The sequence below is a fragment of the Anthonomus grandis genome, chromosome 17 (genome assembly GCF_022605725.1).
Source record: "Anthonomus grandis grandis chromosome 17, icAntGran1.3, whole genome shotgun sequence".
Taxonomy (NCBI): domain Eukaryota; kingdom Metazoa; phylum Arthropoda; class Insecta; order Coleoptera; family Curculionidae; genus Anthonomus; species Anthonomus grandis.
This window is the reverse complement of record NC_065562.1, coordinates 7,103,219-7,368,950: the sequence shown is the minus strand read 5'-3', so window position 1 is coordinate 7,368,950 and position 265,732 is coordinate 7,103,219. Positions and strand designations below refer to the sequence as shown.

General features: G+C 32.9%; 3 protein-coding genes across 6 annotated transcripts; 1 reads left to right on the top strand and 2 right to left on the bottom strand.

The window, feature by feature from the left end:
• Window positions 1-3,930: 3,930 nt before the first annotated feature.
• Window positions 3,931-16,663, bottom strand: LOC126746330 (DNA topoisomerase 2-binding protein 1). Of its 2 annotated transcripts, none has more exons than XM_050454531.1 (2): window positions 16,467-16,663; window positions 3,931-7,699 (listed from the first exon to the last, which is right to left on the bottom strand). In XM_050454531.1, the coding sequence occupies exon 2, from the start codon at window positions 7,648-7,650 to the stop codon at window positions 3,970-3,972; it is 3,681 nt and encodes a 1,226-aa protein (XP_050310488.1). In that variant the 5' UTR covers window positions 7,651-7,699; window positions 16,467-16,663; the 3' UTR covers window positions 3,931-3,969. The 2 variants fall into 2 exon arrangements, with proteins under 2 accessions (XP_050310488.1, XP_050310489.1); XM_050454532.1 differs by lacking the exon at window positions 16,467-16,663 and adding an exon at window positions 16,282-16,408.
• A 6,997-nt stretch (window positions 16,664-23,660) lies between these two features.
• LOC126746630 (uncharacterized) lies at window positions 23,661-79,689 on the top strand. Its single transcript, XM_050454961.1, has 7 exons — window positions 23,661-23,840; window positions 42,273-42,630; window positions 46,594-47,258; window positions 57,427-57,794; window positions 57,887-58,163; window positions 73,402-73,781; window positions 79,036-79,689. The coding sequence occupies exons 2-7, from the start codon at window positions 42,296-42,298 to the stop codon at window positions 79,348-79,350; spliced, it is 2,340 nt and encodes a 779-aa protein (XP_050310918.1). The 5' UTR covers window positions 23,661-23,840; window positions 42,273-42,295; the 3' UTR covers window positions 79,351-79,689.
• A 15,464-nt stretch (window positions 79,690-95,153) lies between these two features.
• LOC126746629 (multidrug resistance-associated protein 1) lies at window positions 95,154-264,852 on the bottom strand. Of its 3 annotated transcripts, none has more exons than XM_050454959.1 (22): window positions 264,588-264,852; window positions 242,493-242,795; window positions 227,354-227,617; window positions 208,108-208,301; window positions 202,401-202,586; window positions 202,113-202,339; window positions 188,889-189,304; window positions 184,249-184,395; window positions 176,613-176,697; window positions 175,068-175,243; window positions 174,456-174,645; window positions 174,250-174,399; window positions 173,999-174,193; window positions 173,796-173,942; window positions 158,254-158,442; window positions 154,324-154,431; window positions 144,103-144,326; window positions 108,172-108,585; window positions 107,958-108,111; window positions 107,750-107,903; window positions 101,272-101,486; window positions 95,154-96,201 (listed from the first exon to the last, which is right to left on the bottom strand). In XM_050454959.1, exons 1-22 carry the CDS (start codon window positions 264,642-264,644, stop codon window positions 95,843-95,845), a joined length of 4,554 nt encoding a protein of 1,517 aa, XP_050310916.1. In that variant the 5' UTR covers window positions 264,645-264,852; the 3' UTR covers window positions 95,154-95,842. The 3 variants fall into 3 exon arrangements, with proteins under 3 accessions (XP_050310916.1, XP_050310915.1, XP_050310917.1); XM_050454958.1 differs by lacking the exon at window positions 184,249-184,395 and adding an exon at window positions 183,197-183,343; XM_050454960.1 differs by lacking the exons at window positions 144,103-144,326; window positions 184,249-184,395 and adding exons at window positions 120,171-120,391; window positions 183,197-183,343.
• Window positions 264,853-265,732: the final 880 nt, after the last annotated feature.

Genomic DNA, 265,732 nt, shown 5'->3' with positions numbered 1-265,732 from the left:
CAGTATCTTCGCCGGTTAGCAGTACCGACGTCTTCCAAAATATATTTCACTCGATTTGCGTTTATTTGTGAATCTCTTCGCTCATTTTGGTTTTCTTGGGAAAGATGTAAAAGGGATGTAGCAACTTCTTCTCTAAATGCTGTTATTGTCATTTTTTGTCCAGTTACTACCCTAAACAATATGTACGCATTTACCATAGCCGCTCCCAAAAGCAATTCCACTGCAATTTTTTAATACCATTTAATTCCCTTTCTCAAAGCTGAGGAATATGCTTTGATTTGGTCCGATAAATCGATAAAAGCTTTACATGTATTATAGTCAGCAACGACATCTAGCTTCTCTATATCCGCATTACGCCGTGTTGGTACTTTGATCATTTGACCAGTATGGTAGATAAAGTAAGGACATCCCTTTTGTCTTGCCATTTTGTAATTACAACTCCTGTATTACTCTCTTGACTATATGCTTCGCCTTTCTTTAGCTTTTTTTTTATAAGATCCTTTGGATTATTTTTACGATTTTTTCTAAGCCTACCTACTAAATGAGTTTTTCTTTCTAGTAACTTGTGAGCCAGCTCCATACTTGTGTAGTAGTTATCTACGTAAATGCACCGCCCACAGTCCAAAAGTGGTTCTCAAAGGTTCATAACAACGCTAGTTGGCACGCTTGATCCATCTATTTTTTTCCTTGCCACAATATATTTTCAGATCATAAGTATATCCTCCTTCAAGACATAATTTGTATAACTTCACGCCGAACCTATGCCGTTTATTCTTGATGTACTGCATGAAAGCCATCCTTCCACGAAAAGGGACAAGCGTTTCGTCAACGCATATTTGCTCTTTGGGAATATAGAACTTTTGAAAATTCCCTTTCAGCTGGTCCAAAAGGGGTCCAAGTTTGTATAATCTATTAGAACCATCAGCATTTTCATTATCTTGAAAATGCCAATTTGCCAACAACAACTCAAACCTATTGCGTGACATCACATTTGAAATTTGGTTTACATAAATTTTCTTTTTGGACCAATAGTCTGCCAATTTAGGTGCACGAAGTAAGCCCATCCAAATTTGAAGACCGATAAAAGTTATAATCTCCTCAGGATTAGTATCTTTCCATTTATTTATACGGGACCATTTTAAGTGTTGATTCTTTTTTTTGCGCAGCGAAACGATTAGTTTCCGTCACAATGTTACTTACAACATTGTCATCCACCATCAGCTTGAAAAAAAAACAGAAGGCTTATCAATGAGTTGAAATAAGTGATTTACAATACCACTTTCAGGAATATCAACTGAAAAGTTCTTTAGGTATTGTCCAGTCACTTCTTGCCACATCAATCTTGGAACAAGTTCCTCATCATCTGAACTATCTAACTGAAACTGCTGAATAACTGCCTCTATGGTCTCCGAAATTGCGTCATTTTTATTTACGTTTTGGAAAAATGGTAGATCATCAGCTCTGTTAAGAAGTTGCGTACTGGAACCTTCTCCACCAACATCTGGAAATCCTAATGAAGTGCGCATGTTTATTGTTTTCTTCTTTTTTACTAATGGCTCGTTCCTATTTTCCGAACTACATGAAGATGATGAAGGCGAACTATCAGGTTCATATTCATCTGAGGATTCTCCGAAAGGATCGGGCTCTTCATCAGAAAATATCTCGTTCATCAGCTTTTGAAGACGCTGCTGTTCTTTATTATAACTATCCATATTTTCAAAAAAATCTAAAATTAGCTTGGAAATAAGATTTGCGATAAAATCTTACCTTAGTCAATAATAAAGACCGCTAATAAACAAATATCAAAACACACTTTTTTCAAAACACACACCTTTTCAAACCACAAGTTTTTAGTTCTTTACTGTTTGACTGATCACACATAAATGACGATAAACAACTGAAGAGACTATAAGATACTATAGATTATAGTTTTGTTTTGAATCAAGTATGATTCACGTGGCCTACTGTACAATTTTCGTTAGCCAGGCCTTATGAGACACACTTGATTCATGTTCAAAAACACAATTTTTGACAAGTAATTAATTGTGGGTCATCATTTTTATTATTTTGGAAGTGAAACAAATAAAAAATAACTTTTGGCTCGTGGGGTAAAAAAAATTGTATTGTGGCAGTTAACGTGTTAAACTGTCCCACACTTTTTATGTATTGGTCTACTACATCTACTAGATTTTTAAGGAAATAACTGTGGCTTTAGACATGTATCTAATTGCACTTTTTAGAACCAGAGCCTCAAAAATATAATGTACTGGAAACTCTATATTAATTAATGCTTGTCTCGAAACATTTATATTTATATAGTTTCCTTTTTCAAACATTAAAATTGCAAGATACAAGGGTTTTATTAAGTACCTAGGCACTTTTTTTATCAAAGAAGAAACATTGTCATTGCCACAGCTGGAATTAACAATTAGTGAGTTTACAATGTCAACAATTTCATTTTAAGGTATGGGTGAAAGAAATATCGAAATTAAAGCTGTTGGCGGTAGTGAAGGCATCAAAGATACAATTTTTTAAAATCTCTTACCAAAACTTAAGAAAAATTCATTACAATCATTCGCCATAATGTGTCGTCTCGGACTTCTTTAAGATTTTTGTCAACAATACAACTTATTTAACCTTTAGATTAGTTCAAATTGCTTGCTTTGAATTTTTTTAAATAGTTAGAGGTAGTTCAAAACGGGATAACTTCATATTAAGGTTTCTAATGTGACAGTCATTTCTAGTCCAAAAAGTTTGTTCTGTAATTTAATATGTAAAATGACATTTAACAGATTACTTTCTATATAAATTTGCCCTAGGTTACATTTAACAATACAACATAATTTATTTGAATCAAATATTTCCCATTCCACTCTCCAAAATTGTCACAAATAGTGTGATTCTCCAGAAATTACAGATTTATGTCATTAAAGTAACTTTACATTTACCATTTTATAACTTAGTCAATTAACCGGTATTACGGGATTTAATCAAATAATCCTTTTCCAAATCCCAAGTTTTATTTTATTCGACACAACAGTCGTGTATAACGCTCACATTCGAATGATCTCTTCAAGAAAACAAAAAATATTCTTTTTCTTATAAACACGTCAGCACTTCGTCGCCCGATATTCTACCTGACTTAAATAGTTTTGGTTGTTCCTAAATGGTACGTTCTTTATCCATTTAATATAATAAAATATTTACAGCTTAATTAATGATTATGTTTAGGAATTCACACCTATCATATTAATTAGAAAATATAAGAGCAATAATTATTAACCCTATCCTAACTTAATTATAACAAGAGTTAATCACAGAAGCTGCGCTCATTTGCAGCTTGCTAGTGATAGAAAATGCATATAAGTTCTACTTTTAACTTCTTGCTGCAAAAGTAATGAAAAAAGATCAAATGCTTTTATTTGCAATATTTTTTATGGTTTTTAGGCACTTTGATTCTACTTTATCACCTTCTAACTCCTTATGCATCCTGGTAAGGAGTTCCAGGCTTATTTTATTTTTGTGAATACACATAACAATAATTTGATTATCCTCTTGCAACTTAATTTATTGTGGCATTTCGTGCATTAAAATTATACTGACTGTATTATTATACAAGAAAACTTTAAGAGATTTTGATAAATTTGTCAGAGATTTGCCTCTCTTGCACCCATTTCTGGGAGCCTAATTTGAACATTTTAATTTGATCTGTTGGAGTAATAATTAAGGTAAAGGAAGATTTAAAAGCAAAGTAGGCCAATATATTCTATACTTAAGGAACCTCTAAGGAATTTTATATTATATTCATAATATTGTTAAAAAAAAATGTAAAATACCAGTTAGGTATAACAAGTACAGTTATATAATTAACAGTTCCATTGTAAGACTTTTAGGGTTTTAGTTAAATTCGGTGTAAAAAAAAACACAATACAAAAATAACAATATTTATTTTAAATTAAATAACATTGATCAGTAATATTTTAAAAACTGCGGAATGATATTATCATCAATTTTATTTCTTAATAAGAAATTATGTATATAAAGTGTATTCACGCACTTAATACCTTGCTGGGCTAAAACTTCATATTTAGAGAGATCAATATTTTTAGGATCCAAGAGACAATGAGTGGCATGAATTGAATCTTCAAATGGTGGTTCCACATTTACAACTAAGCCTCCACCGGCTTCAATAACATTCGCAATCGCAGCTTTTCTGTCGGTCATTACGATCGCTCGCATATCATTAAACGCTCCGTAGCCCCGTCGACTGATTTCTTTTCGCCATAAGTGAATACAATTATCCTTTTCTTCAAACTGCACATTATTTCTCGCTTTAGGATTCCCAAATTCGAATTCTTCTTCATCTATAAACCGACCTGCTGCCATACATTTTTCAACGTACGAGACATGTAAAATCCATTTCCCGGCAGCCATACAGGCCAACGTCTTTTCATTTCTTGAAGGCTTAACGCAGATCAAATGAGTAGCAGTTGGATCGTAATTAGCAGCTTCGGACACCGAAGCGCCTAATTTTTTTAAATTGGATGCCAATAATTCCCTCTGATCAAAACTCATACCAGACAACATAAATATTTTATCTTTAGGACAATGTGTCTTTTCTTCTTCATAATCCCAACCCACAGTGCAAACTTGCGACTGGACTTCGATATTAGTTTTTTCGATACTAGGCAAATTCGAAGAAGCATGATGTATTTTGCTAGATCGTCTTGAGGCACTTGAACTTCCGCTGGCTAGGACTCTCTCTTGCAACTCCTGTAATTTTTTATGCACTTCTTTATTCTCTATATTTTTTTGGTTAGGAGTTAATGGCAAATCTTTATTGTTGTCTTCAGCAGGTAAATCTTGGGTTTCCAGAGGTTTATTTCCTGGATCAATAGCTTGGCTAGATTCGCCTATTCCCAAACATTTATTAACTAACCGCCTTCTTAACTCGGAAAGTGGAGTACTCATTCGCCTTTTCGGGGGGACAAAATCTGGGAAGGAATTTATATATCTATGCATTTCTTTTTTCAGACCCGGGGAAGGATTTTCATTTATGAATGCCCCTAAAGGAGTATCTGGTGTTTTGGGATTCCAGGGATAATACGTTTCTGGGCTAGGCGGTGTTGGTAGTACTTTATTATTAATAGCATCTTGTAAAATTTTATTAATCGGGGTAACTTGGCTGAAACGTTCGTCCGAGATGTTCAATTTTTTATTTAAAGGCGTTTTTGGTGTACGATTTTTTAAATCAGCAGATTTTATATTTTCGTTTTTAGGTGTACCAGGCTGCTTTTTGTCACCATCTTTAGATTTATCGCAAATCGTTACAGAACTAGAATCTTCTGCTGAAACAGCGAATCTGTTCACTGATACGATGTGGTCTGTCTTTAAACATTCTAATAGCCAATCTTTCGTAACGACAGGTAGGCCCCACTTTATAGCAGCTTCGTATTTTTTTCCACTAGGACTTAAGCTAACCAGATGTGTTGTGGCTAAGACATTTCGTGCTTCATTGCATTTACGTGATAATAAGTCTTGATAAATTCCACCTAAAAGTTTTATTACCAATATAAGGTATTCTCTTTCTTCGCTATTATATCCGCTCACTGCAATTACGCATCCCTTTAGAACAGTTGAAGAAGTTGGTGGCTCAAGTGGTCTAAAATAATACGGAATATCTGAATCCTTAAGAAGTTCTTTATGGTGAAAGCAATGCAAAAGCCAAAATGTATTGACTATTTCTTTAGCAGGAGGCATTTTAACAGAAGTGCCTTCAATAGGAACAATAGCATAGTCACATATACCTTTAAACTGCTTATCAACAACGGTTCCATGTGCAAACTCAATAAGTTTTATATAAGTGATTAGATCTTCCTCCTCAAAGTCATCTAATACAAATTTCAGCGATTGAAAGATCGGCGGACACTCTAATGTACTTTCTTCACTCAGCTGAGTGGAAGTATCTGGTGGATTAAAATCTATTGCTGGCTTAGGTGAAGTCTCTTTGGTACGATGTAAAGGACGTGTTTTAAGCACAAATTCGTCCTTCGAGTTTCCTGGCTGTTCAAGTTCCTGATCTCCCAGAAGTCTTGCTAACGTGTCCTCCTCTTCATTAACATTTTGCTTACTTTTTTTTAGATATTGCTGAGTTAATTTATCTTCTTCCGCTGGGTGCTCCCTATCATTTTCTTCTGTAAATGCCTGCTCGGTATTTTCTTTTAATAAACTTAGCATGCGCTTGCTTAAAGGTGAGTCTACTTCAAGTCGTTTAGGCTCTTCGCATTTTGTGATTAAAAATTTAGACTCGTCAGCAGGACCTTGTTGTTCAACCGACTTCAGTAACCACTGGACTGTTACCAAACAATAACCTCCCTTACTTTTAATTGAAGTTACTTCAGGGCTATTGGGATCTCCGACAATGACATGAGTGACACGTTCCGATAAAACATCATATCGCGTTGCTCCGCTAATATTAATAATTTTATTTAATTTTTCTTTTTGAGTGGGGTTAAATCCAGCAACAAAAACAGAACAACCGTCTAAAAAACTGCCTGCACTTTTCACTTTTTTAATATCGATTTTGTCTACTAAATCTTCATCAGCTTTTCTTTTGTTAGAGTGTCCAACGGCGGCGCGCATGTCGCCATTGGTTGTCATACAAGTAACATTTACAGTTTCATCAATCTGAGGCTTGAGAAATATTGAAGAGCCTCCAATTTCACTAATTGTTGAAAAATTTGGATCAGCGTTTTCACAATCCTTGGTTGGAGTAGATGTAACGGCTTTGGGACGATATTCATCCGCAGGAGCTAAATGACCTTTTTTAATACTGTCATAGATCCAGTCTAAAGTGACGCATGTTATCTGGGAACATCTTCTTGCAGCTTTATATTTATCACTAGAAGTACCACCAGCACCATGACATATCAGATAATCAGTTTTAGACAAAACCAGCTTTTGGGCCAAAACTCCCCCATTCGCAACAATAATTTTACCCAATTTTTCTCGATCTTTACTGCTTGATATTCCAGTACTACAGATAATCAAGCCCTGAAAAACGGGACACTTAAATTTCTCCAGAATCTTGGGTGCTGTGGCATTAAAATTACTTTTTATACTCTCTTGAAATGAGTATTGCACCCATTCAGGTAGCATTAATTTTGTTCCTTGAGCTACGGCATTTGTATATTTTTCTGATCTACAGGCACCAACTACCAAATGTGTTACCCCTTCTGAAAAATCCGGTACATAAAAACCTCCCATAAGTTGTATTTTTCTCTTTATCTCTTCTTTTTCGGCTTTCACTATTTTTGTGCATGCTACGACACAATCATACATAGCGACGTTTAAAAATGGGTATTGAAAACTGGGGATGGGTTTTCCTTCCATCAGACACACACTTATAGCAAGTGGGCCGAGAACAGCGCACTTCTTCTCTAAAAGTGTACTAAAGTCTTTCCCGTCAAGATTTTCATATACCAAGTAGTCTTTTTTAGAAAGGGTCAGGTCCGCTATTTCTGATTCTTTTATCCATGAAGTATTATTAATAATTTGCTTGCAGGAGTCAAAAGCTTGCATCATCAGAGGGCTCTGTGTTTCGTCATCGCCCTCATCAGGAAGGACAAACATCACACGAATATCGGCCATTTTACACAAACTTATTTCGTTTATTGAAAGTAGGAAGCACTGGACCGATCTGAAAATATAAATAAATTAATTTTATATATTAAAGGAAAACGATAATTTTTACAAAGAGAGGACTTCGTCCTATTTATTAATATCAAATAATTGATGATATTAAATTACTAACACAGTGAAATAAAAAGAAAAAAAAAGTGATTCAAGAGAAGCAAATGACAAACATCTGATGTATATAAGCATTCCATATTTTCTTCAGTACTTATAATGTATATTGTATTGTATGTATTGATATATGGGTTAAAAAGTAAGAATAGTCTCAGGACAGCTGAATATTCCCCAGATATTGGAGTAATTTTCAACAAGGAATCTAATGGTAATCTTCCATTCCACTTAAACTTGACTCAGCCAGCTATTTTTTTTTTAGATAAAAACACTTATTTCTGACAATGGCATTATAAAGAATGGAAAATATGAATAATTTATAATAGTTTATATATTATTGATATACTTGCGTCAATACTTCTGCCAAGTATTGACGCAATTCGTAATATTACTTTAGAATTACAACTGGACATGTTGGGAATATCCGAGAGGCTGTTTACTGCAAACATACCCGATACTGCTATTTCTATTCAGGGATATACATATCATAGAATGGATAGACAGGGCCGTGGAGGTGATGTTGTTGTGTACATACGTAGCAATTTAATTGTAAATGTTTTGGATAACGTTTCACAAGAAGAAACTTTAGAACATCTAAAATTAATAATGTCACTTTGGGGGTAGGAATTTTCTATCGTCCTAAGCGTTTTAATGTACTGCAAGCACTTAATATATTAGAGAGCTCAGTGGCCGACATGATTCTTCTTTGTGATGAATTAGTATGTATGGGAGATTTAAACATACATCTGTTGTGTCATAATAGCATTAGTAACTTGGTAGATACTTTTCATTGAATTTCATCAACTTGTATCAAACCCAACGCGTTATTTTGGCGATAAAGCAAGCCTAATTGACGTTTTTATAACATCCAATAAAAAGTTTGTAGGCGGAGATGTTATACACTATCAAATGCATCATGAACTTATATACTGCAATCTTAACATTCAGGTGCCTGAAACTTTACCTAAAATGGTAACGTATCGAATTATAAGAACATTGATCAACAGATTTTTGAGTCCGATCTTCTAAATCAAACTTGGCACGAGTTATTTAACTGTAACGATATCAGTTCAAAACACAAAGGCCAAAGCTCCATGGTTTACAGAAACTTTAAAAATTTTAAAGCAATATCGCAATAAACTCTTTTCAAAGTATAAAAAAGTAGAAGTACCCAAGACTGCAAGAAAGCGAGAGCAAGAAACTTTGAAGTAGCCTAAACGAAACGAACGTTTATAGAAAAACAAAAAAAAATATTGATTTACCTCCTTCTTTAAGAGATCTCCAAAAAATTAACGATTCCTTTTTAGATTCAGTTCAGTGCAAAAAATATCCCCAAAAGTCAACAAAGAGACACTTAAAATGTATCGTACAACAAAATGTACTGCAAGTAGATTTCAATTTATTCGGTATTCAAATAGTGATATCTAGAAGGCCTTATGCCAGATTAAGTCTAATGCTTCGGGATCTGATCAGCTCTCCCTCGTTATGATAAAACTATATTGTCCAGTAATCATTTCCATCTTAGTAGAAATTTATAACAAATGCAATCAAACCTGCACGTATCCAACTCTTATTTATTTATTTAACGGTATCCACCAATTTTACAAAAATAAAATAACACAAAAGATACTAATATTAATACAACTTAAGCTAGATAATAGTAAGACATAAATCAATCAAAGTTACAAATTAATTTAAAGAAACCTGTTAAAGTAACGAGTCACTAATTAATTTAAGAACTCCTAAAACTGCTAAAAGAAACGTGCAAGTCAAGACTATCTCTATCGAAAGAACGTTGCATTCTAGTTATAGGATTATGCTGTCCATAAGAACTACTATCTCTACATTTTTCAGTCTAGTCAATTTTTGCGCCCGAAAATTCAGCCTATTTAAAAGATAATCACAATCAGTCATGCCAGATATTAATTTAAAAATAAAACACAAGTCTGAATTATTACGCCTTAACTCAAGTGGGTCCGAAGAGAGAGCTGACATAACCGACTTGTAATCAGTATGACCATTAGCTAATGGAACCTTAAGTTTAAAAGAACAATTTCTTAAGAATTAATTTTGGACTTTCTTAATATTTTCAATATGCGATTTATAAAATGGAGACCATACGGGACTAGCATACTCCAAACCAGAACGGACTAACGAACAGTACAGAACTTTATAGACAGAGCATGAGAAGTCTTGACTGCATCTAGTTATAAATCCTAGATTTCTATACGCTTTCTGAACTAACTTTTCAGCATGAGACAAAAATGTCAACTTAGAATCGAAAATTACTCCGAGATCCCTAACTTCCGTTACCCTTTTTAAAATAGTGGAACCTATACTATAATCAACCAATGTAAGATCGCGAATTCTTCCAATAGGTATTGAATAACACTTCAGAACATTTAAATCTAAACCATTAAGGTTGCACCATTCATAGAGATTATGCAAATCATCCTGTAACAATTGACATTGAACATTAGAATCAATAGACAAAAACAATTTTAAATCATCAGCGAATAATATAAATTTACAATTTTCAAATAATCCTATATCATTAACAAACATTGTAAAAAGCAACGGACCCACATGTGACCCCTGAGGAACGCCAGATGGCACAGAAAAGCTGCTAGATAAGAAGTTATTAAGCCGTATACATTGCGATCTACCCAGTAGATAGTCCCTTAGCCAACAAATAACATTTGATCCAAAACCCAAAGCTTGGAGGTTTGCCAGTAGAAGCGCATGATTAACTTTGTCGAACGCCTTCGAAAAATCCGTATAAACAGCATCAACTTGTAAAGCCTTACCAAAAGCATTAAACAGATAATCTTCATAACATATTAAGTTAGTAACAGTGGAACGACCTTTTTGAAAACCACGTTGACTGTTAATAATAAGGCTTTTACATTGCCATGACAATTGCTTGGTTACAAGTGCATCCAAAAGTTTAGGCAAGGTTGACTGTATACAAACTCCCCGATAATTACTGACATCACTAGTATTACCAGACTTAAATATCGGCGTAATATACGAATTCTTCCAAAAAGAAGGAAATGCTCCCGACTTTAAAGACAGATTGAATAAAGTGCAAATAGGCTTCGACAGAGTACATACACATTCACGAAGTAGCAAGCTGGGCTGATAATGCCATCCGGTCCCGCAGAAGTCTTCAGAAGGTACTGAAAAGACACATTCATACGGAGTGTGTCGAGAGCCAGTCACCGGCAATAAAAAATCAGTAAGTAAGACAACAAAATCTTGTGTACAAGCATCCTAAAAACTAAAAAATTCCAAATTAACTTTAAATTTCAAATTTCAAACAAACATAACATCTAAAACACTTTACCATAAAATTTACACACATTACCAAAATTAATCATAACAAAACAGATTGAGAAAAAAAAGCATCTTTTTGATAAATTTCATTAAAAAATAAGTAAAGCTGTCAATAAAACAGAATTTAGAAGAAGTAAATTACATTATTTAACAGGAAACAAAACTAAAACACTAAAATGATGTCAGAGCACAGGTTAAAAGGTATCATTAAAAAAATCGTCAAGGCTATAATATGCCCTGGATAATAAAAGTGATTTTAATTCCTTTTTGAATCTCTTAACTTCTAAAATTTGTCTGATACATAGAGGAACATGGTTGTAAATTTTTTTGCTGAGGTATATAAGTGAGTTCTTCGTGAGGGAGGATGTAGGGATTGGTAAGGGAAAATCGTTAACCTGGCGAGTCATATGACCAGTGTTAGAGAGAGGTTTAGGACATTTATGAATAAGAGTAGCTGTTTCTCTTAACCCAGCGGAACATAGGTATCTAACTGCCTTTTTTTGAATCACAAAAATTATGTTTAATAATCCCTTGTTGCTTAAACCCCAAAAAGGCAAGCCATAACGAAGGTGGGACTCAATAAGAGAAAAGTACACTGAACGTGCAACTACCCCTCCCAGCTCATGCCCCGCCATTCTTACTGCAAAGCATCCAGAGGATAATTTTGATGCAAGATTTAGGATATGATCTTCGAAGCGAAGGCGACCATCAATGGTAATACCAAGGAACTTACAGCTTTCTTTGTTTTGCAAGGGGGAGTTTTCACTAAACATAAGGCCCTGAACGTCACACTTAAATCCCATAATAAAGGTTTTGCCCACATTAAATACAAGCCTGTTTTCAGCACACAACTCCGATAAAATCTTAAGATCCTTGAAAACCTGGGCTCTAACATTATCAGAATCTCTATGATTCCATAAAATGGTGGTATCATCAGCAAACTGAACCACTTTGCCCTGCAGTTTTAATGAACCGATGTAAGTACTCGATGACATTGTTGGGAGATAGATATAGGAAAGACATCGGCATTAATATTTTTAGGCTACAGTAAAGCTTTTGATGTACTCAATCCCGAGCTATTGTGTGCAAAATTGGGCTATTACGGTTTTAGTAAGAGTGTGGTTGATTTTTTTTAGAAATTACTTATCAGGAAGAACTCAGAGGGTACTTGTGCAGGATCGTTTGTCGAATCCACGTGAATTCAAAGAGTGGGGTTCCACAGTGCTCCATACTAGGACCTCTACTTTTTGTTATATTTACGGTGGACATACATAAAATTGTTATCAAGAATAATATCCATCAATATGCCGATGATACCCAGGTTTACGACAGTTTTTTGAAGTCTAGTGCAAACGAAAGAATGAAAAATTTAACAGCGGGTTGGAATTCATTTATCAGTATTCAATAAATAATGGTTTGAAGATAAATCCTAGTAAGTCTGCTTTTATGTATATGGGACACAATAAGAACTGGGTAGAGGCAAACATGAATCAAACCATGAACAAGGAGAAACTTAAACCGATTCCAAGCGGTCTGTCGGTAATTACCGTTCTTAAATGGTATTAACCAAACACGTCCAAGCGGTTATAGTTATAACCGTCTTAAGATACATGATGTCACCAATTAGCCCTTTATACGTCATAAATTTGGAACAGTAATAAATATTAAAATAAGTGCGGGAAAAAATAAAAACAAACAACAAATTATTTTCTTTTTAAAGATGACACAAAATTTATTATGGCAGAAATAAGCGGGGGTGTAATGTTTAGAAATTCCCACCCTTTTGTTTTTAATTTATTTTAATTTGCGAGTTTTAAAGCGGCTTGTCGATTAGTGTTTATTTTTAATACATTTTATATAAAAATTGTGTTTGTCTTGTTAACGGTAAGTTTAAAATATTTTATTAATATCTTCCAAATATTTAGAACTTCATGCCTTAAGCAATTTTTCATTGAAAAAGGTAATGTCTGATTTTTGTGCCAATTCTAAAAAAAATATTTGTTGATTTAAATGGCTGATGGTCGAAAGAGGCTTTCTGGTTCCCAATACCGAAAAAGGAAGCTAGAAAAGGAGGAAGATGACAGGCGGTTAGCAGGTTCGTTAAAAAAGTTTTTTGCGTCATCAACGAACCCACAACCGGCACAACCTCAACCTTCAACAAGCCAAAGGCCGGATGTTCAACCTTTGACGTCAACTGAAGTCGATGCCGATGTAGAACAACCAAATGATGGAGATCAACAACCATCAGGAGATGAACTAAAACAAGATGATCACTCGACGAATACGCCAGCAAATACGCAAACTGAGGGCATTAAAGCTATTCAGGTAAATGAAGAACGATTTAAAGATCCAGCATATTGGCCAGAAATATTAACGGATAATATTAGATTATTGATTTTAGGAATAGGACCTGTTCAAATTAAAAATATTAATTACCCCATTAATAATTTAAATAGATGTTTTAGCGCTGCTTACTTTGAAAAAAAATTAACTAACAATGAAAAAGTTCCTAGAACCTGGCTTATTTACTCAAAGATTCAGTGTACTGTTTTCCTTGTAAATTATTTAAAGTTTCTGATAATAGTTTTAATGAGGGGAATGGCTATAGTGACTGGCGACATTTATCTCGGACTTTAGAAAGACATAAAACCAGTAAGGGGCATTTTGAAAGTGTTAGGAAATAGCTTGAATTAAAAAAATCAATAAAAAAAGGTTTAACTGTGGACTCTATCAATCAAAATTTATTTCAAATGGAAAAAAACGATGGACTTTGATTTTAGAGAGAATAATATCTGTTATCCAGTTTTTAGCTGGACAAAATTTAGCTTTTAGGGGTAATAGTCAAAAACTATTTGATAAGGGTAACGGTAATTTTCTTAAATTAATTGAGACGATTGCAAAATTTGATTCTGTAATGGCCGAACATATTGATAGAGTCCAAAAAGATGGGAACAAAATGCTGCATTATTTGGGAGATAAAATACAAAATGAATTGATTTTTTTAATAGGAGAAAAAGTAAAAAATGTTGTTGAATGTTTAAAATTATGCAAATATTTCTCAATCATTCTTGACTGTAACGTTAGTCACCATGAACAAATTACCATTATTGTTAGATTCGTTTTTATTGATGATTGTTCTAAAAGTATAGAAATTCGAGAACATTTTTTAGGATTTTGTAAAGTTACGAACACTACTGGTCAGGGGTTAACAGATTTTTTATTAAATTATTTAAAAGAACTGGATATTGATATTGCCGATATGAGAGGTCAGGGCTATGACAACGGAGCAAACATGAAAGGCAAGCACAATAACCTACAAAAAAAAATTTTAAATATTAATCCTAGAGCCTTTTTTGTACCCTGTGCAGCAAAAAGCTCTCTAGAAGTAACAATTTTTTAGCATTATTCAGGAAATATAGGTTTTTTTTCTGGCCTCAACTTAAAGATGGAATGCTCTCTTAAAAGAGCTGTCCAGGCTAACACTAAAGCTCTTATCGGATACCCTCTGGGAAAGCCGTATTGAGGCAATAAAAACTCTTAGATTTGAGTTAGAAAAAGTGTATGATGCTCTGTTCACGCTTTTTAATGATGAAAGCAGAGATAATGAAACAAAGAATATTGCAATGTCCTTAATAAATAAAATAAAATCATTTAAATTTATTTGTTCATTAGTTATTTGGTACATTTTCGCAAAAATTAATATAGCAAACAAAACACTGCAAAAGTCTAATGTTATTTTACCAGAAACTGTACAGATGCTAAAAGAAATCAAATTATTTTTGACACAAATGAGATCGGAAAACGGGTTTTTAGGCGGAAGAAGTAGACGCCGAAATTTCCTTTCCAGCCATTCACTCAATAAGACCAAGGAAAAAAAAAACGTTTTTTGATTATGAACACAAGGATGAGCCAATCCAATCTCCAGAAATAAATTTTAAAGTAATTTTTTTTTTTATATTCTCTATATTTCAACCTTAAAATTGGATGAGAGATTTCATGATTTACAAAAACATATTGAATTATTTGGTTTTTTAAACAATTTGAAAGCATTTTCCAAACCCGAAATAATGACCTATTGTAAGAATTTAGAAGCTAAATTAACTGACCCTGAAACAAAAAATATGGACATAAATGTATTGGACCTCTATAATGAAATCGACATATTATCAATTTACATTAATGATTGAAATATTTTCTCGCCCAAAGAAATATTAATATATCTAGGTGCTAACGAAGAAAGGCATATTTCCAAATTTATTCATAGCGTTAAGAATATTTTTAACAATGCCAGTTACTGTAGCTCATGGGGAATGCTTATTTTCCAAACTAAAATTAATAAAAAACTACTTAAGATCCACAATGAGCCAATCAAGAATATCAAATTTATCAGTAATAAGTATTGACGAAGACATTGTTTCTAATTTAGATGTTACCGACCTAATTAGGGAATTTGCATATAAAAAGGCAAGAAAAGTAAATGTTAGCATTTAAACCAGGGTTCTAATTACTTTTTTTTTATTTCTTTAAATTAGTATGTAACTAAAATATATTTTCTTTAGGTGTTTATATCGATGTAATTACATATTAATATAGAAATACTTATATAAGTAAATAATATATGCTTTTATGTATATTTTTTGTATAGATAATATTGATATATTGATTAATATATGTGTGTTTGGAATTTAATTCAATATGATTTTTTTATTACACCCTTTTTTTTAAACATTGTATTTTGGTAAGAGCATTTTTTAAAACACTTTTTATAAAAATCACTGCAGAAGGGGCCGCAAATACCCTAGGCTGGGCCCTGATTAAATGTGTGTATGAAAAAATGTGTTTAATTTTTTATTTTATTTACAACAAAAGTGTCTTTTGTTGAGAAGAACTAGGGATGACTACTTTTTACTTAATAAATTGTTTAATAATAAAACCCCAGGTACAATTGACAGTCTTGTAAAATTAGGCACAAAATTAACAAAAAAATAATAAAACATTTTATTTAAAATATCATGTTTTGTAGACCTTTACTATTGAATTTTAGGGAGTAGAACTGCTAATAGAATTATAGAAAGACCAGTTGCCTTTTTGAAAGTGAAATTGGCAGTGTCAAAAAACAACAACAAACTGTTCTATTACCTTCTCTATTCCCCATAATTTAAGAATAAGATCTCAAGTACACCTGTTTCAATCTTTTGTACTGCAGCATTAAGCACAAATCAAAAAATTGAAATAGCAATCGTAAACGTATAATTCAATATATCAAATTTAAAAATATACTTGAATTCTGACATCTTAAAAATACAAAAATCAACAAAGCTTACCTTTATAAACAGGAAGAAAACAGAAACAATAACATCGCACTAAATGTTACAGTAGGATACGTTAAATTATAATCATAAAATAAAAATACCAACAACCACAATTACCAAGAGTTAAAAAAGTGTTGAACAGTAAATTAGAGAATCAAATCATTTTATTTCCTAAAAAAGTTTAAAATTGCCGTTCGTTAACACAGTGTTCTAACCTAACCACAAAATTTCATCTTCTACTTCTTTCTTTGGTTTTTATTGTTGGCATCGAAAATCTGGTCTGAGCTATAGGGCTATTCAAACTCAAACTCAAAAATGCTTTATTGTCAATATAAACATAGAAATTGTAGACAAAGCCAATAGACTTTACATTAAAGGAATAAAAACGAGAAACTAATTTAAAATAAAATAAAATTATATAAAACTTTGAAAAATACTTAAATGCTAATCATTAAAAAATTCACTTAAACTATAGTACGCTTTACTAGCAAGAAATATTTTCGTCCTTGTACGTAGGCTTTTTTCAGCCTTAAGTTGTCTTATTTCTAATGGAAGTTTATTAAACAGCTTTTTAACTCCATATATGATAGAGCTACGGACAAGTTCAAAATGAGGAATGGGTAGCCTTAACAAATAATTTTGTCGCGTATTATAGTGGCTTCCCAAGTGGAGTTCCTGTTTACATTTTCTAAAAACTAAGCAAACTGTTTCCAAAATAAAGATACAACACAGGGTTAAAATATTATGACTTACAAAAAACGGGCGACATGAGTCACGAGGCTTGGCTCCACATAGATATCTAATGGCCCTTTTCTGGAGTACAAACACTGAACTAAAAAGTGAATTTGAACATGAATCCCAAAAGCAAATTCCATATCGAAGGTGCGACTCAATAATCGCGAAGTATGCAGATCTGGCGATGGAGAAATTAAGACTGGTGGCAATAACCCTTAGGGCGTAGCAGCCTGATGAGACTTTTCTACATACATTCACAATATGGTCTTCAAATTTAAGGAACTTGTCTATGGAAAGACCCAAAAACTTACTGAACGGTGGCATGTTGATGGCTTTATTATTTAAACATATATATCATTTGTATTACATTTAAAATTAAGGATATTTGTTTTGGAAACATTAAATGTCAAAAAATTTGCATCACACCAGTCTTTTATTTTTAACAAATCTGCACGTATATTGGTCTCCATTTGAGAAACATTAGAGTCGTGCCAGAGGATGGTGGTATCATCGGCAAACAATGTAAATTTGCCAGTTACCTGCAGTTGTGGCAGATCGTTTACATAAATGAGAAAAAGTAAAGGACCAAGTACTGATCCTTGCGGAACACCCACATTTATATTAAGTTCCTTAGAGATACCATCATTAAATTTGACAGCCTGGACATGATTTGATAAGCAGGAACGAAACCACTCAAGGGCAGTTCCTCTGAAACCATAGAGCTCCAGTTTCATTAGCAGCACTCTGTGACTCATGCAGTCAAATGCCTTGGACAAGTCACAGAATACCGCTGCTGCAACTTCACCAACATTGGGTCGGTTGTACAGGTGCTTTAGAAAGCTAAAGATAGCATTATTTGTGCTCACAGACTCACGAAAGCCAAACTGCTGAAGACTCAATAGGCCAAACCTATTTAAAAATGAAACCATCCTCACCTTAACGAGCCGTTCCACTATCTTGGCTAAAGTAGGCAATAACGCTATAGGTCTAAAGTTAGAAGGACAGTCGCGATCGCCACCCTTGTAAAGAGGAACAATCATTGCTCTTTTTAAGCACTCTGGGAAAACTCCAGACATAAATGAAAAGTTAATTGACTCGGCCAAGACTTGCAAAGCAACAAGAGGTAAAGCAGAAAATATTTTAAGAGAAAGCCCATCCCGACCTGATGAACTCTTATTCTTAATATTAACCATTAACTGTTTAAGCTCTTCTACACTTGTGGGGGCAAAAAAGAGAGATTCGGCTACTACCACATTGCTGAGATAGCTCCTGGGATCTATTTTTTGTGAGAGATTGGCTGCAAGGTTACTAGCAATATCACAGTAGAAGGAATTGAGGACATTGGAATCTAAGGTACTTGGAATAACCAAGACATTATTTTTACCCCTAAGCTTATTTAAAATCTTCCAAGACTCGTTTCCTCTGTTGGAGGAATTATTTATCCTCCTTTGAAAGTAGGTCCACTTAGCCATTCTGATTGAGTTTCTGTAAATCTTGCGGTATCTGTTATAATAATTTAAAAATGTTGCATTGTTCATAGCGTATTTCCTATTGTAAAAAAGGGAGCGCATATTTTTTCCCAGATACTCGTAAACCCTTAGTATATCAAGGTTTTCTATTTCGTTTCTTAATATTGACAACAGGAAAAGCAGTGTTAAAATTTTTTAATACTATTTGATGAAAGCTATGCAGTGGGTTAACAGTAGTCAATACATTATTCCAACTTGACATATTGCAAGGCAAAGAGACTTGACTTGTTATAAGGGACTGATGGCGCTAAAAACTAAACTTATGAAATTAAAATTTTTGGTTAAACTCATTTAACGTACTTAAATTTTATATTTAAATTAAATATTATCTTGCTATCAACTATCCTGAATTTCTAACTTAATAAAACTAAACCCAAAAATCCCGAATAATAAAGTTTTAAATACAAATAAATTTTAAGGCCAGACCTGTGCAACTTTTCACGCTTGAGTGGCTGTGACTAAGGTCAGGCGTTTAACAAAATAATACGTGGGCGCATGTAGTCACATTTTACGAATCAAATGTATAAATTCTTTAAAAAATGCTTAAAACATTTATTTATTTAATGAAATGATTAAATATCGCTTAGAATATTACTTTATGACTCTTTCCACATAAAATTTTGCGATTTAAACATGCACGTCATGTGACAATACAAGCAACACCGGCACACGGACTATTTGCGGTCCATCAAATATTCTAATAGATCTCTGAACTGAACTATATCACTTGAGCCAATATTTTTGACGAGCTGAGGTTGTGCAGTAATTCTAGCTGTTACAATTACCCGAAATTTATATATTCAGTCGTGGTCACTGTCACCAAGTTCATAAGGAATTTGCATATAGGAATGAAATTTATAAAATTTACGTGTTTTCTTCACAAATTTGCGGGACAATCCGGTGGAAATTAAATCTTTGAAATTTTGCCACTATAGTTGGCGAATGACAGGTGAATTATATTTCTCTCTGGATGCTCCGGTTAAATACTTGAGCTATTATTATTAAACACTGATTGTCTTTAGCATAAACAATAATAATTTCCATACGTTTGGTTGTGCTGTACGACATTGTTGGAGATAAATGCTATTTCATATGTAAATAGTACCAAAATAAAAATCAAAGATAATAATGCTAATAGTAACGTTTTGCCTCTTAAAGTAAAAATAAGAATACGAGTTCAAGAATAATGTTAGAATACGAATGTTTTTAAGGATTAACCAGAAAGCCTCTACTATCGCCGACGCTTTAGTAAATGGGTTGATGTAGAAAGTTACGCTTGATGAGATGGCTAAATATGAGTGAAAGGAGGTTACTACATAGTCGCTCATGTTTTGGACTTAAGAAATAGGCATTTTATTACACCTCCTCTTCATAAAACTGTTTTATTTGAGGGGAGCTTTAGTTACTGTATTCATCTGCAATATAATAAAATTCCTCCTGAGTTAAAGTATATTTCACCTTCTATATTTAGACGAAAGATAAGCAGTTATATTACTGATCTCTGTTAGCCTAGAGTGTTGTTAAATATCTATTCTTTAACTTATTGTAAATTTCATAAGTCTGTGTGGTTATCAAACGTTGTAATGTTAATCGGTTGTGCATATAGGCAGTTAGAACTTAATATTTTGTAACTATGCAATTATTTAAGATATATTTTAAAATTCTTTGTAATATCTAACCTCAAGCTGATTTGTATGGTTAAGCTAGGAAGTAAGCTTCAACTTCATGCATAAATAAGGTGTAATTAATGCATAATAAAGGTTTTGCTCACATTACATAGCCTAATAATACAAGCCTGTTTGCAGCACACCACTCCGATAAAATATTAAGATCCTTAAAAACCTGGGCTCTAACATTATCAGAATCTCTATGATTCCATAAAATGGTGGTATCATCAGCAAACTGAACCACTTTGCCCTGCAGTTTTAATGAACCCAAATCATTTACAAAATATTAGTGGTCCTAGAGACAGTGAAGATTGGTAAGGCTTTTAAAAGCCCAGATCTGTCCTGTGTTAATGAAAGGTTTGATTTTGATGGCCACCTAGTTTTTAATAACCTCAAGTAGTTCTAGACTCTTAAATGATAGTTAGATTTCTAAAATGTATAAAGTGATTTGATTGTTTAGTTGAGTTCTTTGTACATAGATAGTGCCACTTTATTGTAATCAATGTTTTGTGTATGTTATGGTAAGTTTTTGTTGATTTCTCCTTTTTTCGGGTTACACAATTTTAATTATTGTTTAGGTCTGATGATGCTCTAGTCGAGCGAAACATGTAACCTTCGTTATTTTATTAAATGTATTTGTGATGCTGTAGATTTCGTGTTTTTTACCTTTTTTAAAAGTGTATGACCAGCATCTTTGGGATAATGGATGAATGTTTCGAGTGGTCCTAACACTGAACCCTGAGGTACTCCAGTTTTAAGGGATCTGAAATCGGATCTCGGACTCTTTGGGTACGATTAGACAGATAGGATTCCAGCCATTGCAATGCCACACATCTAAAACCATAATTATTGAGCTTAGACAGCAGTATTCCATGATCTACACAATCAAATGCCTTGGATAAATCGCAAAACACTGCCACCGCGGACTCTCCAGAATTTAAGGAGACATAGACACTCTCCAAAAAGCCGAAAACAGCGTCATTAGTTCCTTTTCCCGTTTGAAATCCAAACTGATTTGCAGATAAAATGCAATTGTGTTGCAAAAAAGACAAAATTATGATTTTTGCAAGTTTTTTAACTATCTTGGAGAGGGTAGATAATATAGAAATTGGACGGAAATTACAAGGCTCACTCAAATCTCCACCCTTATAAAGAGGGATAACCACTGCCTCCTTCAAACATGCTGGAAAGATGCCATTATAAAAGGAATTGTTTATGGCAGAAGTTAAGACATTCAATGCTGTCAGGCAAAAGGAGTACTAATTTTTATGATATCTCATCAGCTATAGCTGATTTATGGTTTTTAAGCTTTTAATTGCATCTCTAACATCAGTAAGGCTAACAGGATAAAAGAAAAAAGAATTTTGAACTGACACTTGTTGAATATAATGCAAAGGATCAATATTAGTATTCACATCCTTCAGCAATAAATGAGAAATATTACAGTAATAATCATTTAAACTATTTGGTCTTACTTCTGATTCTGAAACTTTCTTGTGAGAAGGCCTGAAGTCATTTATAATTGACCAACATTCTCTCTACCTATTTGAGGACATATTCAAGCGGTCACTATAATATTTAACTTTGCTGCTTTTATCGTCTTTCTGTATAGACTACGATATTTCTGATGATAAAGAATAATGTTTGCATTAGTTGTAAACTTGCACAACTTAGCCAAAAAACGGAGGTTTTTAGCTAAAGTTCTGAGGCCTGCTGTGACCCATGGTTTTCAATTTGTCATTTTAAGCCTCTTTTTAGGAAAACACTGATTGATCTTGTCACATAGCACATGAAATAACAAAGTAAACGGGTCAGGAGTCATTTTAACTGCATTCCAATTAACCAAAGCTGTAGTAGAAGAAAAAGCATTAAAATTTGCTCTGCTGAAAATTCTTCCTACATAATGAGATGAAGCAAATACAGTGTTGCATGGAATCCCAGCGAGACTGGCTTCATGGTCAGAAATACTAGATAAGAGTACTCTACATGACACATCATTTAAATTTGTACACAAATAATCAATAGTAGTTGCAGATGAGTATGTTATACGTGTGGGTGAAAGAACATGCATCTTTAAGGCATAAGATTCCAATATACTTAAAAGGGAGTATGATAAAAGTATGATATGATAGCACGCTTACATCAGTTAAGTTAATATTAAAGTCACCAGCCAATATAACTATGGAGTGTATAGACAATTGGGATAATAGAGAATCAAGTTTGTCCAGGAACATACCAATATCTCCTGTGGGTGGTCTATAAACACAAAGAACATATAAATTAAATCGCTTACAAAAACAAAGGGAGAATTCAAAAACCTTCTCCAACAGAAAGCTATCATACTTATTAATTTTACAGAAAAAAGCTTCAATTGTTTGTTTAACTAAAATAGCTGTTCCTCCATGTATGGAGTGTTGGCGATAAAAAATTGACATAGGAATATAATCAGATATTAAGAAACATTCGTTAGGCTTTAACCAGTGCTCAGTTAGTAATACAATATCAGGAAAATCACATGAATCAAGTAAAAGATGAAGCTCATCAAGAAAAGATGATTGATCATTAAAATGCTTTGTATTCTCTAAAGGAGGAGTTGCTTGCCGAGGGCCTAGGAAGCCTGACAATGACCTGAAAAGTGGACTCTCTAACTTGGACTGGATGATGATTCGACCCACGTTAGAACTTGTGTACAGGCGTGCATGTTCTGATCTGCTGTTATACTTCTCATCATTGTTTTTTGGAGAAAAGCATGGAATGCTTATACAGGAGCTTCTATTGCTAAAGGGGGACCTTCTGCCTATATGGACATCCACCATCTTTGAGATCATGTTGATTGAGCTTAGGTAGTGGGAGTGTAATGATCTAAACCGCCGCGAAAATGCCAGCTGTTCCCATCATTTGGGAATCATCTATGTTTCTAGTTTCTATATTTGTGCATCTAGCGTTTTAATTGACACCTAAACGAACGGTAAAAACGCTACACTGTTATAGAAGTGTTTTCAGCGATTTTTTTTCCGTTTCCTCAGATATAGCCATTGTAAGTTTTGAAATTGTTTCCCTGTATAATAAATACTAACATAAATTTATATTATAATACCAATATGCAAAAAGAAATGAAATAAACAACTGTATTAGATTTAAAATTGTGTATCGAAAATGCCACTGAACCGCAAGCTAACTTCACACCGCTCGGCGAAACTGTGAAAGCACCCTTAGCCTGCAATATCTACTTTGTGTCAATAGTCAAAACGTCAAAACTCGTGGAAAAATGAAAATGGAAAAATTCAAATAAAAACAAATGACAGGTATTTGTTATGTTATGTTATGTTTTCTTTAAGTTACAGCTTGTAATTATTTTGAAAATCACCCAATAGTTTTCTAATTCTTAGTTTCAAAGGCGTATCAAATTGTGGTATTAAAATCTACACAGCATTAGTTTTGCAAAGCCAGAAAAGGTGAGTGAAGCCCTATTTTTGATTTCAACTTTCCTTAATTGAATGATTTTTTTTCATGTATTTTGTGATTTTATTCCCTGCTGACAGTCACACACTACTAATAAATTACTTTATTGAATAAAACGAAGTTAATTATAAATCTTTATTAATTCGGCAATTGTGCACATCCTCATTTAAACTCTTAAGAACCTTTTCTACCCCTTCTATCTTCATGTCTTGTATACTGACAAGAAATATCTGCGAGCACCTATTACAAGAGAAAAAAGTGTTATGTTTTATTATATACAGGGTGTTTCAGAACTATGGGATCAAATTTCCAAACTTGGTGCCCAAACCGCTGAGCCCAATCCTTAGGTACTTGTACAGAAAATCATCAACAATGCCTGTCCATATGTTGACAGACCAATGTTGCTGATGTTAAAAATCATCAGCTATAAAATTTTTAAACATTGATATTGACATTTTGAACAATTGTTGTGATGATATCATGTACAGGGTCTTTCCCCATATATTGACCCCACCCCTACAGGGGTAATGCGAAAAGTAAAAAAAAAATTTTAATACAAAACTTTTGGGGTTTTACTTTAAATTTTTGAATCCGATGTCAAAATTTTTTTTTTTCTTTTAGAAACGTCAAATTTTGATAGATGATCAGTTTTTTTATATGGAACGCCCTGTATATGACTTCATATTTAAAAAGAGCCGAATTTTCTGATTTCAAATATATATAGTTTAACTATGTTTTATTAAACCATTTCGAAAATATCGGGCTCCAAACTTTAAAAAAATAATATATTGAAGTGATATATTTATTTTGTTATTTTGTTTTATTATATTTATATATTTGAAATAATTTACTTGATTCATGTGATTTTCCTGATATTGTATTACTAACTGAGCACTGGTTAAAGCCTAACGAATGTTTCTTAATATCTGATTATATTCCTATATCAATTTTTTGTCGGCAACACTCCATACATGCAGGAACAGCTATTTTAGTTAAACAAACAATTGAAGCTTTTTTCTGTAAAATTAATAAGTATGATAGCTTTCTGTTGGAGAAGGTTTTTGAATTCTCCCTTTGTTTTTGTAAGCTATTTAATTTATATGTTCTTTGTGTTTATAGACCACCCACAGGAGATATTGGTATGTTCCTGGACAAACTTGATTCTCTATTATCCCAATTGTCTCTACACTCCATAGTTATATTGGCTGGTGACTTTAATATTAACTTCACTGATGTAAGCTTGCCATCATATCATACATCCCTTTTAAGTATATTGGAATCTTATGACTTGAAGATGCATGTTCTTTCACCCACACATATAACATCCTCATCTGCAACTACTATTGATTATTTGTGTACAAATTTAAATGATGTGTCATGTAGAGTACTCTCATCTGGTATTTCTGCCCATGAAGCCATTCTCGCTAGGATTCCATGCAACACTGTATTTCCTTCATCTCATTATATAGGAAGAATTTTCAGCAGAGCAAATTTTAATGCTTTTTCTTCTACTGCAGCTTTGGTTAATTGGAATGCAGTTGAAATGGCTCCTGACCCGTTTACTTTGTTATTTCATGTGCTATGTGACAAGATCAATCAGTGTTTTCCTAAAAAGAGGCTTAAAATGAAAAATGGAAAACCATGGGTCACAGCAGGCCTCAGAACTTCAGCTAAAAACCTCCGTTTTTTGGCTAAGCTGTGCAAGTTTCCAACTAATGCAAACATTATTCTTTATCATCAGAAATATCGTAGTCTATATAGAAAGACGATAAAAGCAGCTAAGGTTAAATATTATAGTGACCGCTTGAATATGTCCTCAAATAGGCAGAGAGAATGTTGGTCAATTATAAATGACTTCAGGCATTCTCACAAGAAAGTTTCAGAACCAAAAGTAAGACCAAATAGTTTAAATGATTATTACTGTAATATTCCTCATTTATTGCTCAAGGATGTGAATACTAATATTGATCCTTTGCATTATATTCAACAAGTGTCAGTTCAAAATTCTTTTTTCTTTTATCCTGTTAGCCTTACTGATGTTAGAGATGCAATTAAAAGCTTAAAAAACCATAAATCAGCTGGAGCTGATGGAATATCATCAAAATTACTACTCCTTTTGCCTAACTCAGCATTGAATGCCTTAGCTTCTGCCATAAACAATTCCTTTCATAATGGCATCTTTCCAGCATGTTTGAGGGAGGCAGTGGTTATCCCTCTTTATAAGGGTGGAGATGTGAGTGAGCCTTGTAATTTCCGTCCAATTTCTATATTATCTACCCTCTCCAAGATAGTTGAAAAACTTGCAAAAATCAGAATTTTAACTTTTTTGCAACATAATTGCATTTTATCTGCAAATCACTTTGGATTTCAAACGGGAAAAGGGACTCATGACGCTGTTTTCGGCTTTTTGGAGAGTGTCTATGTGTCCTTGAATTCTGGAGAGTCCGCGGCGGAAGTGTTTTGCGATTTATCCAAGGCATTTGATTGTGTAGATTATGGAATACTGCTGTCTAAGCTCAATAATTATGGCTTTAGAGGTGTGGCATTGCAATGGCTGGAATCCTATCTGTCTAATCGTACCCAAAGAGTTACAGTATCTGGATGTTTATCCGATTCCAGATCCCTTAAAACTGGAGTACCTCAGGGTTCAGTGTTAGGACCACGATTATTTTTGCTCTATGTAAATGATTTGGGTTCATTAAAACTGCAGGGCAAAGTGGTTCAGTTTGCTGATGATACCACCATTTTATGGAATCATAGAGATTCTGATAATGTTAGAGCCCAGGTTTTCAAGGATCTTAAGATTTTATCGGAGTTGTGTGCTGCAAACAGGCTTGTATTTAATGTGGGCAAAACCTTTATTATGGGATTTAAGTGTGACGTTCAGGGCCTTATGTTTAGTGAAAACTCCCCCTTGCAAAACAAAGAAAGCTGTAAGTTCCTTGGTATTACCATTGATGGTCGCCTTCGCTTCGAAGATCATATCCTAAATCTTGCATCAAAATTATCCTCTGGATGCTTTGTAGTAAGAATGGTGGGGCATGAGCTGGGAGGGGTAGTTGCACGTTCAGTGTACTTTTCTCTTATTGAGTCCCACCTTCGTTATGGCTTGCCTTTTTGGGGTTTAAGCAACAAGGGATTATTAAACATAATTTTTGTGATTCGAAAAAGGCAGTTAGATACCTATGTTCTGCTGGGTTAAGAGATTCTTGTAAACCTCTCTTTATATCTCAAAAAATCCTAACTCTTTTTTCTCTTTTTATCTTAGAAACAGCTACTCTTATTCATAAATGTCCTAAACCTCCCTCTAACACTGTTCATATGACTCGCCAGGTTAACGATTTTCCCTTACCAATCCCTACATCCTCCCTCACTAAGAACTCACTTATATACCTTAGCAAAAAAATTTACAACCATGTTCCTCTATGTATCAGACAAATTTTAGAAGTTAAGAGATTCAAAAAGGAATTAAAATCACTTTTATTATCCAGGGAATATTATAGCCTTGACGATTTTTTTAATGATACCTTTTAACCTGTGCTCTGACATCATTTTAGTGTTTTAGTTTTGTTTCAAATTTCATTTAATTTACTTCTTCTAAATTCTGTTTTATTGACAGCTTTACTTATTTTTTAATGAAATTTATCAAAAAGATGCTTTTTTTTTCTCAATCTGTTTTGTTATGATTAATTTTGGTAATGTGTGTAAATTTTATGGTAAAGTGTTTTAGATGTTATGTTTGTTTGAAATTTGAAATTTAAAGTGAATTTGGAATTTTTTAGTTTTTAGGATGCTTGTACACAAGATTTTGTTGTCTTACGTAATATAGCACATTTTCTTTCTTTCTTCTTTTCTTTCGAAGATCTTGGTAGGCGCTGCATTGTTATTGTTTGACATTTATTAAAAAACAAATCATTCAGATGGCATTGTCATTTCTTGTTTGTTGATCCATAAATGTTAAAAAATGCTGTAGAGTGATGAAGAAAAATGTGACATTGTCCGTATATTTTATAAAAATAATAATAACGCAAATGCCGCCAGAGAGGAATATCGTCGAACCTTTCCTTTACACGCAATTCCGGCAAAAAATACGTTTAAAAATATAGAACAAGCATTTTGCATCAGGAAAACTCTACGAAGAAAACGTCGGACAGTTCTTGTCGATCCAGAAGAAGAATTACATATTTTGCTATATTTCGAAGGTAGGTAAGTTTTTACTAATTTTTGAATATATTGAGGTCTACGCTATCATGTTCGGGCCTTTGTCTCCCTCAAATTGCCCATCAAAAATGTTGAATTTCTTTTTAGAACACCCAAATCATTCCATAGAAGAGGCCAGAATTTACTTTGATCGATTGGCCAAAAAAATGTATTCAACTTTAAAAACGTATAAATATTTTGCTTATCGAATATTACCTGTTCAAACTTCAAGTGTAGAGCAAAGAAATAAACGGGTGGAATTTTGTCAAGAGATGCTAGTGCTAAAAGAAGAAGATAATAACTTTTTTAGAAAAATTTTGTGGACTGACGAGTGCATCTTTACAACCGCGGGCATTTACAATCGAAAAAATGTTCGCTTTTGGTCAAGAACAAACCCCCGAATAACAAGGGAAATTAAGTTTCAAGGGCAGCAATCTCTACATGTATGGTGTGGAATTTTAAATGACCAGGTAATAGGACCTATTTTTTATAACGGCAACTTGACGGGAGAGATACCTAGAGATGCTTACTTATCAAATTGAAACTAAACTTGAAGATCTACCCATAAGGCAATATGAGCAAATAGTTTGGCATCAAGATGGTGCCCCACCGCATAATGTGTTACCTGTTTTGAGATTAAATGAAAGATATAACCTGTGGATTGGACGAACTGGGCCAAATCGTTGGACACCAAACAGTCCAGACCTGACACCTCTTGATTCATTTCTGTGGGGTTACCTGCAAAATAAAGTTTACGAACAGAGAACTGAAAATGTCGAGGAGCTCCGCAGAAAAATTATTACCGCGATAGATGATATCAATCAAAATCATAGACAATTTATAAGGAATACAATACACAAAATTGAGCAGGATTATATAAACTGTATTGATAATGGTGGTGGTCATATAGAGCACTTATAGTTATAATTACGTCTAAATTAAAGTTTAACAATTGTTAAAATAATGTATCCTTGTCAACAAAAAGATGCTAAATATCACCTTAGCAATAATAAATCTTCTGTTTTTATTGTTTCTACTCAATTCATTTATCTTAAAAAAAACGCCAAACAATAACAATGCAGCGCTTGCCAAGATCTTCAATATATTATTTTTTTAAAGTTTGCAGCCCGATATTTCCGAAGCGGTTTAATAAAACATAGTTAAACTATATATATTTGAAATCAGAAAATTCGGCTCTTTTTAACTATGAAGTCATATACAGTGTGTTCCATAAGAAAAAACTGATCACCTGTTAAAATTTGACGTTTCTAAACAAAAAAAAAAAATTTGACATTCAAAAATTTAAAGTAAAACCCCAAAAGTTTTGTATTAATTTTTTTTTAACTTTTCGCATTACCCCTGTAGAGGGGGGTCAATATATGGGGAAAGACCCTGTACAAAAGGCAAAAATTAAATGCATTACATCCTATTTAGGTAATTCATCGTCTTTAACGCGTCTTAGGACCGTAGTGACACTTTTCCCGACATGGGTCCCTATACTCAAATATTTTCTAATGTTGCACTGAATTATCCCTAGAAGTTTGATCTCATAGTTCTGAAACACCCTGTATTATTGCATCATTTAAATTTGGTATAATGATATTTTAACTTAAAAACATGGGTAGTAAATTTTGTAGCTTCCATTTTCAAGTCCATTTTTATATCATTTTAGCATTTAAATAAATTATTTTTCTTCATGATACCCCATTACATAATTAAACAACATAAAGGCAGTAATTTACAAGTTAATTTAAAGATATCCAAGATAAGTACAATAAGTAGTAATCCAAAAATATATGAGATATAAACTTAAAAGTTTGAAACCTAAACCTAATTAACAGAATTGATCAATTGTTTCTTAAATAAATTCACCAACAGGCTAAACACTTTAATACGAGCCCTACCAACTATATGTTGGAACGAGCAGTTATTTTGAAATAAAATGCCCATTTAGCGAAAATATTTTATTAATTTTTTTTTAATCATAAATATGAAATGAACAAGCTTTTTTATAATGTTTAATGTTGTTTTTATAATTTATTTATATATTTTAAGTTATTTAGTATTTAATTACTTGGTAAATAATTGAAAAATGCCGACAACTAAATATTGGAACAAGTGAGTTTTAAAAAAGGAAAATACAAATGAGTAAGGCGTAATGTCGCCCTTAGCTTGAATAACAGCCTGAACTCTATGAGGCATTGTACCAACTAGACCTTCACAAAATTCAGGGGTGAAACTTTCCCATATTTCCTGTAGTTTAGCACGTAGTTGTGGCAAAAAACGCTGCGGACTATTTCTTAGGCCTTGCTTCATTTTGTGCCAAAGTGTTTCGATTGGATTGAGATCCGGGCTGCTATAGGGGTGTGACAAAACTTTAATATTATGTTCCCCCATCCATTTTTTGGTAGATTTAGCAGTATGACATGAGGCACCGTCCTGTTGAAAGATAAAATCTCCAGATGGATATAAATTTGCTGCACTTGGTAAAAGCGAATGTTCAAGAATGTCTTGATATTTTTCTGCATTTACTATGCCATCAATAAAGTGTAATGTTCCCAACCCTTTAGCTGACATATAACCCCTCACCATGATGCCCTGTGGAAACTTTACAGTCCTTTTAAGACAATCCTTATGGAATGCTTCTGTTTTGTCCCGAATCACACGCTTTCGATAATCTCTGACACAGACATCAAATTTGCTTTCGTCGCTATAAATAACTTTGCTCCAATTTTCTTTGGTCACGAAAGTTTTGATTTGGCCCAAATGTAACGATTCTTTTTTTGAGTCTCCATTAACAATGGTTTTTCTTTGGCCTAGGTGAAAAAATGAGAAAAATTAAAATAATATTGCACAGAACAGCCTATTAAACATACCTTATAAAAACTAAGACCGCTCTTGTGGATATATTTGCGGCAGCATTCTCTGGAAACATTTATCCCACTTTCTCTATTCCACCTTGCAGTTACTTCTTGTAGAGTATTTCTTCTTCCAGACTTACAAATTTTAATCAAGTTCCTTACATTTCTTTGAGAAACAACTTTTGGACATCCTGAACTTTTGCTGCGAACACCAATACTGGCAGTTTCACCATATTTTTTAATTATATTAAATATAGTAGTTGTTGCAACATTTAATTCACTGGAGATTTCTTGCATTGTTTTCCCTTTATGGTACTGCCGGATAATAATTTCTCGCACTTTTAGATCAGTAGGTTTTCCACGAGCCATTATTGTATTTTACTTGTAATAAAAATGACAGTAATTGATTATTAATGGTCAAGTGACGCATCAAAATTTGTATTGTTGACAACGCACTTCTTACTATGTATCCTCTATGTATCAGACAAATTTTAGAAGTTAAGAAATTCAAAAAGGAATTAAAATCACTTTTATTATCCAGGGCATATTATAGCCTTGACAATTTTTTTAATGATACATTTTAACCTGTGCTCTGACATCATTTTAGTGTTTTAGTTTTGTTTCCTATTAAATAATTTAATTTACTTCCTCTAAATTTTGTTTTATTGACAGCTTTACTTATTTTTTATTCTTTATTTGAAATTTATCAAAAAGATGCTTTTTTTTTCTCAATCTGTTTTGTTATGATTAATTTTGGTAATGTGTGTAAATTTTATGGTAAAGTGTTTTAGATGTTATGTTTGTTTGAAATTTGAAATTTAAAGTGAATTTGGAATTTTTTAGTTTTTATGATGCTTGTACACAGGATTTTGTTGTCTTACGTAATATAGCACATTTTCTTTCTTTCTTACTTTTGTTTATTCAAAGCCATCTTCGCGTCATGCTAATAAAACTGGAAAAATTTGAGCAAAAGCAACCCATGTTCCAACATTTAGTTGTCAACATTTTTTGATTTTCAAACAATTAAATAAATATTATTTAACATCAAAATTTTATTAAACCTTAAAAATAATTCTCTAAAACATAAAAAATGTTTCTAATCCTAGTTTGTAAATCTAAGTTTATGCACTCCAACAAACTGCTACAGTCTATAAAAATATCATCTATGTTCCAAAGTAATCAGATAAAAATTACATATGTAATCTTAATTAATGCTTTAACAAAGCAAACAAGCAAACCCAACCTGAGTGCACAAAGTCTAAAAAACTTATTCTAAAATGAATAGATGATTTATGGACAGCAAATGTCACTCTTCCTTTTACACTTGGATCTCAATTTACAAAACTCAAATATGACTCGGATCTAATGTATTTTTTGTGCAACTTTCTCTTTTCAGGCATCTCATTTCAGAAGGAAACCAATTAGTATATGTGCTAAGGTGAAACTTCTTTAGAGGGGCAAAGAAAGCAATTCCCATTCTCAAAATCTTATAAAAACAATTCAAATTGGAATCAATTTGCTTAAAGCTAGAGATTCGGCTCACACAGAATGACACCTAAAAAATTTGAGATTGTCAGGTGTAGGCATTCCTTTTAAATATAATTATATATACTGTCTGTCAAAATCAGATCCACAAAACATGTGCTAAACGCTACTATCATTTGAAAAAAGAAGATCAAGATGTTTAACTGAAATAGCTGTAAAATCCCAAAATAATTTGCTAATAACATTGCATTAGATGCTGCCAGACACTCAACCTAAAAGCCATATTCATCATTTCTCCAATGAGCTTCTGGCAAATTATAGTCACCAAAGACTTTACTATAGATTACCATAGATTTTACTAACACTGATTCTACTTATATATCAAGAGATGTATTCTGTAATAAAACTAATAGTTAATCAAATTACAAATTTTCGGTAAATGCTATGTCTAAGAAATAATATAGTAGAAATTCATTCTTTGCGGCTTAATTTAGATATAGTCTGTATTAGTGAACACTGGTAGTGTAAAAATTAAATTAAATTAAATTGCATAAGTTAGAAAAATATACCATTTCTGTAGAAGTTATCCCATACATGGTGAAATTACAATATGTATAAAGGTAAAAGGTATAGACTGTCAAACGCCAATAATACAGTGCATAAAGGGAGACATTCATGTATCAGAGTTTTACCTACATAACATAGCAAACAAAAAACTTACATTTTGTTCACAATCAAAAAGCATCTAAAGTTTTAGACAGGAACATAAAACAAAATACAATTTTGGTTCGCATCAGAAATGTTCACTAAGTATATATGAAACATTTGTTATGCAGGTATGAAAGTTTAATATTCGATAAATTTTGATAGACTAGGTTAAAGACTATTGTAGAATTTGTCCAATGAGTATGGACAGATCTCCAAAATCAGGTTTTTCGTTACTTGGTTAAATCTAATTAAATGGTTTCGGATATTGCATTAAAAAGTTTTCTGGCATTAGTCATATAGGCCTTATGGGTCAGACTAAGCCGGTCTTGTGGAAGTAAGAGATTTTCCCCATGTCTGGTGTCATATAGGTGCCTACTATTTACTGTGCTAAATCTAAAAGAGTGTGTTCTAGCAAACATCAGACATTGGTGGATGTATAGGCCAAATGAAATAATTATTACCAAATTTGAAAACTCTATGCAAACTTAAAAACAGTATAAAACCATAATTATTTTTGGTGATGATTTTAACATAGATTTTTATATCAGGTGATTATAAAAGTAAACAATTAACAGATTTAATTGAGTCTATTTGATTGATCTTTTTAGAATGATTTTTTTGAAAACTGGAAAAATTTGAGCAAAAGCAACCCATGTTCCAACATTTAGTTGTCAACATTTTTTGATTTTCAAACAATTAAATAAATATTTAACATCAAAATTTTATTAAACCTTAAAAATAATTCTCTAAAACATAAAAAATGTTATTAATTTATTATTTTTAAATAAAAAAAAAGAAATTAAAAGAATTAAGGTAATCTAGAATGTTATTCGTAAAATGACTACTTGTTCCAATATATAGTTGTTAGGGCTCGTATTGCAACCATTGATGAGTTTTCACAGTAACAATCTATGGGAAAATTTTGACCATAAATTAATTGGTGAAGTGGAATATTGAAAGATTGAAAAGCACCCCTTCTAATCCTAGTTTGTAAATCTAAGTTTATGCACTCCAACAAACTGCTACAGTCTATAAAAATATCATCTACGTTCCAAAGTAATCAGATATAAATTACATATGTAATCTTAATTAATGCTTTAACAAAGCAAACAAGCAAACCCAACCTGAGTGCACAAAGTCTAAAAAACTTATTCTAAAATGAATAGATGATTTATGGACAGCAAATGTCACTCTTCCTTTTACACTTGGATCTCAATTTACAAAACTCAAATATGACTCGGATCTAATGTATTTTTTGTGCAACTTTCTCTTTTCAGGCATCTCAGTTCAGAAGGAAACCAATTAGTATATGTGCTAAGGTGAAACTTCTTTAGAGGGGCAAAGAAAGCAATTCCCATTCCCAAAATCTTATAAAAACAATTCAAATTGGAATCAATTTGCTTAAAGCTAGAGATTCGGCTCACAGAGAATGACACCTAAAAAATTTGAGATTGTCAGGTCTAGGCATTCCTTTTAAATATAATTATGTATACTGTCTGTCAAAATCAGATCCACAAAACATGTGCTAAACGCTACTATCATTTGAAAAAAGAAGATCAAGATGTTTAACTGAAATAGCTGTAAAATCCCAAAATAATTTGCTAATAACATTGCATTAGATGCTGCCAGACACTCAACCTAAAAGCCATATTCATCATTTCTCCAATGAGCTTCTGGCAAATTATAGTCACCAAAGACATAAATATATTATGATGGTTATCTCTGTAGTATAGATTTTACTAACACTGATTCTATTTATATATCAAGAGATGTATTCTGTAATAAAACTAATAGTTCATATAATTAAATTACAAATTTTTGGTAAATGCTATGTCTAAGAAATAATATAGTAGAAATTCATTCTTTGCGGCTTAATTTAGATATAGTCTGTATTAGTGAACACTGGTAGTGTAAAAATTAAATTAAATTAAATTGCATAAGTTAGAAAAATATACCATTTCTGTAGAAGTTATCCCATACATGGTGAAGTTACAATATGTATAAAGGTAAAAGGTATAGACTGTCAAACGCCAATAATACAGTGCATAAAGGGAGACATTCATGTATTAGAGTTTTACCTACATAACATAGCAAACAAAAAACTTACATTTTGTTCACAATCAAAAAGCATCTAAAGTTTTAGACAGGAACATAAAACAAAATACAATTTTGGTTCGCATCAGAAATTCTCACTAAGTATATATGAAACATTTGTTATGCAGGTATGAAAGTTTAATATTCGATAAATTTTGATAGACTAGGTTAAAGACTATTGTAGAATTTGTCCAATGAGTATGGACAGATCTCCGAAATCAGGTTTTTCGTTACTTGGTTAAATCTAATTAAATGGTTTCGGATATTGCATTAAAAAGTTTTCTGGCATTAGTCATATAGGCCTTATGGGTCAGACTAAGCCGGTCTTGTGGAAGTAAGAGATTTTCCCCATGTCTGGTGTCATATAGGTGCCTACTATTTACTGTGCTAAATCTAAAAGAGTGTGTTCTAGCAAACATCAGACATTGGTGGATGTATAGGCCAAATGAAATAATTATTACCAAATTTGAAAACTCTATGCAAACTTAAAAACAGTATAAAACCATAATTATTTTTGGTGATGATTTTAACATAGATTTTTATATCAGGTGATTATAAAAGTAAACAATTAACAGATTTAATTGAGTCTATTTAATTGAATTGAGTCTTTTTTTTAGAATGATCTTTTCACCAACCAACTGATGCTTATTTAGATAATATATTTTAAAGTTTACCAAATGCAGGAGCATATCCATATGACTAATCTCTCCAACCATTTAGCATTAATACTAAAAATTCCAATTATTTTGAAACAAGACATTAAAATAAATAAAACTGCCAACACTTCACAAGAAAATATTTTTCTAAAATCTTTGTCTTGGTAAGCAATATTAAATGGGAAGTTATTCATATATTTTCTGCGAAACAGTATTAATGATCTGTATGAAGTTGTGACTGGTCTATATTATTTATTCCGAATGCAGTGATCCTAGTGCTAATTTTATTATTTTTGCAGATCATTTCGGTTTTGTATCTAAATATTGCAAGTTTCTCATCAGAAGAACTTAAATAATTAATTAAATTGAAATAAAAAAATATCTGCTGGGATTTATCTTTACTTATATTACAGAGGGATCCAATCCAACCCAACCCAGGGGCATATTTTTGTTTACTGCTAAACAAAAAAAAACACTCTCCTGAGCTTTTTTTAAAAATATATCAATGATTTTTACTTCTATTGATGTGTAAATGGTTTTGTATTTCGCCAGATAGATTATAAACTTAACCTACTTATTTTTAAAAATTTTATTCTTCTAAACTGTTCTAGTGTTCCATATCACATAAAATTTAAGGAGAAAACTGACAGGTGATGTATTGGAATATTTTAAAATATAGCACTCTATTAGTATTACCAATATACTAGGCATAAGAATGTTCTTGTCAAGTATATGGGTGTTTCTCTTCACAAAAATGATTATTTCATATAAAAATATAGCTGGTAATAAGTGTGATCTGTGATTTAAAAAAAAACATGGCAACTCTTTAAATGTGTATTTTTATTTATAATTATGAATGCCATTTTCGGGTAAAAAATTAAACAAAAAAAATATTATTAACACAAGTCAGACATATTTACTGCAAAATAATAGGGCTAAAATATATATAATAATAAGCCTTTATTTCCAACAGGCAACTTGCCCAATAACAGGAAACAGTTGCAAAACAATGAAAAATATAGTTAAAAAAAAACACAAAACAAACCTAAAAGAATGAAAAGAAAAGGAAAAAAGTAAAGTCACAATCTCAAAAGTTATCCAAAAAATTAAAACAAATAACTATTAATATGATATAAAAACCCAATTATAAAAGTTTAACAAGATAATCACATATTCAACAAAATTAAATTAAATTAATTGCAATATACCTACTAACTATAACTTAAACACATGGGTCTTAATCCCAAGAGTAATGATACACCAAGATATCGACAATCACATGAACCGGAGAGAAATTTATATCGCACATGTGACAGATCCGATTAAATATAGCGCATATTGAAGCCTTGGCAGAAAGAATGTTAGGGGATGTCTAGCATTAAACCTAGGCACCATGAAACGTACACCAGAAAGAAGTACAGGACTATCAATTAATCCATTCGGTAACCCATGCAGGAATTTTACAGAGAAGATCATTCTTCTGAGATGTAATGGATGTAGATGAGAGCTCCAATAGTTGCCGATGATCAAACCCTCTAACTGGATATATTCCATCCTGCCTGAAGGCCAAAAACTTAGCAAATCTAGGCTGAACAGATTCAAGGAGACCAACATGATTCTGATAGAGCAGGTTCCATATAATGCAGCCAAACTCCAGTTTTGATCTCACAAAGCAACAGAAAAGCAGTCTTAATGTAGATTCCAAAGTAAAACTCTGAGAACTTCTAATTATGAACCCAAGCCTTCTCAGGGCTGACTTGACTATGTTGTTGAAGTGTGGAACGAATGTAAATGCAGAGTCAATATTAATTGTAATAATTCAAATACCAAGATCAGTAATTTGCTCTAATCTACTCAAAATAGTATCATTAATAAAGTAATCAAAATTTAAGGGTGTTTTTGATCTAGAGTAACTGACCACACTACATTTAAGCCTAACCTGTTAACAGCACACCATACCTTCAATGTATTTAGACAGTTCTGAAGAAAAACACAATCCTCCAAACCATATACATTTAAATATAGCTTCAAATCATCGGCAAAAGCCAGCCTATGACAAGTGAGTGACTCAATCAAGTCATTTATAAAAAAACTAAACAGGAGCGGACCCAGGTTCGAGCCCTGTGGCACACCCGACGTTATGTTAAAAAGTTTCAATTTAAAGCCCTCATATTCAACATATTAAGATCTACCAATCAAGTAGGAATGAAATAAATTAAATAATTCACGATTTGATCAGAGTCCCCAGCTTTTAAAATAGGTATTATTTTAGCAGTTTTCCAAATTTCAGGAATCTGTTCTGTTGACAGTATTAAGTTGAAAATGTAGGTCAGCGGATCAGCCAGGACACCAATGCAATCTTTAAATTTAATTAATGAAATTTGATTGTATAAATGCCTCACCAAAGAACAGTGCAAAAGCATCAACAATGTCTTGTGGGTCTTTAATTACCACGTCATCGGGTACCCTCCTCATACCAGGAATCCTGGTGCCAGCCTTCTTAGAACCAATAAAATTCCAAAAGCTAGATGGGTCCAAAGAAATATTCCTTTCGGTGTTTGATATATACAACTTATATTCATTGCGTATTTGTAGTTTGATAAGGCGTATAAGAGAATGGAATTTATTTTGAAAAAATAGAGAATTGTACATTTTAAAGTCCTTGAAAGCCTTTTCTTTCCTATAAATGTTCTTAATCAATTCTCGAGAATAATAATTTGGAAATCTTCTTTTACGTTGCTGCTTAATAGGAATGTGTGTGGCAAATATGCCATTCAATATATCATATAGGGCTCCACGTGCATCATTAACGTTAAAGGATAAATACACAGTAGACCAGTCAGCTTCAAGGATCGAGTTATAAAGGAGATGGAAGTTGGCCTTTCTAAAGTTGAAAGAATGAGATAAGTTTTTATTAAGCTGAAAATTATGGACACGTTCGCCTGAGACATTAAAATCAATTTCCAGTGTAGGGTGATGCAAATCCTCCAAGATAAAAGGCACTTCACTACAAGAAACAGTACAGGTGAAGTTAGATAAAACAAGATCTAATAGTCTGTTATTATAGTTTAGGATGTGATTACACTGAACAAGATTAAAAGTGTGCAAAATTATTCACAGCAATAGACTTTTGACTAACATGTTAACCTGTAGGTGTATATATCACAATTACATAAGTTCAATCTAATACTATTTATGTGAGGTTCCTAAAGAACTATTTCTTTAAAGAGGTCTTACGAAAATTAAATTTTCAATTCTTTTAATTTTTGTTACCCTTATACTGTGTTTTCCTTAAAACATTAAACCAACTTTCCTTGACTGGCAGAAAATTTTGAGCTGTCTTCTGTAACTATCTATATTTTCTAACTGTCTCTACTCTATTTTCCCACCATCATCTCTTGTTTGCAGCATTTGCAATCTAGATATTTCATTTTGCTTTAAAAGATATGATTGAGAAAAACAATATGATTTAGCAATAATTAAAATGTAGCAAGCTTATAACATAGTTATATAGTTTTTTTGGTCTATGAACTTACAACAAAATAAGGTGGATATTTGAATGAATAATCTATTTTAAATGCAAATATTTTCCAATGCATGAGATTTAAAATTTAACTCCCAGTCTAACCAAACACCTAGAGTAGCGGCCAAAAGTAGAGAAACTTTTGATTATTTTTAAAAAAATATTGATAGATTACTTTTTAAAAATATATTTTATTGTTTTAGGTGGAACACAAATACAACATAAAAAATAAATAACTAGTGTATAAGAAAATTATTTATAAACCCACAAAAAATTTATTTTTTATTTTTTAAGCGGTCAAAAGTAGAGAAACTTAAGCAAAATATTACAAATACTTAAAATAAACCTAATATTTGGTAGCAAAACCTTTGTTTTTAATAACTTCTGCACATCTTCTGGGCATCGACTCCAACAATTTTACAATTTTTTCTTCTGGTATTTCCTGCCAGGCCTGCGATAATGCGCAAAACAGTTCTTCTTTGTTTTTAAATTTTTCGGGATATTTACGCCTAACATCTAACTCCAATTGTTCCCATAGGTTTTCAATGGGATTTAAGTCGGGGCTTTGTGGAGGCCAGGCTAAAACGTTGAGCTGTTCCTCCGCAAAAAAATCTTTAACAATTTTAGCTGTATGTTTAGGATCATTATCCTGTTGAAATTTCCAAATTAGTGGAAGGTTTTCTTCGGCGTAAGGTATCATATGATTCTTGAGGATCTGTAAATATTGATATCTGTCCATAATACCCTCAACTTTTATTAGCGGACCTAGTCCATGCCCAGAAAAAGAACCCCATACCATGACATTACCTCCACCATGTTTTATGGTTGGCCTAGTGTATTTAGGATTGAATCTTTGATGTGGGGGACGCCTTACATACTTTATTCCATCCGACCCAAATAAATTAAATTTACTTTCATCGGACCAAAGTATGTTTTTCCATTGGTTATAAGTCCAAGTGGAATGTTCTCTAGCAAATTTTAAACGAGCATGCCGATTTTTCTTGGAAATGAATGGTTTCTTTGCCGGTCGTCTGGCTTGGAGGTTTCCTTCGCCTAAGCGTCTTCTTATGGAACGGATGGATAGTGAAATGGAAGGGTTTCCTTTCTTAATATCCACGGCAGTAAAGAAAGGATTTTTTTGGGAACATCTTCTTATTACTTTATCATCTGAAGGAGTAGTCTTTCGCGGCCTTCCGGTCTTAGGTTTAATTAAAGAACCTCCACGTTCTTTGTACATCTTGATTTGTTTAGATATAACACTTTTATTAAGCTTTAAATCAATTGCAATTTGATTTTGTTTCAATCCATCTTGATATTTTTTTATAATTAGTTCTTTTAACTGAACTGACAAATGAATACCTCGTGGCATCTTACTCGACTAATACTAACACACGACTAAAATATTATTCTCTTTATTCAAAAACTGTTTGTTTAGGAATGATCGGAAAAAAAGTTTCTCTACTTATGGGCGCAAAAAAATGAAAAATATTTTGGTATTTTCGTCATGTGTTAAAGAATGTGTTTATTTTTATATCATTATAAGTAACTTAAGGTACCCAATGATTTAGTGATGAAATTAAAACTTTTTATTTAACCTATTAATTAATTTTTTAAAAAATTAAAAGTTTCTCTACATTTGGCCGCTACTGTAGATTTTTTGAATTTCTGTTAGAAATGTCAGATTATTAGTAGATAAGTTGTTAGAAATCCCTTTTATAGGTTTTTCTCCTATTTTGATAAAGCCTAATGGTAATTTTGCTTTTTTTTTAAATATCGCTGATTACCTAATATCATTTAATCTTGTTTGAAGAAGTGTGTTAAAGGTAAAATAGAAAAGCTTGTGCAATTTTCGCTTTTATTAGTATGTTTGATACTTTCAGGTTAAGATCTTTGTATCTTACCTGAGCTTTATTTTCTAAGGCACAGTGGTATTGATGTATTAACTTTATGAATCCCTCTTGCAAGAGATACAATATATAATTTAAAAAAAAATCATCAGAAAATTCTTTTGCAAATAACTCTGAAAATTATATCTTAAGCGTCACGCTCTGTATTATAAGCAAATCTTTATCAAAAACATTGCCAAAGCACATACATCAAATAATTAACTGGCTCTGGCAGGAAAAGAAAGTATATATGAAAGGCGAAGTTGGCAGGTGACAATAAAAGGTTCAGTTCAGATTTTGTTCAGATAATTAGAAATGACTTGGGTGAGAAGCATTTTTATTAAGTAAGATTTTATTCAGTTTCAAGTTTTTATTTAAAAAGAGGGACTATTTAGTAAAACACTTATTTAGTGGCAAGAAAATGAATAATTTACTACAAAGCAGTAAATTATTCATGTTCTACTAACTAAATACTCTGCTGCTATATGTAATAATTTTTTTTTATTCATTGTCAAACAGTAAAAGGCAAATTTATATTATTCAACCTTATATAATTTTTTAATAACTTTGAAAGAATCACCAACATTTCAGCTAATGTATTATAAAGTCTTCTACATAATCACTGCGATTTCGGTTCTTTATTGGTTTTTAAATAAGATTTGTATACAGTTAGAGACACTTATTAGGGAATTAATTACTAAGGCGTAAAAGTAAGACCACATATTCTAAAATCAGTTAATGAAAATTATTTCATTAGAACCGTATTTATCGCATACAATTTTGGTGCTTTAAAATGTCCTATGTATAAAGCTGCTTTCTAGAAGCTTAGTAATAAAAAAATGTGTTTATTAATGAAAATGTGTCCCTGGTTAACTTTATAAAGATAGAAAACTGGATATTAAGGATAAATGTCTAATGTTTTCACAGAGCCACATTTTAAAATATAACAATAGCCGTTGATAAGTATAATCTAATAAAAAGTATATTCTAACTTTCTCTACTTGTTTTTTAGAGTGTTTCATTTAAGTCAGAGTCATGGGATCAAACACGAAGACTATTGATCTATACATTGCCACTAACTTGGAAGATTTAACAAAGATTGCTAGTCCAGACAAGTTAGGAAAAAACCCCAAAATTCTTGAAAAGGTCATTAAGAATTTGTATTCTGAAATATGTAGAGAAACAACTGATGACGAAAAATGCTTCATTTATTGCCATAGATATTTAGTAACTATCCAGATCTTATGCAAGATTGCAGATGCTAAATATATAAGGGCTCTTTATTTTCGTGAAATATCTAGAGTTAATAATAGAATAGAGGAACTAAGGGCAGTGTTGGAACAGCGGTATAAAGAAGCAGAACAATTAAGGTAAGTAATTCTATTAATTTATAAGATACATTCTATGAAAACTTTTTTGCTTCTATTCCTTAGGTTTAATATAACTGATGTTAATCAGTCAACAAAATTGTGTCAACTAATTTTATAGTCTATTGCACTTTTGAAATGTTTGTTCCCTTTAATCATTATAAATCCTCTAACTCTTCTCCTTCATTCAGTTGTAAATTACAAAAATTAATAATAGAGAAACCAAGCCGCAAAAAATATAAAAGTTCCAAACTTGAAGTCAATTACATTATATTTATATTTTGTAAAGTTTTGTCCATATTCTGGGGTTTTGTTTATAAGGTGAAGGTAAAAAAAGGTCTTATTTCTCCAGAAAATTCCTATTTTTATTTTGTGACGACCGGTATCGCGATTACAAAGCTTATCTCATCATCAGATCGTGATTATATTTTACACTTTAAGAAGTAGGTGCAAGGTTGTAAGTCATAATTCCTATAAATCCTACATTGCTGAAATGAATAATGGTGTAGCACAAAATTCAAATAACTTTTGGGAACATGTACAATAACTTATGAAGATCAAAATCCTATCCCAATAGTATGCAGCTAATTAGTAGATTTTCCGAAAGTATTCAGGATATAGTTAATTTGTTTGCTCGTCATTTTTTAGGAACTTACAAAAAACTAGGTACAATTTCTAATTATATAGCAAACTTGATTTTGATTGATTGATGATGATTTGAACTGATTTTTTGAAAGCGATTAATGGCATCAAAATTAAATATTTTCATGGATCCAATGGCATATTATCAGTTTTATTAAAAACTCATATGTGTTCCCTAACCAAACCCTTACATTATCTATTTTGCCTCTCTTTTGATTGTATATGTTTTTCAGACTTCTTACTGAACTTCTTCTGAAATCTTGATCCCTTCATAGATAACTCATTTAATTAATTTAAATTAAAATTTAAGGAACTAAAAGACTGACATTATCTGTAAGGTTACGTTTTTGTTCTTTGTGTTTTTTTATTTTCCCTAAAATTTTGGTAATTTCCATTATTTTTTATTATATGATATTATTTATTATATGCTTGACTTTATTATATTCTATGAAAATAGTTGCCACTTTTTATTATGTGTATTTATTTACTTATATTTTATTTTATTTCATATTGTAAATTATCTCTGCCGTTGAAATAAATAAACTAAAAATATTCAATATTAAAAATTAAGTTTTAAAGAGACGGTATGAATTTTATACTTTCCATACAATCTGTTAATTATACTTGTAACTGATATCCCTCTGTAATTAGGACAAACAGCTTTGTTTTTTTTGTAGACGGAGGATATGTATGCTCCTTTTCATTGGCTAGGAACTTGATTTTTTGAGTGTTTGTTAAAGACCTTATCATTATGAGTATTATCTTTATCGTACCATTTCCACTTCTATTTGCACTTGATCTTCTTTAATGTTAATAGTATTTCTTTTCACCTATATTTTCTTCTTGTTTCTGTTAATAGGTTCTTATAGTGCTGTATCCACTCTTCTTCTGATATCTTTAGGAATTATACTTTTTCACTCCGCGTTGATCTAACTCTAGACTTTAACTCAGATTTTATTCTAATAGCAAATATCATTATAATCAAAATCAGCAATTTCTCAGTAGATTCGTCACTAATAATCACCACTTTATTAAGTACCATACCAGTATTTTATACAGGGATAATTAATCATTTTGTCTTTATAGGACCAAAAGTATTTAGTGCATTATCAGAAGAATTAATAAATAAATAGTTTTTTCACGATTAATGATCCAATATGCTGTATTATTTTCAATTATATACAGTAGAATTCCTCTTAACCGGTCACCTCGGGACTGCATACCTGGCCGGTTGCCGTTTTGGCCGGTTAATCCGAAGTGTACTTATATATGTGTACATAATACATATTATATTATGTTCATTATCTATGTTATGTACATGTATTGAATAGAATATTACACATATATCAACATAATAAATATAAAATAATGGATAAATATTCTTTATATAGTTATGTATTTCATATTTACATACATGAAGGTGCTACATCAACAAATATACATATGTATGTAAGTTTAATATATAATTGTATTTTGAAAAGTGTGATTTTCTTCTGTTTTTTAACCTTCAGTGAATTTCTGAATGCGATATCCCTCCATTTTCTAATCACCAAAACGTCTAATGCTGTTGACTCATGTTGCTGCTCAATGTATTTTAATGCAAGTTCCATTACATTTTTGGCTTCTTCATGAGAAATCGTTTTTTCCTCTTCAATGTCACTACTCTCATCATATTCCTCTGGTTCTTTGGTTGCTAAATCTATGATTTCTTCATCATTCAAAAATTCATTTTCAAGGTGATCGTCACAACTTATCATCCAATTTTCCACATCTTCTGGTTGCAATGGTTCGTTACCCGTTAACTTTAGAAGGTCTTGTAGAGTGGATTTGTTTTCTTCTTCTTCAGTCCCTGCAATATTCGAGATCGCAACTAGATTCTCAACATCTAGCCAAAGTTTTCTCCAAGATTTAATAAACGTTGAAGAGGGCATTTCTTGAAATGCTGTAGCTAACATATAGATAACGTCCTTGATATTGATCATTTTTGATGACTTCTAAAAGACCTTTGTCTTCACTCTCCGAGTGTTGCAGAATTTCAGAAACAAGTTTATGCCTGTTCGTCTTTTTAAGCTTTCGATCACTCCTTGGTCCATTGGTTGCACTAAGCTTGTCACATTAGGAGGAAAATAAACTAATTTTATGTCATCTACATCGCAGTTATGAGGATGGGTTGGAGCATTATCTAACACTAGAACTGCTTTGATAGGCAAGTTAACACTTTTTAAATGTTTTTTAACTCTTGGAACAAACTCTAAATTAAACCACTCTTTAAACAGGTCTGAATTCATCCACGGTAATTTTTGTGACTTATAATAGACCGGAAGGGACGATGGATTCAAGTTTTTGAATGCCCGTGGCTTAGCAGATTTGCCAATAACGAAAAAACGAATTTTATGAGTTCCCGCTGCATTTGAACAAACGGCCACTGTAATACGTTCTTTGTTCTTTTTAAAGCCAGAGGCAGACTGTTCATGACTGCCTAGAAAAGTTTTTTCTGGTAACATTTTAATGTTTAGCCCGGTCTCGTCCATACTAAACTTGTTCTGGAGATAATTCCTCTGTTTTAACCATTTTACCAAACTTAGTCTTGAATTCTGTCGCACCTGAAGTATCAGCAGACAGTTTTTCTCCACTTACATGTGCGAAATGAATTCCGTGTCGCTTTTTTCATCGATTAAGCCAACCATCACTTGTCACAAATTCGCCTCCATTATTAATCTTCTGGTGGATAGCCAGACCTTTTTCTTTCAAAATTGGGCCGCCAATCGGTGTACCTCTTCGACGTTCCTGAAGAAACCAGATCCACAAAGCTTCATCGACGACCTCGCAAATCGGTTTTTTTCTCGTACAACGGCTGCCCAGATTCTTATCAGATTCCATTTTCGAACAAAACTCCTCAATCGAATGCCTATCTCTTCGTCAGTCATTTACAGTGCTTTTTCCAAAATTAAATTCTGCACAGATTTTCGCCACAGATTCACCATCATCAATTCGCTTTAACACTTTTTTAAACGTGTATCCATCACAATTCTTTTGCGCTTTACACTCATTGTTAAGGAAATAGTTATGTTTTATACGTACCCACAGCAAGAACAAACCAAACTGATCAAAACGACAAAATAATCCTATCCAGCATCGTTTATAGTTCAGTTCACAGGGATCTCCTCGTAATAACGGGGAAATCCCAGCCGAATCGCCTCGCCGGTGAGTTTCTTGGAAAATATTGCGTTGCGTTCGGCTGTTATAAACAGGCCGGTTAATCCGTCGACCGGTTAATGCGAAGCCGGTTAAAAGGAATTATGCTGTAATATTTTTTTTTTTTAGAAAAATATCCTCAAGCATTGACAACCTGAAAACCAAAACCAAACTTTCAACTGAAAAGCTTAAATTGGAAAAAGTTTCAAAACATTTATTCCCAACGGAGTTTATTACTGTTAAAGAACTCTATCAAGCCATCCAGGAAAACTCTAACATCCTTATAATCGATATCAGACCTTCAAATGAATTTGGAGAGTCTAAAATTAAATTTGAGAATCTAATAAACATACCAGATGATATTATCGTGGCAGGACTATCGGCCAATATGTTAGGCCAGAAGCTTAAAGATGACACACAGAAAATTTGGGATAAAAGGGACACGTTTGATGCTCTAGTGTTTCTTGATTGGAATTCTGGATCTGATAACATAACTTGTAATAAACTGAATTATTTAAAAGATTCTGTTGTAGAATGGGACTGTAATAGGAAATATAAACAGCACCCAGTAATAGTCAATGGAGGTTTTAAAGAGTTTTTAGATAGTTATCCAGGTTCTGTTACCAATGTTCATGTGAATTTTATTAGAAACAATGAAGATATTGATGAATTGTTAGAGTTAGACAGTATTATTTATCCTGAACCGGACCAAAATGTGTCTATTATGCCTTTAAAACAGTTTACTATTGAAGAATTGGAAGAATCTACTAAAATTGATGAGCAGTGTGATGAAGGTATGTTTTTTATTAATTTTCTAGTTATTTAGCCTATAAGAGTTACAAGTGCTTTTAATGAAATCTTTGTTAGTTCGAACTATGTATTTTTTGAAAAAGGTTCATATCGAAATAATCATCAGCAAAATCATGCCCTGATGATAATTTCTCTGATGATGTTTTTTATTTGTATAACAGAATAGTAGACTCTATATATACATTCTGCCTATATAATTTCGACAGGCTGTCTCTAAAAGGATTGATCAAATGATAGAGAAAAAAATATATTTATTTTTCAACATAAATCGTTAACCAACTCAGTATTAATTGTACTGTATATGACAAAGTATCATACAGCTTTTCAAGTTAAAAAAAACTATTTGTAGTTTTCTATTTTGTGCCCAAAGACATTTTATATACTATTTATAAGCCAGTAAATGACGGGTTCTGTATCAGTATCCTTTACTGCAGAGGGTAATGCAAGCACTGTGCATCTCTGTTTAAGGAAGGAACCTCTTTCTCAGCTCGTCAGAGATCATATCTCGTCTTTTCCGCATTTAGCAGTTACGGGTAGAGGTTCTAAAACTGTTATTAACTATTAATTTTGATCGAGTTTTTGAACATGATACGACGGTTGCTATATATATTTCTGACCTAATAATGAAAACACTAATATTTATAATCAAAATTGCTTTAATTTTTTTTTTCTAAAATAATTTTATTGTATTGATCATCATACTCCATGATAATCAATACACTTTTGCATCTGTTTAAGACAATTGTCGAAGTACTTTTTCCACTCCGATTGAGGTAACTCCAAAACATGTGTTTAGAATCCATCAACCGCTTCTTCAGGTGTCGAAATGAAATTACGTAATTTATTTTTGATATGCGGGAACAAAAAAAAGTCATTAGGTACCAAGTCAGGACTGTACGGCGGATGACCCATTAATTCGATGTTTTGGCCAGTCAAAAATTCATGATGAAAAATTATTTGCCTCTTTTTTCGTATTTCTCTGATCACTTCTGGCAAACAAATGGTCGTATACCATTCAGAATTGAATATCCTACGTTTTTCTAATGCTACTGTCGCCACGTGATCGGCAATGCAGAAAAAACAAGCAATCATTTGCTTCGATATGCTTCTTCCGTAAACAACTTTTGTTGGATTTCGCTCATCTTGGAAGATCCATACAGTCGATTGCTGTTTTGTTTCAGGCTCATATGCATAGATCCATGATTCGTCATCTGTGTAGATGTTATACACAGCCCTTGATGCACCTTGAACATATTTTTTTGAAATTTTTTTTACGGACAAATGTTCATGCAGTATTTTATTGGTACTTGTCATACTAATGGCCAAAGATGCCTCAATCTCACGGTCATATGCCGATTTTATTTTATCAGTTCACACACAGCATCGGTATTTTCTGATACAACAACCGATTTTGGACGATCTTCACGGAATTCGCCTTGGAGCGAACGTCGGCCACGATTAAATTCGTTATACCAGTTTCCAGTGCTCTTTCGCTGTATAGTAGTAAGTATTAAATTCTTCGATGCTTTTGTCTTGATAATCCACATCGAAAGTTATGAAAAATAGTTGCTCGAAAATGTTCACGAATTAATTTCATTTTTCGCCCGAGATTTAATTTTTCAAGATACTGTAATCTCACTCAATTGATAAAATATGCCGAAGGAACATTCTGCACCTGGCAACAACCAAGGCCAGAAATATAGATAGCAACCCTCGTAATCTGATGCTAGGACGATCGAAGTTTGACAGGTTGTTGGAAATTAGTTACTTTGAGTAGCTGAGCTTCGCAGATTAAAGCACTATTGATGGGATATTGCAAGAGTTTGGAACAAATGTAGCTGTTGAGTTGTACGTGGTTGCAGTTATCCAGATTTGGAGGCGAAATATAATCGTAGTCACGCTCGATATATTTATGGCTGGTTGGAACAATATGATACTGTTCAATTATCCAGAATTGAGATAGGAAAATTACAGTATAATGTATAGGTTTCTGGTTGGAGAATGGGATTTTTAAGCTAAATACTAATCTAATAAATTCTAATTCTATTACAACAAAGTATTGCCCTGCGTTTGAGGTGTATGTAGGAGATGGTAAATTATTTCTTGACAGAAATCGCGAAATTCCTTGTAGAGAGGTGACTAGATCTGTTGCTGTTGTTTTCTAAATAAGCATAGCTTTACATTAAGAATACGCAAAGATCTAAGGTTTTTAACTTGACTATCATAAAAAGCCCAGCGAATCAACGATAGCGACAATGTTGCCTAGGGACTCTCTTATCTCTATATGGTTGCATGCTCTACAGGGTTTGGAACTCAATGTGAGACCAATTAAAAAGGCCATACACTCAGTTTGAAATATTTCTTTTGTTTTATTTTATTGATGAACTACAACATGTGCGAAAATAATACAAAATTCACAATCAATTCACTTTTGCTCGGTATGAACACCTTTTGCCTTGACTATGGCCTTGAAATGGTCCAAAAACGAAGAACAAATCACACCCAAGTGTGATTTACCGGTATTTTGACTTTCCTCAGCGCCTCGAGACTGATGTATCTTTGAGTTCAGACTTTGCTCTCCAAAATGACTTGGGAGAATAACCCACTGGATATGCGTCTGATTCTAGAGCCATTGTGTCGTCATAATGAAGTTCGGAACGTTGGTTTTCAGCTTTTTGTTGGTTCACTCAAGCTTTGTGAGATGGCACTGAAATATTTGTCTGCCCACGGCTTCAAAGCAGCTTCCAGAAGATTTTCGCGAGAATATTTTGGCGGACTTAGTAAACCCTATTATTTTGAGAGTTAAAGAATTGCTGAATTGAAAAAAATGTTCTCGTCTGAAAACACGATGTTCGGAAATTAACCGCTTTCGGCCAAGCACCTCCTTCGTTCTCTAAAGTCTAACGACCGCTACTTCGGTGAGAGATCATACGTCTTTTGGATCTTGTAAGGATTGATCTGGAGTTTTTCAGTATGCGTCGGGTGCTACGGTCGGATATTTTCATGGTAATATTATTGTTACGATTTATGCAACGATAAACTCAAACTTTATTATTATTAATGAGGTGTTTCAACTCACGAACCACATAATCCTTTATATTTAGCTGTGATTTTCCAGCTAAATATAAAGCAATCACACTATTACGTTTGAATTCCATCCTCCCCGATAATTTTTTTGCGTTCACTGTTGGCAAAATGCTTTTGTTCGCTTGCAAACGACATTTCGAACTATCATTTAGCAACTTTTGAGACAGCTGATGCCAGTGCGTCAACTGCGCGAACGGTCTGATATTGGTTACTCTTCGAGTACCGGACCCTGTACATAATGAACTACTGCTTAGTTTCATTTTGAGAACATTTTTTGAAAAGTTTCATGATTGAAAAGGCCATTTAATTGACAGTAGTAGTGATAGGATATCTGTTATAAGATGTAATTTTCCTTTAATCAGAGACAATTTGCGAATTGCCTCTAGTTTGTCCGGGTAGCTGAGAAGTTTCTTAGACAAATTACATTCTTGAGTATTATCCCACCGCTTTTTGAAAACCATGTGAGTGTCATTATATTATAGTGATATTAGTATTACCCGCCATCCAATTGGTACCTATGCCCTTTATACATATTAATTGTGTAGGGTTTATGTAAAGCAAAGATTGGCGGAGCCCGATAAAATCGAGCCTCCAGTATAGGAAGCGAGTTCTTTGCGTGCTTGTCACCACACTCATGTACATTCCAGTAGAGCAGAAGCGCATCAGCGTGAGTAGCATAACGTCCTTGACATACAGTGGTAACCAAAAAATAAGAGTGCCTGGTTTTATTTGAATATTCCTAATAATATATTGTGCTACATAGAGAAAAAAGAATAACGATTTCATATTTGTACAATATATGCCATCAGTGAAAAAAAATAAATACACGTTATTCTTTTCCAGTTAAATTTGTAATAATAAATAAATAATTTATTTCGTATACGTCTTATGGCGGACAAAAAAATAAAAGTATTTTTCAAAAATTGCCATAAAAAATTTTAGTTACATAGTTACAATGTACCGCAAAAAAAACGACATTAGATAAGCGACTCAGTACTTGGTAGAATAACCTTTATTCTCGAGGACGGCTGCGCATCTTCGTGGCATCGAATCGATCAACTTTTGGCATGTTTCAACTGGGATGGAATACCAAACTTCCTGAACTTCCTTCCATAAATCCATAAATCTTGCATAATTGTTCGTTTTTTTTACAAGCTACTCGGTTTTTCAGCTCCTTCCAAAGGTTTTCAATAGGGTTAAAGTCAGGCGATTGTGGTGGCCATTCCAGAACCAAAACCCTATTTTGTGTAAACCAGTTTCTTCGGCATATGGTAGCATGACCCTATCCAAGATATCCAAATAAATTTTTTTTCTCATGGTCTCTTTAATCCAAAATCAGACCTACTCCATTGTAGAAAAGGCAGCCCCACAGTTTGATATTTCCACCTCCGTGTTTAACTGTGCCTATTGTGTTTCTAGGATTATATTCTTCATTCTTCCTCCTTCTAACGAATAATCTTCCATCTGATCCCAATAAGTTGATCTTCGTTTCATCACTAATTAATGTTGCACCAATTTCTTTGAAAATTTTCATTAAAATTATTCTTAATAAATGCCAGTCTTTGTTTTATATTCTTTTTGCTTAGAAATAGGATTTTGCTGGCCACTCGACCATATAATTTTTGGCCTTGCAAATGTCTTCTTCCTAGTGCTAATACTTGGCTTTTAAGTTTCGTTTTATACTCTGGAGATTACACAAGGTGATCTTTTAAGCAGATTTGCAATAAATGCATAGGATTTATTTTGACTCTTCAATTGCAAAATTAGACGCCTTTCTTCGGGGCTACAATGCTTTGCGCGACCCATATGTACCAACGCGATGCAAGGATCTTGTTGAAACTGACTTGTATTTATGGAAAATATCACAAACAAATCCTTTATCCGAATAAACAGAGACCAAATAGTTACAATGAAGAAATACTCTTATTTTTTTGGCCACAACTGTAAATGTCCAGTCACAGCATAACTTCCGTCCCGTTATGTTGAGGAAATTCATCGAAAACTAGACCATGTCAAAGCCATTCTTTGGCTTTGCCAAAAATTGTTTGCGTGGCGTGTTTCTGGTTTTTAGCGACCAGCTCATTTTACAGAATGTTGTTTTCAAACGCACCCTCCATTTCAATAAATACACCCAGGGTGAACTCTTTGTGAACACTCTCGCTGAGCCTCTTGATCTTTCGGGAGTGTAGGCGTGTTGGTTAGGATAAAGCGGATTAGACAACATGATTTCATCCCTTATACAGATCCTGTTATCGTGAGCTATGTATTACCCAAAATAATGGCAACACCGCTTGGTTGCGGCTTGCAGGCGGCGGAATTTTTCGTTTTTATTTTTTGAACCGGGAGTCAGCAGACCTCACTTTGCTGTGTTACTATACGTTGCATTAATAATTTTTGAGCGTTATTTTCGTGTTTTTTTCACTATGGCTGTTTATACCCCTTCCGAAAGAGTTCAACTAATTAAATGGTTTTATGGAGGCAATTCGGCAGTACAATGTAGAGATTTGTTTTCAGTGACATTTGAGAATAGACCGATTCCTTGTGCAAAAACGGTTTTAAATGTGGTTACAAATTTTGAGACATCTTTTTGTCTTCAAGATTGTAAAAAATGGCACACAAAACGTCAAGAACCACCTGCTTAAGTGGTCCAGGATATAGAACGGCGGGAAGAAATGGTTTGCAGTACCCTAGAACTTGATTCGACACGGTCCACTAGAAGCGTTGGAGAGGAACTGGGAATGAGCAATAAAACTGTATCTGGAAAAAATATGGGTACAAATGTTTCAAGTATTCAAAAACTCAGGAAATATTTCCTGAAGACCAGTGGCGAAGAATGGAATTTTGCGAAACCATGATGGAAAAGGCAAATAAAAACGAATATTTTTAAAAAAATATTTTGTTTCCTGATGAATCTTCTTTTCCATTATATGGCAAACACAATCTTTCTATTATTCGTTATCGGTCTCAGGAAAACGAGCACAGAAGTTTTCAGTTTCGTACCCAGTATCCTCAGAAATTGAATGTTTGGGCAGGTATTTTGGGCGACAATGTTATAGGGCAATTTTTTATTGATGGCACTTTAAACGCCCAAAAGTACCTTGAGTTGCTGCAAAACTAAGTTCTTCCTGTCATTCAAATCCTACTTGATGTAGACCTGGGATCGGTTTATTTTCAGCAAGATGGCTGTCCTGCTCATAACGCGGCTAGGGTAAAAGAACTTTTAACAAATACTTTTCCTAACCGCCTTATTAGTGGGACTGGCGATATTAAATGGCCTCCTACATCTCCAGATTTGTCTCCAAATGACTTTTATCCTGGGGGTTACCTTAAACAGACCATCTACAAGCATGAATTTAGTAGGCCAACAAATTTAGAGGAGTTGCGAAATAAAAGTGTCAGAAGATGCCAATTCCATTTTACCTGAAACTCTTTTGGAGGTGCGAAATAGCTTTTACGATAGGTTAAGTTTTTGTTTAGCGAAAGAAAGCGGTTTATTTGAGCCTTTTATTTAAAAAATGATATGTTGTTAAGTTTGTTTATTAGAGTTTTATTTCTGATTTTTTATTATATTTTTATCAGAGTTGATATTTTATTTTTTATTAGAATAACGCTTTAATTTTCATTATGCAAAACACAGCATATTAAACATTTTAAGATTACAATTCTATGCGGGTTTTACACATTGTCATGTCTGTAAAACCCGCATTAGAATAAATATTTTAAAAATGCCTGGATTTTCGCGTAAGATTTTGGGACATTTTGTCGCCAAACGACGCAGCTCCCACGAAAGTCAGATGCCCGTCCTCGGGCCGGCCGGGGCGGTGCTCTGTCGCAGGCATGCGCGACGTTGCAAAATTTCGCCTTTATGCGGTTTCCTATAAGTAACGAACGAAAACACGATCTGTATATCTTTCGCACAGCTTTTCCGTGGATTTCAAGCAAAAGGATGATAGACTAATGGAACGATAAGCTTTGGGAATGTATCTTACTGCCAGAGACACTTTGAACCTCCCCACCAGGTGCGGCAATAGATGCCGTCAGGTTCTGGGGATTAAAGGGAGAGAATCCGGAGAGTGCCCAATTTATTTTGCCCTCGTGTATTATCCAATAAGCAAGTAGCCAATCTGCATCCGAGGGTTAGTAAGGTACCCATTTTCGATTCTCCGTAATGTTGGAAGTGGAATCAGGAAGTGTGTGGCAAATAGTAGCTTCGTTCTTTCTTGGAGGTTGGCAGTAAATGTGCTATCCTCCCTGCATAGCTTGCCTATTGCCCGACATGGATCTTTATTGAGAGCTTTTTGGTCTCATAGCATCAGTATAGTTCTCTATTTCGCCGCAGTTCGTTCTCCATCCTTCTCTCTGCTTTGTCTTGCAACCTTTTTATATTGGTTGAGGTGCCCCCCCCATAAAGGTGCCAGTCTTTGGCTTCTCTGGTATTTTTAGCTTTATTGCAGGCTTTTCTTGACTCTTCCCTGAGTTTGTCTAGTTCTTGGCTCCACCAAACCGAGCTTTTACCAAAGTTCTCGCCTCAGTGGGCATAGCTTTATGATGGAAATGTTAATGCTAGAAATGTACTGTTCTTATTCCTGCTCATATTGGATGTTTTAACTACTACTGTCTCTAGGGCCCTATTCAGACAATCACGGTAAAGAGATTTCTCGGTTTTTCTAGAGTCTCGATATAGTCTAAAGGTTATGATATTACAGTTTAGGGTGAAAATTATACATCGATGATCTGACATGGAAACTTCGTCAGAAACACGCGAGTTAACGATGTTTTGTGTTTGAAAATGAGGTTTCAAGTCGAAATTTTGTGAGAATGATCTCATAAGTGTACAGATTGGTCAGGAGATAGAAAATAAGAAACTAAAGTTATATAGCGCCAAGGCGTGCTTTTGCTCTTAATCGTAAACATAGTTACAGACATCGAAGTAGGGATGAGTGCTAAGCAAAAAGTCTTACTTTCCTAGTATTTGTAACCAAAAATATTAATTTGAATGAAAAAAAAAAAATCTGCTTTTCTCAAACAGCTCAGAAAATTGAAATTCGACAAAATAAGTGTTTAGCTGAAAATTAAGTTAAGAAATTACGCTTCTGGTTCATTCATGTAGGTGCTGAGCTATGGCTGTTTGCCTATAACCTCTTTTTTATAGGAAACCAAATGTGAAATAATTTAAAAAGGTCATATTTTTAAGCAAAATGTCCTGTAGGTGCAGGGTCTTTTCCCTTATATTGACCCTCTCTTTATAGCGGTTAATTGAGAAGTAAAAAAAAAAATCTGAACAAAGCTTTTGGGGTTTTACTTAAAATTTTTGAATCCGATCTCAAGAACTTTTTCCTTTTTTAGAAATGTCAAATTTTGACATATGATGAGTTTTTTCTCATGCAACAAGCTGTATATGACTTCAGCGTTAAAAAGAGGACTACTTTCATTTAAACTGTTTTAGAAATATAGGCCTCCAAACTTTAAAAGAATTAAATATAGAAGATCTTGGTGGGCGGTGCATTGTTATTGTTTGACATTTACTAGGAAACAACTAATTCTATTATAAATTATATTTACCAAAATCATAGTCAATTTATAATTAATACGATACAAAAAACTGAGAAGATTATATAAATTGTATTAATATAATTATTTGCATTTAATTTAAAGTTAAACAATTATTAAAATAATATATTTTTGTCAAAAAAACGAAATATTAGATCTTTCAAACTAGAACTTTCAAAACGGTTTAATTAGAAGTAGTTAAACCATATATATTTTAAATCAGAAAATTGCTCTCAATGTAATTATTAAGTCATATACAGAGTGTTCCATAAGAAAAAACTGACCATCTGTCAAACTTTGACATTTCTAAAAGAAAAAGAATTTGACATCGGATTCAAAAATTAAAAGTCAACTTCAAAAGTTTTTATAATTTTTTTTTGCTTTCACCTACCTCCTGTAAAGGGAGGGTCAATATATGGGGAAAGATCCTCTACCTACCTGGTGTTCATCCACTAAGAAGGCTCTCGGCTATATCTAGGAAAGTTTTAGTTACATGGTCATAAAAAAATTGTGATTAAAAAGGTTAACAGAGATCGCGAGAAATTATGTTCAAGTATTTAAAACGACTACTTGAGGGCGTAACTTCCATCTGTTATAAGAAAATAAGAGTTTTGAAAATTTTCGCTAAGCAAGAATTATACAAATAAAGGCTCCATCATTTTCAGCAAAATTTAGACTTTTTGGTTTGAAAATAATATCCAGTGATAGGAAAGTGCTAGGAAAATATAGTTTCTGTTTTTATTTAATTGTCGTTAACTGCACATTGGTTAATAGGAATCAAACGAAGTCTTGTTTAAAGGAACAAATCTAGGCAATTTTTTAAAATGTTTATTTTCTTATTCATCATAGAAGTTGCGTCCTCTGGTAGTTGCTCTAGAAACTTGAAAACGATTTGAGTTTTTTTTTAGTATTCAAAAAGAAAAAAAAACTTTTTTTTTGAGAAATAGAGTGAAAGAAAAAGAAGACTCTTAAATTTCAATCGTGGATATGTATATAAATGTACAAGCTAAAATCATAACTGCTGTACCGAACTTAGATATGAATTTCTCAGAGATTTTTTTCGTAATTTCCCAGAGGTTTCAGCAGGTTGCTATTCTTCTTATAATGCGCAAGTAGGTCATAAATATGAAAAAAACACCTTTCTTGAACGGCTTCTTGGCAGGGAGAATCCGTGAAGCATTTTCGTTATCTTTTTAACTGTTGCCTGTTAATGAACGGTTATTTTCTGTATCCAAGAAGCAAATTACCGACATTCTATAACCATCGATCTATATGATCGATGGATAAATTTATTTCACATATATGATTTATATGTGAAGTAAATTTAATTAAAAATTTGTATAAAGATTGGTTCAGTTTCACAGAATTTTCTGGTTATAGTATTTTGTCTTATTTATGTTTTTTTCTGGCCTATTACACGAAAAAGAAACAATTTTTGCAACACATTATCAATAAGCTTGAAAATATTGTAAACCAGACATATTTAATCTTCTAACTTATAATTTTGCATTACAGGTATCGAATCTGATATTGGTAGTCAAGGAGGAGAAATTCCTACTGAAGCACCCTCAATTCCTCCGGTCGAATATAATTATGAAGATATCGAAGAGGGCATACCACCCCATTTACCAAAAGGAGGTGCCATTATTGATAAGTCGGCTGATATAAAAGAAGATGATAAAGCAGAAAAAGATGCTGATACCAATGACATTAAAAATAAAATCGAAGAACAAAGATTACGGCTCTTAATGGAAGCCAGGAATAGAAAGAATGAGAAATCTAGTATGAACATTAAAAATCTCGTAGAAGAAATCGGAGATAAGCCTGGATATACAATTAAAAAAGCACCTCCCCCAATTCGGAGAGAAACTAAACCTCAAAAGGTTAGTGAAACTTCAATTCTATAAAATTTTATAAAATAATTACCAATTTATCAATAACTGCTGTGGTCTTTAATTGCGGTAATTCTTCTTAGGTGGACGTTAGGTTCGGCGGTTGGTGTGGCCTAGTAAACATAAGGAATACTTGTTATATGAACACAATTCTTCAATGTTTAAAATGCATTCCAATTATCAGAATGATTGTACATTCCTATTATGACAAATATGTAACCAGGAGACCGCCATTAATTATTAACGAGTTTGTGTCCGTTATACAGAATCTTTGCCAGGGCACTGAAAATGATAAAAAGGTGTTTAAGCCAAGTGCTTTTTATGATGTAGTATGCAGATTAGATCCGGTTTATAAAAAAGGTAAATAGATATTATTCTTAGCACCGCGTTTAGTATTTCGGGAAATATTTAGTATTTTGATATTTTAAATATAGAATATTATGACTCTATTATTATACCTTTGAAATTACAACATTTGTATACAGGTTGGGGAATTTAAGATTACGTATTATATACAGTGTGGTGACTTTAACTGGAATAAATTCAGTTAAATCTAATCAAATTTTATCTCGCAAAATTCCTGAGACTCGTCGATTTTTGTTTATTTTTTTTTCACATTTCAAGATAGTTTTTGTATTTTTTCACCTACAGGGGGGGGTCCAAATTAAACCAAACTTTTTTTTTTCAAATGGAAAGCCACTTTTTTTAAACTCTCATTGAAAAGAGCCCTTTTTCCTGATTAAATTGCCCTATTTACTTTTGTGATTATCTAAAGGAGAAATACGAAAAAAAAAACATTAAATTATTAAAAGTCTCGAAATATTTTGTGTTGGTAAGTGTTTGTTTATTTTATTGGTATCGGGACATTTCCTGACATTGTTGTAGTGTCACTGTTAAAGTGAATTTCAACCAGTTGTTAAATAAGTTAACTTATATTGAAAAAATGCCTTATTTATCCGAATTCCACAAGATTGAAATCTTAATGATGATTGGTTATGGGGACAGAAGTCGTACTCAGCTAGAGGTTGTCCACTTATTCAGGCAGAAATATCCAGACTTGCCACCTATTAACCAAGGTACGGCTAGTAAAATCGAAAGCAGATTTCGAGAAGTTGGGCACGCGAGGGATGTTTCAAGACAAAGGTGTTCTAAAATCGATGAAAACACCCAATTAAATGTATTGTTAGCGATGGAAGAAAATCCGGTAACTGCAGCCAATAGGGGAGTAGCTCGCGAAAACTCTATTCATCATAAATATGTGCTAAAAATTTTAAAAAGTGTAAACAAACGATCTTATAAAATGCAACCCGTTCAAGAGTTATTGGAAGATGATCCAGATCGCAGATAGAGAGTTCAGTTCTGTGAATTAATGATGAACGCCATTGACGAAAATCGCATATCTTCGGAGTGTATCCTTTTTTCTGATGAGGCTACATTCACCCTAAATGGCCATGTTAATAAGCAGAACTGTCGCTACTGGTCTGACGAGAACCCACACTGGGTAAGGAAACTAATACACAATATCCCCAGAAAACTAATGTCTAGGCTGGCATAATTGGCAGTCAAGTTATAGAGCCCATATTCTTCAATGATACTTTAACTGGGGAAAGATATCTAGAATTTCTTGAACATGAACTAGTTCCAGTCTTACGTGCCTTATATCCGATTCAGTTCGACCCAGATTTGTATGATGAAAGAATCTGGATGCAACAAGATGGTGCTCCACCACATTATGCCCGTAATGTACGCCAGTATTTAGATGACAATTTTCCAAACAGATGGATTGGTAGAAGGGGGCAATCGAATGGCCGGCACGTTCTCCCGATCTCACCCCACTTGATTTTTTTCTGTGGGGACATTTGAAAGGTCAAATTTATATGAGCAAACCAGGAAACCTAGACGAACTCAAAGAATGTATTAGGCAAGAAATCCGACAAATATCTCCAGAAGTGTTAGAAAATGTCAGACACGAATTTTATTATCGTCTTGGGCTTTGCCAACAAGTAAATGGTGCTCATTTTGAGCATCTTATACATTAAACGCAACTTTTAATAATTTAATGGTTTTTATTTTTTTTCGTATTTCTCCTTTAGATAATCACAAAAGTAAATTGGGCAATTTAATCAAGAAAAAGGGCTCTTTTCAATGAGAGTTAAAAAAAAGTGGCTTTCCATTTGAAAAAAAAAAAAGTTGGGGTTAATTTGGACCCCCCCTGTAGGTGAAAAAATACACAAACTATCTTGAAATGTGAAAAAAAAATAAACAAAAATCGACGGGTCTCAGGAATTTTGCGAGATAAATTTTGATTAGTTTTAACTAAATTTATTCCAGTTAAAGTCACCACACTGTATACGAACGATAATATACGAATTACGTATTGTCCAAAATAATAGCAACACCGATTCCTCTCATCGATAATCGGCCGCCGCGGGTATCTGGTATTTGATGTTTTTACTTTTTACAGAATAAAGGTCCGGACACACATAACCGCAACGAGAACGATCCGTGAGTCGGCCGTGTCACGGACGACTTAGGTCTAAAGTAAACCAATAAAATTATACGAGCTCGTCTTCACATAACGATTTACGCCCGTGTGACGAGACCGTACCGCACCGATTTAAATTTGTTTGAATTTTTACTAAATCGGTGTTGAGTGCCACGTGTCAGAGTTTGTTTGTTTGGTAGCCGGTTGTCAGTTTGCGCTTGCGGCATCTAGCCTACCATGTGCAAGCTACCACACTGTTTGGTAACCTAGTTTTTTCTTTAATTTTTGAAATCTCAATTCACTATTTTGAAAACTACTAAACATTTTGCATATATTATAATAATACAGGGTGTTTCAGAACTGTGGGATCAAACTTCTAGGGGTTGTTCAGTGCAACAGTAGAATCCATTTGAGTATAGGAATCCATGTCCGGAAATGTGTCACTACGCCACTACGGCCCTAAGACCCGTTTAAATTTAGAAAAAATATTAATTACCTAAATAGGATCTGAAGCATTTATTTTTACCTTTTGTATATGATACCATCACAACAATTGTTCAAAATGTCTTCCTCCAACCTCAATACACCGATTTAAACGCCGCACATGATTTCGGCGGACTACACTAAAAATTTGATGCTCGTTTTGAATGATTTCAAATGCTGCTGTTATTCGTCCAATTAAGTCTAGCTCTGATTCTACTGGAGTTTCGTAGACTAAACACAAGAAAAAATCGAGCGACGTTAAATCGGGTGACCTAGAAGGCCAAGAAACTGCTCCACCTCTGGCAATCCAACGCTGCCCAAACCGCTGAGCCAAATACTCTCGTACTTGTACAGCAAAGTGAGCCGGCGCTCCATCATGCTGAAACCACATTTGCTGTCTAACGTTTAGTGGAACATTTTCAAGGAGTTCTGAGAGAACTTCGTCCAAGAAACGCAGATAAATAGGTCCTGTTAACCGTTCCGGTAGAAGGTATGACCCAATTAAATAATCATCAACAATGCCTGCCCATATGTTGACAGACCAACAATTCTGATGTTTTCTTGGAAAAATTGCATAAGGATTTTCTTCGTCCCAAACATGGCTATACCTACTATTAAAAATACCGTCTCTTGTGAAAGAGGCTATATCGGTCCACAAAACATATCGTAAAAAATTTGGATGTGCATCGACAAAATTGAACTCTAGGATGATAATCGGCTGCAGTCATACCTTGAACTTTCTGGAAGTGGTAAGGATGGAGTTGTTGCTCCTGTAGTACCCGCCAGACAGAAGCGTTACTCGTATTTATATTCTTATCGACGTCACGTGTGCTATTTGATGGTTCATCGGCAACTCGCTGAAGCACCTCTTCTTCAAATTCGACCGTTCTTACGGTTCGAGCAACACCAGTATTATGCATCTTGGTCTTAAACATGCCTGTCTCAGCGAGCCGCCGATGAACCGCAATAAACTTTTTGTATCCAGGATGCTGTCGTTCGGGATAACGTTCATAATACAACCGCGATGTTGCTCGTGCATTGCAGTTTGTTGCTCTGTATGTCAAATGCATATCCGCCAAATCTTGATTGGTAAAGTTTTCCATTAGCAATAAATGTTTAAAAATTGTAAGCTATAAAATTTTTAAACATGACATTTTGAATTGACATTCATAAGTGTTGATTTTAAACAATTGCTGTTATGGTATCATGTACAAAAGGTAAAAATAAATGCAGCAGATCCTGTTTAGGTCCTAATTAATGTTTTTTATAAATTTTAACGCGTCTTAGGGCCGCAGTGGCGTAGCGTAGTGACTCATTTCCGGACATGGGTTCCTATACTCACATGGATTCTTCTGTTGCACTGAACAACCCCCAGAAGTCTGATCCCATTTTTCTGAAACACCCTGTATAAGTTAAAAAACGCATCAACCTTATACCACGAGTCTTGTTAATACGCTGGTAACAAAACACTGCCGTAAACACGGTCGTCTATCGGTCAAGTATGATCTGAGAAATCGTTCACACTAAGTCGTCCGTGACATTGTCGACTCACGGATCGTTCTCGTTGCGCTTATGTGTGTTCGGACCTTAACAATAATAATATCGGTATGCCTCATTTTGGTGTGTGACTGCAGGCTGCACACCATAATCAATTTTAAAGCGCTATAATTTTTTTGTTTCAGAATATATTTTCCGAAAGAGTTCCAATTATTAAATGGTTTTATTGAGGCAATTCGGCAGAATAATGTAGGGATTTGTTTTCTGTTACATTTGAAAATAGACCGATTCCTTGTAAAAAAAAAATTAAATAATAATAATAATTATCTCTTATTCAAAAAAAAAACAACAGATTGACAAATATTACAAATGAAAAAAAAGGTGAAGTCTAGCTTAAGGCTACTCAAACGTAACCATAATAAATAAATTTCGGTAATCATACATAATAATAATAAGAAAAATAATATAAAGATGAAATTATATAAAGAAATAATTATTCCCACCAAAAAATTACTTATACCCTTCTTTATACCCAACACGTGGGATATATAAAACTCACAACCTGCACCAAAACAATACTGCACACAAACAAATACCCTTGTATGCAATCGTATAGAACCATCATGCTACCTCTGGAGCACACGATACTAGTGAGTTAAAAAATAGGAGCTCAACTGTTTTTCATATAAAACTTAGTCTAATCATATAAAAACTATGATTAGACTAAGAGACAAGGCTCTCAAAAAATACCAAAAATCAGAAGCGCACTTACAGTATTACAAGGAACTAAGAAACTACACTAAGCATGCAATTATCAGAGAAAAAATAGCATTCTTTAAGCAAGTAGCGCATCAAAGAGGAAAAGAATTTTGTGTAACTGCTGGCAAGCTAAAACTAACACGTGATAAAAACCATCTATTTGAACTGCCAGAAAATTTAAATAATGCTTCCCTCATTCATGATTTTTTTTTGAGCCACTCCAATATGGCTGACTCTACATCATTAGAGCTACTAAATTTTTACAAAAATAGTAGATTTACTAATGAGATCTTTAGCATTCCTCTCTTAGACTCTGATACCTTAAGAAAAATTATTTTTAACTTAAAGTCTAACGCAACCGGTACGAATGGTATATCAATGAAAGATGTAAAGTTGTGTTTGCCTTTTTGCTATCCCACAATTTGGAAAAGAGCCATAATCAAACCAATTTCAAAAGTTTCAAATCCCCTAGAACTAAAGGATCTCAGACCAATCAGTATTTTACCTGCTATGTCGAAAATTATTGAAAAACACATTTCCATTGAGCTTGGTCATTTTGCAGAAGTCCATAAAATTCTTCCAGAATGCCAGTCAGGATTTCGCTTAGGGTACAGCACAAGTACTTGTCTTACAAAAATATTAAATGATGTTCGCTCCAGTGAGGAACAGAAATCTGGCACCTGCATCGACTTTAGTAAGGTCTTTGACACGGTAAATCACGACTTGTTACTAGCGAAATTGCACTATTTTGGCCTCTCAGCGAACACTACAATTTTTTTAAAAATTATTTTAACAGTCGAGAGTGTCAAGTGGCCATTCCTGGAGGGGCGGGCATCACGAGGTACTCAAGAGTTTCAGGCAATCTCTTGCGGGGTGCCACAAGGCTCATTTCACCTTTATTATTCTCAATTTATGTTGCGGATATGTATAAGGTAGTCAAACATGCCACTTTGCCACAATATGCTGACGATTCGCAAATCTATATACCAATAAATAAGGAAAATATTGAAACGAGACAAAACTCCCTCATATCCGATCTAAAAAGCATTGAAACCTTCGCAAGAGATCACAATCTTACATTAAATTCCGCGAACACGCAAGTGATAGTGCTAGGAAGTAAAAACATTAGAAGAGATGTTGAACATAATTTAGATATTAGCATTTCAGGTAATAAAATTCCAGTTGTTAACCAAGCAAAAAATCTCGGTATTATTATAGATAATGCCCTTACTTTTGTGCCTAATATTAAAATAAAATTAAAAGCTGCCTATTTGCGTCTTAAAAATCTATATAAGCTGAAAAAATATATTCCCTCTAGGCAAAAGTATTTGTTGTGTGACACTTTAGTTCTGTCTCTTTTTGATTATGGTGACACTGTATACAATAATTATTTGCTGTCACACGTAAAAAGAATTTTTTTTTATGGTAAACACAAGCACAAGAGAAAAGTCCTATGTCACTCTTGGAGTGGTGCTTGCGCGAAGATATTTGTGGGCGTTTATCTTGAATCGCTGTAGGTTGTATGCGTCGGGAAATATGTGAGGTGGAAGCCCGTTCCACAAGGAAGATGTTCTCCAGATGAATGAGTCCCGATACAGCGACGTCCTTGGGGTAGGCAGGTTGGCTCGATGTTGATGAACCGCAACTTCTAGACGCGTCCTTCTTGCCGGAACAGCCCTGGGTGGAATCAGGCCTACCAGCTCAGAGGAGCACTTACCGTGATAATAACGGTAGAATAAACAGAGATCAGTCACCTTTCTCCTGTGCTCCAGACTATCCAGACTCTTTGTCAGTTCTGGTTTGTCGATAAGACGAATAGCTCTCTTCTGTATAGAATCCAGCAGGTTTAAACTATGCTTGGGTGCAGAGCTCCAGACATGCGAGCAATACTCGAGGGAAGGGCGTATTTGAGCTTTATAAAGAGTCAGCAGCTATTCTGGTGTATACAGTTTTTTTGTTTTGAAAAGTACTCCGAGTTTTTTGGAAGCCGCCCTGGCGACCTCGGCAACGTGGTCATGCCAGGACACACTGTTGGTGACCTCGACTCCTAGAAGATGTAAAGATGATTTCATTGGCAATGTTTTCCCCGCCATAACCAGCTTCGGGCCACCAAGGTTAGTCTTCATCGTAAATACTGCAGCCTGCGTTTTTTTAGCGTTAAAATTGACCAGATTGTTACCGCCCCACTCCAAGATTGCTCTAATATCTTGTTGATTGAAGCTACTTGTTGCTGCCTAAGATTCTGAGAACTTGCGGCTGTCGTTGGTTTCGCGGACTTAAATGTGGAAATAAGTGTGCTATCGTCCGCAAAGCTGTAGATTGGATTGACAGTGGTTCCTAGCAAATCGTTGATATATATCAAGAAAAGGGTGGGGGACAGAATGCATCCTTGAGGGGCTCCAGCGTTAATGTTAAATTTGTCGGAGAGGTATCCATCGACGGCTACTTGGATTGTTCGTTGTTCAAGAAAACTTTTGATCCAATTCAATAATGAGTTTTGTATGCCGATTGAGGAGAGCTTGGTTAGTAGTCCCTCATGCCACACTCTATCAAATGCCTTGGAAATGTCAAGAGCGAAGAAGAATGATACGAAAGGTACAAAATACCTGTCTAAGACTTTCTTTTAATATAAATTTTAGAGCAACACATTACACCACATATGAATAGAGTAAATATTTTAAATATGGAAAACCGGAGAAAACTTCATATGTATAATTTTATTTACCGCATTATAAATAATAATAAGCCTACCTATTTAAGAAATCTTTTAAGGCCTGCCAGTCATATTCGCAACACTAGGTTTAATCACAAATTTGTAATCCCTCAGCATCATACGGCATCATTTCAACGCTCATTCTCTTTTGTTGCTGCGCACTTGTGGAACCAACTGCCGGAACAGATCAAAACACAAGTTGTAAGTTGTAAGTAGCAAGAAGGGTTTCTCAAAGCATGCCAGATTAAAGTTACTCTATGAACAAGGTTCTCAAGCTTAGGAAATCAAACATGTCATTAATAATACAACATACGTCAACAGACTTCAGCGTCATATCATATTATATTAAAATAATCTTTTTGGCTGCCCTTACTGTCGCCCCTCGCTTCTGCCTCCATAATTGCTAATTTTTTGTTTTTTTTTCATAACTTAAAATTATATTTCTTGTAGTCGTTTTAAATTCTTTCATAGACTAAATACTAATGATAGTGCTTGCATCTGCCATGCATTGACTCTTTTTTTTAGTTTAGTTTTTATATGGAATTATTTAGAAATATTTAGCTGTTTTGTTTGTTATGTATAGGATAGTTCAAATATGCTTTCTTTAATATAAGTAGCATGTGAAGCAGTTTTTTTATAATCAATGAACTGTCCTTTTTGTCATACTTTTTTTTTCCATAAAATGTATTCTTTTTTTTGTCTTATTTTGACAAATAAACGATTTGTATTTGTATAACTGTTCTCTAAACAAATACAACCTAAATCCTTACTTAAACTTAGTTAAATTATGAAGTAGTAAATCATTGTTTGGCAAGGAGTTTGGCACATGTTTTAATCGCATTATAAGTAAAAGACTTCTTGTATGTTCTTGTATAATGTCGAGGAATAATATATTCAAATTTATTTCTGGTATTTGTATCATGGACGCTCAAATTGGTTTTACATTTATTTTTTAGAGATTTAGTTATGAATTTTGAATTAGTAATTAAACCATGCATAAAACACCCAATTGTTGAGTTCTATGGCTAGACATATTTAACCAGTTCAACTCATTCATTTTATGTGATACGTGAATTGATTTTCTTAAATTAAAAATTAGACGAAAACATGTATTCTGCACCTTTTGAATATGATTGTTCCGCTTGACGAAGATGAGGGCCATAAATAAAATCAGCATAGTTAAAGTGGGAAAGTACAAGAGTTTCACGTAGTATTGCCATTAACTTGGTACTTAAAAGGTTTCTGTTGGAATAGTTGTTTAAGCAATACATATGGCGTTTGTAGAAATCGCTTAACATGATCGGAAAAATTAAGCTAACAATCAAGTATAAATCCCCAGATTACGAGCAGAATTACAAAATGGTAAAATTTGGTCATCTATTTTGATTTTAATATTATTTTTTAAATATTCGTTTTGATTTCTTTTGCCAAACAGCATAAGTTTTGATTTTAATGGATTCAGTTGAAGGCCGTGTTTTTTCGAGAGATCTTTTAGGTTGTTTAGTTCATGATTAATAGTTTCGTTACAAGTAACAAAGTCTTTTGAAGAGAAGTGATAGTACATCTAGGTATCGTCAGCAAAAGCTTGTATCTTTCCGACATGAAGAGAGCTTATAACAGACGTGTAAGCAATAAAGAAAAGGGGACCAAGGATAGAGCCCTGAGGTACTTCTGATAGTATGGCACTAGACTCCGAATACACACCATTAACAAACAACACTTTTTATGACCTGTTAGAGAAATATGATGCGATGAGTGACAGTGAGTCGACGTCAAAACTGTAATATCTTAGCTTTGCCAACAAGAGTCAATGATTTATAGTGTCAAATGCCTTGGAGTAATCTAATAGTATAAGAATACTTTCAAGTCCATGATCCAGTGCCTCTATTATATCATCAGTTACTACAGCCAAGACCGAGGATGTGGAATACCCCTTACGAATCTCGTTTTGCAATTCTGAGATTATACCAAATGTGGTTCCGAATTTTTAAACATTCTTTTGTCTTTATGAGTGTTATAAATCCCACACGTAAGGGCAAGAACCTTATTTAAAAAAAGGCCCAGGAGCAAGAACGACTGCAATAAATAGTTTGTAGTCCTCTAGAAGTGGATTCAACACGATCAAGTGTTGGAGAGAAACTGGGTTTGGACCGTAAAACTGTTTCCAGTATTTGGAAAAAAATGGGTACAAATGTTTCAGATATTTCAAAACTCAGGAGATATTTCTCAAAGACCAGTGGTGAAGAATGGAATTTTGTGAAACCATAATTAAAAAAGCAAATGAAAATTAATTTTTTTTACGAAATATTCTATTTTTAGATGAATTTTCGTTTCCATTAAATGAGAAACACAATCCGTTCGCTGTTTGATATTGGTTTCTAAATAAAATGAGCACAGAAGTTTTCAATTCTGTACTCATTGTCATCAAAAATTGAATGTTTAGGCTGGTGTTTTAGACGACATGTAATAGCAGGGCCATTTTTTATTGATGGTATTTTAAACGCACAAAAATGCCTTGAGTTGCTGCAAAAGTTCTTCCTTCAAATCCTCCCTGACTTAGACCTAGGATCGGTCTATTTTCCACAAGACGGCTATTTTCAAAGAGTCCTTCTCATAAAGCGCTTATACTAAAGGATTTTTTCCTAACTCTCTTATTAGTGGGACTGGCAATCTTAAATGATCTCCTCTCAGATCTACACATTTGTCCCCAAATGACTTTTATTTTATAATATCTTAAGGATTAATTTATTTTCTTAAGTCAATTTACAAACATAGATTTAGTAAGGCAACAAATTTAGAGGAGTTACGGGAAGCAATTTTTGAAGTGTCAATTCCATTTCATTAGAAACTCGCTTGGAAGTACGAAATGGCTTCTATGATAGTGTAACGATATTGTAAAAACCGAGAAACCAGCTGTTCTTCATCATTCTGGAATGACCCAAGTGGCACACCGCACGACGTCTTTTAGGTTGGTGAGAATCTTCCGGAATAGCGTTTTTCCGGGTATATAAGGAGCTGCATCGCGGATAGTTGTCAGTTCAGTAAAGTTTAGTTCGGAATATTGGCGCAAGACTTAGATAGTGGTAAATAAATAGAGTAAAAATAATCGGGATTTGTAGTGTAAGTGTGTAAATAAAGTAGTTAATTAATATTTTTGAATGTTTTCACACATAACAAAATGGGAAAAACCCTACAATTTATTTAAAGATTTAATTTTTGAGAAGTTTATTTTTAGGAGGTTTGAAGGAGTTTTAATTTTATTTTTCTATAGTGTTTAAATTGTTCTACTTTTATCAGAGTTTATATTTTATTTTTATTAAAATAACGCTTTAATTTTCATTATACAGTACACAGCATAATAAACATTTACGATTATATGTTGGTTGTACACTGATATGAGTAAAGCCGACATCAGAAAAATATTTTGCGAAATTTTATTGCAGTTATACCCATCAAAGTCGGACGCTTACTAATTTCGTACTGAAAAACGACGTAGCTAGCGAAATGCATGCATGCGCGTTGCCATATGTCACCTTTAAATACCTCTCTATGCGTAATGATCAATTCCCCAACCTGTAACCTACTACACTACTATACTATAATATAATAAAATTATTATTTTTATCTCTATTGAGAACTCTATTAGTAAAATATTTCTGTTTTCCTTAAAAGTAATAAATTCTTTAAAAGTACCTCAGACCACTTTTGTATATACAAGGGACACCTTGTATCGTTATGATCAAATTATAGGGGCATAAAGTACGCTTCATTTTCAGTAAAAAAAACGCAAGACTTGTAGGTCCATTTTTATTTGTTTTACAGTTACTCGTCCATGAATCTTATTAGAGGTTAATACTAAAAATAAATTCCTAAAGTAAATAAAAACTATTACATTTTTTTTCGGAGATCACAGTAAATATCAACGAAATTGTTTTATGATAAACAAGGCAGTTATTCCTGGTTTCTTAGTGAGTGACGGATTTTTATCAAAATGCCCTATTTTCTTCTCAAGAGTATGCAGACATGCATTTTGTGTATGGCTACTGTAACATTTACATAGGGCAATTAGGGCGTAAAATTTCCACCAAAATTAAAGAACACACGGCGTTGGTGGACAAGTACAGGGATATTGACTTGATCTTGAACTAAATCGGCGTTTGCAAATCATTTATTGCCCTCCTCACATGGTTTTTCTTTAATATAGGGAGCTGATATTTTACACGAATGCTCAAAAGGCAAAAAACTGGACTTAGAGTAGAAACAATGGAAATTACTAAAGCTAAGAAAAGCCCCGTCCTTGTGTGTGTTAATGACATTTTCACCTTTGAATCTCACCTCATCTATAATAACCTCTCTGTTTAAATTTAGGTCTTTTTCTTTTAAATTTTTATTGTTAAAATATAAATATTATTGATATTTTGTAAAATGAAAATCCTTCAGTTTCTCTCCACTTATTTATTAAACATTTAGTTAGCTTAAAATTCCCTGCATGTTTCGGACACAGAGGTGTCCATCATCAGGGGGTACTAAAAGGAAATGGTTCCGAACAAAAAACAAACAGACACAGAAGAAAAAAAAATTAAAAAAAAAATTAATATAAGGTACAACCTATTTATTACTATTGTTTTCAATTTGAATTTTTTTATTTTTATTTGTTTACATTCTGTTGTTGACCAGCACACTAGGTGACATCTATGGGAGAAGTTCCAACAGTGCCATGGTACCTGATGGTGTGTTTTGTCAGAAGGAAAAATGTGTAAAAATTTGTCAGAAGGACACGTACGTCTGGCCCAAGATCCACAAGCATGATATGCCTATTCGGCCAGTGGTTTGTTATTGAGGCTCTCCATGTGACAAGCTGAGTTCTTGGCTCAACCACACCTTACTTTATCTCACTAAGTTTAAAAGTTTATTTTCTATAAAAAATTACACTCAACTAGCTCACGAGTTGAAAGATATCATTCTACCCGATTCATCCTTTCTAGTATCTTTCGATGTTTCTAACCTCTTCCCTAGTATTCCTCCTGAGGACTGTTTACCTTTAGTTGAAGACTTACTTAAAAAAAATACTGATCTTGAGAAAGTCCATATTGACAACCTTTGTGTTCTGGTTGACTTAGTTTTACAACAAATTTTTTTTCAATTTAACTATAAATACTACAAATAAAGCTCAGGTGTTGCAATGGGTTCTAGCCTGTCCCCTCTTTTAGCTGAATTGTTTATGTGTGACTTGGAAAATAAAATAAAAAGTAGCTCTTTCAACACATTTTCTTTATCAAACGATATGTGGATGATGTTTTTGCCATTTTTAAGGGTAGCCCCTCCGACCTTCAGAATTTTATTACGTTCTTATACTCTTTACACTCATGCATTAATTTTACTTTTGAAATTGAACCAACGAATCTTTAACATTTTTAGATCTTAAACTAACACGTATAAACAATAAGATCAAATTTTTAATATTCCGTAAGCCTACATCCACTGACAGTACCAACCCTTATAACTCAAATCACCCTAATAGCCAGAAATTCGCAGCTTTCCGTTCTTACTTTTCTAGACTTTTCTCGATTCCCCTAGATAAAGCTGACTTCAACACAGAGTTAAATATTATAAAACAAATAGCTTCTAACAACCATTTTCCCTCAAAATTAATCAATAAAATTTATTTCAAACATTTATATAAAAATTTGATAATCAAACAATTAGACGATCATAAATATTATCCAATCCCCTTTTGGGGTACGGTTTCATACCAAATCAAAAATATATTTAATTCGCATAACATCAATACTAGCTTTCAAACTAAACATACATTAAGATCCTTTGTTATCAACTGTAAGGACAAAATCAATTAACAAAAAGTAATAAATAGAGGGTTTTTGATATGTTATCAAACCCTGAGGCGTGTGCCTGTTACCAATTTTAAACCTTTGTAAGTGTACCTCATATTGTTTTTGTTTAATTTTTTTTTCTGTGTCTGTTTGTCTTTTGTTCGAAACTACTTCCTTTTAGTACCCCCTGATGATGGACACCACTGTGTCCGAAACATGTAGGGAATTTTAAGCTATCTAAATGTTTAATAAATAAGTGGAGGGAGACTGAAGGATTTTCATTTTACCTTAACCTACTCCACTGCAAGTATGGACTATTTCTTCACTATTATTGATATTGTTAGAATTATTTTCATGGTTTGTCGTGTGACTTGGTGGCCTATGGGTTAAAACGCGCGCCTGTAAATCTTAAGGTTTTCTGGATCGTTCCCAGCTTGTGACATTTAACGTTTTTACTTTTTTATTTGCTTTACATTTGTTGTTAGTTGTAATGTGATCTGTCCAGGTGTATGTCTAGGTAAACAGTTTTGAGCATATTGTATAAACGTTCTTTTTGTACTATTTTTTATTTACTTTTAGGCCTAATGGGGCCTGAGGGAGTATTCCGCACACCATTTTTCTATAATTTGAAGAGCCTCCTGCATTCGTTCCCAAAGCGATTATTTAAATTTACCCATTTGATGACCCAGAATGATTAAGTCATCTGCGTAGGCTACTGTATGATGGTGGTCATTATTTAGGCGTATGAGGAGATTATTCAAAACCACGTTCTACTGAGGCGATTCACCTGACCTATCGACCTATTTTATTGCTTTTCACTTTAGGTGATGGAAAGCCTAGCAAATATAGACATTATTCTTACCTTAGTTCTTTCCTAATTCCAACCGGGTAAACAAAATATGAATTTGAGTTCGAACATACTGCAGATGTTATCTTTATGGTGAATCTATTTAGTTTCCTGAATCTCCAAAAGTATTCCATTGTATCGCGGAACACTGCTATTTGCCGTTAAAACTTAATAAATATGGCTATTGGCTTCCAAGCTACTGAGCTTGAATGGACTAAGTTATATCTCTCTGAAAGGAGATATTTATTTATAATGACGTATCTCAAGGGTTAGTATTAGGCTCAACACTCTTCTTTATTTACACTTGCTTTTATCTCGATATTTTGAGATGTTATCATTCATTTAAGATTTACTGCTAGGGAACTTGGTACTACTATTGCAACCATTTATTTCGAACTGTTCAAATGACATTTTAGATTTAGACTGTATTCCATTTCAGGATTTCCGTACTCAAAATCTTTTTCAATCCTCTTTATTTTTCACAAAATAGAGCTTCTAAGTCAATATACCTACCGAGCATTTATTTTGGAAATGGTGTGTCTTATTCAAGAACATCAAACATGGTAGGAACATGATCTGTGTATCCTTCATTTTAGTTATATGAAGTACTCCATTAATTTTACAAGTGAATGTACCACTTGGCTCTTGGCGTTTGGTTTACTGTGTGTCATTATTTTGATTTATTTAAAAATATTTCCACGAAATTGCAAAACCCTTGTAATTGATCACTCTTTTTTTATATACTTGAGGTACGTCTTTTGATGAATATTCTTTATGTTACCCAACATTTTAAGTGAACTTAACCAAAATATAAGGATATTTTTGTGATTTTTATACAATTTCCTATTTTTCGTTTGGATTATTGTTGGGCCACAATAACTCAAACGAATTGGGAGAGTGTAATGGGGATAATTAAACATAAACCTTTGATCAACCCTTGTTGCTGATGATCAAAAACAAAAATTAAAGTTCAATTTTTACAGGTAATCATGAAGACTGCATGGAATTTTTCCTTTTCCTTTTTAATCACCTGAATGACGATTGTGGCACAGATATTAAAAAAAAGTCTGTTATGATAGAACGAGAAAAAGCATGGTACAGTCAACTCCAGGGTAGAACGTCATTCTGGGTGGATCTATTCTACCACCAGTTTAGGAATACTAAAATTTGTCAAATGTGTCGAGCAAAGGCGGATTCATACGAAACTGATAATACACTTATGTTGCCCGTACCTTACAGACCCGGATTGAGAAGTGTCAATTTGAGAGATTTAATAAATGAATATTTGGAAGATAACCAGATATTGGATTACAAGTGTTCCAAATGTCAAAATTTGGGGGTGATTAATACGAAAGAAGTAGTGGTAAGTACTTTTAATGGTATATTTTTTATTCAACTTTTAACTTATTATATGGAACCATAATACTATGCAGGGTGGCCCATCGAAAACAGTCCAGAAACGTTTGGGGCCTTTCTTTAAACAATGCTCGGACCCATCGATTTTTGAATTTAGGGGGACAATTTTTTAAAATACTTTCAACCCGTTAACATGAAATCTTTGGCGGGGGCTGCAACCACCCTCAAAATCTTAAATGCGAGTGAGGGGTCAAGTGACACATGATAAAGCTTATTTTAAAGGTCTTTTTTATTCTAGTTACAACTGCCAAGATTGAAAATGCTAACTTGAGTTTTCGCAGTATGACAGCTTGTCAAAGATTTTGAAACAATACCATTGTTTAATACTTTTAGCGCTCGTTTTTAGAGGTTCTTATTTTTTAAATGGAATGAGGTGTGTTATATCTTTTGAAATTGAGAATTTCATTTTCTTTACAATAGCGCTTTGTTGTTTAAATTTGAGCTACGCATCGCCAAGCAATGGAATTCTAAATATTTTACAGAATATTTTAGGTGTGTGAGTAGAAAATTGTTTTTAAACTATCAAAAATCAGTCAGCAATCCGACTTTATCTTCAGTCAACAAGTTGATGTGAATTAGTTATTTCTGTGCTTTTCTTTCGATTCGATAAAAATGGTTTATTCTATTGCGGAGAGAATGGAAATTATTGAATTAATACTTTATAAACAATCAATGTGCAAAGCTAACGGCAATTTTGTTTAATGAGACACATGCACAAATGGCACCCCATATAAAATTCAACTTCTTCAAGAATTAAATGAAGATGATGACGACCGCCGTTTACAGTTTTGTGAAATAATGTCCGAACTAATTTCAAATAATACTAACTATCTTTTAAATTTTTGCTTCTCAGACAAATGTTAATTTCTTCTCAATGGCACTGTCAATCGTCATAATTGTCGTTACTGATCCGACACGAATCCAAGGATCAACCATAAGGTTCATACTCAACACCCTCAAAAATTAAACGTTTGCGATGGTATTTTTGGTGATCACATAATTGGACCATTTTTTTTACCGAGAAATTTAAATGGAAATACGTACTTAGATCTTTTGGAGAATGCCGTTAACCGAGCATTGATTGAAAACAGTTCAACAACTATAAAAATAATTTACATTCTCATAGCACTATAATATTTCTTTGTCTCTTTTGAAATTTTAGACATATTTGAAAATCAATAAAATCATATAATTATACCATTTTTTTTAAGTTTTTCTGACCGTAGGTTATAATCGTAACAGTTAAATACATTTTGATCCTATAAAATTGATTGTCCATTAATGCAAATAATTGAAATTTTTGACAAATATAAAAAAAACATTGGATAAATGTTTAATTCCCATACCGAAACATAACTTAAGTGTTTATACGAATAATATTTTATACGTGTATTTCTTGTCTACAACATTATGTAAAACATGTCATTCTGTAAAACAAAATGTCTTTTCCAAGATACCAATCTTTATCAGGTTTCCGATTTAATATTTCGTTGGTGGGTACGCCGCATTAAAACAAAAATTTACATTATGGCATCCGATATTCGGATGCAAAAAACGAAGGACGATTCGAATCTCAATAAAGATTCGTATTAGTACTAAATGGCCATTAGGTCCCTAAAAGTAAAATTTATTTTTACATAGAATTTCTAATATTTGCAAGATTTACATTTTATTAACATTTTGCCTGGTCAATTGGGCGAAATATCGACCACCTGAAAATCAAACATTATCAGGTCACACATTATAAATGAAAGGAGTTTTGACTACATAGTACACACAACTAAAGAAGATCTATTTGTTCACTGCCAAAAGCACAGAAACACTGGAATATATATTGCTTCTGAACAAGACCACCGCTATTGTGATGTTACAGGATTAATTACGCTTTAGACGGGATCTGGAGAATCTTAACTTTTATTAATTTGGTTAAAATATTTAAAAATTACCTTGTTGCAAATCTTTCTTTCAAAACTTTATAAGGAGACACCCACCATAATTACAATTGCCTTCGATTTTTAATGGAATTCGCCAATATTTTTTATGGAACCACTATCAACTTTATCTCCACTTTAATTATTTGTTATTGTTTACAATATGCTGTGCATGGAGAAGATTTCACGGCAATTGAATTGGTCAACCGGTTTACTAAAGCGGACCAGTGGCGCCGCGTGTCGAATTATTACGATTTGTCCCGTATTTGTACTTTCTACTAGGCATTTTATGGTTTTCTTATTAGTAATCTATGTATGGGTTTTTGTTGAGCCCATAGCGGCTAAACCCATAAAGTAACGAGCGAAGTTCCTCAATCTCCGGTCTTGCGCCCAAACGTCTTTTGGACTGCTACTTAAGCAGTTCCGCGACGCATCTGGGGGTCTTTCCAGCTCCTGCGTCTGTCAAAGGTGAACCGTGCTGTCCGCTGTGATGGAGAGAGATTAATCGTGTCGTGATATAAATCTAGTAATTCTAGTATCATCTCTCTCCGCCAGCACATTTTTAGCTAAATTAATTCCGAAAACTAAAATTCATTAGTGTTTCTTCATTTTCAATCAAATATTTTTTGAAGCAGGATGGTTCTTAGTGGTTCGATGCCTCTTGAAACTTCGTAAGTAGTTTTCACCGTTGGTGATATTTTATTTGGTGTACCGTGTTTCCATTGAGAAATCTCTCTTAGGGCTCCTTGAATATGAAATTGTAAACCGCTAGCCATGACCCAGCCATGAGGATTTCGCCCTGAAGCCAAAAAGCAGAAAATTGCGCCGCCCCTTAGCCCCATCAACCCATATCATACCTTAAGCCCTATATGGTGAGAAATAACCCATCGCGGGCTCTCGCCCTCGAAAGAAGAACACCATGGAACTTGACCCGTAAGCTTACTAGTCTTTTTCTTTTCCTCTTTAATTGATTTTAACCATATTCTTTTAATTTCTTTGTCCTATGATTTAACATGAATTTATTATCTTATCACCTTCTTATTTATCTTTAAAACTAAAGTTATCTTTATTTTATAACTATGTAAATTAAAACCATTCAATGTTACGCTTTATTATGTAATCCTTCCGAAGTGATCACTGACGAATTCAGGCACCTTTAGGTTATAAACTTATGATATATATCTTTTATTTATTTTTGTTTACATTTTTAATACCATCATGTATATTTACTTTCCATGTAGATTTTGTTTGCCTTTAATAAACACCCTATTTAAATTAAATTAAATTAAAGTGTTTTCCTACTGAGTGAGTGAGTGTGACTGAGACAACTGACCATACAGAGAACCCACGAAGCGGGCGATAGGTTCTTTTTTTATGATTTAAATTTAACAGGGTTTCTGGAACCTATCAGATCTAGGGAGTTGTTTTTGTTGTTTAAAACTTTTAAATGAAGACTGTCGAATAAACTCAACTCCCTAGAAATAGTCCCTGTAAACCGGTTAGTCTTGCCGGACTATTATTTTTGTCATAACAGTGACATATAATGCGGCTAATATTAGAGCTGCTTGGGCTGAATAGTAGATTAGGCACCCAGGAATTCAGTGTAATTCCCATGGGACAAATTCGCTTATGAAGGATATGGAGTTTATGAAATCTCTAGTTATTTTCTTTCTGTGAAGATATTTTTTGGCGGTTTCTAATAAAGGTTACAATGCCAAAAATACATGTTTTCTTATTTTGAATATTCGCGTAGAGCACACAAAAAACAAATGATCAAAATTATTTGTTAATAGTTGCTAGACGTAAATGTAATATTTTTAACTTATTCAAGCCACTCTATTTGAAAATTAAAAGTATTATTTCTTTGAAGTTATTTATCATTAAATTTATTCAACGATCATTGCTTTTTGTCTCAAAATAATACTGGTTTAACCGGACTTTAACCGTCCTAAGAGCCTATCTGGTTTTCTAATTTTCTACCATTAAATATTAAAATTCTCAGTGTCTATCAAAGCTCTGCTATTGAAAATCCATTCTACCTTCATGAGGAATAGTTTTTAATAGTCAATAAAGTGTATATTTTATGCGAGAAAAAATGAAAACAAATGTGTTAAACTAAAAAATTAAATAAGAATGTTAAAGTTTTATTTAATTATGAAAATGTGTGTATACATGTTTATACAAATAAATGTTATTTCATTTAATAACGCATATTTGCCGAGTAATGGTGCTATTGCATAAAAAATTAGAGCTTTTTAAATGCAAGTCATATTTCTTTAAAGTTTGAATTCCTAAAACTTATCGATATTGAGCATGACGTCACTTGTTAGATAATCGATACCTTTGCTGCGGCAAGCGTGAACGCTCGGTAATCACGAAGTTTTTACGAAAATTCACCTGTTTTATTTATTTACATTTAAAAAGGTTTTTTAAACTTTGCGATGCATATATAATCAATTAAAGATTCATCAAAGCATTGTTGGTTCATAGTTCCCCCAATGTACGAGTATATCTATAAGTACATCAGGTAGATCATCAGCTGAACTTTTACACAGCCTCCAGTCATGATAAGTTTATTTAAAATAAATTAACACAATCTAAATGAAATAAAAAATATGAATAAGGCCACTTTCCAATTAGTAAAAATCCACTAACACAAACGCCAGCTATGTGGTTTCTGTGCATTATTCCTCAAACTAACTTTTGATGTCACCAAATTTTAGGGATGGGAAGACCCGGTTCTTTTTGATGACCCGTTTATCTCCAGGTCATTCATTGAAATGACCCGTTCGCCAAGATTCGTTCATTTGAATGATAAGGTCGTTCAAATTTCAATAAAATTGTAGGGTCTAAACACTATAAAAACAGGCAAGCATAACTCACATCACAAGTCAACAGCTCATCGGGCACCTGCGACCTGTTCGTAGTTTGCCGCGATTTTGCTTGCGGCAGTTCCGGCACTTCGGCCCGATTCGGCCGCGACTGTCTCTCTCTGACAATAATCGATCGTTGAACGGGCCGCGGCCGGGGTCTAGTTTAGTTTAAGGTCGTTTGAACGATACGATAGGGTCACAGAGCGTGATCAAACGGGTCGCGGGTCGTTGCAAAGATTCGGTCATTTTGACCGAATTCCACCATTCACGAACGACAAATTTCAATTTTAAAAGCGATTTGGATGATTTCTATGTACTGTATAAATCATTGTTTTTAACGTTTGTTTACACAACCAACGACAATGAATTGTAATTTAATGTTTCTTTTTTTTTACAGGTGGCTCCAGAAATATTAGTTCTTGTTTTAAAGCGATACTACCAAGACGAATACCAGGAGACTAGAAAAAATAACATTTGCGTAAACTTCGACCTTAATTTTAAGTTTGGAAACTGTTCTTATCGATTGTACTCAGTGGCGGAACATAGGGGTACAATGGAGCACGGTCATTATTTCGCTCATGGCGTTATAAATGATTCTACGTGGGTTGAGTTTAACGACGATAGAACTATGAGGTTTTCAGGTGACTGGGATAGTATTAGAGGATCAGCATGTGCCTTTTTTTATTGCAAAGATACTAAGAGAAATCCTTAAGATAACAGTGTTATAATTTTATATTGCTAAGGACTTAAGTTACATACCAAGTTATATATTTTATTTTATTGTTGTTAAGTTTAACTAGTGAGTTCTTTGACTTAGCTTACTGTGATATTTATTTTGGTATAATTCATGTAGTGTTCAGAAATTTAATTAAAAATAAATTAGGAATTAGTTAAGAAATATCTAACTTTATATATGAAGCAAAATATTTTACGATGGTTACACCATTGTGATAAGTATAATGAACATTTCTACGCAGAATTTCGGAGTTGTTCGTCAAGTACGATTTTTAAAATTGATAATCATTATTTGGAATTATATTTATTATTTTAATGCACTTGAGTATTTATTATACCACCGTCTATAGATTACAACAAGTCAGACCACTTCCTATACCGCCCGTGTTAAAGCAAAATTGACCTTGAATCCCGCTGTTTGCTGCGTACGAGCGTTTACCAGGGTTTATCGTAAATATCGATGAAAGCAAATTCTGAGGCGCGCTGATTATTTTTATACGAGGAGTATTCATAAGAAGTATTTTAAGTCATAAAATAAGAACTTTTTTTATAGAACTGGAATAGAATGTGTTTATATGACAGTGTTTCTTAATTATTAACGTTTTTACACATTTTTTATATTAGCTTCACTTCTTTGCCTTTATGTAGCAATGTTTGTATGTATGTATATAACAAATCTAAGAATTCTATTTAAACTATAACTTCTACTTGTCAGATTGTTTTCAAATTTTGTAGGTGCTTGGCTTTCGATAACAAGGATTGTTTTTAAAATGTTTTTGAGTTTCCCTTTTCTAAAATTGGTGTATCTAGAAGTTTTGATCAGTTCAATGAATTTGAACTTTTAAATAAATTGGAAGCGTTTAATATGGCGGATTCAAAATGGCTGCCTTTTAAGTCAAATATAATATATAAAAAGTGAATTTGAAAAAAACCTTACTTGTTGAATTGTTTAAATTTGCTACATTTTTAGGAGTCTTATCAAAAAATACAAGTTTTTACTTAATATTTGTGGAAATTTTAGAGATGAATATTCAAAAAATAAATCTAAAGTTAAAATAAATAAACAATTAAAAAACACATTTAAACGCACTAAAAAATATAAAATAATTTAAATACGGTATGGGTTATTTTAATTTTTGAATTAGGTCGTTTTAAAAATACAAAAGCGCAAAAGAATAACAAACAATTATCATAATAAGCGCTAAATAAGTAGTTTTGTAAATTATATACTTTGTATTCATTTGTGGATATAGTAAATATATATAAAATATGTTAAAATATCAAAATTTACCGGGTCTTAAACGCCGACATTGGTGGCCGACAAAAAGAAGTGGGGTGTGTTGGTTTGGGATAATAGGTTGTAAAATCGGCTAAAACTATTCCAGTAATATTACGGGGAGAAAATAAATAATAAACTATTTTTTAAGACACAAAATACAGAACAAAATATTTAACATATAGGGATGAAATACATACTACTTTATTATTGGGTAATTATATTTATACAAGTAGTATGTAACCAAATTATTGTCTAAAACGCTACAAGCAAAAACTCTCTCGCGAAACGGATGCACACAAGTTAACGTACTTGCGAAAACTAAACCTGGGCTCTACCCAGCCGATGCATGGCGAGGTGAGGAACAGGGGGTGGGGCAATCGATTTCAGGGCCGCTCGAGTGGTCTGACTTGTTGTAATCTATAGACGGTGATTATACTACCCAACTATTAGCCCATACAAAATTAACGTCGATGCACGTCATCAATCCTAATGAATGCCGAATTTTTATATATTTTCCTTAAAAATATAAAAATCGGCTTTCACTTTTCTATTCAAACTTTTTAATCCCTTTTTTCTGAAAACATACAAAATGATACATGTCAAAAAATATGGAAGAAATGCACTTAAAATTGTTTAAGTATCTAATAAAAAAGCAAGCATTTCTTAAGGAATAAAAGGTATATTGTTATGGTAAGTAAACTGTCAAATATGACTTGTGTCAGTGCGTATTTAAAGTAAACATGGCTCTTAAATGAAACTCAAGGAATTGAAATTTTAATTTTTATTGTATACGGAGATAAACAAAGAACTCGAGAAGTTTGTAATTTGTTTAATGCAAAATATCCGGAAAGACCCATTACAAGAAGTACAGTAAGTTAAATTGAAAGGAAATTTAGAGAAACAGAGACAGTCCGAAATAGTATACGACCAGGTCATTCAAAAAATAATGAAAATAGAAGATTGAATATTTTAAGTGGAAGATAATCCCCCAATTTCGTCTTCTGAAGCAGCCGCAAATAATGTTGTTAGCCAACGAACAACTTTGCGTGTTTTGAAGAAAGAAAAGTATCATCCATACAAATTTAGATTACTGCATGAGCTAAACGGTGATGATCCTAATTGCAAACTAGAATTTTCTGAAAATTTGATGGAAATGTGTAACTTAAAACCATCGGCAGATACTATTTAGTGATAAACCACATTTGTTTAAATGGTACGGTAAATAAGCAAAATTTTAGGTATTGGAGCACGCATAATCCCCATCGGATGAGAGAAAATCATATATTTTAAATAATTTTTTCGATCAAATTCTTACTGGACATTAATATTTAGAATTTATTCAAAATGACTTAATTCCAACTCTCGCAATTTCTTTTCCAAATCAAATCAGCTTAATATGCGAAATAGATCTATTTGATTTCAACAGGATGGTAGACTTTGTCTAGCTAAGGAAAGGTACAGCACGTGTTGTTCGGCTCGGTTGCGCAGTAAATTTGTTTACGCCGCTGCCAAAGCAACGGTATCGATCGCCCCGATTTGCATGTAAACAGTGCCATTGCGTTAATTCTTATATTTGTGTTCTGTGCCTTTTAGTGTTTATGTCTTTTTAGAGTGAATAATTTTTATATAATTTTTTCATAGTTATTTTTGTTTGTGATTATGGCTCCAAAAAGGATTGGTGTGAAAGGAAAGGTTTTACATAGCCAAGCAAGGGAAATTATTTATAATATTTCCAAATTTATGGAAAGAGAAGCAATGGAGGGAATTCAGATCCCATTAAAAAATTACCGGTATGTATTAATTTATCTAATACTTTTGCAGGCAGCCTATTCTAATAATTAATTAATAAAGTTCTATTGATACTTTAATAAATTAATAATTAAAATTAGTGTTTTGTTTATGTACGTAATAATATCACTTTGAGGATATTTGCTTTGATTTCATGAAATTTTTTTTTCATTTTTAGAGAAAGAATTTTGGCTAATACACAAATTGGCAAAAATTGCCTTCAGCGAATTAAAACGGAAGGACTGCATGTAGATAACAACCTGGCCAGTACTTCTTTTTGAACTTTAACTCAAAAAAGCGTTAGAGCCAAAGGATAAAAACATTGTCCCCCGGAGATATTGAATAGATTAAAAGTGTAATCTACAAATTTGTACGTGCTTGAAAAAAGATCTACTACTCTAAGTAAGAGGTATGTACTTAGAATTCAAATTCATGTCAAATGTATTTATATATTGTTGTTTTTTAAATTTTAGGAGTATGTCAGAAAATAAAAGACAAACAGATTAACTTCTCTGGATGCCCTGAGACATTAAGAAAACTATTAAGATCTGTTGGATTTAGGTAAGCACTTTATACAGGCTTGGCCCTAATATCTTTAACTTAAAATATGAGTATGAAAATCAATATTAAAAAAATATATGTATATATAAGTTTTAGAATATTTATACTAATATCTTAAACGAATTCTACTTACAGATGGCGAAAAACTGAGGACAATCGAAATGTCCTTATGGAAAACTATGATATTAGACTAAAAAGAATCAACTTTTTAAAAAACTAATAGAATATCGAGCCGAGGGAAGAAATATCGTATATACAGATAGACTTATATTCATAGTAGCCAAAACAAAAGCTGGTCAGATAATAAATAATATCGTATAAAATTATATTTTTGAGAAGTCTTTTCTTATGGTCTTATTTTCGAAGTCTATTTTTGGGTTTCTATATCCTAATCCTGATAATAAGATAATTATAATTTTTCTAATTTTGTTAATTATTTATTCTATGCTTTGCACAAAATCAGAGAGGCAGCCAACAAGCTGTTTTAAATTTTAGTTAGGAAAATTTAAATATTAATTTGTCTCATATTCCAGACTAAGCAGCGTACCTAACGAATGTAAACAAAACACAATACACTATTATTTAAAATAATATAAATTAACTTTTCTAAAATTAAAATTAAAAAAATGCGCGCTACTGTCGCTAATCGCGCGTTATTAGGGGACAAAACTTGGCGCAGCTTTGAAACAGATGGTGTACCTTTCCTTAGCTAGACAAACTTTACCCTACCCCATTTTGGTCGTCAGGTACGCGAATATTTGAATGCGGTATTTCCCGGACAGTGGATTATTGGTCGGATACGGAATTGCCTGGAAGATCTCCAAATCTCACACTCCTGGATTTCTTTTTTGGGGGTATTTAAAATCAAAAGTTTATAAAGAGAAACCGCGCAATTTAGATGCTCTAAAATGTAAAATTAGATATGAAATTAGTCAAATTAATGAAAATACTCTGTTTAAATGTTTTAAACAGAGTATTTTGAAAAAACAGAGTTGAAAATACTCTGTTTTTAAATAGACTAGCATTTTGCCAATAAGGGAATGGTGGTTATTTTGAAGACTTAATAAGATAATTAAGATATTTAATTCGTTGAGTTTCATTTATAATTTTACGTATATTGATTTTTTTTGCCATGAAAAAGGGAATTAAAAAGTAAGAATAGAAAAATGAAATTTGTGTTTTTTCTATTTTTAGTAGAATAAGTTTTTAGCGCCTTTTAAATTCATAAAAACAGCAATTTTCAAAACCGCGTATCTTAGAAACTGAATAAAAGTAGAAAAAGTAAAGTAAAACAGCGGCATGTGATACATCAAAATGTTTATAATTTTGTGTAGAATCCAAAAACGTAATCACATACAGGGTATTCAATTTAAAATATGGAAGAAGGTATTGATCACGGCTACATGAGACACCTTTTATGCAAAATTTTTGTTGAAAAAATGCGCAAACAAAAATATTAATCGACGTGTGCGAGCGTTTTTTCGAACACGCCCTTATTTTTTTTTTAATTGAATTTGTTCCATTTTTTGCCGTTCACTGTATTTGTTTCCTAAACCGCTTCCTAAGGAAGAGACCAGAGAGGTCGCTGGTCAAGTGATTTTTTGCTCATAATTCTTGCAAAACCATGAAATTTAGCAAACGGCAAAAGATTTGCATTGGGTAGGTGAGGGTAAAGCGTCGCACGAGGTAAACGCATTGGGTTTTTTTATTATTTTCCGCGTAAAATCTTGAAGTGGCCTGTTCTGTATTAAGGCTGCTTAGTGTGTCAAAGTATTTTACGGCGAGAAGACGTAGAACAAAGAACATTTTTGCATATTTTTTATAAAAACTGTAGGAAATTCGGTCAATAAATAATGCATGCATTTACTAATGTTTAAAAGAGCGGATGATAGTGTTATTATTTTACGATTTGTGTTGCGTAATGATTTATTTATATTTCATTCGGCTTCCACAGTTTGTAAGTAAGCATTCCTCAGTGTTGGTTTCCATTCTGTACACTCCGGCTCCGGCTGACTTAGTGCTTTCCATCCATGACAATGGTGTGTACCAGGCCTGAAAACTGTTTAACTCCTTGATTTGGTTTGTCCTTAATTTGTTCCTTGTCGCGATTTGCACCCGAAAGCCTTTCTTTAACCTTAGTTTTCCACTCGCTATAATACATCTGGATGACAGAATTAGTATGTTCTTACACATCCTGAGAGCGATCGTTATATGGCCTGGCCCTAAGTGAACATTGCGCCAATCTCCACTAGTCTTCAGTCTGTTATGCAGCGCCAAGGCTTTCCTGTCAATTCAGATTGGGAGTTCCGGTAGCCAAAGAAGAATGTTTAAAGGTGCCGCATGTATTGTTCTCAATGCTCCAGTAATTCCCAAACAGACTAGTCTTTGCAGTCTAGCTACTTTTTGGGCGTTGGTGACCTTTAATGCTGGCCATCGTACCATGGATCCGTATCAGACCCTCGATCGTATGACTGCAGTATAAAGCCACTGAAGAATATGGGGTTTTAGACCCCATCTTGTTTCTATTGTTCGCCGTAATTGCCATATTAGGACTATTGCTTTATTTACTACCATGTTTTTAAACGTCGGTTTGCTATCTAAAGTAATTCCCAAGTATTTGACCTGCTACCTCAATGTTAGGCCAGTCTGATACATAGTGGGAGGTTTAAAGCCTGTCAAATTCCGTTCCTTAATAAAGAGTTCTCTTCTCTCCATTCAGTTCTAGCTTCCTGAAGAGACTGTCCATCACCAGACATCAGAGGTGCGCTGCCTTGTCTTGACACGACAATTTTCTAGTGTAGCACTGATTTTCGGGTCGTTTTGACCCACCTAAAGTTTGTCGTGAGCCGGAGTACCTCTGGTCAAAAGGGCTTGGCAGATGGTATCTGTTTTTGCCTTCTCAAATGTTCTTTCCACGTCAAAGGGAACGGCAAGTGTCATTTCTTTATTCTCTATAGTTCTTTATTCTCTATGTTTTTCAGCCTTGCTCACTATAGGGTACAATGCCGTTTCCGTCGGCTTCCCTTTCATGTAGGCATGCTGATTTCTATGTAGTTTCGATTCTGTTAGAATCTCCTCTATAAGCTATCTATCTATAAGCCTTTCTATAGTTTTCATTAGAAATGAAGTCAGGCTTATTGCCCTAAAGGACTTTGGTTAACGATAGCCTTTCTTGCCCGGTTTTGGGATAAAGACCACATCGCGCCGCCCTCTATTTTAGTGGAACATACCTTATTGCAATGCCTTAAGAACACTTTAAGTAAGGAATATAAGTCTACCTGCAACATCATGGGTATGATTCCATCAGGCCCCGCAGCCTTATTTGGACTAAACTCACCCTCCAAATACGGGTTATCCAGGCCTTGTTAAAACGGAATATATACAGTGTGGTCGTAAGGTATGGAATAAATTCAATCTCTTTTTACTGGTTCGTGGCTTCCCCGTATGTTTATCGTATTATGTCCGTGCCGGTAAATTTTAAACTTTAAAGAGCTCCTGAAATTTAGCTATTGCTACTTTGCTTGCTTACGCTATTGCGTAAGGTGTTAAGACGTCCATTATGGATTTTTGCTGTGTTGCTGTTTAGTGAATTAGTTTATTATATATAATTTGTAATGGATCCCAAGAGTAAATTTCGATGCTGTGCAAGTAAGGCCTTCAATAACTAGTTATGCATTCAGTGATTGGGTTTTTTTCACCCCAGCTGCCTAAAAAGAAATTTTCGGATACATGAAAAATTCGGAACAAGTAAAGATACTACTCTGAAACATGTAAGGTATCAACTTCTACATCCAGCTGCATATCTACAACAGAACATAAGGCACTTAAATAGGTTGCTAGGCTGCAAACCATAGTAAATGACAAGAGGATTCTTATCGAGCAGCTAGAAACTTCAAAAAAAGAAGAAATTTTGTCTCTGGAGGAGAAAATGACAAGACCTATTGAAGATTAAAGGAAAATGGTTATGGTATTAAACTCCAAGAGAGAAGAAGTTGAGATTTTATATCGATAGGATCTCCCAGACTATTTTTTTAATGAGAAGGATTTCGAAAACTCTGTATATACTCCTGTACAAATAAAACACGCTTCTCTTTAACTAATAAATCCAAGTGTTTTTATTTATGGAGACTCCAGTGCCAGACGTCTATCATCGATTCTCAGGGAATTGGGAAAGGTGCTTGCTATGATATATCAGGAAAAGTAATGAGTCTAGATGATGTCCTTACTTAGTTTGTGAAACGGCCATTTGTGGTAATGTTATTAATTATAATATTAAAGATAGTGTAGTTGTACGTCTTAATTTAAGTTTTACGCAGGTGACTTCGAAAAGTCTAAGTAATCTGTTGCTTATAGGAAAGAGTACTAATCTTATCTTGTGTATTACGTATAATTTCAGTCACAGCCGATTATATTTTAAGACCCTTGGATACACCAATTCATTCATTAGAAATAAAAAACTATCTGTGAGAGTTATCACAAATGCTTTTGAAGGGTCATGAATTAATCTGAATTAATCTGTGATATTCTGTAATTATATACATCTACCACTTCCTCTGTAATGGATCTCTGGAATACAACTTCATCAGAACACAGATCCATTTTACGTCAGCCCTTTTAAATATTCAGTCAGTCAGAAATAAATCTGAAATCTTTTTAGCATCTGAAGATAACCCTGTTATTGTTTTAACCGAACAGTGGCTGAAACAAGGTGAACCTTTTTTTATAGAAAGTTATGTTCTGGCACCCATCTATTCCCGTACTCAGTATATTCATGGTGGAACTTTGATATTAATAGAGAATAAGTTTTTAGAAAGATATAACTTTGTTGATGTTACCAAGTTTACATATCTCCTGGAAGAAAAAACTTGAAATTCGTATTGTTTATTCTAAACAATTAAATTTGTACATTTTAAGCCTTTACAGGTCAAATAGATTAACTTTTAATTTTTCTAAAAGTAATACTTTAACGCTATCATCTATCATCTAACTGTTATGCTATTAGAGTAATAACATATTCTCTGGGACTTGTTGTGACTAGAATTACCTACCGTGCTCTTATTGAGTCTCATCTGAGATATGGGGTAGTGTTTTGGGTGTGCTCTCAGTATTTGTTCAGCTCTGTATTTATTTTGCAAAAAAAGAGCCATACCCTACATGTGTGTAGCTCCGGTAGCCCTCGATGGGGCTTGACGGATCTGAGTATATTAAAATAAAAAATAACGTCCTTGTTTTCACAGATTTTCTTTGTTTTTTTTTATTTCTTAAAATCAGTGATATACAAGTTGGCTGCTGTTAGAAACATATTTGGCGGTGGTATGTTGTGAAACAACGTAAGTAGTTTATGAAGGTTTATGATTGGAAGTTTTAAACAACTTGCAGAGCTTCATATACGCTGGCTTTGTGCTAACTATGAAAAGTAAACCAGTGTAACGAAACGAGCAACATGACATAGTATCACCCATTATAAAAAATCTGGCGCCTAAAATACATAATTACATTAAAAAAATGCATGTCATTCCTCGAGCTTTTATTTATTATTTTCTGGTTATTATTCCATTTAATATCAATCACTGAAGAAGTATGACTTTAAGACGTATTAACGCCTTTGACTTACTGACTGCATTAAGAAGTGTTAAAAAAGTGAATGGTTGTAACGATCTTGATTCTCACCTGACCATTTTTTTAATTATGTGTTTATTTGTTAAAGGGTATTAGAATCCAGGCGCCTATTGAATAAAGTGCGATTTTCCTACTTACACCAGCTTTGTACTACAAATAAATATTTATCAACTAAAAATTAATTTTAAAAAAATGACTGTAGAAGCAGGATACAGAAAAAAAACAGCAGATTTATAGGAGGATGTATTTTCATATGAAGGCAATATTATTGCTTAAGATTAAGATAAGTAGAAAGTGCGTTTTAACGTAAAAATAACTGCAACAATAAATATAAAGTGTATGTTTGTTCCATACAAAAACATTGTACATTGGTAAAAATTAAGGAACATACCTTTTGTAATGTTATACCTATCAACAATTTTTATTAATTACACTATACAATCTATATGTATAGTTTTAATTCAGTGTATAAAAGTATAAACATTTTTTTTGATAATGTTGAAAATAATATATTTATTCTAAAGCAATGACAAAAAAAACGTAATTTTCAAATAGACAAAATAATACATAAGTATACCACCTGACCATTTAAGTAAAATCTTAAGTAAAAAAAACATTATTAAGTACAAAACAAGTAGAAAGGAAATATATATAAATTATAAATATTACAATGAACGTAAAAGAGTTAAAATGAAGAATACAATGTATATTTTTATTAAGTATGCAATAAATATGACTATTTAAATTATCAAATCTCATGGTATATTAGCAAATTTTTTTTATATATACTTGCTTACAAATTTTTTTAGAAACCTTTTGCCTGATAAGTTAAATTGCCAAAACATGTATAAAAAAGGATGGTTGCTTCAAACGTGATGTAAGAAATTTTTAACTGGGAAAATAAATACTGAGTAAACAAAAACTTCTTAATAACTGACTAATAGATGATTTACGTAGATTGCCTATTAGAAGTATGCGTATAATGATAACTACGATTAATATGAAATTGGGGTCAATATTTAAAATTAGATTCAGTGATGTAATAGTACGGTCATTCGGGGTGAAGTCAAATAGAAGAGGCCAATTAGGGCAGTGTTTTATGTAAAGGATATGAAATTCTACTCTTAAAACTACTGGCATAATCACGCCAGTACAAGTTTATACTGTAAATGTTGTGTTGAACGTCCGGTATGATGATGGCCTTAAGGCGAAACATGTTACCATAAGTACTACATTAAAGACATTAACTGATACTGTAGATTTGGAGTTTTTATTGGATTAAAAATCAGTATCTTAGAGAAGCAAGTACAAGTCTGAATACTGAAACATTTTTTACTTCTCATTATTTTGTTTGTTTTTGGAATTTTACTCTTGAATCGAAAAATATCAAACCCCATTAACATACGAGCCCTGTCTCAGTGAAGTTGGTCCAACGCCCCAAAACATGATTTTTTAGAATTTATTTAAGGGATAACTAAAATTTTATTTCAAATATAATATTTTTGGTTTCTTGAAATGTTTATGGAAAGATAACAAAACCGACGCAGCTATTTTTAAAGCGTTTTAATTTCGATATTTTTTTCTTTGCAAAATGATTTTTCTATCGCAAAATACGTGATGGAAATAACTTAGTTGAATGGTCTGTTTATGCGCTTCGATAAAATAAAAGTAGGCTGTATAAAACAAATTGCGTTGCTAAGAACAATATTTTGCGTTGCTAAGAAGCCGATTTTGACGTTTAAATCAACTTTCAATGCATTAGTGTTGTTGTTAACAATTAAAAATGGCTCGTGGTAAGGCTGTCTCTGACGAAATAAGAAAAGTGATCATTCACTTGCATTTAAAAGGTCAAAATGCTTCCCAAATCGCTGACAGTATTAACAAATCGAGGTATACAGTTCGAAATATTATTAAATTGTACAAAACAACGGGATCTGTTGCTCAAAAACCCAGAATTGGAAGTCGACCGCGTTATTCCAACACCAACAGCAGGCTAGCGTGGGCTAAAGAACACAAATTATGGTCTTCGAACCAATGGAACTCGATTATTTGGAGTGATGAAGCCAGATTTGAAGTATCCGTTGGTGATAGTAGAAGTCGTGTCATAAGAACTAAAGAAGAAGTGTGTCAGAATGACTGTCTTAAAAAAAAAGTTTCCGGCTTCTGTTATGATCTGGGGATCGATGTCAGCAAGTGGAGTGGGAAACTTACACTTTGTGGAAGGTATTATGCTGATAAGTACATTAATGTGCTTGAAAATAACATAATACCCCAAATTGAACAAATGCGTTTAAACAATATCGAATGTATCTTCCAACAAGATGGTGCCGCTTGCCATACGGCTAAAAAAGTAAAAGATTGGATGTTAGAAAACATAATTCCAGTTTTAAAGTGGACGTCGAGTAGTCCAGATCTATCGCTGATTGAAACCTTGTGGCATATCATGAAGAAGAAGCTCAGATCGAATCCCGCAAGAACCGTTCCAGAATTGCGAACCCGTCTCCAAGAAATTTGGAACAGTTTTACACCAGATGACTGTCAAACATTAGTTGACACTATGTTAAGACGTATCAAAGCAGTAATCAGTCGAAAAGGCGATGTAACGCAGTGGTAATTTGCTGCTATTTGGTTTTGTTGATTTTTATTAATCGACAGATTTTTTGAATTTTTGTAAGATATTTTTCCTTAGTTATAAAACATGTAGTATTTTAAGCTAATATTAAATAAAAAGATCATATGTTATCAGATTTAGTTTTTAGTTTTTAATACGTTTTCGCTAATATGTCAAATTTCATAAAAAATCCTAGTTTTGATAGTTGGGCCAACTTCACTGAGACAGGGCTCGTATACGTCTATGAGGTGTCGCATTTCTTACCATTGGCAAAATGTGCACCTTATAGTCATACAGCCTCCTACTAAAAGTGAAAAAGATCGCTCAACAAACGACCAAGATATTGGCTTTTATCTATCTTAAGTGGGACACCCTGTATATCATATTCTAGAAATTTTGTATGCAATTTTTCTCTTGATATTTGCCACATTTATTATAAAAAAACAGGAATGTCCGACTTCACCCCGAATTACGATAATTATAAACTAACGTTTAGTTCTCAATTCGTAAAATATATGTAAAACGTATATTAATAAGATGTAGTAAAATATGAAGTGTTTGTTTTAAAATTGTCGAAATTTTTTGTTAATAAAACGTATTACAATTATATTTAAATGAATCATCATTGCCATGCTCCACATGGTTCCAATGGACTTTCTACGTAAATAATAAACTATAATATAGTACACTATATTGGGTTCCCACACTCACTTTGATAAACCTAAAGTTTTTCTTTTTTAATTAACCTTCCGTCGGGCGCAACTGATCACTTCCGCATTTTACTAGCTAATGATGATGTTGTACAGAAATAATAAAATTAGTGTCAGGAAAGTCCTGGTGCTAATTGATTAATCATCAATAATATACGCTTCGCGGTTGATTTCTGGGAGAGGCCAAAGACATGATTCAAGAACTCAACGATATCATACAAGAAATTTGACTGACAATAAATTTTGAAAAGATAAAAATCATGACTAACACGGTTGACAGTGATTAACCCATTAATACCTAGCGTCCCTTATAAGGGAACAGTAAATTCCTTGCGATAAAAAAAAGTGGGGATACATCGAGCACTTAGAATTGCAAAGCGTATTTAGCAGACTTGATTCGACGTGTCAGGTGTTTTTGTTTTCTATTTCTCGCGAAATTATTTATGTGTTATTGAAAATGGATCCCTCCATGTACTCTACTAGGGGTCAAGGGTAAGTTTTATTTTATGTATGTGTAAATAAACATTTTCCGCATTGATTACTAATTGAATCTTTATAAATAATGTTCAAAGAAAATAGTAAAGGTCATCGAACCCCTGATTTTGTAACCGCGTGTAAAATACGTTACTACATATGTTGTGTCCCTAAGCGCTATGCGCTATGTCTCCGTTATTGCAGATTGACCTTAGCTCAACTAATAGACTGTTTAGAGGAGGATGATGACTTGCCGGAATCTAACATCTATATTTTACCTCCAGATAATGGAAATGAGACCGAAATTGATAGCGACGAATCTGACGACGAGCATGCAGCGAATATAAATCACCTATCTCGCGGAATCCTATCTCAGGAATGTGAAATAGCTTACGTAAATGACTCTGACGATTCTGACCCTGAAGATTTACTGCCTTTATCTGTCCTTCAGAAAAACCTAAAAGGCAATAACAATACAAAGCAACAAACAGAGTACGCGTACTAAAAATCAAGATGGCGGGAGCCTGATCCTGATAGTGGCCGAGTAAATAATAGTGACCTTGTGATTGTCTGTAGCCAGAGTGAACCCTCACAGGATGCAAAAAATGCAACTACGCCGGTTGATTTTTTCAAATTGTTTTTCAATAAAGAACTTTTGACGTTGATTATTACGGAAAGTAATAGGTATGCACGGCAGAAAAATGTAGAACTAAATTTTACTCTGGACGAACTGCATGTGGTACTAAGAGCATTTCTTTTATCGGGATATGGAAAATATCCAAACACAAGACTCTATTGGTCGAGTCAAGAAGATATCCCAAAAATATTACAAAACAGCATGCGTCGAAATCGGTTTGAGACTCTACTAAAGTATATTCACTTTAATAACAATTCAAAATTACCCCAAGACGACAGGCTTTATAAATTGAGACTCTTGAAAGATCATCTAAACCTGAATTTTAGAACACACAATAGCTTTGATGAGCATTTATCCATTGACGAGAGCATGGGGCCATATTATGGAAAACATTATGCCAAGCAATACATTCGGGGTAAGCCCATAAGATTTGGCTACAAAAATTGGGCTATTTGTTCGAGTAGCGGATACATGTATGGTTTTGAGATTTATACCGGAAAAAATCAAAACAAAGAAAAAGAAAAGAAATTTGGTTTGGGTGGAGATGTAATACTATCTTTACTAGAGCAAGTCAAATTACCTTCAGGCAAGGGTTATAAAATTTATATGGATAATTACTTTACAGGCCTTCTTCTCTATGACTATTTATAGAAAAACAATTATTGCGCCACAGGCACAATAATTTCCTAGAGAAATGACCGGTACAAACTGAGAAGGAATGAAATAATCAGCAAAGGGGAAGCTATAAGTATTATCGAAATGACACCAGCATGCTCGTACAATGGAAAGATAATAAAGTTGTTTCTGTTGCATCCAATTTTGAAACCACTGAAGTAACTAACACACTTCGTTGGGACAGGGTCACCCGATCTAAGAAGACCGTTCCTCAGCCGAAAATAGTAGCCAACTATAATAAATATATGGGTGGTGTGGACAAATTAGATGGTCTTGTTGCGGCTTATAGATCAAGATTTCGATCAAGGAAATGGTATTGGCCACTAGTCCTTTATTAGATGTATCTGTTGTGAATGCTTGGTTACTTATGCGAAAATTGAAAACAAATCATCCTGACTCTGTTAGTTTATTGGCGTTTCGACGATACATATCGCTAAGTTTTTTGAAAAGTTTTGGTACTAAACCCCTGCAAGGAAAAACCAGAGTGCCTTGCCCATTACATGACGTACGATTCGATAATATTGGGCATCTGATAGTCTACAATGAAACCGACCGCCGATGTGCTCTATGTGGAAAAAAAAGTCAATTCATCTGCGAAAAGTGTAACATTGCATTGCATCCTAAAATTTGTTTCAAACTTTACCATGATAACTAAAATATAATGTAATTATATACAAAACATAATAAACATGTTATCTTACTTTAATTTTTTTTTTCCTTTTGCCCAGCGCTAAAACAAAGGCTCTAGTGAATTAAAACTTAAAAAACATGTTTTTTATGTTTATTAGACCCATAATAAGGTATTTTTTCTAATTATAATTTAAAAATAAAACAAAAACTAACTTTGGGCACTAATGGGTTAAATAGAAATAAATAACAAAGTATAATTGGTTGACAAATCTGTATATATGGGTCGTGAGATTAGAATAATCAGAAACAACCAAACCTACGAACTAAACAGACGAATAAGCCTGGGATGGGCGGCGCGGCGTGAGGAACTATGACGCGGTTAACGGAGGGTTAATCTTGGAAAATTTTGGTTCTTTAAATTATTCACACGCTAGATCTTTAATGCGTAACCGTTGTTTGCACGTAATTAAAAATAAGAGAACCGTTACTAGATAATTTTTTTTTTATATTAAGGTTATTTGTATATTTCAAAAACATGTATAAACAGTTGCTTCCCTTTTTTTCATGTGCACAAGATTCATTTATTTATTTGTGCGAACCAAAATTGATTTTTTTTTTAAGTTGGTTTATTTTTGGCCGATACTATATATTGACATAACAAGTGTCTATTAAATATTCAACGGTCAAATATTACTGAAAATATTAATTTTTGTGCAAAAAAGGTTAAACACAAGTTCATGGAATTGAAAAAGGGACTAAACAGTGACTTCTAATTTGACCTTTAGAATGACTCGAATTTAACGTCAACTTCGAATTTTTTCTTGGGAGCCTATATTTTTGACTATGGATTCTTCGGAATGCGTAGAAAATTTTATAGTAGGTGTATCTAAAACGTTTAAGAAACATTAACGTTATAAATAAATGAATTTTTTCCAAGGCTTCAACAGTATTGCGCCCAACGAAAGGTTAAACATTATTATAATTACCAAGGGACAAAGAAATTAAAGCTAATGGGACCACTAATAATGCAAGTAAATAATCTCAAATTGCCTTAAAAAAGCCCTCAATTGGTACAATAGAATTGGAAATATCAAACTACCAAAAATTCATTATTTGACATTATTTTTATATGAATTATTTTAGATAAAAAAAATTTTGATTTTTTTTTTAATCTGTAAATTAAGAGAAAAGGCACACTTGCCCTAAGAACATTGAGAAAAAAAATTACGAGACAAATAATTTACTTTTGAGATAGTACTGTTACGAGTTTAAAATAGTGTTAAATAATAAAAATCCCAAACTTTACACTATTAAAGCAGGTTTTTTGGCAAGATATATTTTAATTTTGAAACTTAAATAGTACGTAAACGACAAGATATTAACATATGATGTTCTAGGATTAAACATTTTACAGTTTAATACACAGCTCACCCGATAAAGTAAATGTGATATATAGAAACAAATACGTACAAAAATACTTGAACCCTATGCTAACCCTGCATCTTTACACATTCCATAAAATAAGCTGTCAGGCCTTGTAAGTAAATTCGAAGGAGTATCAAACTCCGCTATCTGGCCCTTATCTAGTACAATAACCCTATCCGAATCCATAATTGTATTCAAACGATGCGCGATCGTTAATACTGTGCAATCTTTGAATTCGGTTCTGATCGTTTGCTGGATTAAGTCGTCGGTTTCCAGATCGACGGCGGCGGTAGCTTCATCCAGGATTAGGACTTTTGTTTTTCGTAAAAGGGCTCTGGCTAAACAGACCAGTTGGCGTTGGCCCACCGATAAGTTCTGACCGCCCTCGTTTATTTCATAGTTTAGGTTGCTGCTTAAACCTGAAACAAAATCATATTTATAGTCACATAAGAAACATTTAAATAAATATGAAGTAATTTATCGTCTTACCGATTATAGGGCAATACGAGCCCTAACAACTATACAGGGTGTCCCGAAATTACATCGCAATATTTTACCAGCCGCATCTTTGTCTAAAAATAAGACAAAAAGTCCATATACAGTATGGTTCAAAAGTGCATCGTTTTTAAGTGACAGGGTGTTTTATGAATCATGTTAAAGATGGTTTTTTGTTAATATATCCGGAACGCCTAGTTGTAATCTTTTAAAATTTTCAACATTTACTATTGGTTTTATTAAAAACTGATATTGCAACCATTTTTGCCAAAATGTATACAGGGTCGTGTAAAATAAGTGGTCGGTAAAGTTTAAGTTGTGAAAACTTTTTTTCTAGCATCTCCGTGATAATTTTGGTATTAGAATTGAAAAGAGCAAACATTTTTACATAAAAAAGGTGCTCTTGACTAATTTCGATAGGAGCTTCCGTTTTCGAAAAAATTAGATGTAAATGTTTTGCAAAGAGAACGCGTAAGTTATTTTGGTAACAGTTAATAAAATTAAAAAGCATCTTAAAAATCCGTTGGGGATAAACATGACCTAAGACTATCACAAATACTTTATTTAAGATCAAAAATTGTTTTTCGAGTTCAATTGTTTTTTTTTTAATGTAATTGAATAGGTAAAAAAAGGAACAATTAATTTATTACGTAAAAAAAAAACATAAAAACACCAAACAAAAAAGCACAAATTACAACAAATGTTCAAAGTGGTTTCCATTTTGCTGAAGACATAATCTTGCCCTACGCGTTATTGCGCGAGTAGCCCTTAAAACAAAAAATGGATTTCTATTTATTTCATTAACAGACCAATTAATCCTTTGCAACAGTTGTTCACGGGTATTTATCTCCACGGCATATACCAACTCATTTAAATGTCCCCATAAATAATAATCTAACGATGTTAGATCTGGAGATCGAGGAGGCCAATTTATAGGACGGCACGGCACAGACACAGGCGCGCACAGGCGCTCCGTCTTATTGAAAAATCATGTTTTGGCGTAAGATAAGAGGAACTTCTTCCAGAAGCTCCACAAGATTATTTTCCACCATATGAAGATAATTATCCGAAGTTAGCCGATTGGGTAATTATATCGGACCAATAAGTTGGTCCCCGATTAATCCCTCCCACAAATTTACCGAAAACCTTCTTTGAAAATTACTACGCCTTATGGCTCTTGGATTTTGATCTGCCCAAAAATGCATATTATGCATGTTAAATGAACCATTTCGTGTGAAAGTGGCTTCGTCCGTCCATAAAATGGAAGGAATTAAGTTTGGATTATTAATTACCCATTGACAAAATTGGATCCTCAACGGAAAATCGTCTGGCTCTAAATCTTGGACCCGCTGATAATGAAACGGATGTAACCCTTGGGATCTTAGCATTCTTTCAATCTAATAAAAATTAAATTACTATCTTAACAATAAGTAATTTTTTTAATTACTTACTATAGAGCGAGGGATATGTGTGGTTCTTGACACATTTCTTATACTTGCCCCCGGAATTTTCTTCAAAAACATTTAAAACATTTTCTAAATTATAATCTTCTTGTGGTCTGCCTTGTCCACGAGCTCTTTGAAAACTTCCGTTATTGCATAAATTTCGGTGAGTGTTTATAAAAACTTGACGATCTGGAACATGTCTTAGGGGAAATCTTCGGCGATACTCACGGACAGCCGCTAAAGAACTGCCATTACACAAACCATAAACAAAATGCATGTCAACTCTTGATTTGTAAATCTATCCATAATTTTTGAAAAATGAATCACAAAAAAGAACTAATTTACTTTGCCAAAGCAAATTTAAAAAATGTGAAATGTCAACAACACATCAACAAGAGCACCTTTTTTATGTAAAGATGTTTGTTCTTTTCAATTCTAATACCAAAATTATCACGGAGTGCTAGAAAAAAAGTTTTAACAATTTAATCTTTACCGACCACTTACTTTACACGACCCTGTATACATTTTGGCAAAAATAGTTGCAATATCAGTTTTTAATAAAACCAATAGTAAATGTTGAAAATTTCAAAAGATTACAACTAGGCGTTCCGGATATATTAACAAAAAACCATCTTTAACATGATTCATAAAACACCCTGTTACTTAAAAAGGATGCACTTTTGAACCATACTGTATATGGACTTTTTGTCTTATTTTTAGACACCCTGTATATTGGAACAAGCAGTTATTTTGCGAATAAAATGCCAATTTACTAAAATTATTTAATTTTAATTTTTTTAAGTCGTAATTATGGAATTAATAAATTTTTTTTATGAAGTATGGATATGGAATCTTTTTGCCATTTAATATTTTATTTAATTTTTATTTAATTAATTGTTTGATTCCCACATAGCATGCGATATCTACTGTGTATACCTATAAAGTCCAGAAAGTGCAAAAAATATCGTGTATGTTCTATGTATAGGTTATACATTATACACATTGAGATAAACTTTATGTTTATATGTAATAAGTATAAATATTATATGTATACCGGGTGGTGTGTCACCCGGAACATAGGAAATCCCTTGTAAATTTTAAGGGGGTCAATTATTGGCTTCCCTGTACATTTTATAGAAAAAATGTAAGATAACTTTTTGAAGAGACCAATCTGGCAAACACTTTTGCAAAGTTTCAAAAAATTTTAATAAGCGAATCTTGAATTATTCTTTTAAATGTAAATGCAAAATTAGCAAATTTTCGGTTCAGGAAAAACCAAACGGGCACCAGTAAAATGAATATTGTCACTAACTTGAGGAAAAGTGTTAATAAATCAGTGACAGTCGATATTTGAAAACAAGTATGAATTATTCAATCGACGAAAAAATAGCCATAATTAAGTGGCATTATGCGGGAAACAATTTTAAAGCAGTATCTGAAATGTTTTCAGTTTATTTCCCCACCAAGCCCATTCCGTCCATTCGAACTATTAAACGTATTGTCAATAAGTTCGAGTCCAAAGGTACCGTAATAAATAATTGTAAATGTTCAATTCAGGATATCGGAAATAGAGCCGAAGAAAGAGAGAACAGAGATCTTAATATTCTACTGAGTGTGGAGGAAAACAAAATGGTTAGTACGAGAGTTCTTGGGCAAGAGGTAAATAAACATCATACAACGGTATTGCGCACTTTAAAAAAACACAAATATTATTCGTATAAATTCGAAAAACATCAAGGGCTGCAGGAAGGAGATAAAGAGCGAAGAATGGCATTTTGTTTTGAAATGATGGAAAGAGCAAATACTCATAAAATTTTTAAGAAATATTTGTTTTACCGATAAATGTACATTTACGCTCAACAATGAACCAAATGTACAGAATTGCCGGTATTGGAGCCAAGAAAATGAACATCGCTTTGTTCATACTAGGACACAACATCCCCAAAAAACAAATGTTTTCGTGGGAATTATCGGACACCATATCATTGGACCCTTTTTTATGGACTATAACCTAACAGCTGAAACCTATTTGGACTTATTTCAAAATCAAATTGGCCCGCCTTGGAAGAAGCTGTTCAGGAAGATCAAATGATCTGATACCAAATGGATGGTTGCCCGGCCCATAATGTTCATAAACCAAACTTCAAAAGGTATGAAATAGATGAACTTTTTAATGCAAAAGGTCATGGCGTACTACGGTTACCTCCATGTCACCCAGATCTCAACCCCATTGAGTTAGTTTGGGCCGAGTTAAAAGAATATGTTGCCAAGAAGAATGTCAATTTTAATTTCAATGCGATCATTACATTTTGTGATGATTTCTTTAAAGAATTCTCTGCTGAGAAATGGAAATCTCGGTGTTTACGAGCTGAGCTGTTTGAAAAAGAATTCATTTCAAAGGAACCAACAATAGATATGGCTATAGAAAATATGATAATCAACTTGCATAGTGACAATGAAACAGAAAGTGACTGACTGATATTGATGAGTCCGAGAATGAGTCAGATGTACAAAAGAGTGACTTATATGGAATAGAGGAATTAGACGAGGATGTTGGAGCACAAACTGTTGAAAGTCATAACATTACTGTTGAATAGATTTATTGTAAATATTATATTGCGTCTTGTTTACCATTTCTTAATTCTAAAATTTAATAAGTAGGATATGTATGTATATATAAAATAATAATTGTATATAAATATGTTTTCTATAAAAATTCTATTGCGTCTTATTTACAGTTAATAATAAAAGCAATAATACTGGATTTTAAAAATTAAAGATATAAAATAATAAATATTATACTTACGTTCATTCGTAATAACTTACTTTTTAATAATATTTCGATTCGTTTTATTCAGAAAAGTTACCTTTTATCGGTGCTAAGCCATGAATTAAGCAACTTTCACATGTAAAAAAAACTGTCGTGGTAATAATTTTAAAAATTCTGAGACCAAATTGTGCGAAAAAAAGCTAATATTAAAATGGAAAAAAAACAACAATTTCAACTTTATTACATTTTTTAAATCCAGCAAAAATTTTTTAGTAAAAAAACTAAATTAGTTATCATAATTAGATGTTAGATACCAACTTTTATTTACATTTTTAGTCCTGAAATGAAACGGCTGATAGTATAATAGTGGGACTTAATTTTTGGAACATCCTGTATACTGGTAAATATAATATTGGTTTTTAGTCAACTCTTTATAATATTATCTGACTAAATACATAAATAAGAAAAAGCCTAAAATACGCCGAATGTAAACGCAGTACATGTACCCCGATTTATTGATTTTTTCGTTTTTAATCTTTGTCTTTCACGGACTCTTTCGCTTCTTCGTTAGCGTCGTTCAGAGGCCAAGACAGTTTGGTTGACTAATACGTATTGTTCTGCGGGTGGCGTTTTGGTGCGACTTTGCAGAATTTACAAGTGGTAGTGAAAAATGCTTTAGGGTTTGATTTTTGTTATCGTATAAGCTATTAAAAAAAGATCATTATTTTTTTATACAAGAACCCCATTGTCAAGATTTAAATGGTGAATAAAATTCTTACCTTTAACAAACTGCTTTAAATGCGCCAACTCTAGAGATTTCCAGATTTCTTCGTCGGTATGTTTAGAGAAAGGATCCAGATTCATTCTGAGAGAACCTGAGAATAAGACTGCGTCTTGAGGAATAATGGTGAGGCGTGATCGTAAAGTGTGTAATCCTAGACTGGCTACATCGACGCCGTCGATATTGATTTGACCCTCAGCAGCTTCGATAATTCTATAATGATAATTTTGTTATTGTTATAAATATCCAATAGTTTCATTAAAAATAGTACTCTAAAATTATGAATATTTTGTTATTCTCTGCAAATACCAAATCAAATAAAACTATTTATTTGCTTATTACATTGCAGTAGCGATCACATTACACCACTCATATTGTTTGGGGAAAATTAACCAGACAGACCGACCTAAAAAGTTAATTTGTTAAAAGCCGTTTACGAACGTTAGTGTCGGCTCGAAGTCCAGTAATGACATTAAAGAATGTTGACGATAATCTACGAATACGGAATGGTATTCAGAAATCATTATATGAAATCACTCCCAGTGAATCTGGTTCTATACATCGAAAGAAGTTTGTATGTACAGACCTAACAAATAATTCTTTACGCTGGATACCGTGTATTAATTGGCCTTTTACAAGAGGTGCGTCTATAACTGACGAACGTCGAAGCATGCCAAATTCTTAGACCTAATCTATGAGCCATCACGGACAAACCAATGATTTCAAAGTGACTACTGATTTAGTAGAAAAAAGTATTCAAACTATAAAAAGCAAGGCATTTGGATCCGATAATTTAAATATTACTATTATTACGACTTGCTCTCCTCTGATTATTATTCCTCTTACTCATATTATAAATTGTTTTCTGGAGAAAAGCTATTTTCCGGAAAAGTGGAAGGAGGCCAATATTTGTCCCTTACCCAAAATAAAAAATCCCACGGAATTCAAGAATCTTCGTTCTATTTCTATACTTTCTGTTCATTCGAAAATTTTGGAAAAATATATGAAGCGCCAAATTTTTGCTTATTTAAATAGCAATAATCTCATCTCAGAATATCAGTCTGGGTTTCGTAAGGGCTGTACCTGTGTCACTGCGATATCTCAAGTTATAGACAATATATTCGGCTTTGGATAAAGATCAGGTAACTGTTTCAATTCCCTTAGATTTTACCAAAGCATTTGACATGGTGAATCATAAGATGCTCATATCTCTATTACCTTATCTAGGATTTTCTCAGTCGGCCTTAATACTTATGTCATCTTTTATTTCAAACCGCAAACAAAGAGTTCTGCTAAATGGGAAAATATCGGATTGACGTTATTTCTGGTGTACCACAAGGTAGTACTTTGGGTCCATTGCTATATACAATATACACATCGCAATTAACAAAAAAATTAAATAGATTCAAACATCACTGCTATGCAGATGATACTCAAATTTATTATTCATCTAAACCCAGTTATTCTCCTGAAGCTAACCTTAATATTAATATAGATCTTAATAATATCTTTGCTGAAACTCAAAATCTACCTTTAAAAATTAACCCAGCCAAATCTAAAGCTATTCTTTTTTGTAGTGACGCTCACCGGATTGACATTTTAAATAACTTTAGACTTAAAATGAATAACGATGTTATACAATTTCAAAATTCAGCCAATACCAATAATCTTGGGCTCCTAATAGATCATAAACTAAAATTTAGGGAGCATGCTACACTTAAACTTAAAATTGGATACTCTGCTTTAAAAACTATTCACTCGCAGAAGAATTACTTAAGTACTAATATTAAAAAAATGCTTTGTGAAGCAATGGTTTTGTCACCTTTCAATTTCTGCGAATACAAAAACTTTAGAATTTGTGCCTAAGACTTGTATTTGGCATAAGGAGAGTTTTTTTTATAAATTACTTAAGTGGAAGTCTCCATCATATTTGCATAGAAACCATAGATTCCGAACGGATGTACAAGCCTAAATATTAGAAGAAAAAATTTGCTTACTATTCCGGCGCACAATAAGGATTTTTTTTTGTTATTGGTAAATGGTAACATGCTCAATATTTAGTGGAATTTTGTAATATTTGTAATTTTGTAAAAGTCTTCTTCATCTACTTCAGCCTTTTATCGGTAATAAATGAAATATTCAACAAAAAAACGAAAATTTTTCAAAATCTCGCATTAAATTGTTAATCAGTCTCACGAATTCTGACTATGACAAGAAACCGTAATAAAGGTAAATAAACGCTCATTGACGCCACATACAATACTAGATCCCTATCAACAGAAGAAACAGTCATTGAGATAGAAACAGAAATGTCGAAAACCAAATGGGATGTAGCGCAAAGCAACGAAAAGAAAGCCTAAAGAAGCTAAAGACAGGTCATATGTTTCCTCAGCTTGGTAGTGAAATTGAAACAACAGGAGGTATTGGCTTTCTTGTACATAAAAAACACAAAAATAATCATATCAGTGAAAAGTGTCTCTACTAAAGTAGCTCTCCTAATCTTGAAGCTAAGCAAAGGTATACTTTCAAAATTGTGCAAGTAGATGACATCACATTAGCCCTAAATGACACAGTTTAACATAATATGTCGAGACTTCAACGCTAAGATTGGGAGAAGTACTGATTCTACAGAAATGTCACATTAGAGAAAATGTTGCTGCTAGAAAAGGACCTATTTCAAATGAAGAGCTTCTTGTACAAAAAGGATCATCGAAGGTGGACATGGCAGAGCTCCAATTGAAAAATCCAAAATATAACCAGTTTTCACTGGTCGCCACACCCACTACTTTTTCTCCCCTATAAAAATAAAACTTGGAAAGGGGGGATATCGTATGATGAAAAAGAAATAATGCAAACTCATCTGGACACATCAGCAGTATCTTCGAAAGCAATAGACCAAGATGTCAACATCTTAAATGATGAAAAAACAAAGAAAGCTAGAAAGTGCATTGCCAAAAGAAATCACATACAAATACAACTCCTCACATCACATACAAGTCCTCAAACACAAGCAATAAAGAATTAAAAGAAATAACCGAAAATACAAAGATTAAAAAATCCAACAAACGATTGAAAATAAAAGTCTCAAAGTTCTAAGAAAAAAATTAAACAATGACAAAAAAGAAATAATCAAATTAAAAGACCAAATGGTGACCACTAACAAGTTCTACACGAATGAGAAAAGCTGATTTTGACGAGCGACAAGGGGGACACGTTACGTTATCTCCAAACTTTTTACGGCAGTTCTGGAACATGCTCTCAAGAAGTTACACTGGGGCCAAGGAATCTGTATTGTGGGCGAAATTCGTTCCCACCTGCGTTTTGGCGACGACATAATTTTAATAACAGACAAATTCAACTTCAAACTACAAAACTTTTTTATTTGTCCTCAAGATACAGAGTTATGGTTACAAGACAATAATAATAAAAAAATATGACAAATAAGGACCACCTCGCGATTATATAACCGATCCACAAGACTCGTTTGAAAACAAGCTTGTGTGAAGTAGCCCTGCTGTCTATAATACTTTACAAGTAATATAGAGGTATAGTTCAAATATAAAATATTAGAACCAGGTTAACACATAAAATAAAATTAAATATAATTCTGACATATATAAGTGTAAGTTAGAAAGAAAACTTATATATCCTAAAGGTAAGAGGCGCGAAAGGGAGCAAGAAATACAGAAAAAAGTGTGCAAAAGGGAAGAAAAGAACACCAAGAATCAAGCAAAAACAAAGTAATGAAATGTTAATTTCAATTGTTAGTGGAAACTCAAAATATGCATAAGACAGGCGAACATTAACAACAACAAAAAATAAATATTCTAAAAAATAATTTAAATTATGAGGAGCTTTTTTAAACCACTAAAGCACATGCAATACAAATATATATTAACATGCTTAAAATAAATAAGTTTAAATTATCTCCTTTGCTCCTCCAGAAGACGCGATTTAATAAAGTCCTTGTAAAGATTAGGCGACATATTCAGGCGTTTTACATCATGTGGAAGACTATTCCACATCTGTATTGCAAAAAAAACACAAGCAGGCGATTCAACAGACCTTGAAAAGTGCCGACCCATAAGCCTGTTAAACCACCTCTACAAGTTATTCACAAGAATAATAGCAAATCGATTAGAAAGAAAATTGGACTTTTATCAACCTAGGGAACAGGCGGGTTTTGTGGCAAACTTTGGCACTAACGACCATCTTCACTGTATAAAAGACCTTATAGAAAAATCAATCGAAAACAACCGACTCCTGGTACTGGGCTTCGTCGACTTCCGCAAAGCATTCGATACGATCGAAAGAAACAATGTAATGAAAGCGTTGGATGAAAGCCACATAGACTATCGATATTCTAAGGTATATAAACTGATTAAAGATATATACAACTCGACAGAGAAATTAGACAAGAGGACATACGTTCAAGTAATTAGACTGGAGCACCAAAGGAATCTGTATTGAAGGCGATATGCTCTCCCACCTGCGCTTTGGCGACAAAATATTTTTTATAACAGACACCTTGCGAGAGATTAGAACTATGATTACTAAGTTAGATGCCGTTTGCAAAGTCGGTTTAAACGTCAACTTTAAAAAGACGCAATAATTCATGACAAACCTTCTTCTTCAAGTACCTATCTGTCGATGATTAGGACATATGTTGAGAATTATAACTTTTTTTGAAACAGCTCGAAGTCCATAGGTTCTTCTACTATGATGTTCTTCTGCCTGACCCACTTTTACCCAATACCTTTCCTTGTATTATGGTTTGCAGTAGAGAGTATTGATTTTTATTTCTCATCACGTCTCAGGTATTTTAGTTTTCTTTTTTAATTGGTGTACATGATTCTAGATATTTTTTCATTCTTAGCATGTTTGTAATGTGAGCTGTCTATAGTATTCTAAGTATTCTCATATACAGCCACATCTCAAATGCTTCCAGATTTTTAGTGATGGCATAAGAAGACATGGCATCTTAAGAGTCTTACTTTCGTTTCTAGAGATATGTTGTGACTTTTAAAGATAGCACTCATTTTGTGAAATACCGTTTTCTTTTCCTACATGATATTTTATTTCTCGAGCAACGTCTCATTGTTCATTTATTATGGTTCCAAGGTAGCAATATTGTTGAACACGTTCAATTCGAGTTCCGTCGACATATAGGTGATCTCGATTTATATATCTTTTGCTGATGATCATTTGTTTCGTTTTCTTTACGTTGATATAAAAATCATATTGTTGACTGGACTGCGCGATATAATACATTAATCTTTGCAGTGCTTCCAACCTATCTGCTGTCACTATGTCAGTCACATACAGTCGGCGTATATTATTTAGTTTGAATCCGTGCCTTCTTTTACTCCGTTAAAAATAATATAAATTGAATACTAAAGGCTCTGACTTTATTCAACTTATATCCAGACATCCCTGTCTGGAATGTCCCCACGTTCTATTTTCACCTGTTGCGTTCGATCTCCATCAAGTATGCTGTCTGATTCCAGTAGAGATTAATGTGAAAATTAATGTGATATCTTAATCGTCCAAGCCGGATATTGATCATTTTATGATGTTGAATGCGATCAAATGATTTGTCATTATCGATTAGACATGCGTATACATCATAGTTGACATCTCTACATCTCTGGATTATGACTTGATTTCCAAAGAGCCTCTCTGGTTCCGACTACATTTATAAAACCAAACTGGTTTTCGGATATCTGTTCTTCACATTTGTTCTAAATTCTTTTGTAGATGATTTTAAGAAACAATTTTAGCATATGACTTATCAGACTGATGGTGCGATATTCCTCGTAACGAACTAATACTAGTCCATAAATATAAATACTTACGTCATGATATCTAAATTGCCAGAGATAACCAAATCACTGAACTGCAAAAACTAATTACCTTAGCATGGGGTGCATATGCAGCTCTATCAGGCATCTTCAAGAGCAACGTATAAAATCACCTAAAAACGAAGACCTTCGACCAATGCGTTCTCCCAGTCATGACTTATTAACTCAGAGAAACCAAACTCAGAGTAGCCCAAAGAAGAACAGAAAGGTCGCCACTGAGACTGATTCTCAGAGATAGAGTCAGAAATGAGTAAATAAGAAGAAGGACGGGTATCACGGATCTTAAAGAGCGCATAACATGGCATGAACTGGGCCGGCCATATGGCCAGATTTAATAATGGGCAGTGAACCAGAAACATCATGAGAGTGGAGACCATGAGCTGATAAAAGTAGAAGAGGCAGACCACCTACACGATGGACAACGCAACTGGCTAAAAAAAGCTCAGAACCGACACATCTAAAATAATTTAGGGGAGGCCTATGTTCAACTTTGGACGCAACAGGCTGGATAATGGTAATAACGATGAAATGATATTTTGAACATCCGCAACAAAAAATGCTTATCCTTGCCTTATGCAAAATATGAGTAATAATTTTTCGTGGTTATTAACTTACCTGAATAAAGACAACGTCAAGCTTGATTTTCCAGCTCCAGTCCTGCCGGCTATGCCAACCTTTTCCCCTCCTTTTACAGAGAAGCTAAGTCGTTTCAGCACCAATTCTAGTCCCGGACGATATCTTACAGAATAGTCCTTGAAGGCAACTTCTCCTATACGTTAAAAAAATTATTCCTTTCTTTTTAATGAATTATTACAGGACGTACCTCTCTCGGGCCATACTTTAGATACATTTTGATTAGTAAGTTCCCATGCAGCTTCTTGCGGGATTTCAGCGTACTCTTTTATACGTTCCACAGCTACAATATTAGTTTCAACGTCTGATGTCATTCTGACTACCCAATTTAAAGTTTGGGTTATCTAGAATCGGTTAATGTTTAAAACTAATGTTAGGAAGTTTATTATTAATAAAAAGTTTACCTGTAAACAGTAAGTAAGAGACAACCCAATTAAGGCAGGGCTTTTACTCTCTCCTAAAACCGCAAATAGCGCTGCAAATAAAATAATACAATTTCCAATCATTTCCAAACGGACAGCCAGCCATCTATTTGAAACAATGCTGGGATAATAGCAAATTTGATTGCGATCAACTTTTAATTCAGATTCCCTAATAAATCTGTCTTGTTGGCCGTAGGCTCTAATGCAATGGACTCCACTGATCGTCTCACCAAAATGCGAATAAATTGGCGAGCGTGACACTGATTCGAGACGTTTTAATTGACGTGATGTAGCAACGTAAAATCTCTGAATGAAATAGTACAGGATTGCTATAGGGATTGCAACTAAGATAAACAAACTTGTCGCCACGCAGGTCACAACCAATGTACCGATAACCTAAAACATATTATGAATAGTTATTTTAAGAAATGGCATATTAGGGACAATAAATATTAAATTTCAGGCAGTTATATTTTTGTCGTTACTCATTATTAGAACACTGTTCCTCAATTTCCTTGAGTAATTTATGATGATTTTATAAAAGAAGCTGATTTTACAATTCTGTATGCAAGATGTTTATGAGACAGTGCAGAGAAATAAAATAATAATTCACTAAAATAGTAAGTAAAAGATTAACAAGAGCTTATTTCACAATTAATGATTTTAACTAAATTAGTGTAATTATTTATTACACACATACACTCAACCGTCGTCCTTAAGGGTTATATAGAAAAGAGTAAATTACAATATACTATTAACGTTTACCCAAGAGTTTTCATACATACATAGTTTAATGACATGTTTATTATCTTAAAATTACAAGGGATTATTTTACAAACAATGAGAACCCCTCATTTAAATTTCATCACATTTCCATTTTATGCAAAGTAAGTGATATTGTGTGCTATCTTTAATATTTGATTGCTGTAGTGCGTCCATTTTGCCATTTTGTCCATTTTGGTTGTAATTGCAGGTTAGAATTTTTGTCTTCCTAACTATAAAAGATAAAACTCTATTTTTACGAAACTTTGTCACTTTTCCATCAAAGTTTAAATGCTAAAAATAAAAATGATCTTCTGATGGTTCTGACAAACAGGGTGAGAATAAAAAATGAAGTTTATGTTAAGGCTGATATCAAATTTAAGGCCCTGTATTACGCGGAAAAAGTAATTTCAATCCAAACTTGGTATTATTTAAATGGAACCCTATATGATTGATTTTGTCGGTTTATTGGCTTATTTTGATTAAGTCGAGAAACTATTTTAAGGTCATGGGAAAAAAGGTAATGATAGTTTTAAAAATAGCTTCTTTAGCGATGTCATCTGTGAATTGAAAGTAGTAGTTGCGAAGATAAACCTCCAAACGGTCCATCACTCCCTCCAGTAGAAGTGCAGTGCGTTCTGCAAGGGTTGCGGCCTAAGTACTTTCCTGATGATGTTAAGGGAATGGCCAATGAGAACACTTGTATAAAGACTCTCAACATTAGAGCTTACTAGCTTATCAGTGGGTCTAAGGTAAGTGGCCTGAACGAGTTCGACGAAGTGAGCTGAGTTTTGTAAACGGGAGTTTGTGTTCCCTTGTAGTGGCTCGATAATGCTCAATTTTTTTACTCTGTATCCCAGGCACAAAGGAAGGTAGCTGATTTTGATTACGGCATTTGATGAAAAAGTGACACTGGTTTTAGCCACTGCCCTTATTTCATTTTACATACAGGGCGGCCCATCGAAAACGTACCGCAAGGCATAACAGGGTGGGAAAAAACTTTTCGACAAAATCCAAAAATACGTAAGTAATATAGGTATGTTTGTCAGAGGGACAACTTTTGACATAAAAACCATTTCAAAAAACTCAACCCTCTAAGCAGGGTGACATCCCCTAATTTTTTTCAAATGGGACGGGGGTCGAGTGGTATCTCTTTAAAAGGATCTTGTCATTCCCTATACAACCCTGCTTAGTTTTTAAAAATCGAGTCACTCGTTCAAGAAATATGGGCTCTTAAAAGTTAAACAATAATGCGTGTGACGAAAAATGCAAAAAGCGATTTAATGCTTACCATTTTAATCAAGTAAATGCACGAAGTGCTGTCCGCGAACGTTCATACAGTGATTCAAATTATCTTCAAACCGTTGACGAATGTTTAGAAGCATTTGCGGTGAAACTTCGCGACATACGTAAATAATTCTTCCTCGCAACTATTCTAACGGATTTTATGTGTCCCCAAAAAATCTAAAGGACCGAGGTGGCCACTCAATTGCGCCCCTTCGTCATCTTCGAAATTTGTCATTTAAATAGTTGCGTACATTATTTAGTGAGAAATATGGAGGAGCTCTGTCTTGTTGGAAAATCAATTCGTCATCATTGTATGCGCGATCCTCTTCTATGATATTTGTTAGAGCTGGGTCGATGGCATTTTATAACAAATCTAAGTACATATCGCCTGTTAAATTTCCAGGGAGGAAAAAAGGACCTACAATGGAATTTCCAAAAATACCAGCCCATACAACTTCTGGGGGGTTGTGTGTGTGGTTCGTGGAAAATCCTTGGATTGTTGTCAGCCCAATAACGGCAATTGTAGCGACTCACTAAACCATTTAGGAAGAAGGACCACTCGTCCGAAAAACACACATTAAATATGAAATTATCATTGTTTAACGCTCGCTCACTCATGACTTTGCAAAACTGCAAGCGATGATCAAAGTCGTCTTCATTCAATTCTTGCACTAAGCGAATTTCATAGGGATGGAACTTGTATTTCTTTAATACCCTTTGGACACTTATTCGAGACACACCCGTTGCAATGGCCAATTGTCTTGTTCTTAGCCTACCATCCATTGTAACTTTCCCCAATACTGCAATCTCCATAGCTTCATGAAACCCTGCATTTTCGATATTTCTCTTTCTGTTATGAACTGAACCTGTTTCGCGAAACTTTGCAACCAATTCCCGAACAATTTTCTCAGAGAGATGTTTCTCAGGATGCCGTGCATTAAATAAATCCGCGACCCGATTTCCACACAAATTGTTTTTAAAAAAAAGCTCAATAATCTCTACTCTTTCTGCAATTGAGTACACCATAATTGATGATAAATTTAAAGGTTCAACAGTTTTTAAACACTTTAACCACAAAACAGGTATTTAGCAAAACTACTTGACCTAATTTAAAGGGGAAGAAAGAAACTGGATATTTTTATTCACTAAATGTGAAAGAAAGAATTTGCCGCAAAACGACAAGTTCATTTAAAAGACAAAAAATTGTTTCTCGCATCCTTATTGTTTGTTTACTTAAAATGATTAAATTAGTGTTTCGACTTAAAGATGTGTACTATGTTCACTCTGGGTTCAGTCTCACTCTCTCAATAAATTTTAATGATATCTTCACACATCATTGTTCAATTTTCAAGAGCCCATATTTCTTGAAAGAGTGACTCGATTTTTAAAAACTAAGCAGCGTTGTATAGGCAATGGCAAGACCTTTTTAAGCAGGTATGACTTGACCCCCCGTCCCATTTGAAAAAAATTAGGGGATGTCGTCACTCCCGCTTAGGGGGTTGAGTTTTTTGAAATTGTTTTTATGTCCAAAATTGTCCCCCCTGACAAACATACTTGACGTGTTTTTGGATTTTGCCGAAAAGTTTTTTACCACCCTGTAATGCCTTGCGGTACGTTTTCGATGGGCCACCCTTTATATTGACGTCATGCACTAATATTTAGGTGAACTTTATTATTTCTTTGGACGTTAATTTGCTACCTAAATCTATCTTCTTCCCCGTTAAAGCTCATTGAGCGTAGTATATGCTTTATATATTTTTTTTTTCATTACGTGGTTTCATAACTTTCTGAGTCTGCTTTTCTATCTGGCATGTCAGTGACAGATCTAATCTTTAAGTCGTTATCGATAAATTAGTGAATGAAATTAAATAAATTATTGGAAAATATTTAAATGTACTGCTCGCTATATTACAAATATACAGGAGGTTTCCTAATTGGATATTATTTAATAGGGTGATTAATAGATAGGAGGGTCAATTTTAAGAAAAAAATACTAATGTATAAAATTTGGTATACAGGTAAATCAAAAGGCTTTTTTTGATGAACTACATTTCTTTTTGTTTTCACCAGTGGCGCTCGTACGAAACCGGACTTGCATAATTCGGTAGACTTTGTTGGTATGCCAGTGATTTCTTTTAAAATAAAAATTTCCCATGACCAAATACATTAATGAAAAATTTTCATTTCACTCCAAATTATAGGGTTATATAAGGGTTATATAGAAAATTAGTTATAATGTTATAATTAGAATTTTATAATGTTAAAAATGCCAAAAGGCGTTTTTGATCAAAGAGTTCATGACATTATCGAAACAACATAATAAATCAACAACACAGGAATCCAATTGGAAGAATTATTTTGAAAAAGTCCTGCATGCAATTCTACTTAAAAATTGTCAAAGCAAATGCCATTAAAAATTATTAATGCATGATTTATTTAAAATTAAAAGTATAGATTGATACCGATGAAATTTAAGCAACTGATTAAAGTCTTTCAATACATAAATATTTATAGGGAGTGGCTAAAATTGATTTTTTAAAATTGAACATGCACATTATAACTAGAATACATGTTCTAAATCATTTTCAAAGGGCTACTCGGTAATCCACGACTAGCATCATAGCATTAGTATAAAAGCTACTTAAAATCATAAACAACATAAACGTAAAGTAGAAAACGTCATTATATTCAGCAAACACATTTAAAAATAATTTATAGCCACGTGAAAAGCAAATAAGCAGTGAATTAATAATCATAAATACCTTAATGATATGCCAAGATTTAAGAATGTGAGTCCGTAAGAAAAACTGATGATGAAAGATGATAAAAGAACGATAAGTTTAGAACAGAACTCGCTTTAGAACACTGGTCCAAGCGAGGCACATTTTAAAAAATACAGTAAAGTTTAATAAAAAATAATGTTTTTTAATACAATTGTTATTTTCAGCGTCATTTTGCCTATTATGCACTGATATTTTAGTAGAAAAAAATGGACACAATTCAAAATAATATTGTTTGCTTAGGAATTTCCCTCAATATGGAAGATAAGGGTTATTTCTTACATTGTTTGCTGCTATGCGCGTTCATGGCATACTTCCATAATGCTGTGTACATGAGCTTCATCCGCAAAAAATTGATTTTTCTAAAAAAACCCTAGCCAAATGTTATTCTATTTATTACAAAACTGTTGAATATAGATATGTATTTGTATTGTGAGAAATTGCTATTGTACTCCTTAGGTGTGTCTGCAGCTGCTAAGTTTCTCGTGGAGAGATTTCCATTCCTGAACTAATTTCAAAATAAAACATTCCTAACGATTTTAGGAATGAATGAAATAAATTGTGTATATTTGTATTCTTTGATTAATAATTGTACACCTAAGTTAAATTGGAAATAGGCTTGAATATCCAATCTGGTTCGGTCTGCAGCTTGAAATACGTGGCATGCACTGATGATCAAGATATTGCAAAGTTCTTTGCGAACCATTTCTAAATTCTTAAATATCATTGATGTTTAACAAAGAAATTCTAAGACTGATGTAATACGGAGAGGAAGACCACATCATATCACCCTTTTTATCTCCTCCAGACATAGCTCGTTGCTTAATGAGAAACATTCCTATTGTCATTACCAGATTCTTGTAGCTTATATTTAACAGGACTAATGGATATTCTCAAAATGCTGCAGACTGCATTTGTCACACCTATATACAAGAAGCAAGACAATAAAGGTGATATCACTAAATATTGGCCAGTTTATCTATATCATTGTTAAAACATTATCCCGCAACATTGCTTTTCCAGTGGTTTTTCTGCTTTAACAGACTCACTCATACTATCTTAACTGGGAAATTAGATGCCTAAAATATTGGTGGTCGCCTGTTATTCTGGCATGTCATTCTAATACAGACTGTCAATTTTTTACTCTGTATCCCAGGCACAAAGGAAGGTAGCTGATTTTGATTACGGCATTTGATGAAAAAGTGACACTGGTTTTAGCCACTGCCCTTATTTCATTTTACATACAGGGCGGCCCATCGAAAACGTACCGCAAGGCATAACAGGGTGGGAAAAAACTTTTCGACAAAATCCAAAAATACGTAAGTAATATATGTTTGTCAGAGGGACAACTTTTGACATTAAAACCATTTCAAAAAACTCAACCCTCTAAGCAGGGTGACATCCCCTAATTTTTTTCAAATGGGACGGGGGTCAAGTGGTATCTCTTTAAAAGGATCTTGTCATTCCCTATACAACGCTGCTTAGTTTTTAAAAATCGAGTCACTCGTTAAGGGATATTTTTAATCTGTTAGTAATGTAAACTCTGGGAAGCCTTACGATCGATCTTGCACTTAATTTTTTCATCAATGATATTGGTTTATTTTCAATATTAACAATTCCTCTTATATGCTGATAATTTGAAGATTTTAAAATCCCTACATTTCCTTTGCTAGAAGCAGTACTTGTGTATGGTCTTCTCATTATAATGTACATATTAACTTCATTAAATGCATTCAAAGAAAAAGTTATCAAGCAAACTTAAAGATAGGTTATAATGCATTATTAGGGTAACCGAATCAAAATCCTTATAGAAACAAAGAGACGATATGTTTACCTACAAGCTGAGTTAGATCATGCATTGTGAAGATCTATTGTACTCTTGTTAATTTCCATATGTCAGCTAGAACACTTGAGGCCTTGACGCACCTTCCACTTAGAGCATTATCGAACTACGTTGTGTTCTAACTATGTGTATGGCAAATACTATGAACCGTATAATATGTTAATCAAGTGTGAGGTGGTTTTCTATTACAATTTAAAGGTCTGCTTTAAGAAATTAAATAATGGAAGGTTAGGAAATTAAGGATTTTTAAAAGTCTCAATCAGGTTTCCCTGCGATCTTCTCTGTATAAAAATTGAAATGTTGAAGCTTTGTTTCATATGGCAAGTAACTGACCTCAATTCATAATTTAGTTATTCTTATAGATATATTTTTGGTGTAGGAGGGAATATTGACGTTTTCATTTAAGGATATTTTCCAAGCTGTAGTCCAGGTTTTGATAATTGTCAAGAATTAAGTTTAAAGAGTTGCACTAACAGATTGTGTCATCGGCAAATGCTTTATTGTTGGGACTAAATATCATACCAGAACACTAATAAAAACCAAGTCCTAGAAGTCGGCCAAACCTCATCTCAAAATAGTTTAGTTTGGGAGTGAATAAAGAGTAACAAGTTCGTCAGAAGATTAAAAGTGATATTGTGTTCTTGGGAAAAGAACTTTAGCCAAAGCTTTCTCAAAGTCACAACTGATTTTTTTTCATTTAATTCGACTTCGCGAAATATCACTTCAATGCCAGTTTGATAATTCTGCAATTTCGCAATAAATATGTTTGAATTTATTGTTAAAAAAAACTATTTTAGTAGTATAAACTTTAATTGAAAATGACTTTTGATTATTATCTGATTATTATTTGATGATTATTATAAATTTTAAAAAAGTTTATCGTTGAAAAATTTCGACGTTTTTTACTAAAGACTGTCTCATTTTTGACAGAAATTAGTCAGAGAGATAAACCAAAATCTAAAAAGTTCCCGCACTGTAAACATATTTTTATAGTTACTATTTCTTTTATATGAGTCCAGAAAAGAGGCAAGAAGAAAAGAATAAAATCCAAAAATAGAGAACACGAAAATAACATCATCGAAGAGCTAAAGTTAAATAAAATGAACAGAACAAGAAATTTCTATAAAAAATATAAAAAGCGGCTTTAGACCTAGAGTTGGAACTATCATAAAGAAAGATGAAGGTAATATTGCAAATGAAGCGGAAGTGATGGAGACTTGAAGAAGATACTTTGGTGATCTACTTAATATGTGGCCAAACAAACCAAGACGTGAATATACACATCAGACATCCGAACCCTTGGTGAAAAAACCTACAGTGGAAGAAGTGTCACGCGCTCTCCAAAAATTAAAAAACAGCAAAGCTCCAGAAAATAATGCTCTACCGGCGGAATATCTGAAAAATTGAGGAAATACTCTTGTGCTTGCTTTCTATGAGATCATGCCAAAGTTGGAAAGAAGAGAAAATACCAACCCCTTGGAAAGAAAGTGTTATTAATAATAATACCTAAAAAGGGCGATAAAATATGCTGCACAAACTATATAAGGATAACCATTGAAATTGTCAAAACAGTGGGCTGCCAGAGACAGTTGTGCATAAAGCTCTCCTGATATACCACTGGTATGGAGATGGCTTCTTAAGTGCCAGTGTCCGGTTAAAGGACCTGTCACTATCCTAATTTCGCGTCTTTTTAGGCGTAGTAGATTTTTGGCAAGACAGGCAGAGGGCCTTTTTTTGCCTTGTGGGCCAGGGAATTCAGTCCATCTTCGGTGGGTCCACTTGTACAGCAGACCCTTCATTGAGGCGACCGCTACGCATTTGGCGTTACCAATTATGGGTTCCGGCCCTATCGACACATTCGCGGATCCCAGTCTGGCAAGAGAGTGCGCTTCCTCGTTACCTGCATGGCCTGCGTGGCCAGGTACCCAGACGAGCTGGACCCTGCAGCCAACCTGCACCAGTTTTTCCACGACTTTTATGCACTCTAGTACAAGCTTGGAGCTTACCTTTACAGCTTTAATGGCAGTTCTGCTGTCCGAGCATATTGATACGATTATATTGCGGTGTCCGCAGGTTAGGATTTTCTGTCCGCATTTTAATACAGCGAATACTTCGGCCTGGAAGATAGTGGCGTGCTCCCCTAGCAAATATGCCCTATTAATATGTGGGATCCCACCATAAAGCCCTGATCCCGCTCTGTTATTCATTCTGGAGCCATCTGTGTACCAGATGGTCCCTCTATTTAGCAATGCAGGTCTGTTGGAATGCTGCCACTCCCCTCGTGTTCCTCGCAGTTCACTATCACTGGAGTCATGCAGTCACTCCCCATCAGAAGGAGAGGACATTCCTGTATGGCCCGTGACCAGATTTTTGCGTGACCGGTCTCGCCAGCACGTAGTTCGCCGAGGACGTATCGCCTGTACGCAGTATTCATTGCCTCGTATTGCACGAGGTCCAGAGGCGGAAGGCTCAGCAGAGTCTCAAGCGCTCTAGTTGGCGCCGGTCGCATGCAACCCGTTATGCTGAGACATGCAAGGCGTTGGTCTCTGTCCAGTTGAGCACGAATTTCCGCTTTCTCCGTACATGGCCACCAAACGATAGCCCCGTATGTGAAAAGGGGCCTCACAATGCGCGCGTAGATCCAGTGGAGGATCTATTGCCGAAAGATACATGACGTTGCGAGAGCATGGCCTCTATCCAGCTAACCAAACAGGGTTCTGAGCCGCGGCTCTCGAGTGCTTGTAGCTCCGTGGATATTAAGCAAGGGTATCCCTTATTAACACAGGATATAAAGTGTTCTACGTAACGTTATTAGAATCACTGAGTGCCAGTGTAGAGTATCAATTTGGAGATTTTGAGTGTGTGGTTTTAGAAAAAAGCGATTGACAGTGGATTAGATATTCACTATTAGGCAACTGATGGAGACGTGTTGGGAATACAACAGAACATTGCACCAGATATTTATAGATTTTAAGCAAGCATATTATAGCATCATAAGAGTGAAATTATAGAATGCCAGATCAGAACTGAGATTACCAAAACGTTAATTACTGTTACAAAAGCTTGTGTAGAGCGATCCAGAAATGCAGTAAGACTTAAAGGAAAGCAGTCAGTCTTCTTCACAATGAACAGTGATTTCAAACAGGGAGATGCGTTATTCACACTTCTCTTTAGCGCTGCCCTTTAGAAACCAGGGTGTTTAATAATACTCCATCGTTGTATAATAATACGTTTACTACTGAATAAAATTTAAGAAAAATGGAAAGTAATAACATTCAATTTCCCGACAACGACATCCTTTTCGTGACTAAAAGTAAGTAACTAGTTTCCGTTTTCTCGGTCGGTAAAACGACAGCAGGACTCCTGGTGGCGACGGGAACAACTTATTGCGAGGTTGCCACTGTGAATTTCTCAGGGGGATTTTTTAGTTTTTCATTTCACTGAACACAGGGTCCTCGTGAAGTGCTGGCTTTCTAGAGTGGGAAATACATCTGTCATTGTCAATAAATAATTTTATAAAACTGCAAAAGAAGTTGGACTTCGAGTCAAATAAATAATTGAAGATAAAAAAATATATATGCCTACAACTTGAACAGAACGACAAGATAGATTAAAATAGAATGTGAGAATGAACAACTACAATTTTGAGAGAGTTTATCAGTTAAATTATTTGGGAATTTACCATTCAGTGATAAGACCTATGAGTGTGAAACATAGACGATGACAAAACAAAACTGTATAAAAACTGCAGGAAGAAGTGTTCTTAGAATGCTATATAGACCAGTTGAAAACAACCCACAGCAATATAGAATAAGAACTAATAGAATTGGAAGAATTATATAACCAGCCAAATATAGTGAAAATAAAGTAAGAAAGAATGAGATTGACCGGCAATGTTAAGAGACGTATCAACGGATCGTCAGGTTGATATTGGAAGAGGAGACTCCAGAAGAAAGATGACCGCCGGCCGGCCAAGGATGCGGTGGAAATGTAATATTGAAGCAGACTTACGGACTCTAAATATGGAAAAGCAGAGCACCTATCAAGGACCGCAAAAGGTAGAGCCAGGTTGTAAAGTCAATGGGGGATGTAATCATAGAGAGAGAGTGAGAGAGAAAGAAGAGATATGCAAACAAGCAGACCAATAGACTGGATTTTGTATTGATAAGCGTTTTTGTCAATAAAAATGCCATCATATGACATTTACTAATTTAATTTCCTGATCCTTAAACAATAAAGATACAAACAAGCGCTTTTGCGTTTTTACTATTTATTACGTAAAGTTGTTATGTTAGTTGCAGGAGCTTGTCAACAGACACTAGAAACATTAGTTTTTTATTAGTAGCATGAACAGTAAACAATTAATTCATTCATCATTATCAGTAAGTAAGTGTAAGTAATTTATTCAATATCAATGGTATTCCTGGAAGTCGGAACTCTCCATTCAATTATTTGGTTTTTATTGGATTATTAATAAGTGCAGAAATTCACGTTATGGAACAATATCAGTATAATGTATGGCCAAATTTAACCTCGCTAAATTACAGAATTACAATAAATTTCTCGAATAGTATATAGCAATAATAGTTTTTTTTTCTGTTAAAATATCACATTTTAGGCACCGAATTTGATATTATTCCGCATTTCACGTTAAAATTAAAAATTCTGTTTTTACCGAAAAACATTCTTTCTATAAATTATCACTAAATATCGCAAAAGATTTACTCTTTTTTAGATGTCACAAATTAATTTTCCTTATAGAATCAGATCTATAAATATTCGCTGGAAATTAAGGAACTCTGTCTAAAATTGATTTGCTTCTATATGACCTTTTTTATAAATCGTTTTTATTTTTCTGCTCTAATTTTAGTTTATTTTCAAGTCAATAAGTAAAAAAAGCTCCAAAATAGATGTAAGCATCCTAAATATACGTACAAAAGCTCATTTGATCTAGAATAATGTCTAGAATATTGTGTCAGAAAAATGGACATGTACATGAAAAATTGCAAAAGTTATAAATAACTAAAAATAAAAAAACAAGGTACATATTTCCTTTTTCGTGCCTTTTTTGAAATTTCTTAAATATTGATAGTTTACGAGATATCGCAAAACAAAATACCTTGTTTTTGTGTAATGCAATTTTTTATTAAACCTTTCTGGCAAACAAGCTATCCTATGTATTTTTAGGGCACACATCTATTTCGGCACTTTTTTAACTTATTGACTGGATTATTTATTTAATTAACATTCGTAAGTAAAAATCGGATAAATATTTAAAAACTCTTAAAGAAATCAAAATAAAGTGCTACCTCAAAAATACAATAAATGCCATCATTAATATACCAAGGCAAGGTATCATCAACGACTTCAACGTCTTTTGAAAACCTAGCTAAAACTCTTCCAGACGGGGTTGTATCAAAAAATCTTAAAGGTAACCTTAAAACATTATGCAATAGACATTTATGCAATATTGCGGCGGCAGCTACACAGCCCAGCTCTGGAACTACCTGCAGCCCAACCGAAAATATGGCTGAAATGAAAAAGAAATGGTGATTTGCGAAAGTGATGTTACTCAAGGCATACAATAATGAAATGTACGTAAAAGTAGGCAATTAATTTTTTAAAACACAAAATATTTTCAATTATTTATGACTGCCCACTTAATTTATTTTAGTCGTAATGAAGTACTATTTTTTAACATTTATAACTATTTTGTGTATAATGTATGCAAGATGATGGTGAGTTTTATGTTAGTATATATTTTTAATAGCTGCGATGCACAGTTATATATGTATAACAAATTGCTAATTGTTAAGCTACTCAAGACACAGAAGCAAAGCGGTTAATTAAAATATATGAATCTTACCTGAATGGCGTTTTCTTAATTTAAATATTCTGCCCATCTCTCAATAACGCGATTAATAAAAAGTCATTAAGTATAGAATTTTTCTAAGTGAATAATAATTTCTTTCTTTCATGTTATTTGCAAAAGATTTTTACTTTTAATGATTAAAAAAAACCGTGTAGGGTTTCCTATAAAGCTGTATAAAAATAAACGACTAAAACTTAGTCATTATTTATATACGTCTTATTTTCTAGGTATTATTGCTTAAATTCAAATTATTACTTTTATTAAATTATTTTAATTCAGTTTTTTTGAATATGAGTGGTGGTCCAACTGAATTTTACAGGGTGTCTAAAATTGAAGTAAATTTGGAAACAGTAACCAGTCTTGGGTAAAATTAAAACAAAGTGGCCTAATTTTATGTTTAACAAACTGCTTAGGAATCAACAAGAGATATATAAGATTTCATCTTTTAGAAGCTTAAATTTCTTAAATATGCAGTAGTGAAAAAATGTATGGAAACTTAATAATATGTTAGTCATAAACCTTTTAAATATTGCTAAAATATAGGGATACTGTTCTACATATATTCTCATCCATGCATAATGGACCTCAAACAAAGAAGAGAACATCGAGCTTCTCCTTTAAACTCACTTTCCTGGAGAAGGAAACGCTGCGCCTTGGGGCGAGAAACCAGATCCGGAGCCGAACTGAAACCTCGCCAGAAACATAGTAACAAACGAAGCCATAGTTTGGACAGTGAGTGAGTTTGGTTCATATAAGGCTGAGGGACCGGATGCAATCATACCCATCATGTTAAAGAGAGTTTTTGAGGCCAGCATTGCAATGGGATATGTTCCACTAACATAGAGGGCAACAAATGTGGTCTTTATCCCAAAACCGGGCAAGAAAGACTACAGTCAGCCAAAGTCCTTTAGGGCAATAAGCCTGACTTCATTTCTACTAAAGACTATAGAAAGGCTTATAGACATAGGTATATGACAGAGGAGATTCTAACAGAATCGCCACTACATAGGAATCAGCATGCCTACATGAAAGGGAAGTCGACGGAAACGGCACGTCACTCTGTATTGAGCAAAGCTGAAAAAGCCATAAAGAACAAGGAAATAGCACTTGCTCTTTTCTTTGACGTGGAAGGAGCATTTGATAAGGCAAAAACAGATACTATCTGCCAAGCTCTCCTGACCAGGGGCACTCCGGCTCATCTTGTCAGGTGGGTCAAAACGGGGCTGGCAGACCGGAAGATCAGTGCTACACTGGGAGACTGTCGTGTCGAGACCAGGGTAAAAGGCAGCTGGCCGCAAGGCAGTTGCCTTTCGCCACACCTTTGGTGCCTGGTGATGGACAGTCTCCTCAGGAAGCTAGAACTTCTATGAAGAATTCTATGAACAGGCATACGCAGACGACGGACTAGTGATGGTCATGGGTAAATTCGTGAACACAGTCTGTGAGCGAATGCAAGTCGCTTGCAGGATAGTGGTGTCGGGAGACAGGGCTGTCGGTAAACCCTGAAAAGACCGACCTCATTCTCTTTACCTCATTCTCCCATTATGTATCAGACTAGCCTAACTTTGAGGCAGCAGGTCAAATACTTGGGAGTTATTTTAGATAGCAAGCACACGTTTAAAACTCACGTAGAGCAGGCAGTGAATAAGGCAACGGCCCTAATATGGCAATTACGGCGAACAATAGGTACAAGATGGGGTCTAAAACTCCACGTTCTCCAGTGGCTTTATACCGCAGTCATACGACCGAGGATCTCGTACGGATCCGTGGTATGGTGGCCAGCCGTATTCAAGGCCACCAACGCCCAAAAGCTGACCAGACTGCAAAGACTGGTCTCCGATAGTCAAGGTGCCCTGAAAGCGATTCAGAAACCCAGGGCCAGCTCAGCGCTAGTCCAGGAATACAGAGACGCATTGGAAAGGCTTGCAGTACACACGAAAATGAGACTAAGGTGGGTCTCAGGACACCAAGGTGTCGAGGGCAATGAGCGGGCCGAGGAACTGGCAAGACAACTGGTTCCGTTAACCCCTTCGTAGGCCCCAAACCTTGTCTCGTTCTTAGCAAAAAACAAATCTCCCAGGCACTTAATAATTGTACTAATAACAACTTTAATTAACTAACTAATACCAACTTTTTTTTTTAATTATTCGCCCTATTTGCTAGAAGTACACATTGGATTAAGAGCAGAAATGCTTTTCATGCATGATGATGAACCACCTCATTTTAGTGTAGTAATGATTCGTGACTATTTAAATAGTGCTTATCCGGACCGATAATCAGCCGGGGTGGAGTGGCCACCTCGTTCGTCTGATTTAAACTCGCTGGACTATTTCTTTTGAGATTATTTTAATTAGTTTATTCGGTTCCTGTTAACAACGTGCAACGTACAGCTAGTCATAAATTGTTGTCGCAAAATACAGAATAAACAAGGAATTTTCTATCAAATTACTAGAAGGTCAATGAGACGTTTGGAGAAATGTATTGAGATAAATGGGAAACATCATTTGAAGATTTATTGTAGTATAACAAAATAATTCCAGACAATAAAATCACTTCTAAAAACGTATTGTATCATAACCTCCTGTCATTTTTATTAATTTATTCTCGATCTCATTTAGAAGATAATCTGGAAGATGACTTATCTGGGCATAAATTGCAATAGAAGAGATTACTTCAGCAATAAGAAGCTCAAAAGACAAGAAAACGGCTGGATTACATTTGGTACCTGTTGAATTACCCAACTTACTAGACAACGGAAGTATTAGGAGGCTACAGAGGCTGTTCAACAAAATTTACAAATAAAGGAAAATTCCTAACCAAATGGCTTACATCTCTTTTTATCCCACTTCCAAAAAAGGACAACGCAACATGTGGAGATCACAGATTAATCAGCTTGATGAGTCATACTCTGAAAGTTTCACAAGTTAAATGTTGGTTAAGAATTGTTACGATCAGAAAAAAGATGCAACGTCATAAACTCGTTCAAATGCTGAGGCGACTTGACATAGATCAAAAAAACATACGCTGCATTGAAAACTTGTACTGGAACCAATCAGATGCAGTTAGATTTGACAACGAACATACAAGGGCACAGAAAAAGTCCTTAGAGGTGTAATATAGGAATGTGTCCTCTTTCTGTTCACTTCCGTTTGACATTTACTCTTAAAACATTTTTCAAGAAGTTTCGTTTTCTTGAAGGACAACAACTGCGTTCCAGAATGCGAAACTCTTATACGATAGTGAATAGAACCAGTAAAAAAGTTTAACTATCTGGAGACTTGGTTATGTGAAGACTGGTCTTCAGACGTAGAAATTCAATGCTGGATAAAAAAAGCGAAGAGCTCATTCAAGTTTGACATTAACCAACTCAGAATAAGATTCACAAAATGTTACGTATGGTCCTTTTACTGTTGTATGGTATGGAAGGATGGATATTGAAGGTTAGCACAATAGATTGGAATTGAAATGTGGATCTATCGAAGAACCTTGAAGGTCCCATGAATAGCAAGAAAAACCAACGAGGACGATGAGAAGAGAACGCGAATTAGTGTGCACGATAGAATGAAGGAAAAAAGCGTACCTGGGACGTGTTACGCAATGAAAAGTACTATTTACTCCATCTATTAATAAAAGGAAAAATAGAGAAAAGAGGAGTGTAGAAAGAGAATGTCGTGGCTCAGAAATATCAAACATTGGACAGGAATAATAGGAATCACAAGAGATTTAATTTACACCACCAGAAATAGGGAAAAATGGTTAGAAGTGATTGCAAAAAACCATTAATGGATAGCTGCGGAAAAAGAAGATTGTCATACCAAACTGTACCAATCTTACTTGATGGTATCCATGTCTAAAGATGCAATTTTATGAGCTTTTTGGACACTAAAGTGGAGTTTCAATAGAAATTCTTATACTATGAAGGTGATAGGCCCTTCAGACCTAACAACAGTTACGTAGAATTTGTTGTCAATTAACGACATGCAATAAATTGTTTTTTTTTTCGAAAACGAAGCAGAATACAAATAAAATGCAAGAGACAAAAATGTTGAATTTTTTGTGGCGTAATTAAATTGGTAAAAGTCAGTGGCGCACATTTTTTTCACAAAAATATTCGATAAGGTGCCACCCGGGACGTTACTGCATAATTTTAATTAATTCTAAATTAGCCTCTTATCACAAGAAACAGCACTATTTGATTTTAAAACAATCGGTCAAGAGAGATTTAAGTTATTTATTAAAAACCTTTTTTTTTAAGTTTGATACCCTGTATTTTAAAAATTATGCATTTCCAAGCCCTTTTCATATAAAAAAAAATATATTTTTTTAAAGGTAGAATCATCCCTTAAATTATTCGAACGTTATTCCGGACACTCTGCATAAAAAATCTCTGTCTCACATATAGCTTTCCTGATTAGTTTATCTTTGTCTAAAAATGGTAGATGGGCGCCATCTAAAAATTCGAAACTTGGAAATAAGGCTTCTTGGAAATTTAGATAGCTTTTTTAAATTATCACTTAATATCCTTAAAGATCCAATCCATATTTAAGATATTTAAAGACTTAATTTAAGGCATATATACGGTTATGATGGCATGTATATTAAACCATTTAAAAGTAAGACAAATATAAAGTGAGCGTAACTTTTACAGATTTGTTTTTATTGTTTATCTATTTAAAAACAAATCTAATCAATTTCACCCTTCCTTCAGTGACGACAATTCTAACCTATTTATCATGCAAGTTCAAATGAATCATTCAAAGGAGCAATCTCTTTAAGAGGATATTAAGACATCTTCAGATCAAAAAAATAACTACTTGTTTCTCATGCTATAATAAGGGCTAACGTTTTCTGGAGGTAACATTGGTTAAAAACCTTACTCCGTCCTTGATACGGGAATTTGTTACATTTAGTACACTGATCTAAATCTAATCAACTATTAACAATTTAACGAAAAACCCTGTTTTCTGTTGTTACCTACCTAATATTATCACATAATATAAACAGTTAGAATTTTTATTTATTTTTAATACTCGAGTATCTGCGGATCTTAGTCATGTGTAGGGTGTTATATAAGTCTGGGTGCTAGATAAAAAAAATAATCTACGCCACTGCATTCTAAGGAAAAAAATCTATAAAACTGTTTTTTTACATATTCGATAAGTTAAAGAATAACCGAAATACAAGTCCCAAAATGTCGAATTTTCAAAAATGGCCTATATCTTAAAAACTAAGAGGGCTTTGGAATTTTTGTTAACAAAAATTCCAAAAAAATTCTAAAATTTTTATTATTATAACCATAAAACTAGTTAATTTAAATGTAGGTAAATTTTTATACAAAAATCTTAATATTGAAATTAATAATAATTGACTATTGTTAAAATACAACGATAGAAATAAGTTTAATGGTTCCCTATGGTTAAAGCAAGACAAAATACTTTATTTCTAAAGATATGTCTGTTCTTAATTTAGATCTACCTAAAATTTGGAAATACGGAATAGAGTGAGTAATTAAATTCAAATACTCTGTTTGATGATACAACAGTATCTTTCCTGTGTAGGGCTTGAAATACCTTCAGAAAAAAAACCAAAAATATCTTGAATATCTGGAAATAGTACGAGTTTCTTTAAATTGTTAAAAGGCATTGCATTTTAATCAACATTAAATTACGCAACTTTGTCATTATTTAACCGACATTAGATTTTTTCTGTTTTCTGAGATCCCTATGGTCAACCTAAAAAATCTGAGACAAGTGACATTTCAGTATTAAAAGTGATTAGCTGAGAAACCGTCATTTAAGCTTTTAACCAAGTCATCACCAGAAAACGGCCTATTACTGCTAGGGTGCTACTAGCACTTACAATCAACCCACTCTCGATCATCTCATAACAATTGAAAGGCAATTCAGTATCGATGTCGGTAATATCCTTGGAAAATCGACTGACAATTCTGCCAATCGGGCGCACCTCAAAAAAATTGACAGGCTGACGTAGCACATTGTGAAGAAGGTCTCTGTGAATTGCAACAGCAGCGTTTAGACATGCTATTGTTAAAATCACCTCCGAAGAAACAACTGTTACCGCTATAAATATATTAGAGTTCTGTAACTTGGTTGTTGCGGCGAAAAAGTTACTAGAAAATAATATGTAAAAAGTTTTATTCTACATCGAATTTAAGGCAATAAATGTTCGTTAGAGAGCAAATACACATTTTTAAAATGATTTAAAACGTTAGAAATAAACAAAGAAAAACAAAAGGGGTTAATAAAGATTTCATGCAGCATTCCACTAATGTATTAATGAGTTTCACTAAAAATAAATGCAAATTAATTTAAATCAAACCAGTTAAAAAACAAATCATGAAATTCAAATTGGTCATACTTTTCTTTTGCAAACGTGACCGAATTTTAATATATCAACCCCTTTATTGCAATTTTTAATGCCATAATGGTTTTGTTGGTAAAATATATAATTTATATTTTCTCAATACTGAGCTGTCAATATAAATTAAATATTTTCCATAGTGGGTCTATATACCCGCCCGGCAAACTTCATTCTTGGGTACTAAAATACTGATGCATTAACATGCAACATAAATTAATTGGCAAAACATTAAGTTAAAGAGAGAACGACGATTCTTCACTAGCATTTGTCACAGAGAGGGGAAATGCAACATTCACAAGTCTCTACGTTCAATTTGGGTCGTACTTTGGATAGTATATACAGGGGGAGTAGGAAACAATGTCGTTCTCTTTCTAACTTGTAACTTAGACTATGCTCAACTGGCTTGGCTTTACTCAGCAAGTTAGTACATTCATTTCCGCACCCAAGACCATCATTTAGCCAGGTACTATGCTTTAATAATATAGACATTGCGGCTAGAGTCAGATTTTACATACAAAAAATATAGTTTGTTGGATTTGCCTTTTTAGCAAATTTTGTCGTTTTACGTTTCAATAAAAAAACGTTTTATGTGTTAAACTTTGTCCAGTTTAATGAATGTCCCGTTAAATGTTGCCATATAAATATATTCTATGATTCGTATAGACAAAAAAGTCGTATAATTTTATAATATAGACGTAGTTATCAAAATCAAGTTTTAGAGGTTAATATTACCTGATATAAAGTAAATACTAACAATCTACATAACCCAACACATAAATCAAGAAGATAGTTGACATCTACATTTTTAATTCATGTCTAGGTTTTATTAAGGATTTATATTAAATATATCCTACTACTAGTTAAAATACTAAAATAGATTTATTCAATCAAAGATCAACTGTCAATCCGTTGATATCAAGAATCAACGGATTCTGACCTTTCTTATTTCATTACCAACAAGGAAGGGTTTGTGGAAGGGTTTGAACAGATGATTAAAAAACTAGCCACAGAATCGGGTATGTAAGATATTCTTACGTACTCTATATAAAGAGTGTCCAAAAAGTGAGGAAAAATACCTTTTACAGGTAAACGCATTACCCGGTTGAAAAAAGGTCTGACACGTCAATTCTCTTTTATTTTTTAGCATGTTATCAGATTTCTGAGAAATATACAGGGTACGTCAACATTGGAAACATGAAAACAATGGAAAATCAAAATTTTTAAAAACTTTAACAGACTTTAAAACCTGACTTATTTGACTCTCGGTACTTTTTTGTGTCACAGGTGCCAGGTGGGACACTTTGACTTTAATTAATAGATTTGACGTCTTCGCTAAGTTCGATATTGTCCCAAATGGCTCAATTAAATGAAAGAGAAAAAAATTACATTAATAGGGTTAAGGGGTTATGCAAATCGTGTTAGACTTTACGAAGAGGTCGCTAATTTATTTAATGATATTAATATCATTATATTAAAACTAGATCAAGATCAGAAATTATTAAGTAACATTGTGTTTTCGGATGAAGCTATATTTATGCTTCATGGCATTTCGGACCGCTAAAATTGCAGATACTGGACCAATGAAAATCCACATTGTATGCAGGAAGTGCATACCCAGTATCCCCAAAAAGTTAATGCGAATCTACATAAATGGCCCGTACTTTATTGAGAATAACCTGACTTCCGTAAAGTATTTAGAAGAGCTTCAAAACCACATTGTTCCTAAAATTAGATGTTTGGCCGATCTAAACTACAGACGAGTATGGGTTCAATAAGATAAAACTCCTCCGCACTATAGTCGAAGGGTGCGTAATTATTAAAATTTTACTTTTCCAAATTGATGTATAGGCAGGGAGGGTACCGTAGAATGGCCAGCTAGGTCCCTAGACCTCTCCCATTTAGATTACTTTTTTTGGGGCCATTTGAAAAATAGAGTGTTTCAAATTCAAATGCTTTATTTGCCCATATATAAAATTATAAAATACAGCTAGAAATCTAATTAAGATTTTGACAAAAAAGATTAATTTATTTGTCACTAAACCTAAAAAAAATATTGACAAATTCAATTTCAACCTTGCGTATATTGTCAGGAAGTGCAAGGAAAGCATTTTAAACATTTAGTTAAATAGTTTTGCTTTGTACAAAAGTTTCTGTTACAATACCTTTATTAAAAAAAGGCGTTATTTGCTTGACATTTTGGAACTAGAAATATGCTTTTTTTTTAAATTTAAGCTTCAGTTAAATCACTTAGATTTTACAGCCTGGTAAAGTTGTTAAACATTCTGATTTTCAATTGTTCATATTTCGAAGACAGTTCAAGATTGATATAGGGTATTATACAGGGTGTTCCGCTGATCATGTTGCAAACTTCTAGGGCAGATAGAAAACGTCAAAAGAAAAACAAAAGTTCATATAAACATGGGTCCGGAAAAGCTTCCTCAGGGAGCTAGAGCTCTTTGAAAATAACCTTTAAAAACTAGTTTTTTTTAATAGCTCCGGAACTACTTTAACTACCGCAACCAATTTTGGGAGGTAAATTATTGTTAGTACGTTTATCCTTTTGAACCTACTAAATAAAATATTTACCAGGGGCTTCAGAATCAGGGGGGTATTTGGTAAATTTAGGCCCATTTCTTTAAGACTTTAATTTCTGCCCATTTGGGCATTAGATTATGATGTTCCTATGCTTTTTACATAAAAAAGATGCTCTTAGTAAAAGTCGGTAAATATCACCCTTTTTATGGAAATTGACTAAAACCAAACTACAATACAGCACCTGAAATAATTATTTTAATAATAATAATAATAATAATGCTAATTCATTGCCACTGTCAGTATTTTTTAAATTTGTCACTGTCAGTATTTTTTACATGATATTAATTCCCTTTTTAATACGGTTAAGTAATGGAAGATTACACTTTTGCTGAATACGCCGATATGCTTTTAATTTATGGGGAAGTTCGATGTAATGGTAGAGCTGCTTCTCGACTATATGAAGAGCGGTTTCCCGAAAGGCAAATCCCAGCTCACACACTTTTTGAAAGGGTCAATCAACGGCTCAGGGAGACTGGCTCCGTTAAAATAAAACGCCAAGATAATGGCGAGCAAAGGAACATCCGAATCCCGGATTTTGAGGAAGAAGTGCTTCAGCGATTTGAAGATAACCCATCAGTAAGTACTCGAGCAGTAGCTGATGCGATGCATGTAAATCATGTTAGGGTATGGAACGTTGTTAAGGAACAGCTTCTTCGGCCCTACCACCTGCAAAAGGTGCAATCATTAGGACCCAATGATTTTATGCCCCGCGTGAATTTTTGCCAGTGGTTTCTTGACCGGTGTACAATGAACCTCAATTTTCAAAATATGTCCTTTTTACTGACGAGGCTTTATTTACAAAAGAAGGCATTTTTAATTCTGAGAATAATCATGTGTGGAGTGAGGAAAACCCTTATGGTATTCATTTTAGGAGCTATCAACATAAGTTTTCGGTCAATATATGGGCCGGCATTGTTGGAGAACGCTTAATTGGTCCAATTATGTTGCCTCCTCGTTTAACGGGAAATATTTATTTAAATTTTTTAAGAAATGTACTGCCAGAACTATTAGATGATCTGCCCCTAAATATACGACAGAACTTATGGCTACAACACGATGGAGCACCAGCTCATTTTTTCACTTATTGTTCGCGAGTTTATAAATGAAAATTTTAGAAGGCGCTGGATTGGCCGCGGAGGCCCTGTCACCTGGCCAACGCGCTCACCAGATTTGACACCCTTAGATTTTTTTCTTTGGGGGTATATGAAAAGTCTCGTATATGAAACTCCAGTCGAGTCAGAAGAAGACCTGGTGGCCAGAATTTCTGCAGCCGCTGAAGTAATCCAAACCACGCCTGATATTTTTAACCACGTCAACCTTAATATGGTGCGTAGATACAATAAATGTATCGATCGTGGCGGCCGGCATTTTGAGCAATTAATAGTTTAAGTTTATTTTTGTAATACCAATCTTTAATAAAATTTGTTTACGTTTCTAAAATTGTTAATTTGTTGGTTTTTTATTACACTTAAAATCATTTAAACATTTTATGCCTCAAGGTAATTAAAGTGACAGTTAATTAATTTGAGTACCAATTTAATAAAGTGGCTACCTTAACTTTTTTAAACATTTATTTTTTATTTACGCCAGATTTTTTTTTAATTGTTTATTGATAATAATAGGTAATTCATTTTTGTATCTCATAACTTGCTTTTCGTCAATTTTCACAAAAACGGTGATATTTACCATTTACCGACTTTCACTAAGAGCACCTTTTTTATGTAAAAAGCATAGGAACATCATAATCTAATGCCCAAACGGCCAGAAATTAAAGTCTTAAAGAAATGGGCCTAAATTTACCAAATACCCCCCTGATTTTGAAGCCCCTGGTAAATATTTTTTTTTATTTAGTAGGTTCAAAAGAATAAACGTACCAACAATAATTTACCTCCCAAAATTAGTTGCGGTAGCTAAAGTAGTTCCGGAACTATTAAAAAAAAACTAGTTTTTAAAGGTTATTTTCAAAGAGCTCTAGCTCCCTGAGGAAGCTTTTTCGGACCCATGTTTATATGAACTTTTGTTTTTCTTTTGACGTTTTCTATCTGCCCTAGAAGTTTGTAACATGATCAACGGAACACCCTGTATATGAAATATGTTTAGAATTTATCATATAATACAAAAATGCATTAATAAATGGGGTGTTCTATTTAAAATAATAAAGTTGACAGCTGTCCAATCTTCGTGAAGCACCCTGTATATTTTTCAGAAATCCTAAAACATGCAAAAAAATAAAAGAGAATTGACGTGCCCGAGCGTTTTTCAACCAGGTAATTCGTTTACCTGTAAAAAGTATATTTCCAAACTTTTTGGACACACTGTATAAACCATGTATAAACCAAACAAGTAGATAAACCATTTTCTGGGGCAAATGAGAGGCTTACTTTTTACTAATGGCTAACATGGTAGAACAGCGCCAGCTAATAAGACAAAACCAGAAATCATAGCACTAACAAAAACCAATAACATTTTGCTAACAGTAGTACTGAAATTTTTTACTTCAAGGCATCACATGCCAGTACTCTTAAAAGTAGAACTATAGGTGAAACGATTTAAAATTTCACCCATGGTATCAATCAGATAGTAAAAATGTAAATCCAAAGTAATGATAATTGTCTGATTCAATTTCAACAAGAATTAGTTACATGAGTAATTCCATACCAAAAGTGACCCAAAGTGAACTTTCTAATTTTTTTTACAAAATTAGTAAAGAAATGACCATTTTGCTTTAATCACCTACTAGCAATTGCGAAAATAAAAGTGAAAACTTTTAAAAAAATATATTTATCAGGAAAGTCAAATAGAACAACAACACGTATTCAGCGTAAACAATATGTTAATATCAGCCTAGTGCTTTCGGCCGTAGGCCATCATCAGAGTTATAACTTCGCTATAGGACGACTCTACTAGATAAGATGCCAATTTTATCACTCAGTGGGCGAAGTACGTTCTGGTTAGTGTATAAGCTTTTTAAAATAAGGCCATTTGTAGAACCGGTCTTCGGTTTTCCTCCATGTTTGTTCTAGTAAAAATTCAGAGATTAGAGGGACACAAAGTCAATGGTCTCAAAAGATGTTTATTTTAAAAAATGATTACACGTGTTTCGCCCTAAGGCATCGTCAGATCTAAAAGAAAACAGAAAGCAACCCTAGTACAAAAACAACAATGCATAGACACAAATTACAATATAGAGATTTGACTTACCGGTAAAGCTATAGGATTAACACCACAAACATTCAAGTTAAAACAAAAATCAATACATACAAAATAAAAATAATGTTGACGTTCACATTAATTTCGGTGTCAAAACTAATTAAATAAAAGTAAACAAAACAAGCAGAGTGAGGTTAAGTTGAACGGGAGAACGGAAAAAAGCAAAAAATAAAATAAAAAATAAAAAGTGAAATATGACTTGGTCGAGAAATGAACCAGCGACCATCGGGTTCGTAGGTTCGTAATTTTTATTATCAAGAGGTCTCTTTGAGAAAAATGGACTACTTTTTTGAATTCGTTCTAGTAGTCAACCTTTAACGAAGTCATAGACCTGAAGTTTGTCCTACGGCCGAAAGCGCTAGGCTGATATTAATATATTTCTTACGCTAAATATGTGTTGTTGCTCTATTTGATTACAACAGACCAAATTCAAGAAAATAATTGGATTCTAACCACGGTGGTTTGACTTACTCAGTCTTCACAGTAAGCGCATGAAGATACAGAGTGTTTCAGAAGGAATGGTGGATATTTTGGTATGTTGTAGTATCCATAATTATGAATAAAAAAGTTCCATTAAACATGTATCCTAATCTCAATAATTGCTAAGATACAGCTATTTGAAGTTGGTCTAGTCCGTCTAGTATAGCAGAAGACATTGAATGAGAAATGTCATCATGGGTGACAGTTGCATTAATCAATTAGCATTAAAAGTATTGTCATCGGAAATTGACAAAGTGTTAAGCATGCCGCAGGTCTTTACTCACGCAGAATATGACGATATGGTGTTTGTTTATGGTGCCTGCAACGAAAGTGCCGAAGCACTTTGTAGAAATAATGATTGATTACCAAGTCTCAGACTATTTACTTGTGTCTTCGCCAAACTGCGTGAGACTGGTAGTGTATCCAGCAGGTTTAAATCGGAGGCAAATCAAAAAATTGGATGATTGAGAACAGATCCTGGAATCAATGGAACGTAGTCCCGATACGAGTACACGGAGAACTGCTGTACGCATCGATGTTCCTCACGTAAAAATATGGCGGACATTACATGAGCAGGTATTAACGCAACGTCTTACAGTAGCCGTGTATTTAAATTTTCTAGAAAACAATATGCTAATAGAGGATATTCCTTTGAATTCAAGAATGAATATGATTTTTCAGCACGACGGAGCTCCCGTACATTACAGCCGCCAAGTGACACAATGCTTGAATCAAACTTTTCCGGGACGTGTATGATAGGTCGCCTGGCCTTACTCCCCTAGATTTTGGATTGTGGGAATGGCTAAAAAATTAAGTTTATCAAAAAGAAATAAATACGCGAAACGAGTTAATCCTGAAGATTATGCATTGTGCTGCCCGCAATAAGGAATGTTATGATGCTCTCCAAAGAACTATACTCGAAGTTATTTCTAGAGCTGAGTCTACTGAAGTTGGCGGTGGGATTTTCGAGTCATTCCGCTGAACGAGTAACAGCGAATTTTCATTTATTTGTATTAAAAAATATTAAATCAAAATTATTATGCTGACTACCATCAAATTCAAGTAACTGTATCTCAAGTAGTGAGATTAGGATACATGTTTATATGAACTTTTCTTTTCAGAATTATAAATATTACTACAACATACTAAAATATCCAACATTCCTCATGGAACACCCTGCATAAATGAACGCCAAAGATGCACGTATTATCGTGCTTAACAACTTAACCACATATGTTTTTGGGAGAAGAAGTTATTCTTGCCCTTCTTCTACTTCTTCAGTTGAGATCTGCCGATCTGTTAATTCTGAAGCTGCTTCTGCACCTTTTCCTTCCAGATAGATTACCAAGAATCTATTGAAATCAATCCATTTTCTAAATAACGTATGTCAATACGATTAATATTTCAACAGGACAATGATCTAAAACGTGTTTGCAAAATAGTAAGCAAATGGCTGCAAAATCCAGGAACTTTCAAAAATTTGAAATGATTTAGACAGACGGTAAAGAATTTTAGTTTGTTTATTAAAGATCAATTTACTTTACATAAAAAGTTTTTCAACTGTTATGTAGTAGTGTTTAGCATTTTTCAATATGTGCTATAATCGTAAGAATATATTATTTGATGATTGAAAATTGTGAGGCTTTTCATACATAAAGGGATTCGATTCAGAAATAAGATGATGATGGGCTGATTTTTTAACACCAAACATACAAATATTAGCTTAAAAAAATTAGCAGGCAAAGCGTAAGGAGCTGTTGGCCAAAAACAGTCAAGTAGATTAAAAACAAATGATGTGACACAGTAAATTACAAAATTATATTGCTCTATGATTGTGCCTTGTTATAGTTTAAATATGTTGGACAATCTGAGAGATATCAAGAGATATATTTTTAGGATATAAGCTTAAATGACCTAACAACTTCAGCAAAAAATAAAAATTAATTAATGTTATATTAGTGAAAAATGATGAGTGGTAAGTATATAAGATTAATTCTTTTAGATTGCAGAAACAAAAATAATGCTTTGGGATTCTTTAATGCAAACAAACTAAGGTAGTATGGTATTGTACCAGCAATGCAAGTATTAACGCAGTAGAGAAACTTATAATGGTTTTCGTTGTTACTGAATGAGGTTAGACCTTAAAGAACTTATTATATGAGAAAAAATATATACGTTCAGTTTTTAATGTCAACCTTATGAATATTATGTCATGGTTTTTATTTTGGTGATATTTGGTTTTCGTGGCTTAAATACATATATTACTTTTTTGGCATTTAAATATTTCTCGTGGTAAGGAACGTTATTTGATCGGTTCATATTTATGAACCACCCTGTATAATATTATACAGGTGGTTCTCTTGGATCTGCATCGGTGGACTATACCATATAAATAGGATAATATTAAACTTTGGCAACATGGCAGGTTTCAAGGAAATTATTCCCAAAGATACCTGCGGTTTAGTAGTTATAATAAAGAGAACTCCAAGTCAAGGTTTCATAAGTATGTAATCGAAAGTTAAGGGTCACATTAAACTTGTTTCGCCCGACTGGGCATCATCAGATCTTTTCAAATGAAATTTTTACCAATAAATATATTTGAAAATGCAACATTTGTCACATACCATTAAAACTTAAAAAAGGTGGTATTAAAGTATAAAAATGTAAAATATATAGAAGGAAACATCCATTACAGCTATATTATCACTACATTGTACTATTAGAGTCGTGATATATTAACAAATTCAATAATGTCAATAGGCAATTACTTTTTTGACGTTGTTTGTTCGTTTGGCTCAAATATTTTTGTATAAGAATTGATAATTATATATAACATCTTCTTTCTCATATAATAAATAACTCTATCAGACACGGCATTTTTTCTGAAATTTAAAAAACTGTACTTATCAAACACTTACATAAAAAAGGTGACTGCAGTCTGTTAGATAGTTAACGGCCCTTAAGCCTACTACCATGTTTTTCTAAAATATTTGAACTTGCTTTGAATGTGTAGATTGCTGACTAGTTTTATGAAGCAAAGTAACTCATTCAGTGAAAATCAACATGGTTAATCTACGCTTACGGCTTTGTATGGTTTTATTGAAACAGTACCTAGCTAGAACTTTTATGTAAAATTCCTACAATGGTGCCACCAAATCATATTGGGTTCATAGTCTGTAATACGGCTGACTTATATGAGGGAGATCTTTTTATAGATTTAAGACAATCTTATAAATATCATTCCAAGTTGTGTTACCTCAACTGATGGCGATATGATCATCCCTCTGCTAAATATGTCCGAGGATCCAATTTGTTTCAACGTGAAACGGTTGTACATGGATGTCCTTGCATTGCTGACGTATCAATGGCGAAGCAGCAGGTATCGGTCAATGTTTTAAATAAAACCCAATTGTCAGTTTTCACAATAACAGATATTGAAAATCAAGTAAATTTTAATATAGGACAAGATAATGTAAATAAATTATTAGAGACTTTGAATGAATTTAAAGACTGTTTTGCTCAGAATGTTAATGAATTAGGTATACGTGGTACCGAAATGAATATTCATTTGAAAGATAATTTACCTGCAGTGTATAAGCCCTATCGACCTGCATTTAAAGAACGCGAAAAAGTTCAAGAAAGGGTGGATGAACAGCAGGCGTTATCCAGGAATCACTTTCGCCCTATGCAAGCCCTATATTGTTAATTAATAAGAAAAATGGTGAAACAAGAATGTGTGCCGTTTATAAGGCATTAAAAACCAAAACCATTAAAGAGAGTTTTCCGATGATCCAATCAGACCAACATTTGGAAATTCTGGCGAATATGACTTATTTCACAACACTTGATATGGCAAGTGGCTACCACCAAATCCAGGTTGCCGAAGACTCTAGAAACAAAACTGCGTTCGTCACTCCTGATGGGCACTATGGATATTTACGAATGCCATTTGGCTTAGTTAACGCTGCAGCAGTATTCCAGCGTACTGTCCACGGCATTCTAAAAACCATGAAAAATACAACAGCATTAGCCTATCTCGATGACATTTTACTGCCAAGTGTTGATTTTAAGCATGGCTTAGAATCTTGTTTATATCGTTTATTTAGTCAAAAACTAATACAATTTATATAACAAGTTTACTTAATAATTACTATATTACATTTTTTAAAAAGAACTGAATAACTAACAAACACTATACAATTACCACAAACATATGTATATTATACAAACAAAAAACGAGACACAGACCAGACAAAACATGAAAATTTTTTAGAAATAAGTGGAATATTATGCTAAATTTATGATTAAAAGTGTCTTGAAAAGTGTCACTTTTTTCAAGACAAATATAATCTGGGTCATGAACTTAGCGCAGATGGCATCCGTTCTGAAGCAGCAAAAGCAAAAGCAGTCGAACAATTCCCAAGTCCACGAAATGTTCATGAAACTCGGCAGTTTCTCAAGCTTGCCAGTTATTTCCGAAAATATGTGAAGAACTTTGCTCACATTGTAAGACCATTATCTGAACTGACAAGGAAAGATACTACTTTTAGTTGGAATGCCAAACAAGAAGGACCTTTTCAATATATAAAAAAGCATCCTAGTAGCAGACCCATTTTAGCTCTTTCCGATGCGAAGCTAAAAACGGAAGTGCACACAGACGCATCCAGTCATGGTCTTGGTAATATCCTGATACAATGGCAGCCATCAGGTGTTCTAAAGCCTGTTATGTATTATAGTAGGCAGACGACCAAAGAAGAGCAGAAAAATCACTCGTATGAGTTAGAAACCCTTGCAGTAGTTTGCTCGCTATAGCGATTAATAGAGTTTATATATTAGGGGTTCCGTTAAGGCTCGTAACCGATTGCATTGCTTTACGTCCGGCACTGACAAAAAGAGACCTTATTCCACGAATTGCAAGACGGCGGCTCGTAACACAAGAGTACGACTTTACTGTGGAATATCGCCCAGGGACCAAAAGGGCACATGTTGATGCTCTCAGTCGCAATGCTGTAGAACCAGAAGCTGAAGCTTCTGTACCCGTTGTCGAAATTTTAGAAATTAATGTGGCACAAGATAATAAATGCAAAGGAATTATTGAGTCACTACGTGAAACTCTTGCGGACGTTGAAAACAAGTCTCACAACAATAAATTATGTTTTGAAAGAAGGTCGGTTATACCGAAATACCGATTGCGGTCCTAAGTGGTATGTACCAAAAAGGGCTCAAAGAACGATTGTCAGTTATTACCATGACAAAAGAGGTCATCCAGCGTTGACGAAAATATTAAAAGCAGTAAGTGAAAATTATTGTTTTCCAAGAATGCGAAAATATATCATAAGATATTACAATTTAACAAAATGACCACTGACAGACAAGCGGATTTTTACATCCTATACCCAAAAAACCTTGTCCTATGGATATTATCTATATCGATCACTTGTCAAAAGTACCCAAGGAAATTCCTACTTAATAGTTGCAGTGGATGCATTCACAAAGTACGTACGTACGTTTTGTCAGGCTTTGTTTGGTACTTTTCGTACATCAAGACGAATTATATGTGATCGAGCAACGTGCTTTTTTACTAGCAAATGTTACCAGGATTTTACGAAGAAACTTGGAGTTAAGGTGGTGCTAAACGCAACGGCAACCCCAAAAGCCAACGGGCAAGTTGAACGTTACAACAGAACGATCGTGGCTTCCCTATCGACAATGGCCGATGACGAGAGGAAGTGGGATAATTTTATTGATTCCATACATTTCGGAATTATTGCTTCTGCACACAGTGTTACAGGAAACAGTCCCCACGAGCTTTTTCTCGGTTATCAACCTCGAGGTATGGATGATATTTCATAACTAAGGAGGTAAGTCTAAACGAAATCGACTGTAATAAAGTAAATGATAAACGAGAAGAAGCCAATAAACAAATAGTGGCGGCACAAGCTCAACAAAAACTACGTTATGATGCTAAACGAAAAGGCAAGCGTAACTATAGTGAAGGTGACCAAGTAGTTTTTCGAAAAACTGTGGCATCTAATGATGGGAAAAGTAAAAAACTTCTTCCTAAATTTAGTATCCATCCATATGTGGTAACTAAGGTGCTTGACTTTGACCGTTATGTCATTGAGGATCTTCCTGGCGCACGATGAGCCAATAAAAGATGTCATGGCATAGCGTCAGTTGACAAAATGAAACCTTACGTTGAAACCAGCACTTCAGGTTCTCATTACGTTGACGAACTTGATAAGTGAAGTAAAAAAAAAGGAAAAAAAAATTTAAAAAAAAAAACGATATGTTTTGTTTATTCAAGGTGCTGGGCGGCATGAAACGAATGAGCTTTTATACTTTGATTAAACCTTATATGCTGTTTTCATAGAAGATAAAATGTAAAATACTAATGTTATGTTTTTTTATTCATAGGAAGTTTCCGAGGACGGAAATTGTGTAGCATGTATGCACCCTCGACCGCATACCGACCCTTCGATGCTATTTTTAACAACATAACACAGAAAATCCCCCTTTAGAAAAGAAACTTAAATGGAAGGAGCGTGTCGGGTTGTTTTGAGGTTATCCGCTCGATCGAAAGATGGCGCATAACGTAATTTTGCGATTTTGCGACTAGCTACCTATTTATACATCCAATAATCTCGGGTATTTCAGTGATGTACTTTCTCATGTGTTGTGTTACCTAAAACTTTACTTTTTACTTTGGTTGTTATCTTTTTAATATTAACATTGAATTGGTATTAAGACCATTTCACAAAATGTCTGTTTATGGGTGACGTAAAGGCAAAATATAAATATATTATGTCCCAGGCTGTACAGACCTATAATCTAGCCCCTTCCTTTTTCCAAGAGGAATGCAAAAATAGACAGCAATGGAAAATTAAAATTAAACATCCTTGCTTAAAAACCACTGATGAAATAATTCAAATATAACACTTTGTCTGCGTCATTGATTTTGCCCCAGAATTCATTCTACCCACAATCGTCAGACCAAAACACTAAGAGAGGCTAGGTTCTACCAGGTGATTCATTAAGGGCGTGACGGGGTAGCATATTTGAGAATCTGAAAATATGTATCATAAATTTACATGGATGTAGCCATATTTTTTAATTATTATTCTTTTGTAGTACTGCATAAGTAATTTTATGTCTAAAACGAATATTAGTGTTTTTTCTAAATATAATATTAAATTAAAATGCTTTTGAATTACCACACCTACGATACCTTGGAAAGTTTTATTAATCATTAAATCAAAAAATTATTCACATTTTTTTTATTGGATTAATAAAACTGCAGCCAGAACCGAAAGCAAATCTGGAAAACCCATAATAAAACATACAGTGCCTCTAATCATCGGAGAATGAATGAAACAAAACTTCTCTAATGTACGGCAAATCGATGACGTGCTGTGCCATCTGTCGATCGAGCGGACAACTTAAAACAACTCGACACATTCGCTCCATTCACTTTCATTTCTAAATGGGGATGTTCTGTGGGGTCTCATAAACGGACATATTAGGGGAGATAAGAAACGGAAAGTTGCAGGCAGTCTTCGCTAGTCATTCGGCCGTTTAACATAAACCATAGAAAAATGAATATTAAAAGAGTGTTCAAAAGGTAGCCTAACCTGATCATCAAGTTCTAAAACTTAACCTAAAAAATTTAGTTCGGTTAGACGGCATCGAGGACCAACTTCTGTCATAATTGTCATTAGATTATCGATTTTATTTCGTTCCTTGCCACCACCCACCTTCGCATCATCGATCGTCGCCATTGCTTATTCCTTTTTATTTTGGCGTCCATTGGGTGTGTCCTTTTCATTTTTTCTCAACAAAAAATAGTTAAAAATGCAGCTTAAAGTGATTAAAGTGTAATTTCATCATATAGAAGCTTTTTTGTTGTTTTATTGTGTGGTTTCAGATCCCTAGGATGGGGTAAGTGCAATTTTTTTATCAAATAGTTTTCACCATGTTGTAGGTCACCTAAAATTGTTGTTTACCATTTTAAAACTGCCCTAATAATGTTATCACCAGGAAAATTCATTTTTAAATGCAAGGCACCTACTTGTTCTAATACATACTATTGGCCTATTGAGGATTCATACAAAAATAAAATTTTCTTTAAATTTCCTGAAAGTGACATTATTAGGAGGTACGAATGGTTTAAAATACTTGGTTTAAGCCCAACCTCAACAAGGTGTTATTTATGTCAAGACCATTTGGATGATATTTCATTTACTAGTACTATACATACTCGTTTAAGAAAGTGTGCTCTCCCAATTGCTGGCCCAAGTATTATTCAAAATGCCCCAGTACTGGTTGAGGCACAAGTACCTTGGGAAGATACATTGACTTTATTACCTGCTATCATAATCCAGCAATCTCCATATAATGTTCAGAATGAACATAATTATGCTAGACCACTTTTTACTAGGTCTGACGAAAGGTATCATCAGTCCTTTGCTGCTAGGAAGTACCAAAAGGACAATAAGTGAAACAACTTCCATTCTACCAGGTCACTACTCAAAGAGGTACCTCACTTCGATAAGATGGGAGTAAGATCCAGGGATTCTCCTTGAATATTTAAGAAAAAGGACCGATGACATCTAGAATTTAAGGTATACATCAGTGTCAACTAATTTTTAATATCATACTCTCCATAAAGAATATTTTAATTACAGGGTTAGTTTTTATATATTACCACTCCCCTAACATTTTTGGGTACCCTCTGTACAAAAAAGTAGGTAGTAAACATAAAATTTTTAGGGCATATTTTTGAGAAATATAGTTCTTATGTCTATAAATAATTAATTTATAAATTTGATAAATTGTAATTTTTGTATCATATCCTCAAAATGTAGAAAAAGCAAAATACATACCATGGACAGTGTTGTGCTAAAGCAGCACAAAAACAAATTGTATCAAGATCCCTTTTAAGACAATAAATTATAAACTTACTTTACAATTGACTTTAATTCTACTCCTACCCTTGTTAATTTGTTGATAACAGTGAAATTAACATTGTTAGTATCGAGCATTTAATTCTCAAAATAGGACTTAATATATTATACTTAAATCTCTAAAACATTGTCTTATATAATTGACCCATTAAATCTTTTTTTGATAGCGTATTGGGCTGTAAAATCTCTTTCACATTCTCTAAAAATCAATGAAAAGGTGCATTATTAACAATTTATTTTTTTGAACAGCCTTAATGCATTAACTTAACAGCTTAAAAGCAAATTTGATGAATTTAATGTCAAAAAACTAACGAATTCAATTAAAAAATGTATAAAATACACTTAAATTACATACATTATCACTCTTAGCCTCTTCAAAAATTAAATTAATACACTTGCACTATTTCATAATTTTTTAGAGTTTGTGATCGAGATTCACAGCCTTTACGCTGTTAAAAATTGATTTAATGGGTCAATAATTTTAAATTTCGCGCCATTCTAAAATTATGAATAGCACGCTTTTCATTTCTATGACGGATCGGTATTACAGTAGACTATTTTAGCGACTGTGACAAATGTCAATTATTTTAGTTCGGTTAGACCGCATCCGTGATGCTGCAATCGAGTTTAGGGTAAAGATGGTACCTACTTGTTGCTATGGGATTAAACCCTCTTATACTTTTAATTACTCTATGACATAAACTTATTTTTAATTTTTATAACGCTCCTACAATATATTTTGGTTTGTACTTTTGTGGTTTTAATTAAATCTCATGACTTTACATACATGCGCATAAAGGTATTCAATAAATTAGCTATTAAATATAAAAAGAAAATAGAAGTCATTTAAAATGGAAGTCAAAAAGCTTAAAATTATTATTATTATTATTATTATTAGTTAAGTAGGTAGGGAGGGTATAGCTATCGACGCTAATTCTATAATGTTAATTTTATTCATTATTGTGTTTTTTGTTTATATTTTTTGAAAGTGTTTTGGTATTGATACGGCCAAATTGGTAGACTCGTACCTGATGTAGGCATCATTATTTTATAATATTAGTCTGCTGTCTGTTTGACTTTTAATGTTTCTATTTTTGGGTATTTTATACAGACACAGGTACGTTAATTATTGTAACATGATTTCAAATTTATACTGTATTTATTGTCCTGCTTGTAAATGTCATCTGGTGAAGCCTCTAATCGGGAGACGAAACGTCATGGTTTTTTTTTATTAAGTAAATTAATTTAAAAAAAAACATGCCATTGAAAGCTCTATTTTTTGGAAGAAATTATTAATCATTCGGCTTGGAACTTCACTAATGTAGCCGTGTAGATGTTTGCTTGTATACATATATCTTGAATTTTGATATTTTAATACCACTTTTTATTTTAAAGTGATGTTACTAATAATTTGCACATAGCTAAGGTTGCTTTAATTTTAACAGATTTGATAATGCCCGGTTTGGCAAAACACGTGTAATGTAACTTTTAACTTTCGTTTAAATAGTGCGTTACATTGACTTGCAGTTGTCCCAGAATCACTCTCCCGGTAACCACCTATAGACTTAATAATAACTTTCTCATTGACTGTGTTTTCTCATTGAATGACTCATATGTATTAAATAAAGAAAGTGTTAAATGCGAGACACCATACACATGCATACACATTCATATTCTTCAATGTTTAAAAATATAACTGCCTTTAAAAGTATATGGTAAATATCTTCAAGGAACACTAACCCCAAACAAACAAGAAATCCATCCTCTCAACGTCATAGGCAATACAGTATCCAATGTATCAACATCTTTAGAGAATCTATTAAGGATTCGTCCTACCGGAGTGACGTCGAAGAATGTTGTACATGGTGCTCGCATTACATTAGATAGCAATAATAAATGCAATTTCTTGGATGCGTTCAACGTTCCGACGTATAAGGCGAGAGATGCCAGGAAAATTACGATAACTGAAATTGGCAAATGGAACATTACAATATAATTGGCAATTTTTAAGTTTTAGGTTTCTTTTTCCAACATGGCACAGACGTATTTTCTTTATATATTTTATTTCATACGTTGGAAGAATATGGTAATTGTGTGATATTTGTCGAATTTCGACATCTCTTATAATAGAAAATTCATATTCATGTCAAATTTTTAGATAATGTTCAAATAACACAGTCCATTCCATGTTAATAAAAACCTAACTTCACTTCTAATTGTAAAAATTATATTTATTACAATTAGAAATGAAATTACGAGTATCACCTGATAATATATTTCAATATAAAAACAAATAATATATATGAATAAATACAAATTATGATAAAATTATTAATACAAATCTGTAATTTTAAAAAGGAGTTACATTTAATTCATTAAATTTTAAGGGTCATCACTTTTAACAATAATGCTCCTTGCAAAATGCCTCCTTTTTAAAACTAAAAATACATACAAAACGTATAAAAGAATAAGCAAAAGAAGCAGGCAAAATAAAAGGCAAAGCAACATGAGGTGATAACTACAAATGTATAAAAGTGAAGAGATACTGGCGGTTGTTGAAACAGGTGGCTATTCATAACAGCTAAAGAATGTTTCTTAAATACATTCCTTTCTAATCCAGAAGGTTTAATATTTATTAGTTATCTCAGAAAATCTTAAAAAAGGAACCTTTCTTAAAAGCATGATACTCGTAAAAAATATTAAACCCAAAGTATTTAAAAAACATTTTCTAAACCATTTAAAAAAAGCATCCTTATCATTATTCAATTTACAGGATCTACAATTACAAATTTTAAAACTTTTTCAATAAAATATGAGAGCAAATATTCCATAAAGAGGGTTTCCCCAATTGTAGTATCCAAACTTTAACCATGCATTCTGTTTTCAAAATAACCATTAATTTTCTTTATAAACATATTTCGATAAACGCTTCGTTTTCACATTTGCAATGTGTAAATGTGTTAAAATTGTAAGAAAAAAATGTTTTTTAGTTATAACTTTTTTTTCTCGATATATATGTTTATGAATTTTGTTGCACGACTTGGGAGTAACAAAAGGGGTTTTTTGATTTAAAAGATTTTTTATTTTTTTACCAATGGTATTCGGTAAGGGATTTTTAATGGGATATTTTTAAATAAAAAATGGTACGCCACTGCTTTTTCTAAAAATAAACATTATTTCTGAAATCCTCACTCAGTTTGGAGCACATTTAATTCTCTATTTTTTTGTTGTACGATACAAGGGTTTCGATTAACAAAATTAAAACCAAGTTTGTTCTGCAGAAAAATTCTTCAATTTCTTCATAGAAGGATAAAACAAACAAACCCAAGGTTTTTACACCTAGTCCAAGACGAAAAACCAAAAAACCAACATCCTTATATGAACTTCTGATTCATGTCGGTTCCTCCAATGAACAGAAATCATTAATTAATTAGTCGTTTTTCGAGAGTGAACTCTGAGTTTCCTAGATTGTCGTGTATGTGTAGAATGTGACTAATGGAGTTGAAGTTCTTTGGCTTCTGATAACTCCTGGCGAGGTTCCAGAAATCCATTAAGATTCTTAAGGGAACCTCTGATCTTGTCACCAGTTCATTAATCAGTCGTTCTTTGAGAGTGTGAACTATGAGTTGCCTAGATTGTCTCTTCATGAGAATCTTATCAATGGCCACAAACATCTGATCCAATCAGAATTTTCTTCGAGAAGTTTGGATGTTCTGCAAGGAAATTCTTTATTTCATTAAGAGAAAGATGAGAGAAGCTGGCACCTTTACACTCTACAGACGTGGAACCAAGATAGGTAATTGACATTTTCAAGTTATTTGCTTCTGGTAACTCTTGGTCAGGCTTCAGAAATCCCTTATTCTCCTTGAACCTCTGGCCTTTTCAGTAGTTCCACTCGATCAAATCCATTCATTAATCAGTCGTTTTTCAAGAGCGAACCTTGGGTTTCCTAGTTTGCTTCTCAGGATCTCATCCATGTCCGCGAATTTCAGCTCTAGTTAGATTTCCTTCCAGAAGTTTGGATATTCTAAGCAAGGAAATTCTTTATTTCATTAAGAGAAGGATAAGAGAAGCTGACACCTTTACACGCTACAGACGTAGAACCACGATGGTTTATTGACATTTTTAAGTTATTTGCCTTCTGATAACTCTTGGTGAGGCTTCAGAAATCCATTAAGATTCTTAAATGAACATCTGGCCTTGTCAGTAGTTCTGATGGATGGAATCCATTCATTAAACAGTCGTTTTTCAAGAGCGAACCCCGAGTTTCCTAGTTTGCTTCTGAGGATCTCATCCATGTCCTCGAATATCAGCTCCAGTTAGATTTCCTTGGAGAAATTTGAAAATTCTTTATGTAATTCAGGGAAGGATGAGAGGAATTCAAGCTCTTTAGACTTACTGGCATTTCCAAGTTTTTTGGCCTCTAATAACTCTGGTAGAGGCTTCAGATTTTCATTAGGATTCATGAAATTCTGGTTCATATCAGTACCTCAGAATTTATTTACACTTTACAGCTTGCGTGGAATCCATAATTCAATATCTGTAGAATCCAAGGATATTCAACTGGTTTTGCTTTGGTGTATTCTTCCAATGGATAGATCTGATTAATGAATCAATCATTTTTGACAGTGAATTATGAGTTTTTGTCTCATGGATTCTCAGGAATTCCCATCCTGCTGCAAGAAAACTCATTTATTCATTTCATTTGCATACAAATTGCCCAAGCAACACATCATATATTATTACCGTTAAATATATATTTATTTATACAACGATTTTTTAGTAAATTTTTGGATTTGATTTATTTATCAACCGGATATAATCAAGGAATATTATTAGACTGTAGAATATACGTATTTCATGTACTATTCTGTTTACAAAAAAGAGAACATTTCCGCATTTAAAAAAATTGACACAGGATTTACCTATCTAGTTTTTAAATTCGCCTACACCTTAAATATTTGATGAAATGACCCCGATATCACATATATCCCACTGTGTAGCAAAAAAGTATATCGTATATACTTTTTATACGCGTATATATCTTATAGTGTAATGATGGAATATCATACACAGGGAAATCTAGAAAAAAAAGAAAATGCATTAACATGTATGAAACCCAATAAGTATACCAAATAAAAAAAACTCAAGAAAACAAATTTGCTCAAAACTAAACAAGTAATTAAAAAATAAAATTTATTTTAGAAAAATGCAGTGGCGTAATTTTTTTCATCAAAAAATATTGCGACAAACCCCTTATGGACACCACTGATAAAAATTATTTTTTGCTTGAACGTCGAAAAAATTCCCCCTAATGCATAAAACATATCTGCATTTTCAAAGAAAAAATATCTACATTGGTAGTAAAGTTATTTAATTTTTAACACCGTGTAGATCCGAAAATAAGACGTTTAGAACATACATTCATGTAAAAAAAATCTTACTTTTTGTTGGAGAATCGCCCCGTAAAGTTTGTCAGTAAAGTTCCTGCTTAAAACGTAAGGTTAAAGATTTCCTGGTGGTTCCTGATGGTTTTCTCCAACTAAATAGTATACAATATACCATACTTTTATGAAATAATAATTGTATATTATTAACATGTAATAAACCTTCTTGTTAAACGTGAATAACATAAACATAATATTAAATTCGTCAATGTATATCACGCGGACATTTGATTCGATATTTATAGCTGAAGTTCAACCAAAAATGTACACTTAGTGTAAACCAGAAATAAACGTTTATTTAACTATCGTGTGTTGCTTGGGTGACATAGAATCTGCGCCAGATGGTGTTCATTTTTTTACTTAAAAACCTTCCCTCGTACGAAAAACAGGCCAATTAAATTTGCTCCAAATTGAATGAGGATTTATGAAATATCATTTGTTTTTAGAAAAAGCAGTGGCGTACCATTTTTAATCAAGAATATTCAAGTAAAAACCACTGATAAAAATGTTAAAGCATCTTTCAGATCAAAAAATGCCTTTTATCAGTCCAAAGGCGTGTATTACATTTAACGAAAATATCTCAAGCAATAAAAAAATTATGACTAAAAAACGTTTTTTTCTTAAAACTTTAACACCCTGTGTCTCGAACTCGAAGCGCTTCCCAGGGCTTATTTTGAACACAGAATGCGCCGTTAAAATGTAGACACTGCAATTCGGGATGCTCTGTATACATGAATCTTGTTTTAAATTTTTAAGTTATGAAATTCCACTCAATAAAAGTGCATTTGTAGTTTTGACTTGCTTAAGGAATTAAGCAAAAAGTTTTATTTTCACCACAAAAAAAAAACTCAAATGCATATGATTATATGATCTATATTTTTTGTCACACAAATTAAATAATTTAATCGTAAAATTCGTAAATAAATGTTCTGAAGATCCTGCATACCACATAGTCAATGTGCATCATTAATAATGTTTAAAAAATCGCAATTAAATTAAGTATCTCCTCTATTAAGCTAAACCAAATAAAGCAGTTTCGTAAAAATTGTGCCAATTGCATGCAATGGGATAAATTTCATAAATATGGGATTTGCAACTACATAATTGCAGAAAAGTAAACAGAATTTAGTTTAAAAAATCACCTCAAGATAAAAATTTATAGTTATAATGTAAGTATATTAAATAATTATGTGCTGTGTAACATGTAAAGACTATAATAGGGTAAAATGTAAGATCATGCAAAGATTTTTAAAATTATGAAGGATTTGTCGATTTTTTGAGAAAAATGCGATTTAGTATTTTCATTTATCCCATTATACTTACAGCTTATAAAAGATCGCGGTATAAATAGAGTAGTGGCCATAAATTATAGCAACTATTTAAAAACGTAGAAGTTATACTACTACAACTTACCATAACGAGGTTCTCATTAATAAAAAATCCTTTTAAAACCATATCATCATAACATAAATATGTTAGTAGTAAGCTAACCCTATTATTTTTATTTTCTGGAAAATGAGCTTTCGAGAAAAAATCTAATTTCACCATTGGGTTAGTTGGAAAAATGTAATTGGAGAAAGAGTATCATGTCAATGGGTTTATTTTGATGATTACGAGCATTTTCATTTTTTTGGAAAATTGGTTATTTTATAGAGGTATTGTTTGTCATACCCAGTTTGGAATTTGACAAAGCAATCAAAGCCACAGCTCTCTACTCGAAGTCTTGGAGGGTAGATTTTATCTAAACTAACTTCTCCAAAGCCTTTAGTAGAGTTTTCTACAAACTCTTAATAAAACCTTTCCGTAAAATTTCTCCATAACACTAAAGTTTTAATTCAATTAGTTTCAAATTGATTTAAAATAAATTTAAAAAGTATTTTTTAGTAAGAAAACAATAAAAGAAAAATAGAAAATGTAATTATTCAGATGTTAGGAAAAAAAATATTAATACTTCTATCAACAAAGATTTCCATTTTGCTCAAAAACATGCCCAATAAATAACAGGTCAATTAAAAAGGGTCTAAAAATGATGGATCTTTATGAGTTAATTCATATGTATAAGACTAGACGATACTTGATCAGTCCCACTGTGAAAGATAATGGAAATTTCAACAGGAAATGTAGACGTTTCTTAGGGTTTAGAAATGGGGATTTTTCATTGGATAGAAGAAGATTTAGACCAAGTTATGTACCTTAACATATTGAAGAACCAATTGTTTGGGTATATTAATTAATCTAAACTTAAATCCACTTCAAGCTTAATAAGTTCTTTTCAAAAGTTATCAAGCAAAAGGGCTGCTATGCCAAGAATTAGTTTTATATTACTCTATCAAACCAAATTGATATTTATTATAATTGTTTTTACAACAATAGTCAATAAATATCATATTCTGATTGAAATGGTGGCAGCCAAATCATTAAGCTTTACTAAAAGTTGCTATAATTTTGGACACTACTATAATATACTAATCTGTTTTCATTTATTTAAAGTGCAACTTAAAATTACATTTTTATGTAATGGTTCGGCTGTTTATATTAGGAGGTAAACTTAGAGAAATTGACTACCAGAAAATTATTCTAAACAAAATTTTCATAGTCTCTATATACTTGATAATTAGAAAATTAAAGTATATTACCAATGATCATATCCTTCATAATTTTAATAATACCCAATCGTAAAATTTTAAGAGAAAGAAAGAAAGATATATTTAAAATTAGTTGTACTAAGTCAGACAAAGGAACCTCCGAGGAAGATTGCGTTTAGTGCTGATTTATCTGAAGAGAGCAGTGGTAAAGGTTTAATTTTAAAAATATTTTTCTGTATACGGATGTATAAAAAATATAATTTTTTTCTTTATATACTATACAAAAGTGAGGAAAAAATAGGGTCATCATTAGGTTTCTGCTTTGATTATACAGGGTGTTTCATTAAATTTTCTTAAAAATAATAAAAAAAGTCCTTATTAGCCTATGTCCGCAAAGCTTAATTTCTAAGATACAGGGTGTTAAAGTTGAATGTTTATTTTTGTTTTTTCTTAATAATTTTGGTATTTATGCAGACATTTGAAAGAAAATTGGCATCTGTGAGTTTTTTGTTATGGTAAATTCAAATTTAATGTTACGAGGGTTCGCACTTGTAGAGGGCGCTACATACACGATTTTTATACTTTAAAAAAGTGTCATATCTTTTTTGTGGTTGCTTAAATTATTTTTTTTAAAATAAAAAAGTAGATTTATCTATTATTTTTACGGAAAAAAAGTATCTTGGTCGAAGTCGCTACAAGCCACCGTTTTCGAGATATTTAGACTTAACATAATGAATGCATTACATTTTAAAAGTCACAATAATTGTTTTTTTTTAAGTTTTGTGAAATTCCTTTAAAAAATTTAAATAATAAATGTATAAGGAGTGTTGTGTATAACAAATTCCTAAAGGCAACAGAAATACAAAAAAAAAATATGTATGAAAAGGCCTGTAACGTACATACATTTAGTACCCATTTATCCATTATAACGAACGGGTTTAATAATTTTTTGCCACGGTTTACACAAATATTGAGATGTGCGATATGCATTTTGTTTTATGGTTTGGCCAACGGCAATTCATTAGCAGCCAGGCGTCTTTATGAGGAGAAATATCCTAATCGTGTTATCCCGCATCATACGTTATTTGCCCGTCTCCATCAACACTTTTGTGACACTGGAAGTTTTCAACAACAAACGACTGGTAACATAAGACCGCGCACAGCAGCAATTCCACGAGTAGAAGAAAATGTGCTTCATGAAATTGAGGAAAATCCTGCAACAAGCACTAGAAAGATTGCTTTAAACTTAAATGTAAGTCCTTCTACGGTTTTCAGAATTTTAAAGAATAACTTTTTATACCCCTATCATATCCAGCGTGCATAAAAAATGGGCGAAAACCCCCAGTTTTTAAGAGAAATATTATTCATGGTTAAAGCAAATTTTTCCAGAGAATGATACTGGATGGACTTTCACAATAATCATCTATGGGCGGATGACAATTCACGTGAATATTTGAAAACAGTGTATCCGAATCGTTGGATAGGCCGAGGAGGAACTGAGCCTTGGCGTCCCAGATCTCCAGACCTTAATTCCTTGGATTTTTTCCTTTGGGGTGATCTTAAACATTTGATTTAGTTAACCCCAGTAGATACTGTGGAAGAATTACGAAATCGCACTATCGCATTTTGTGAAACAGTTAAACACACACTCGAAATATTTGAACGAGTTCGCCAATCCATGCGTCCTAAAATAGAGGCCAGTATTGCAGTTAAGGGTTCACATATTGAACTGTTATGTTCCACCAAGTGGTTTTTTTAAAAGTAGATTTTTATCGTAAGAACTTTGGGTAATTTTTTTCACTAAACAAAAAATATTTTGTAACAAAAAAATATAAAATAAAACTTAATAAAATATTGACATTTGTTTATTAAGTTTCAAAAGAGCATTGAATAGTGAATAAAAATTCCAGATTCCATATTTAAAGCTGATGTTATCTTGAATCTAAAACGTTAAAATGTAAAGCATTTATTATTTTAATTCCAAAAATCTCTAAACGCTGGCTTGTGCGAACCCTCGTAACATTAAATTTGAATTTACCATATCAAAAAACTCCCAGATGCCATTTTTCGTTCAAATATCTGCATAACTACCAAAATTATTAAGAAAAAACGGAAATAAAAATAAAACTGTAACACCATGTATCTTAGAAATTAAGCATTTGCCAGCATAGGTTAATAAGAATTTTTTTATTATTTTTAAGCAAGGAGACTTGAAATTTTTTCACAATAACAGTGAACCACTGTATATGGCAAATTAGTTTCATGTACCAAGACAATTTCGTAGTAAATGTTTATTTCACAATATAATTATTTCATGTTTATAGCAAAATAGTACACCTTCTTATTATAACTCAATTTTTCTTAGCTCATTTTCACATGGCGATTGCGAATCGTATTTTTGAATTTTTCAATAAAATAACATTGTTTTAAATGGAAACAACTTTTCTCCTATGTTACAAATTAATGAAGGTATGACACCCAAGCGGAAACAATTAAATTGTATTGACAAACTTTATTTTTAACAACAACTTAAAGCCTTATAAAATAAAATAACCATTTTTTTTAAAAGAAGATGCTCGAAAACACCACCTTGTTCTTCAATACATTTTTGAGCACGTTTTTTAACTGCTCGAACTGTCTTAAGTATTCTAGATTGAGATATATCAGCATTCATAAACTTTAAGGGATATGTCCCTTAGTATCCCTCTCGTATTTTTTTTAAATGCTGAAAAAGCTCTAAATGCTGTATTTTTTCATGCCATAACTTGTCCGTTTTATTTTATAAAATTTTGTCGAAATGGAATTAAGTAAGTTTTAGGATACTGCCGTAATTATTATAGCAATTCTATAGATATAACAATTGCTTGCATTGATATCCATAGCTCTTATAAGACGTTTTTTTGCCAATTATGAAATACTCCTAAATTCTGTTGTTTTACGAGGCAACTTGGTTCAAACTGACGGAAAGAATAGTTGTAGAGAAGAATAGAATGCCGAGCTATTTACAGTGAAATATTTGCAAATGTACGTCGAGACTTAAAAAATAGGCTCCATTATTCTCTTAAAAATAACATTTCTTAAATCAGTAGTAACAAATACAATTTTAATTTAATAAACAAAAAAAACTACAATATTGAAGCTTTGCAAGGTGCTACAGCAGATTATTTTTCAAGAGTTTTCAGATAAGCAAGAGGCTGACATCTAAGAGCAGAAAGTTGTGGTGTTTGGGTGGTAAAGAGGTAAGTGGAAACAAGTTAACTATTATATTATTTTGTTTCCCACTCGATTTTTTTATTCCTCATATATAGCAGTTGTCAAATTAAAAAAAGTTAACAAATTATTTTTGTTTTTTAATTGTATAAATTATATTAAAGCAAAATAACCTGATCTAAAAAAAAACTATAAAAAAATGAATGGCGCATTCACCTGCATTTTATTATACTTTTTATTATTGTTTCGCTCATGATTAAAAAAAAATCTCTCAATACTGATAAATTGTCTTAACTCACTTGGATTTTATATTCTAAATAAATACTGCCAAAATCAAAATGACTTAGAAACAATAAAAGCTAATGACCATCAAAGTTAAAATGTGTTTGACTTTTATATTTGTATCTTGTATATTTTTTTAAAAAGCTCGTATACAGAAAAATATTGTTAGAATATCCACACCACATAATATATTATTTCTTTTCCTTAGGCAATCTTCAGCTCCGAAATCGTTGTCTGATATGTCTACTTAAGATAAAGTTTGAAAAAATAGGGTAAATTTAAATAAATTCCATACATTAAAGTTTTAATGAGCAATCAAGAATAAACCCTTCGTATAGTAATATTAAGAATTTTCCTATAGTTTACTTATGTACATGGTACAGTAGACATGCAAATTAAAATAAAGAAATGTAAGGCACCAATCAAATGGTACTTACCTTGGCCAATACCCAAAGCACCATAAACTCCTAAACCAACATCTCTTGAAATTTGTACTGTAATATTTGTGTCGTTTATTGCTGCATTTTGAGGTTCAGACCAGTAACCTAAGAAAAAATTGAAATATAGACAAGGGTAATAAACAAATTAAATAAAAAAACAATTGCTTTATTAACTCCTCTTGCAAAATCATATTTAAATGTATCTTGTATAATGAGAAATCATATGAATTGATAGTAAATAAAAAGCATAGTTAATAGTAAACCAAACATTCATTGGTTTAATTTTATAATAAAATTCAATGTGTTTAACAGAATCCTGAAAAGAGAAAATTAAACGCTTAACAAAACAAGTGCAGAGTATGACAAAAATATTTAGTTAAAATTATGGTTGTGCTAAAATAATATATTGGCCCACTATGGAATCATCAGACCTATAAATCGCTCTGACCATATCTTGGAAAACATGGAATTTATATCCGAAAAAACGTACTACAACATTTTCTTATAACATAGGAGAAATGTCCCTATATTGGACCACCTAACAAAATACCTCTGTAAAATGAAATTTTGTGAACCAAATTGTAACAAAAAAATTGTACATAACTTTAGGCCTATTATAAATGTATAGAGCTTACAAAACAGGCTAAAACCTGTTCCTGTGGTTAGCAAAAAAAACAAATCAAAATAGAGTCATTGGTCCAATTTAGGATACTGGTTTCCTATTTTGAACCGCAAGTTCCCTAAATTGGACCATGTCTATGTTTTTTATTTTTAATGAAAAAACGTTTATTAAACTATTCAAATACAGTACAAAACTAAATGTAATTCTGAGATTAATTTACTAATATACATATAAGCCTAAAATATTGGGTATATAAAAGAAAAAAATCAGTCACTGTCAGACTCGCAGTTTATACATTCATAGAACTCAGTATTACGACCAGTGGTGCACTTTAAGTGTGCCCACTTCTTGCACAAAACACAGCGCATCCACTCTTCCCCTGGACCAGATTGCAAAAATGGAGATAGGCAAACGAGGCAAAGGCACTCTTCGTCTTCCGATTCCGATTCACTTGATGACTTTTGCGGCAAACGGCGTTTTCCCTTATCAGATTTAGATGCAGAGGACTGTCCCTTGAAGGTCGGCTTTGAAGAAGAAAATACCTTTTTAACGGTTTGAGGAGATGCCACTTTCTTATGTTGTTTTTCTTCAAGGGCATCCTTGTAGCGGCTACTAGTTATTATTGTCGTAGAACTGGAAGCTACTGTGCGCGATTTTCGCTTTAAAATTGGTAGAGGAGATATTTCAGAAATGGTTTTTCTTTTTTGGGGCGATGGCGATGGCTTGGAGCATGCGAGCTCTACCGATATATCTGAGGATGTGGAGGCATGTTGGGATAGGCTGTTGATGTTAGTAGAAGTACTCTGGGACATTTCGTTTACTGAAGAGGTAATGTTGTCTTTTGGCGCATTTGTAAGCTCGATGTTCACATTGGAAAGGCTTTTTTGATCTAAAGGCCATATGCCGCATTTCGCAAATCCGCTTATAGCATTTCCCACTGATGCAGCTTTTGCATATGCTTCTCCCAGTAATCTTGATACCTGAAATTGCGTAATATTTTGGGTAGGGTGCGCACGAAGCCATTTATCTGCTGCTTGATTGTAATATGAACTAAGGGGCTTAAAGAATGAGACGTCACAGGATTTTAACCTGTGGGTAGTGTGCGCTGGTAATGACAACATGATGATTCCATTATCCCTTGCTAAAGTTATGGCTTCTAAATTTTTTATATGGGTGGTATGTCCATCCATTATCAAAAGTACTTTCTTATTTTTAGATGGCTTCGCAAAATTAATGAAATGCCTTAGCCATTTTGCGAATAATTCACTCGTTATCCAGCCCGATTCTGAGCAAGCAAATTCTGTTTCTGGAGGTGCGCCTTCTTTGAGTTCATCTTTGAATCTTATTCGCTAGAATATAAGCATCGGTGGGACGTATATACCAGCAGCATTAATGCAGCAAACACATGTCGTGTTTATGCCACGTTCTCCGCTTGTAAGAGATCCTATTTGATGCTACCCTTCTGTCCAATTATTTTTTGCGGTCTCTGGACTGTAGAAAGACCGGTCTCATCGACATTATATATCTCCGACGGACCAAACTTATGTTTATCGTAAAGAGCAGTGAGGCAATTAAAAAAAGCTTCAACTTTTTCCTTGCTGAACCCTACAGCCCTCGCCGCTGAAGTTGCCTCCGGCTGGCGAAGCGATAGCTCTTTGTGTCTAGACATAAAACAATAATACCACTTTTTGCCCGCTCGTCCATTTTTAAACCTGTGCGGAATTCTCTCAAGCTCTAGAACATGCTTTACTATCTCTTCCTCAATTTCTGGTGAAAGATCTGCGCCTCGTCCAAATTTTTTTTTACTTCCATAAACATGTTTGTTTTTGTCGTCAATTCTGCGTTTTAAAGTTGCCTTCGGTATTTTATACCTTCTAGCTATTTCGTTTAAACCTATACCTCCATTTTGATGGGCAATTAAGACTTGTTTCATATCTTCCTCGTTCCATTTTCCATATTTTCCACGTTGTGACATATTTACCTTGAAGAAAAAAAAAAGTTGCTTAATTTGGACCGGTCCAAAATAAGAATTATTAAGTGGTTCAATTTAGGATACTATAACCTCACTTTAAAATAGTCGTTTTTAAAACGGTTTTGTTGTGAAAAACAGGTAAACTATTAGGCGAAATAATAGGTGACAACATGTTTAAAATGTATACGTAGGCAGATGACAGAGTTACTCACCAGTAAAAAAATAAAGCCCTAAGAAGCTAACAGCAAAATTACATCAGCCAGCACGAAAACATAACACATGTTATTTCCCGAATTATCCGAACTGTACAGATCTCTTGTTTCGGGCTGCGGCTAGCAAATATATAAGCTATATCCACCGGCCAACAAATGGCGCCTGGCACAGTTTTTATTCGAATAAAGGCAATGGTCCAATATAAGAGCCGGTCCAAAATAGGGACCTCTCCCCTACATAACATAAATGTAAACAAAGTTTTTAAATATGGGAGTGGTGACATCTACCTATAAACAAAATCTATCAAATATTTAAGTTGGATATGGAAGAAGTATTAAACGAATTGCATTACGTTTAATTAAACTCGAATGTAAATTTTCCGTATAAACTCAAAAAATCTGGATTTTTAAAAATGTTTTCCAATTTCCATTGTCTCCAGCAGATTAAGTTTCCACCCTTATTGTCAGACTTTTATGCCTGTATCTTGAGGAAAATCATGGACTGAAGTCAAGTGAGAATAATCCGAATTTAAAACTTTATGTTTATGTTGTATCAAAAAAAAAATTTTTTTTTCATTTCAAATGTATTTTTTCCAAGATGTGATAAGAGCTCTTATATTAGTCGGGCGACCATAACACGTAACCATACTTTTCATGCAAGTTTTTGTATTACTGTAGAATTTAAGCATTAGTTTTAATGTGCTTTGAATCGTTAAATAGTATTTTTGTGGCAATGAATATTTTATTTGAAAAAATAAATATTTATGCATGTGGATGCAAGTTGTGATCTATATATCTTATCTCTTGTGATATTAAGGTGCCAAATCTTAAAATAATGATTTGTTAAAAACTAAAATAACTAAACGATCTATGTTTCAAATGTATTGCCATTTAAAATATGAAAGTTTTAGATATCAGTTAATATTTATTTATTTTCATATTGTCTGTATAATTTTTTCCTGTATGTTTAACCGTTTATAAGACTTTGACTTAGATTTTAATTTTGCTCCTTGCTATACATGTAAGTCTCTTTGAGAATAATGCATAAATATTTCGAACTAGCCAATAGAGACAATATGGATACTTTTTTGTTTCTATTGCAAAACATAAAGGTAGCTTACCTAACCAAACATTCGATCCTATGCTAAATACTTGAAATAGCATATTAAGTACTACAGTAGCAATAACTGTAAATGTTCCAATAGATTTTAGGTAGTGTTGGTAAACCTTCCAGCTTACGCTTCCAGTTTCAGATTTTTCCGCTTCAATTAGTTTTTCTCCTTCCAAGGGGCCGTTCTTTTCTTTTGATTCTGGAAAAAAAATTAGTTTTTTAAGAACGTTTTATTTGTTTCTTTTATTCTTAAGACTTATAAATGAAGGCAAAATCCAAATTCAAATGTTTTTCAAACCGTAAATTTATTATTGTTGCTGGTTTTTTATCCTAGCTGCTTACAGAGGCTTTAAAACCCTCACTAAAATGAGCAAGCAAAAAATATATGTTCTGTTCTTCTGAATGTCAACAAAGATTTGAAAATAATGAACAAATCTGATATACAATGAACTAGAAGAACTTCGAGAGGAAAATCGTTTATTGAAAATCAAGATCAATGAAGAAATTTATCACTAGGATAAAATGATCAAGAAGGGTATTCACTACTTTTGAGGAGAAAACTGACAAGTTAAGCTTAGAACTGAGCACCTTGGGGATAGCTTATGATAAACAGCGAAGAAAAACTGACAATTTCCAGAAGAAAGTCCTTGACCCGGAAAGGCCTTTCCTTTGGTAGACTTCGTTGTGTTAGGTACAAATTCCAAGAAACCCCAAGATAGTCGTCGGAAACTTATGTTGATTGGTGGGAGGTGCAAAGGCACGTTCCTTAGTTGTGTGCAATTTCAATTTTCTCAAAAATTCAATGTTCAATGTTTCTTAAAACCTTTGTGCAATGGCAACAAAAACCTCATCTTTAGCAATTATGAGACTTTGACTTATATATTTTTATAGTGTCTTATCTTATCTTATATATATAGTGTGTTATCTATATCATCAGGGCTAGATGATGACCTACGGCCGAAGGCGCTAGGCAGCAATTTTTAATTTATTATATACGTTGAATACAAGTAGTGTGTTTTATTTATTAAGCAAACACAGTGTACAACTGATACACTCATCATTACTCATCTGTAGCGTCTGGCTTCGGTAAAAATGATGTGATAATTATGTCTGAATGGAGCCTATTCACCAATGACTATTACAACATCAACTATATTTTAATTTATGTACATATAAATACTCTAGTCATGATAAAGCCTTTTTATTGACCAAATGTTGTGTATAATAACAACTTGTCCCAGTATAAAATCTTTCATTCTCACAAAAATTGACTTAAGCATAATCTTGGAATGTAACTAAAATCAGCGCTCCGCAGCTGAATTGACCGATTTATTCCAATGTCATATTAACAAATATTTTCGGGGCATCTTGGGAAACTCAGTAGATGGGGAAGTTGTGGATCAACATTTAGTCCTAGTAACAGACTGTGATACACTGAGCCAAGTTTTAGATGATGTCATGAAGATGCCTTTTTTATAACTAGGAATACAGAGCTGGAATCTTGTGCAAAACAATGTTCTCGTAATTCTATAAAAACACATGTAAAATATTATTATCTAACTCTGCAAATATAGATCTATGCTTTTATTAAATATTTAGTAACTAAGGTTTAAGTGTGACAGTTTGTATGTATTTTTAAAATGAGTATAAACTGATAGCCATGTCATGTAGGTAAAATTTTATTAGTGGTGATATATTTATTCTAATTAAAGAGTCCTCGAATTTCAATAGCCAATTTGAAGTAGTTAATAAATTCAACTTAATATGGAGGGTGAAAACTTTTGAGTTTTCACTTTATTTTTGCATGAAATGTAACTTATTTGTTTATACCGTTCTCCTTCTGTCTCAGCAAAAGAATTCATTATGCGCTTTGATGTGATTCACTCAGGCCTTTTACCTTCAAAAAAAATTATTCTGGCTGCGGATTTTAACATTATTCTTGATAAATCCTCTTTTAATACTATACTGCCTTTGAAATTTACTTGATACCTATGGTTTATGTATGTATATTGAACAACCGACTCGAGTCACGGACAGTTCTTGGACCACTATTGATTATTTATATTTTAACCCCTTACTGCATGATTTTTTATTTTTTAAGTTGAAAAAATATATAATAATAATAATAAGACGTTTATTATCCACCAATACAAAAAAAGCATAATTACAGAAGGTAATATGATTATATACATGGAATTGAATATTAGAATATTAAACAAAGAGAGCATATTAAAAACAATAGTTTATATAAAGAATTTAGTTAACACAAGTAAGGCAACTAATAAGCCATGCATTCAGACTTCCAGAAAAGAAGGGAAAAACTTCCTGGATTCTGTTAAGGCTTATAATATAATAAGGCTTATATAGAAGAAGTGAGAGAAAAAAAAACAATTCTTATAGACAAACTAAAAAAAAACAAATAGGTAGGCATATACTTATGAGGGGAAAAAGCAGTAGGGGGAAAAATGGATGAAACGGAATGAAAAAATTCCTCTTTTTTCTCTTTTCCCTTCCTCCCTTTTTCTTCTTTCTCTTTAAACAGTTAATTTTTGAATAATAAATGTTAAAAGAATATTTTACGTTGCATTCAGTTAGTTAGCATGTGCGTAGTATTTTAATAAAGAAAGGCATTCAAGAAAAATTAAGTTTTATTTAAAAGAAGAAGATTTTTTTTTAAATATGTGATAGTTTATGCCGCAAGATTAAGTAGAAAAATATTTAAAAAAATTAATAATGTTTTGTTTTTGAAAAAAAATACATTTTTGACATGTGCCTTGGCACAAATTTTCCCATAGGAAAGAAAATTAAAAAAAAAATTAAAAAAATCTGACATTACACTTTTCACATGTAATTTGGGTTTTCTCTTACACTCAGGAAATTTGCATCTCTGGCGAACTTCATATCACTCAGGAAGATGGCTCACATTATCGCGACGAATTTCTTGGGCTGATATTTGCACAAAAGGATATTTCCTTTTTTTAATTCTAGTTGTGGCTAAAGTGCGCAACTAGGTCTCCCCCGTTTTCTTGATATTACATTAGATCTTGTTAGAATTTCCGTCAATCCAAGTTTGAACTCAGCCAGTGGCAAATAACATTCCTCAGAATTCGTACTTATGACCGATCTTATATCCTACCTCCATAATACCCAACTGTTACAACATAACATGTCGAGGCAATGAAAAATTCTTAGGTAAATTTTTTTTGATCCTATTAGTATCCTATAATAGCCTAGCATAGAATCCAAAAGATCCACACCGCCCATATAATTATTGTATACTTCTATACACTTTGGACGAGGGACCATAATGTGCTTTTTTTCCCTTCTACAAAATCTGCACTTCAGAAATTGGTTGACTGCCTACATAGGTTGATACTGTAGTAACTATTTTATTATCAAACCACGAAACTACAGACACATCTGTATCATCTACTCGAGCCACTTTTTCAACAACCGTGCCCCTTCCTTTTTTTTTCATTGCAGATTCCTTAGGAAAATCAAAATCTGAAATTCGATTTTTGCGAACAGTACCACGAGGCAAAATGCCCTCTTTGCTGAGAAAAACAAGTAGTGGAAGGCTCGTAAACCAATTATCAAAAAAAAATTTGTAATTTTGATTCCTTAAAACTGACTCTGTCAGTTTTACTACCACATTACTACTTGCTCCAAGATCTGGTTGATGAGCCTGCAGCTTAGTTGGTCCAGAAATAAATCAAAATCATAGCTGAAGCCTGATAGTCCACTTAGTACAAATACTTTCTAACCCCAATTATGAGGTTTTTTCGGGTTATATTGCTTTAGGGTTGATCGAGCTTTTGTAAGAATAATTTTTTCGTCAACTGCAAGATGTTCTTCTTTTGGAACAAGTAAGTATTTTTCTCGCATTTTTTCTAAAAAGGAACGGATTTTGAAAAGCTTATCATAGTCAGGTTTATCACGATTGTGTTGCTGCTTTGTATTATCATTGAAGTGAATAAAACGTTTTATTTCTTCAAATCTATTGCATGTCCTAGCTTCGGTTATTGCAGTAATACCCAAGGTACTGCTCCAATAAGTTCTAGTAGATGGCAGGTGTGCTACAGACATGTATATGCAAATTCCAATAAAAATATTTATTTCTTCCTTGCTTATATTTGCTGGTTTATCAGGCCTACATTGGATAGCATATAAATTAGTCTGTTCCGCTATATACACCAATATTTCATCAGTAAAAAAAAAGTTGAAAAAATCAAAAATACCATCAAAGTTCAAAATATCGATTCCTAAAGATTCAGTTCAGACAACTATATGTATTGAAGGGCTTAATTATACCCAGATCACATGAATAAATACTTAACAAAACATAGATAATTTTACAAACAAAAAAAAAAAGATTTTTGTGTTTTATGATCACTTCAACTTTGTAAATAAACGTTGTAACACGTGGATGCCGGCGGCTAAACAAGATCTGACCTATTTCACAAAATAAGCGGTTATCACCCAAAAAATTTGGCTCGAGCCTCCATGCGTAGTCCTGGTAGAATTTTTGGTACAGCTACTTTAATAGATTTAATCAGTTATGCCGTGGTGAAAATTAGCGAAAATTTACACCTAACTTCACATCCAATTGCCAGTTTTTAAAACTTAATGTGTGAAAAGTTCCATAAAGCTTTTCCCATACAATTAATTAAAACAAATTAAAAAATAAAAGCCCTGGATTACGGGAGGCATTAGGATATTACGTAGTAATCTCCGCTCATTAAACTATGTTAAAAATTCACTAACAACTAGAATTTTATAAGCTATTGAAATCACTGTCGTAGCATTTACAGGAATACATAAAAGTCTGCCAAAAGTTCTCACTATAATAATAGAATCTCTAAAGTAAAAAATAAGCAAAAGGAAAGTTGGGCTATTATTAATAGCTTTCGTAATTCTAAGCCCTCTTACAATAAAAGTCCTGTAATTAATCCAGACCACCTCAATAAGTTTTATTGTAGACTAGCCAATGATCTTACAAAGAATTTATTACCTAAATCTGACCCTTTGTCTTATCTCAGGGACATATCTAACATTGGCCAATTTAGTTTTATCGAAACAAACAGAGAGGAGATTGTAGAAATGATTTCTTAAATAAAAAACAAAAAATCTCTGCCGAAGTTCTTTTGCAGCTCCCTGATAGCGCCCTAGATGTGTCAATGAGTCACACAAAAAATTAAATACTCCAATTATGTATACCAATTTTCTTAATTTTTTTAAAATTAAATTAAGTACTATTGTGCCGAAAAAAAACTGGGACAGCAAAATCTCCTAAAGCTCTTGGTCTATTAGAATAATATATTTTGATGTTGTCAAAGTTAATTTAATTTTGTGACAGCCGCGTCAACAAAATCGTTCTTTCAAAATGCATTATCTCCTCAACAAAAAGCGATAATATACACTCGTTTGATGGATGGAGTTCCTATAAGAAGAATCGCAGAAGAATTGGGCATTATAGTAAAAATACCGTTTCCTTAGCTAAGGCAGAATATTGAGCTATTGTAAGAAATCCAGATTCTGGTCGAGCAAAAATTTCAAACGACATTCAAGATAGAGAGTTAGTTGGCTTTAGAAACAATCCAAAACATGAACGTTTGAAACAGCAATAAAGGCGAAAGAAGACACGCATTTTCCTGGTTCTGCTAATACAGCTCGTAGTAGGATAATAAATTCGGAAATTAAAAGTTGCTGTGCAACAAATACAATATTTTTGACTGAAGCAAACAAACAGTGAAGATTAGAATTTGCCTATCAATATGCACACCAAAACAACATATGGGAAACGATATAATATAAGGAATATATTTTCGGATGAAAAAACCTTTCAATCGTGCAATAATGGCAAAATCCGCGTTTACAGGCCTTCTAATACTAGACATGATGAAAGATATATAAGACTAATCAAAGTGGACGTTTTAGTATAAACGTTTGGGCCTGGATTAGTTTTAGAGGACCAGGCGTTTGTCAAATAGTGCCGGGAAGGCTTAATGCCTTATGATATTGCAATATCCTGAACAATGTTATGATGCCATCGGTTGGTGTAGTCTATGGGCAAGATTTTATCTTCCAACATGATAATCCTCCTATATATGCAGTCCGTATAGTTCAAAACTATCTAGACGAAAGACGAATTTAAGTTTTACCGTGGCCCTCAAAAAGCCCTGATATCAACCCAATTGAAAACGTTTGGGGTAAAATGGCAAAATATATGTAAAAAGATAACTTTAGGCCTAGAAATCAGAATGAATCACGCCTAAAGATAGATGACGCATGGGACCAAATAACCGAAGAATATACCAGAAACTAAGTAATTGATAACGACGCACAGTGTTGCACCCAATGGACAAAAGTCCTAAATGCAAATATTGCGTTTTATACTTTCAAATACCTAAAATTCTCAAAAAATATCTCTTTTATCCAAAACTAACAAAAAATGTAGCCGACCATGGCTTGTTTACATTTTTTTAATTCTTAAATTAAAATGAATACTCTCGTCAGTGTTAAATTGCAGCTCAATACGCTAAGACTAAAAAAAATTGTTGTAAGGTTAGTAGGGGAAAATTGTAATAGCTAATAATGGACGGTATTAATAAAGGTACGTAGTTTAATCTATTCTAAATATTTTATAAGTTCCGTTTGTTTTTCTTAAATTGTCTTACCCAAAAATAGAAAGATATACAAACATTTTAATAAAAAAAGATTGTTTAAGCTACTTCTTGTTTAAGCCTATTACACTTCATATCCTGGCATATGTTATCTGCAACGGCCTGCAACGGACATATATATTTTTTTAGCTGTCTCTTACGAGATATCAAGGATCCCTTTATTTGAAGAATGGTGTGCTTGCGAAAAACATGAAAAGATTTTGTTAAAAATAAGATCGTACCTACCTATTGATATAGCCGAAAGCGCAGAAGACAAATTAAAAGAAAACAGTGTTAGTTTTTGTCGCCAAGTTAATACATGGTGGCTTGACTGCTCCCGCTAACGAAAAAAATTTGAACGAGACCATGCAGTTTGGCTTAATGGCAATATAACTATTAGTTTAAATAAACGCCCTACATCTGATCAAGAGGAACCGTCTAGTTCAATGGGAAGACCCAAAAAGTCATTCGCAGAATTGTGTCAAAAAAATAAAATTCGACGTGTAGAGCCTCTAGTCAAAAGTTATTCCCAAGAAGAATTATGTTTTGCCTCCCAAAAAGCGACACAGTTTTCAGCTAGCGAGCAGGTTACAGCCAACTCTATATGCTTAACAACCAAAAAGGCCATAGCATTATACTACGACCTTGATTTGACTGTCAGAAAGTACGGCATTTTACGATCCGTTGTAAACGCATTATATCCCGACTTTTTCCCAGCTATCGATCCCTACTTGCAACAAAAAATAAATATCTACCAGTTAACATTCTCGTGACAGAGATATCCGCTGAAGTTCAACTTCAGGAACTTTTGGAAAAAACGGCAGTCAGTATATTAAACATTTCAAATTTAACTGAACGTAAAACTACTGACTTAAAACTTATTTGTAAATGGGGTTTCGACGGTAGTTCAGGGCATAGTCAATACAAGCAAAGATTTACATCCTCTCCTGATGCCACTGATGAGTATATGTTTTTAATAGCTCTCGTTCCCTTAACACTTATCGATAGTAGTAATAATATTGTCTGGTCTAATTCTAAAACTTCCTCAACATTTTACTGTCGACCCATAAAATTTTCATTTATTAAGGAGAGTGCTGGTATTATCCGTCAAGAGGAAAAACACGTGGTTGAATCAATTCACTCTCTTAAATCATATGAAACTTTGGTGAGGGAGGCAAATTTTAAAATATCATTTAAGATGCTTTTTACAATGTTTGATGGTAGTGTCGCTAATATCTTATCTCAAACAAATTCATCTGCGAAATGCATCATTTGCGGCGCCACTCCGAAAGAAATGAACCTTAACTCAGTTTTTACAAAATCTCCAAAAGTTACTACCACTCTACTACCGTTTTGGTATTTCAACTTTGCACTGCTGGATTAGATTTTTTGAGTGTTTGCTACATATAGCTTATCGATTGCCAATCAAATCCTGGCAAGTAAAAGGAGAGCAAAATAAGAAAATTGTCGAAGACACAAAAAAATCTATTCAAGAAAACTTTAAAAGTAAGCTGGGTCTTATTGTTGATAAGCCAAAGCCGGGATATGGTTCCACAAATGATGCTAATACGGCAAGAACATTGTTTCAGAATCCTCTGTTAAGTGCCGAAATAATGGGAATTAGTGAAGATCTAATAATTAAATTCCATATGATTATAAGATTACTAGTTTCGGGATTTAAAATAAATATTGCAAAATTTAAAGCTTTACTTAATGAAACTCACTCACTTTATTTAAAACTATACAATTGGTACTATATGCCTAGTTCGGTTCACAAAGTTTTAGTGCATGGCTGCGATATAATCGATTTTTTTGATTTACCTATTGGACAACTATCGGAGGATGCCTTAGAAGCTAGACATAAAGATATCAGAAAAACTCGATTACATAACAGCCGGAAAACTTCTAGAACCGACACCAATAAAGACATATTAAGACATCTTTTAATGTCTTCTGACCCCGAGGTAGCATCTGTAAGGCAAATGAAGTCAATTAAAAAAAGGTCTGATTATTCAGATATTAAAGAATTTGTCCTCATTGACGAGTGTCTCGTTACACTCAGCAGTGAAGATGAAGATATTAGCGACACTGACACTGTTTAGGACAATTTATGAAATTAGCATTTTTTTATTTAGGATTGTGCAAAAAATCTTTGTTAAAAATATTGAAGTATATTTTGGTTTTTAGTTTATTATTGTTCCACTTTCTGTAAAAGATTGCAGGTACATATATTTTTTTCATTTACTTTGTTTTCAAATAATACAGAGCGTTTTTCACATTTTTTTAACCATAGAACCACAGGCAAATCTACGGATCAAAATTAAAAAAAAAAGTATTTTAGTTCTTTTTTTTTATTTTTTTTTCTTAACTTTGTCATTAGATTACTTCGCACACCAATAAACACAACCTTCGTATACCAATTTGCATATTGATACTTACTAACCGTTATAACATTATCCTATAATTTCTAAAATTAAGTTTAATTTTTAACACCCTGTACAGTTTAAACAGCTAACATTTGCCACCACATTTATGAAACAAATATTCTTATTTATTGCTAAGTATCACCGGTTGTTCTATGGCGTATAATTTATTGGACACTTTGTATATTAGGTGGCTCATAAAGTTTTAAGGATTTAACCTTAATATAATTTTAGCGTAAACCGAGAAATACACCTCTAAAAACATTACATCTTCATTATTAAACGGGCAACTATTTATTGAAATATAAAGTTATGGTACTCTTTTTTGTTTTTATTAGAAAACACAAAATATATTTTTGAAAATCTTACGTGTGGATACTTTTGTCCTAAACTCCCTATCTGGCGTAACACTGTGCGACAAAATAACTACCTAAATTTTAATGTCCCAGTTTTTTTTCGGCACGATGGTACATAGGTACTCCCTGTTAAAAAATATATTCCCTGTGAAAAGAACCATTTGTTCAAAAGCAGAACATACATTTATCAAGTTAATTTCTTGAATTGAAAATATTTCATTCTTTATAATTTTTAGCATTCTTAAATAATGATTTTAAACTTAAATTTGCTTATAAGAATATCTACATATTTCATTTAAGAAAGCAAAACCATTAAATGAACCAAATTTAGAGTAAACCAAGAAAAATTAAGAATTAATATGAAAATACTATATTCTCTCTTTTGGATAAAATGTAGTGTCACATTATTTAAAAAATAAAATGACGATATTCGTAAAACAAAAGTAATTAGATAATTATTAAACCATACGTTTCGTAAAATAAGAATATTGTATCATCATATTTTAAAACTACAATTGCATTCCTCTAAACATATTTTTTAATATAAACCAAACAAAAATGTAAAAAATGTACTAAAATTAATATAAATTTCTTGAGTTTATCTCAAATAAAAATTTCGCAAATCTCGTTTTACCACCCGTTTTCTACACCAAACACGATTGCTAAATAGGCCAAAATATTTTTTTCTTATCTTCTTCCTAGTGCTCTTAGTGTGCGTTATGTTACAGTCATTATCTTGTCAGTAAAGTTTTTCGAAATATCAATCAAATCAAAAATATCAAATAGAATTGTGGGGTTTTTCTACCTATACTTTGCCATAATTGATGCGAAATGGTGCAAAGGACCACCCTATATAAGTAAGAAAGTTGCACATTGACTGTATATAACTATTGTAGTATATTATATATTATTATTAGAAGTTTGACTGTGTTACAAAGTAAAAAAAATTGAAAAGCAATTTACTTATAATTTTATTTTGTATAGAATAATCCTTTGGTATTACATGATTTTTAATATTTGATAATTTCTAGTTTTTTTTCGTTTATAACGACATTTTATCTTTTCTTTCTCTTTTTGAATTTTTGGTTGTTTTAGGACTAAAATAATATTGCAAAAAAAAGGTAGATAAAACATTACTATAGCTTCACAAAATATAAAAACTCGCTAATATATAAGAATTTGATTTTTTTTTCGATAAATAAAATGTTGACAGTTGTACATTTTAATACTTAGATCTACTGAATACTCGTTTATTTCTAAAACATTAACATTTTTCGGTCGATATGTAACGAGTTCAGATCTTTTTTTTTTGGGAAAATCAAAAAACAAAAAGTGTTAAATTGCTTTTTTTTGCTAATCAATACAACAGTATTGTATTAAACGACTTCATTAGGAATATTTATCGTTTTAATATGAGAAATTTATAATTCTTAAACCAAAGAAATATATATTTTTAACCCATTTCTAAATTTTCATTTTCAAAAAAGGTTTAGTCAAAGAAAAAAAATTCACTTAAATGAAAAATATGGCAATAATATTATAAACTTAATTACTTTAGTTCAAGTAAATAAAATATGATTGTTAAAATATGTTTTGTTTAAGTAAGAATAGCATTTATTCTTTTAGAGAAGTTATTTAAATAAGTCCATATACTCAAACGAAAAGTAACGTATAATAATTTGAATTTTTAAGTAGTTTAAAGAAAGTACATTAAATATTAATATTAGAATACATAGTTTTGATATAAAAAATAAATTTCTTATTTGGAGTAACTTATTTAATTTCGACTAATTGTAGATCTTAAATCAACAATTGTATATTTCTTAACTATAGTAAAATTAAGTAATTAAATCAAAAATTTTGATACTTGATTTGTTAAGCAATTTATTCAGTAGTAGAATTTTGCAGTATTTATATTATGATTTAAAATATTCAATTTGAATCTATATTTCTTTGCGTACATGCAATGCAAAAACTTATTCCAATTGATTTTTAAATGTTTAAAATGAGATACTCTTTTTTTGTGTGTGGGGACCGGGAAGATCCTTTTAACTACCGCCTAATTTATTTTGGGTTGAACCCGGGTTAAACGTGCGGCAGTTTTCTGTGATCTGTCAAAGGCTTTTGATTGTGTAGATCACGGAATACTACTCGCAAAGCTTAAACGATGTTGCTTTCGGTGTGTGGTTCACTCCTGGTTTAAATCTTATACTGAGTCACCCGTTCCTCGAATGGCATGGTCATCTGTTTTGGGTCCAATCCTATTCCCGCTTTATATTAACAACCTTGCCTCTCTTAAAATCTCTAGACTCTTCAACATTTTTTCTGACACCTCAACAGTGGCGGCTGGTCTATGTGTGCTGCAGTGCTGCAGAGCTCCAAAGAAAATTAAATAATCTATTAAAAATATGATCTATAAACCAAAACCCAAAAAAAAAGAAAAAATCTCCGTCTCGCATATTTTTTACACCTATTTTATCAATTAAACAAAACGCAAACCCTCTCGCGTCATCACAGCCGAAGCAGCGCCAGCACCTCCAGTGCATCAGCGAGTCAACAGCAGCCGAGTAAAGTAAAGTACCGTAGACCCGGTCGACGATTCGAAATAATCATCTGGTCCACACGATCGTGTTCTACGCGCTCCTTCGCACATTCGCGCTGTTCCCCGCCACCACCGTGTCTATTGGAATGGTACGCTGAAATAACCCGATAATTCGCTGCATTTATTCCAGCTCTAGGCGGAAAATGCAATTTAAGACTTGAGATCGGGATTTTTTTTCGCGGCTTGGTAGTTTTTGGGTGGTTCGGCGCAGCGCGGCGAGTTGAACTTAAAAACAATACGGTGTGTGTGATTTTGTATTTTGTTCGTGTACGGATTTTGTTTTTGTTGAATTGACAATAATAATATAATTATTTATTAACTATGGAAGTGGTGTTTAATTTAATTAATGTAAAGAGATTTTCTCAACATTCTTATGAAGAAAAACTTGAGTTCAAGAGTAGTTCACTTGAGAAGCAAAAGGTAGACCATTGCCAGACATTATTATTAAAAAAGCTGGTGTAAGTAGAGGAAAAAGTTATACGCGTAAATTTAATAAAGACATTTATTTAAAAAATGAATGAATTTGTGGCTGTAACAAAAAGAATTCTTTATACTGTTTTCCCTGCCTACTTTTTGGTTCCGATAAAGCTTGGACGGAAATAGGGATCACCGATCTAAAACATTTAAGTTTGAAAATAAAAAGGCATGAAAACTCTAAAAGCCATCTTCATAATTGTATGGAATTGGCGTATATCTAATATAATGACACAATTAGATTCTGCGTATTGGTTAAATATACAAAAACATAATGAAAATGTATCAAAAAATAGATACATTTTATCAAAAATTATAAATTGTATTAAATTTTGTGGAGCATTTGAACTTGCTCTTCGGGGACATGACGAAAGTGATATTTCTGAGAATCCTGGAATATTTCGTGGGTTGATCAACTTTTCTGGTGAATTAGACGCAAATCTAAGTGATCATCTAAAGAATTCTTCCGTATTTAAAGCCACTTGATTTATTTACACACGAATGATTTATTACAGTGCTTGAAGTCTGTCATGAACAAATAATTGAAGAAATTAATCATTCGCCATTTCTGGCAATCATGGCGCATGAAACAACGGACGTTGCTGCAAAGTCTCAAATAGTTGTTATTTTTAGATATGTTTGCGATGGTGAACCAATTGAACGATTTTGGAACTACTTAAATCCTGAAAAATGTGATGCAGAAACACTTAGTAAAGCAATTCTAACTGTTATTGAGCCTTTAATTCCAAATTCACCCAACAAACTAATTGCCCAAAGCTACTATGGAGCAGCAGTGATGAGTGGCCACACTGCAGGCGTTTAAGCATTAATAAAAAAAAAGTATCCTTTTGCTCACTATGTACACTGCTATGCCCACTAGTTAAACTTGATTATGTCTAAAGCTGCTTCTGCAAAGTATGCAAAGGCAAGTACCTGTATTTTTTGGAAATTTACAAGACCTTCCGGGATTTTTTAATAATTCACCACAACGAGTAGAAGTATTAAATAAAATTGTGAACAAAAGAATCCCTCATGGCTCTAACACCCGATGGAATTTTTTAATATACGAACCATTAATGTTGTGTATGAAAATAGAGCCTCTCTCATTGATTGTATGCATGAAATAGAAGATCAATTTTCCAATAACACAGTTTGTAGTGCGGCCGCTTCTATTCGGCGTGCATTGAATGATCCTATTTTCAATTTTTGGCTGACTTTTTTCCATCATGTAATGCCCCACGTAGATATCCTATTCAATCAATTACAACAAAGAAAAATCGAACCTACTCTAGTAAGAAACGCTGTTGAAAATTTTGAACGCAGTATCATTCAAGTTCGAAATAATATTGATAACATTATTAGTGAGGCAACAAATATAATTAGCGATGAGCCACCAGAAAACAAACGAAAACGCCCAAATAACAGCCAATTTGATCACCGGATTTCTGCTTTAGAAGTTTGTGATATTATTATAAATTGCGCAAAAGATATATTTCAATTTAAAGAACATCTAGTAGTTGCATCACTTTTCTTTTCCGAATGCTTTGGACAATATTGTGGCAAATTTCCTGAAGATAAGCTCACTTCCGTATGTACCTTTTATCCCATGCTTGATAAAGAACGTTTACGAACTGAACTATCTGTTCTATATTCAAGAAATGATTGAAGGACATTAAATGGCGCACTACTTCTCAAATTTTCAGTAACCAACAATCTAGGAGATACGTTGAAGGAGACAAAAACATTATTGGAAATTGTGGTAACTACTCCCATGACGACATCAGAGGCGGAGAGATGTTTTAACATTAAAAAGAGTCAAAACATTTCTTAGAAATTCAATGACCGAAGATCGTTTAACAGCACTTTCCATGCCCGCTATTGAAAAAGGTTTATCTCTAAAATTAACAATTTTAATGAAAAAGTTATAACAAAGTTTGCGACCAGGAAAGAACGAAGAATAGACTTAATTTATAAAAAATAGGTAGTAGGTGAAATATAAGTAATATACGAGTATAAAAATAATTCAGTTTTTTTTTGCTAATAATAATTGCAGAACACCCTAAAATTTTTACCACGAGCCGCCACTGCACCTCAATATTCTGTAAAAACAATGAGCTGGCAAAACTTAAAGCCTCTTAATTGCTTTTGCTTAAGCTTCAGTAATTCTCACATCGTTGGGTTTAATTGTGATGTTGGACGAATATGTTCTTCCAGATACCTCAGTGAGTAAGTTTCTTGTGCTAATTAATAATGAGATGAATTTTGAAGACTATATTTTAACCTTAAGTAAGAAGTGCTTTTTGTTCTCTAGAAGAAAGAACTGTGATATATTGTCAACATACATCAGAGACATTCTTGGCGGTCACATTTTGTAACTCAAAAAATTTTAACCTTTACATCTCTTTTTATTCTGTAGACGTCTACTCTTTTTTTAAAAATCGCTACTCGTCAAAACCTCAATTTACCTCTACCTATCTCTAAGCTTGTTTAAGAAATTTCTTATATACGAGGGTCGTAAAATGTACAATTACCTGCGGAGCAGCCTGATATCGATAAATACCTTAAACACGTTTCACTTTAGAAAATTACTTCGCAGTAAAGCATACTACAACTTGGAAGAGTTGTGTCGGAACACGTTATGAGGTGCTCCTAAGTCTTAATATCTCTTTTATTTTCTTTGTTTATTTTTTAAATTTAGGATTTAATTGCTCTAATGTATTTAAACATATTACCTAGAAGTTTCTTGTATTTTATTTTTCATTTTGTAAGTTGCTATACTCCATCCTTTGTCGATAAAAATTTGTAAATTTTTTAGATTAATAAAGTACTTTTGAATTTAAACTTTAAGTGCATATGCAGAAAAGGATCACAATATTCCTTAGAAAGGCTTTACAAAATTTTCAGCGCGTGACTAAATGTAGGGTTACATTCTATTAACGCTTAATCCCATAGAAGCTATTTCCCTAGAAGACTATCGCCTCGAAAGGCAAGGACTTTCAGAGAATTATTTTGTTTTGAAATCATGTAATACGTACCTTTTCGGTGACTTTTTGCGCTATCAACTGACTTTTGCCGTTGCAAAGATCCGTTTAAAGCTGAAGACCCAGAATCTGATCTTGATCGTTTCCTTAGTTCATTCCTTGGTAAATCTTCACTGATTGTCGGACCAAGCTTATCGGATTCTATAATAAAAAAAATATTTCAAACTCAAAATAATAAACAGAAGATCATACTATACCTTCTTCATCTTCGCTATGTTCTTCTTGTGTATGTTGCATCAAAAATTCTGCAAAGGCACCTTTCTTATTTAGTAATTCTTGGTAAGTGCCATTCTCCGAAATTTCACCGTTATTAACCACGAATATTTTGTCGGTTTGAGGTAAGTATGTAATACCATGCGTTACCAGGATTCTTGTTTTATTTTTAAGTAACCCTAAAATGTAAAATATTTGAAGTCTTCAATTTTTTGTAATAAAAGACAAAACCTACCTTGTGGCCCTAATAGTTTATCAAAAATATGTTTGCCAACATTAGCATCTACAGCACTAAGAGGATCATCCAAGAAATAAACTTCAGCATCTGCATATGCTGCCCTAGCCAAACTGACTCTTTGTTTTTGACCACCAGACAAGTTGATACCTATTTAAAATAAATAAAATGTATGAAACGCAGAAAATTAATAACAGACAACTAACCCTTTTCGCCAATTTCCGTCTGATCTCCGGCGGGAAGCATGTCAAAATCAGGTTTAAGTGCGCACGCGTCTATTACTTTATTATATATAAATTTATCATAAGGCTTTCCAAACGTAATGTTATCTTTTAAAGTGGCGTTTTGTATCCATGCTTGTTGTGAAACATATGCGACAGAACCATAAGTGTTAACCTAAAATATTTAAAAGATAGAAAATAGTGCAATTTTTAAGAGCTTAGTAAGTAGTCATAATTTGCGAAAACCAATCACTCAAGAAACAGAAATCTGGCTTAAATCGTAAGCCCTATTATTAGACCTGCATTAAATTTATTAGTTTATAATTAATAGTTTTTAAAAGTGAATATATTAAAAGAAATTTAAAAAATTTGCAAAATGTCAATGAAATTAAATATACACGTCTTGCCGACTCAAATCTTGAGTGCATAAATCAACTTGTACCAACAAATCTAAGTCATAAGTAGTATATGTCTATGAATTTCCATAGCATGGTAATGTATTAGTATTTTAGTATAAAAGAAACTAATTGCGCGGTACACAACTGCAACGAAATCAAAATAAAAGCGCCAATAACACTATATATTAATAAAACTCACCCGTCCAGAAATCTTATCCATCTCACCCAAAAATGCAGATATCAAACTACTTTTACCTGTTCCTACAGGACCCACAATCGCTGTCAAAGTCTTATGGGGAATTCGTATATTGATATTTTTTAAAATTGGGTCTTCACCCCATGAAAAACAGCCATTTTCTATGACAAGTGGATCCTCTAAAAGATTTTAGATCATTAGATAATTAAACATGTAGTAAGTAAATGTTTTATATATACAGGGTGGGGCATAGTAACCAAGTGTTTTTAAAATAATAATAAAACTGTAAGTTTTTACTCTAAAAAAATTTTATTGGTAGCACACTATAGGTAATAACAAAGTATTTTAAGATATTTATGAACGGAAAATAATATCTGGCATGCGATGACCGTTTTCATTGACGCACTGTTGAAGTCTTTCCAATAGATCTCTATTGATTAGGCTGACTTCGCGACGAATCGCTTCCTTTAATTCATCTAATGTACGTGGCTTGGTCTCGTAAACACGCGACTTAAGGTATCCCCACAAGAAAAAATCACAGATTGATAAGTCAGGGGACCGGGGAGGCCATAAAATATCACCAAACCGGAAATGAGATGGTTAGGAAACATGTGGCGAAGAACAGCCATATTCCACACTCTGGCGGTGTGTGCCGTGGCCCCATCTTGCTGAAACTACAAATCTTGGGTATCCACACCTCTTCTTTGTAAGTCAGGAATGAAAAAGTTGTTAACCATATAAATGTAATGATCGGATGTTACAGTAACGGTAACCCCATTTTCTTTAAAAAAATATGGTCCAATGTCAAGTCCATTTCACGCGGATTTTCGCCAGGCCAGTAACAACAATTTTGTCTGTTGACGGCGCCATTAAGGTAAAAATGGGCTTTATCACTCATAACTAAGGAAAGGTTTTTAATTTGTTTATAAAGTTGAAGCATTTGTTGAGCAAAAGCCAAGCGTTGTGGATAATCTTTTACATTTAATTCCTACACAACCGCTATTTTGTACGGATAAAAATGTAATTCGCCATGTAAAATCCGTCTTACAGTCCGATTGTAGATTTGAAGTGCTGCTGAATGACGACGAGCAGAGCGGCGTGGGCTCTGCAGGACCGCTTGTCTAACCCTTTCAACGTTCTTTTGAGTACGCCCAGTACGCTGGCGCCCAGGTGGTTTTTTTTCATTATCGAGCCCCCTGTTCGAAGATTATGAACCCAACGTAAGATCGTGTCTCGAGCGGGGACAGAGTCATTTCGATGAATATTGAATCTTCAACGAAATTCACGTTGAACTGCAGTCACCGACTCGCCACTTCTAACAAAACAATCGTAAGCGAATACGCGTTGTTCTAACGTCCACATCTCCATGGTTGCGACTGAAAGTGAATTAGTGAAATCAGAAATGACGGAAACGCTTTGAGTCAAGAAACGGATTGTAACATGGTGTACGCCCCTCCCTTTTCCAATGGCCGCGTACTATCCAACCTAAAAACACTTGGTTTCTATGCCCCACCCTGCATATAATAATAAAATACATCTATAACTTACCCTCTGACTTATCGTGAGATACGTTATCAGGGTCTAGTTCTTCAGCATTCATAAATGTGTTTATTCTCTTAACAGACACATAAGTCTAAAAATTGTTAATTATTAAAAATCGTCCTAGTCTTCAAAGTTGTTTAACATGTCACCTACCCTTTGAGGTTAGTGGAAATTAAACGTTAAAATAATAATGATAAAGGCATGATAGTTAATAAAAAAATATGTAAAATATTTGAAAGCCTTTTTAATTTAAACTGGAAAACTATTATTCATATGCTGGTTTGGACATTGAAATACCTCTGCAACATAATTTGTAACCTGGTGATCTTGTGTATTGTAGTCCAGTAAATGAGGAGAACAAACCACTAACCACTAACCTCAGAATTTTCTGAAAAGGAATTAGGTTTATTTCACCTTAAAAATTATGCACTAAATATCCCTGATGTATGATTTTGATTTTCAAGGAGTCAAAACCACTCCGAAAGCTAAAAAATTACAAAATTAACACACTCATTAGCACATTAAAACACTCCTTAACTGGCCCTATATCTTTAATTCAATGCATATTGGATTGAATGATCAGATTATGATATATTGAAATCCCCAAAAGTCTCAATAAAGAATCGGTCTCATTTATTATCGTTAATATTTTGAAACACACTAAAATATTGTTGTGTTAAAAGTATTAGCGCCAAAGAATTTGTATTAGGTAAGTTTTTTTGTTGTGTTTGAGTAATTTGACATGACCTATGATTAATGTACTTTATGAATACTAAAAAATAATGAAGATAACTTTAAGTTTTAAGGCCGCAAGGACTGTCAATATTTTGTAGCGCGTAGGGTAAGATGACATAGTAACTGATGATGACATGGTAAGATGGAAACTATCAACCAAAGTTTATACGTCATTCTTGGTCAAAGGAAGGCATGGCGACGGCCATTCAAAGCGTCACAGAAAACAAGATGGAGTGGCTAAAGGCCTCTAAAGCATTCAACGTGCACATACTTAATCGTCACTTAAGAATGTTCCTGTAAATTTTGGTCATTTCAAGCCTACTTTTAAGGTGGCCACAGAATAGCGATTAGTAAAGCATATCGTCACCGTCATATAAAAAGTGCCAAGTCCAAAAAGGTAAATTTTACAGGGGCCAGGAAAACCATTTAAAACTAAGATATTTTTGCTATTCGATTTACTCTTCTTTAATTTTACGTGATAAGTCCTTAATATATGTGGATTTTTAATAAAACCAATGTACTCTCATTCGCTATTTCGTCACGTTCTTTCGACAATTTAATATTTTATTTTGATTTTAATCATATTTTGTGTTTAAATTAATAATACCTAACTAATATACAAAAATAATAAATAAAAGAAGTAAAAAAATTAAAATATAATAGATTCACATATAATTTCAATTGATCCTTCAGATTTATATTTTAGGGCTCTTATGTCCCGAAGCTCGGGATCGCCTTTTTTATACGCAGGGCGGAGATGTTGTTAAAAAAAATGAAGTTTACAAAAATCTTTTAAAGAACTGTGATTTAAACATTGAACCTCATAGGTTTTTGGAATTTTTCTGGCAGTTTTTGCGTAATAAACGTAGACTGCTGGTTATAACTCTACCAGAAATCCTTGTTTCAACAGAGCAGTGCATAGAATAGCACTCCATTGGCCTTTTTCTAAGTATTTTTTAATAATGCAGATATATTTTTGACGTGCCAAGTTTAAAAAGGCATTAGCCAAAATGGGGTTGCCATTTTGTGCACCGCATCCATACTTAAAAGAATTATATTACACATATCAGTTTGTTATCTGAATCAAAAGTGGGCAATTTTTTTTAAACCTTTGATATAAACATTGAAAGCGCGGACTTAGGTAATATTCATGTTAACGTAGAAACCGGTGGACTTGCGCACGTTTTATTTGGGCGTATTGTGGCTCCACCTACCAACGAAAGTTCAAATCGTTGATACCAAATTATACATATTTAAGTGCTTAAAAAGATGGCGCTAATATCTCGATTTCTGAAAAAATTGGACTTACGCAGTTTTCGTATGACAGTGACGATAAACTATCTAGGTAATAAAAAGCAGGCTGGGATTGGTTAAAAAGGTTTTGAACAGCAACCCTGCCATCTCGTTGACGGTTTCTCACTTCCTCCGCAAGAGCTTTAATTAAACCTTAGGTGATGAAGTTTTTCTCACGAAAACAACATGGACGAATTGGGCCTAGGCACCGACCAAAATGTACCGAAAAATGTTGTCCAGAAGGGAAAAAACAGGTTGGTGCATTAACAAGTCTCTGTCGCTGTATGTGCTGCTGGCCATTTTGTTCCGCCTGCCATGATTATCCCAAGAGAAAACTATAAACTCGAATACTTTGATGGTGCACTGCCAGGAACTTTGCAGCTATGCTATGTGTTACATGGTTGGTGACTTATTTATCAAATGAATGACACATTTCGTCAGATCTACTGCTTGCAATACTACAAACCTACAAGCTATTCTAATCCTCGAGGGCGACAGTAGCCACAAGAACCTAGAGGCTGTGGTGTTTGAAGGCCAATGAAGTCATATTGCTGTCTGCGCCGCATTGCACCCATCGGATGCAACCACTTGCCATTTTTGAACCACTGGATTCATACTACAACAGAGAGACGAGCACCTGCCTAAACGCTAATCTTGGTGCTGTAGGACTATACCAAATCACAAGTCTTTTTGGGAGAACAAGTGCTGTCACAAGTCGTTGGAAATATGACGAGTGGACTTGAAAAAATCGGAATTTATCCGTTGAACCCACATGTTTTTCCGGATCATTTGTTTCTGCCCACCAAGTAACTGATAATATGATTGAGAGAGAAGCAAAAGGATGAAGATATTCCTGGAACTGCTGTTTCGGGCCCAGCACATTATACAATTAAACCAATACCGGTTCAGCGTGATTGCAAGTCATTACTAGTTCGTCAACCACCCATGACATGCTAAATTATATTTCTCCACTTCCGAAAGCGAGGGCTGCGGGGCGAGCAAGAAGCACGAAGAGCAAAATTAGTGGCTATCAGATTCTGATAAGTTCTCCTTATATGGACGAAGTTAAAGACCAAGCCCAAAACAAACAAAAAAAATCGCAAAAGCGTTGGAGTTCGAGATCAGGTGAAGCGAATTATCTTTCAATGCCGAACCTAATGAAGCGTTTACGCAGAACGCTGATGATGGCTCGGATTCTGCATGCCTTTATTGCAAAGAATTATATAGTAAATCGAAGTCAGGAGAGCACTTGGAATGCTGCCAATTATATAAGCGATGGTGCCATATTCTTTGTACTGGCGTTTTACCAAAAGGTAAGATCTTTAACTGTGAATTGTGCACCGATAATTAGATATCTCAACTTAGACGTATATCTGTCATCTGACCCACCATGAACATGATGTTTTCGTTTTTTTTCCAATTATTGAATTTTCTTTAGGATCAGGATGCACTTTGTTTTGATGTTGCTTTGTAAATAAACGTTTTTAATACGTAAGTATAGGTTCACACTGATTGCTATGCAATGCCATTCTACGCTAGACACATTAGAACAAACATTAAGAAATTTATGCGGCTGTTAATTTATACCGTTCGCTAGTGTGAGTGAAGGAATGCGATGCGATGAACAACTTAGTTGTGCGATACCAAAAACAAACTTGTTTGTTTTCGTAGCTCAACTCGCACGGTATCGCCAGAGGTATCGCTGCAGAAATAATTAAATATGGATACCGAAAATCAACAATTAGTATCCAAACATTGTGGAATCCACCTTCAAAACAATACCATAATAGAGACATTACTAATAAATTCTGGAGTGAAGTAGCTAGAGACATAAACTCAACAAGTAAGTAAAATAATAAAAATCATATGAGTATTTGGAAGTATTTTACTTTATCCATTGTCTTATTTTAAATAAAAACTATATTCGGTAATTATTGTTTCGTGTAAATTCGTTAGTCAAAAAATAGTTCGAAAATAACAAATAATTTAAAATAGATAATTTAAAATTTTACATCCCCCTTAGATATAAGGGAGAAGGGTTAAATTTAAAAAATGATGTATATCGTTTTACAGGTTTTTGGAGCCCGAGCACCCAATTGTACTATGAGTTTTTCGATATAACATTATTTAACCGAGTAACTTGTTGCTTTAAAAAAGTCGAATAAAATTCATGTGGAAATATTAATTCAACTGATTCAAAAAAATATGATTAGAAATATATGTATGTCTAATCACAATTATGTATTGCTAACGAAAAGAGAATAAAAATCTAAATCGATAATTTCTTCTTTAACGTCGACCAATTCTATGTTAGCTGCAGATTTTGACATTGCAAATCTATAACCTAATAAAATACCTATAGTTTAATTTAAAAAGAAATTATTTGTTTTCTTTTGTAAACATTTAGTTTTTTTACTCATCTTAGTATAATTACAAGTTCCATTACTCCTATGTCTCCTCCAGTTTTTTGCTTTTTTCTGTAAATGCGGTAAAATTACCTTCAAAATATAGTAAAATATTTGTCGTGACATATACGAAAGTACGCGTGAAATTTAGCAGAATGTTCTTTTAATTCTTTAAAAAGATGATGAAACTTTCCATACGTTTGCCTATTTTGGTTACGTTATATATCCATAATCTTTTACGTTTACACCTCGCCTTAATAAACATATATTTTATTTGATGTATTTTTGATTTCGATGTATTTTCCAAAAGTAAATATTTATGGAAAAAATTATCATTCACCAGTGAAAATTAAAATGCAACTGATAGAAGTGCAGTAGCAGCACTGTATGTGAACACCTTTGATTTACAAGCAAGCGATGCTGGCGGATTATAGCATCGCCTAGCGTAGCACATCATCGCATAGCAATCAGTGTGAACTTACAATTACCGTAGATTTATTTTATATCATCTTTGAATTTTAAAATATTTGCCTTAAAACAAAAAGTATATCATCTTAAGCACAATTTCCCTATATCAATCGTTTTACAAAAAAGGTGCCTCTATAGCTAAACATAAGACCTATAATATTTGTATCCCCGGTAATGAGACTAAAAAGCGTCAAAACACAGTTGGTTAAGCATAAAAAAGTGGGTTTTAAAAAACCTTATTATTGTATAAGAAGTCAGCTTTCTTAACCACATTTTAAGCAACATTTACGAACCCATGCTGGAGGAAGGATTCGAGGTCATGACAGAAAAATATATTTAATAAAAGCGGAACTCACAACTTATGGAGTGAGTTGTGAGTTCCGCTTTTATTAAATATATTTTTTTTTAAGAGATGCAGAGAGATCTATTAAACCTTTAAATTTTTATCTGTCCTTTCTTTTCAAGCTATCGCATGAATAGCGGTCAACGCAGCAAACGGTCTTGCTGCAAAAGTCTTGCTGCAAGGTTGTAGGTTCAAATCTCGATAGTTCCTTTTTACTTTTTTATTATTTTCTTGTATTCAAGCTCTATGTTATTGTTTTTTACATATTTGTGACGTCAGTTTTTTAAACTTATATTTTACCGTTCAGTGTGTGTGTATATTTGACCCAGTCGGGCGTGTTTTTAACCTTCTTGAGGTATACTTTTTGTTTTATTTTAAGGTCTTTTTGTAATTTTATTTGGTTTTGTTTACATTATTTTTTAGGTCTGATGATCTTAGAAGCGAAACAAAATTAAAGAAATTTTTTTTTGAGACCGAGACTTTGTGTTGTTTTCCTTTGATTTATTTACATCAGGGTCTCTTTGAGAATATGCACGACTTCTTTTAATCTGATATGAAAACCAACATTTACTTCAATAAATCAGAAAATGTTGAAGAATCAAAAAATAGAATAAGATTTTTCTTTTTATTATAATTCAAGGGGTTATTACTTTCAGCAGGGAAATATTTCATTGTCCAAACAGGTAATATGATGTTAACTTCTAAAATTACAATTTTTTTAATCTCAGTAGTTTAAACTAAATAGCTAAATATACCAAAAATTATATTTATAACATGATTTCATTGTAATAGGAAACGAATATTCTACCAAATGTATTTGATATTAAAAATGGATTTTTTTAAAGGGGCTCTTCTTAATAAACTATAAATTATTTTTGGATTAATAAAATTTACATTTACTTTGGTTTTTTTATTTGGACTGCCTTTCAAAATGAATGCTGCTTGCTGTAAAGGAGATACCCTAACTTCCATATTTTATTTTTGTTTATTTAAAAGCTACTAAAGTATAGTTTTGTCACGTATAGTACCTATACCTTGGTGGCTTTTTAAGCAGATTATTGAACATAATATTTATGATGTACGGCTTGTACCACAAAATAAAACTTAGTTATCTCTAAATGAAAATTATAATTTAGGCATGTTTATTATATACCAATAAAAAAGCTGCCTGACAGCTACATCAGTCCTTTAGTATTCAAAATCTTATTAGCTGAAATTAATAATAACCAGATATAATCCATAGCCAGAAACCATTCACCGTATCTGCATTAAATTATTATTAAATTATGCATAGTTAAGATATAATTTTTGGTATTTTATAAAATGAAAAAGGATGAAATGCTTACTTGAACCATGCTGGATATCATCATGGGCAATATGCTGAGAGGAAACCTTAAAAGATTGAAAAGCGCAATAGAAACGTATACTTTCTGAGGGTCAAGTATATTTTTGGGATCCACTAATACATAAGTAGCAAAACTGACCAGTGACACCTAGGACATGCAATAGAAAAAGAAACTAAATCTACAGATTGTTTAAAATGGTTTAAATGGTATTATTTACTGGTATTTAAATGTTTACTATTCTGATTTATTCGAAGGTACATGAGAAGCTTAAGTTTTATTTAACCTGTGCTTAATTAGCACCTTACTGAAACATACTGGCTGGTTCACTTTTTCTAGAAGCGCAAGAGTTGGTAAATACTAAACCTTGATAGGAGTTTGATTATTGTATCTAACATTTTATGTGAAAAAAAACATCCAAGAACCAAAAGAGAATATAGAAATTTAATTATTATTCCGCGAAATAAGCGAAGAAATTTTATAAAAAAATATGTTCGACTAGAAAATGCGTTTCTATAAATGTTGGATGTTGAATAGTTGAATGAAAGAGCAATAAATCACACAGAAATACAAATAATTATTAAAAACAACAGATTTAATGCAAGTTTTGCATAGAAAGTTTTAACATTTTCTTTAAGGGTTGTGAAGAAAGTTAGGATCAAAATAGAGTCTATTTGGGTATACAAGATATTTTTGAAGCCCAGTTCTAGTATTCAAAGTTCTTTTTATTTTACTTAAAATAAATCAGTCAACTATTTGGTGATTGTGTCTAACTCAAGTTCTCTTTCACTTATACAATTCAAAATCCAATAAAAACTCGGTACATCTTCTAGATATCAGTGAAAAACTTTCCAAGGTTAGATCAGCCCTCCTTAATAAATAAACATTTAAATACTGGCAACTACTCTGACCAGTAGACGTTAATAAATTAACTACTATACAGCCACCTATGTTCGAAATAATAAAGAAAATGGGGCGTTAATAGTCGTGAATGCGTTCGAGATAGGTGTTGAACAAGAGCCTCTCCTCCTATTTAATAGAGAACTCTTGTTTACCTCGATGACATACACCAATAGCAGAGGTAGTAGGCCCATTGGCATACTCATGAGGGCAAAAAGACTTAGAGATTTGAAAGCTATTTCTGGTGTTAGGATGTTTTCCTTGCTGCTTAAAACGAACGACGTAAACGTTGATAAAACTACCTGTATAAAAATTAAAACTAAGAACAAAAAATACAAAAGTTGTAAGCAGTTCAATGTGTTAAACACTAAGTTTTTTGATCGTCGTAAATAACTTTAGTAAATATTTTATAAAAAAAATAATGATAATAAATTGAAGATTGATGTATTGAGATTTTAAATATGTAAAGAATAAAGCGACTATCTCACTCCAACTAAGTAAGATCAATAACCTAAGTTGCTACTAAATGTGAGAGTGTTTTAAACTAAATAATTAAACTAAATAAAATTAATTTTCCTAATTGTAGTACAAACAACGTTAGACATACACTCGTAGTACCAACAATGAGGAAAAAAAATACTTACAATTTAAAATTTTGGACTTAGGGTACTTGGACTTTAGGTACGGGACATCACATAATACATATGTTTTTTACATCCCAGTAAAAAAATTCAGCTCTTTTCAGTCTAAGAAGTGCATTATATACACATACACTTCTTATCAGTAGATAATTTTTTTATTAGGATAAACTATATTTTAATAATATTGTTTGTATCCATGTATTGTCTGAGGTCCCGTACGTAAAAGTTTTCCGTATAAAGGTTCATTTTAAATCTGTTTTTTGACTTGCGTTCAAAATTTAAAGTTGTAAGTATTTTTTTCTCGTTGTTGTAATATCCGTCTTTCCTTTGGTTTTCGTTGGTATTATAAGTGTATGTTTAAGGTTGTTTGCACTACAATTAAGAAAATCAATTTTCTTTAGTTTAAATTTAAATTATACAATTTTTTTTGTTGTCCTAATTAATATTGTATTTTAGCGCCCTGAAGATGCAAATATATTTTGCGTAACGTCGGTAAGTTTAAACAGGATTGGACTTTTATTTTATTAATCCCTAAACTCAACAACATTACAAACGATATAGTTTTAGGTTAGTTTTAAACTGAATAAAGTTAAAAAAATATTGAGTAAAAAAACAGTAGTAAAAAATGTACCGGGTATCCTACTAAGATTATTTCTCGGCAAATTCTCTGGATGTATGACCTGCGGAACAAAAGATTATCATCCAAGAGACCATGAGAATAAGCTAGAAATTATTTTCCATTTTATAGAACAGCTGTATTAATTAATAATGACTCATAATCTTCAGCAAATTTTAATTATTTTATAACTCCGGATTGGATAATACGAATCAAACGGGTTGGATCTCTTTAAAAGACATATTTCATCTTATAAATAATATCAACATACAAGTTCTCAGTCGTCATAGAAGTTGCCACTTTTATCGGCTGTGTTAGGAACTTGAAACTAATTTCTAACAATTTTTCATGGCCTCTTTGACAATAATTATTTTTTTCTGCAGATCAATACTTCTCGAGATTCAGCCGAAAGTTGTTCTTAATGGCACATATTTAATCGTCTCGATCCTTTTATTGCATCAGCATTGAAGCATATTACAGTCTTTTTACTGTTATACCGTCTTTTTACGACTCTACACAAGGCGAGTCATCAGGAACCGCACCGATCGATTGTGGGAAAACTGTAATTAGGAAATATTTGACAATATACTAAAATTGAGAAAGGCAAGTCCGCTAAAATATTTTCAAGATGATGCACTTTCGGTTATACCAATAGTAGGTGTCAACTTCGTTATTTTGGAATAGAATACTCGATATATTATTATATTTTTGAATTCTACATAAGAATTTAAATACTTTTTGTGTATATTTCGAAAATTGTCAGTTTATGAAATATTTGCAATTCATAATTTTTTTATCGTATAGGGTTTCTAAATTATATCAGTTGGCCATGCTGGCGTGGCTTTAGGAAGCAATAAAGTAATGCAATATTGTCACTACTTGTCATTTGTAAATTGTCAATAATAAATTATGGCGAGACGATCAAATTACACATAGGAAGATTATTTAAATGTATTTATTATTTTCGAAGAATGTAACGAAGTACTGTAAAAAATTATACAAAATTTCAAGAATTCGTGCGAGCAAGAGTGCAGAAAAATAAATCAGTAGTTAATTATGAAAATATTGAAATTGCAATTTTGGGATATTTTGCGGCATACCCAAATATATCTACTATATTATATGCGTATTTATAGACAAGTAGCATTACAATCCGACGTATCCCAGTCATCATCCATATGTTTTTTCCATCGTTCAGCATCTTAAAGTGTTTTTGTCAGTCAAAATGTTTTTTTTTCTGAACGGATAAATAAATAAATCTGACGGATGAAGCAAAGTTAATGAAAAATAAGATTTTTAATCGACGACATTTCCATTATTGGTAGAGATTCCCAGTCATTTTCCCGAATGTCAGTTTTTCCAAATGACCATTTTCTCGAATTGCAATTGTCCCGAATGTTTTTTCTCGAACCACAATTTTTTTTTTCTGAAGCACCATTTTCCGAAATTACTAGGTGACCCCCCTAGAAGATTTCGTCCCAGAAGTACCCAATCTGACCTAGAGATAGCGGTAGTTGTTTGAAAAATATCACTGTATTAGAAAGTACACAATCTATAAACCAGCTCACAAATACGTTATTGCAATGGTTAAAATTAACGAATCAAAGCTCAAGCAACCCTATTTCCCAGATTTAGCCCTGTCTGATTATTTTCTGTTTTCAAACTTCAAAAAATAGCTGAGAAGTCAGATAGTCAAGGATTTTCCAACGGTGAAGAAGTGATATCGGCAGTTAATGACTATTTTTGAGGAGCAAGACAGTTCTTATTATAAAAGGGTATCGAATTTATTCAACACCGCGTTCAAAAATTTGTGTATTTCCTTTATTAGGTCGGGTACTTGTCGGACCACTCTCGTAGATTAGGCGTTTTTCTTTAAATAATAATCATTGGATGGAAGTATTGAATAATACAACTCAACCGTGAATACATTTTATTACGGGATAAAATACTATTATTCGAGAAAAATAGTTGTTTGGGAGAAATAACATTTGGTAAAATGGTTTCGAGAAAAAAGTATTTAGGGAAACGATCGTTCGGATTGTTCAGCAGAAAAATTAATTGTTGGAGAAAATAAACATTCGGAAAAAATGACTGCGGTACAGTAGTAGTATTCGGGAAAATGACAATTCTTGAATCGGCATTCGGAAAACGGGCGAAAATGGAGCGACACAAATGTGCGCTCAAGAGTCTTGGTAATTTGATGTTTATTGTGCTATAAGAAATAACAGCATCGTGGCCTTATATTTTTATGAAGACAATTTAACTGATAGGTAAAGACTGGAATTCTTCTAATTATAAAACATGTCATTTAATAATTTCTAAGTAAGCGTTATCGTAACATATTGCACAACTTTGAAATCTACCCAGAAAATTCTCCACTGGCTGATCTATTCCTCCACATAACGGCCATTTGATCAATCGGCATCTCGGCAAGGAATCCGAACAAAATATGACAAAGGATTCCTTATAGGAAAAATTGATAATTATTGTATCTGCAAACGTTATCTTGGACATAAAAACTTAAATGTCAAAAAAGGTAAAATTTAGATATAGAACATTATACACAAAAAGTATTTAGATTCTAATGTATAATATATAGTGTTCCATTTAAAAAAAGAAAGTTGACACCTACTTCCGGTATAACCGGATTTTTGAAAATATTTTAGCCGAGTTGCCATCGATTGTATACTGTGAAATTTTCAGACTTTTCCTAATTAAAGTTTCCCCACAAACAATCGATGCGGTTCCTGGAGACTCACCCTGTATAGATGCAAGGACATAATATTACCATATAATATAATTTAAATTTAATGTTAATTCGCCTGGTCATAATACAATTTTTTTTTAAACTATATATTTTTTAGATTAACCCAAGGAGACTACAGGATGGAGACTGATCTGTATGCTAAATGTTTGTACCCAAAAATGAACGATAACTAGTTTCAGAAGGTAGCCACATCGGCGCTGTTAGTCAAAGTTGTTTGGTTGAAGTGTCTCTCACTCTGATTGGCTCAACCCACCTTTTGACTTGCTATTGTTTGCCAAACAGTAATATTAACTACAAGGATAGAATACTGTCACTGCCAGAGTACCCAATCAGAGCGAGCTGCACTTCTAACCAACAGTGCCGAGGTGGCTACTTGGCGAACCCAGTTATTGTTCAATTTTGCGTACGCGTTATCTCAATTGGGAAGCGCGGAGATCCGCCTCCTTGGATTAACCATTAAAATCTGGAATACGATTCAGAAAAATATTAACATATAGGGTTTTTAAAATAACCTCTTTGGAAAACTTAATTTACAATTAAAAAAATATGGGGTTGCCTAGATATAGAGCACGCAAGCTCAGAAAAAAAAATCATTAAATATAGCTCTCATTCCTTAAGGTTACATTCCACTTGATCCAACTATATTAAAAATAAAAAGTATTTGATTAATAAAATTTTTGCCTGTAAAAATATTGTTACATTGTAATAATAAGGTAAGATATTAAAAGTAAAATTACATTGCAACTAAAAATAAATAAAAAAAACACTTACCAAAAACGGTGCGCAGGACCAAATAAACGAAGTACCTGCGTTTAAATATGCAGCTTCTTTCAAAACTTTTATTTCTTTATCCCTTATCTTCAAAACTTGCGCTTCGAAACTGGGCTCCCATGCATAGAGTTTCAATACCTTGATCCCTCCAAGAAGCTCGTTCATAAGCTTGACTCTTTCATCTTTGTTTTTCATCTGCTTAATTTGTAACGTTTTCGACTTATTTGCAATAAAACCATTTATTGGGATTAAAATTATCATCACAGCTAAACCTGCAAGTACTGAGGGACCAAGTTCTTGCCATAAGAAGTACATAGCTAAACAGATCTGAAGCGGAGCTGACCAAATCATATTGATGTAAGCAGTTATGTCCATGAATTTTTGGGCGTCCACTGCCATGAGATTCACAATTTCTCCTAAAAAACATTAATACAAGGTATAATGGTCGATTATACTGATGTTACGTACAAGCCATTCACTCGAATTATTAGCTTAAAAGAAAAACTGAACCTTTATCAGACCGGGGAAACATGCTGGGTTTCGACCACACTCAGAAAATTTATGCGTTTTAAATTGCACAACAAATCACGTTAAAATAATTAAGTTGATCTGCTTAATTTAATTAATTAGAAGTATTTATTTCATAAACGTTCGCTAATGATATGATGTTGATTTGAATACATAATAAAAATGTAATTATTTAAAATTAAGGGAATTTTCTTTTCTTTGATATCTAATATTACTTCTTTTTAAATTAAATATTATCACATATAATTTAAAAGAACCACATTTAAAATAAATCAGCATTGCTAAATTGGTTTACTTGTCTTCTGACATTAACAGGGCGGCGATACAATCAAATATACACATTTTTATTTTAATTTGCTTTTCTGAAAAGTTTACTAGTATTTCCCTTTAAATCAATTATTAGCGGATATATGATTTAAAAGAACCACATTTGAATCAAACAGCAATGCTTTATTATATGAAAATGTTTTCCCCGTCTGCTTATATCAATAAGATCCTTTTAATTTTATGTGAACATTTTTATTTTAAGAGCGAGAAGATATTGTTTCTATAAGATTCGCTAACATTTTAAAAACACTGCGGCGAATTTTACCCGCGTGACCTAATACTGTCCAATAGAAACTCGATGCAGTCGCCATCCTGGTCATTGGTCAACGCTGACTGTCAGCATGCATATCAGAAAGCCGCTGTTGGCGTCTATGTGCATTTCGACAATGGTGTCCGGTGTCCGCGTGAGCGTGTAGTGTAAATAAAAGTGGTGCATACAGTTTACAGGTATTTACAATGTCCTTTAATATTGTTAACACGTGAGAATTGAGAAATTTGCAAGGCGGTTACATATTCCCTTAGCGATAATATGGCAGAGCCACCAAGCATTATCCTGGCAAATGGCGATAACACTGAACCCGGCATTCTCGCCGAACCTGGTGTTTTCGACGAAGCCGGCGACGGCGGCGTTAACACCAAAGGCGGCGTTGTTATCTTAAATTTGACACTTGATGAACTAAATAATTCGAGCCTAGGTTTAACACGTCAAGTTTTGCTAGAGGCGGGTTCAGCTGAGAAATTAGAGGAAACAGATGTTGACCTTGATCGGCTACAAACATTGCTAGAAAGCTGGAATCTATTGCAACTTTTACCAATACTAAAAGGTAATTATGAAGAAAATATTATTGAGACCTATTTTAACAATGTTATTTTTACAATTTATTCATTATTTTAGATTGCGGGGTAACGTACAGAAGCTTAATTTATCTGTCTGTATTATACTTATGTTAATGTAAAAAATATTTTTATTTGTCAATAATACCATGATATTGTAAGGTACACTTAACGTTTGTCGATAGAGAAGAATATTTAGTTGTTAGTTTGTTTTTAAACTTTTACTGGATTTGTGTATCGAAGTTTACCAGTAAAAGACTATAAACACAGATATAACTAGCTAACGCAACAGGTAAATACTCCAATAGTAAAAATGCGGGCTCCGAAATGTCAGCCGGCTTTTTGAGCGGGCTGACCATCGAGGAATTACGCAGCCCTTGTTGTCAAGTTTAGGTGAAGCAGGCAGCAGAACGCGGTCAGCCGAGTAAAAGTTTAAATAAATAGGGCGCTTTTTGGGACTTAAAGGTAGTTTGACTTTGCCGTTGTGGTTAAGTGCTTTGCGCTGATCGAATGAGTTTCTTATTTGTGTTAATGCGTTGTTTTTTAATATTTAAGACTTTTATTATTTACCAAATTCCATGTTTTTCAATTAAAACATTATATTAAAATGATGGAGACTCTTCCAAAAAAACGACCTGGTGGTTCTAGATGTGAACATTTTAATTGTCGAAATTCACGAAGAAACTCTTCAATTAGAATGTTTAGGTTTCCAGTGAAAAGAAAGGATTTATGCGATAAATAGAAAATAAATTCTGGTAAGTAAATTTTATAATTACTCCCGACATTACTTTATTAAGATTTTTTTTTGCACTAAACTAAATTGAATTAACGCCTTTACCATTTTACTTAACTTAATTTTTTTTTTCTATTAAACTTTATTTTTAAATTTACCTTTACTTACGTTTTGCTAAACTAAATAATAGTTAAGAAAAAAATATAATGGTTAAGCAATAATAACAACTCAATTAACTCATGAGTACTTATACGACCAAAAAATGTATTTTTTGACATTTCAAATTGTTCAACAGTTACCCCAATATTTTTTTAAATTTTAAATAGATCATTTTAGTATATTTTTAAAGAAGATATACCATTCCATAATTATTATGACATGCAAGTCAATAGTTGATAGATTATTATTTAAAATAATTTAAAACTGATTTAAAACGATAAATATAATAGTGGTGGCATGGATAAGCACGTTAACGCATCTGTCAATATACGATTAAATAACCATATAAAAATATAGCTTTGATGCTGTTTTATTTTGTTTTGTTTGTCTTCCAAAACCTATTGAACCACTTTTTGGCAATTACTTAATTTTTTTAGTAGCAACCAAATAAGACAAAGACTTTTTAAAAGCAGCAATTCTGTCCCAATATTTTGATATATTTTTTCTCAAAAATCGGTCTAGAACTACCGTCCCAATACAAAACTCTAATTTAGCAAATTTTGCAATACTAAATAACTAAAAAAAAAGGTAATTAGGATGAAGATTTGAAGATCTTGTTTTCACGCGACGCTTCGTGTTTTGGCCACTACAATCAAATTCATATTGGCCCCATATTTATTTTTTGCATTTTTAAAACTGCTTTAATAATTTAACGTTATTTTTTCTCAATATTAACAATGCTTTTCCAAAAAATGAAAAACAATAAAAAAAAGCAAAAAGTTATCTTTTACTTGTCTTTTGGCTACCTTGAATCCCAAAAGTAAACAAATAATTTACTTTAATAATATTAGGATTTATAAATACAAAAATATTTTTTCTTTGCTTTATATAGGAAACGCTAAATTGGCTACATTTTCCGAAGAAACCCTACGCAATAAATACCTTTGTATGGATCACTTCACGAGTGAGGACTTTCGTACATCCAAGCAGTTTTACCTGAAAAAAGATGCCGTTCCCAGAAACTATGCGCTTAATGAAACCAGTCCTTTTGCTACTGACTGCCCAGATAGTTTAAAAGTGTTGACTCCAAAAAGAACATATGCAGAACTGGAAACATTACTACTCGAGTTTAGTCCAAAAAGTTCTTCAACAAAACGAAGAAAACATAATAACAGTGTAGAATCCGAGTTTGTCAGCAATTTATGGTCGTTACCAGACAAAATTGTGGCTCCAAGAAAATTAAAATTAATGGAAAAATTACACGTGTTACTAAAAAGAATAAGAATTTAAAAAAAATAATTTTTAGATTACACAGAAAAATACAAAAATCCAAACTTGCAATGTCGTCGCCCTTACCGCTTTTAAGTTTGTTATCTCCACGGGCAAACACTTTTGTTGAAATGCAATTAAGAGGTAAGAAACGTGTGATTTGGAATATATTCCTCCTGGAAATTTCCACTAGGATATTTTTTTCAAAAAATGCAGTCTAAAGAAAACTTAAAAAATATTATTTTGGCCGTTCTAACTGTTCTAGACAAAATGAGCTTTTTACCACTGGCCACGGTTTGTGATCAGGGTACCAATAATAGAGGCGCAATGAAACTGTTGAGTGTTACGGCAGAAAAGCCTTACTTTTATTTAAAAGAAAAAAAGATAATTTCTTTATATGATGTCCCTCATCTTTTCAAAAGCGTCAGGAATAACTGGCAGTCTTCAATAAGGTTTGAACTTTTAAATGAAAGTATCTGCTTTGATGTTATTAAAAAAATATAAGAAATTGACAAAGCATCTCAATCAGCCAGAATGCTTCCAAAAGTAACAGATAAGCATATAAATCCTGACGCCTTTAAAAAGATGTCCTGCAAATTGGCACTACAATTATTCTCAAATACTATGGCTGCACAAATCTTAAAGCCTCAAATTTTATAACCATCATGAACAATTTATTTGATGCTCTTAATAGCAAACGATTATATACTAAAAATCCTTATAACTGTGGAGTGAGTTTTAAAAACTCATTAGTTATAGATGTGTTGCAAAAGGGTAAACAGGTTTTTGAATCCATAATAAAAGTTGGCGAGGTTTTAAATAAAAAAACACAATTAAACGAAATATCCAAAAGTAAGCCACCATATTTTAAAAGGTTAGTTCAAACTATAAATGCCATAGAAATCCTTTATGCAGACCAAAAAAAAGAAAATATTTTTTTATTAACTAACAGATTAAACCAAGATTTTTTGGAAAATTTCTTTTCCTCAGCTGGACAAAGCGGTGGTTAAAATCTTAACCCAAACGGTCAGATCTTTTCGATTATTTTTTAGAATTAAAAGTGTAACAGATTTACTAACTCCTTCAAAATTATCCAATTGTGAGAATGATGTCGACAAACAATTAATTTTAAATAATATCCCTAAAAAAGAGGCACACCAAACAACATCGAAAAATAATATTGAAATTTTAGATTCCGAAAAAATTAATGACATTCCAACAGTTAAAGGCAAAGAGCCCATTATCAAATACCATGCTTTGGAAGAGTGTGCAAATTCATATTATGCCGGATACTTAGTTAGATAGAAAGTTTTGGAAAAATTTAATTGCAAAAATTGTTCCTCTATTTTAAAATCTGATTCTTATTTAACCGATCCATCCCAACTATTTATACTAAATAAGAATTACGGTGGCCACGAAAACAACTATCTGATAAGTTCTTCTGCAGATGTTACCAATGTTGTAGAAAAATGTATGTACATTTTTGCAAACGAGTTTGAAAAAATTAAGTATCAGGAATTTGTGGGTACCAAAATAAAAAAACAAAATTTTAACTAAAAATATGAAATGGTTGGGACCATCTGATCATAATTGTTACGAGCATAAGGTATTTTTGTTAACAAAACTTGTATATACTAATTTATATAAATTTTGTAAATGGAACCGAAAAAATTTGCACAATAAAACCCAAAAAATTAAAAATTTAAAACATAAATAATAAATAAAAAATAATAAATTATACAGCGCATTTCAGGTTAAAGGCACAAACTCTAACGGCAACTATTAGGTCTTGCAAAAAGAAAAGAAATTTACATTAACCTAGGCTCAGAGATGGTTCGATTTAAAAGTACAGGGGTGTTAAAAGAGAAAACAATTTTAATTGCACAAAAAAAAACGATACACTGATTTTTTTTTAATTAAAAATTATTACCGTAATCTGCAGTTATTTTCTAACAAAAATAACATTCTGGCTTTATTCTGCCAGCCAAACTGTTTTTGACTAAAAATAATAATTTATAATTTGCATTTCCACAACAAAAATGTAAATGCATATCCGTTCGGCGGTCATTTTTATACAAAACAAACTCATTAAGATTACGAAATAATGTTTATTTTTTAAAGGCATTTGTGAATTATAATTTTTGTATCGTTTTTTGTAACTTGAATTAAAATATACACTTTTTCGCTACGCCGCGTATTTCCAAAAGAAACAATTTTCAGATCTACGTAACTATATGAACTTTTTTTTGCAACATCACCTTTTGCCGTTAAACATTGTGCCTCAAACCTTAAATCACCCTATACAATTACATTTAATAATTTAGTATAGTTCGGTGCCAATTACTGTTTGTATGACATATTATTAACCTATTGTATACTTTCTTTAGTATAATATTACACAAATCTTGTTTATTTTTTAAGTCATTATTCGATTTTTAGTTTTAAGTTAAAACCTTAATATATTTTTGATTATCTTTACACTATAATTTTGCAAGGGTTTTAAGTGTAGTTCTTAGCTTTAAAAATATTTTCGTAACGCATGCCAAAGTAATAGTAAATAAAATGTTAGGTAGGTTAATAAATATAAAACAAAATTTGCTTTCTTTGATTCAGCATATCATCTTTACGTCTTTACTTAATATAAAATGATCACTTACTTAAATTTTGAACACTTACTAAACCACCATGCTAAAAGATTTATTGTGCCTCTTCTGTTATTTTGCCCATAAGTTTGTATTAAATAGGTAGTAATTTATAGTTTTGTATGTATTATAATGTGCTTTTATATACCTCCTATTCTAAGAAACTATACACGATATATAATTTTGTTTTTCTTTTGTAAATACTCCATGTACTTTATTGAAATATATATAAATGGTTTTCTTACACAGGCTTTTTGTATTAAATGCGGATTTATTATAACATACGGCATCGCTGCGCCGCATTTCAGTATATTTTATTAGGCGCTCGAGTTTCGGTCAGGTGCGACCGTCGATTTTACGGGGGACAAGCTTTGCTATTCGAATATTTATCTGTTGCGTTAGCTAGTTATATCTGTGCTATAAGATACGCCGATATAAATATAAGATAATTTATATTTTAAAAAAATTGTGTCGTAGTACACTAAATATTTGTCGACAAAAAAGAATACTTATTTGTTATTTACTTTTCAACTTACTAGATTTGTGTATCCCAGTGAAAGACTGATGGATACGTCTCATTGTTTTTGTTTTTTAGTTTAGAGTTCAATCTTGTTTTGATTATTTTTTAGACTGATGTTATTATAGGTTTACCTTATTTTTGTATATGCAAAATTATTAAAATATATATTTTTGTTATAAATTTAATGTTGATTTTATTTAAAATGTCAGTACTAATGCGCTTGAATTAAAGTCGGCTTAAACTTTAAACAGTAAGTAAAATACTAATATATTAATAAAAAGTTCATTTTAATTCATAAAGAAAACAATTTGATTTAAACTTACAAACAACTTATAATATTGCTGTAAGTTTTGAAATAAAAGGAACGTATTTTAAAACAAAAAAACGTAATTTAAAAACAAAAGGAAAGCCAAGGAAGTAAAATCATTTTCTCTTTAAATCAAAGGGATAGCATTTTTATTTCAAATCAAATTTACTTTTAAAATGTTATTATCGGCATTTAAATCTATACAGAACTATTATAAAAATAACAGTGTTTCATGTTCATTGAAATAGATAGGTCATTTCAATTGCTTAATGATATTTATTTACTTCAAATACCACAGTGTGACGTTTTAATAGGATTAACCAATTAGAATGACTATGAGCATGCTTACTTTAAAAATGCGTTTAAAATCATTAAACCTGTTATTAATTTAAATACAAACACTAATGAAGCAAAAACATATTGGATTTTAGTTGAATCATTATTTTTTTTTTTGATTTTACAATGATTTTTCTTCGAGTGCAGGTTATGACATCTCCATCTTGCCTAAAGAATTTAATAGAAAATTACATTGAATACAGTAAACCATTGGTCCTGATATTCGTGGACTTCGAAAAAGCCTTTGACACTATAAACCATCAGTTGTTAAACTCTAGAACCGACCTTCGATATCATAAAACCGGACGCAGCAAATAAAATTTACACAACAACAAATAAATAGAGGAGTTCGTTAAATATAAATGGTGAAAGCCTAATATAGAAAGCCTAATACATTTAAGATTTGGAGATGACAATCCTTTTGCTATTAATTAATCATCCTATTAGCAGATGGCTTCGATGTTATAAAGATGCTACAACAGATAATACCAGTAGTAATAACTTGCAATGCCTTTATTTTTTTAATTAAACACGACGTTTCGGTTGGTGTGTATCTCCAACAATCTATATCTGTATCAAGTGTGAACAGTGTACACTTAATAACGGTTGGAGATTGGACCCCCAGGATTTTTTTGGTAGAAGATTGCACTAAGTTGAAATTGAAAATGTTTGAAATTTTCACCCCTTGTAAAGGAAGTTTATCGCTTTTTGTATTAAATATGAGGCATATTTAATACAAAAGCACTCATAGTCTGAAAATCCTCAGTCTGAGGTAACTGGACCGCGTAGTATATTTCTGTTACTAAGAGAGGTACTTCTCTTTTAGATTTTTTTTCTGGTTTCCAATTTTATGAAAATATGGTTTTGATATTTCTTGTTTATTTCTGGATTTTATTTTTACTGCTATAGCAACTTTTGGTATCTGCCTAGAGGCTCCATATCTTTTTCCAAACACCAGCTAAGTACGTAGAATTTGAATCAAATTGTTTTATTCAAACTTATTCTCTTACACTTACTTATTGACATATTTATTACACACGTCAAAATTGTCTAAGGGATAACAAAAAAAGCCGATTTATTTTTAGATTTTTTTTCAAGGTAAATTGCGTTAATTATTTGTTGGACATTTGCTTTAAAGTAAGAATTGGCACGAGCGTGAATAGGCATGCATCCTTTTTATTGATAAAGGTTTGGTTTACGTCCTGATTCGCGAGCCTCACTTGCAAGCCATTCAAGAAGTTGACGGGTCTCAAGTGTGGTGAAAAGGCGTGTTTCTAAATTTGCGATTACTTGTCTTTTAATACGTTTGTCCCTTAGACCATTTTGTTTTATATTGGTAGATAGAAGGGTTTTCTATCAAAGCAATTTAGTCTAATTACATAAAAATTTACAAGAGGTTCTTCAATATTACAGGTTATTGTTTCAGCTGTATATCACTTTTCATTTTCCTTTTTTTTTCTCGTAATTCTAATATTTTTAACTTGAGTAAAAGTTTAAACTTAATAAAAATTCGGTGACGTCCAGTAATTAAATCAAAATTTAAAAAATTTGTTTGCAACTGGGCTGTGATTTCAATATAAATTTTCTTGTCCATAGTTAGTTGTCAACAAAAATTATAAAATTAATACCATTTTACTGGACATAATATGTCTATATAATATAATATATCTAATATATGGAATCTAATATATGGGATCTATATAATATGTCTAATATATGGAATATTATTCCCCGTCATTATTTTACAAAATATAAATTTGTAAAATATAACTTTTTACAAACTTTACTGCTTATTTCAAAACCAGGTTGTAACTGACAAAGGCAAGCAGATTCTGGGATAATTTATAGATTTTTTCCATGCTTTTTAGTTTTGTATAAAGTATAAAGGTAATATGCAGATGACAGCAATGATCTGAGTGTGGGTGATAGCCTAGATACTCTTACAATGGTGACTAAAACGGTATATAGTGTTGTTTTATTAAAAGATACACTGAAAATCTTTTGAAACGCCTCTGATAGAGATTTATCTCCCCTCGATTTTTGTGGAAACACATTTAAATTGAAAAATTATGCCATCCAGTCTGAATCCTTTTACTTAAATGTAAAATTTCTATTTTGAATATAATTAAAATAATTTTTTATTAAGTATTATTAATGTTAGAAAATCAAATTGAATTAAAGACATAGTACTTTTTATATACAATGTGTTGCAATTATTCTATGGTTATACAATTTTCACTTTTATTTAAGCTTTTATTTCCAACAGGTTAAATATTACATGTTAATTTAAAAAATAATTAAACTAAACTTAGCCAAAACAAATAGAAAAAACTCCAACAACTATATATAAGTGAAAATTTAAGTTGTAAACACAATCAACCGCAATAACCACTAATCAAAGTCACGATAACATATTGATTAAAGCACCAACAATCGCATTTATTGAAGAAACACTTATGCCGCACAAATGAAAAACTTTATTTAATATATAGCACATTACATATAAAGGTGATTTTTAACAACATATTGGAGTGAGGCCTTGGTGAGAATGAGGTTTGTGGGTATTTAGTTTTAAGCCTAGTGACCAAGAAAAAAAATACAAAAGAGAAAGTATGGGACTGTTCATTAACCATTAAATAACCCATATAAGAACTTAATAAAGGTCAAAACCCCTTACAGGTTATCTCAAATCTATCTATAGGCAAAGGAGCACAACTGCGCTGAACAGGCTCAATCAAATGAATGTAGCACTAGTAAATTTGATCCACATGATGCAGTAATACTCCAATTTTAACCCAATTAATATTCCAATGAAAGGTGATATAGTCTATTTAAAATGAATTCGAACAGCAAAAAAACCAAATCACAATGAATAAGCGGCATCTTCTTTATAAAGCATAGGCGTGCAAAAAATAGAGAGCTATTATTTCTAAAAATATTTTAAAAATCCATTAATTGGTTATATTTATTAACATTTTAATTAAATTAAATTTTAATTATTTAAATCACTCTATTTTAGGATAGTTATTGCCTGTAATGTTACGCATGTTTTATTATTTAGCTAATATTTTATATACTTTTTTTAGTAGTTTTGTTATAACATATTGAACTTAAATTTGAACAGGTACCCTGTATAGATAAAAACTAGTTATATTCAGTAAAAGTAAGCGATGTATGGATAATGTAATTCAAATGATTTATACGAGAATTTATAAACTTATTATATTTATTATTATTTATTATACTTAGTAATTAAAATGTTTATAAAAAAAACTCATAATCACTGTTTGAGTTTTTTATATCTTCGGAACTGGAGTCCAAACTTGGATTTATAATAATGGGGTTAACATGAGGTAAAATACCATACTCATTCTCTTTTTCAATAACACTCCGAACACAATTCCTCCATATGTCTGTTTTATTAATTTCTTCTACAACTGCCCTTATAGTTTCTAATACGAAAGTATCGTTAGTTGGAGATTGATTATATTTTCTAATTCGGTCCTTTAAAGTAGCCCAAATAATCTCTATGGGATTAAAAATACAGTAGTACGGCGGTAGACGTAATACGGTGTGGCCATTTGCCTAGCAGAGTTTATCGATAACGTATTCTTTTTTAAAATTTTCATTTTTTATGGATTCTAATAAATTTTTTTTGTGGCTTTTTGTGGAATGCTCATATTTTTGCTTTTCATAAATTTAAAAATTTCATCGTTTTTTGTAGAATTATTTAGGATTTTTTAATGTAAACGCGAATGGTACGACGCGATGTCCATCACAATCACCGAGTTTTCAGGTAAATTGGGAATCAATTGCTCAGCAAACCATTTTTCAAATAGATTGGCTGCCCCGTCCTCATGGTAATCAGCCGACGAATCCTTTATATTTTTGGCCGACAACAACAACGCATTGGGGATGAAGCCGTTATCACCACCTGCGTGTAAAATTATAACACGTTTACCGCGAGAACTTGGTCCACTTAGTGAGCACTTTTTAGTGTCGTCCACCCAACCATACTTAACATCATGAGTATCATACCAAGTTTCATCTAGGTAAACCATGTTCCTGTTTAATTGACGGTATTCCTTTATTTTTTCTAAATATTCCTGTCGCCATGTTACAGTTCGAGGCGATTCCATAATAACCATCCTTTTATCTAACTTTTTATATTTAAATCCACATTCTACTAATACACAACGTAATGTAGCAAGACTTTTATATTTGTAGTCGGGATAATCCGTTAGTAGCTTTCTTTAAATGTCTTCTAATGATGGAACTTTGTTTTCACTATAAAATTGATAAATAGATCGACGAATAACTTTTTTGTCGCTATCATCAAATTTTCTAAGTTTTTTATCACATTTTTTTCGTTTTACAGAATGATCAATGACATTTCCTGCTTTTATCACACTGTAAACGGTGGTACGAGCCAGCTTAGTAAGCTCACAAATTCTTGTTAAAATTTGATTTTGTGAGGCTTCAGGCATTTCACTTTTCAACCAATTAAAAATATTTAATATTAGCCGCTGTGATTGAACATGTAGGTCTTTATTTAAAAATTCGTTATGTTCCGGCCTTCAGCTTCGTTATCTAACACATCAAAGGGTCTCCACAATGCCATCTTGAACGTATAATTTACGAAAATTAACGACACAAAAACGTATTTAGCAACAAAAACAGCAACACAGCAACAACAACAACAACAGCAAAACAGAACAAAAAACAGCTTTTAAGTACCTGGCAAACAGATATTGAAATATAAAATAATAGAAATTAGAAATAAAATATCATCCCCAGCCGCCCGCACATGTAAAACCACGGCCCGTCCAACAATCAAACCCTCGAGCTCGACTTCGCAGTCTTTTTCCTCGTCTGTTACACGATATTGCGCTCTCATCGGCGTGTCTCTCTCTGCCAAATAATTGATCGTTGAACGGTCCGGAGCCTGGTGATTCCGTGGCCAGACAGCCTAAAGTATACCAGGACGGCTTGCATATATTTTGTTTATTTTTTGTAGTACCTTGTGGATTCTTGACCGTTCCAATTTTAGCGCCGTTCGAATTCATTTTAAATAGACTATACCTTCAGCATCTGATCAGTAATTTGACCAAGTCTGCTCAAGATGGTGTTGTTAATAGAGTAGTTGTAAGTAATGAGTATTTTTGATGTCTATCTTCTTAAAACTTGAGGTACAGTCAGAATAAGACTACCATTAAAGAATTTTGATCTAAAGCACCCATATTACACAAACTGCCAGCTTCCAAGTAGGTACGAATGAAATAAATTAATTAGCCTGGATCAAAGGCTACAGCGATTCAATTTATTCAATAAAATATAGTAGTCAATCCTATCAAAAGCTTTTTGAAAATATATTTGTAACATCAAGCATTAATGGATTAGCAAAAATGACGGAACAAGATAAATTAATAATACAAGACAGACTATGAAAAAGCTTTTGGCATGGTCAAACAACACACTAGGTCGGTTTTAAAAATATATTCTCATTGTTTATTCTGAGGATGAAAAGTACAGTAAAAATTTTTTGAACGAGTAAAAGCATATATTTTACCTGCAGTTCTTTCCTTTCGAGCTTTATTCGAGATCTTTAGGGATTTTCTATAAATTGTCGACACTAGCGCTGTCCTAATTCTCATACCAACAATAAACATTCTATGAAAATATTGGGCTAAAAATAGAGTTTGAATAGTAGCGACAGCAAACATTAATACAGCGTAAAAGGGACCACGCCATGTGTAAATATTCCCCTCTCTATCTCTCAGGTAGGTAATGATTAAGCTAAAAGAATAAACAGTTTTTATGATTATTGACGTTTTTACATTTTAGAAATTGCACTTACCCTAATATCTGTGGACTGATAAACGTAAGCATATCTTGAAACAATTTTAAACTGGATCCAAATAGAAACATACCGCCGAAAGATTTGATTAATGCTGGCATCACCGAGGCTTCTTTTTTCTTACTTTGAACGAAGTCAATTTGTCCTGTGTCGCCTTTGAATTGGGCTCTAGCATGCACAGGTATTCTTTTAAAAAAAAAAAGATGTTACTAACAAAATATATAATATTTTAGGGGGTGTCTGTTTTAAGAGATATCACTATAGATATTTCGGAAACGAAGTAAGAGATACGATGTGCCAAATTTTCATTCGTTTCCGATATACACTGACAATTTTTAAAAATGTCTATAATTAATAACTAAAAAACTATAAATGGAATTTGAAACTATTATTTATGAATTTGTAATTACTTTAAAATTATGTACGACTCAAGTATTTTTTCCAACGGTTCGTACAAAAAAGAGCCCTCTAGTACTGTGGTCCAAATTCTTTCGGGAATACTTAAAAGAGAATAGAAATTTATTTAATATACAGTTGATCCAAAAACTATATCCAAACTTAAAATATTGGTAAATTAAGCTTAAATATAGAGAACTATAAGAGAATAAAAATTACACATTAGAAAAATATTTGCGTATATGTACAAATTATAATTACATAATTTTTAATTCAACTCCCAGAACCTATGTGTTTTATTTAAGGCCTAAACATTATCAATATGCTGAAAATTAAAGCAGCAAGTAAGCAAAAAGTATTTGTACAACTAAATAAATAATCGTTTGACAATTTTTTTTTAGTTGTTCTTCATTCACAGCTCGCTTGCTGGAAATAAAAATAGTTAAAACAATTCCGGTCGTAATAAATAATTTATCGTGCGAAAAAATGCAGTAACTTAATTTAATAACTTGAATTAACTACTGGCGTAACACCCTCAAATATTAGAAATGTTATTAAGAAAGCACGATTTCATGACAGAATAGCAAGAAAAAACCTCGGATTAGTAAAGTTAAGCAACAAAAAAGGTGAAAATTTGCTCAAGAGTAAGTAAGACTATTGACATCTAGAGAAAAGTTATTTTTGCTGACGAAAGCAAATATAACATTTTCGGTTCTGACGGACGCAAATATGTTTCGAAAATACCAGGTGACGGAATAAAATAGCGGTATTTAAAACCAACCATAAAGCATGGTGGTCAGATGATTTGGGGTTGTATGGCTGCTGGAGGAGTTAGAAATCTGCATTTTATCGACGGAACAATGGGCAGATTTGTGTATCGCGACATATTAACCCATTAGTGCATATAGTCCCCCATAAGGGACTCTCTAAAATATGGCAACCCTGCTTGTCGACTTGCAGGAAGAGACATTAAAATATTGTTTTTATTTACTTCGGTAGTCTGTTGACGAACTTTGAACGAGCTAGTCGTACTCCAGTGCCATATTGTATTTTAATTTGTATTAGGAAAACAGCATGGACCCTAGTTTATACACACGTTCCCCTTTCTCATTTTGTAAAAAAAACTAAAACACAAGCAGAAACCTCAACAAAGAAAAAAAAGCTTGGAAAATCAACTCAAATATTACGGAATTGGAATATCGAAGAGCCGTCTTTTATTATAAATTCCACGTGTGTCCCCGAGCAGCCACCAGCTGATATAGTGAATATTACTTCCCCACTAAAATTTTTTCAACTTTTTTTTGATGCAACGATGTGTGAACATATTGTTACCCAAACAAATCTGTATGCATCTCAAAAAAATTTAAATTTAAATCTATGTCATGACGAACAGTATGTTGTACTCGGTGCTTTAGCTCTTTCTGGGTATGCTAAATATCTAAACAAACGAATGTATTGGGGAGCTAATGATGATATTCCAAAAATATTAGCAGAAAGTATTCGCCTCAACCGTTTTGAGACAATATTACGGAATTTGCATATGAACGATAATTCCAAAATAGATAAGGATGATAGACTTTATAAGCTTCGACCGGTTATTGGGCGGCTAAATGAAAATTATAGGTAGTACGGAAGTCTTGCTGAAAAAACTAAGTATTGATGAGAGCATGACTCCTTATTATGGAAAACATTATGCGAAACAATTTATTAGGGGGAAGCCCATAAGATTTGGGTTCAAAAACTGGGCTCTTTGTACCAGCAATGGGTATCTTTTAGCTTTTGATATTTATATGGGCAAACAAAATAATTTAACTTATTCCGAGAATAAAGAATATGGAATAGGAGGCCACGTTTTCTTATCCCTAATTCAACAAGCTAAAATACCACCAAATGAAGGCTATCAATTTAACTTTGATAATTATTTTACTTCGTTAAAATTACTTAGTCGATTGTCTCAGGATGGTTACTGTGTCACAGGTACTTTACATGAAAATTGACTAGAAAATAGCCCACTCAGGTCAAAGCAAGAATGGAAAACTGAAAAAAGAAGAAAAGAGGCTCCTGTCATAAGTCTGCATGTCAAGATATTGTAGTTGTTCAATAGAAGGACAACAAAGTTGTAGCAGCTGCTTCAAATTTTGACGTATCTGCAAACAAAACAGCTCCACGCTACTGCAGAGAAGCTAATTCTAAGGTAAATGTTCCACAGCCAGGCATAATATATAATTATAATAGAGGGATGGGTGGGTTAAATAAATTAGACAACATGGTTGCCAACTATAGGACCCGAATAAGACAAAAAAAATGGTGGTGGCCAATTTTTGCCTATCTTTTTGATGTGTCCATAGTAAATGCGTGGCTACTTATGGGAATAATTCACCCTGAGCATCCAATAAGTTCTTCTTTAGTTATATTTCGAAGAAACATAGCCCTAGCTTTGCTGCATTCATATGGCGTAAAGTCTGTAAAAGGGAAATTAAGACCAACCTTACCGCTGGATGTTAGACTTGATAATATCAATCATTTGGTGGAATATTCTGAGACTGATAGGTGTGCATTTTGCAAAAAAAGGCAAATTTTGTTTGCGTAAAATGTAATGCGGGCTTACACCCCAAAATATGTTTCAAGGCTTATCACACTAAATAGACATATCAAAGAATACATTTTTTGTTGATTATCAGAATATTTTCAGAATTTTTATTTCGTTATTTTTAGCATAATGTCCCTCATAAGGGACTGTTCTTTTTTTCAAAGGTATACATTTCAAGTTTTTTTTCCACATTTGCCTGCTTATTTGAAGTACACTAAACAAATGTTTAATAAAAAACTTATGTGTTTCTTATGCATGAAGTAGGATGTTTCATGTATGGGTTAAGTATAAATCTTGAACAAAGTGCAGTGCATTTAGGACTTGAGATTATTGGTTCTAGCAAGATAATGATCCTAAACATTCGTCGAAACTGACTCAGGAATCGTTATTATATAACGTTCCTCATGTACTGAAAACTTCTCTTCCGTCACCGGACATCAATTCGATTGAACATCTTTGATATCATTTGGAGAAACAAATCCGAAAACACACAACTTCGAACAAACAACAATTGCGAGATGTTCTTTCTGAGGAATCTAATGTAATTCCTTTAGATGTTACCGAAAGTTTAGTTCTGTCGATGCCTTGTCGTCTCCAAAGCGTTATTAAAACAAAAATTTACGAATACTTTTTATTTTAATATTTTTCTAAAAACATTCCAATTATTTTTTTCCTCTAACAACATAAATAAATTATACTTGAAAATAAAAAGTTCTTTTATTATTAAACTTTATTACCATATAAAATCAAGATAACATTTATTGGTTTTGCTTTTTTTATAAAAAATATACATTTAAAATTAGGGTGTACAAATAACAAACTCTTTGGATTAACTATACATCTAAATTAAGAATCCAGGTACGTATATAAAAAAAATATAAATTATTATCAATATCTAAAAGAATAAAAATGAGATTATTAAGAAGCCCATTTTGTAGATGAGAAAATACTGTTGAATAATGAAAATACTGTTCTGCTATGATTGATAGTTTTCTAGTTTTTTATTAGATTAAATTTTAGGTATTTTTCAACATTTTCCCTTGTATATACTGTCTCTTGTATAAAAGTTCGAGGGTGACCATTCGGATTTCGGAATTCGACCAATTCGGAAAACCGTAACAGATACAAAGTTGTCGTTTAAATTCAGGCAAAGTTGTGTAATGTAAAATACCGTTTATACATCAAAATGATCTAGGGACAAAGGTAATAAAAGACAATGAAATAAAAATTTGGGAATTTATTTACAAAATATTGAAATTAAACATGTCTGAATTCAGATAAGATGAAAATCCTACAGTCTCCCTCCACTTATTTATTAAACATGATTCAGTATCTTAAAATTCCCGACATGTTTCGGACACAGTGGTGGTTAACACAGTAAGTTTTAAAATTTTTAAAAAAACAATAATAATAAATAGAGAAATTTTGATATGGAATCCAGCCCTGGGACGTATAACTGATACCAATTTTAAACTTTTTATCCCCTGATAATAAACACCACTGTGTCCCAAACATGTCGGGAATTTTAAGAAACAGAATCATGTTTAATAAATAAGTAGAGGAAGACTGCAGGATTTTCATTTCACCTTAATCTACGAATCCAATGTAAGTATTGACAATTTCTTCACTATATCTGAATTCATTTCGGAAAAACTCCTGAACATTAATTTATCCAAAAAAAAACAGAAAAAAGCAGAAAAGTTCATCCTAGTATACTGAGGGATTAAAAATGTATGACAATTTAAAGAAGTAAAATATCGAAAATTCAAAATACTAATTTAAGAAATACCCCTGTTGTTAAATTGTCATTTTTCTCATCATGTCATTTTTCTCAATTTGCAGCCAGTGCTCTTGCATACAGTCAAGCCATTGTTCTCTCGCTTGGAACACTATTACTTTATTTAAAATACCACGTTTCAACATATCCCAAACGTGCTCGGTAAGGGGATTGCGCAGGCTATGGAAACTCCTAAAATATTGTTCAGCTAATTGTTATCTATAAATGTATCAAGTTTAAGTTCTGTTGTTCTTGATGGACCAGTATATCGTTCTCTCACATCACCAGTCTCTTGAACAACACACTTTGGCACAAATCTCTGCTCTCTCAATCTCTCTGCTCTCGACTAAATTAAGAATTTTGAAAAAATCCGAATATTTCCGGGGATATCCAAAAAAAAAAAAACTAAAAATCCTTTGGGACAAATTATCTTCCGTCATCTTACTTACTCATAATCTAAAATTGATCATACGGCTTTTCGTCTTTTAGCAGCCATCAACAACTACTGATTTTTTTCCTACGGTTTTTAACAACGTCAGAAAAAAATAAAAACTTATATTGGGTTATATTGGGTTTTTAGGGCGTATATTGGGTTTTTACCGAATTCATTCAGCGATATTAGAAATTTAATAAGCATCAAATTACGCAACTTTCCCCAAATTCAAAACGACCTTTTACGGTTTCCTCGATCCCAATGGTCACCCTAGTATTTGGGTCAACTTGTATGTTGGGAACGAATTAAAAATGTAGCTTTATTGAGCACAAAAGCGCGTTTTTTTTAATTTAACTGACATCGTATCTCTTACTGATATAACCATAGCGGCTTCACTTAAAACCGACATCCTCAGATGTAACATAAATAATTCCCATTATGTTTTATAATGAGAAATAATCCCATAACTATATCTATACTTAAGTTATAGGGAAATATTTAGAGGAATTACCTTTCGCATTTACTAATAGTTCGCCTCCAATGTCTTTCAAATATCGGCACGATTTCCGCAGCGGAATCATCAGGATTTAAATCCCACAGATCGTCTTCTTCCAAGGGTTTTCTGAATCCTTTCCACGTCATACGATCGAACCATGCGAACAGTAAACGTGAGAGGAAGCTGGACTGCTGTTCTGGACATGGATGCTAAAAATAATAATTTTTTTTAAATTTTTAAATTACATACAGGATACATAATTTGTCAAAATGAAAAACATAATAAAAATGAAAAACTATATTTTAGAAAGACATTCAAAGTATAAGGCCTATAACATTTTTAATTTCATTTATATCTGTCTATATTAAGACTTTAAAACTTATCCTCTTCCTTAACCAGGAACATAAATATATGAAGCAAAAACATTTAAGGCCCTAAAACTACCTCTGCATATACTGAGATATTCCAACTTTCTAATAACTCAAACCCTTTTCGTCATAAAAAATATTCTTTGCAATTGACATTCCTTAAATAAAAAATAATGCTCTTAATATAATCCTAATACAGATTTAAAATTAGCACTACAATGTTTCTGAAGATGTTAGATGTTTTGATACTACGGTAGATATTTATAAAATAGTCAAATATAATCTTTCTTCACATTCACGAGAGAGTTGGTAAACGCAGTTCTTGGTGTCTAATAGGCATTCTGGTTTGGTCTTCGAAACTAAACCTCGCATGGATGTCTTCGAAGTGAAGGCAGTCTTGATGTTAAATTTTCTGGCAATTCTCCTGATTTTCTCCGAAGTTCCTTTGATGTACGGAAGTGTTAAAAATTCTGTATGATCCTCCAGTTACTGTGGTTTTTTTCTTTGTTGCCTCTGCTGTTTTCCTAATAGTTGTGTTTATTAGTTTGCTTGGATGCCCGTTCTGATGTAAGTCTTTGATGATGTTTTCTATTTCCTTGCAACATTCTTGTGTCATTTTGTGACTTCCCTACAAGATTTAAATGATTCCCAGCTTTGTTAAACCAGGATTATTGGAATTGTAGTATAGGTATTATTCTGTGTGTGTTGGTTTGCGATAGACTGATGCCCTTAGATGGCCATTGTTGTGCAATTGTTGTCCAATGCTGACTCAGTTTACGACTGCATGGTGAACTTGATGCTGGTGCCTAATGTTATTTAATGTGCTCCAGAAAGTTTGCTAGCTCTGTATCGCTTGTGTCACAAATAATAAATGTGTCATCAATACATCAAAGCCATACCTTGGGTTTGGATTGAGCTGTCCTGCTGAAGAGCGTGCTCTTCGAATTTATGTATATGTTGACTACCACTAGAGACAACGACGAGCCTATTGGAAGTCCTTCGACCTGGGCATAAAAAATCTTTGAATTGAAAGTAGGAATTACCCAGACAAATTTCCAAAAGGTCCATCACTTCCTCCAGTGGCACTCCAGTGCATTCTGCAAGTGTTGCGTTATATCTGAGTCTTTCCAGTATACTTTTAAGGGATTCTCTGATGGGCTCATTTGAATAAATGCTCTCAACATCAAAAATAGCTCTCAGTTGGTCTAACTTTGGTGGCCTGAAGGAGTTTCCTACAAAAAGTCCGTGTTTCCTTGTAGTGGTTGGCTGATGCTCAACATGAATTTGGCAAGTTTCGATGTTGGCGAATCCCTGGGACTAGTGATAGATCGTGAAGACATCCCTTCTTTTGGTATTTTAGAAAGCTCGTGGAAATTTGGTGGCTTGCTTTGATATGGTGTGATTTTGATCCGCAATGCATTAGAGAGATAAGCAGATTATTTTTTAAGAGCCCTGTTCTTCTCCTTCTAAATTCTTCTTTATATTCTTCTGCGCCACCTGGAGAAGAGTTACGTGTTAATTCTAATAAAATTTCCCGAACCGCGTTTACGTTGATTGGTCAGTATTTAACAGAGTGTAAGTCATCTTTTATAACGTAAATTTATTTGTTTAACTGAGTACCAATGTTCTCAACAACCTGTGAAAAATGTAAATTATTCACACAAGTTATCAACTATTTCTTTTTGTTTTTTAATAATTTTCCCGTTTATATTTGAAAATTCAATATGAGTGTTGTTAGATTTATAATTAAAAAAGCTGTTTATTTATTTCCATTTTTTTTTATCTATATACTAGTGCGATCCTATTCTTTTCGAAACTCATCATCTTACAATAAATTGTTCGGATTAGTTCACTTAACTAAGAAACGATAATATACTAGCATGCCTTATATTTTGACTAAATATTTACACAAAATGTTTACAAATTCATCCCTCAGAGTGTAGTCAGTTCCTATCTATAGATATTCGTTTTTGATAGTTGTTGTTCCTTACCAATTGGTCCAGAGTACTTCTTATCTCATAGCAAAATTCGTCGATTCTACCTGAGGTAGACTCCATAGAAGTGATAACATCCCGAACCGATGGCTTTGATGAGATCGCAAAATTGATAATACCTTTGCTTAATACCTTTTCCTCAGAATTGCACAGGGTTCTCTCGTATACGGTGATTACAGTTTTTTAGTTCGAGGAGAATGGATCTGTCTTGCTTGTGTGTGAAGTTTTCAGTTTTTGAAACGTTGACTAATGTTTAGTTTCAAAATTCTCCTCAACTTTTGGCAGGTATAGTCAATCTTGGCAAATATTGGCTTATATTCTTCATCTAGAGTAAGTTCTTCAATTTCCTGGTATTTCACTGTCATTTGCCAGCAATGCCTTCCTCCAATGATGGTATCCAAGTTGGGATCGCAGCAGCTTTTTACTGGTACGTGCTACTGCTCTTCCTTTATGGATTCTTGATTTTTCTAGGCCTCTGAAGCTGTCAGTTCTCTCGAACTCTTGCGACCTCCCCTACTGAGGCAGGACACATTGAAAAACGCTATAGTAAAACCTTAATGTTTGCAGATGATGTACAGTTTTTAGTTGTGAGTTGGGTTGGGTTTTTTTGAGAGGTGTGTGAAGATTAAAATGACCTTGAATATAAGTTCATAGGACATATCGCTCCGTTTATAGAAGAACGTCATAACCCAAAAATTAATATTTGTCAAAATAGCGGTTTAAAGATTAATGATTTTTTTACTCTTTTGTAACAATTTAACCTTGCAGACAAATTAAATGCTTTTATTGTGATTTTAGACCTCAATATTTTTTTTTTTAACTTTATCGTCATATATCATATTGTGACTTTGTTTAAGAAAAATATTTAAACTTTTTTAATATTGTGACGCTGAAATAAATTTGAAATAAAAAACAATCTTTGTCTTTTTTTGTATTAAGGAAGTACAAAACTTGTAATAAGGATACAAACAGTAAATAGCACTTATTATAGGTTATTGTAAAAATCTGCATAACATGATGGAATGCCTGCATCATTTACTAAATCTTGAAGATCTGACCGCTTACGTTCAGTAATTTTTATTTTAGACTTGTATGCAGATTCAAGAGTCTGTGATATTTTTACCCTCAAACTGCTTTGATCGTCATTTCCGAAATTTCTTCCTGAAAATACGACGTTTTATAAAAAAACTGTAAGTGGATCATTTTTTTTCAATTTTAAGAATTCTGATGTCGCTTAATTTATTCTGTCCAACGAAATTTCTTATCCTTCCATTTAAATGTTTTAAATCAAAAAAATCCTTAAAACTTAGCTTTTTTACTTGAAAAGGCTCACCACTTTTTTTTGCAGTTCGAATTAAAGTTATGTACTCGTTAGGTAAATATATTGGGCTTGATTTTAAGTAGCGCTTTACTTGCCGTTCTATTACGGAATGTGCACAATCCTCCTCATTTGCAGTCTCTCTTGCGAATTAAGTAAGAACTGTGGTTCTACCGCATAACCGATCAGTAATCTGATGAAGTGTATGTAGGTTTTGTAGTCACCAGACGAGAGATCCTATACTCTTAAACACCATAATAATACACTTGTTAACGGGTAACAATACTTTATTGTACCAATCGTACAAGAAAACAGCTACATAGCTTAGACACGTGGAAGTCAACGACTTTTACAACCAGTCTCTGTCACGACTCAGGTGCAACCTAATCCGCCATAATGGATCGAATACATCCTGACAATTGACAGCCTCCACTCCACTCTCGGAGTGAGTGAGAGGGCGATACAAGTCCCCACACACTCCCCTCCTAGTGTGAACGTTACAATTCAACAAAGTAACAAACATTATATAATATGCAAAGATTAATAAAATTATGCATTAGCAACATTAGAATAACACAAAGTTACAAACACTATAATATGCAAAGATTAATAAAATTATATATTTGAAAATCTCACTTGCTTTTTACGAGCGTAAGTTTTTAAAACCTTTTCAACCATTGGTACTGGCAAATCGCCAGGACCGTCCAAGTCGTGGGTTCCAGCCAAACTGGATGAGGTGACTGGCGAATTGCCAGCACCATTCGAGTCCTGGGTTCCAGCTAGACTCGAAGGGGTGGTTAAAGGAGGGTCGCTATCAAGTGTATCAGCTAACAAGTCTTCAGACATGAGATATGCCGGCTTAAGTAGCTCAACCGAGACGCTTTTCGTTTTCCCGTTGATATCGATATCAAACACCCTATCGGACAGTCTTTTAACAACCTTGTAAGGTCCGGAATAAGTTCGTTCGAGTGCCTTCGCAACAACATTGCGTAAGAAAATATGGGAGCATTCGTATAAATTTTTAAAAACAAACGCGCGCCTCTTGTGGTTATGTGTGACTGGAACAGGCCTGACGAGTCGCATAAACTCACGAAACCCCCTTCAAGAAAGAATTCGCATGCGAAGTGTCGTGCCAAACAAGAATTCGGCAGGCGATGCCTCGGTGTCAGCACGAACATGACAGCGCAACCCTAAAAGAACCGTGGATAAGGTCCGCGTCCAATTCTTGTCATTGTGACACTTCAAAGCGGCTTTAAGGCAACGATGCCAACGCTCGATCATTCCGTTTGCCGCGGGGTGGTAAGCAGTCGTATGGATGTGTTGAGTGCCAATAAGGCTAAGTAAGGCTTTAAATAAGGTGGCTTCAAACTCAAGACCCTGGTCAGAGGTAATAACTTTGGGAGACCCATAACGAGAGACCCATGTATCATAAAAGGCCCGCGAAACAGTTTGGGCAGATTTATCCGGGATTGGAATGGCCTCTACCCAACGGGAGAACCGATCAATCATTGTCAAAATATAATGGAAGCCGTTGCTTGGAGGCAAGGGGCCCACCAGATCGATATGTACGTGGTCGAAACAACCATCAGGGGTTACAAAATGTTCAGGAATAAATTTGACATGCCTAGAAACCTTGGCATGCTGGCAATCTAAGCAGGTTTTGCACCATAGTGCAACATCACGGTGCAGACCGGGCCAAATGTACTTCATGCGAATTTGCCTGTCAGTTGATAGCCTCCACTCCACTCTCGGAGTGAGTGAGAGGGCGATACAAGTCCCCACATGTAAAACGACACTTGTGCCATCTGTCGGTAATGTTATGAAGTGCAAGTTGTGACGGTCTTTCACATAAATAATAGGTTAGATTATAAATTGCTTTTATGATTTATCTACAAAATGCAGTTTTTTTGAGTTATGACGTTCTTCTATTATAAACGTAGCGATATAATCATCATAGGACATTTAAAAGGCAAAGGGATTGTATCAACTTGGTTTACACAATTGACAACAAACCTCTCCATGTAAAATCTGAGAATTCTGATCTTGGGGTCATTGAGGGACTTCACTTTGTTCAGAGATCCGATCTATTGAAAATCGTTTTGTGTGTACTCGTTTATGCACTTTTTTTTCAAAACATCTTGGTCTGAATGTAATCAATAGTTATTAAAAGGATCTCATCAACTAATTCTTTTGTAAAGATCGCCAAAAAAGCTTTCGAAAGATACCAATTTTAATTAGATTAAATTGAGGTGAACGAGCTTAGACAGAAAGTCGAGGCTATAAAAAAAGCCTTCTCGAAAAAAGGTAGAAAAGTGTTTTTAGTAATTTTGAACGAAACAAAAGCAAACCAATAAAAGACGGTCAGTAGAGTTGAAATTTCGTAAAGAGACACAACAGTGACAATGTTTGTATCAAATATCAAAATGGAGTTCCTCAAATAATCGAGAGAAAAAACTGGGTACAAATATTTGGGCCTTGTCCTTTATCAGCGGATCTTAAAAATAATTTTAACAGTCGGTTTTTTTCCAAAATGTTAGAAGTATTCGAAAAAAACTTGCTACTTTTTAATTTAGTATTATTGTAAATTGCTATCCTATCTTTCTTCTTACAAAAACATAGTTGTGTAGTGACGCATTTGATGCTGAACTGTGACTGACGAACTACAGTAGATTGACCTGTATAGGTGTGAAAGAAATATCCAAATCAGTAACACTACTAAAGGTGATAAGTATTAATTGCTATTTTAAAAACCTTAGTACAACTACAAAGACGTTTTATTTACCAAATATTAAATTGTACAATTAATACTATTTACAATAGCAAATAGGAGTGTCCCCCGATTATGAACCAAACCGTTAGTCTGTAGTGCTTTCTGATCCATCAGATATTGAACATATTTTTGATTATTAATTATAGGATCAGCATACCTATTGACTAAGTGTACGAGCTTCAGTCTCAGTATCGATTGTCTTTTGAAAAAAATCAATTTGTTAAGATATTGGATATTTTCGACCATAGATTATTGTTCCGTGGCTTCTTTGATCCCCGATGTTCTATGATCTTGCTGATAATTAATATCCGTAGATAAACACCGTCCTCCACTTGTCATTCAGAACAACACTACGTAATAGTTAATAGTAATGCTAATGGTTCCTTATTGTAATTAATTTTACTATGATTGTAAGTCTATGATTTTTTACTCTCTTTGATTATCGCGATATAAATACAAATAAATTGGGACAATTTATCACATCGTTTTTTATAATATTTGATACAGTATTTGTGATATTATTATTACGGTACCAAACAAAAATATTTCTAAACAAAAATTCCAACCAAGTGTATTTTCTCAATTCCTCAATATCAAAAACTTAGGTTAATGTATTGTGTCTAAGGATCCTCCGGTTTTTAGACTGCAATAACTCTCTTTCTCTCTAACAATTATTTGCCGATATATATAGAGTGCTGAAATCTTTTAATTTAAGTTTGCATGTAGATCAACCTACTCGCATCACTGCTAATTCAGCATCACTTTTAGATTATGTTAGCTCTACGCTCTGTGAAACGCAGGTTGCATGTAGAATTGTAAATGCTGGGTTGTCTGATCATGAGGCCGTATTATGTTCCTTTCTTCTAAGTGAAAAAAAGTGTACCTCAAGAAAAAAAAAGCGAAAAAAAAATTTCTGTAAATTTAAAGAATGTAATTCAATAGACTGGAATGGTATCATACTTGACAACGGTGATCCGTTTGAGAATTTCCATTCAACTTTAGTGGATGTTTTTGAGTCAACTTTCCCCATGATCACAATTAGGGAAAAAAGGAGAAGACCCTGGTATAGCAGGGGTCTCTTAATTTCTGGTAAAAATCTTCGGTGTTTGCACTCCATAAGAAAGTTTGCCCTAGACAACTTCAGATTCATATCCTACTTTAATAGATATCGCAAAATTTACCGCGATACAGTGAAACTGGCAAAAAACTTATACTACTCAAGTAAAATAAACCAATCAAGAAATAAGTCTAGAGTCTTGGAAAATTGTTAATGACTTACGAGGTGAACGTGGGAACCCTTCTGTTTCTAATAGCACGGTGTCAGCCGAAACAGTCAATCATTTTTTCCAGGATGTTACTTTGGGTCTATCAATATTATAGCCTCAGTCTGTTAGAGATCCGCGCTCATACTTACACAACATTAAGGTGCCTGAAACATTTTTCTTTAGACCAACAGATTCTAGTGAAAAAATGGAAGCTCTAGCTTCAATGAAAAATAAGAACTCTTCTGGATAGAATGGGCTGTCACTAAAGGTCCTAATAGCGCTACCGCTACCAACCCTTGATTCTTTGGCTGAGGTGATAAATTTTTCACTTTCAAGTGGGTCCTTCCCACATTTACTTAAAAATGCCTTGATTATACCATTATTTAAGGGTGGAAACTATGATGATCCATCAAATTTCAGATCCATAGCCATGGTTCCCATGCTTGGCAAGCTTGTAGAGAGATTGGTGAAAACTAGGATGATGGAATTTCTGAAACGGCATAATGTTCTTAACCATCAGCAATTTGGATTCCGGACGGAACTGGGTACATCTGATGCTATTTTCAATTTTTTGGAGAGTCTGTACATGGGGTTGAACGCTGGGGAGAGTGCGGCGGCGGTGTTCTGTGACTTATCTAAGGCGTTTGATTGTGTAAGTCACAATGCTGCAGAAGCTAGAAACCTACGGATTCAGAGGAGTTGCTCTCGACTGGTTTCACTCTTACCTATCTGGAAGAACACAAAGGGTATTCTTTGACAATGATATGTCATCCCGTCTGGATATGGATGCGGTGGATATGGATATGGATATGGATGTACCCCAGGGTTCTGTTGTTGGACCAATATTGTTCCTGCTATATGTCAATGATAGCTCTCAAATTCCAATTAGGGGTAAATTTGCTATCTTTGCGGATGATACAACATTACTTTGGCATGATACTGACACCAAGAGGTTAAAGAATATTGTTGATAAAGATTTAATTCTTGTAAAGTCATGGTGTGAATCCAATAGATTAACTTTTAATATTTCTAAAACTAATATTTTAACTTTTAAATGTAACTTTGGAACTGTCACTTTGCAAAATGAAACGATAAGTCCTTCTGAAACATGCAAATTTTTGGGTCTGGCGATTGATAAGCAATTACAATTTGAAAATCATATCTCCTCTTTAATATCATCCAACTGTTATGCTATTAGAGTAATAACACATTCTCTGGGACTTGATGTGGCTAAAATTGCCTACCATGCTCTTATTAAGTCTCATCTGAGATATGGTATTTTGTTTTGGGGAGTGTGCTCTCAGTATTTGTTCAGCACTCTATTTATTTTGCAAAAAAGAGCCATACGCTACATGTGTGTAGCTCCCTTTCGTAGCCCCTGTAGGCCATTATTTTTAAAACACTCTGTCCTGACATTGCCATGCCTTTTTATTTTCAAGACTGTTTGTCTTATCCACAAAAATATCGCCATCAGCTTGGCCCCTGCCTGCTCCTCGGGTTACAATCCCCGAACAACCTTCTCTTTACCTCTGCCTATCCCAAAAAGTGAGTAGATTAAGACCTCTATTGTGTACCCCCCGTACAGAAGGCTTTTTAACCACCTACCCCTTTATATAAGGCTAATAAATTGTGAAAAACGTTTTAGGAAAAATATAAAGAAACTTTTACTTGCTAAAGCATTTTATTCTCTAGACGAGTTTTTAAATACAACTTTTTGACAGTGAAGAGTTTTGCGTAGCGTGATGTGACTTCTTACTACCTTTTCTTTGGGTGTGTTCTATATTCTATGTATGTAAGAATTGTTAAAATTTATATATTTTTGTAAAAGATTACGTTGTCAACTATTTTTAAGGTTTTAAATAATGCTTTGTTAACAACAGATTATGTTACGTAACAATAAAACTATTTTTGACTTTTTTGAATATGCAATCTTAGCACCTTTTTGAAAAATTGCCACAACACGCTATTATTGAGGAAACAGTTTGGTTTTCTTGGTGAAAAATCTATAAAAAAATCTAAGACTATTAATCAGTCATCATGTGGCTTGTACTGAAGCTGTTGGTAGTTTTTTTATGTGGATTCAGTTATTTTGGTCCATAACTTTACATTTAAGGAATGATGATGGCTGTGATTTCAGGTTTCTCTTAAGGATCCACTTTCAGTCCTCCTCTATTTAATGTTTTTATAAACACCATAATCATCCAAATATTTTCTCCAAATCCTAATATGTCTGATATTCCGATCTCAGGTGCTTTGGATAAGTGTCATCTATTGCAAAATCTGCCATATTACAGGTGGATTTAAAAAGGTTAAAAAGTACCACTTTGGCACTCCTCATTCGATAGACTCTCGTATTGTAGATCTTAGAATTGCAATGGGTTCCTCACTTTCTTTTGTTGAACACCTTAACAAAATGGGATTCAAGGCTCGCAGGACGGTGGGAGTTAGAATACTGATTAGATCTATCCTGTAGTTCATCTGTACCATACTCTCACTATTTTCCCTGCTTTAACTGAACGCCAAGAGGGATGACGCTAACCCGAAGCTATTCTTTAAACTCTTAATTAAATGGTGGATTGTCCTTCGCTATTGACGATTATTTAAAATTTTTACATGTCTTATCAGAAAGTATATGGAGGTTAGCCAATTTAAAAGTATAAACAAATTATTTTTTAATAGGGAAAACCCGTACATAAAAAAATAAATAAATAATATTAACTCTTTACTGGAGACAAATCCTGAAGGTGAGGAATCTCTTATGCTGAAGACACGGCACATAACGATGTTTGAAAAAAAAAATCGAATGAAGCAACACAACAAAATTATTTATCGACATTAAGTTACAAATGAGGAAAGAATTAAACCACACGACCTTTCAGGATCAAATAGATCAATATTATTTAATGTCGACTACAAGTTGTGGCTGTGCCATACAAGTGGTCTATTATTTATTAAACGCACTTTTAATGATGACAATATAAGGTTCATTTCGCAAATGTTGTATGCTGCTTACAATGATGTCACCCGATGGGGGTTCCCATTTGACATATCAATGTGAGATTAGCTGGAGGTAAGAAGGGTGGTTCGTTTTGAAATTACCGTGCTATATAATATTTAATTACAAAAAAGTATATTCGGTCACGCATTGGAAAAGTCATTTACTTGAATTATTAACATAAATAACATTATAATTAAGATTTGAGTATAAAATTTAATGTAAAAGCTTACGCAAAAAAATATTTGAATAACAAATTAAAATTAAGGTAAAGCATTTTAAAAATAACCAATAATATTTTAGGAAAAACTAAATTTAAATCAATGTACTATCAAATTCGGATATCAAGAAATCTTGTTAACTATAGAAAAAATTAAATTTGGACAGAGTAGTGCAATATGTTCTCACCTCTTGTATAATTGTAGAGCATATTCTTACTACTTCAGACTTGTAGAGACATTTGCCATGCAGGCGCTTGAAGTCTTTTTCTTTCTTCAGTAATAGAGTAATTAAACCACAAAAAATACTGTAATAAAAGATTTTCCCATAAATTCAAAAATCTCTTAAATTCCTTTTTTTGACCTTCAAACCCAACTTGATCCAGAATAAAAATTATTCATAACATCGTGTTTTGTAACAAATATTCATTATCTATTACTGTAATATCATATATAATATATAGTGTCTTAATGTCAGATTTAAAAAGCAACATTTTAATATATAAGACTCCCTAACATAATTATATCAGTAGTGACTAACTCCTAACGGACTTATAAATAACATTCATATACATAATAATTATTTTGCAATCTATTAGTCAGTAATTTAAACGATCTTATCATGATTACATCATGTCGTCAAAGAGAAAAAATATTATTGTTTCATTCCTATGTTCTTCAAGAGCATCAAGTTGTAGTCAATCAAGTCTTTAAATTTACGTAATCCATAAGAATAAAAAACAGGTAAAATAACAAAACCGGAGATTCCCCATTTCAAGGCTAAAGAAGATATTTAAAAAAATCAAGCAGGGAATATTATTATAAAGTCGTTATATTATTCAGTCATTTCACCGGCAACGGTTTATCTTAGGTTGGGTACAGTTACACAAGTATTTCACAAACTGGTCAAAAATTACGAATTTATACCCTGAAGAAATGACCGCCTAAAAATCAGCAAACCTGTTTTTTGAATCACCTTATGCTGTTAGCCATTCACGTTAGATCAATAGGAATGTGGTTATTTAATCTCACACTTTTACAGATTGCTTAATAGACAGTTACTTTACAAAAAATATATGCTATACTACTCCAATTTGCCATTAGTTTATAAAATATTTAATATATTGTAGGTATGAAGTTGGTGTTTCATACCGCAGCATACCACAACCACTTAGTAATAGTGAGACAAATCTTCGTGATTGATTTTTGCTTGTCAAGTTTGAGCGACCCTTTTTCGTTAAATGGTTTGTACAGGGTGTTTCAAAGGTAACTGTAAAAGATAATATGTTGATGTCGGTTTAATTATACCAAAGCTTTTAAAACGCTGTTAAAAGAATTCCAAATATTTTCGAAGAAATCTGAAAACAAAATTCATAAATTTTATCAGCCTTTTTTCTTCTTCTTATAGTTCTTGGAGATCTGTCGATTTGTTAATTCTGAAGCTGCCTTAGCATGTTTCCTAAAAGGTAGATTGCCAACTATCTTTCCATCTCTTATGTTACCTCCCGGGAGGTCTTGATCCGGGCGGATTATTTTCTAGGACTATTTTCGGTCTTACGTGTAAGTCTTACATGATTGTCCACTGCCTCTTACGTTGTCTTCCCCATCTCACAATATTTTGTATTTCGCATTGTTCTCTGATATCTCTGTTTCTTACTCTATCTCTCTTAGAACATAGAAAAACTAGAATTAGTAAACAAATTTGTTTGAGTTCAACATGTGCTCAGGGGCAAGGGGGTGTTTTGTTTTCAAACATATTCATCGGTTTTCTGTTGTTGTCAGCAGTGCCGTATTTCCCATTACGCCAATTACGCTTGGGCGTAAGGCGGCAAATTTTAAAGAATATCTATTTTATTATTTTTATTATAATATATATATATTATTAAATTTAAAAAAAAAATCGCACAAAAAATTAAACTTTTAAAAATAAAACTTACAAAAGAAAATTTAAAAATAACATTGAAATATCTATATTGGATGCGAGCCCTTTTTATACGCCGCCCCGCCGCCGTGTACCCGATTTTCTGTAGGTTTGTCGTTTTTTAATTCCTATTTTTGTGCTGTGTGAAGCAAGTTTTGCAAAAATTTAGTTCGCTAAATTTAACTATCATGAGTGACGGATGAAAGCGATTAAGTGGGGCGCAGTACAAAGCCATTGCTGAAGAAAAACGAAGAAAGGTTCAGGCTGTTTTAGATAAAACAAGAAACATTAAAGACTTTTTTTTAAATAAACCTTCAACCTCTAGTGAGCATAATTCTAACTCCGTTGCTTGCTTGCTCTCCTGAGATAACTGCCGATTGTGCCAATACTAATTTACCTATACCAACTGAAAATTTGGATGAAACGATCGAAACTTATGCATGTAAATATATGCAGGTAAACTTATGATATTAGGTAAATAGGTATATTCAATATTCAGTGGCATTTATACGAATTAATTTTGATGTGGTGGGACCGTAAAAATCTAAAAAAAAATGGGTTATAGCGCAAAATGATTATTTCTAAATTAGTATTTAGTACATATACACAACAGTAAAAATAAAAAACCCTTGTGAATATTTGCCAAATTCCCGCCAAAAGTTTTCGCTCGTCTCTCTTTCTGTCTCTCGTATACCTCCTTTTGCTCCGTAGCTTGACAATCACATCACAAGACGCTCTGCATAGTTATGATAAGAAGTGAGTGATAAATAGGAATGAGTGAATAGACGACCGCATGAAAGGTGCGTACACCTTGGTAAATGTAGTTCGTTAAAAAAAAACGCTTTAAATGTGATATTGGGTAAAAATGATTGTGAAATAACATTTATGTATTTTATGTTAATTATGAGTCTATAGTAAATATAATCTAAAAAATAAACGATCTAAAAAGAGTCTTACTGCGCCTCGGAGGGAAGGAACGTCCCCTTTGCATATGCCACTGGGTATATTAGCATTACTTACCTGTTAATAATCCTTTTATATAGGTAGCTAATAGTATGGAATATGGATATTTTATAACAAAAGCAATTATTAAAAAATAAAAATGTATTGTGCTGAAACTTTTACCTAAATTTGGTATTGGTAAAAATATTTATTATTTTTTATAGCAAACCTGTCCATGCCGGTGCTGGTAGTTTTAAATAAAATTTAATGAAAATATACGTAAAATATATATCTTTGTTTTTAAACGTCAGTGTAAATTTTAAAAAATCACTATAGTATATCTAGGTTGGTTATATTCCTCCGCTTTAAAATTTAATGTGAACTGTTAATTTATTAGGTATGCTAAAACTATATTGTTTATTTTAGAATCAACTTCTAAACCACTAGAAGCATCAGGATCATCGGCGTCAGAAAATGCGGATGCTCAAAGAGCTCAATTGATTAGGAAGGATCCTGCCGACTGGAAAATCAACGAATGCACGATCGACTATTTGTTATCTTTAACAAATAAAACTTGTCAAAATACTGACGCAGATTTTTCAGTCACAAAAACTGTTACTGGGGACAAAACAAGGTGTCTGACAAAAAAACGTTTTTAATCGAAAACTTGCTAATAGAGAAGTGCAACCACGAAAATACTTAATTTATTCGGTTTCCAAGAAAAGTCTGTTTTGTATTACATGTCGGCTTTTCGGAGGTACTTTAAAAATGGCTACTGATGGTATAAACGATTGGAGTAATGTAAATAAAATTTTAAATTTGCATGAAAACTCCAAAGAACACGGCAGGTGTCAAATAACTTTACTGCGGCGTCAGCAGAAAAGAAGTTAATTCTTTGTTATTCCAGCAGGAACACAGGAACACAGCACTGGAAGAATGTATTAAAGCGGGTCGTGGCAGTTACGAAGAAATTGGCTTCTAGAGGCCTACCATTTCGAGGAACAGTTGAGACATAATGGCAATTTTATGATGTGTTTAGAGCTGATAGCGGAATTTGATCCGTTCGTAGCAAAGCACATGTCACAACATGGAAATCCTGGAAGAGGCAGAACGTCTTACCTGTCATCCCAAATATGTGAAGAATTTATTGAACTTATGGCCAGTGACGTTCTAAACCATATTATGGCAAAAATAAAAAAAATCAAATATTATTCAATTATAATTGACTCAACCCCTGATGTGTCACATATTGATCAATTATCTATTATTATTACATACGTTACGAACGGAAATCCAGTGGAGCGTTTTATTGGGTTCTTGCCAAATGTGGGACATAAGGTCGAAGATATGGAAAATGCAGTAAAATGTCTGGTTGCTACAGTGGTTTACAAGCTAGGATCCTAAATCGTAACCCATAAGCGGGTTACGTCCCATGTGCTGCGCATTCTTTGAATTTGGTTGTTGTCTGCTCGGCAGAATGTACTAGGGAAGCATTGAAATTTTTTGATACTTTGCAGAACCTCTATACCTTTTTCTCGGCATCTACTCGTCGCTGGGAAATACTATTTACCAATTTAAAACCTGAAGCTAAAGTACCTAAACGGGTAGATGTAACAAGGTGGTCCGCTCTGATTAGTTTGCAAGAAAATTGGAGCGATTACCCAAAGGCTTTGACAGCAATTGAAGAAGCCACTGCCGAGAAACTAGCGGTTCGTTCAGAGGCGGCTGGAATTAAACGTGGCTTAAACAGTTTTGAAAATGCTTTCATGGCTTTTTTTTTTGGGAATCCGTATTATAAACGTATAATACGGATATAAACGTGATAACGTATTCATAAAACGAACAAGCTCCTTCAAAGCGTCAACATTAATACAGGTGACGTAACTCAACTGCTTCTGTCCCTAATAAATTTTGTTAAGTCTTTGCGAAATACCAGCATGTTCGAGACTTACCTTGATAAAGCCAAAAACATTATGGAGGAAAAATATGATGATGATCTTCAAAGAAATGGAAAAACGCAAAGTTTTTCCAGATGAAAAAAGAGAGGGCGACACGGTTTTGACAAGAAGAGATCACTTAAAAATTGAAACATATTTTCCTATTCTGGACAGACTTGCTATGGAACTAAAAAAAGGTGTGAAGTATACGAAAGTCTTTGCTTTATAAATTTAGTTTAAAAATTTCGTTTGTTCTTTCTTTGTTTGAAGAAAGTACCCAAGAAGAGCTACTTGAAAATGCTATAGTTATCGACAGCAATGTTATAAGCAATATGACCTGGAAGACACATTCTCAATGGAATGCTTGCATTTTGCGGAGCTAATAAAAGAAGAAGCAAAAAGTGAAAAATATTCGTTGCCTAAAATGCTTTCACACATTCGGGATAACAATTTGGAGGTAGTTTTCCCCAATGTTGACATTGCCTTACGTATTTTTGTCACTATGGTGGTCACAGTTTGTTCAGCAGAACGCTCATTTTCTGCCCTTAAACGTTTAAAAACGTACCTAAGATCAACTATGGAAGAAGAGCGGTTGAATGCTCTGACAATTTTAACAGTAGAATCTGAATTAACCAACAGTTTAGATTTTAATACGGTTATAAACTCATTTGCTGCTGTTAAATCCAGGCGAAAAATAATGTAAAGTATAGTTTTAATTACAAATAAATAACAAATTCCTCTAGTTTTTTATTATATATTTCCCGAATAAACCGGAACAAGGGAAAGGGTCACACAGATTCCCTTCCACATATCCCATGTTAAATGGATTGTCAACCCAAAAAGCTAAAAAAAAAAACAGTCTTAAAATTACTAATAGGTATCAAATTTAAACAAAATATGATTATTACTTCAGATCTCGATTTTTAAACTTAGGTATATTATAGTATTCAAAGACCGTTTTGACTGAGTTAAGCCTTGATCTGTACTACAAATAATGGTATTTTCAGTGACGTTTTTGGAGTTAAAATAGGGCGTGGTACGGAATGTTTTCCCGTATTTTTTTTTTCATAATTTTTCATTTAGGGTGACATTTCACACAGGGGGTAAGGCGGAATATTTGTAAATCCGGCACTGGTTGTAAGGCTTACACATATTTTCAAAAGAGGAAATTTTCAGCTACATATTACCACATATAATAATGTTAATTTATTGGTGTTAGATTTTGGATTAAAAATAAAAAGTAGAAATAGATATATCTTATTGTAAGCGCAAAAATAATATCTTCAAAGCAAAAAAATTAACATTCTTATTAGAAGAGTCTCTAGTAAGTTCAATTTTAATAAAAGTTAAATCCATGGCCTTTGGAGTAGACAATTTAAATATTTATCTTATTCAGCTTTGTTGTCCCATTATTGTAAAACACCTAGCCCATATACATAGTTAATGAGTGCATAACACAAAAACTTCCCTAAAATTTGGAAAGAGGCATTTACTACGCCGTTACCTAAAACTCAAACCCTTCTGAATTCGGCCACTTTAGATCAATAACTATTTTACCCACCCTTTCCAAAGTACTCGAACGAATTCTGGAACATGAAATGCGACACTGTTTAGAGAGTAATTTAATTTTGCCTTCTAAGCAATCTGGTTTTAGGGCGGGTTACAGTTGTGCTTCAGCTAGGACTGATGTAGTTGATGACATTATTGCTGAACGTGATAAGGGTAAAGTCAGGGCCTTGATATTACTAGACTATAGTAAGGCCTTTGATTGTGTCGATCATCATATTCTGACATATATTTCGCATTATGTAGGATTTAGTGAGGTAGCAGTGAATCTTTTAAAATCATTTCTAAGTGACAGATTTCAGAGAGTTAAAATTGATGGTGAAATGTCAGAGGCTTTTGAAGTGGCTTCCGGCGTTCCACAAGGCAGTATTCTGGACCCTCTTTTATTGACATACACATGCCGATTTTACTTAGTATTGCGACATTGTAACTTCTTGCTAGTAAACTGTATTTTAACAATCCTACGTTCCCAAAAGCAAGAACCGAAAGCAAATTTCAATTCATAGATGAGTCTATGACAAAGTTTAAAGGTTTAAAAACAAATCAAAAGAGGCATAAAAATTTGGGAACGCTGCGACTCTAATACGGGTTATGTTTATGATTTTAATATTTATTCTGGAAGAAAACCAGGTACCCTTGATGGCACCCTAGGTAAACGAGTAGTAAAAAAATTGACAGAAACTTTAAGAGATAACCAGGTACTTATTTGTTATGACCGTTTTTTTACTTCTGTAAGTTTAATGAACACTTTACCTTTCCCTCAAGTTGGAACTTGCATAGCCACTCGAAAGAATATGCCGAAATTTGAGCAATTTGATAAAAAGACAGTGAAAAGAGGAGACATGCAGTGTCTGCAATAATTATGGTACAATAGCATTCAACTGGATGGATACTAAAGAAGTAATGGTCCTGAGTAACTGTCATACTGATCATGTAGTTGAGGTTGCAAGGACTGGTAAAGATGGTAAAAAAATGACACTAAGTTGTCCCGAAGCAGTGTGTTTATGGGGGGCGTAGACCTGTCCGATCAACTTACAGGCCTATATGACATTGACCGCAAGTCATTAAAATGGTGGAAGAAAGTTTATTACAAGCTATTGTTAACCACAGCAGTTAATGCTTGGATAATCTTCAAGGAACTTCGTAACAGAGATACTCCGTTTCTGACATACTTAGTAAATCTGGCAGAACAACTCATAGGAATTGGGCGTGAAAATGCTGCTTTAATTCGCAAGAGATCATTTGGTAGGACCACACTATCCTCTAAAAATATGATTAATGTTGGAGACCATCTACCTATCCTTTCAAAAACCAGAAGAAGATGCCGTCGTTGTGCCCAGGAAAAAGTAGAAAAAAGGACGGTCATGTTATGCTCCGCCTGTGACGTACTACTATGTAAAGAATGTTTCTCATCTTATCACTCCTAATGTTGTATTTCTTTGAAAAAAATAAATAATATGATTTTCTGGACCTTTTATTTTACTATTGGAACATATAAAACCCAAACAAATATACGGCTAGGACATATGCCCAGACTATAGTTACGTTAAAAAAATAAACTTAAGCTATTTTTGTCATTGCGGTAGGTACGAATAAAGAAATAAATTAAAAGACACTAAAGTTTAACAAATAAAAAAAGTCGCATTTTCAAAACCAAATTTTTGATGGGACAAGTATGTCCCAATCGACGCGAAAGGGTTAAAACATTTTTTATAAATAAATTTATAACGTTTGAGTTAGACGTTGTATGTAACGTTTAAAACCACGACATTTTTGAGTATAATTTACATCGTAGAAATACCTTATTAAATAAACGTATTGGTAATTCTAAACGTTTTTTGTACGTTCATGTGTCTATTGGGAAAGAACGAAGTCTTCCTGTCCCCAGACTTAACACCATTAGACGACTTTTTATTAATTGATATGGGTGACAATTTTATGCATTGTATATTTGTTCAATTACTTACCTTCGTTTTGGGATATTTGGTATATCTGGGCGGTTGGTCGACAAAGCAATTTAGCAAAAACATCAAAATGACCAAAGGATAATATATTAGATAACTAATATATTGGTAGTAAGAATAGGTGTCTTCAGTAACTTGTGCTTTTCGAATCTCTGTGCGGAATTGGGGTGCTCCAAACAGTGATGCCAAGAACCAAAAAATAAACAGTAGGCCTGACGTTTGCAGCCCATGTTTCTTGTTGTAGTAGATGAATATAGCTGACAAAATCTGAAAATAATTAAAATAATGTTTAATCAAAAATTAATATATAAAATGATGTGTTTAATAGAAAATTTTAAGTTTTTCCTTTATGGCAAGGGCCTTCTTAAATTTTGAGCAAGTGAACCATTTATACAAGTAAAATTAGAACATTGATTTTCGTGCATGTGCTGTATTTCATGCCAGTGATAATTTATCAACGATGAATTTAAAGTAATTTTTGGGTTAGATCAAATATTAAAAAACTGGCATACTACTGGGGCTTAATTAGGAACAAACAAAAAGAACCACATTAATATTTCAAAATACTTTTATGGATTTCCAAAATTCTATAGGAAAAAATTCAAAATTAACATTGATTTTTTAAAAATATCTCTGTTTTAAGCCTTTTTACAAATACATATGACTCTTGATATACAATTTAAAGGAAAATTTCAGTGTATCAAATGATTCTGTTTTCTACTGCAGAAGAAAACATTACGAAAATTAAATATAACAAATTACCTTACGCACTAGGAAGTAAATTAAATTTACTTTATCCAGTAAAAAAGTGAAGTAAAATGTCAAGAAATAAAGAACGATGCTTAATATTCTAAACGGCTAAATAGGGCCGTATATTATGTCAATTAGTAATACGATCCTTACAAAAAATTTGACTTCCGTATATGCGAGAATTTTGCATTTGCGTTTGCGAGTATATTGCATTCGAAATTCTTATCGAAAAGGTTAAAAATATACTTTAATTATTGTTTTATATAAAAATAATAAACACAAGGTAAGTATTTAGGGTGGGGACCCTAACTGGAATATTCGCCAGTGCTCTTAAAACAAATACTTCAGAAAAACGCAAAAACAAGTCGACTAAGATTTTTTGCCTCTTCTTAAAATCTATTTAAAAAAACAACCCCTTATCTTTATCTTCTTTATCACCCTAGTTCTTGATTATAAATGTACCTATGTTAAGTTTGATTGATCCACTCACAAAATCAAATTAAACTTTTTACCATTTCTCTCCAAATATTACTTTGCTGAGTGCAGAGTTGTCACAATTACTTCTAAATGTAATTGATTTCTTTTGAAATTATCATTACTTTCAGAATAATTGAATTACTTAATTTATTTTATATAAGAATGGTCTATCAAAGTTCGGCCAAGTTACGAAATCTTTTAGGAAACCCAAAGATAAAATAAAGATCAATAAAGAGTCTGGGATCTATGAGATTAATTGCAACGATTGTGATAAAAAGTACATAAAACAAACCAGAAGATCAATTAATGTCAGATTTAAAGAACATGTAGCTCATGTGAAATATGGAAGAGTTGAAAAGTCAAGTATGGCTGAACATGTTTTAAATACTGGTATCAATTTTAAGTCTACCATTTTAATAATTTTATAACACACATTACAGTTCCTTAAAAAAATATAACAAATATTGCGATGTCAGAGATTTGTATGTGGCATATCAAACAATAAAGTATATATATTTAGGAAGTCAAAACATCATTCGAATATTGAAAGTAAATATAAATAATATATACAGTAAATATAAAATATAAAAACAACTAAAAATCATATTACAGACTTAAAAATTTAATGCGTATTAAAAAAAACAGAACAGATAATTATTACAAAATCTTAAAAAATACTACTTTCAGCAATTGCTTTTAAAATTACCAGCTGCTCAAAATGCTCATCTGAGAGAGCATTTTGAGAGTCTTCTTAGACCGTTTATTATTTCGGCAAAAGAGAACAATCGTTCAACTGGAACAGAAAACGTAAACAATTGTTAAATTTATAAAAGTTCTTTAACCCTTTCGGCCCCAATGGGACAAATAAATCCCAACGTACATTTCATAACATCTGCGGGGCGCTATTTGTCCCGTTTTTAATGGACATTGTCATTAGCTGGTATTTTAAGGTTTTAACAATTTTTCGACAGGCAGCGACACGCTTTTTGGAGGTCATTCTGATTGTAAACGCCGAAAAGCGAGCACGTTGTTGGTTTTTGACACTGTTTTTTTACAAATAAAGATAGTTTTTGTGTGGTTTTTGAAACAATCTGTTTAGGTAAGTTCAGCATATATAATAATATAAAGTATTTTGATGATTTTTTTGTTTTGGTTTTTGCATTTTGGGTGTAATATTTGGCTATGGGATATATATAGAAAGAAGTTGACTAGGGCAGAGCTTCAAGATCTTGCTGACAATTTAGAAGAGTTGTCATCCGGAGAAGAGGTGCAATCCCCACATGAAGACTCTTCCTCAGAAGAAGACCCATTCCATAATAGTGAAGAGTCCGACGAATGGTATCAGCCCTCGGATACTTCGGACGAAGATAGTGGAGACATTGAAAGTGATGCAAACGAGAACCTAACCCAACCCAACGACGGCGTTATTTCTGCTGAAAATTCAGATCAAGATGAAACTCCTGTTACAACTGGTAATATAATTTGGTCATTACCTACAAATACCTATGTCCCAAGACTTAGCATTCCAAATGAAAGTCAATGTATCATACATCCTTCAATTGCTGCAAATGCCTCCCCGCTGGACATATTCACTAAAATTGGTCCTCTAAGTTTATTTACTTTTATTGCTGAGTCTACAAACCAGCGAATCAACATTTACAAAGAAAATTAAAAAAAGCAGGCGACTTTTACTGCATGCAGGGGAGATTATGATTACTATTGGCTGCACATTAGTTATGTGTTTCAATAAGGTGCCAAAACTTTGCCATTGAGAGCATGGCACAAAAACCTGTAAAAAGAGGCATAAATAATAGTCTAGATGTGATGCCAAAACAGGATATACATACGATGCAAATGTATATTGCCGCAAGGACGACGTTGAAAGGAGCGGAACTTTGGGCGAAACTGTTGTAAAAAAATCATGTGAAACTATACAAAATCCAAACGTAGTTCTGGCCTTTGATCGATTTTTTACATGAGTCCGTTTGATGGATTCCTTCCTTTACCGAGCTGTGGGAACAGCCATTATTACAAGAAAAGACATGCCAAAAAAATGCATCGAAAAACGAAAAATGTCTAGGGGTGAATGCAAGTTTTTATCAAATCAAACAAACTCTATTGCGATCAAATGGCAAGATACAAAGCAGGACCTGTGTGAAGAGAAAAGACAAGACTGGGCAGAGAGTTGACGTACCATGTCTCAGTGCTATTGCATACTACAATGAAATCATGGGTGGTGTGGATCTGGCTGATCAGATGAGTGGTGTGTATGACTTTGGCAGAAAATCATGCAAATGGTAAAAAAAAGTATTTTATTGACTTTTGATGATTGCTGTTGTTAACAGCTGGGTAATATATATATACGTAGAACTACTACTATTTGTGCAAAGTGCGATGAAGGGTTGTGCAAGCATTGTTTTGCGCTTTATCATTGGTCCTAAAATACTTACCTTTGCGGGTTGTCTTTTTGTGAATAAAAAAAATTAAAATTTTGAAATGCAAAAATGGGTTTTTTTGGCCCCTAGGGATATTTATAACCCACCTAAAAATCCCGCTGGGATATATTTGTCCCACAATTTTTTGCTCTCCCTGTATATATTTTTTTTATTTTAACTAGTATATATTGTCAAATGATCTCTTAAAATACCATAACTCGCAAAAACATTAAAATCATTAAAAATATAATTCGGTCCCAAAGGGTTAAATTAATGGATACCTGTTTAAAGACTTGTTACTGTTTACTGTTTGTAGAATCGTCATTAAGATATTGCAGTACCTCCAGTTCGATTTTTTCCTTAATGTTTTTTTGGTATCATCTTCAATCTGGGTGGTATAATTGCTTGCCGATGACATCCAGTTCAAAAAACATTGAAACCAGAGTTAACTTTGTTTTCTTTTTTTTTCCAAATACTCGTAATATAGATTCATATCGTAGGCTTTTTCAAGTATGAGTTTGATAATAAGTTCAGTTAAATCCTCTTCCAAGAAAGCAATTCTTCCATCTCAGTTTAAATTGAGGTAATGTAAACGAAGCAAGTCAATAAAGACTAAACCGTTTTAGTAAGCCATCTCGGTATGCTTCCAGAATTTGGACGAGCAATAATAATAGTAGTCGATTCCATGCGGAATATTTTTTATATAGAGATCCCCTTCTCAAATGGATCTTGTAATTGGCGTTTATTTTTAAAAATTTGTGCTACTGAGTCATACATGGAGTTCCACCTTGTAGCACCAGAATAACTCAGTGTGTAACCTAGTACTTGTTTTATAATTTCGTTGGTTTTTGGCTTAACAGCCATTTTCCATAGAACATTGGATTTGGCAAAAGTGTTAGTATGTCTGGTTCTTAAATTTGCATTCTTTTGCATCGCATTCTTTACTTCTACAGTTCCTATTAAATTTAAGGAATGACTTGCACATCTAACATGTCTAAAAATTCAAAAAAATCAATTGTAATTTTTTCCTTGGGTATCAGCAGGGGGTCCAAACTCTTTAAATGCCTTGACAAAATAGGATCCATTATCTGATATTGTGGCGACCAAGTTATTTTGCTTTAGATTTAATTGCAAATGAATATCTTCCAACATTTCGGTTATTATGTCGTATGTATGACTTATGCTTGACCTATGCCAGCAAACCTACGAGATGCAGAGCTCACGATCGACATTTTCAAAAAAATGTTGCTTAAAGTTTTTGTTATGTTGTCCTATGGATGACATTAACGCCCATTCCATGGAATAAGAAAACAAAACCAGGATTATCAACGATCACTCATCGGTAAAGTCCAGCTCAGAGATATATTAGAATCTTTGATGTGCCGCGAATAGTCCGTGTGCCGGTGTTGCTTGTATTGTCGCATAGCATGCATGTTTAAATCGCAAAATTTTATGTGGAAATAGTCATAAAGTAATATGCTAAGCGATATTAAATCATTCCATTAAATAAATAAAGTGACTAAATAAAATGACAGATACCCATGTATTATTTTGTTAGACGTCTGACCTTAGTCGCAGCCACTCAAGCGTGAAAAGTTGCACAGGTCCGGCCTTAAAATTTATTTGTATTTAAAATTTTATTATTCGGGATTTTTGGGTTTAGTTTTATAAAGCTAGAAATTTAGGATAGCTGATAGCAAGATAACATGTGATTTAAAGATAAGATTTAAGTACGTAAAATCAGTTTAACCAAAAATTTTAATTTAATAAATTTAGTATTTAGCGCCATCAGTGGGGAGTTTATAATAAGTGAAATACACGAGTAATGGCTGAAAGAATTTTAAAATTTAATTAATAATAATAAATTTACAATATTTTTTTTAAATAATTACAACTCAGATGTAAAATAGCCTTTTTTCTTCCAGTGAATTATGAAAGAAGTAGTCTTGCCTCTCTGGGACAGAACAAGTGTAGCATTAACTGTAAAAGAAATAATTAAACTGGTTTTATAGTGTCTCTGTAAAACATATCATGCACAAAAAACTGCAAAAAACAAATGTTTAAACTTGTTTAATTCCTAAAAATATGGTTTTCTTACTATGACAAAAAAGGGACTTTTTTCCCAGAGAATGGAAATCATACATCAATCATAAATGTTTCATATTATGTTTCGTCTAAATAAATAAATAAATTAATAAATAAGGGCTTTATTTGTACTTTTCAATAATGTACATAGGCAGACTTCGCCTAGCCAAATATATATAACGATAGCCAAAGGCTAATCTACTTAACCTATTTAAAAAATGTAAGCAAAATTATTTTAGATAGCACAACAGAAAGAAAAAAATTTACATTTATAATGTTAACACTAATAGTAATATAAAAATAAACAGATATACACCCATTGGTCCATAAAAATCAAAGATTATAAAATAAGAAATACCTACTGACAATTTAGCTATTCTGCTTTGTTAAAAAATGCAGCTTTAGTTTTTTCTTGAAACCCGCTACTAATATTTCTTTTATAGGATTCGGAACAAGGTCATTGTAAATTGCCACACCATTATACAGAAAACTACGACAAAAGAAGGCTGTTTGATATCTAGGAATTGACAACTTATTTATAAATCTTAGATTTGCTTCATGTAAATTTTTCCGAAAAGTAAGTTTTTTGCGGAGGTAGGAAGGAGTAGACGACGCTAGCAGTCCATGCACAAAAACCGCCAATTGCAGTTTAGCCAACCAAGTTCACATAGCCTTGCAGAGACTCTATCATACTTTCTCAGTCCATATAATGTATGGATCTTTCTTCCTCCGAATATTTTTTAATTTTTTCCAAATATTCTATACGCCACCTAACAATTCGAGTACTTTCCATTACAGCAGCACTTTTGTTTACCATCTTAAACTTAAATCCTAATCCTAATAAGTTTTATCAGGTATCTCTACAAGGTTGAGGCTGAGAAATGTTTGTCCCTTGCCGATAAGGTGTCCTTAACCATCTCTATGGTCAGAACCCTATTGTTTTTGTATTTAAAATACACAACTTCCTTTAGCAATTTGGCAATATCCGTGTCAAGTCCCTTTGTATATCCTGCATCTCTCCTTTTTTCTATCTTTAATCCCTTTTTTTATAAAATAGCATATTGATGATTGAGGTGAGAAGTCTGTGAGTGCTGGGAGTGTTTAAAATGTTTTGTAAGATCCTTGGATTTTAGTCCGCGGTCAATTTTTTGATATTATTTTCTTGTGATATTATTTTCTTTCTAAAAATGGACATTTTCGAAAGAAAGATAAAAAATAGTGTAAAACATGGGGTTTTACGTATATTTAAAATGAATTCATAACTAAATTATATAAAATTTTGCCACTTTGCCACAAACATGTATATCATGCGATAATAAATACGACATAGGCGTACGGACCATTTAGTGCGGCATCTGCGACACATCAAAGATTCTAATAGATCTCTGAACTGCACTTTAACATTGTGCTTACGATCAAGTTAATAACTCTTTTGTCGAATAAGTCTAAAGTAATTGCATTAATGCCAAAGTAATTGAATTATCTTGAAAGTAATTAAGTTACCTGCCATACTACAAGACCATTTACTAATTACAAGTATTTTATCTAAGCAATTGAAAAGTCAATTACAATTACCACTCTTAAAAAGTAATTCAATTAAACTAATTCAAGTAGCGCAAAGTAATTCAATTATTTTTTTCAATTAATGTAATTTAATTACCGACATGACTGACTGAGTCTGTAAATGCTGAATGTGGTAAGGGTAGAATAATTGTAAAATTCGTGTCAGAACTCCTTTACAGTTTATGTCGACCTTTACTTTAGATCAAAACTTCCAACGGCACCCTGCATATGAAAGCTGATCAGCACTTTATATGTACATTGTAAATCATTATTTTAAAATTGTGTAATAAATCCACACCAAAAGTTTACTAAATTCTTTAGAAATAATATTTACACATATGGCTTTCAAAACGGTATAACGATATAGTATGCAAAGCATTTGATATCATAAACCACGAAATTCTTTTGAACCTATTATATATGCTGTAAAATTTTTATAAAATTGGACTACGGGGAACCACATAGGTATTTATGGTTACAAAGCTCTGATGGTAATATAAAACAGTTAGTTTATGCAAACTATTTTTTTCCAATTCATTACAATTAGTTTACATGGATTGATTATTACGAACATGAATCCTTAATCACTGCTCGAATCACTATATCATAAAAAATTAGTCTCGGAAAGTTTTAGATAACGTAATTATATCTATGGTTACGAAGCTTATAAAAATAAATTACTTGCATTACCATTAATATATCTACAATTCACAAGAATGAACGATAAGCAAATGTGATAAAAAAAACTATATAAATGGCGCCTATTTGCTTAAATATTGCTAACTCATCACCTAAGCTGTTAAATCACTGATATGCCTCTTTCCAAGTAAAAAAAAACTATTCATTGTTTTAGTGAAGCTCAATGTGGTGCAATCTTTCACAATATTTATGTAAATGTTTTTAATTGTTAAATAATATTATTTAAATAATTTTCGTTATTTATGTGAGAAATTAATTTTAGTTCATAATATTTAAAAACAAAAACTATACATTTACCAATTGAGGTACAAAAATAAATAATATGCCTATCGAAAATTATGCTCTACAGTTAACTATTATAGTAATAATATGATAGTAAGAACAATGATTTGGTTTTCTCTAATATCAGATAATATAAAATACCAGAGAAATAAATGGTTTTGGTTATTATGAATTCATATGATGTTTCATAAAAGAGTCAACCAACATCCAAGGACGGTGTTAACACAAGGCAGACTTCCTATTTATTTGCCTTATTCAAATAAATAAGGTAAAAATGTATTTTATAGTACAGTAAATCTGTCAAATTTGTGACGAAAAAAACACCACCAGGTCCAGCATTTTTTTGCGTCATTAGAAGAGCATTCAAAGAGCTTAACTTGAAAAATGTGGGGTCATTTTGGAAAAACAAAGTTTTTTAAAATCCATTTATTTCGGGAATGGAAATAAATGCGGTTTTTGGAAAAATTTATTTGTTAAAAAAGGACAAAAATTGTCGGGACTATCATCTTCTACAATGTTTTTTATGAAGTCGACTTGCAGTGATGAAAAGAAGAAAATGTAGGTGGCGCCAAAGTACCCAAAAGTGTTTTTTTGCTTTTTGGGCTAGACTTTTTTTATCATAGCAGCGCCAATAAAAAAAATTCGTTTAATAAAATATTCGTTTCAAAAAAACCTACAAAAGGTATCTCGAAAATTGTTTTGGCCGAAAAACCGTTACTCAGTTCCAGCGTCTCAAATATGATGGTGAGTGTTGATGATTGGTTTCTTGCAATTCGAGCGAAAAAAACTGTAAGTGCTGTCCATCAATCCAATACTTCTGTTCCAGAGAATAGTTATCTCTCAACCATCAGCTCTCAACCATTAAAGAATTAAAAAAAAATCTGATATACCGTATGATGTACCGCATCTGATATACCTATATCTTCATATCCGAGGTCACTATTTGACGACAATGGCATGAGAAAGGGAAAGTAATAAATCTTCTTTCTAAGTGGCACAAAATGCATCAATCCAGGACATTTGTGAGCAACACGTGAAATATCTGCAAAAATATTATTCAGACTGCGAAACTGTAGTAGGATTTGATGGTTATCCTTGCGATTTAAATAACGGGCGCACTAAATCTGAAAGGCAACGTTTATCAGTTTTTTACACTTTTCCATCGAGTGAACTTGAGCGAGATACAGTCTTAACAGTATTTGCAAACGTTTTTGTCGAATGACAGCAACCGAATGACAGCAACAAGTACCGGTTTGTAAAATATCTCCGAGCTGCATTTCAGGATGTTGGTTTTCAAGTTCCAGAAGCTTTTGAAGATGCGGATCGTTTGATTGTTTAGACAATCTTTGAACTATCTTGCCATTACCATATCCAAGCATTTCCCCTTATTGACGAGATTTCTTACTCCAAATTATACTATACATTATAAAGAATTTCGCGTAGTGTAAATGTGTTAAACAATAAACAATCAATCTAATTAAATAGTACAAGCTTCATTATTTGAAACTGATAATTTTAAAATATAATTTTTTTTAGAATTTATTTAAGTCTATATTAATACTCGTAAGTGATGACCGTTAATTTCACTGTAATGATATTCACATAATAGTGATAACAAGCTGACAAAACAAGTTTTTTCTGGATAAGTTTCCATGCTGGCTTTGAAATTTCTCGAAACTTTGTTAACTGGTTTTGCAACTGTAAATTGGGTTTATTTAATATATCAATTAACAAATAAAAAGAAATCACACTCAACTTAGACGAATTAATAACTTTATTTCTCATGAGGGTCATCTCTTCTCTAATGTCCCTCGGCCTTCATACACTGGTCCTATTTTACCCACCTTTTCATCAATGATATATGCAGTGTCATTCACAAGTTAAATTTGACCTTAAAATCTATCAAGTTATAAAGTCCCCATTTGATACTTAATTCTTGCGCAGGATGATCTGGATGGTATTGTCTCATAGTCAGTATATTTGTCAGTATATAGTTTGGAATTTACGTTAAAAAATACTTATACATTTCATTTGGTGATTCGTCAAATTTCACATATTTGGATATGTCATATTTTGTTTGAAATAAAAATTTGCATAAATTAACATATGATCTGAAATGTTTATTTTCTCTACTCCAGCATCCTGAAAATAAGGTAAATTACTACACAATAAGTCGATTAATGATGAGCTCTGGTTTGAGATCCTTGTAGGGGTATTAATGACCTGCTCCAAATTAACAACGTCTAAAGCCGGATTCTCACGGGTGGCGTAGTTGGCCAATATTTGTCAATTGCGTACACTTGTCATATCGTGTGAATGCTTTACTTGTGCAATTATTTGTCACTGGCGAGTGTTTGCCGTTTTCCCGTCGTCTGTTAGTAAAATCGCGGCAAGTCAAAGGAATCGCCAGTGCGGCGTACACTTGACAAATGTGTACTGGTCTATATTTCTGGCGCATTCACACGATACGTCCAAACATTGTTCATTTAGTTCGCTACTACTATTCATTCCATATTTAGAAGCCGGTAGAATGGGTACGTGTTGGTTACGTTTTACGTTATTTAATATTTTTATGATGGAGTGGTCAAACGAAGAACACAAAAATCGGAACGCGGTGAATGATGCATGGAAAAGCATTGCAGAAAAAATAAGTATAAAATGTACCGTACAAGAATTGAAGAAAAAAAAGGAATCTCTAAAGGTCGCTATCCATCGTGGTTACACTGGAATGTTCAATAAACCAGTGTCCTGGCGTATTTGTTTGTTGGTCCAATTGTTAATCGTACACGTCGTGTGAACGCTTTTAGTTGTAAAAGACAAAATATATTGGTCACCTTGCCAAGTACACCAGTATTTGTATACTTGTCAAATACACCACTCGTGAGAATCCGGCTTAAATAGTTCGTGGTTTAGCTTTCAAGGCAAATGTTAATATACAGGTTGGGTAATTGAAGATTATGCATTGTCCAAAATAATGGCAACACCGCTTCCTCTCGTCGATGAGCGGCCGCCTCCGATAGGCATTTACTGTTTATTTTTTACAGAATAACAATAATTATATCGGGATGCCTGGTAAATTTCAAAGCGCTATTACTTTTTTTTAACTTAATATGGATGTTTATACTCCTTTCGCAACAGTTCAAATTATTAAATGGTTTTATGGAGGCAATTCGGTAGTCCAATGTAGGAATTTGTTTTCAATTACATTTAAAAATAGACCGATTCCTTGGGAAAAAACAATTTTCAATATGGTTTCCAATTTTTAGACATCCTTTCGTCGTCAAAATTATCATAAATTGCACTAAAGTGCAAAAACCTTCTATCGAAAGGATCCAAGAATAAAAACTACTGGAAGAAATAATTTGTAGTGCCCTATAAGGGGATTCAACAAATAGAATGTGTTAGAGAGAAACTGGGTATAGAGCATAAAACTGTTACCAGTTTCATTCCAGAACTCGGGATACATTACCCGAAAACCGGTGTCAAAAAATGAAATTTTGTAAAACCATAATAGAAAAGGCAAATGAAGATTAAATTTTTTTACGAAGTATTTTATTTTCATATGAAACTTATTTTCCATTACATGGGTAACACAATCCTTTTATTGTTTCATATTGGTCTTGCGAAAATGAGCACAGAAGTTTTTAATTCAAAACTCAGTTCTCAGGATTTTTTAAGCACCTAAAAATTCCTTGAGTTGCTGTAAAACCAAGTTCTTCCTACCATTCAAATCCTCCCTGATTTAGACCTGGATCAGTCTATTTTCAACCTGCATTCAAGGTTGAATGCAGTTATGGTAAAAGAGCTTTTAACAAATACTTTTCCTAACCCTCTCATTAGTGAGACTGGCGATATTAAATGGCTTCCTAGATATCCAGGTTTGTCCCCAATTGACTTTTATTTTTGGGGTTATCTTAAGGAGACCATTTCCAACCACAAATTTAGTAGGGCAACAAATTTGGAGGTGTTGCGAAAGAAATTGTTGAAAGTGCCAATTCTATTTCACCAGAAACTCGAAGTACGAAATTAATTGTGTTAAGTTTATTTTTAAAGTTTTAATTTTATTGTTGTGTAGTGTTTAAATATTTCTACTTTTATTTTCTTAATCTTCTTTATTAGAATAACGCTTTAATTTTTATTACGCAATAAACAGAATAATAAACATTTTGAGATTACGTTTCTATGTGGGTTGTATATTGATATATGTAAAGCCTGCAAGAGCATAATGTTTTAAAAATGCCTGAAGTTTCGCGTAATATTTTGCGAAACTTAATCACAACCCCATCGAAGTCAGACATCAGTCAGACGTAGCAGGCGAGCAGCAGAGCGCACGAAATGCATGCGTGCGCGTTATCAAATTTCTCCCTTTTAGGCACGCTATATGCCTAAAGATCGATTCCCCAACCTGTATATAATATTAAGGTAATAAAAACAAATGCCTTGCATTTATCAATTAAGGCACAAAGATAAATAATACGCCCATCATAATAACAATAATATGACGGTAAAAACAGTAATTTGGTTTTCTCTGATATCTGATATATAAAATATGTTATTAGAGAAAACGTAAGATTTTGCTTATTATGAATCCATATGATGTTTCATAAAAAAGGAACTTCAAAATTCAACATGCAAGGGCATTCTTAACACGATGCTATTATATCCATATGGTATTTGTCTTATTCAAATTACTAATACAAAAAATATTTTAAAGCTATTTCCAACTCTGTAGAAACAGATGTTAAATGAATCAAAAGAGATTTTGGATCTTGGTTGTATTTGTTCAAACTTTTTGGTTTATACCTTAAAATGCTACTTGTTAGCAAACGTCATACCTTCCCTTAAATGAAGCAGCAAAATTGGCGGTTCCTTTTATAGCTGGACTCATATTTATATAATCGTAGTACCAATCACTTCTAGTATTGGTCAAGGATAGCTCATTTGTCCTATACTTTTCTCAATATTTATCAAAGACCCAACTTTCATTAATATGGGCCTGAGTATGAACCTTGTAAAGTAGATTAATAACTTAATAACAAATTGCACGCAACTTGAACGAATTAATAACTTTATTTCGCGTTCATGTTTTTTCTGTCCCTTGGGGTTCCCACATTGATCCCATTTTAGCTTTCAAAGCTTCTTCGTGCTTCAGCTTTCAAAGCAAATATTAATAATATATTGTATAATAACTACTTAGTCAAAGGGGGATTTAAGATTAGCCTTAGAGAAAGATCAGTTGTCTCTGATTTGTTATTGTTTCACAAAATTTTAAATGGCCTACACCATTGTCCTGCTGTTTTGCCCTGAACCCCACTTAATTATAGATGTCATGATGGCCCCATGTTTCAGGTACCTTTTTATCATGCAAATTACAGTTCTTCTCACCATTAACAAGAATGAAAGGAACATGTAATGAATTTGATCTTGACCCTGCTGCAGGCAACTTATAATTTCATTTTAATCTCAAATTTACAAAAAATAAAACATCTAATTTTTGTTATTGTTGCAAAACCTTAGACCATACAGTACCCCCCGTTGTTGGGATGGTACTGTATGCAAGGGGTTTGTTGGTATGTGTTAACAGTTCTACGTTAGTTCTACATGTGCCAGTGTTCTATACATTATCTTGTTTTTGATATTTTTGGATAAAAAGGAAATTGGAGTGTTGGTGAAACTAACTACTTGTCTTATCGAAATGCCGATTTTATGTAACTTGGGTAACCAACAGCCAAATGGCCTGGCTATGGGTAGTTGCTTATCTCCATTTTTGGCGGAGGTCTTTATGGATCACTTAGAATCAAATTTTATAATGACTGATAACAATAAAGAAATTTTCAATTGGTGCAGATATGTTGACGATTGTCTCTGTTTCTTGAATTGTGACACAGTAGGAGCTCAGTTACTCTTAAACAAGCTAAACCAAATACATCCTAAGATTTCGTTCACACTAGAAATAGAAATAAATAATAATTTGAATTTTTTAGACTTAACAATGCATAAACAATCAAATAGTTTAGAATTTGCAATATACCGGAAACCCACTCAAACAGACCACATAATTTCAAATTTTTCCAATCACCCTCACCAACACAAAATGGCTGAAAAACTTACTTACGGTTCAACTCTCTTTTACCCATGTTTTACTCAGGTTGAAAAAATGAGGCTATAAAGGATGCAAAATAACTGCTGTCAATTTATTTATGGACTAAAGAAATTTGATCACATGTCATCAAAGATACAACAGTTGAATTGGCTAAATGTCGAGAATTTGTTTTATAAGTATGTTCTTTTAATGTTTATTTATAAAATTCTAGATACGAACTTGCCTTTATATTTAAGATCTAAATTAATATTTAGGGATGAGACCCATCAGCGCTCTTTGAGAGTTTGAAACAAGTTAATTATGCCACAACATACTACTGCATTATTTCAGAGAAGTTTTTCGTTCATAGCTGTGTTATAATATAATAATTTTTATAATTTTTTTCATATTTCTAATTCTCTAAAATAAAAAAAATAATTCCGAAAATAATCTCAATTTTCGGAAGAAATATAAAGAATGTGTTGTTGTTTAATCAAAATATGTAGTTAATTTTTTTTCCAGTTGGACTAAGATTACAGTTTTACATTGTACTAATAATTTTATGTATAGGAGGACGTATTAGTATATATTTATTTTTTCTTATATACATTTAATAAATGCGTGTATAATTTAAGGGTTAATTTAAGAGTAGCGGTTTAGTGACTAAACAAGCTCGAATTCTCCCTTTAAGATTTAATAATGTAATAATGTTATTATTTTTAATTCAGACATTATTTATTTATTTATATTAGATCATAAAAATACTTACAAACGTGACTAACTTCAACAACGGAGTGTAGATATCCACTGTAGAAACATCACTATCTGAATTTGAACTTTGTAAACTTGTGATAAAATCACTAAGCATTAAAACACATAGGGCTCCAGTGACAGCTAACTTTAAACTATTAAGCCAATTCATTGGAATATTCTTGTTTTTGCTGTTTGCGATGTAATATATTTCGAGACTTGAGAATAGCCATAGAAAGAGGCACGGAATCCATACAAGAACTGTTTTTTCGAAGCATGGTGTGAATGTTGGGTCGGTATTGTTCCAGGTTAAGGATGAATTCTGAAATTACAAAAATTATATATTAATACATTTGTATGTAATTAAAATTCTTAAATAATATTAAAAATCTGCCCATAATTATTGTATATGTATATACAGTATTGTTGAAAAAGATAGCAACATCATAATTTTCCGTTAAATAACCATCAACATTTGAGTTATCAGTAAAATTTGTACGTGATGTGAAACATTATTTTATGCCCAACTGTAATTATTTAGTATTAATTTTTTGGACCTAGTAAATAAAATACATACAAAAATATTTTATATAAATTTATTATGCAAAAATATATAGTAGCCAATTTGCATATATTATTATGTACAGCAACAATTTACGTATACTAGATTTTATAATATAAAAGTTGATTAAAATAAGAAAATATTTAGCCCTTTTCCTTAATAACATCTGCACATCGCTTTGGCATGGATTCAATTAACTTGATATACTCATTATTTACTTCTTTCCAAGTTTCCCTTACTTTTTCCCACAGTGCATCAGTATTAGAGTACATTATGATATCTAATTTTGGTTTTAATGTAATGCCACAAGTTCTCTATTGGATCTAAATCTGGAGACTGTGATGGCCAAGACATTACATTTTTTCATCATAACCAACTTTTAACGTACTCAGAAGCATGCTGTGGATCATTATCATGTTTAAATATAGCTCTTAATGGCATTGTTTTATCCAGATACCGCACTAAATTAGCTTGCAAAATCTTTGTACATGAAACGATCCATTTTCCTTATAATTCGTACTATTGGACCCATACCACAAGCCGAGAAACATTCTCATACAAGAATATTTCCCCCTTCATGTTTAACTGTCAGGCAAATATATTTTTTCTTCAACCTTTGGTAACTTGGACGCCGCGTACATCACTCCATCACTTCTAAACATGTTAATCATGTTATATTTGGATTTATCACTAAATACAAGCTTTCTCCAATGATTTAGTGTCCAGTGAATATGAGATTGTGCAAATTGTCGGGTCTTCATTCAACATTGTTCTTTGACAGTAGAGGTTTTTTAGCAGGGTTGATAGGTTGGTATTAAGTAGTCTTCTTTTTACTGTACTAGAACTATATTAACCCCAATCCCTTCATTTAATTTTGCGAGAATTTGCGTTGATGATAAAAATGGATTTTCTTTGGAAAGTCGTAGCAGCGTCCATACGTAATGACGCCTTTTTTGGCCTTCCCGAAATAGTTTTTGGAGCAAATTCGCCAGTAAATCGAAATTGCTTACAAACTCTTAAAACAATAGATCTGTAAAGTCCTAAGTTTCTGGAAATATTACTCTGCTTAGTTCCACGTTCATAACTATTCACATTATTTTACATTTCATTTCATTATTTTTCTTACTTCACCAGAAACGAACGTGTGCGAACCAGTTTAGACAAAGAATATGCTTTGCAAATATCAACTTCTCTTATCTTTATGCACAATGTCTAAATAAAGAAGCTCGAAATTTCGCATTCTTTTAAGGCATCCCGTCAAATCTTAGTATATTTGTAAATGCGAAAGATACACAAACAGAACTGTAAGAAAATATCCATAAATCTTTCATAGAGAAAATATTATTTTGAAAACATAAGTTGTTGCTATATTTATGCACAATACTGTACAAAATAGCATAATAATATATTTAAAAATAAATCTTTTTCTTGTAAAATTTTAATAAATATAATAATAATAATAAAGTTTTATTTGCCTAAATTACATTGGGCAATATTTAGCATTGTTAAATACATTTTAACCATAAGTTACATACAAAATAACTACAATAGTAACAGTAATATGCAATAAAATGCCGCGGGCGGTTCCCATAAGGGCACCCTAGCCTCCACGAGCTACTAGTCTCTCAGTTACTCCAAGACACTTCCCAGGATCCTGATTTTCCAGAGATACTCCCAAAAGACTCCGGATCACAGAAATACATATACCTAAGCAAAACGAAATTAGGACTATATGGATAAATGTGACTAAAATTCACATTCACAAGATTATATGGACAGTTATACAGGATAAATTATTTTATATTAGTTCTAAATATTGGTAGTGGGAAACTCTGTACAACAGGTGACAAGGAGTTTTAATCTTTTTTGAAGTCGTTTAAGAGCTCTTTTGAGTCAAAGTTAATCAATATTATGAACGCAATAAAAAAACTACTGTGTCGAGTGTCATGTGTATATCTCGAATGGTGCTAAATTCAGAACTACGTGTTTTTATATACTACATATATAAAATAAGGGTATACAACTGTTAGCTAGATTTTTATTACACAATATTCTTCTTTCTTTGTTGCGACTCAGTACAACCAGTAAGTAAATATATACCTTAAAACGTGTTGGTTCTTAGGACAACCAGTGAATATGTGCCTTAAAAGACTTTGATGGATTCTTGTCTTTTAATCGCGTGAATCTAAAAAGCACAGTGTCAAGTGTGACATAAATAACATATAAGTGAAGAATCCCCTGAAAAGAGGGAGTAAGATTATGTGCGTCGCTAGTTTTTGTCTCTGTACCACATGTATAAAGCTTGTATGGTGAAAATCGGAATTGTATGTCGGCCATCTTGCTTGGCAAATTTGAGTTTGTTTTTCATTTTAATGAATGCAAGCGTGGGTTGAGTTTGCTACTTGTGTTAAGGATGTTATTTTAAATTCATGACTTTTTTCTAAAAAGTTCTCTTTCACTATTGAGAGTAATGTTTTAATTGATTTGCGGCAAGCAATTCCAGGTTTCTGATAAGAAAATCTGATTTTATTTATTACTATTTGTTTTGTATTGTCAATCTTTAGTCTTTAATAAAATCAAATTCAGTTGATTTCAAAGAAGAAGTTTCACTTTTCAAGTATTTAATTTTTAACTTGATTATTATAAATACATTAGGCAATATTATAAATACATAGAGATACATTTTGCAATGTCTGGCCGGGTTGTACACTATTGTTAGTACACTGTCTAGATTATTGCCGTAAATTAACTCATTTAGATAGTTAAGCTTAGTAGTTAAGTTACAAAGCTGAAAAGTTTTATTTTTGCTCAGATCAATATCTGGTGTGATGAAATGTGACGAATGATCACCTAATCAAAAAGGCTCTTTTCTCTATGAGTAACCTTTTTGATTAGGCGTTTGCTTTAGATATTAGGATTAAATTATGAGATTGCCAAACTAAATAAAATTTGATTTCCCGCCTTAATTTAGCCCCGCCGTTCTACCAGTTTGATTGGTCCAATTAGGCACGTCACAGGAGTTTTACAAGAGTTACAGTTACAAGAGTTTCCGTTGCCAAGCGAGAGGATGCTATCAGCTGATTTGTCAGAAGAATTTCTATCAGTTTGTATGCAACCACCACTTCTCTATATATTTGGGTTCTGTGCTCTATACTTGAAACAGAGTAATATTATTGCTTATTATTATGCTTGTACTCTTTCTTGATCTCTCTGTTTTTCATCACCCGATACGCAAAAAGTGTGCTGCCCCGGGTTTTTAGTTATATTTTTTATATAGTAAGATTACGTTAAGTGTTTTTGTTGTAAACTCCATTATGTGTTATAAAATAAAGTATTCATTCAACACCTGGCACTTTATATTATTTTGAATTTTCCAAACGCTATAGGGTGACCCAAGCAAATGGGATACAGTCAAATCCCTCATAAAAATTAAGAGGGTCTTTACTCAGAGTAGTAAGGCGCTGCGGTATGTTGAAACAAGCAAGCTCCAACAATTTTTTTTTGCATTTTAAAGACTTGTACCCAGTCTGTTGAATTTCCCAAAAAGACAAGACCATATAGAATAGCCTTGAGTGGAAAAGACCCTTACATGGGATCCAGTTGATTCCAAGGGGAGCCATTCTAGAGACCTGGCGTAGTAAGTAGAGGATAGGATCAAGTTTTTTTAGAAGCTAATTGATGTTTAGAGAAAGATCATGTGACATGCTTTTATTTTATTTAAGGAAAAAGAGAGATGGTCACTTTTATCCATGTTAAGACATAAATTAATATCTGCAAACCATGTTTGGAGATCATCAGTTATCAAGCCACAACTACTTGAAGTTCTAGAAAATCTTTACCATAGCTAAGAAGGGTGGTATCATCAGCATACTGGATGACTTTGAACCTTAACATATTATGTTCTCTAATTGATTTTAAGAGATCATCAGTGATCCAAGGCTTCAATTTATATTTCCTATTACTACTACCTTTTAACCTGCTTAGTGGATTTTTCAATAGCACTGCTTAGTCTCATTCATAAGCATCATGTTAAGGAGGATCTGTATCGTCCTTAATCTGATGTGATCTGATGTGATATAGACATGGGCAATATACAGATTTCTGTGAATGGGGAAAGTATTTTGTACGACAAAGAAATTAAATATTTGGGAACAATTTTCGATGCCAATCTGAATTTCCATTCTCATGCAGATTATGTAATGAGAAAATTTTCAAAAAAAGTTGGATTTATCACAAGAATTGGAAAAAACTTGTCAATGTACATCAAATTAAAACTTTACAACGCCATTGCTCTTCCTCATTTACAGTTCTGTTCAACATTATTGTTTAACTTGCCACAGTATAGAATTGACCAACTGGAAAGAATTCAAAATAGAGCTATGAGACTGATTCTAAATTGTAACCGTTACACGCCTGTTATCTCTATGTTGGGTGTCCTAGATATGTTGTCTGTACATCAAAGAATTTTGTATAACGTTTATTTGTTTATTTTTAAATTAAAACATCAGATGCTCCCCGATTATATTTGTAATAAATTAAGAGTTTTTGGAGATATACATAACTATAATACGAGAAATCGTATAGACTTCATACTAGTCGACAGATGTAACACAACCCAAATGCATAATTCAGTTCTATACAAAGGTTTAATACTATTTAACAACTTGCCTGCTAACATCAAAAATTGTATTACTTTAAATCAATTCAGAGGGCTCTTGAGAAAATTTATTATGAATAAGTAAAATTGTGTTTGTTATTTTATTATTTTATTTTAATTATGTAGTTTATTTAAGTTTTACTATAGTATGCATTGTTTCCGCTCCAATCATCATCTTGATTGTTGGTTTATCTGTTGACTGGGTATTTTTGGGCCAACCGGGATACTGGTTACAGCTTCTTAGAACTACCGAAGCCTTTCTAAGTATTACACGGGGGGACCAATGTGTCTAGTCGGCAAGGTCAACCAAGTTCCAAATGTGTGTCATCGGCTGATTGCAACCGAACCGACTCGATCAACCTGAGTCGACATTATTTTTATTACTATAAGGCAAACAATAAGTAACTGTGCTTTTAATTAGTAGGGCAAGGAAATAATGTTTAGGTTAAGTCTAGTTTTAATTTATGGTCTACCTCTGACAGGATATTTCTGGAACCGGGATGCTGTTTCTGGATTACCGAGACCATCCATGGACAAACCGGAGTGTCCTGATACAGTTATAGCCAATTTACACTTTTAGTTTATTTTTCACCTATGTTTTTATTGAATGTAGCTTCTTGCTAAATAAAGATATTATTTTAATTTATCTGTAAGGTCAAATTTTAGATGGTATCTATTGTATTAAAGCATTTGTCTTCACACTTAATAAAAAGATGATAGTGTATGTCTTTTTGATCTATGTCAAGTTGCATCAGCATTTGAACAAGTTTACGATGTTGCACTCATCAAATGCTACTTCTCACATCTCTACCTCTTTTCTTTAATCGTAACAGTTCTTAACCAACACTTGTGTTGCCCCCAGTGCCTCTCTCATAATCTATACATACTCTCTTGAATATATCCTACTATAATGTAATTATTGTAGAATGTATCCTACAGATTAAGGATGCTCCAAGCAAGAAACTACCGTTTTTATATCTTTTAAAAAATTCAAAATATCTACAAAAATAAAATGAAAGCCAAACTGTACCGTCGAGGACGTTAAAAGCTGAAAATGTCAATCACCTCATTAATTTAAACCTTGACATTATACTGAGTGAGACCACTGCTCATCTTCTGATTACAAAATTTGTAAAAAAATAGTTGACTTCCTAATAGAATATAAGTTTTCTTCGCATATTTGTTAAAAATCATAACTGTATCGAAATAAAATATATTTTTAAAACTTGTTTTTTTTTGGAATCTATTTAAGACATATAAAACATGAGAGCACACAATAAATAATTTTCCATCCCGTTATTTGTTCGTTCCTTTTTCCTAATTTCTATTAATCTAAATAAATATTTAATGAAAAAAGTATTTCTTTAATAAAAAAAAGAATAAACTCTAAACCTGCATTTATAAATGATTTCGCCCTTGAGCTTCGGGATATACCATCAGTATCAATTATTTCTATTTTCAAACGTAGTTGATAAATTATAATCTAATATTCTTATTGTATATATATACAATGTGTATATTAGATTATAGTATCAGTATTACCAGATGCAACATGTCAAAAGCTTAATGTGCAATTTTAATAAAAATTTTAAAAATGTAGAAATTACACTATTTTTATTTCTATTAAAAAAATACAGATATTAAAAGAAATATTATATGACAGGTTTTAAGAGAATAATAACAGCCATAAAACTGGTTACATGTGATAACACGAAAACATACAAAGTATATGCTCACACGTTTTTACAATACTTTAATTATACAAAACATGGAGAATCGATATAAATTTCAGACCAAAATCAATTCAAAATAGGAAAATGCTGATGAGTTTCATCAAACTATAAATTATAATGATATTGAGACAAGTGACCTATTGGAAATTTCAAACTTCTTCAACCGACATTTGAACATAGCAAAATGAATTAATCCTGTTAGCATTATAAAAAATAAGAATATAAATAATATATTTTGATCAAAAGACACAGTATAATAAATACAATAAAAAAGAAGCACCATGAATTTAGAACTTGTGGGTGTACCTAACCATTGAACTAATTACAAAGTAATTATTTTTTACACTAGCAGATACCAAATTAATTATTGCAAAATAAAGACTTGAGTTAACAACAAAATTTAAAAAGAAAAGGATATATTAGACTTAAATGTACTTAAATACTAGGTGTTATAATAGGATTTCAAAAATATGTTCCTTAAGCTGCAGGAACCATCAGATTTTTCAATTTGCATTTAGATTTTTGATTTTTAAGAGCATTATAAATTCTGGGTATTGCGTACCAGAGGCCTCTGTGAACAGCTGAAAAAGTAGTGGAAAAGTATTATTATTAATTTATTTGGAAAGAAATTACTCCTATGAGTTACAGTATCTTTGGATATCTTGTTTGTATACAATAAACGAACAACAGTTTTTATGTAAAATTTATTTAAACGAAGCACTTAAGCCTCTGCAAATAAGATTTTACTAGTATAGCTCCCACTTTTAACTAGGACAATCCCACTTCAAATTATAATCAAAAAATACACCTAGACATTCTACTAATACTACAAGCACAAGAATGATAGTCACTTCAGTTAGCATCCTGTATTTTAATGTTTTGTATAACATACATTAAAATATAATATTACTTAATATATTATTGGTCAGAAGTGCTTGTTTATTTGACATTGACAATAATGACAACACCAAAGAGGCATTAACTGTTTTTAAACAACAAAAATTAGTAAGGATACTATCCAGAATAAACCAATGTGAGTCTTGTCATCCTCACTTTAAGAACCTAAAAATAGTACCTACCTCTCCCTGCAATATACATCCAACAGGGTCTTATGTATGCTAGAGAGAGCTTAATGGCCTTGACATATCAATCAATTCGGTCAAAAATCAATTAATTAGACCATAACATAGACTTTAACCCAAACAAACTTTAAAGTCTTATCTATTAAGTTGTTTAATTATCTTCCAGAAAAGGTCAAGGCCCTAACATCTAACAAACTTAAATTTATTATTAAAAAACTATTGTATCATATAAGTCCCTATATGAGAGCCATCAGTTCTTAGAGTTTGACTGGGATACACTCCCTTCAACTATTACTTCTTGCCTGGTGTAGTTGAAAGTCTAAAAAGTGGATTTTATCTTTTTAAAAGGTTGTATAGTTATATAGTTAATTGTAAAATATAGTTTTATGGCGAGTTTTATAGTGTAGATTTTATAAGTTAAATGCTTTAAAGGAGTGTATTATGTGTGTATATTTTTTTAAATCTAATAATCTTACTATTTTTTCTTTCTTTCATGACAATGTTTAAACTAAATTGTACGATTTTGTCTCAACTAAGACTGCGAAATACTGTATCTCGGCACGTACTCATCGCAGAGGCTTGTGGTAAAAAATATTATTACTAAAACGGCCAAGTGAAAAACCTGAAAAATATTTTTAAGTTTCTCAATTTCAATATATTAATCTAACAAAAAATACTTGATCTTTAAAGTATATGACAATCTGAATCTTTTTTGTTCGACAGTTTTTGCTGTATCTCTGAAAATAAAATGTGGTGGGGGGTATTCAAAGGTTTTCATAAAAACCCTGTATCTTAGAAATGGCTTAGTCGGCTTTAACAGAATTGTGTTCTTTAAAAAGAGCCATTCTTGGGCTTTAAGTGTTTTCTGGGGGTTCGGATTATGGCTGGATAAACTCGGAGGTGTTCTTTGAATATATTTCCGACCGTCACAATATACTGACTTATTTAAATTTATCTAATATGTATTTTAATTTTTACTAGTAATTTTAATTAATTTTAGAATGCACCCATATCATGCTTGTTTTGCATCAGGGCTTAAAAGAGATCGGAGGTTGGACTATTGTCATTGGATGTTGGGTATGATTCGGGAAAATAGAAAATTTTTATTCAAAATTCTTTGAACCAATGAAGTCACATTTTTAATAGGGACGGTAGAGCCAATCTGCACAATATGCATTACTGATCTGCAGAAAGTCTGCATTGCTTGCATGAAGATCAGCACCAAGGTCATTGGAGCTTAAATGTGTGGTGTGGCATACTGAGAAGCAGAATTATTGGACACATTTTTCAAACAATCTTTAAATGGCATCCTTAAACGTCTGTCTTTTTGAACTTTTTAACCAATCAATTGCCTGGAAGATGTGCCATTGGAATTGTGGCAAAACATATTTTTGCCGTTAGATGGTTGCCCCACACATTTTGCGGTTGCTGTACAAGATCACAGGTGGATTGGAAGAGGAAGCCTCTTTCCATGGCCTCCACTATCACCAGATTTAACTTGATTTTTATTTATGGGGTCGAATAAAGGACATCGTGTTTCCGAGTCAACCTACGACCAGAGAAGATATGAAAAACCGGATTCGCAATGCAGTTAGGAATACACCCAGAGCCGAAATTGAAGCTGCAGTTCTGTCTACCGATCACTTCAAAAATTTATAGAGCTTAATGGTCAACATTTTGAACATCTACGGAGGTATTAAAAGCATTTTTCTTTTAAATTGGTCCTTTTCAGTGCCACAAATTAATATAAAAGAAAATTCGAGAAAAATTAATTTAAACATTCATATAAAATTTGCTTTGGGCTAAAAGTTAGGTTAGGAGTAAGAAATAGAGATGCGATTTTCGAGAGCCTATTTGGGCATCATTTAATGCATGTTCAAAAAACCCCTTTGGATTTGGATTGTGACATGTGAAACAAAACTTTGAATACTAAAACAGTTCAAGCCTAAGAATGGCTCTTTTTAGAGAACACATTGGTGTTAAAGTCGCCTAAGCCATTTCTCAGATACAGGGTGTTTTTTTACGGAAACCTTTGAATACCCACAACCACTTTATTTTCAGAGATACAATTTGAAAATCACATAAAAAGTCTGCATAAAAAACTGGAATCTAACTGCTATACATTAAGAATTATTTTGTCAGAATTAGATAAAAGTTGATCTCATGGATCTGGAGAATCAGATTTCACAGGTGGATGTTGTTTGCTGCAAGATTAGTGTGAACTCTAAATTTATTTTTATATTTGCTATTTATGTGCCACCTAATACTCCAATTGAAGATTACAGATTCTTGTTTGACTATATCTCTGTTCTTAACTGTATACAAAACCAGAAAGTTTTAATCATGGGTGATTTTAATATCAATATTAAGGGTCTAGAGCCTGTTAAAACAAGGGTAGCATTGCTGCATGACTTTTTTGGCATTTTCTGATTAATAATATTTAAAATATCCTTTATCTGATACTTGCTAAATCTCTCATGCACTGTTGATGGTGGTGTCTCACTTCTCCCAGAGAATGCTTTTCAGCCCTCTATTGCTATATCATTTAAAGCAGATGCCAATAGGAACTATAAATTTATACCAAACCCTCAAAGTCTCAACTATAATTTTAGAAGGGCTAACTTTCCCATGCTATATCAGCTTATCTCTGAAGTTCAGTGGAGTTTTCTTCATGAATTTGATGATGTTAATGGAGAAGTTTCCAGTTTCTATGATGTCTTCAATGATGTCTTTGACAGAGCAGTTCCTCGTTATAGACATCAGTATCACAATGCTAGCTGGTATATTGCCCAAATTGTGGTAGCTCTCAAGGAGAAATATAGGCTGCATGGTAGGTGGAAAAGAACTAAATTATTAGCTGACTATAATGCTTATAAGGCCTTGCAAGCATCCATAAAGTCCTTTATTGATGTAGCATATAGGGTTTATCTGGCAAATACTGAAAATTCTATACACTATGACCCAAAAAAAATGTTGGAATGGAAATTAATACAAAAAGCGAGAAACACATCTAGAATTCCCAATATTTTGAACTACAATAACAATTATTGTCTGTCTACTGCCCTGGAAGTTGTAAATGCTTTTGCAAATTTCTTCAGTGGCATCTTTCACAGCTCCATTCCATCTGGTGATTTTAGCTATGTACAATCTTCTTCTCAGAATATTCATATCTATAAATTAAATCATGTGGATATATTATCATCCTTAAGAAAACTAAAAAATTAAGAGACTGCAGGGTTTGACAGTGTTCCCTCTTTTCTCCTATGTGATTGTGCTTCTGCTTTCGTTGAACCTTTGTGTATACTTTTCAATTTGTCACTACTTACAAGCACTTTTCCCAATGTCTGGAAACAAGCAAAAATTTGCCCTCTTTAATAATAATAATAATAATAATAATATGTCTTTATTAAAAAAAAAAAGCAATATTAATCTTACAATATTACTTAATACTACTTTGCCAAGAAGGCGAAGATTAGCTTAAAGCTACTCTTTAACTCTTAACCTTCCTAACATTCACAGTTTAAATGGAGAAAACGAGAAAAAAAAACAAAAAAAGAAACAAGTATATATAAAGTATTTATCTTCTAGAACACTAGACTATATTTTGGATTGATTTAAAAACAAAAGTTTATAATATTTCCTATACACATTTAACGAAGTATTAAATATTGGTTTATAAGTATTAAAGAACTTAACGGCATTATAAGTAAAAGATCGCTCGAATAGAGCCGTGGAATGGTGCGGCATGGTCAAGATATTGTATCTAATATTTCGAGTGTGAACATGGTTTCTTGGTATTAACTTTTCAAAAAGATATTCAGGTCTTTGACTAACATATAATCGATAAAGAAAAGTAGAAGTGAAGAATTTGAATAGGTAAGGTAGCGTTAACCACCTCAACTGAAGTATAGAGTCTGATACATGATCAAACTTTCCGAGGTTAAAAATAAATCTACAGCAAGTATTCTGCACGCGTTGCAGGCGGTAACGATTTATTTGGTCTAAGCAAGGATAATAAACTATAAGGCAGTAATTTAGAATGGATAAAATAAGAGCCACTACAAGTTTTTTCCTAGTTTTAAAATTTAAAATGTGTTTATTGGAATAAAGCATACGCATGCGTAAATAACACCTCTGCAGAAGAGTATTAACATGTTCCTTAAACCTTAAAGAATTGTCTATTGTAAGTCCCAGAACCTTCACAGTATCAGAGAACAAAATAGTTTCGTTATCCAATTGAATGTGAACAGTTTCCATTATATTTTTATGTGATCCTCGATTTGAAAACAAAACCATTTTTGTTTTATTAGGATTAATGACAAGGTTATGCTCTTTTGAAAATTGATTTATTACGTTCAGATCAGCGTTAATAGTATCAGCCACGTTATCAAAATTAGCAGAGTCAAAATAATGTATGTATTGAGTATCATCAGCATACTGATGTATTTCAGATTCTTCAACTAGACCGGGTAAATCTGAAGTATATATAAGAAATAATAATGGGCCTAGGATCGACCCTTGTGGGAGACCAGAAATAATGTTTTTCGAAGCAGAATATTCATTATTCACCCTCACTTTCTGGGTTCTACGCCATAAGTAAGTTTTAAAAAAGGACAAAACAACCTCACTACAGCCATAATATTTCAGTTTCGCTACAAGCAAATCATGATCGATGACATCAAATGCTTTCGAGAAATCAAGGGCTATCATAATGGCTGAAATCTTTTTGTCAAGAGCTCGCATGATATTATCGGTGACGTTTAGAAGTGAACTAGCTGTACTATGATGTTTCCTAAAACCAGATTGATGGGAAGGGAGGATATTATTTGACATTAAAAATGATGACAGCTGCATATAGACTATTCTTTCGAGAACTTTGGAGATTACGGGAAGCAAACTTATCGGACGCAAATCTTGAATACTTTCAGGACTGGAGGATTTGGGAATCGAACATACCACTGATTCACGCCAGGCCGTAGGAAAATATCCTACCTCCAAACAACAATTTATAATATGAGTGACATGATCCAGTATATCAGGGAGACATAAGTGTAACATACGTCGAGTTATGTTATCCACACCAGAGGCATTGGACCTAATATTTTTTATAGTTTTTTCGACAGTACTTTGGTCTACTAAAGAAAAATGAAAATTATCCTCGGTAAATTTATTACTGGAGTAGAAGTTAATTTTGTTTACACATTTATCAGATTTATTAAAAACACTTACAAAAAAATCATTTATTTGATTTGGATCAGATATATTAAACGGCAGCTCGTTATTATTCTTGGTTGTTTTAATATTTAAAGTTTCTAGACCTTTCCAAAGTTTTTTACCAGTTTTGTCACTCTCCAAGCTTGCAAGATATGCAGCTTTTTCTCGTCTTATTGATGCCAACGCAAAATTACGACACTCCGTGTAATATCTCCAATTTTCTAAACACTTGTGATTTTTGTATTTAGTCAAAGCCTTATCACGTTCCTTTAAAATAAGTCTTAAGGTGTCTGTCAACCAGGGAGCTGGCTTTTTACCGACTCTTATAGGTCTGTAGGGTGCATGAATATTAAATAAATAATTAATATTTGGTTCTAAATATTGAACTTTTTTATTTATGTCCTCAAGATAATAAATATTATCCCAGTAAATCTGTGATAAATCGATCCTAAAATATATCTCATTGAAATGTTTAAAATTGCGGATGGTTATAAATTTTTGTTTTTGTCTTTTAACTACTAATTTTAAAGTGCAGAAAGGTATTTGATTGTGATCACTTAAACCTGAAACAACGATGCCACTTTTATGACAAATATCTTTAGTATTGATAAAAATGGGATCTAAGCATGTTGCAGTAGTATTTGTTATACGAGTTGGTTCATTTATTAATTGTACGTACCCAAAAGAGTTAAGCATAGAATATAATGAATTAGGTTTTAACATATCAATATTTAGATCTCCGAGAATTACTGAATAATCATAGGTCACTAAAAGATGTGGAACAACTTCTTCCAGGAAATTTATAATTTCAAACGCTTTCGATTTAGGGGGCCTGTATATTATAAGTATTGCAATATTGTGAATGCCAATTTTAACATTTAGGAGCATAAATTCAAAGTTTACATTATTAATATTAATATTTACAATTTCGCACTGAAACATTGACCTGACATAGATGCCAACACCACCCCCAACTCTGTCTAATCTATCCTTTCTAAAAAAATTATAACCTGGCATAGAAACCGCACTGCTTAATATATTTTCATTCAGCCACGTTTTACTTATACCCAAAATATCATATTTAATGTTTACAAAATTGAGAAAATCCGGAAAACTTGGCAATAAAGATCTAATATTTAAATTGGCTACATTTAAATAAGAATTTAATTGTTTGTTAGCCATTTCTTATAAACTATAAATATAAAATAAACTATAAAAATAGCTATTTATCCCAGTAAAAAAAGTTATTCGTAATTAATTTGAGATCCAAGCTTTAAAAGATATTTCTGATAGGAAAGACAATTTTTATCAAAGCTATAGTGGTTAGTAGAGATAGACTTTACATTATGTTTGTTATGAGAACCTAATTTAACACAATTAATACACATTTTTTCTTCAGAAATACATTCTTTCAATTTATGATTTTTTCCGCATTTGGGACAAGTGTCTTTTTGTTCGCGACAGTCTTTTACGGTGTGACCATATGCACAACATCGAAAACATTTAATAACACGCAGATAGTCCTCCACAACTGACTTGCTCCATGCCACAAAAACCGATCCTATTCCTAGAAGGCGCTTACGAAGTGCCGGGCAAACTTAAATCACAAGGTCAATTTTGTTATTGCGTTTCTTTAACTTGGTAATATATTTGATTTCAGATGCTAAATCTGAGATATCATTTAAAGACGTTATGTTGCCTATTATTTGGTCCGGTGTATCTAACCCTTCTAAACGCACTCCCTTTATGATTAATCTTGGAATAATATTGTTTATGCAAGCTTTAATCTGACCCGGATTAACGGAATGTGTAATGTCATTTAAAACATCATCCTGCTTGGTATTCTCGTTGTTACTTTTAACAATTAAGACAGAAGAATTTGCTTTAACGATATCGCTATATTTGTTGTTAGGTGGTTTGTTAGAAGTGCTACTATTATTAGGTAATAATTTAGTTTTCAAGCTATTATATTCATTACTCTCAAGGGAATCTAAAATTGTTTTCTGCAAATTAATGGTATATTCAGAGTTTTTTAATAATCTATTCGTTAACTCAAGCTCCTGCTGCAAACAGGAAACCTTCATTTCCAAAATAGTATTTTGAGTATCGACTTCGTTGCCCTTAAAAGCCTTTGTAACATTTTCATTACATTTTTTGCACAGCCAATGCAGGTTTGGTGTATCAACAACAATTTTTAACCATGAATCCTTAATACCAGAGCATTGCACGTGAGACTTAGCCGAACAACCGCTGCATTTAATCTGCTTGTTATTAACAATGAAATTGTCGCTACACTCGCAGCATGTATCCACATATACATCCGGAGCCATGTTGAGCTCTCTCTAATGCAAGGAAGTTGAGCACAATCTGGCAACGTTGCAAGGCGATCACCAAAAGTTTCGCTGCACAGTAAGCAGTGGAAATCGAAATCCCAGATAATTGTTATTACAAATATGCATGAACACCGCCAAAAAAAAAAGTAAACATGCAAATAAGCACTTTATGTTTTACAAGTAAAAACATAAGAATGGAACTTGCCTTCAATAGCCGGTAAAGATTGCACTATAATTATTAACAGAATATCCTTTTTACTTATTAAACTTTGCAAAAAACTCTGCTTTTAAACATTTTGAAGGAGTAAATAATATTTTGATGTTTTACGATCACCAGCGTTGCCGGTGTTTTCTTTAAGTCAGTAGACAGAAATATGATGGAGAACTATCGCCCAATCTCTCATAATTTCTTTCTCATCATCATTTTCTCCAACTTTCCTAAAGTCTTTGAGACCTGCGTTTATAGCAACCTGTTTCATCAAATTAAATGTCTTATTTTACTTAATCAGCATGGTTTTTTTCAGTGTAGATCAACAGTCACTAATTTAACATCATTTCTGCGGAACGCATATGAGGCTATAAACTGCAAATACCAACTTGATGTAATCTACACAGATTTTGCTAAGGCCTTCGATAGATTGGACATCTGGATATTTGGAAATTAATGCCGGCGTTTCTCAGGCTTCAGTGTTGGGCTTCCTTTTGTGTCTCTCCTATGTAAATGATTTAACCAGTGTACTAAAGTATGGCAGGTCTGCAGTTTTTGCTGATGACACTGACCATATTGTGGCATCACAAAGACTCCATCTTATTACATGATTTAATTAGTGAAGACCTTAAACAAGTCAAATATAGTGGATGCTTAGGCTTCTACATAAAAAGCTCAATAAAATGTGAGAGTTTAAGCTTTATGAATTTAATCTCAATAGAGGGTTTTAAACATTATTGGGTACATATTAGAATAAACCACAAGTTATCCATAGCGGTAGGTGTTATCTATAGAGTAAGTAATAATGTATTAGAATGTGTAAATATCCTGGATAGAATATTACCTGAAATTTTGCCTATAGATGAGTATGTTTTTGGTGATTTATGATGAATATTCAAAACCCAGTCAGCAAATTATTTGATAGGTATGACTTTTTATCAGGTAGTTGATGAACCAACTCGTCTGACTGATACAACAGCCACTTTACTAGACCCAATTTTTATTGACGATAAAAATATTGTCAGATAAGTCAGAGTGGGACATTAGATTCAAATGGGGTAAGTGATTACCATTCAGTCAGAACTACGGTGGGATGAACTGTTCGACCTTCATGATATAGATAGTAAAGTTGAGTATCTGACTCATAATATAAAGTATTTATTTGATAAGCATGCTCCCATAAGGTCCATTAGATTGACTAAGCCTTATGCACTATGGTTGACTTATGCAATAGGAGGTTTAATGAGCGAAAGGGACAAGGCTAGGCTCAAATGTAAATTAAACAACTCTACAGAAAAATTTGGACATTATAGAATGCTTCGAAATCTTACTAGAACCTCTATACGTAAGGAAAAGTTGGCTTATTTGCAATATTTGGAGACCCAAAAGGATCAACGAAAAGTTTGGCAAACTTTAAGAGACCTTAATGTTTATATTCCTACAAATACAGTTACTCAGATTCCTCCTGAATTGTTAAATGTGGAAGAGATAAATACATATTTCTGCAGCGTTTTTAAAAAATCAAACAACTGTGATAATAGTGGCATATTATAATAATAATTAAATAAGGCATACAATTTACTTTCAAATTGGTCGATTCCTTCGATGTGTTTATAAATATGTGCAGAGTATTGGGTCAAATGCTGCAGGTATGGATGGGATAACACTTCAGATGGTGAAACTGTGTTTGCATGTAATAATATTGCATTGTCAGTATAGCTGTCTCGAACATGTTCATTTCCCAAATTGCTGAAAAGAATCTCTTGTAAAAAACATGATCCTGTCCGTTTTACAGATTCGAGGCCTGTTAGTCTGCTTCCTGTAATATCAAAGGTTCTGGAAAGAGTGGTTCACATTAAGATAATTGATAACTTATGAAAATACAAATGGCTTTTTTCCTGTTAATCAATCAGGCTTTAGAGCTAGCCATAATACAACAGCTGCACTTCTAAATATTACTGATGATATCGTAAAAATTCAAGATAGGCAAATGGCTGCCATATTGATTTTGATAGGCTACTCTAAAGCCTTTGATGTTATTGATCATGAGTTGATGTGTACCAAGTTATCATATTATGGTTTTGGGCAGGGTTAAATACTGTTCTTTAGGTCATATTTAACAGGTCGAAGGCAGGTAATTAGGATAGGTGGTGAGGCATCGCAGAGTAGAAACATTATTTCAGGAGTCCACAAGGCTCCATACTTGGCCCTTTATTGTATGTTATTCATACTGCAGATATGTTTTCTATTTTATCAACGCACATGCAAGCATATACACAATTATTTTTATTATATAGATACACAATTATTATTTCAGTTTAATTCAGACTATCTGTCTGATGATGCTGCTGAGATTTATCTAATATTTTGCAATACTCAACAGAACATAATCTGACAATTAATCCTGCAAAAACTACAATGTTACTGTTTTGTTCTTAAAAGAAATGGAGCATACTCATGAATCAACTTAATATTGAAAATACTCAGTTGACTTTTGCTAACTCTGGTAGAAATTAGATTTAAGCAAGTAACGAAAAACCTGATTTTGGAGATCTGTCCATACTAATTGGACAAATTCTACAATAGTCTTTAACCTAGTCTATCAAAATTTATCGAATATTATACTTTCATACCTGTATAACAAATGTTTCATATATACTTAGTGAGCATTTCTGATGCGAACCAAAATTGTATTTTGTTTTATATTGTGAACAAAATGTAAGTTTTTTTGTTTGCTATGTTATGTAGGTAAAACTCTGATAGATTAATGTCTCCCTTTATGCAGCCCTTATTATTGGCGTTTGACAGTCTATACTTTTTGAGGATGCTAAGCTGTTGGATGTATAGAGTTCTGATAATTTTTGCTGTGAGTTAAGCGCGTTTTAAGGCTCCGCATTTTTTTCGCAATTTGTGACGGAAAAAATGCTTTAGTATTTTAGTGTCTGGTATGGATGTGAAGGTGAAAATTTCCCGATTTCGGTTTTCCTAATGATAAGTGAGTAGGAGAACTAAAAACTTTACTGGCTAGTGCAAAGACATTGTTTCACAAATAAATCAATTGACTTATCGCCAAATATTTTCTGAATTATTGATAGGAACATTTACATATTATTATATTTATGGTATTTCGGTATTTTGTAGTTAAATAGTTGCATGTTATTTTATCGCGATTTTATTGTTTAAGTTGAGCCAGTGGCGTACTAAACTTTTTGTTCTCTTTTATTTAGTTTTGACACATTTATTATTATCTGCTGAATTGAATAGGTAGATCAATAATTTTATGTAAATTTACATATTAAGTTTTAAATCAATTTAATATTTTAATGGTACAGGATGTCTCGCAGTTTTAACTGTTGTAAAAATAAGCTCTTTTTAAATAAAATTATATTTGTATAGTCTGCAACTCTGTTTTTCATCCAAGTTGTTTGGAAAGAATGACAGAAGTGGTAAAAATAGGAGTTTACAAAATTTTATGTTTAGAGCAATGTCAAAATAGTCACAATGAAAGAGAGTGAAAATAGGATATTATGACGAAAAAATTAAACATTTGCTAAAGGAGCCGGAAGGAAAGGACAGGTATTTAGAGAGATTGCGTAGAAATTAGTCAAGTATTTGAGGACGAGGTTTCACACGCAGAAGCTAATTTTTCTTTGCATATTTCAACTTTAAATGAACAAAATAATGTGTTAAGGAATGAAATTCAGAATCTAAAAACTAAAGAGAAAGAAGTACAGCTACAAGTGGATTCATATACTGGCGTAAATGAGGAACTTTCAGAGAAGATAAAAGAGCTAAGTGATAAATAAAGTCCTTCGAGTTTGTGAATCGCACCAGTACGCCGATGACACACAGATCTATCGTTCATTTAACTTTATGGAGGCCATAGAAGCTGTGAATGCTATTAATTTCGATCTTTTAGCCATATCTGACTTGTGTAAGAGTCACAGACTCGTATTGAATGCTGCAAAGTCCAAACTTCTTGTCTTTGGCAAGCCCCTTCCAGATACCGTGAAGATCAGCATAGATGGATCTCCTTTACCTCCTTCCAATAACCAGAAGAATTTGGGGATTGTCCTTGACACGGATCTCAGGTTTGAGGGGCATGTGTCGAATTTGTTGAGGGCATGTTTTTATAAATTAAAAATACTGTATATGAACAAACAGTTTTTGACAGCTGATATTAAACTACATCTTTGTGATACATTAATTTTGTCAATTGTTAGTTATGCTCAAGTTCTGTTTTGGCCTGCCTTGTATCAACGTGAAAAGAATAGCCTTCAGAAAATTCAAAACGCGTGCCTCAAGTTTAGTTTCGGTATGAGTAAATGCGACCATGTCACTCCCCTGTTGGTCAGATCAGGGTGGCTTTCTTTGGATGAACGCTTTGTACTGCAAATGGCTACACTAGTCCATAAAGTTGTGCTTTTCGGACAACCACCTTATTTATCTAATAGATTAATTTCAAACTCCAAAATTCACGGCAGAACCACACGAAACGCGCATAATTTTGTTATTCCAGGGCATAAAACTGCAAAATTCCAGGGCTCATTTAGTTACAATTCTCCAAAAATCTATAATGCACAATGCACTACCACCTGAAGTTAAGTCTCTTCTAGCTTTAAGCTAGATCTCGCCATTACTTATATAGTAGTTAAGAAAACATGTATTTTTATGCTGAATAAAGAAGACATTTATTATTATTATTATTATTATATCTTAATCAAAATTTGATTAATACCATTACAATGCTTGAAAAGGAAACTGAATATCACAAAAACAAGATTGAGAGTATGCAGACAGAGATTGAAAACTTAAATTGTATTAATATAAACATTTTAACATCAATTACAACTCTTGAAGCGGAGAAGATAATCCTGTCTCTAAATAGAAACGTTAGAAGTAAGTTAAAAGATTTGATGACTACAAATCTTCAATCGAAATCTACAAACTGCTTAGCAAAAGCGCATTTTAACCCACAAGCAAAATCAAATGTACTGATTTATGGTGATTCTAGTGCTAGAGGTTTCTCTTCTCTCAGGTATTCTGAGCTCATCATACAACACCTGTGGTTATCTGTTTAGTAATGTTACAGCCCAGACCTTATGTAATTATGCGTTTCCTCTAATTGTTAACTATACGAAGAATGATGTTGTTGTTTGTCTTGATTTTTCTTGTACATTGCCATCTTTTTCCCAAATGAAATCCTTGCTATCAATGGGCAGGATAACTAATGTAATTGTTTGTATTAAATGCGATTTTAATAAGTGCTCAAAAAGCAGATATTACAATACAATTCATTTTATGAATTCTTTCATACGCATGTAATTGACCCACTTAAAATTTACATGGGATTTCCTATTTTCCGCTCAGCGACACACCACCCGGTATATATTTTCCTATGATAAAGTATATGTGTTAAATTTAAATTAAAAAAAGTTGAAAACATTCATGTGACAATAAAGTGTATTTAATTTGATTTACTTGTTAACATTACAGAGATTTCCAATGAAAGAAGATTTAAGAGAGAAGTTAGAAAAGTGCTTGTTGTGAGAGCCTATTATAGTATTTTATTAGTATAGTATTCTGAATTAATTGTTTTAGATCTACCCAATTTCAACCATACAAGTTATTTTATTTTAAATTTGATTTACCCTATTTTGTATAATATACTAGGTATATAGATTTCTTTGTAATTTTTATTTATACCATACAATTTTAATGAGTTTTTAATAGCTCTGCAACATCCAATATTTATATTTTTGTTTATTTTTACACTGTATATCTTGGTATATTGGATCTTATTGAGCTTGTATATAATTTTTTCTTTGTTTTTGTTTTGTTTCTGTAATACCATTTCTTTTTCATAGTGATAGACATATTAAGATTCATTAATTTTTTTAGCTTTGTAAATAATAGCCTTTAAACGACTTTATACAATAAATGATTTTCCTCAATGAGATCCATTTTTTTAATTAATACTTATTATAAAAGCAATTATAAATCTTTTTTTGCAATTACTGTAAGAGAAATGCAAGCAATTAAAAAATATTGAAAAATTAATTGGTGTACCAGTTTTTTACTAATTACTGCATATATATCTATGAAAAAACAAAAACTAATTAAATAGGTCAAAAGTTGGTCTAAGGACTGGGCTAAAATTCCATACATTTTCTTAAAATTCCTTTAAAATCTTTAGTTAATTAAACCATTGATATAGTGAATTAACAGATGGTCAAATAAGATGGCAATAAAATCAATTAAAAGGGACTGTCAACAATGATGATGCATATTACAAACAAATAAAATATAACAAAAAAAAACTTACCCAAAATTCGGAGCCACAAAATCTGTCCAAAGTGGAGATTGATGTATAATTTGCCATATTTTTAACAAATGTTGAAATACAAATCTTTTAAATTGAATAAAGTTAAATAATTGTTATTACACAATTTTACCCACAGAGACACCAAAAGCGCGAACCGATCATCACGATCCCCGACTTTTTTTTGATAGGAATTCAGGGAGTGAGAGAGAGAAAGCCAGAAGTCGAACTGACTGAAGCCCGAGTGCGAATTTAAATTCAAGATTTTTGGTTATGTTTTATGTTTAGTACTGCCAGCTGTCAGGGACAGAGGAATCGAAATGCAAGAAGCGTCTGTCTGCAGGGTCCTGATCCAATGTTGTCAAGTATAGCTTAATAAGATGTTGGCGAGAAATTTGAATTTCTTTTTTTGTTGAGCTGGTTTTGGTAGTGTAATATTTTATCAAATGAAATACTTTACTATATGACTGCAACATATACAGGGTGTCAATTTGAAAACTTCCCACCCCTATTATCTCGAAACGGGTTAGGTTTTTATAAAATCGCTAGGACACGTCGATTTTATTATCGAGGGGGAACAATTTTTATGCAGAAATCACTTCGCCTCTTTCAACCCCCTACCCCCCAGAACCTCCCTCTCAAAAATCTTAAATGGCAATAGGGGTTGAGTGATACCTCATTTGAAAGAACTTTTTATTCTCTACATTTTGGCACCTTATTTTTTAAATTTGAGTGCTGCGTTGCCAAGTTAGGGTTATTTAAACATTGTTAAATTACTTATTATTAAACATTATTCCTGTAAGTGTTTTAATTACGTTAAAGCTATGATTTGCATTGAAACATGTTATTTAGGTTAATATTATTTTTACTAAACATTTGCATAGCCGTTACAATTATGGTCTTTACAAAAGCACGCCTAAAATTTATTTTATTAACACATCTACTTTAAGAGGTGTTCAAAGTGTTCTCCATTGTTCTCCAAACAAAAATAAAGTCTATTCTCAAATTCTTCCCGAACATTCTGAAATACCTCTTCTGGAATAGCCCTACTTGCCTCTGTAATTCTTCTTTTTAAATCTTCGATATCATCAGGCTGAGTTTTGTAAACAACCGATTTTATGTGCCCCCATAAAAAAAAATCTAACGGC

Coding starts and splice junctions, on each gene's coding strand:
- LOC126746330 (XM_050454531.1), bottom strand. CDS start 7,650: ATGGCCGATATTCGTGTGATGTTTGTCCTTCCTGATGAGGGCGATGAC.
- LOC126746630 (XM_050454961.1), top strand. CDS start 42,296: ATGGGATCAAACACGAAGACTATTGATCTATACATTGCCACTAACTTG. Junction 57,795..57,886: donor GAGAAACTAAACCTCAAAAG/GTTAGTGAAACT, acceptor AATTCTTCTTAG/GTGGACGTTAGGTTCGGCGG. Junction 58,164..73,401: donor AGATCCGGTTTATAAAAAAG/GTAAATAGATAT, acceptor CAATTTTTACAG/GTAATCATGAAGACTGCATG.
- LOC126746629 (XM_050454959.1), bottom strand. CDS start 264,644: ATGGCAAATTATACATCAATCTCCACTTTGGACAGATTTTGTGGCTCC. Junction 174,646..175,067: donor TGGATAAGATTTCTGGACGG/GTGAGTTTTATT, acceptor TAAATATTTTAG/GTTAACACTTATGGTTCTGT. Junction 107,904..107,957: donor TAAAGTATGGCCCGAGAGAG/GTACGTCCTGTA, acceptor TTTAACGTATAG/GAGAAGTTGCCTTCAAGGAC.